The 287,333-nt window shown below is 44.8% G+C and overlaps 1 protein-coding gene and 1 pseudogene across 1 annotated transcript; both read left to right on the top strand.

The window, feature by feature from the left end:
• The first annotated feature begins 73,192 nt into the window (after positions 1-73,192).
• On the top strand, positions 73,193-276,137 carry HDAC4 (histone deacetylase 4). The gene is made up of 26 exons (XM_059820822.1): positions 73,193-73,301; positions 113,444-113,515; positions 152,980-153,224; positions 170,088-170,238; positions 175,249-175,369; positions 181,042-181,163; positions 194,346-194,486; positions 197,366-197,478; positions 202,283-202,399; positions 202,488-202,686; positions 205,900-206,129; positions 217,876-218,133; positions 219,853-220,039; positions 227,550-227,683; positions 235,517-235,637; positions 240,281-240,327; positions 249,463-249,570; positions 250,130-250,185; positions 251,183-251,270; positions 252,533-252,652; positions 254,871-254,968; positions 263,951-264,069; positions 265,762-265,895; positions 273,321-273,405; positions 275,213-275,354; positions 275,865-276,137. The coding sequence occupies exons 1-26, from the start codon at positions 73,193-73,195 to the stop codon at positions 275,902-275,904; spliced, it is 3,357 nt and encodes a 1,118-aa protein (XP_059676805.1). The 3' UTR covers positions 275,905-276,137.
• A 3,624-nt stretch (positions 276,138-279,761) lies between these two features.
• LOC104262507 (uncharacterized) lies at positions 279,762-282,008 on the top strand (annotated as a pseudogene).
• The last annotated feature ends 5,325 nt before the right edge of the window (positions 282,009-287,333 follow it).

Raw genomic sequence — 287,333 nt, 5'->3', positions numbered from 1 at the left:
GCTGCTTTTCTGTAACAGCGGGCTGTCCCACTCGCTCATTAAAACATATAGAAGATGGGACGTATCAGGAGTAGGGATCATTTTTTGCTTGAGGTTGCTGGTTTGAACCCTGTCCAGGCTGGTAGCGACAGAAAGCTGCAAACCTCCAGTGGTTATTCAGTAACCGACATGAAGTAAGTTGGTGGTCTCGTTCCAGTTGCTGGCGGTCAGGTGTGTGCATCACAGAAACCACCACTTCACTTGGCATCCTCGCTGAAAGCCGGAGCAGACAGACCAGCGATTGAGTCGACAGAGAAGGGCACTGAACAGCCCTACAATTTTAGGATTAAGTCTTCAAGGCTGCTGTTGAGAAGGGCTGGCAAGACAGTCGGAGGGAGCCTGCTTTGCCCTGTAAGGGGGTGCTGCTCCTACGAAAGGAAATCCAATACCAAAGTCTGTCGGCTTTGCATCTTGCATGAGCGCTGCATTCACTACTTGAAAAATTAATTTTGATGGGTAAGTTGCCTTGCAAAAACACGTATGGTAGAACAGCTGCAAGTACATATTCTGCCGAAGGTGTGCAGCTGTACCTTGCACACTGTACAGCTGAGTATTAAAAGCTAAGGATGCACACGCTTTTAAAGTGGTTTCCAGGTCTGACTGTATGATTTCTGTATGGGAAGAAACCTCAGGCTAGATTTTTGGACTGTGACTTCAGAGATGGTTTTGTAGACAGTCAGGCCCTTAGTGAACAGAGCTACCGGTAACTGAGGCACCCGAAACTGATGGATGCTCCTGGTAATTCAGCTTTGAAATACATAAGAGATCTTCAGAGAACTTCCTTCATGATGGCATAGGAGTCCACCTTCCAAAATCCTCAGTCTTGTGGCAAGATCCATATGGCCATGCACGGGAGAAACGGGTCTGCAGTGATACAGTCATGCCCGAAGTACATTTGTGTACCTGTGTAGGACACAGCTCCTTCCTCTGGTCAGATAATTGCAATTCCTTCAGTTTTGCGACCTTGAAAATTCTTCTTTTGCTTTTGTCATGTTAAGAATATCCATTTCCACTTTATTTTTGGCTGACTGAAGAGCACCGGCATCTAGGCTGAAACTCAGTGGTAAATCTGTGACAATCTCTATCAGGAAAAAGAGAATAATGATTATACCCAGGAGTTTTATCAGCTACAGCTGTTACACTGTTTGCTGGAGAAACTGTTCTTTGAAATATATGACCAAAATAAACAGCCTAGCATCTGTAGTGTTGTGGATAATTTAACAAGTAATCTCCCCTGAAACAGCTGTCTGGATTTACCGAAAGCCAGGTGACAAAAAGTATTCTCGTGCTTTGGTGCTGCAGATAAGCAGTTAGAGTTTGCAGGGTTCAGAAGAAAGTATGAAACTATGCAACATGCCTCTCCCACTCTTCAGCCAGTCCTCCACTACCATACTCTAATAACTCTTTCATGCCTACTTTCCTTATCCAAAATATGAGTTAGTTCACGAGTGTTGGGTTTGCAATCAGGCACGTTACTGCTTGTCCTTTGTTCACTTGACCAGATGAGCAGAAAAAAAAAGAAAAGCTCTAACACTTTCTGTCTTCTCCTTGCTTATATAGAAGCACAGCCCAGTTTTGGTCCACTACGCTTCCTACTGTATGATCACAGCATTTGGCATCTTAGTCTCTGTGTATGAGCCAGAACATGTCCTGCCCCTCATTCCAGTACAAGACAGAGGCTCTATCTATCATTCTCACACTTCTTAGCCAGCCCAGTAGCTTTCCTAGAGTATATCCATATTAGCCTGCTAATGTGTGATGTTCAAAAAGTTCCCACTAGTGTTCATAACTGAGTCTTTAATATCCAACAGGCCACCTGCTAACATGATAGGAAGCTCCTGATAAGGATGACTCAAGATCCGTGTGTCTCGTCTCTTCCGATGCCAGAGTATCGCAGCGTGAACAACCTAAACCAATTCTACTGGAATGATACAGACACGTCCCATTGCAACACCATCTCTAGAGGTACCTATTGCAAACTCTTCCTTTTCCCAAAAGGAAAATACATGGCACTTATTATGCGGTGTAGGTATTATTGATCTGTATCTCAATTACTTACATTCCATTTCTGGGTTGGTCTCCGTTGCCTTGCGGCTTTTTGAAACAACTCTTCAGTTTTAGTTGCCATTCTATCCCACCCAGTCCTTTCCTTCAATCTAGTCCATGACACCATGGAGTTTCTGCTATCTGCTCTTTTTCAGGATGTGAAGTCTGCCTTTTTTCTTCCGTTTTTGTGGAAGAAAGCTAGAGGGACCTCCTGTTCTTTTACAGGTCTAATCTTGCCTAGTGATCCTGGAAGAGAGAGGTAACCTCCTTTGTACCCATGTTTTATTGACATGTACACAGACATTTCTAGGGCTGCAGAGGTTTTGACTCTTCTGACCTCTCGTCATAAAACATTCTAAATATTATTTTTAACAGTACGTTTTAGCTTTCTATTAAACAACATATCTGCAAATGAGAGTGCTAGATTCAAAAGTCCCACCCAATTATTTAATAGTGACAAACAGGGTCTGAGTATAACTCTTCAGACTTTCAAGACATTCCTTTCATGATTTTGATACCGTTTTCCGCAAGCCCATGTCACTGTTGCTATTCTGGACACTTGTACTTCTGTTGGCACATCTAGATCTGCTGTGATGCTTTTTAAGAAGTCAGCGAAAGTGCTTGTAACTAACACAAGTTTTTAAGATACAACCGGTAAGGAACAAGCATTAGGAGAAAAATCTTAAAGAGGAGAGATAAGGATCTGAGCATTTTCCTTCTTTAGATGCCTCTGTGTATCTGCATAAAGAGCTGAACCAGTGCTGCAGGAATGATCCACAGATGACATGTTTCAGCACAAGACCTATACATCCACAGACAGCCTCCCGATGTGAGCTCCAGACTTTAACTTTCAGAAAATTTCTGGGTTATTCATGTGAACACATTCAGGTATATTCAGCAAGAATGGATCTTGCTCCTTGCTATAGTTTATTCTAATGTTCTACTCTGCTTTCTGAGTTGACACTTCTGTTCTGAATTCCTCAATGGTATGCTGTCACAGCAGGAGGGATGTTGTCCTGTGCCATCGTGACCACAGTCCTTTAGGGAGGTGGAAGCTGTTAGGCAGAAGAGGGAAGTGAACTTGGATCTACCGTTTCCTGGGTGTGTGAACCCTTAAAAATGCTGCAAGCTCTAGGCATCTCTAAAAAGAATAAAATGGCTCAGTTTTTGAATGAGAGAGTGAGTTGTGGGTCCCGAGTGAATGGCAGAACCTCCCTGCAGGCCTTAGCGACAAGATGTATTTAAGACTTGCTCCTGTGCTCAGCATTCCCCATAGACCAGCTACAGGCAGCTGCATCGAGAACATGCTGAATTCAGGCCACTCGCCATGTTGGCCATTACGGATCCCACCCTGCCACATGTTTTGCCTGTGAATCTATTTGCACGCTCTCCCATAGAGTCCTGGGTCTAAGAGCCCTGGGTTCCCTTCCTGGGGCTGTAATTGTTGGCTTGGCTTTTTATTCAAGCTTTGTCCCAAAGTAGATTGGATCTGTGAAAGGAAAGGCTCCAAGTACAAGCTCTGCCAGCTGCTAGTTGCCTGTAAAATCTGAAAGTGGCTTCTCCTTAAAGGCAGTCGCTGCTCCTGAAGCCCGGCGTTTTTATTTGCATGAGAAAGCTGTAACTGACTGTAAGATAGTCTATGATCTTATTTTAAAAGAAAAGGACAAAAATAAGTTTGTGTTCTTGCTCTGCCTCAATTTAGCGGCTAGCCGTTCTCTTTTGTGCTCCCCACATTTTTGGAGAGCTGGTTGACACTTATTTAGGTTGGCACAAACTAAATATAACCAAGTGTGTGTGAAAGAGCATGCACTGGGTCACAGCTCCGAGAGCAGCAGAAAGAAGCATTCTGCCTTTCTTTGCAGAGCGAGGGGGTTACAGGCAAAGTACAGCTATTCTGAGACATCTCAATGAAACACACACAACCTGAACAAAAAGTAAGTATTCCATTCAACTTGTGAATGCTTGTGAAATTCATTTTTTTTTGCCAGCTTTTACAGTCCACAGCCTTCTCATTCAATCTTGAATAATAGCTTTGAATTGAGCTGTAAAAGCTTCCGAAGTTTGAAGTCTTTTGACAAGTTAATTTAGCTGTATGGTAAAAAGTTTTTCCCCCAGATAGAATAAAGCCATCATATCATGAATGTAGTAGTCATCCAAGGGAAAGAAAACACCATTAGGATTAGAAATGATGGGCTTTCTGGAGATAGTTTGTGGTTTAGCGTAATCTACTATCAATATTTCAGTAGAAAGATATTCTACTCGTCATTCAGCTGGAAGTCAATATCTTCACTTAAAACCAACACCCAGGGGCCAAACTGCATATATTTTTTATTGAAAAAGTAACTTGTTGCTTTTTCGTCAGTTTTTTTTCTTACGTTTATTTAGATTTTAATTGTTTTTCCCCCTGTATCACGCAGGATGCCTTTTTCTTTTATTTATTTTTTTTTTCTGGTTGAAAGAGACAGACTAGAAAAATGAATCAATATTTCCTCTAAGGTTCCCACTGTAGAGACACACACTTTTCTCCCAGCAGCTGCCATGCATGAAAACATTAATTTTCCTCTTTTTTTTTTAAATATTAAGAATCAGAAAACAATCACTGGTAAACTAAGTGTATCCAACAAATATTATAGCCCTAACTTCACAAAGATTCCATATTAATTTTTAGACTTATTTCTTCTTTATGTCTAAATTTAAGCCTCAGTGTGCCACTAAAATTGACTGAACCGAAAAGACAGTTGAGGGGGAAAAGGGCTTTCTTTCGTACTCTTAACTCTTCAGTTTAATCAAGAGGGATGATGATGCTCTAAGAACTTTGGGCCAGTGTTTTGTAATGGCTGTAGAACGTTTCTTCTCTATATAATAGAGTTGAGAGCATAGCTGTTATTGCTAAATAAATATGACATTTATAAAATCCAGCAAAAAGTCTTCAAAATAAGTTTTAGCAAGGCAACTTATTTAAAAAGTGTATTGAACATATGACTAAATGACTGGCCATGACAGTGCCATGCATCTTCATTAGCAGTCTTCCAGTAAGTTTTCTACTTTTTCAGCTTATGTCTTCCTTACACTGACTTTTCAAACAGCAGCAACATGACTTTTCCTTACTGCAGGACAAAGAAGAAAGCAGTTGCCCCTGCTATCCAGGCTGCACAGGCGGCTATTCCAGGTGTAATTCAGCTACCTGACATCTCTGCGGCAAACAGGCGGGTGTGAGTTTCCAGCTGTGTTGCACCGAGTCTCCACCAAGCCCCAGCATGGGAAGTGTGGCTGTCTAATCTACTGTCACTAATTCTTGCGTTTGGTGACATTGCGTTGCAGCGCTGTCTATTCTGTACTTGACAGTACTGAAATAAAGAGTTTAATTTGAGAGACAGTACATATGATGGAAGTTTTTTTAAAAAAGCTTAAATATGAAGAGGAGAGCAAATTCTACATTGTGACCTTTACTTTGAACTTCACTCTATTTTTTTTTCCCCCTAAGTGGGGGACAAGGACTTGAGTTTGTCCAAGACAACAGCAATAACTTGTTTCTTAGAGACTGGCTCTTAATGCTTCAGAATTTAAGCTTTTCAGTCCTTGAGTGATGAAGACTTGATGAAGTGTTGGGTCTGCAGACAAGCTGGAAAAATAGCTTCTGCAGCCAAATGCAGGCTTCTTCAGCCTCAACAGGCACTCCCTTAAGTGGAGGAGAACCACCTTGTTCTCCTTTACAGCTCACATTAAGCCAGACAGGACTGCTCTGCACAGAAGGCAGATTTCGCAGCATAGCAAAAAAGAGAAGTCTCTCTCTGCAAGAGTATTGTACAAAGGTACAAGGAGGAGTCCCAGCCGAAGCAAAATTCACCAGGAAAAAAACAAAACAAAAAAAGGTATGTCAGAGGAGAACGCAGGAGTGGGGCGATGTAAATTTAACATTCTCTGGTCTTTTACAGCTCTGTCTTCAGTCTGGTTGGTTTGCTGGGGCTTTTTTTGATGGCAGAAAGGAGTAAATAAGTATGCTGTAAGAAGGATGCAGAACAGATGGGAGTGGGAGATTAAGCAAAGAAGGGTGGCTGGCGGGAGAGAAATATCAAAGGAGAGCAAGGATGGCAACTAACTGATGGGGAGGAAGAAGATAAAGCAATCACCAGGTAGAAACTTGTGTCTAGGCTTGACCCTCTCTAACAAAGCAAGTGGCACTGGCACTTGGAGTAGGTTTGCAGTGGCTGGGCTCTGGAAGAAGCTCCTGCTGGCTTTCTACCAAATTTGATACTCTATTTCCTGGCGATGGAGGTGGTGGGAGAGGCAGCCTTACAGTGGAAAGCTGAGGCATCCTATTTTACTTTCACCAGATCCATGTGACTAGAGAGGGAAATTAGCTGGAGTGTTGTGATGGCTGTTTCCTGCTTAAGAACATAAGAAATGGAACCATTCCTGACAAACAAGAAGTAGAGTTCAGCTAACAATGAGGTGGAGGTGGGCGGGAAGTTCTGTAATTGCATTTTATTTAAGTCTTTATGAATTAGCTCTGCCAATTTTATTTTATTTTTATTTTTTATTTCAAATGGCTTCTGAGTAAACTTTTCAGACTACGCCATATACAGTTGGATTTAACATATAGGAAGAATACTTTTTCTTGTTAATCTCTGAGCTCTAATTTACATGAACAATGACAAGGTTTAATTTTCTGTCATTATGCACAGGTTAGCCTAGACTGGATATTAATAGATACACATATTCACACCCACAACCACTAGTACTGCATCAATCAAATTTTGAAGATAAAACTTATACTCCATGGCAACTTTTAAGGCACAATTTTCTTCTCGTTTCCTCTTTTTAAACTACTTCAGCAATGCAGAAAGCATTGGAGGCAACTGATGCGGCCAGGCAGTAGCCTCTGCGGTTCGTAGCAAGAGGATGGGTCTGCAGTACAGCATCCAACCCTTAGTGTTGAGGGCATGGGGACAGGGGATGCGAGTGGGGGACCTCTGGGCTCTGTTACATTTAGAAGCTGCAATGACCACTTAGGCAAAACGTTGGTTGTAACCCACGCTGGTGACCAAACCATCTCCCAGCTGTACCAGAAATGGGGAGGGAGCCGCAAGAGAGGGCAGCCAGCCACCTGGCTGCCCACAGGCGGGTCCTACGCTGACCACCCATCATCAGATCCATTGAGGAACTCGTAGTCTTTGCAAATATTACCTTGTCAGCTACACAGTCGGCAGTAGCAAACTTCTAGTCCTAAAGTGCTTACACCCATACGTCTCTGGACACTTAAAAATGATTTAGAAACTTGTGTATACACACATACATACATGTGAGCACACAAACCGGCCCTGAATAAAGATGATAGAACAACCATATGAGGAAACCTAAAACCTCACCAACCAAAGAACAACAAACAAACAAGCCCACAAGCCAATATAAGCTAAAAATGAAACAAAAAGGGCTTCAGCTTTATGCGGAAGCGGTGCTCTTCATGCCAGCGGTGCTCTTAGGTGCATATTACAGGGCAAATGTTCCAAAACTTCAGGCCTCCTCCAAGGCAGGCCATGCTGCCTGTATGCTCAAGCTTAGAATAATCAAAATGTAATGTCTGTTGTAAGCTGACAGTAATAAATTAATCTCTTAAAAATAAAGTAAGACTGGAAAGCTTAAGTTAATGGGATGCTATCGCTGATGGAACTGTCAGAGTAACTCTGACCTCGGCCAAGACTCAAGCACGTTGTTCACAGCATGGCAAAAACCAGCAACTGTAGGGGTCAGATCGATGTGGCAAGGATTTTTAGATGGGCGGCCCTTTCAAACGGAAATGTAGCTGCTAAACATAGCAAAAAGAAAAAAAAAAAAGAAAAGGAGCAGTGTTTACATACTATCATGTATATGTAAATTTTGAGGGAGGGACAAAGTTGTTAGCAATTTCCGTCAGGTCCCAGAATTTATGCAAATCCAGATGGCTGAACTACAGGAGTTCATTTTTCTTTAAGGAAAATCTGGAAGTTTAAAAACAATTTAGCCAGAGCCAATTAATCAAAACCACCAGAAGTGTGCTGGGATGGCTGCCTACGAATAGGAATGTTATGTTTCATATTGTCTTAGTCAAGTTAAGAAACTCCTTGAAAGCTAAGTGGGAAGTCCCCATGTATTTAATGGGCTATGAGTATGGCACAGTGACTGTACTCTAGGACCGGGACTGCTACAAGAGGTGTGAAAGCAGACCTCTGTGCCCACAGAGCTGGTACCATTAACTCCTTTAACTCTGTGCAAGCCAAGGGCTCCTCTAGGTGAAGTACAAGAACCCTCTGCAAGCTGTACTTGTATTGGAGAGGAGAGGTTTGATCGCCATGCAGGTGGGCTTCACCTCAGACAGAATGGAACTGCACCGAAAAGGGGTCATCTTCTTTCTAGGACCACCATGGTGGCTTACCTTCAAAAAAAGGTTAACTGCCATCACAAAAAAGGGAGTAATAATATTTGATGTCGTGGCATTTGAGACTTAGACTTCCCTTGGCCATCAGCGGTCTCTTCAGTGAAGCCAGAGATGGTTATCTAAGGCATCTCAGGCAGGATGCTCCCATCAGAGCATGCCTCACAGGTATCCCCCCGCTAAGCTTTCTCGCACTAGCTAATTCAGACACTGAAATATTTTGCTTCCCATGATACGGAACGTTTGCAGTGTGACTCTTTAGTTTCAGGCATTGCGCTAGTCAAAGGTAAAACAACAAAACGCAAGTGAAATGAGAGTTGTGTCAGCCATGGACTTGGCCAATCAAGAAACTGCAGCTAGAAAGACTTGACAGTTCAATAGGGTAATTCTTTAGAAAATAGAGAAATCAATTAAATGTTGAATGGTTGCTAGGAAAACACAGGTAGAGGTAAGTATGCTGAACAATTCCTTCTTTATTTTTTTTGTTACTTCTGGTAATTCAGGCAAAGATTTGCAAAGATTTTGAACTATGCTTTCCACTTGTCATTTTTTGTATCTTGATTCAGCTGTTTGCTATTAAAAGCAGTGTACTCAGCAGCCATTTTTTTATAGACAATACTTGAGGGATAAAAACAAGAACACTTCAGGGGTGGGAACCTGGATGCAGAAAACTGACAAAAACAGTTTCATATCCTATTAAAATACTGTATCTACCATGGCTTGCGTTTTCTATGGTATTTCTAGTTAATCCATCTCCATTAGTATCCTGAGAATCAAAAAATCCATCGTTTCAGAGATGTCCAGTTACCTAAGGAAAGAAGAGAAAAGAATGCACAACTTTTCTTGTTACAAATGAGAGAAGTAACTTCAAAGGTATGCATCACCTACAGTTGTTTCTCTACCAGTTCTGTCCTCCACCTCACATTTCCCATAGCCAAATTAATCTAGATTTGAGTTCTTCCTTCCGTCATGTTTCCACCTCTCAGTGGATACAGATGAAACCGAGGAGGAAGCAGTAGGCAGCAGTGGGTCAAGGAGAGACGGGGGACAAGAGGAGTTCGCCGCGCTCGCGTGACTTTCTCAAAACACCTGCCCAGCGCTGCGCGGAGGTCTCGTCACTTCGTGCCGGCCCTTGGACACACGGAGTTTGTTCTCCCCGCGGCACGGGGGCGAGGATAAAGTCACCAGATGGGAGGGGATGGTGCTAAGCAGAGGCCCCATCCCAGCCCCGGCTCTTTGCACCGGTAACGCACACTCCCGTTTTGGCGCGATGAGGATGCTGCGCCCAAGCCGGCAACTGAGGGGACCCAGCCTGCCTGGGCCTCCGAGGCCGAGGGGGCACGGCCTGCCCGGGGGCAGCCGGCCTCGGAGACCCAAACCCCGCTCCGGGCTCCCATCCCGCCTCCGAGGCCGCCTGCCCCGGCGCGGGGTGGGCTTCTCCGCCGCTCCCCGAGGGGCTGCGGGCCCAGCGCCGACATGGCGGACACCGGCCTGAGCCCCCCGGGCCGCGCCGTCGCCTAGGCGATGGGCCGCGCGCCACGAGGCGGGGCCAGGGGGGGCCGGGGCGTGGCCTGATTGGTTCCCTTCCCCCCCCGTCGGGATGGGGATAGGAGGGGGAGAAAAGAGGGAGCCGCGGCTATAAATAAACCGCGCTTCCTGATTGGCCGGGGGGAAAAATGGTCGCACCACGTGACTCTCCATCTAAAAATTCCAAGATGGCGGATCCCGTCACGGGCTGAGTCCGTTGGTGGCGCGCGCGCCGCGGTCTCCGCGCCGGGGCCATCGCCGCACCGCTTCCGCGCCTTGCCCGCCGCCAGCCAGGTCAGTACGCGGCGCCCCGCCGCCTCCCCTCGCCGGGCCGCGCCGCTCCGCTCCCGCCGCTGCGCCCGGCCGGCCGCGGCGCGGCCCCTTTAAGGCCGCGCGCTTTTCTCCCCTCCGGCTTTTAATTGCGGCGGGGCCTCTCCCGGCCGCCGGCTTCTTAAAGGGATCGGCGGCGCGCGGCTCTTTTTCCGCTGAGCTCCGACCGTGAAGCGCGGAGGGTTCCGGAGGGGGAGGTGATGGGCAGCCCCCGGCGCCAATCGGATTTGCCCGTGCGGCAGTGGCGGGTGGATTTGAGCCGCTCGGCGGCTCATGCCGCGCGCTGATTGGGCGGCGTGCTCGGCGGGGCGGGGCCGCCGCGCGCCATCACTCGGCATGGGCGTAGCGGAGCGGTGGGCGGGCCGGGGGGGCGTGACGGGCAGCGCTCCCGCCCATTCAGCCCGCCGGGCCTCCCCGCCGCTCGCGTTTTTGTGAATGAGGCGGGTGGGGTCGGCGCTGCCGCAAGCCCCGCCCCGCGCCTCGCTGGCCCCGCCCCGCCCCTCCCCTCCCGGGCGGCCGCGGCTCCTCCCGCCCCCCCCCCGCCCCCCCCCCCCGGCGAGCAGCGCCGCCGCCTCGGTGCTGCGCGGGGCTCGGCGGGGAGCGATGCGGGCAGCGGTGAGTGCCGCGGGCGGCGGCCGGGCCGAGGGCGCGGGCTGTGGCGAGGGCGTGGGCCCGGGGACGGTGGGGCGCGGGCGCCGGCCGGTGCGGCGGGGCGGGCGCGGCGGCCCTGCGGCGGGGGCGACGCCCGCGGCGGGGCCCTGCGGCGCCGAGCGGGCCGCGGCCCGGAGTCGGTTCTTTCCCCGTCCCCCCTTCCCTCCCCGCCCCGGGAATAACGCGGGACTTGGGGAAAGTTTCTGTCGGGGCCGGCTCCGCCCGCGGCCCCGCCGGAGCGCGCCTCACGCCGGGCCCGGGGCTGCCCGACGGGGCAGCGGCTGCCGGGCTGGGCCAAGGAGGTCGCTCCGGCCCCCGGGGCGCCAACCCCCCCAAAAAAATAATTAAAAAAGGCTTTTATTGTAACTAGGAGGAGAAAACAGGGGGTATTCTCCTCAGCATCACCGCGCTTTTGGGAAGTCCTGAGGTAACGCTGGGCTGCGAGGGAAAATGACAGCTCCGAGCCGAGGCAGGGCTCCGTCCTCAGCCGCTGGCTGCGGCTTCTCCCCCCAAAAGATGCGTTTTGGGGAGCTGGTGGGGAATAAAGTGCCTGTGTCGCTCCGAAATGTAAAGCGCAACGATAAATCAACCGCAAAAACAAGATTATCCTGCGTTCGGAGGAGCGCGAAGGGAGGTGTTGCTGAGCGGTTGTGTGTGGGTTTTGCTGCAGGAATTTATCAGGAAAGATGCTGTGCAATCCCTCGGCTCCTTAAATGTTATCTTTTGAGTGTTTGTGGCGTGGCAAACACTGCATGACATCTTAAGCAAGCAAATGTATTTACATAACAATTATTTGACTTTATAGCTCTGTGCGGTGTACCATTTAAAGGGAAGTAAACCTGCCCTTTATACAAAACACTTGCGTAATTGTTTTGTGCACGCATTTCATGATAGTGGAAGGGTTGGTTTTTTTTTTTTTGGTGGTTGTTTGCTTGTCAATAGCCTGCTTTGGAAGATTTGCATAAATTAAGCTTGTCACCGCAAACGCTTGTTTTCTGGCCATAAGAGCGGATTTCATGTTACAGGCTTGCCTGATATTCCAGTCTGGATTACAGGTCTAAAAATGTTCATAAGAAGTGGGATCTGTGCTGGAAATGTGCGGGTGGATTCGGGATGTGAAAATCGCTTGTAAATCTGGGATGGGGCGTGCAGCTCGGGATGGTGGAGCGGGGTATAGGCGCTCTCCGGTGTTCTCCGTTTCTTCTCAACAGGGATATCCAGGCAGCTTTATACTGTGCTTGTTTCCAGCAGCTGTATTCTGTTGTCTTCATAATGCTAATTTGAGACTGAAGAGATGGAGCAAGTATTATTTTGGCCCTCCGTGCTACAGTGAATTTCACCGTTGAGTGAATAATCTCCTTGCCAATGCATTTTGATTTACTGGTATTATGTACTGTCAATAAATGGGACTCGTGCTGTATTCGCTGCCGTCAAAGTGCTTTCAGTTGTTGCCAAAAGCTACCTGGAGTTAATTATCTGAATTGGACTTTTTTTAACGTCAACATTTTTTAAAAGCTAAGGAGCTCTGAAGTTTATATAATAATCTGGTTCTTGGCAAGGTTTCTTCTTTTTTTTTTTTTTGTAATGCGGTCTGTCGCGGCACTGAGTTTTAATCGTTTCTGATGTTTCCATCACCGCTGTATGGAGTTTTCAGCCTAAAAGCTGCCGTTGTCGCTCCGCAGCCTCTCTGAAAGAGTTAAGAGGGCATTGAATTAAGAAAGCTCAGCTGCTTGTATACAAATATACAGCAATTACAAGGCAACAAAGTTATTGCAGAATCCTACTGTAACCATGGCAACATGTTCACTCAATTACATTTGGAAATGTAAAATGCCACCCAGTTAGAAAGAGTAAGTTTTAGCGACTGCAGATTTTCTGTATAAAGCGAAATGTGTAAGACATGGCTTTCCAGGATTATATACTTTTCTTCATATTTGGATGGCGTGTTTTAGCATGTGCATCGGACAGATTTCCGTTGCCGATATTAAGCTGTGCCCTTGGCTGTCTGAACTTAAGGAAAAAAAAATCCAAAAATCTTTAAATCTTTAAAATTTAACTTTGCCATCCTATAATTTCTTTAGGTTTTGGTTCAGGACTTGGCTTTAGAGAGTGGACAAATTAGAAAATGCATGAAATGCATTTTGAAAATTACCTCAGAATACCAGAGGAATTTGTCATTTACTTAATGGGATGGAGGCATGAAAGAACAGCATACGTATGGCATGAAAGCTTTTACTCCTCTGGGAGGAAATGTTTGTCGAGCAGTCTGTGTCCGTGTAGTGCCATCTCCAGCAGACTGTCCTAAAGTAGAAGAGGACTGGCAGGTGTGAGCTACCGAACTTGTGGTCAGCGCCAAGAAAAAGCAGTGAATAAGTTCTGGAGAAGCCCAGGGACCATCTGTCAGCCCCAGGTTAGGAGATAGCAGGTTCAGGACACCAAGGTGCGATGCAGGTGAACTCCTTAGTGGAAGTTAGTTTCATTTATTGCTTGCCTGTTGATGGTGAGTTACTAGCAAAAAGAAGAAACCAGAAAAAGTAGTTTCTTGTGTATGTTAATCTTTGTCTTGGTCAAGATGCAACTTTTTCTGCTTTGCTGTGCTCATGTTTCACAGGCAGCGTCCCATTAATGCAGAGAAAGGAAAAACAATAATGCACTTAAAATGAGGGTTTTTTTAACTAGGAGTGGTGTTTTTAGACACCTGCAGATTAATGAACTTCTGAAGAAGTTACCTAGTAACAAGAGCGGGTAGGAGATATTTAGGTGGGTGCAGATTGCAGTGGGTTGTCTGCATTGTGCCCAGATCTTCAAGGGCTTGAACTCCAGGCTGCCTCCTGAACCCTTGGAGTATCTGGATTGGAAAAGGTTTGCAGGTCCTATGGACCTGTGTTAGATTACGGGTGGTTTTGGAAGAAAGCTCTGTCCAACCTGCCAGGTCTTTCTGCTCTCACCGTGAGCAGATAGCTTGCCTGCCTTGAGGCTTCCACGCTCCTCAAAAGCAGGAGCTTGAGCAAGTGGGACTTTCTGCTCCCATGGTGAGCGCTCATTTGTCTCTTTGCTTTCTACCGTGGGCAGAGGTGGAAGCACAGGAGCTGCCTGTTTATAGACTACTGAAAAGGTGGAGTTCATCTCAGTCTTCAACCCTAAATCACATGTTGAACTGCAAGGGCAGGGAGTAGGACTTGTTAAAAATAAAGATTAAAATTGAGCAGGAGTCCATGGTTTTAGATTAATTGCCCTCTTAATCTCTCTTTGATGGCTTTGTGATTTCTGGGGAATAGAGTTTTTAAAGCCATGTTGGGCTGTACCTGTGATTCAGAAACTTGGTGCAATGCCTGAAACTTGCCCTCTAGGATCACTTGTAGGTTTCAGATCTGAGGAAGCTATGGACTTTCTATACGTGAACGTGCCCAAACACATTTAAAACAAAGTGTTGAGACAAAAGCTTGCCACCAAACACATAGTATGTGATAGGGTCAAATATTCTAGGCCAAATTTCTTTCATCTTTCAGAGCTGACAATACGCAAGAGCTTTTACAATGGATTTCTCACAAATGTGGTTATCAAATAACTTGTGCTAAAAGGAGTTAATTTGTTGAGCGTCTCTTAAAACTTGTTGCGCAGCCTTACCTTAAGGAGGGCAAACTGGCAATTTAACGTGGGGCGTTTGTGTTCTTGATCAGCTGAATATTGGGCATGCTCCACTGAAAGACTACTGTCTTCATTTTTGGCACTTTTGATTGCCTGAAGCATTCCTCTAATGCTCATATGCCATGCCGTACCTTTGTAAGGTCGCAGTAACTAGTTGTCCTCTTATTTTCTCAAGGGTAGCGTGCGGCTGTCTGGGTTAAGTGGCCTAAGTGTGTGATGTGATACTCTCTTCAGGGTTTGAAAGCCTGAATGCCTGCTGCCCAGCTGTGCCAGCTTAATCTTGGGGTTAAAACATTTCTTTGGTGTCCTCTTCCAGTTAAAGAACTGATTGTGTTAGACTCCTTGGCATTGTGTGTATTTGTATTTGCGGGAAATAAATACGCCTTGGCATTCTGTGTGTGTGTATATATATATATATGTATAATATAAGATCCCACACCCTTGGGACCATATTTTACTTGTCTTGCATCTATGGTTGAGTACACACTGTAATATTACCAGAATAGGTTATTTGCTGAATAGTATCTGTTGCTAGCCTGTTTCAAATGGCAAAGCTTGTCACAAACCACAAAGAAATATTAATTGAACATGTTATTTCATTAATGTCATTACCGCTGTCCAAATATTTGCCAAGCGTTCTTAACTATTCTTGCTGGCTTCTTTGCTGGTGTCATCTTCTGCGTCATTGCTCTTCCAGTTTACCTTTAGCTTGTTTCCAGTTATCCCATTGCTTTTCTGTAATCTTTTTCAATCCTGCTACCTAGTCTACAAGGCCAGCCATAGGGTTTAAATTTTATCAGACTCCTGCTGGAATCCTTTGAGTTTGTGCTTTTGCAGAAGTATGTGTTACTGGACAGAGAAGCTGACAGGATGTGTCTTGTCACTGAATTCAAAATTGCTTTTCAGTTTTGAGTCCACTTCCCTAATAGGTAGCTTCTGTTCTCCACTTACCTTTGCTTCCAGGTTCCCCAGGTCCAAGCATACCAATGCTCCAAAGCAATGAAAGGAACCTGGTTCTCCCTAGCTCGCCTGCTCATCTCAGAGGTCTGGGTAGGGGTGGGAACCATGAAAATATGTGGTTTTACCTCAAATTGTTTAAGTTGAGAAACAGCAGAAACACTAAAGCTGTCTGCTTTAATAATTAGAAATGTGGCAATATCGTTACCTAGTAAAAGAGAAATAATCTTCGAAAAAATTAAAGTAAAAGCTGTATGTGGTGGGGAAGGAAATGCCTTTTAGCATTCTGATTCAATTTAGATTGTCTCTTACATATATTATCTCAATATTTGAGTCCTTGGATGAGGGAACTCCTCAGACCGCTCTACTAATTAATGCCACTTGCGTTTTGATTGTGTTGTGCAGAAGACTGAAGTGGGCCAGGTTTACTTTACCCTGCAGTGGACCATGTTGATAAGGCAATACATAACGGATGATTCATGAAGTGATGCTTGTCACTGCCAGGACTGCTTGAATAGCAAGCAGATTTTGGGCAGTGCTGCTTCACTGGGAAGACTTGGGCAGTTTAAACTGAGAGGAGGAGAAGAGACAAGTACGCACTGTATTTCTGGCTATCTTAAAGGAGCTGCCTCACAAAATTTAGAAGAAGTAGTGGGGGGGGAGGGGGGGGAATGGGTAAAATAAGGGGGGTAGAGAAGCAGGAGAGCACACAGGGGTTGCATAATGATGTTGAAAAAGGGAACAATTAGGAAAAGACTGTAAAATCTCTTGGAAAGCTTCTGTGGTTTTCCCTTTGCAAGGAATTACAGCTTGGCCTTCCTCTATACAAATTCAGTCTTTTTTTCATGGCATTCATTACTAGACACATCTTGATCAACTTCTTTTTTTTTCCCCTTCATGTTTTCCTATTGGATATTTCCTCAGAAAAGTTTGATTAAAATCTGCTTCAAAGTGCCATCTACTAGTGCAGAGGAATGTGTGTTGACTTGCGGTCATGGGCACGGTTAGCCATCTACCCTCATCAAATGGTTGAACCTTTGTTCCTCATACAAAAAGCATTTAAAGCCCAAGAAGTTGCGATTTGAAAATTGCATCTTAGGCTAATAAGAAACCTCTTTCTAGTTTGGTCAGGATTAGGTTTTGTTATTTTTTTTTTTAACCCTGAGAGTCCTCAGAGACAGCCATTTAGTTTGGGGAGGACCAAAAAGGAGCCAGAGAGGTGTTGGGAGGAGCTGGAGGCTGAAGGCGATGTGTGCAGCTGATGTGGCTTATCCAAGGTCTGAGGAAGGAAGAGCTCCTTTCTTTGGGGCACCATTACAGTAGTTTGGACAAATCCACGGGATATGACAAGGTGTTGCTGTGGCAGTGTGAGGTGCCCACGAGTTGATGATGTCTAGGAAGACATTGGGCAAGTTTTTCAACGCTCCGTGTTGCAGATGCGACTTGCTGAAATGGCAAATTGAAGACCCTGCCTTGGGTACAATCTGGCTGTCGCGTCTGGGTTTGTTGCTGTGTTCACTCTCTTGTTTTCTTTCAAATTTGACCTTCTGTAGACCTTTCCTGGATATGTGCATCTGTACATTTTATAGCAAGCCAGTAAGCTGTTGGATTAAGAATTGTAAGGGTTTTGTTTTTTGTAATCATAGGATAAAATTGTGTATAGGAGATTAACATCTCGGATTGGGTGCTAGCAGCATAGCGATGTATTGTTTTAAATGGTCTTTTTAAGCGTGTCACTATTTCATTCTGGTGAATGCTGACATCCAATTGAACTTAGCTCCATTTATCTTGTAGGAGTAGTGAAGAATTTTGGTATTTCACATGTAGGAAATAACTCATTTTATTAATTTTCCTGAAGAACTGGTGCTTTAATGAGGTGTCTGTCAGTAAGACTTAATTACTGTTAAAATCTGTGAACATTAGTATACTGTGACTCGTTCTATGTAAAACCAAATTTCATTTGTCAAGCGCACACGATAGCATTAGTTTGCTGATATAATTTGCGCTAACTTAAGTTTGAGAAATAGCAGTTATTCGTAAGCGGCCTGTCACGAGCACTGGTGTGAAGTTTTTGCAGGGTGTTGTACTTGCCTGAACTGGTGCTGCTTTGTCCTCGCTGTGATTGCGCGGGAGGGCACTGGTAGGAAGGTGCACATCACAGCTGCGGCCGCACTGATGTCTTGGAGTGTTTGGTGTTGAATAAGCAGTTATTCAAATTTGCTCTTCAGGATTAAAAGTCAACAAGCACATCACTCTGTTCCCCTTGCCACCAGTGGTTTCCCAGTTGTCTTCCCCTCTGAGTTTTCGTTTTACTTTAGTAAAAACCTGTACCTATTACAAAGTTATCTCTGGTCAGTTAACATACTTTGTTGCATTTTCCTACTGTACTAATAGGAAAAGCTTATGTTATATTTGCTCGGTAGGAAAATGTTCAAGTTAATTCTGGTGTTGTGTTGACAAAACTTTCTGTCCTGTGTGCATCACTCCAAGAAAAGGATCCAAAATGTAAGCCTGAAACAATGAATTCGTTCTGTTGTATACTGTCCCCAACAAGTATTCAGAAAGGGAGTGTTGTTCAAAGTTACAGTTTTCCTCATGGGAGCTATAGTTATCTAGTTTTTGTTAGCGTTTGTTCCTAATTGTGTTAAAATCCCGAACACAGGTAGTTCTTGTGGTGAGCAAAAGACCTGGCCTGCCGCCTTGCTGTGGGTTCATATAAAATGTAGAGCTGTGAGAGCTGCTGTTCTGCTCAAATAATGTGCACGAAAGTGAAGTGTTAAATCAAGTGAAGAAAAGTTGCATAACTAACCCTTTTAAAATGCTGAGGATTCTGAAAATTGGAATAGTTTGTGAGTTTTAACCTTGAGAGCTTGGTAGCTCGGGGAAGTGCGCAACTGTGGCGGCGAGAAGGGGAATGCCTCTGCTCTGGAAACGCAGTGCTAGTGGGGCGGGTATTTGTCAATATTGGCTGATTTGGAAGAGGTGGGATGAGATGGAAGATGGGCTAATGGCCTTGGCTTTGAATGCAGTGGCTCAAATTACAAACAAGTAAGAATGTAAAGGTGATCTAATTCCCAAGGACCAGAGGAAAGGGAAGACCTCTTGTGCAGACAGTCAGGCAAGAGGGGTCCTGGAAGGAGAATTTGTGTGTAAAACTGAGCTTTCCTGCAGGCTGGATTATATTTTAGAGCACTGCATAGATGGAACTAGTTTCTTCTCCAGCCAGCATAGATTTAAAAAAAAAAAAAAAATACAAAACCAAAAAGTTACTGTACCCAGTGCTTTGGCTGAGTCTGGAGGGGACTTCTCCAAGTCATGATATGAACAAGGCAGCAGGACTCTGAAACGGAGGTTGGCCTCTTGCAGCACAGTGGGATGTACAGCCCTTTCTTGCTCCATGTGCAAAGCAGAAAGCCTGGTCTGTTGCTGTTGTTTTGTGCTGTTGAAGCTTTTCTTGCTTGAAATGCCGCAAAAACTACGAAGCAGTGCAAGGGAACTTGTGACAGGGAACGGAAATCTGAGTTCTTTTGTTATAATGTATCAAACTTAGCACAATGCAGAAGAGCTAGATACTTCTGGATCAGTAGACAAAAAGGCTTATGTAAGTATTGATGTGATTTCAGGGCAAAGTGTAGCTCTGTTATTGGCTGCAGTATACCTTGAAGAAGATGGCCTTGCAAGTTGAAATCTTGTTCGTGAGCACATACTGTGAATTGTTGAAAATAGGAAAGACTTTTATGATGCAATTTTATGATCAATCTATGCTGGTTTTGGTTGGATTTACACAGATTACACGGTCTTGTTCGCCTTTGTGGCTGTACGTGGGTATCTTTTGCTGATGTTTCCTGTACCAGGTTATGCTTTGTAAATAGAAATAGGTGGTGGTGGTGCCTGATGAATCTGATTCTTGTGTCTGGTCTGTGGCTCTGCAAGTGTGAAGATAGCTGGTGTTATGGTTAGGGTGGGGGATCAAATCCTTCTCAGTGCAGAAAGCTTGCACACATGTGAAAAAACAAAACACGATCCATTCTTTTGACGGAGAGGGTGAATGGTGTGAATCCCTTTTGGGCAAAACTGGGCTGATCTTTGTGAACTGGCTGGTAACCTGGGGGTGGTGGTGTTGGGGCAGTTGGGAGAGCGCTGCAGTGAGTGCCCAGGGGTTGACAGTGGTCCTGGATGGCAGACATATAGCTAATACCAATTTTCTATGACCATCAGACTAGAGTGTCCTTACGTCAGTTATTGACAGTATTAGAAATCTCAGCTGAATTCAGTTTGGCACTGAAAGTGTGCTGCTTCTGGTCTTTGCTATAAAAATGCTGGTCTAAAAATAAACTGATGTACAGGGATGCTGAAGGCAGGGGAGCAAATGAAGAACTTATGCACAGAACATATGACAGAGTGCTTGACTGATTGCAGAGATGGTATCACAGAGTAATGCTGACCATGGTGTGAGTGAGGTCAAGGCAGGAAAGTTTTTTGCACAAGGTAATAATTCCACTGTAAGAAGAGAAGGAAGTAAGAAAACTGAGACTCTGAGATAGACATCGAACTCTTTTCCATAAACCTACCAGCGGCTGGACTGCTGCACTTCAAAGGGTATGTGCCATAAAAGCCCAAATAGCAGTTGGGTGAGGAATATTACACTCCAGGTGTGAAATCCTGTAGTGTAACAGCTAAACCAGGCTATCCTTGTGCAGGTCCTGTTAGAAATTGGAGTTAGGACTGCATAGACAGTACAAAAAAAAAAAATGCATTCATGTTTAATTAGGTATTTACCTCTTTTAAAATAGCAGAAAACCTAAGCAACTTGAGACGCAGCCATCTAATGCTAGAGATGAGGGCATCTTTGCATGGGGCTTATCACCACTCCTCGTGAGAAGGATATCCAGTTATTGTATACTTTCAATTCCTAGATCTTCTCAAGTGCCATTATGAATGACATTCCCCACATTCTTTCCTTTGCTGGAAGGAGCTGATCAAGCCAGGAGGTTAGGAGGCACACTGGAAGCTGAGAGAGGGTTTAACGAACCAGAGCCTGAGCTTTCTCTTCCCCCTTCCAAGGGTATTCCCAGTGTGGTACCCCGTCAATCTGAGGAGTTTGATATGGACGTCTGATCCTCCTTGCTGCCTTTTTGCCCCGGTAAGAAAAATCTTCAGTGTCTACATTCACTAGAGCAACTTTTAAGAGGAGCAAGTTAGGCTATATTTAAATAAAAGAAAAAAAAAAAAAAGCAGCATATTCTTGGCAATAATTTAGACTTTTGCTGTAAACTGTCTACATTCCCTGGGGGATGAGGTCTCCTTTTGTGAAAATCTGTTCCAGATCCAGTATGTTTGACAATTTCTCTGTATGACTACCTTCAGTTTTTCATTTTGGTGGTGTAAATGAGCAGACTAATGTGTGTGCTTCTAAGTACTCAGATTGGCGTTGTGTGTTTTTTTTTTTTTTTTCCTTCAGAAATCAAAATAACCTCTTAAGTATGCTGGGGACTGATGAGGCTTGCATTCCTAGTATTGCAACACAAGGTGTTCTCTGTTCTAGACTGTAAATATTTATCTCTTGTCAAAGCAGAGCAGTTACTATTGGGAACTGATCTGGCATGCAAAAAGGTTTTCCTTAAGGAATTTGTTTCCTTTTATTTACAGTGTTATCGTATATTTAAATTTCAGGGCCTCAGCGTATAGCTCTGAGGCTCGTTCTTAACACTGGCAATGAAAATCTAAATTATCTCAGCCTCTGAATACAGATAACTGAATTCTGAGCATATGCTGTAGCCAACCAACAAGTGTGGGTGTGAAATTCAAGCAAACATAGGAAAAGGTACTAATGTTTTCCTGCAGCTGCAGGAGGACTACTAAAAGAGAAAGACTGCAAGCCGTGTCACCGGGTGCTTTCTGGACAGTAGGGAATTAGCTTCCAGTGCTGTGCTGGGGGTGGCTGTGATGGAAAGAGCAGGTATTGGGCAGAAGTGTTTCATGGTCTGGCATTTTGCAGTCGCTTGTCTCTTCCCCTCCGCTTTGTGTGGCTCTTCTCTCCCCGTGCAGGCCCTCACAAACACTTTCTGTGTCTCCTTTTAGCCTCTCTGTCAGCAAACGTGCTTTGTCATAACCTTTCTTCAGGAGCTTCAGTGCTGTGAGTTTTGCTGAGCGATCTCTTGTTAAATTGCTCTCTGTTATGTGTACCACAGGTATGGAGAGATCTAGAGATGGTTTTCTGCACATGGTAGTACCTGAATCCTCACTGCTGGCTACAGGTCCTGCTTTTGGAGAGTTGTAGGTTGCTTTAATTTCTCTGCAGTGGCTTACATTTCTGGGTAAATTGCTTCTGTTGTATTGTGCCGTATGTGGGAGGCTTATTCATCCTGGAAAGGTCTGATTTTTTTTCTTTTTTACATCTTCCTAGCTTTTGTACATACTTATTCTTTGATACTGGCAATTGCTGAAGTTCTCTGTGCTCATTAGGTAGCTGACTTCCCCATGTACTTCGTCTCAGAAGAGAAGCCAAGGGCTGTTAAGCGGGTGTCCTAGTTGGAGTACTTTTTCTCCTCTTTTAGGAAACAGGCTCATTGAATGAAAGAAGTTACTGAAGCTGAGTTCTGTCCCTGCCATAGCAGGGAAGAGCTGCTTTTGCTCCTGCTTATAGATGTCCAAATGCGTATCTCGGGCTTTATCCAAAACTGGCCTTTGAGCTTGTGTCTCTGATTCAGAGGTGGTAGGCAAATAAAACGAGGTGGAAATAAAAAGAAATGCTTTCTTTGGCTCTGGTGTTTTTGTATGTAGATATTTATTTCACATATATATATTTCATATCTATAAAAATAGATCATTTATATATTTCCTATTTTCATATATATATTTCTGCTTGTCTTTCAATACTTCAAGGACAACAGATGGATGTCCAAGTATTGTGTTTTTGAAACAGCTCTCCTGAGTTTATCATCTGCTATCAAGTCACGTAAACTCCAGTTCTTGCTCTGTAATATCTGTCTTCAGGGATGGATGGTCAATACAGCCTTTATTTTCTCCTCTCTGAAATCTTGTGTGAAATTTGCTGTTTGTGGCTTCAGGGCAACAAGCTCTTTCCTGGTTTGTGGAAGGGTTTGTAACTGGTAATTAATGCAGCTTTGTCAGGGTGGTTTATGGCTTTATGTAGAGTCGTTTTTATAGTACTTCCAAATTAGAGTACTAAATGGTAAATGTCCAAAGTGATTCATAATACTGTGATATTCAAAGTGTAGATTTTTTTTTAATGGAAACCTTTGCTCAGCATTTACTTGAATGAGAAGTAAAGCTGTCTTGGTGAAAGGGAACTGTTCTGTATAGTTCTGTGCTGGACTTGCTTCTCTTGCTTTGATGTTTTAGCAGAATTGAAGTTGTTTTTGAATGTTACTGGCTTCTTGCACTCTTGGTAGAAATGGCTGCCTGTTTGCATATTTACTGGCTTCTGTGCGTCTAGATATGTCAGCAGCCTCTGCTCCTTTTCACTTGATCTTATCTCCCCATTCCATTTCAGGAAAAAATTCTTACAATCTCCTTCCCCCCGCCCCAGCCTCGGAGTGTGCTTTGCATGCAGAGTGTTTTGAGGTAACAGGGAGCCACGTTTGCTTTGCTGTGGCTGCGTACTCTTGCTTGAATTTAAAACTGGTGCTGAAATGTAAATTTTCAGAGACTACTTAAACCCAAAGGAGTTATTTGTCTTTTGTAGTGCACTGTAGCTAGCTTTGCATTTTCACTGGCTTCTTCCAGAAAGGGACCGCACGTTGGCTAGCGGTGGTTGCTAGTGTTGGCTATCGGGCCGTTTTTTTTCCTCTGGCATAATGTAACTTATTAATCATTATGTTCATGGTAACGCAAGAAGCATCCAGGTTAACATTTAAAAACAACAAAACCAAAGGCTTTGAAAGTATTTTGTATTCCTTCCTGTTCATTTATTTTAGAGTATTCCAAGTAGCAGGTGATAAAGCGAAAGGAGATTCTGCATGGCAGAGCTTTGGTGGCTAATGGCAGCTCATCTGGAAAGCTGAGCAATTCCTCCTGGTGTGGTAGCGGAAGCTGTTAGCGTGAAGGTTTCAGGCAGATGTTTAGGAGTATGCAAAGGTGCACAATCCCCAAACCCAGAAGAGTGAATAAAAGACCCTGAAGTTTGGGCTATGGTGTTTTAAAAATGGAGAGAGAAGGCTGAAGAGGGACAAAACCAGGTTTAAATTACTTTGCTTGATTCCTACCCTGAAAGAGGAATGCCTTACAGGGAAGAATATTGTGTCTATGCCATTTAGTGCGTAAAGCCATAAACGGCAGTATAAATTTTAATCTAGGTCATAGAAAGTTAGCAGAATGTTAAATCCTTGCATATCTAAGCTAGGGCTCTAAGGCTTCCTTGAGGATACTGAGTTGAAGTCTGTCATTTCAACTGGCAACTGACAGTGTTTTAAAACCTACCTTAAAAAAACCCCCATGGCAGATACTATATCAGTCCTTGAAATATGTCCCAGTTTTTGTGGCTTTGCAATCCAGTTTTCTTATTTCAAGGAACAATTCCAATTTGTCTTGCTGTGTTCATGTTGTGCAAACAGACAAAATGGGCTGTATAAAATGTGGTGTAAATCATAAAGTAAATGGAGCTCTTCCTTCGCTCTGAGTTAAATAACAGCCCTGGTGTTGGAAGCAACACCTGGTAAGTAAACTCTCAAAAGTTTGCTGGCCTCTGTCTCTCTAAGGGTAACCTGCAAGTACTTCTTGAAAGGGTTTTGTCCTTTTTTTGCTTTGATGGTGTTATAAAACAAATAAATAAAAAACAAGCCCAAACCCCCTCAAGTATGAGCAATGTCGGTTGTTCCTTGATTTTCTTGCTTGTCAGCTGCAAGCTTGAAATATTTGACCAAAGATTCTAGTTTTTATTAAAGGGTGATGTTGGTCATTAAAAATTTAACCCTACTTAGAGGAGTACAACACAGGGATTTACATTTTTCTAGTGACTGAGTTAATTTTCTGTTCTGGCCGTGCTTATGGCTCGAGCGTGTGACTTGTGGTTTAAAAATGGAGCAAGTGGAAAACCTGGAACCCCTGCGAATATAACGGCATACGTTTACTTAGCTTCCCATGGGGATTGCTGCCCGTTCGGTTGCCAGCAGACTTGTGCTTGAAGCCTCAGCAGCTTTGGCAGATCAGAAATAGTGTGGCCAGCAAGAGTAGGGAAGGGATCGTGCCCCTGTACTCAGAGCTGGTGAGGCCGCACCTCGAATCCTGTGTTCAGTTTTAGGCCCCTCACTCCAAGAAGGACATTGAGGTGCTGGAGCGTGTCCAGAGAAGGGCGATGAAGCTGGTGAGGGGTCTGGAGCACAAGTCTGATGAGGAGCAGCTGAGGGAGCTGGGGTTGTTCAGTCTGGAGAAGAGGAGGCTGAGGGGAGACCTCATCGATCTCTACAACTACCTGAGAGGGGGTTGCAGAGAGGTGGGTGCTGGTCTCTTCTCCCAAGTGATGAGTGACAGGACAAGAGGAAATGGCCTCAAGTTGCACCAGGGGAGGTTCAGGCTGGATATTAGGAAAAACTTCTTTACTGAGAGAGTGGTGAAACACTGGAATAAGCTGCCCAGGGAGGTGGTGGAGTCACCATCCCTGGAGGTGTTCAAGGAACGTGTGGACAAGGCATTGTGGGACATGGTTTAGTGGGCATGGTGGGGTTAGTTGATGGTTGGACTTGATGATCTTACAAGTCTTTTCCAACCTTATTGATTCTGTGATTCTGTAATAAGATCAGGCAGGGACTGAGCAGCATGCCTAGGGCTGCCCTGCGTCCCTTAAGATGGTCCCACATCCTTCGGGCATGACTTGCCACCGGCAGGATGGTCCCTGGGGAGCTGGTGGTGCTGCCCGCTGTGCGTTCCCTGCCTGATCAACCTCAGCCTGAAAGCAGCATGTTTTAGCAAAGGTGTTTCTCTGGATTTTTCCAAAAGGGAAAAAAAAAATCACTGCTAACTAACATGTCACATATCATTTAAAGAAAAAAATTCTAGCTACCGTTTAAAATTTTTTACATAGCAAAAATAACTGTTGACTTAACTGATGGAGTACTGAAAGCTATCTGAATTTCAGTGTTTGACTGCCAGCTCTGTCATGCTTTTACAGGTGTATGTCAGCATCGCTTTTCATATGCTGATGATGAGAGGAGAAAAGGTTTTCCCAACAAATAAAAAAAAAAGCTATATTGCAATTCAAAGGCAAAGTTATATTTTTTTCTTTTCAGCGCAGTATCCTTTATGCTCATATGTAGAATTTGGGTTTAGGTGATGCCCTGGTTAAGATCCTTTGAGTAGGAAGATACACAAATACATCCTGCGCTACAGTTATAAACTGTAACACGTTTTTATCAGCTGTAGGAAAAGAGGCACATTAAAAGAAGAAATGGAAGAGTGATGCCACAAGTTCATTAGACTGGGGTCTGGATTACTGTGTTGCTGTGGGAAGTGCAGTGTTTTGGTAACAGTATTAGCATTCAGTGCAAACCAGAAGTAATAAAACCTACAAAGATGTAAACTTTGGATCCCATGATGCTAGCTCTTGTGGGTGAGAGTGCGCTGTTGTCCGCTGAGCTGGGCCATAGCCAGAGCTGAGGGTGCTTACATGGGGTCTGTGCACTTTCCTGCAGCGTATGTTGGCAAGCACAGCCCTGTTTCTGTGGGGCAGACTCGTGGGAGATGGAGTTCAGGAGCGAAAGGGGAGGTGTGTATGAGTGGTGGTAGCTGGCAGTCGGTTCCTGCCAGTGGCGTAATAAGGCTGCATTAATAGGTGTATTTTGCAGGGGGTTGTGTGTCATCTAGATTTAGAAAATGGCATCGATGCTGTCCTGAAACAAAACAGCTTTTTGAAGGTTGACAATGAGTGTTTAAGCTGCTTAACTAGGGCATGAAAAAATGTAATAAAGAACCGAGCTAAGCGGTTCTTCCCAGAGAGTGTGGCTGGAAGGGGCTCGGTGAGCAGGCACGGGTGTGTGGAGGGATCCTTCGGTCTGGAAGGGAGGTGGGCTCGTGTGCTGGGAGATGGAGGTGGTGTGGAGCAGGGCTGAGATCTTCAGGGGGTGAGTCCGGGGGAAGTTTGCATCATGCTGTATGAATCTTAACTGATGTTGGTCCGTGCTGTTAGCATGAGAACACTTGTTGGGTTTTCTGTTTGTTTTTTTTTTTCTTTTTTTTCCTGTGCCAAAACCTTTGGGTATCCATGTTGCAGATTAAAATGCGCAAACAGCTGTAATTCTCTTTCTGTGTCACTGTTTTGCAGTGAACAGCAGAGGGCTAAATGTCCACTTGAAAATGATGCAACTTGTTTGTGGAGACCTTGAGGCATGTTTCTTTCCAAGAGCATGACAAAGGTCGTAACTTAAAAAGCACGGTGATAGTAGGTGGGAATGGCAGCACAGTTAACTTCGTGCAGTGAGCACTGCGTATTTGAGAACATGCATAATTAAGTTTCTGGTTAAACTTAACGCTGGTTAAAACCAGCATTGCAATGTAGTCACTTCCAAAAGACACTCAGGGAAATGTTTTACTAAACAAAAGAATTGCACGAGTTACGTGACAGGGTTGCTTTAGTGTTCAGACTAAATTATTCTCTCTTGGAAATCAGATAGCATTCAATTAAAAAAAAAAAAAAGAACTAGACTAACCTTAAACAATGTTTGTTCTTTAAAAAAAAGTCAATATTCTTTTTCCAAGTTAATGAAGTCATTAACAGTGATTGATGACACATGTACTCAGCTATTTTATGCTGGTAGACCAGATGGGTTAGGCACAGCTAGTGACCAGTAATTTTGATTCTTTGTTGGAAGGAACAAGAAGTTCAGATGTGGGCTGTAACAGCTAAAGTACATGAATAGAAAAGGTACATGTTTTTCACGCTGCCTTTCCCTACCTATATATGAGGATTTGAAAAACAGCCCCAGGTAAAGAAACGTGGGTTGTTCATTTTTAGCAGTTGAGAAAGGTGAGCTAGAGTGAAAATGTGGTTGGCAAGCTGAAGGTTTTCAGTTGTTTCCCAAAACTGATTACAGGAAGCTGTTGGTATCCTTTTTTTGGCCATATAAAGCTGTTTTGAAAAAGAAAGGAAGATCGTGTGTGTGTGTGTGTGTGTGTGCACAAGCAGGTGAAGAAAATAAGACTTGGTTTGAAAGTTGTGTTATTGAGCAAGCCTACAGAAAAACGGTGGCTGGGTCGGTGAGCTTTCTATCATGATCCGATTTTTGCCCCTTGGTGTCTGCCATGCTAGCAGCATGGTGGGAGAGGATTTGGCGAATATCTTCGGTACAGCACACTGAAGACAGGTGTCAGGAAAATAGAGAGGTCTCAGCGCTGCTGAAATGCTTTATTGGGACTTCAGTATAGTGATGCAGTGGTAAGTTTTTTAAAATGTTCGGATATGTTACAAGTTGCTGAAACTTTAATTTGCCCAAATTAGGATGGGATCTTAATATGTTGTTAAAGTGTTGTGTTTAGATCATGGGCATCAATAGGAGGCTTCAGCTGTTCTGGATGGGTATGCCTCAGTCAGTGAGATGAGCTTCGTGTCCGCTGGTCAAACAAACTCTTCCTGGCACTGAAAACGTTGCTAGGGGGATTTTGATTAAAAAGAATATACCATTTTTTTATCACTTCTCAGTCAAGTATTTAAAAGGAGTTTTGATTTCTGTGCTTCTGAATTATTGTAGCTAGGGTGATCTACAAGAAAGGAATGAAGAAATGAGATGGATGTTGTCCATAAACTCACAGTATTCCTTTACCTTCTGTCAAGCGCTACTTTCAGCTGTCTGATTTGAACTCTTTCAAATGCAGAAATGCTAGGATGGAGGAAAAACATGGGATGGGGGAAGAGGAGGGCTTCAGAAAAAGCCAAGACAGTACATTTTTGTAGGTAACTCTGCCCAATTTGTACCAACTCCTCCAAGGCTTCAGTAGCAGCTGGAACAGGCTCCCGAGGCAGACTTTTATCCTTTCTCCCTCCCACGCGGATCCATCTGTGAGACTGCTTGTTCTTGCTGCTCTTGCTGAGAAACTGGATCGAGCTCAGAAGCATCCTGCTCTTTCAGACCCTCTGCCAGAGTCTTGCTAGTCAAGGAGGGCTCTGTAATCCTGCAAATCTACATATTCCCAGGTTTTACGCACAGTCAGTTGCGTTTCTGAATCTGCAGTTCTTCTATGAGCTGTGTTCCTGCTTGACTCTAAAAAAATTTTTCCAAGCTGTTGACCGCTTTAAATTGGAGCTCCCACAGAGTGAACATGAGGTGGTATTTCCAGATTTGCTTGGGCTCCTAAAGGTGATCTTTTGTTCAGAGTCTTGGATTACGCATCAGAGGATTTAGGTCCACTTGTCATGCGCTTGATTGCTCCCAAAGCCTTGTTTTTTGTGTATTTGAGATACCTGCAATGCTGCTTCGACAGCAATACTTGTTGAGCTCTAAAGCCAGAGGAGATGCCAGCAGATCCCCTCTTCAGCTCCCCGGTAGTATTGCTACTGGTGTGAAATCTGTGGAAGCAGAAATAATGTTAATACTCTTGTGTACTCCTAGCATTGAAGGAGAAGAGCCACAAAAATTTTAGGTGTCCACCAGAAAATCTAAGGCTTTTCTTTCTGGGACACGAAGGAGGCACCTTCAGCTTTCAAAACAGCTGTAACTGTTGATCAAGGTGGTGATTTGCAAAAGCGTCTATAGATGGTACCGTGAGGGGGTTTGTGCAGAATACGCAAAAAGCGTATTCTTCCAAGGAGCCCTTGGTTTAAAGCTCAGTGAGGAAAACTTGAAGGCTTCTACTAGGGGCAAGCTCTAACAGTGGCGGGTATGTGTTAATTTAAGATTGAAATGGGTGAAGAGGTCTTCGCTTCTACAGAAGTATCAGTGTCCTCTGTGTTTTCAGTTTGGGCTAGCATCTCAGCATTTGGATTTACACGACTGAAGTGCAAGAGCTGCCACCAGAGATCAGTTTGAGCAGCTGACTTGACTTTGAAGTGCAACTGAAAACAGCCTGGGAAAGGCAGCCTTACTTAGGGAATCTGCGTGCCGTGGGCATTAGTAGTGGAGTGTTTCTTGACAATAAGCAGCAAAGGGGTATGAAACTGTAGAAAGCAATTTTTCTTGATTATTTTTTTATTGAGAACTTCTGTTACACATAATGAGAGTAATTATTTCTATATAGGCTTCCTACCCTTGAATAGCTGTGGATTAGTTCTGTGTTAACAAAGTAGCTCACAATTAGTTAATAGTGTCTTGCCTTTTGTGGTTGTTAATTTTGTTTACTTTTAATGTCTGGTGACTTCAGTGCATGTATAGCACTGCTTATTTTGCAAAGGCTTGCTTAACAAGCCACTGCCTGAAAAAATAGCAGGATTGCTCCAAAAGCAACTACCAGGGACTGTCTAGCGATGTATTATAGCCTTCCCTGAAGGAAGTGCGTAAATACCGAGCAGGTATCGGTTATTCTTGAACTTTTAATGTACATATACTGTAATTTGTCACTTAAGACAAATGTGATTAGAGATCGAATCTCTTTCTGAACATTATACCATACAAAACCTGTCACAAAGTTAAAATGTTTAGTGTGAGCATATAAGCAATAAGTCTTTACAGCGTGTATTTGAAAGTGGAAGTTTAAGGGAGAGGCGGAACCACAATATTTGCTCTACTCTAGGCTGTCATGTGAGAATAGCACTTGTAATGGCTGGCATTGAAATGTCAGCATTTGCTAAACAAATGTACTATGGTTTAATTCCTTGAAGTACTGGGTAATGCTCCTGAATTTCTTAGATGGTTAGTACATTTAAATCGTTGTGTTGAGCTTTTGATCTTAAAGGTAGGTACCTCTGGTTTTGCTACTGCAGAATGAGAGTGTGGAAACAACGCATTTAGCAAAGATGGGATGCTCTAGTAGTAAGGGCTAGACTGGTCAGTCTGGATCTGCGCTAATTGGCACATGTACGTACCTAGTATACTATCGGTCAGAAGCTATTTGTGACAGCAGTATTAGGTTGGGTTTTCTGTTTAATTAGTAGTTATACAATTCTAACTGTAATGAAGGCTTCAGGTGCTCAAACTGATTTTTGCTCTCCGTTCTTCTTCCATGTGGATACCCGAGTGCTGTTTTCACTCAAGTATTTTGTTTAGCTTAATGAATACGGGTATACTCACCACTTGTGTGGACACTAATTATGAGTTTGGTATGTGATTTTAGTGCAATACAGAAAGTCATAAGGGGTATTTTGCCAAGTGGGACTGTCACATCAGTGTAGGGCAAAGCAGAGTTGGCTTGGTGACTGTGTTGGTTGGTGTGTAGGTGGGCTTTTGTCTTTAAAGGTACTTGATTGCCACATTCTCCAGCAGCATCCAAGAAGATGTGCCTTGGGAGGCGTTGCACGACAGGACGTGCATGTAGCGACACTTCTCTGAAACACTCTCCAGTGACTTGTCTCATGGGTTTCCTGGCCTTGTGCAGAAGCACTTGGTGCTTGTCCTCTTTTCTAAGAAGTTTGTCCATTTGCTTTTGGAATTCAGGAAAACTTTTGCTTTCTCCAGCACCCCAAGTCAGAGTTTCTTAGTGCAGCTACGAAGGAGCATGTAATGCTCTCTGCTTCAGCTTGCCACCCAAAGTATCTTTTTGGATACGTTCCCTCCCTTCTGTGTCCACTCAACTTCTCTGCTGGAAAAAGAATGGGTAAACTTCTTGCTCTGAAATAAATGGAAAACAGAGTGATTGATGACTTCTCTGTCTTAATCATGATTCTGCATCACTGTAATATCCTTAAGTCATCTCTGTTCTGGGCTGAAGACTTGTAATCCGCTTCACTTGTATGAGGAATTTGTACCACACCTCTGTTCATTTTTTTTCTTGCCCTTCTTTTGAAACTCTTATACTGTGTACTTGGAAATGGAGGAGGAGTGTCCAGATTTGCACAAAATATTCATGATTTTGGAGGAATTGGGCTACTACAGCAGCAAATTTGGTGTTCTATTTTTATTTTCTATTACGGTCATGGTATTCTAGTTGCTTTTCTGTCCACAGCTGAGCATTAAGCTGATGGTGTATTTTACAGTGCAGCTTGCTACTCCTGCAATATGTTTTTAGAGACAGAAGCGTTGTCTTCAGAGACTTAAAATTCTTTGACAGGAGGTCTGATGTTGTTTGAGGCTTGCAAATATGTTTTCTGGGAGAGCTCTGTTTTGGGTATCGTTGAAACTGCAGAAAAACCAGCACTTCTGGAAGTGGGCAATGCCTGTGAAACATGTCTCTTGGGACAGATTCAGTAAAGCTGTATTCTGCTTGAGAAGTAAAGAGTTGAAGTGGTGTTGTCGAAGGGTTGCGTGGGTCCTCAGGACTACTGCCACTGCTTTTGCCATCTTGCAAAGTGGTGGCTCTGGAGACACTGTCCCCAGAGAGATGAATCAGCCTGGGAGACTGTTTCATACTGCCTCTGCTCTAAATAAAGATTCAATAAATCATTTTGTGGTCACAGTAATTATTATTGTTTTCAAACAGCTATATGCCTCTTCCTTCTCCCCTCCTGCTTTCATATGTAGATCCTATATTGGCAGTATTTTATAAACAACCCCTGAAAAGCAAAGGCAGCTTTTTTTTTTCCCCTCTGGGTAAAGTTCGGGATCTGTTGTGAAAGTAGAGATTTAATCAATAAGCTCCAACAGAGGCACTGCCTCTCGTTAGGTCTGTGAGTCTGTGCAAAGCACGTGCATGCTGCAGCGTTGGATCGTTTGCAGGCTGCCTGTTAAGAGTAGGAATCCAACCAAGCAGGCATCAAGATGATGTTGTCATGTGCGATTAAACTTAACACTGTTTGCCTGTTAATGCAGCAGGGAATCTAACACCTTGGTAGATTTTTTTTTTGGGGGGGGGGTGGGGGTGGGTGGGAAATCTTGTTATCGGTTTTTCACCTGCAGTGTCAGGCAGAAGAATTGGTGATAATGCTTTTTTGGAAGACTGGTGTTTCCGTGGCTTTTGGAGACCAAAACTCCCTGGTGCTGGAGCGCTGCTAAAGAAGGGCCAGGATGCGGGCGGTGTTCTCCTAGCATCCCTTCTGCTGTTGTCTTCACAGGGCTGGCTTCCTTGTCCTGCTAAAAGGCAGTGTCTTCTGCAAAGCTTTTAACATTCAGGGGTCTGAAAGGCAGAGCAGCTTTCTCCGGACCTAGAAATAAACTTCAAAGCACACCAATGGCTATAATAGGTGTATGACTTATACCATGTTTTGATGCATTGAGTCAGCAGGCAGTTAGGTTTGTTTAACTGCGGTTTTCAAGTGATCTTGTCAGCTGGCTGTAGTGTTGCCATCTGGGGGTGTTGATGGCATGCCTCTGAGAGGGCCTGCAGATGAAGCGAGGTCATCGATAGCTGGGTATCCTGAAGCAACCGGACTGACTTGGCTTAAAACAATCTTGAAACTTCACCCTTAGGCCAAGATTTTTATCTTGGCTGAAGTACTGTAGCAATTTAAGCTCTGAAAAATAGAGCTTTGTAAATACAGCTCTCTCATAACTTTAATTACTGGTTACTGCACATCTGTACGTGTGACTAGTAGAGAGGCACATCTGGAGTGGGCTGAGAGGAGGAAGGTGAACATTCACACACAGAATCATTAAGGTTGGAAAAGACCTGTAAGATCGTCAAGTCCAACCATCAACCCAACTCCACCATGCCCACTAAACCATGTCCCGCAGTGCCATGTACATACGTTCCTTGAACACCTCCAGTGATAGTGACTCCACCACCTCCCTGGGCAGCCTGTTCCAATGCTTCACCACTCTCTCAGTAAAGACATTTTTCCTAATATCCAGCCTGAACCTCCCCTGGCACAACTTGAGGCCATTTCCTCTCGTTCTATTGCTAGTTACATGGGAGAAGAGACCATATGGTGGAACTGTAAAATTCCTGTTACTTACTATTAAAAAAAAAAAAGAAAAGAAAAAGCTTTCAGTAGCTGCAAAATGTATGGAAACAGTCTTGGAAAACTGTTGGATTACTTGCATTTCCTAGTTCACATGCAATTCTGCCTCTTCATGGTTGGTTAGATGCGCAGTGGGGGGAAAAAGTGGTCTTGGAAAGTGTGTGGAAGGAATAATGTAGAAGTGAGTTGTGGAGCTGTGTCATGTGTGTATGTGGCTTTGTGGGGGCAAGCCTGGTCATGCAATTGCAGGAGAAGAAGGTGAGGGACCACTGCTCAGGGGTGGAAATGCAGTTTGTTTTAGAGAGCTGTTAAATAGTTTTGTGTTAAGAGCCATATGCTTTCTCCCGATACGCATTATTGCTGTGTACAGGTGGTTTGTTGGCACGTGTGATGACCCAGCCTGTTGATGAATTTGCCACTGTTTTCTTTGCAGCTCCTGGAAGAAGCAGTTGAAGCCTCATTAAAGTATTTTAAGCAGACTTATCCCTTCCTTGACACAAATGACAAAAGGTCTGCCTGCTGTACTGTTGAGGACCAAGCATGTTGTGTGATGTACTCGCTGGCAGGAGATGAGTAAGAGAAGAGCTAAAATGATTAATAGTGTCTTTAATCTAGGGAAGGTGTATAGTAAGGGATGGTGGTTTGTTGAGGCACCAGAACAACTGAGAAACAAGGGGCTTTTGCTGAGGCTGCAGCTCCTCAGTCTGTCTCTTACTGTATGGTGACTGCAGATATGGAGGCTCGTTATCAGCTGGTGACAAGGAGGTGACACCACACTCAGGCCCTGGCTACCTTCTGAACCAGGGATGTGATGAGGATACAGCTGCAAATGCACCAGCCTGCGTGATTTTAGAGAGCGTGTGCTTTTGGGCATGCCCTGGTAGAAGTAGGCTGAAATAAATAGCCATTAATTTGCTCTTTTGTTCTCCTATTCCAGAGTTTTTAAAAAATCTAGCAGGGGCTAGGCTCTGAACAATTCTCCTGTGAGGCAGAAAGCTTGATCATACCAGTCCTGTTTGCTGCACCTGATGAAATAAGAGTGTGCATTTTAAACACCTGCTTGCTTTAGCCTACAATTCTGGTCGGTCTTTCTGCCCTGTAGTCTGAAATGTACAGTTCTGTCCACTGTCTTGTGTGCGGATGCTCTTCGGCTGCTCTTTGCTCTGTGCCTAGGGAAGGACACCATGTGAAGTGCCAAAGCTGGCATGGTCAGTATGCCAGTGCTTGTTGTCTGCCAAGAAAATTCACCTAGCCGGCAGGCAATCCTGGGGCTCGCTCGGAGACAGCAGGCAGGCTAAGCAAAACGCTCCTGTGGCAGCAGTCATCCATCTCTTTTTCTACACGCTGGAGCCCAGTGAGTCTGACCTGAGCATGCGTGCAGCGAAGCCTGCTGTGCCTGTGATCCTGCTCCCCCCGAAAAAGGAAGGTGAGCGACCTGTCTGGCCAAAATAGTTGGTTATGAAGTTACTCATGAGAGGATCATGCTGCTATAAACAAACACGTGCTCATCCCCATCACGTACGGCGTGTGTCTGGGTTAGTAGTGGGCAGGCTGCCTCAGCAGCTCATCCCGCCCATGACCGAGTCCTTTCCCGTGCCTGAAAAGCCTGCGAGGAGCGTGTCTCTGGACGATGCGTGGGGTGGACTTGCTGTTCTTACGGCCAACATGTGCAGGCCAGAGGTGATCACCCTTGTGCTGAAAGGCAGTGGAGTACAAGTAAAACAAGCTCTGTTATTTTCTTCTCGGTTTTTTTTTTTTTTTTTTTTTTAAATGAGAGAATTTGCTTGGAAAACCCTATAGACCTCCAAATACTCTAGGCATAGGGGTAGACAGCATTTTGCTTCTCCTAATTTGAGAAGTGTTTTTGTGAGATAGTGGCAAAATGACAAATTTACATAAGAATTGTTGCAGATAGGGACCTGACAACAACTCTTGACTGCTTTGGAAATGTCTCATTGGACTGCATTGAGATCAGTGCAAGTGGTAACTGAAAATTAGAGTTTGGTGGTGAGATAAGTTGGAAAATAACTGCTGTCTGTATCCTGGAAAGGTCTGTTTTGCTTATACTTTACTCAGTCTTCTAGAAGAAATGCAGGAAATGGTTTTTTTAAGGAAAAAAGCGTAAGTGAACTAAATCTGTATCTTGTCCATCTGATCATGGTTATTTTGTAATCTCTGCTCTGACCAGGCACTAGTATTACTAAAATATGTAGAAGCTTGATATTTTGGGGGTCTCTGCCTGACTGAATTTAGATAGACCTTTTGGGGGAAGAAGTGGGAATAGGTAAACTGGCGGTGCTGTTAAATGGATTTGCTGCTGCTGTTTCAGTCCAGTTTCTTTGGGAAATGCATACACGTCTTCTCACTGTTCATGCTCCGTATTGCATTCTTGCATTGTGAAAATGAGTAGACAGAAATCTGTTAATTCCATTCCGAATCCTTCTTGTCTACAGCTGAGGTTGCTTATGTTATAACATTATCTGCTGTTTTTATTGGAAATAAATGATGATAATATTTTGCTAATGCCTGGTCTAAGCTGACCCGAATCTCTTCAACAGGATGTGCAAATTAACGAAACTGGAAGATCTTGAATATTTGGGATGGCAGAGACCTGCAGGGATTAGAAATGACACTTAAGCAATTTTCTCTTGAATTTGACACATAACATGGAAGAGCGTTCCAGTTCTCTAAAAATGCAAGATGGGCAGAGGAACTTGGAGAGTAGTAAGGCTGAGACACTTGGGGTAGAGAGAAACAGCCAATTAAGGAGGTTTTTTTTAATGAAATACAGCAAGGAAGGCCTCTTTGTTCAACAGCATCTGCTTGGGCGTTATTCTGCAAACCGGGGAAGTTCCATTATAAAGCAGGGCCCATCATAAGTGAGGGGGGGTGGTATTTAAGTCTTAGACCTGTTTATGCTGCCTTACTGGCAAGGGCCACGAATATCTGAGCATGATAAGACCTCTTCCAAGAATAGATGGGACTGCTTGAAATGTAATGGCACAGATAAATTGTGGAAAGATGCTCATTGTGCAAGCGGCAGTAGTAGTTACTATCACAATCATTCCCCGCCCAAGGAATATTGCTGTCTCTTTGCTGGAGGTCACCACACCCTCAGATCTGCTGGTGGAGCAGTTTGGGGTGAATGCTCCCTGCTCTGCTTTGAGCAGAGTCAGCTGGATTAATTGCAATGGGTTAACTAGCTGGCTTCTGCCAGCCGGCTGACTGCATGTCTGAAGTGGGTTGGGGAGTGCTAGCTATAAACTGTTCTTGCTAGCCGAGCCGCGAGGGCAGAAAAGCCTTGTCGGGGCAGTGAGGAACTCTTCTGGGTACCAGCTGTCTCTTAACATGTTGTCCTTGGTATCCAAGAGGAGCCTGAATGCTGATGACTTTTTCGGTGCAAAGAAGGGAAATAACCTGTGGTTTTGAAATACTTTGCATAAAGGACATAATTTTGTTTAATCTGTTTCAGTAGCTTTAGCTGGCGGTGTGTGGCAGTGGCAGGTCTCTCTATATATGTGAAAACAAAGCAATCTACCTGAGATACCCTGCCTGTAAAACACGGCTATTTAAAAATGCTGGATGCCACTTGGTATAGTGCCAAAAAACCCCCGAACCCCCAAAACAGAACTTCAGGACACCTTGCAGCAGGTTCTTTTGGTGTAAGTATTGCTGGTTGCATCAGAGACACCACCTGTAATGGCCTCCGAGTTGGGGCTTTCTATAAGCTACGGTACCTACTGCTTTTGTATTTTTATTTGGGGGGGGCAGGGGTACACTAGGTTCCTAACTCAGTGGGGTTTTTTTCCCTCTCTTCTTCCTCCCTCTAATATACAGCTTAAAAATATTTGGGAACGGTGGATTTCTTCCCCTGGGGCAGTATGGTGTTGCTTCTTAATAATCTGCTGGAGGCTTGGGTAGAGTGGGAGTGGAATTGATTGTGTGGGTCTTTTTTCCTTCCTGCTCCAAGACCACTTCTTGGCACCGAGGAATTTTTCTTTAGACTTCTTTGGGGAACAGATGCGTGAAGTACAGTTACCACTCATACATATGGCTTTTAAAATATGGAAGCTGTTGGACTGAAGTGGCTTCATATGGTGCTGTTAGAGGATCAGAATTAACATGCAAGTTTGGGTTTTTAAGACTTGAACATGTAGTTGAAAAGTTGTTTTTTTAAATTGTTTTTTTATGATGTTAAATATTAGTTTGCATTTTTATGGTTTATTAATTAAAATTATATCTATAACTCTGAAAATTACTCTCTCTGCAATCTTAACACCTAAAATAGTATCCTAGTTTAATCTTTTCTTCTGGGGATAAATATGCTGTATAATGTGTAATTTAAATGGTTGTAAATCTTAATTCTCTAATGTGGATGTCTTTTTCTTTAATTGCAGGTTCCCATTTTGAAAGCCATTAGAAGATATTCTGCCACCCTGTTGGATTACTTCTTATACAACTCAGCATGTCACTGTGCCCTGGATTTTATAAGGTGGCCATGATTTAATCCCCACTTCCAATTTCTATGTATTGGTGAAGCATTGGAGCTCTTTAGAGCTGCTGTTACTTGCGTGGAAACTGATCCGTCTCGAATCCCTTCTCCAAAGGACTAGACGTTACTAGCAATGAGCTCCCAAAGCCATCCAGGTAAGGGCAAAACCACTTTAAATCCAGTAACAACAACAAAACGCCATGTGTCTGTTGCATGAACAGACCTTTTACTGTGTTGAAATGATAAATCCAGTCCCTCTCCCTGTACCACTACTTTGTTTAAAACTGAGACTTTGAGTGAAGATGGCAAATTGTGTTCCTGATACCAGAGTTACAAGGAAATCTTGCCATTTTAGGTTTCTAATCGTTGCATTGCATATTGCTGAAAGTTGTAGGTATTTTCTGAGATGTTAACCAGATGTTTAGTTTGTTAAATCTATGCTGATAAACCTTAAGAGTATGTAGTGTACCTCTAAGGAATGGTCATGGTTCTGCTGATGTGTCTTTATTGATATTTAAGAAAACGCTTTGACTTTTAAAGTACTTTTTAGTAGGAAAGAGTAGTTTTGCTGGAACAAGCATCAGTTGATCCATCTCAATGTTCTCTGGGGGATTATCCCTAACGTGTCTTGTAATTTAAGACCTATGATTCATCACTACAAAATTGCGCATTTCTGTCTGTCAAGAGGATCTGTAGATAACTCAGTTACCTGCTTTCTAGCTTAAAGTTGTCTCATACGTTTGTATTTACTGAGTTTCGGGTAACTTTGTGTTAGGCAGAGCTTTGTCAGCTTGTGCTTTGGAAGAGGAATTTTAATTGTGCTCTGATACGCCTGCTTTGACTATTTCAGTTTATGGCAGAGAAAATGACTGCTGGGAAGCAAGTAATCCAACAACGACAAGGCACATGAAAGTACTTGTTTGACTATGCCTTTGAGAGGTTACTTCTGTGACTTCAGTTTAATCGGTTTTGGGTTAACAGTTAAATAAGACTGAAGTGTTAAAAGCCAACAAACAGCTCATAAGATTTAAGGAACTGTATATTTGTGGGGGAAGAATTTTGCATTTGTTTCAGAGTCACTTCTAGCAGCCCATTTGTGTTTCTGAGGCTGGGAGCAAGAAACGCTGCAGTAAGTAGGGATGCTGGAGTTTGCAGGCAGCAACGTTGAAAATCTGACCCTTGCGTAGTAACTGAAATGAGTTTATAAGTCTCTATCAATATTATCAAAAAGAAAAAATCTGGCTTCTACTTCCATAATGTAGCAGTCTCTTAGATTTTGAGACTTGCTTCTGGTACTGTGTAGAGTTGAGAAACTAAGTATATTCGTATAAGTAGAGTGCATATAGGTATTCACCTGTGACACATTTCTTGCAATGTGATGTTTTTTAAGAGATCTGTTCTACAAATAAGTGGATAGTTGTTATTTGAACACTTTTCTGTCTCAAATATGAGTGAGACTGAGGAGCTAACGGCCACCTGCTTTTTTTTCATTTGGTGGGACAGGTTAAATATATACCTATATTAAAAAACCAACAAACAAACCTAACCTGATATTGTTTTACTTCTTAAGGAAGATATTTGGGGAAGGGAGATGACCTTCTTAGTTGGGCTATTCTGTTGATGCAGGAGTATTGGAAGCCCGCTGCTGATTTGTCTTGCTTTCCTTGAATTCATCTGCTAACCCTTTTTTTCTTTTTGTCTTGCCTCTTCTTACCGGTTCTGCTACTTTAGCTCAAGTTCTGGGCTGATGGTGTAGCAGGGCATCAAGTAAGAAGGGCTAATGAAAGAAAAGAAGCAGCTCCTCGTGTAAGAAGTGTTTCTGTAATGCTAAAAATCACTTTGAGCCTACCTTTTCTAACAACCGTGTCTAGAGCGGCTCTTGCTGAGAAGGCTGGTCTAATCAAAATCCAGGGAAGTGGCTGCTCAGCCGGATGGCTCTGGCCGTACGTGTGTTTTCCTGCGCTGCTGTTCCTAAACCTTCTTGGTCCCTGTCACGTAAGACCTTAGAGTGAGGTATGGGATGGCTCAGTAGGAATTGAAGTTGTGACTGCTGTGTGAGTGTTTGGTAGAAGATAAGACTACTAATAGGGGGAAGTTTTGTTTACTGTGGTAGTTAGCCCTTTCAAATGTAAAGAAACTATTGCACTTTTATTATATAGAAATACAACTTTAAACTTCCTGTTGACAGTAACCCTTGAATGAAGGACATGTGATAGAAACTCAAGACCCGTCATCAGCTGGTTCACTGGAGATCATTTAAAGGGTGAAAAACTTTCATAAAACTGAAAAAGCAGAGGAAATGATCTTGTGGTGCTATTTCTTACAGAATGGTGTTCCGTGGGTTGGCTTTGTATGAAAATATTTTCAAATAGTGTCAACTTCCACAAAGTCTTACTTCTCATCAAATGCTGTTGAGAAATTCTCCCTGTGCCCTTCCTAGGCGTTGGGTTCTTATTTTGGTTGTATTTCCAAGCGTTAGGTTGAAATTCTACAGTGTATCGTGGTGGCTCTTTACCTCCCCGGCTTACACTGTGGTATTCTTATTGCTTGTTTCTCTTTTAGAGTCAGTTTTATAATAATTGGTAGAAATATTTTCCAAACCTTGCCAAAGATGACATCTGGACTTCTCATGTCAGTTATGATAGCTGTTTTGATTATACAGCTACAGGTAATTATTACTAATGATGTGCATTGTTTAAGGGAAGGCTCTGGCTTAACTCAAGAGCCTATTAAACCTTGCTTCAGTGGATACAAGCTTTCTTCTCTAATCTTCTCCAAACCTATCACTAATGGGATGTTTTAGGAACAGTGCCATAAAATTGTTGCAGCGTAGATGAATGAAAGTGGTTTGTTTTTTTCTTTTTTTTTCTTTTTTTTTTTCCCCCTTCCACTCTGCAAAGCTCTCTTCTCTTGTCAGAAATGTTGGGTAATGAAGGCTTCTCACTGAACAAGGTGAAAAAATATGACGATGACTAAGTTGCCTACGAAAAGTATGACTTCCCACCCCAGTCTTTACCCCATCGCTGCCACTTCTTTTGTTATATTTCGGAGTAAGCTTTCTCAGAGAATAAGAAATAACTTTTGGAGACGTAAAAATACCCAGGTGGGAGAAGTTAATCCTCAAGAACTTCTGATGGGTAAATCATTCCGTCTTGAGCCCTAGACATAGAGTAAAGACCTTGACATTTGTTTTCTGGGCCAAAGGCTCTCTCCACAGTCTTCTACTTGAGCTTTGGGTTAAGACCAGCAACTCTTGTGAACTTGCCACAAAAACGCACGTGGGTGTGCTGTGTGGGTGAGGAGCAGGAGAAGCAGGTGGGCTGCTGGTGTCCCTCTTGCCACAAGCACCGTGTCCCCGTCATCGTGTGGTGCCTGCTCTCTGTTTCTTTTCCCAGGTTGGACTTGATGATCTTACAGGTCTTTTCCAACCGTAGTGATTCTGTGATTCTGTGATTCTGGAGGAATGACCAGCTCCCTGCGGGTGTCGGTAGGTTTTGTGGATTCTGAATGGGAATCGCTCTGGGTAGAACTGCTGGGCAGGATGAAAAGGGGATGAAAGGGTCTGAAATTGGAGGTGGGGTGGCAGGAGGACAGGCTTTCGGCTGCAGTGATGGGAGCAGGAGGCTGCATGGACCTAATCAAGACAAAGCTCAGAGGCATCGCATGCCCTTTGGCTTTTGGCAGCGGAGTCACCACTTCTTCCAGTGCTGGAACAAAGCTGAAAAAAATGCTGAAATTGTGCTATAAAAGATCAAGTTGCTGCAAAGTATAATTAAGAAAATTAGGCTAATTAAGATAACATTTAGGATTATGAGAAAGCTTGGGGGGGGGGCAGGGGAAAGCGTGTGTAGTTTCACTTCTTATCCTGTTACGTTGCCCACAATTTAAACTTACCTTACGTAACTTGTGGTGCTGATGCCACTCATCTTACCCAGGCTGACTGAGTTGTGAGTACGTGTGGGGGTTTTTGGTTTTTTGTTTGTTTGTTTTGGGGGTTTTTTTTGTTTGTTTTTGTTTTTTTTTTCTCTCTTACTGACCTTAAATGATTTCTTGCGGTCAACTTCTACCTCCCCCCTTAATTTCCAGTGGCTTGAGTTTCACTATCATTTGGTTCTTTAATCAGTAGATTGTTCTCCTGATACTAGTTATACATAAAGATTAGTTTAAAAAAACCAAATTCTTAATCACTCAACTGATTTGTATTTGTTTGAAGTTCACTTTCCTTTGTAAAAGCTGAAAATCTCCATGTTCAATGAAGCATTTTGTTTATGAAATGTTATCTTACAGGAATTAGCCAGTCTGAATGCAAATGCTATATTCTTTCTTCAGAGCTACTCTTGTGGAGATGCAAATTTTATTTACATTTTGAAATGCTGAATGTTTGATAATTAGGAATATTGACGTTTAAGAATGAGCTGCCTATGTGATAAGGAAAAATCTGCAGCAGGATCATTAAGACGGAGAGAAGATACCAGAGAAAGCAGAAAGCTTCATGATCACATAGCACTGGGAAAATGAGTTAGCGAGTCATGTGTTGTGATTTGCTAGACTGATAAGTACTTTTGTACGGCGTTTTATCTGCCGAGTGCAAGAAGCCACTCTCCTTTCATACTCCGTGGCTCAATGAGGCATGGAAAGCCATTTCATGCAGTATACATAAGAGCTTTCCCTGTTAGTCTCTCAAACATTTTGCACCACCCAATAAATATTTTATGTGTTCTCTTTTTAAAGATTAAGAAGTTTCTGTGGAGATGCATTTCAAACTGGCTTTAAATGACACTGACCTACTTTCTGGCAGTGATGAGTCTGTTTCTGTAAGTTATCTGGGGGCAAGAGCATGCTTTCAATAAACATAAGGACTAGAGGAGTAAATTCCAGTCCTCCTTTAGCAGGGCTGGGGCACAACTGATGCTTGCTGGCTGTCGTCTGGAAGAACATCTGGACATGGTGTATCCCTGCTTTCCCGTACCTGTCTGGTGCTCCAGTTTATTACGGCTGGATTATTCTAGACTGAGCATTCAGGCTCCTGTTTACAAGTAAAACACTACTAGTAGATAATGAGGTTCTACCTATACTCACTCTGTTGCTGTCTTTTTCTCTATGTGGAAGTACAAAGATTTCTCCAGACCTGTCCTCTTCCCACACTGCCGTGAGTGTGCTTCATGGGAAGCTGAAGTTTTGGGGAAAAGTTCAACTGTTTGGCAAACTCAGCAGAGGCAACAGGAGCCCCTTTGAAGGGGTGCTGCCGCCTGTCCTTTACAGCAGCAGAGTAAGCTTTGAGCATGTGGAGTAGGAACTCGGTAGTGAGAGCTACTGCTGTGCCTTGAAGCTGTTGCCCTGAGCAGTCTGGTCCCCCAGGTTTGAGGGGGACTTTGGGGTTGGTTGAGAAGTAAAGTCAGCAACAAGATCTGGCGGTAAGAAGCTTTGGTTAGAAGAGCTGAAAACCCTTGTGGATGGGAGCTGGGCAGGTCTCCGTTTACTTTTCTTTCTTCAGCTTATGACAGAACACCTACTCCACCTGCATTCTGATCTGTATATATGTGTAAGAGGAAATGAAGGACAGGCTCAGCTAAGAACAACGGTATCATTTTGCAGACCTTGAAAGTTTTAAGGCTGCTACCATGAAACCTGTGAAGTCTTCACTTTCTGGAGCATCAAATAGTTGAGACTTTCTGTACAAGGTTTTTATTGAACCCTCAAAAGAGAAGAATTGTTTTGTGCTTCAACTTGGGGTTCAAGTTGAAGTTCCTTCTAGGTCAGTGTCCCTGCTAAGTACATTCCTCTCATTTCTACTTTTTCTTTAAATGCAGTTCTTGCACTTTGGAATTCTTTAAAAGCCTGTTTCTAAAGTAAGTTTCTTTAGCCTGTGATGTATCCTGCAGTGCAAAGATGAGAAGCAGGTACTTATGATGAGAGGCAGAGAACTCTGAATTATTCTGAATGAGGTAGAGGGTAGGAAAAGGATATAAAAAAGGTTGTACTTTTGAAGTCAGATGATAATATTTGAGAGAATCCTTGGGACCTTGCGTCTCACTTGGTAAGGAGAGAAACCTTTTTCTATATGGTTACTATGTTTTTGTTACTCGCTTTTCGTCAAACCTCAGTTTGGCCTATATCTTATCTCATGTATACTTCCCCAAATTAAATTTGTTACTGGACTGTAACAAGGAGTATATTCTCAGGGTTTATTTTAAATTAGTCAGCTTGTCTTCTTCGCGCCAGGCTTTCACACTGATGAGGCTTGTTTGTGTGCCTTTGATGTGGTCAGATCAATTAGGACAGAGCTGATCTTGAAGGAATGTTTCAGTCACCCCACTGATTCTGAAAATGATTCAAGAGAAGGGGCAGAAAATCCACTTATTTTCAGATGGATGTCAGCCATACACAGCATTTTTCATCCTTTAAGTCTCGGAATTTGGCCGTCTGGCTCCCTGTGCTTTGACAGGTACTGCTTACCCTCACTGCAAAAGATAAAACGTTGCCTTATTTTTGAGAGGTCTTGGTTGAAAGCTGTTGGAGTTTTCTTTAAGAAGTTTTCATATTGTTGGGTCGGGGAGCAGAGTGGTGAAACAATTGCATTGACGTTGCTTCTTTTAGTGTAGTTTTTAGTGTATTTTTTTTCCATACCTTAACATCTGTAGAAAGTGACTTTACAGTCAGAAAATAGCTAGGAGTGACTGAACAAGGAGTACCAGATGCCTGACTGGAGAAGGAAAAATTGTGGACGTGTTAATTCTCCCATCCTTCAGTAAAAGCTTGACAAGTCCCTTTCCTCCCATAGGTTGCCATATACCATGAACTTCCCCGCACCTTTTGTTCTTTTCTATTTAAGTTGCTAAGCAAGAAAGGCCTTTGAAGTGCGCTGACATTTGCAAGGTTTGAGTTACCAAGTGGAGTGGTCAAAAGGCTGGGTAGACTGTGGAATACTTTTCTTGGCCAAAGTGTGATGGCAGAAATATATTATTACAAATAAACGAGAATGATCTTATTGATAGGTAACACCTATGAAATACAACACTGCATGGATTTTAGGGTAGCTTTGTATGGCTGTTTTCTGGTTTTCATGAATTTGCACTTAGGAACTTCAAAGATGCTCAGTGGGGTTAGATCTCAAATAATTGATCTCACTAATTAACTGGTAGTGTTGCACAATTACTGAGGTAGGATGAGCAGAGTTTAACCCTCTCTGCTGCCGTGCTTCAGAGTACAACTGCAGCGTCCACTTTGGTTTTTAGCCCTTGTGATGGTCTGGCCAAATGGAGAGTCTGTGGCCATTTGTGCACTGTGTTGCCGTCATCTTTTCTATTCCTATCCCTTCTCTTCCTTTTTTTTTTTCTTACCTTCTTGAATCATGGTGCTTGCTTTCCTTTCCCTTGTCCACTGGTGTTTGAGAGCTAGAGGCTGGCTGGGGCAGGGGCCATGGCTCCAGTGGCTTCCTTGCAAACAGAAAACAGGCAAGTGAATCTCCGTTAGCATCTTTGATGTGCTGACTAATGAGAAATGGGGCCTACAATTCATTCTTCCTTTAAGAAAACTAAAAGTAGTATATCAGCAGATCTTTTAAACATTTTGTTTCTATAACCAAAATCAAAATACTCTTGTTTCATCAGTTACTGGGAAAATCAGATGCTTTACCTGCAGTGCCCTTGTTTGCTTTGAAATACTCAACAGCTCTTGGTGTTCCCCTTGGGAACTACTGCCACGTTTTGGCTAAATGATGCTTGATAGATTGATGTGCTGAAATGTTGAAGCAGATTTTTAGCCTTTCAAAAGGATGAAGCGAATATTAAACTTTGCACCTATTGAAAGCTGAACTACATACAGAAAAGTACTCATGGGCTTTTTTGAGATCCTCCTGTCTCCCTGTGATCTCTTTAAAACTGAACTAGATCAAGATTACTTAACACCTTTCAAACAAAAGAAATGTGTACTGACTGTAACAATTTAGGGATTTGTGTTGAATTTCAAGCATGATTCAAGCTTAATTTTTTAATGCTTAAAAGACAGATAAGTAGGTTGTAAAAGCCCTTCAGGACTAGACCAGATCCAGCAATACCCTGGAAATCTGCTGTTGCAGCTTATGATCCTTGTAGCACAGCCATCCTCTGCCTTCACCTGGCTCCATGGGTTACCGGCTCGCTGACTTCCCACCCACACCGCTGTCATCCCAAGGGGAGAGTCCGTATATCAAGACCATAATTGGGAATGTTTGCTAGTTAATACACTTGTATTGAGAAGTTCTGCAGCTAAGTCTGTTTACAAAGTACTGCTAAGCTGCTTCTCTTTGGTTGTCATTTAACTTTCCTGTGGGGTGGTACAACGCGTCCTTCTGCTTGTGAAGGCCTTTCCCTGTCTGCCTGTCAGCCAGCGTCTCTGGAGAAACTCAGCTTGAAGGTACCACTAGTGGCACCAGTTCTTCTGAGTCTTATCAGAAGCCCAAGCATGCGTGTGGGGTTCAGCGGGGCATCGTTAATCCTCCTTTGAACCCCAGCAGCACAGGCTTTGCCAGGGAATCCACAGACTAGACTTAATCTTCCCAGCTTTTGTATCTGGTCTGCTCAACTTTGATGTAACAACATCAGATTTATTTTGAAGGCATGAGTTGTGAAGTCTGAGAGCAGTCTAGAAGGATGGCTGTGCAAGGTGAGCCCTGGGGAGACCAGTTCCAGGAGCCTGACCACATCTAGCTGTGGATGCCTGGTAAAGAGGGTAAGAACAGGTAAGATTGTGGCAACAGCCATTAATATACCCTCTCAACCTCTAGTCATGTGTGACTTGGATTTTTTGGGGGGCTGGGTGTGGTAAATTTTACTGCATCGGTCCTTTTGCTGTTTCTTTCATCTGCCCAGTTGCTTTTGGAAGCTGCTTAAGCTTTGGCATTTGCAGGGAATTGCACAGTGGGACCTTGCTGCATGAGGAGTGTTGCGTTGTCTCCCTCTGCTTCAGAGCTCATGTGGCTGAAATTGATGTTTTTGAGGGTCTGCTTCCTTCCACTGAGTGAGGAGCGGGGCAGTGGCATCTGAGCCCTTCACTGTAAGCACCGGAGCTGGGTGCTGGGATACTGATGGAGATAAGTTGTACAAAACTGTTCCATCAGTTCTGTTTTGCACTGTTTTGGTTGTACCAAGGGCTGAATCATCCCAGGACTGAAAAAAAAATAATCTTCCTATGTGCATTGATACTTGAACATGAACAAGCAGGATTTTGCAGTGCCACCTTCTCCTCCAGGAGAAACTCCTAGCGATGGGTGAGGTAGAGTTGCTTGCAGTGGAGGGGACTCCTGGAAACTCTCACTGTGCTACAGCTGTGCTCTGTGGTAGGGCTGGGATCAGGATGTTGGAGAAATGACAGATGCATTCAAAGAAATCATTTTTTAAAAAAATCAATCCTGACCCTTTCACTATTCAAGAATCTATGTACTCATTTTGTTTGTAGCTGTTACGTTGCCAAACCACATAAATAGCTTTACAGGGAAAATTGTAATAGGAGTGACGTCTAGTTTGTGAGCTTTGAACTGCTAGCCTTGGCTTCAGGTAACCATTTTGTCCTGAAAGGCGGCTGCTGTAGTCATGTAACCCCATCAGACTTTATATAATAGCAAGGAGCATGAGCCCTGGGGTGAGGGGGTGTGGGGTTTGCTGCCTCTTTTGGCAGTGTACTCATTGTATTGTGTGTTTTGACTTTATTTTAATAGATGTTGCTGTGCATGAACTACTGTGTAATGACTCTTTGCTGTCAGGTTTCACCTTCTGATCAATAGACAGAGATCAATGCAGTTATTTGTACGTGCGGTCACTTTAGATATCCAGCCAGTCAAGTTGGGTGCAGCTGGGAGATAGGTAATGCCCGCTTTGGTTGGTTTATTTGGTTGGTTTATTTGTTGAGAGATCAGAGGGCAGGTTTTTTTTACTACTTCTGTAAAGTTGGTTTCAGTATTTTTGATCAATTGACAATTTTTCAGGCAGAAAAACCTTAAAGTCTGGTGTTTTTAAGATAACCCATTGAGGAGGATTTTTTGCTATTCTGTTTCAGCATTCAAAACTTGCACTTTTAGTTAAACAGGCTTCCCCCTCTCCTTTAACTGTTGACCTTTATGCTGGCTATAAAAAGAAACATCTTAGTTTAAAACTTTTTTCACACTTGGTGTACGCCTGTTCTATAAAATGCTTGAGCTGTTCTTGTGGGAAGACATAAAAGCCTGAACTAAACCAAGCTGATACCCCTTCTCTCCTCTGGTCAAAAAATAACCCAGAAGAATAAAAAGAGCAGAGCCCATACACCAAACTCTGACAGTCCATCCAAGTATTGAATCTTTGACATCTGTCACTTTACAAAAATCTCTGAAACTTCCAAGTACTGGCTTTATTCTAAATAAGGTACCACTGGTCTCATACAACCTTTGCCAGGGGAAAGGCATGCCATCCTTACAGCTTAACGAACCGAGAAGAAGGGCTTTGGCATCTGTTCCCTGCCAGCAGCAAGTATCTGATTGGCATTAGATGATTTTTTTTTTCTTTTTTTTTTCTTTTTTTTTTTCTTTCCAGCAGGTGGAAGGCCTGTTCTGCAGGCTCGTAACTCTGACAGGTTTATTGTGATGGCTTCTTGGCAGGTAGGGGTGATGCTGTTCATTCAGTCTGCCTTAAAGATTCTTGGGTTTTTTCTTTCAAGTGTAGCTTCGTGCAGTAGCTTTTTCAAATAGGTCATAGGACTTTTGCCTCTGGTTTACTCCTTTGTATCCAGAATTGCAGCAGGTAGAGCTAATGACCAACTTGCAGGCTCAGTATACCTTAATTGTCACCTCCGCCTCCCCCAAATGTGTTGGAGACAGGGTGATCTCAACAAATGTAGCATCAGTTGATGTTGACAAAGGTTTGGGAATGCTCTGAATTAGTCTTCTCGTATGTCGTCTTTTTCACGAGGAAAGGTCTGCATAGTAGTTCTGTCTAGGCACTTGCTTCTTGTGACTTCCAAAGTCTTTCTAAAGGAGCTGCTGTGTAAAAGTTGTCCTTCTAATTCTTTTTTAATCGCCTTTTTTGTGCAAGACCTCAGCTTGTTGTTTTTAGCAGTTCACCAAAGTGCTTTCTAACTGGGTGCTTAAAGAGAATTCCTCCTCCTCCACTGATTAATTTCTGGCATGGAGCATGAAATAGCTCTTGCGTCAATAAATCGTCACAACCTTTGCTTGTCTCTGTCAGCGTAAATACAGTTGGACTCTAACATGCCCGAAAGTAGGCCAGAGGTTGCTAATTTTGCAGCTGCAAAGTGGTCAAGTCCAAGAGTGCTGCGGGATGTGCCTGCTTGGTGGGGTATCAGAGCTGTGCATTTCAGGTTACAAGTTGGGCCCCTTTTCTCCTCTGTTAGCTTTTTAGGTTCTGGAATTTTATTTTATATAAGAAGGTATTGTTTTGCAACTGTCTTAGAGGATAGTATTTTTAGGTGCATTTGTGTTATTTACTAGAACAAATGTGTGTGTTTTTATAGCTATGAGAGAGCCAAATGCCTTTCTCATCATACCTCAGTTGCTTGGGTTATGTTTGTGCTAGTGATGAAACGGAGATCACCAGCCTGCATGACCCTGGTATTCAAGGCTTTGCTGATTTTCTTCAGTGAACTCGAGGGCTTACCTCTTGCTGTCCTGGTATCTATCAGTTGTTTCACAGCTCAGCTGCTGCAATTCTCTGCTCCAAGGATGCCTGTGGGTTGTCACTTTGGAGATGCAGCTGAGCTGAGAAGAGTGTCTGCGATGGTTCCATGGCTGCACCTGCTTCGTGCTCGCCGTCTTTGGGGAGGCTGCTGAGTGAGTCCGAGACCTCGTTCCACTCCTTCACCTTTGGTCACTTGGGAAGGCTTGCTTTGGTTGCTCAGACTGCTTTTTTTCTGCTGGTAATTCTGCAAAGCAGAACTGGTGTTTGCTTTTGTCAGGGAGAATATGGATAGCATTGCACAAAAGATCGGGATGTTTTGAGGATAATTGCCCGGAGTAATTGGGCAATAGTTACTTGATCTTTAGATGTTCTAGCAATCGGATGAAAGAAACTTTCTACAAAGCCATTTGCTTGAACAACCATTGTGCAAACCGGGTGCTGAATGCTTCAAGAAATGGAAGGTAAGAAAGAAACCTGGTAAATGACTTAGCAGATTTTAAATATAGGGTGGAGCGTCGTTTTTGGGAAATGTAGTATCTGTATTTATTAGGTAGGAGGAAGAAAACTTGGATTTAATTGCAAAGATGACAGCACATTTCAAGTATGCCAGTCACTGCTATCTGTACGCCTGTCTCAGTTAAGAGATCCAGCTGCAAGCCTGGTCTTATTTAAAAAAGAAAAAAAAAGGTGCAACTAAACAATAAAGCAAATAATCACCTTCAAGTTGCTTTTCTATGGCACAAAGCAGTGCAAGGTGTTGTCGGGTTTTTTTTTCTTTGTCTGAATGAAGTAAAATCCTTCTCTGCAACAAGTTTACTGTTGATGGTGACCAGGATGTACTGAATGTAATCCATGTGTTGCTGTGCATCTTGGGACAAGCCATGGAAGCGGCAGAATAAGACAAGATGTGCCTCTTGGCTTGTGGGATGCTGTGGATGGCGGCAGCTTGGTGTCGGTGTATGGCAGTGGTTAACAGAGATGCCTCTTGGCTGGAGTAGCTCGCTAAAGTCATTGCAAAAAATGTCAGTAGTTTGACAGTGTTCCTCCCAACTATCAGTAAAGGGAAAGGAGCAAAGCGAAAATGTGAGGTGTTTGAAATGACTGAATACTATGAGATGTTGTCCTGTTGATTAAGGCATGCTAAAGAAACATGTGTAAGTGATAGACTTAAATTTAAGACTTTTTTCCCCCCATCACAGAGTAGTTGCAGTCTTGACACTTCAGGCTCGGTCTTCTTTCTGCGTTTTGATTCTTGCCGAGAAGCTTGAGGGAGCTGCTGAAGAGGCTGAAATGATGCACGTGCAGCTGCTTGTCAGTGCGAATCGGTGACTGGGATGAAACCGGCCGGTTCCCCAAGACTCCAGCGGTTTCTCCTTGGAGAATGCCCAGATGAAACAGCCTATTGGGTCTTTCTGGAAGCATCTTCCTCCTCCTGCTTGCATCGCTGTACCAATGCCCCCGCAGCTCCCCCACCTGTAAATTGAGTAGTTGAGCAGACTTGACGGACCAAATGGCAGAGAAATGTTAAGAAGATTTCTAAAGTTTAGTTGTGTTTTCTCTTTTTACTCTCTTAATCTGTATCTAAATACAAACAAAAGCTGCTTGTGGAGGGGCAGGGGAAAATTCCTAGACATCCCACTCCAGGATGAAAGCTTTTGAACATATTTTTGCCAATTTTGAGAAACGAGCTGTAGCTACTATCAAACAAACTGTTTGTTTCATAATAAACTTCTGCAAATATTCTTTCTCTCCTTTGAAAGACAAACAATCTGTTGATCCTAATGCCCATGTCAGCCTACTGCAGGCGGGAGGAAGCCTGAAAGGGCAGGCCTTCATGTGATTTGTATCTTTAAATACTTTCAGAGATATAATCCCTGTCTTATTTAATGAGAAAACTGTCCACTTAAAGTTGACTTTTGTTGCCAGAAAGGAAAGCATGGCTTGTTCTCAGCCCAAAGTAGGGATTTGACAAGCTCTGTATTTTCTAGTACAGGATCATTCGTCTTGTGCCAAGTGTTGGAGCTACAGCATCGATGTCTCTCTCTTCCCTTCCTCCTCCTCATCTCTTTAGTTGTAAACCAATATTCATAAAGAGATCTACATGTTTTGGTCAAGTTTAATGCATAGTATGTCCAGAGAATATCCCCCCCACCTCCACCTTTTTCGCATTAGAGCTTGAGGCTTGAGAATGAAAATATTTCTTTAAAAATATTTCACTGTGTAGTTCGTTTATTCCTACATTTGAGATGTGCCCGGTGGGGCCAGAGAAGCCACAAGACGTTGAACGTTGCAGGAAAAGGCAGTGGTGGTTATGTCACCAGGGCTTTTTGGCAGCTGCTTGACCATACCTGTCTCGGAGTGCAGACTGCGTGAGCTTTTCCTTCTTTTAATTTTGAAGTCAGCTGGCGGTGTTTATACTTTTTGTGCGAGAGTCTGTGCCCAGCCTGAATCGGAGGATCTTGGCAGAAAGCGGCTGCTCAGGAGTATATGATGCCATTAGACAGCAACAAGGCTGTTTTGAGCTGGCTCGGGGATGTAGGATTATGTGTATTCATGTGTGCGTATATAGATGTGTGTGTATACCCGTGTGTGTGTATATATGTCTATCCTAACTCTGCCTTTGTTAGCAAAGCTTGAGTTTGTGAAGGATTTTTTTTGTTGACTATGGGGTCATCTTTTGGTTCAGATAGCAACTCTGCAGTGGGTACAGATCAGCTCCTGTTTGCTAGCCTGCGCGATACTGCTGCGTTGGCACTTGTCTGTCTGTCTGGGCTCCTCCTGTCTGAACTGGCTGAAGTTTTCTCGCTTGGGCTGTGCTTTTCTGCAGCCTGGTGTTGGATCGGGGTGTTGTAGCCTGCTCGTGACACACACACTCATTTTCCCAGTTTCAGGTGTCTGACGTACCTTTATATAAATGGGGTATCAGCGTGGTGTGGTATAGACAATAAGTGATGTTGGGCCAAAGACAGACTTCCTAATTGCTGAGTAAGCTGGGTGTTAAATCAAGGTGTGCTTTGCTTTTCCTTTTCCCCGGGAACTGGTCGCTGAAGAGCTGGAGGTTAAATACCCACGTTAATCAGACTGGGACATGGCATGGTTATTTCCCTCCATGGAGGTGAGGGTTGGTTCTGGGAGCTTTCTGGGCTGCTGTTTGAGCAGGGATGGAGGGTGCCCAGCACTGGCCATTACACATTGGGTTGTCTCTTTGGCTTCCTTTGTGCCTGAAGCCGCAAGAGGTGACCTCTGAGAAGTTGCTGCCCTGTCTAATGGTTGCTGCAGTACCGACTTCACCCATGCTCATTCCTGGAGCACCCACCATGCTGGTAGTGCTCATCACAGCGCGCACAGAGTGTGGCAGGATGTATCTAGCAACGTTTTCGTAAATTTTTGGGTTTGGCCGGTTAGACACCATCTAAAGAAATGCTTGCCTTGGTAAGACTAAGACTGGATAAGCTGGTTAAAGCTGGAGGAACACAGTGCAACCTTTGCCTAGCCAACGAGTTAGTAATGCATTTGCTCTGGGTGTGTTGGTCTCAAAGTTAGGATAGGTGATGCTGCCCCTGAGTAGATGTGTTCATTCAAAGCCAGTCGTTATTTGCCTTGCTGTTGTCATGTTAAGGCTGCAATGCCTGTCAGACCCTCAATATTGAGCTGTAAGGAGGGCAGAACACAGCATCCCATGCGTTGATTGGGACTTTTAGCAGGGGCAAGGGGCCCCTGTAACCTAAAACTGTATCAGTTTCCTTCCTTCTGGAAGGAATTTTAAAATAGCTTCATATGGGCTCTAAAATTCCTTCTTTCCTGCTTATTTTGGTTTGTATTTTACTGTTGAAGCTGCATTCTCCATGAGAGGCTGGCTGGGGAATAGTCGTTCAGGAACTGCCAGTCGTGAGAGCTGGATTTCTTTAGCTGCGGGAGCCCAACTCTGCCAGCCCGCGGTGCCACGGGATGAGCCCTCCCTCCTGGGGAAGGTGAGCCGGGAGCAGGGCTGGTGTAAAGGAGTGTGGTTGCGGTGTTCCGTTTTGCTTTTTGAGCTCCTGAAGCCTACAGAGCTCTGCAGAAGGAGCTTGTTTTTATATTGAAATAATTATGCTTGTAGTTTGTTTAGACACATACGTATTTGTGGCTTTAGCAAGCAAAAATGAGAGACATAGTTGTGTTGAAAGATTACTTTTGTTGTGCTACAAACTCGGTTTTTTTGCTCTTGCAAGAAGCAAATGGGGGACTATTTCTTTTGAACTGTAGTGGCTCCCCCCCCCCCCCCCCATCTTAAACTGGAATTATTTTGCACTAAGAAGTAGTAAGTAGTGTTTAGAAACTGTTGTCAGTGAGACTGTAACTGGCTCTTATTTTGAAAGAGGCAGAATGCTGGGTATTCACTCTCAATATTTTTTTTTTTACTGTTTTCTCGCAAGACTGCATTTTCATCATATCTGCGAGCTTGACTGTTTTTGTCACATTTGCAAGTTGTTAATAACATCCTGGTTTGCTAATATATTCTTTGTATTGGCAAATTTTAAGTGTTTTATCGGCTTAGATCCCCTTTATTTACCACTCTGCCACTTCCAAGTTAGTAATTTTGCTGACTAAGGTGTGCAGAGGATACCTTTGTGCAGAGGGAAGATGCGGGGAGGAAAACTCAGACCGGGGTGTTTCTCCTCCCTTCTCCTCCCAAATTGAAACCAGCAGAGCCTGCTGGACACTTTCACTGATTGCCCGCTGATTCCTTTAATTAGAAAATTTCTGACTTGGAGCTTCCACGTAACCTGATTCATGCGTTAGATGCAGTCAGAGGTATTTGAGCTGGGGAGCTGTTAAACATGACTAAAGCAGGCAGCCCTGCAAACGCTGGGCTGCATGCATCGTCGCTGGTCTCCAAATTTTAGTTTCAGCTCAAGCCCTTTTTTAGATGTCGAGAAAATAAATTCGACTGTGTGGGTTTTTTTTTTCTTCCTGGTCTTGGACTTGTGAAATGCTGCTGTGGACCTCTTTCCAGGATAACAAACACTGAAACATCTAATTATGGATCAGTCTCTCATTCCAAGCATCACATGCTCGTAGGGCTTTCTGATACGTTGCGCAGATTCTTCAAACCACTGACCTTTGCAGAGTGCCCTTGGCTGTGCCAGCAGAGAAGCATGCTGGCAGCTTAAAGATGTTTTGTCTGGCATTTGAGCAGAAGTGAAAACTTATTGCTGGTGGAAACAGATGAGAGGGCAGAAAATGCAATGTGTGCTGAGGGTTCGGACGTCTGGCATTGTCTGATGGTGAACGGCCGTGGCAGTTTGTTCTTCTGTGTTGAAAGGTGACGTTCATGTTGAAAGCTTGGGGGGTTAAGCGCAAATTGGATAGTCATTGCGACAGCTGTGTTGTCAGCCGTGGTTTGCTGGCCACGTACAGCTCTTTTATTAATTGAACTGCGCTATAAATAAGCGGTTGTACACAGCCTTACACACACAACTCTTTGCAAGGCTGCCACACCGTAGCAGAGCAGCCAGATGTCACAACTCGCTCCCGATTGCTTTCAGCAGGTAAAGCTATGGGAGGAAAACACCTACAGCTCTGGAAGACACAATAGCTGAGTGGAGGGAGCTGGGGGTGATGCGTGTGAAGGATATGTGATTTGTGATACTGGAGGCTTAAAGGCAAAAATAGCATCATTTATAATAGTAAAAGTGAAGGCTTCTGCACTACGCCTTTGCATTCTGCCAGTCTGTAATGAATGGAGGAGTAGTTTGCTTACAGATGACAGGCAGGAATGAATAAGCACTTAAAATTCTGGTGCTGAAGAAATAGCTTTTTCATCTTGGCCTCCGAGAAAGTCAGGGCCATGTAGCCCCTTTCCTCACACTGTTGCATCGCTAAACAAAAACATCAGGAAGCATAAAATTAAGACTCTCTCTGCATCCTTCGTCCTCCCTGTGGAGTTCACTGTTCTGCTCTTGGCGTGCTCGAGAACTTGTTATGTCTAGGGCTGTGTGCTGATTTTTTGGAGAGGACCCCTTTGCTGACTCTTGTTTTTTTTTTTCTTCTCCCCATCAGCAGGAGGAGGTACTCAAAGAACAATCCACCTCTTTGAACTTCTTCACCAGCTATAAACATCTCATCAGCATGGGCTAGGAGATGATGCAGGCACGGTCTCTTACTGGGAGTGAGTTAAGGTAGTGCAAGCAGAAGTTCAGCTGGAGGATAACTGAAGTGAGTCAAATGAGGTGTTAGTTTATCCACGCCGAAACGTGAAGCTGTTTCTCCTTTTGGCGAGCAGGTAGTTGCCCTCTTGCCAATGCAATGGCTTCCCCCCGGGAGCGCATTGTGTGTTTCTGTCTTTAGCATGAACGTTTCACAGAAAGGAAAGCTGGATCCATTGTGGGTTTTGCAGTCAAAATAGTGGCTGGTATAAATGCAGCTTTCCTTGCTGACACAGGGTATTGGGAACTGGTTGTTAACTTTTTCCTAGTCCAATAACAGATTTTTAGCCTGATTACATATTTTGCCTTGCCTAACTACCAAAAAACCCAGGCTACCTTTGAATAATACACCCAACTGCTAGGATTTCTGAGATTTGTAAGAAAGCTCTTGCCGTTAAGTTGTTTTAGGCGTGTAACGCGACCCTCATGTGTTTTAACAGATGGATATCTAAAGATCTTTTGAAGGTGAAACGGAAGAATAAGTACATTAATTTTGGTGCTTCAAGAACAAGAGTGGAGGCGGGGTGGCTCGGCATAGGTATAGGTGACATGCTGGAGTGAGGAACTGCCGTTCTTTACCCTCCTCTGAACAGCACTGGGGCTGTTGGCTGGAGCAGCTCTGCCTCTGCTCCTTGCTGCTTGCTGTTTTCCTCTGGGCTCATGCATCTGTGCTTTGTTTTCATGGAACCTCCTTAGGACACCTTAAATATCTTAGTGCTTGATGTTTTCTAATGGGAGGTGGCATTTCTTCTTTTTTCTTTTTCGTTTCCTTTCCCTAAGCTGCTGTTTCAAGTACTTCTTTCTGGTCTTGCTAAGAACCTAGTCCAGTGCGGTAACATTCAGAGGGGAAAAAGCACCTCATGGTAAGAAGTTGAGTATGCCTAGTACTGTCTTTTGTTCTAAAATTAATAATATCAATTGCTTGCTTGGTACTTAATGATAAACTTGTTATGACATGGCCAAAGGTGATTCTCTTTCCCTGGCAAAATATCCTTTTTGCTTTTGTGTTTGCTAGAGTTGGCAGCAGATACTTGTAGTACTTGAGGGGTAGGCTTCTTGAAGAATATTGAAGAGTATTTGGAGTATTTTTCCACTTGTCTGCCCAAGAATAATACCTTCAACATTTTTGATATCATCTGCACACCACATAATGTAAATATGTGCGGGTTTATGCAAGAAGAATGTGGGGAGAAAAACCAATAACCAGCCTTTGGAAATCGGCAAGCCTTAAAGTGATATCCATCAATGCTTTTATGATTTTCATATTTGGCTCCAACTTAAGTGTCACTAACCTCCTGCTCGGAGAGGGCCCCTTCGCAGGGAGTCTTGGCAGGTGTTTCCCAAACAAAGCACGGGCATCTTGTACATGCTCTTGTTGGTTCGGTTCAGATGTCTGGGCTACGTATTGTCTCTTAGGGCCTGTAGATACCAAGCTGTTTTGGTAGAGACAGAGTACAGAAAATCTTTTTTTAGAAAGTTTTTGTCAGTTTTAATGATTAAAAATGAGATTTGTTCCATTTCTTCTAAACGCCATGTTAGATGCCTGCAAACCTGACAGTAGATAAGTGCGTGAAGGAGTCAGGTGCTGCATTTGCTTGAACCCCTTTGAGTAGGGTATATGAAAGGAGTTGCTTGCAATGTGATTCACTGAAATCTTTAGGTATCAAAGGGATATGGATCCTGCAATATTCCCTGTGAGTGGGCTTGTGCAGAGAAAAATGATAATTAGTTCTTATAAGTGGTTGTGCATGATGCACAGTTAAAGGCTGCATGATAGGAGTATATGTCTGTGCGTTAGGCCTCCTTTTCTCCATATAAGACCTATTGGTCCCCTTACGGGACAAAATTTACACCCTCAAATTGTAGTGATTGTTACTCTACCTCTTTTATTTTTCTCATGCAGAGTGAGTCCCATGTTTGCTTCTTTTAAAAACAACTTGGGGTGATGAGGTTGCTGTGGGCCAAAATGGGAAAATCCCTATTGGAACTGGTCTTTACTGCAGCTATAATCCAATTATGGAGAGTGTTGTACTTGAGCAGGCTGAAGGCATGTCTAGTCCAGTGTCCTAACTGACAGCGAGCAGGAGGAGATCACAGAATCACTAAGGTTGGAAAAGACCTGTAATATCATCAAGTCCAACTATCAGCTAACACCACCATGCCCATTAAACCATGTCCCACAATGCCACGTCCACATGTTCCTTAAATACCTCTAGTGATGGTGACTCCACCACTTCCCTGGGCAGCCTCTTCCAATGCTTCACCACTCTCTCAGTAAAGGCAATTTTCCTAATATCCAGCCTAAACCTCCCCTGGCACAACTTGAGGCGGTTTCCTCTTGTCCTGTCGCTAGTCACTTGGGAGAAGAGACCAACACCCACCTCACTGCAAACCCCTTTCAGGTAGTTGTAGAGAGCGATGAGGTCTCCCCTCAGCCTCCTCTTCTCCACACTGAACAACACCAGTTCCCTCAGCCGCTCCTCATCAGACTTGTGCTCCAGACCCCTCACCAGCTTCGTCGCCCTTCCCTGGACACGCTCCAGCACCTCAATGTCCTTCTTGTAGTGAGGGACCCAAAACGGAACACAGGATTCCAGGTGCGGCCTCACCAGCACTGAGTACAGGGGCACTTATCCCTTCCCTACTCCTGCTGGCCACACTGTTTCTGATACAGGCCAGGATGCCGTTGGCCTTCTTGGCCACCTGGGCACACTGCTGGCTCGTATTCAGCCGGCTCTCAATCAACATCCCAGGTCCTTTTCTGCAGGGCAGCTTTCCAGCCACTTGTCCCCAAGCCTGTAGCGTTGCATGGGGTTGTTGTGACCCAAGTGCAGGACCCGGCACTTGGCCTTGTTGAACCTCATACAATTGGCCTCAGCCCATCGATCCAGCCTGGCCAGATCCCTCTGCAGAGCCTTCCTACCCTCGAGCAGATCAACACTCCCGCCCAACTTGGTGTCGTCTGCAAACTTACTGAGGGAGCACTCAATCCCCTCATCCAGATCATCGATAACTATATTAAACAAGACCAGCCCCAAACCTGAGCCCTGGGGGACACCGCTTGTGACCGGCCGCCAACTGGATTTTGCTCCATTCACAACAACTCTCTGGGCTCGGCCGTCCAGCCAGTTTTTTACCCAGCAGAGAGTGCACCTGTCTAAGCCATGAGCCGCCAGCTTCTTCAGGAGAAAACTGTGGGAGACAGTGTTGAAGGCTTTACTAAAGTCCAGGTAGACAACATCCACAGCCTTTCCCTCATCCACTAGGCAGGTCACCTGGTCATAGAAGGAGATCAGGTTGGTCAAGCAGGACCTGCCTTTCATGAACCCGTGCTGGCTGGGCCTCATCCCTTGGTTGTCCTGCACGTGCCCTGTGAGCGCCCTCAAGATGAACCTCTCCATAATCTTCCCCGGCACCGAGGTCAGGCTGACAGGCCTGTAGTTCCCCGGATCCTCCTTCCGGCCCTTCTTGTAGATGGGCGTCACATTGGCAAGCAAGATATTTAGGACTGCTAAGAAACAAATCAGAGAACCCAAGATGACTATAGAGTAATATAATATATTCTATTAGATGAGTATATAATTCTTGCCATTATGGTGCCTGAGAACCTGGATGCTTTTGCTGGCCCAAATGCTCTACCTGCACCTTGTAGGACATGAACGTATGCAAAAGGTGCAGGTAAAGATGACCATGCTGACAACTTAAATGTGCAGTGGGAAGCCTGGGGGTAACTTGCAGTTTGGCATCACTTGCTATGTGTTCTAACCGTGGAAAATATTTTGTGCATGTGATTTTCTGTGAATATGGGATTTGTAAATGATTTAGAATTGTTTCAGATAAAACTTGAGCATCCTGTAGAGAGAAGCAGAGGACCGTCACAAGCTGTGTAATTTTGCAGCTCTTGTGGGTGTTCATTCCTGCATTCTGTTTTGGGGAGGGGGGGATTCATTTGAAGTGATAACTGTGGGGTCGGGGGATGAAAGTGCATTTTTGAGCACATGGTTTAGAAGCTTCAGAGATGTTATTGTACCTTTCCGTAACTCCACAACTGCATTATTACATCCTGCTTCTGAAATGCAGTATACTCAGATGCAACTGTTGCATTGCATCTTGCTGTGCTGAGGAAGGAAGAATGTGCAGGCACATTCTGGAAAGAAATCTGTAATCTGTTCGGATAAGGCATGCTGCGGGTTTTGCGTAGTGAAGACAAGATTGAAACCTCACCGGCATGTGAAGATCACCTGTATTCAGCTGAATCAGCTTTATAACAACTGCATTAACAACTGCATGACTTCCTGAATTGCTGCGGAGGAAGGATGTGCTGTTGACTCAGAAGAAAGTTTATAACGTGTGTCTAGGGACAAGGTCAGCAAAGAAACTGTCTGATTTTCTGATTTTGAAAGTTACACGTTTGCCATACGCTCTTAAGACTGTGAATCACCACAACGGCAGAAGTGACTTAAAAATACCATTGGGGGGGGGAATAATTTTACAGACCCAGATTAGAAGATGGACATGAGCGATGTGGAGTTGCATTTCATTAGATAACAGTACCGTCACAGGGCAGAATGGAATTTGTGTTTGCATCATTAAATTTGGCACTTGCTTACCTAACTGTTTCACCCGGGTCTAAACCTGTGTGTTCCCTGTGGCTTGTTCCTATAAACTTTGTCTGCACAGCTGCAAGTGCTGTTATGTGCAGATTCAATTTCTGAACTGGGTGGTGAAATGGAATATTTTCTATATGGATTTAAACACCACCCCCCCACTCCCCAAATCAGTCTCACTTTTTCCTTTGAAAACTGCTCGTTTGTCTTTGCCTTTGTCTGCCTCAAACATGCCTCTGTGTGTGGCATAGCTTAAATTTTTATGAACAAGAATGTAAACACCAAATCCACACAAGACTTGCAGAAGAACTCTGTAGCTCTAGTGCATCATCTGTTTGTTATGTAATCTGATATAATGGAAGCGAAATAGAAACCAGATGTCAAGGCGGAGCAATTACAATTTTTCATCTGTGAGTATTACAGTAAATGTACTTTGTATTCCTTTCCCCCTCCCTGAATATGGAGTTTTATTTGTTGGGGGGTTGGGAAAGTGCTGCAGGGGACTTCAGAGCTCTCAGCATGGTTCTTCCTTAAAGACTTCGTTATTCTCTACTTGTGTTCTTTCATGTAATTAAGGTCTGTTTGCTACTCCAGATCTGGGAGCTAGCGTATTTCCAATTTAAAATGAGCTGGACAAAACTGCTTAGTCCCGGGAGACCACCTCTGCATGTCCGGCTCTAGGGGTTATAGGGTCAAGCTGCAGACTTGCACTAAATTTAACATTCAAAGTGAAGCTGCTTTACTTACCATGCTTGATTAAATTTTGTAAGAAAATCGTATCAAAACAGGTTTGGTGCAGACTCTGCCGGGGATTCTTCAGCTGAAGAAATCTCTGGGAGGAGAGCAGATGGGAGCTGCGGTTAGCTCGTTTTCTCAAATTCACTGTGTGACTAGGAGGATAAAAGGGAAAATGGATAATCATTGATCCTTTCTGTTGGGGAAATGGATTCTTCCACTGCTAGTTTATCCCAGAGGTTTATTTCTCCTGTCTTCCATTAAATAAGGCAACCCCTTGGTTGAGAGAGAAATCGATAAACATCTATCTTCATCTTCATATGCATCTTCACAAGTCGAGGCATATATATGATCTCACCGAGTGGTAGCTGATTTTAATTTTCCTCTTTCCTTCTCTCTCGTTTTTTAACCTCCTTGTTTTTTCGTCGCTGAAGATTTATTTTTCCCCTTCTGTATTGCCCTGTCTGGTTAAGCTCAGAAGCCAGCAGTACCTTGGTGGTGGAGTTCGTGCTTGGAGGAGGCCACGGGGGCTGAAGACGCAATTTTTCCGTGAGAGCGGGAGGGTGCTGGGAGCTGCGTCAGGCATCCCAGATGCATCCTGCGGGCCGGGTTTGGCACCGCTGATTTACGGCTCCCCTCAGCCCGCTGTTTCACTGACGGCTGCGAGTACGTTATGGATGAAGCTTTCATGTTCCACTGAATAAAAATCTTTCTGTTCTGCATCGACAGCTTTTTACTGGGTGGCTGCTGCCTAGTGTACCTTAGATGCGAAACAGGCCTTTACTTTCTGTGACTCTGCGAGGAATAGTAAGTCAGAAATCTTTCTTGAAGCTGGTATCTTCATTTATCTGTTAAGTACAGATAACTTCAAGACACTCTTAAATCAGTTGTATGTTCTAGCCGAAGGAGGTGCTGGCAATGAATTAAAGATTCTTGCTCCTTTTAAACAGCAAGTTTCTTCCTTTAAAACCCAGCAAAGAATGAGGATAAGAGATCAATGTGAACACTTGCTGCTAGCCATTACAAATAGCATCCAATCCGTACCACCTCTCCTTTCAAGGTCAACCTGGAAAGAGGACTTGGGTTCATTATATGTGGTTACTGCTCAGCTCTGCTAACACCAGGTAATGACTTCGGCAAGTTCCGGTGACAAGGGATGTAAGCTCACATGTGAAGAAGTTGTTAATATTTGTGAACAAGCCACCCTTAGAAAACAAAATAGGGGATTCTGAGTATTTAGATTCAACCTTGAAATACTAATTTGCGGTGTGGATTGGATTGTAACTTTGTATGGCCTGCCTTTTCTCTCCTGTCCTTTGGCCAGTGGTCTCCTGCTTTTGTCTTCCAGTGAGGATGAAGCTTCATGATAGAATCCATTCCCCTAAATTGGAGATTTAGGTATTGAAGACACTTTCTTCCTCCCACATGAAGCATTTATAGAAAACTTTGCAACTGTGAGGAAGCAGCAAGGCCTCTTGCACCTGTGAAGTCCTTGAGATGGCAGTGAAGCCAGAGCTGAAGGCAGCCTCAGGCATTCCCGGTCTGAATCACTTCCTTTCTAAACGGAGACCGTGGAGCCCAGCCAAAGTCCCCAGGGTCACCATGGAGAACATCCCCTCAGGTTGGGTATCGTGGACGTTCAGCCAGCTCGCTTATAAAGGCACCTTTCTGAAGGTAATGATGTTCTCTCTACACTGGTGCTCTGCAAGGCCAGAAGATTGGGAAGCTCTGTGGCTTGGTCCATGTAAACACTTCTTGCGCCATGCTGACTCTCATGTTATTGAAACTGGACCCTGCGGTAATGGGGCTTAAAACCATGGAAATGCGTAACGGGAATGTTGGCCAGAGTGTGCTGGTAGGCAGAAATGACTTTTTTCAGTGTAAGTCAGCGGAGGATTAGTTTTAAGAAGGAAAACAAGTCAATCAAGTAGGTGTTGGGTTTGATTTCTCTGCTGTAGCACTGTCGTATTGGTTGTGACTGGCCTCTGTGACCTTAATTCTCAGCCAAGGGAACCTGATTGTGCGGTGTGTTTTCTGGGGACAAAAATACTGGCAATAGCGAGTCACATGTCGCCGGGAGCTCTTACTATAAAAACAGCAGCTCTGGTGAAAGCGACCTTCAGCATGGCTGCGAACATTCGCGGTGTTATTTTTAACCTGTCTGGGTAGATTTCCAATACAAATGCTAGTGCCAATCTGATGTGTACGCTTTCCCAAATCCTTATCTTTTGCTTTCTAGTGCAGTGACGCATCGGAGGAACAGCTAGTTTCGGGGTTGGGTATAGCTTTGCTTTTATGTTTGCAGTACCAGAGAAAAATAAATACTTCAGCTCTCTTTTACTGCTATATAGCATTTTTTAAAGGGATTTTTTTAACGATGAGTTTTAATGATACGCTTTTTGTTGGTTTTTTAAAGAAAAATACTTTAACTAGGGTTTAAAAATAGATGAAGGCTGTACTTTGATTAGGTTGCTCTGGCACTAACGTCAGCGTGTGACATTTATCTATGTACGGATTTGTCGCCCTGTTGACTAAGGCCGTATTTACACAAATGGGGATATTTCTGTCCACTGTGAGGGAAACGAGGAACATCTCTGCTCACGTTGTGTCCTTGCCCTTAGGATTCTTGAAGTCTGTCTTTCCTCTCCTACTGCTTGATTTTTTTATTGGGGTGGCAGCAGGGATTTTTTTATGCGTTAGAGGATAGAGTTTTAGGTACTTCTGTTGCCATGAAGGTCCAGGCAGTAGGATGCTGGCCTGGTGGAGAAGCACGCTGGTAGAGCAATGCTGAACTTGACTTGGACTTGGAGAGGTGTAACATAAGGTATGAGCCTATATGGGTCCTTACTGGATGGCTTAATTAATAGACACGTAATGGATATTCTACAAATAGGAATTACAGAAAATACGCCCTGCAAATGTGAAATAAAAATGAAAAGCAGTGAGCAGTTTCAGATCAGCATGGTTTTGTGTGTAACACCTGTATTTCTCTGCCACTTAGTATTTCACGTTTTTATTCAGAGTAGTTGCTGTAATTCACAATGATTTTTTTTTTAAAATTTTTTTAGCTTTAATTATTGCAAAGTTAAAAATCTCTTTTTATAGGGAGGCGGAACATAAAGCTGTTGATCTGTCAAATACCACTTGGATGTTCAGCTGCCAGAGCTTCTCAGAGCCTCTCTCCCCAAAGCAACACTTAGGGTTTCCCTGGCCCCAGATCCCACTGTTTGTAACAGTAGCAGAAATCACTGAATAGTTTTCTATGAGCACTGTTATCCAAAATCTGTTTCCTGGAGCATGGGAGTTCCCAAAAGTAACTTTTTGGGGACATACATGCAGTTGAAATAGAAGGGCAAAGAAGCAATACTTGTCTTTCAAGTTGTTCCATTAGTAGCAATGTGTACTGCCAGTATAACTGTTGTGTATCGGTATAGAACTTGGCTCTTGCTTTCTCGTGCTGCTACGTAAGGGAGCTATGCAAAGCAGGAAGGCACGATGCCGTTCCCCAACTGCTCGCGTTTGCGGCAGAAAGCGTGATCTGGAGTGGAAGGGCTCTGACTCACGAGTGGAGGTTACTGATGGTGAGACGAGAGGCGTTAGTGTTTCGGCTGCATGCCCCAGCTTTGCTGCGAGTGCAGCTGAGCACAGTCCGAGGAGGATTCAGAGCAGCTGCAGCTCAGCCTGACCTTCTACTGCAAATTAAAATTACTGCTGGTTTACGTTTTTTGGACTTTGGGCTGTGAACTGCTGTGGCATGGGGAAGCATTTTGCAGGGAAAAGATCCCTCTGTGGAATGAGGTGCTGCGCTTGGTTAGGGATGATAACGTTTTGGATGTCTTTGCCCTTGAGGTAAAGCCCCAATACTTTTTCCAGCGCTGCCATGATCATCTGGAACACAAAGTGCTGCTGCACTAGGTCGGTCGTCTTCACATGCAGCAGTTCAGATCAAATAAATGACAGATCCCAGCGTACCGCTGCAGCAGGGCAGGTTGCACTTAGGACTAAACTGACAATGCGGTCTTAACACAACCGTTGTTTGTATTTCCATTTCCTGTTTCTTTACCTTTCTTTGATTAGAAAGGCAGCTTGTTGGTACTGCAATCCCTTTTGAAATAGTTTTGACCAAAGGCTGGGGAAAGAATCAAAAGATGGGTAGACTCTTGAGCATGTCAACAGATGGACATAGGATAAACATTTGGATGTTTAAAATCTAAAGTTTTTTTAAAAGGTTTTAAGTCTAAATCTAAAAGTTTTTAAATTTAAAACCCTCTAGCATACTTGTCTTTCCTTCTGTGGAGCCTGTAAGAATCTCGCTGATGAGCTCAGTACACAGGGCTTTTAGCAGAGTGGGTTCTTGATTTTGTGTAGAGTTTTTGCTTTGTTTTTTTTTTTTTGTTTTGCAATATACAAACCTTTCTAAGAAAAACTGACTATTCCCTTCCCCCCTCCATGTCACTTCTGAAGTACTTGGGCAGATTTGAAATCTAAAACCTTTTGAAAGATTTAACCTTTTCTGTGGGAATTCTGATTTTGGTGTTTGAAACATGAGGAGCGCAACTCTGGTCCTGGTTTTGTTTTCAGTTACTGGCTTGGGTTTTTTGCATTTATTCATGTGCAAGCAGGAGCAGCTCATGGAGGAGAGGTGTTGAGGCAGTGAAAGTATTGCTTCTTAAAAATCAAACTGACTGGACTGAGAGCTCTTAAATGCTTTACCTGATCAACAAAACACTGAAGCTGCAACACATCATACTACAGGAGGCTGAGGGGAGACCTCATTGCTGTCTACAATTACCTGAGAGGAGTTGCAGAGAGGTGGGTGTTGGCCTCTTCTCCGAAGTGAAGAGTGACAGGGACAAGAGGAAACATCCTCAAGTTGTGCCAGGGGAGGTTTAGGCTGGATATTAGGAAAAATTTCTTTACTGAGAGAGTGGTGAAACACTGGAATAAGCTGCCCAGGGAGGTGGTGGAGTCACCATCACTGGAGGTGTTCAAGGAACGTGTGGACGTGGCACTGCGGGACATGGTTTAATGGGCATGGTGGTGTTAGTTGATGGTTGGACTTGATGATCTTACAGGTCTTTTCCAACCATAGTGATTCTGTGAACAAGTTGAAGAAAGTCCACCTCGGAGTTTGTATGTCTTTGAACCTCATACCAGTCTGGTACTTAGGTTGACTTTTTTGGAAAAGTTTAAACTACTTCTAGCTTGCACTAAAGCTTCTGGTATTCTTATATAAACCAGCTAATGCCAAAGAATTGAGTTGCTGGTATTAAAAAATTAAGTTCTGCTGTCATGCTTGGATTAGCTCATTACCACACCCCTGACACGTTTACCTGGAGAGCCATTAGATGTCTAACTGTGGCTTTATCTGTTTTGTGAGTTGCTGCTTCAGTGGTCTTGACAGCTTCCTAGTCCAGAGCTAGGGCAGTTCTCCAAAGGATGCAGCTTGGGCTGATGCAGTGGTACCAACTGAGGGATGAGGAGCTTGCAGCTATGGCCTGGGGGCTGTGCTGACCTACTGACATGGTGTCTTCATGTCCCAGGCTGGGTTTCTGTGCTCAGCCTTTGCCTGCGTGGAGGGAGCTCATGGCTGGCCCTGCTTGTTCCTTCGCTGTAAGCTCTGGTACCTCCTTACAGGCAGAAGTGCAGGGTCAGAGTGTAGTTGCATGTATGACTTCAGTGGTTACTGCAGGAGTGAGTCCTGTATCCTTTGGCAGGTGGAGGATAAAACTATGCCAGTTCCAGCAGACAATCCTTCTTAAACGGGAGTGCAGTAAATCTTCCTGTACAGGTCTTGATTTTAATGTCGTAGCTTTCGTACCTGCCCTGGGAAATCTGTAGGCGAGAGCTGTTGCAAACCAAGTGCAATATTGGAACCCACAGGGCTGTCTTCTTACTGAAATGAGTATTGAAAATAGAGGGGAAACATCAATACCTACCTTGTTTCCTGTCCACAAGAAAAGCTACAGGTAAAAAAAGCTCTTAGTGTGGAAACTTGGGATAGGGTGGTTAGTTGAAGCTCGAAAGAAATGGATCTTGGTCTCCAGGTTTTTGGTGCTGTGACTGTATTAGGCAGCAGCTCATGGGTTGGGCTGTCATGTAAGGCCCACCCTGAGAAGTGCAAAACTTGTGGTTTAGGCTCCAAAAAGTTCATAACGAATTCCATCCTTTGGTATAAGGATTTTGTTATAGGGAGGGTTTGCTTTTTGATCTTACAGCTGGGTGGGATGAAGGCACAACTCGAAGAATTTCCCACATTTCTGGAGGTCCCATGGGTTTGGTCTCAACATGTGCTGTCATTAGCTGTGGTGCATCTTCTCCCTGTGCTCCAGGCTTTAAATTCAGAAGCTGTCCTCATATCCATCCCATCCTAGCCCATAATCACGCACTTCATCAAGGGACTGTGCAGCCCCCACATCAGCTCTGTCTGTCAGGTCTGTATCTGCCCAACCTGTAAAACACCAACACCACTTTCCCAGTGTCTGGCTGGTATGATCCTGATCCCCAAGTCTAGGAAGAGCCCCTTGCTCTCCATCTGGAAAAGAGAGTCCCAGCACCACCTTGTGTTGCAGAGCTTTGCAGGGCTTGGCGTTGTCTGGCCATAGCAGGTGAGCTGGCTGGGGAGCAAGGGCGTTGGTGAAAGCAGAGAGAGAACCCCTCTGTCTTACCACAGCTTCCCCAAACCTCGCTCTTTCGAACTGGAAGTGTTAATTCAATAGTGTCTTAATATTTCCTGGGTTTTTTTGGCACCGCCTTTCTGTAGCGTGATGCCCTACAGAACTACAGGCAGAAGGGTTCAACACACCTCCTGCTGTTAGTCCATGCTGGTGAACTGTCAAAATGAGACTGTCGTCTAGAGTGAATTTTTCCCCTCCCAAACCGGCCAAGACATACCATGCATGTGTTTTGCACGCAAGAACATACAACCCCCAGTGAAAACAGGCAAGAAAGTGCAATTTGAGGGGATGCGTTTGATCCGATGTAGCCAGGTGGTTTCCTGTCCTTTTTATTTATCCTATCACCATATCAGTTTTTATCATATAAGATCTAAAATTTTACAAAATAAAAGGAGACTTAAACTTACATTAAAAAGTTATAACAGATTTGTTAAAAAAACAAGGAAATGCATAGAATGTTACTTCTTTAAAGTACTGTCGAATCAGCTCCTATAGTAATGAGGATGTATGTTTGCTATCTGCTTTTGCAAGTCTTGGCCTTCAAGGGAAAATTGTAACTGGACTAAGAGAAAAAGCCGAGGGGGGACTGCTTTGCGGATTGCTATTGAAGGGAGCTGTTAGCTCAAACTGCTGAGCCAAGTGAGGCAATTTTTTAAAGCCGCTGTCTCCAGTGGATGGTACTTAAGGACTGTCAGGTTCTGCCTACTCAGACTTTACGGAGAGCATTAATTTTTGCAGCAGTTGGTCTCCAGCTCTGGCTGTCGGTCTCTTGCCCTCTTCTGGACAGCCTCAGGAGAAAGCCCACGTCCACGGGCAGCAGCTAAAAGATCCCATGGATAGGAGAAGCTTTCCTGTATGCGTAATTGAAAGGTGATGACATTATTTGGACTTGTATATGTGTCCTTTGCTTACGTGTTTGTGAGCTGTGCTGTGGAAACACGGAGATATCAGTGGTGGTGAATCTCAGAGATGCTTGTTACGGGGATGCACTAGGCATCGTTGTGGTAATTTTTAATTTGTCATTGACACGGAGACGATAATAAAGGAAAACCACTAGAAACTGTCTTGATTAAAGGCTGATACAAATTAACTTGCAGACTTTGTTGATTTATCATATTATTACAGTGCTGCGGCAGCCTGTTTTCAAATGAAATGTGGGTTTAAATCCGTAAGCCTTTTCAGCCCTACAGGGGAGGGGGTAGCTGATGTCTGCTCGCTTCAGGAAGGCATGAAATTTGTTGCTGTCTTCTGAAGCTGTGAATTTAACTGTTTCACTCCTACGTGATGGGCGCTGAATCACAGATTTAGCAGATTAATCGCACTGGCTTTTGCATAGCCTTTACCTGGCCCTTATCCTTTGGCAGGAGGGAAAGGAATACTAACTAATGGCCTGTAAACAGAGCCTGCTGGTAGAGGAGTAAATTTTGGTGCTAGTTTCAGACAGTGGATAATGTGCTTGTGGAATATTTCCCCCAAATTTCATAGTGGATGAAACCTGCTGAGTAAAATACCATTAGCTCTGCTGCTAACCCTTATATGTTTGGGGATTTTTTTTCCAAATAGCAATTCTTTAACCTGCACTCACCTGCAGGCTCACTGCCGCTGCTGAAAATGAGGTTTCTTCTGTGAGCCGAAGCATGGCACGGAGTCAAGCTGTCAAGCAGATCATTTCACATCTCGCCCCGAGGCAGCTGCTGGTTTCTAAAGTTTTGTAATCTTCCCCTAAAAAGTCGAGGGAGCTCAGAAGAACTGCTGTCCTGTGGCATCCGTGCTGGGGAGGTGTTTGCTTTCATCCCCTCACCACCCTCCCCCCAAAATCCAGCTTTTCCAGTATCTTGTCTGGTAAGTATCTGGACGAAGACTGTAACATGAGTCAATAGTACACCATTTTGGGGACATTAGACAGATTAGCGTAGTGGGAAATTTTTATCTTGCTGAAGAAGGGATTGGGACTGCGTATTCTGGATGGCTATTAAGAATACAGGGCTTCCAGTACCACACACGTCTTTCACTTGAGGATCTTTTGTGCCTTGTGGTTAGTTCCTCAGCATGGCATGGGACGGGCTTGCACAAGGTGGGGCTGTAGTCTGTGCTTTGGATATCCCTGGCACCCCTGGAATATGATGATTTTTGGGCTGTGATGTGTGTCAAGAGAGTGTATTGGAGAGATGTCGTGAGGAGGGAGTAGCTAGGGATATTCTCCTGTGAAGTTTAGAAGATGAGGTAGTATGATCTTGGACCAGGCTTTTGTACTGTTTTGCATCTCATGTTTTTTTTCCTTAGAGATATAATGTATTGCCCGTGTGCACAATCCTTGCATTTATAAATTTCTTACTCTGAGCATTCATGGAGCGCAGATGTTCATAAAACAGACATTCATGTCTTGCAAACTCCGCTCGCCTGTGGTGAATGGGAAGCTTTCCCAGGTAAGCTAGAGCTCACTGTAGTCGGTTCCTGAATAAATGAACCTTTCATCATTTACGGGAGGAGGGGGGAAACACCACCTTGCTGTGATGGATGCAAAGAGCGCCTTCCGAACGTGAACACGGTGCAGGCGAAAGCAGCGCTGTCTTCTCTGCTGCGGAGCTCAGGGGCTTCAGTGGTTGGGAGCTCCCTGCCACCGCTCTTTGGGGCAGGTACCAGGAAAAGGATGTGGAATATAACAATTGCTTGGTATCTGTGCAAACTCTTTGGCAAACACAAGGGTCTGTCTGAATTGAAGCACTATCAGCGACTAATGGGGTTTTAATGATAAATGGGAATTAGAACATGCATAGATGCACATATATACAAATGCATATACGTATCTCCTGTGCAGAAACAAGCATCTTGTCTCTGTACCCTGTTTGCCCCGAGGGAGACGGCAGCCAGCAGTGACATATGCAGGGACAACCCTGGTTGAACAGAATAACTCCTTTACACACAGATATTTTGCATACAATCAGCTGGGGCTGACTTGAGCTTGCTCCTTTTAAAGTAAAAGGAAAAAAAAAAGCCTCCCGGGCACTTCTTGTTCAGATACTGGCTGTGAAGAGGCGAATGACTTCTCGCCTGCTGAGGCTGCAGCAAAACCTTTGTGGAGTCTGGGTTAGTTTGGAGGTCGAACGGTTTATGGTTCTTTGGGAAGGCGGCTTTCAGGCTCAGAGGGTGTAATAACGGATATTTAGGTATTTCTGTGCAAGTAGGCGTGCTGTTTTAGTGCTGGCTGGTCAGTTGAGATCCTCTAGGTTTTAAAACAAATGCTCAGATTAGAACCTTATGGACCCCAAAAGACATCATCAGGGGAGCGAATGTGTGTTCCTGACTAATGCAATGCCCTTAGTTTAGTTATTGTGTTTAAAATTGATGAAAAATAGCCTCCAGCTTTTATGGGGCATTTAAGTGATCACACAGTCCCTGTAAAATGGCATTCTTCGCTCGTCTATTCAAAGGCACTTTTGGTGTACCTCTGACACTACTGACGGTGGGTTTGGGCGTTAGACCTCTGACCTGTCATCTTCTCCGTGGGGCATGGCTTTGCAATTCAGGTGTGCTTTCCACATCGCATCTTGGAATAAGCTCCTGTTCGAAGGTGTTTACATTTGAACTAATTGCAAGAGAGCCTCCAAAATTATTTTCCTCTGCTAAACTAATGTAGTACACTGCTGCCTTGACTTGAAGAGGTGAGTTTTCTCTAGCAACACCCAGTATTAAACTTTGCATTTGGTTGTTTGCTACTGTTCTTGTATGAATCCCTTAAGCTCTGTGAAATAAACGTCTCGATCAGTGATGCTATCGCAGGGTAGAACCAGGACTTGATTTAACTCCTGTGGGATGGAATTCCAGTCTCAAGACACAGCAAAGAAAGGAGGTTCAGCTGTCTCTCTCTGCAACGTCATTCCTGAGCCGTGATGTCTGTGGGCTTCTCACTTCTTTCCTCTGAGGAGCTCTGCAAAGGCCCACGGACTTGTTGCCAGGGTCAGGCGTGATGTGCATGCTTATCACAAAATGAATACTTGCGGTTAAGGACAGCAAAACTAGTCCGCAAAGGTAGAGAAACGAGTTGCGAAAAGTGGAGCTGAACACTGGTGTGCAGGGGTTTGTGTTTCTTGCAGTTGGCTCTGCAATAGGTGTATTCTGCACTTCCCTTCTGCGGTCCTGAAAAGCAGGGTTGAGTTATTCGGGCTGAACCCGGAGGGAGCTTGCGAGGAGAGGGGGTATTCCAGAGTGCGTCATCCCGTGCGCTCAGCTTCAGTTGCAACAGAGTTATAGACCGTGTTGCTCAACAGGCAGGCAGCTCTTTAGGTAAGCATTGATTTTGCAATGCACAGCTAGCAAAATTAAACTGGGTAAATCACTGATGGGAAAACAAAGGTTTGGGGTTGGTTTTTCCCCTCTCTTCCAGTGGCTTCTACCTGTAGATGAAAGTGAGTTTCAGGGCCCCAAGCTCTGAATGTACGCTAACCAGGTTCCAGCCTTGGTTCTCTTCTCCAAGCTGTGATTAAATTTTAAAATTGAAAAATGATAAGGAATCTTTGTGCTGGGGACACTCCTCATACCATAGAGTTAAACTGCAGCTTTTGGGTCCTGCTCCAATGAATCTCTGAAAATCTGATTAACCTAAAAGAGATGAGGTGTGCCCTGGTTGATGCCAGATAAAACAAAGCACTTGCACGTGTGGCGAGCAACTCGATTGTTTCTTCTCTACCTGTTTATAGCAGCTTCCCAGCCTTCATTTGCTCAGATACCATCATTGGAGAGTGCTGTAGGGGAGCAGCAGCAGAGGCAGGCGCTCGGCTGGGGCAGCCCTGCAGGAGATGTGCCTCCAGCCCTGTGTCCTGCTCCTCGTGTGAGGATGGTGGTGGTGGGAAAAGCAGCTGCCAGCTCTGTGTCAAGCTTGGTGTGATAAATAGGTGCAAGAAGACATTTTTTTTTTCTCCTGCAACAGGTTGGGGAGGAAAGGGGAGTTGTCTGCGTTTCATTTTGTTTGGGGACTAGGGTTAATTGCAAAGGCAAATTTAGCTCTGCTCTGTGCATATGTATGTCGGCACTAAACGTGAGCTGTTGTAGCGACCTGTGTTTATTGCGTACCTTTGACCACCTCACCCATTGATCTCTGCCCGCTCACCAGCTATTTCTGGTGCTCCAAGCCTGGGCAGCAGCGGTCCCCAAAAGGCGGCTGTCTCACACGTGGTGGTTTGTCTTCTCACTGCCGGAGTGGATTTTCCACCGTCTTAAGGAGTGAAACGCTTTTCTTGACGTTCAAGGGTTGGTCCTGCAGAAAACTGTTTAAGGCAGGCTGGTTTGCAGCCCTGCAGAGCGATATGTTACAGTCCTACAGCACTGAAAAGAGAGAGGTGGTCAGCTTCAGATACACTGTGTTTGCTTCCAGAGCACAATATAGCTGTGTCTTCTATGCAGAGATGCAGAAAGGTAAGGATAAATTTACAGAAAATAATAACCTATTGAAGTAGAAGTAATGGCTTTAAAAGAAATCGGACTGTCTTTTCCGAAAACAGAATCTGGAAACCAAGTTTGCCATCAAAATATTCAAAAAGACTAGTGCAGATATGCTTAAACAAGGATTTATAGAGAGGGAAACTGAGAAAATTGGCTTTATGGTTTTTTTTAAACTGCAGAAGAATAGCGTGGAAAGAGATTACCGCTCTCTGTGTCTGCGTACAGCTGCACGCGAAGGCTTCGCAGCTGTATTTTCTGAACATCTTTCCAAAACTCACCTAGAGTTCCCAGTTAAAGACCTTGCAGCTGCTAACAGTTCTGCCATTTGATAGCAGCTGCTGTATTGACAAGTGCATTTTTATCCTGGGAGATGCCGGTGGAGTGGAAATGAGCAAGAAACAACTGTTTATATAATCCGCGCCATATAGATCAATTACCGCGAAAACAAGCCGTTCGCTTGTCTGCAGCAGCATGCACCTTGAACCACGCTAGCTATAAATAGCTGCAACGCCGAGCAGCAGCGTCTTCCGAGAAGTGCCAACTTGAGCGCCTTTGTGTTCTGGTGCAAGCAGGGATGTGGTAAACTGCTCTTTTATGTCAGAGTAGTTCCCACAGTGGTGAAAGCAGGTGCCGTGAGAGTCTCTCTACTCCTGTTCGTTGTTTCGGAGGTTTGAAAAGTGCCTCTTCCTTACCTGGAACTCTGCTATACTGAATTTCATGCATATGATTAACACTTCCCTCTTATTTCTTACCTTAATCGCCAAATTGATATTCAAGCAATATAAATGATTTATCAGCCAAAGCTCTTCTGGGACTGTTGTAGCAACTCCTATTCCTAGTACATCTAGAAAATTCTCTCCAGTTTTACGTTATATATTCAGAGTTGGTGATTCTTTAAGTCGTAATTAAAACTGCATGTGTCAGGTCCATGCTTGAGGTCAGCTCTGGAGATACGTTTCTGCATGGCGGTCGCAATACTTGCTTTATTTAAGTGGCTGACATGTTTTTAATCAGAATATTTGACAAGCATGAAAAAAATAAACAAACAGGTACTAAGAGTTTCAGCTACACAAAGTACAGAGGAGTCAAGGTATTGCAGCCTTGAGCCATGGCGTTTATGGTGAGCCCTGATTTTTTTTTTTTTTTAATTGCTTCATCCTATTTTCCCCTCATAGTCTAGTAACTCATTACACAGACAGTAAAGCTTTCTTTTTTTCCGGATCGTACCGTGAGCCATACTGGCACCGTAAGCTTTTTGAAAGCCAGATGAAGAGACTGATGACCATGTCAAGGACTCTGCCTTTGCTGACTTCCCGTAAATTGGGATGGTGGTGTGGCTTTTTTTTTACCATAATGGGGGTTTGGGAAGTTTCTACGTGAGCATTCCCATTGAAGTTGGATTGGGGAGTCCTGGGAGGGTTTTGCTGTGCTGCTGGATCACTTGCTTGGGTAACTTTCCTCCCCAACAGGACTCTGGTGATTTACCAAAACCAAGTTTGCTTTCCATAATCATTATTTCTTATTCCTTTCTCTATTCCTTTTCCTTTCTATTTCTAAAGCAGAGGCTCTCTAATGTCAGACAGAAGGGCTCAATCAAAATCTTTTCGGGGTTTTGCACTTTTTTTTCCTTCCAAATCTCTGAAACTTTTCAAACATGACTCCTAAAGCAAAACAAAAAAACAACCCATACTTCTGCTTCAGATTTGATAATTTGAAATTATCCATGTGCAACTCTTCCAGAGGTGTGAGTGCAGTTCCTTGTACAGGTGTGTTTCGTCTTGTTGCTGTTCTGAGAAATCTAACGTGGCAATAAATTCTCTAGTGCTGCCCTTGCTGCTTAACCAGCTCTTGCCACCTCTTAACGTTAATTACGGTGGTGGTGGGGAACACCCTAAAGAAGATCTGCACTCTGAATATACTTCTCATATTTATATAGCATATGTGTTTTAGTGACTCTAGATTTAAATGTGTCCGTTATTCACAAGTGGTAAAGCCGTAAGAGCCGTCCTGGTCGTGCCAAACAAGTGTCGATAAAACCTCCAACCACATTACTTGCTAGATGCTGTAATTTGCTGTCTTTTTTTTTTTTTTTTAAAACATTCAAGACCGTTAGAAAAAAGAGAGAGGTACTTGGGAGGGAGGAACATAGGTTGTTCCTGCACAGGATTTAAAAAGAAGATCTCTGCTAGAAATGAGACCCTTTCTAAATAAACAAGGCAGCTTTTTTTCCCCAAATGTAAACCGGTCTTGTTGCCATAACGTAGTTACTGGTAGTGAGTTGTTTGACTGGCTTAGGTTGTGAATGTTGCTTCTAGAGGTTTTTTTTTTTTATTGTGCAAAGCAGCTCTCCTGGTAAGAGTACCAGGATGCTAGTCTTGTCTGGAAGACTGTGTGAGGGAGCTGGGAAGCATGGCCCAAATAGGATTTTGCTTGGGAGGACTGTTTTTGAATTATATTCTTCAACAGTGTTAAACTCTTGTGATGTAAGCCTTTAAAAAAAGTCAGATTCAGGAGAAATCACCTCAGATTGCACCGTGTCTTTTCTCTGTTAAATAGGAGCCATTAAAAAAAAAAAAATGAAAAAAACAAGTAAAGGTTTTAAAAAGTGAAAGGGTTTTAGGCTACTCTGAACTAGTTTGCTGTTTGATACTCAATAATCCTTCCACAATTTTTAAAGGGGACAGCTGCAGCTAGCAAAGGTTTTGCCTGCCAGGCATCCCTTGAGCTTGTTTTGGTTTTTAAAATCTTTCTGCGAACAGCATTCCCTAAACCATGCTTTATGCCCATCTAGGGCAGTGGAAAAATCAGTGGGGCAGGAGGCTTTGTTGGGGGGCTGTTCAGTGGGGTCCCAGCCATAGTGCTTCGGAGGCGTCTGGGTGCTGCTTATGGGTTAGATGAGTCCTATAGGAAGTTCTTGAGCTGTACAGTGTTGGGGATCCCGAATTGCCTCTGGCTTCTCGGAGGGAGTCCGGGGTAGCTCAAGGTAGCACCCGAGCCTCTGAAAAGCCAGTAAAATGAGGTATCTGACGTAATAGCAAACAAAATGTGCAATAAGGATGATCTTGATTGGGAGGGAATGAGGGACAAAGTCATCGGGGTGATACTGCACAAACTGTTTCAGATTGGGGGTGGGCAGGACTTTGAAGTCTTGAAGCTTAAATCATGGTAGTAATGGTATCTGGGGTTTCCCCCACTCCCCATACATAAGCATAAATTGTATGGTGTTTAGCTGGCAAATATGGGGAAAGCAGTTTAAATCAAAATCAACTTCCCATCCTATAAAAATCTTGCATCTATTCAGACAATTCTTCTAACACTGGTGATTGGATTGTGTGAAATCCTAAAAATGTTGAGCAAAGTCGGAACCAGTATTGCCCAGTGGTATTCCTTTTGAGTGTGTTCTTGCTGGTTTTCTGAGTTATAAGTTGCGATTTTATTTGTGATATAACAATACATGCTGCCCTTTCTGACAACCGTTTTTCACAGCAGCTAATCTTGATGAAAAATCTGTGGTCATGGGTGTACCGAGTACAAAACTTCTGATGTAAAATACTAGGAAAAGCTGAAATGCAAAAAGGTGATGGAATTGCTTTGAAATATTTTTTTTCTGTCTCTTTTCACGGGGTGTCAATGAATGCTTAAGCATTCTTTGCAGCTGGGAAAAATGTTTTGTTTTTAATTTTAGCCCTGCTAATAAAGTCTTGTCATGTATGTCAATGAAGCAGAAAGAAAATTACTACAGAGCTAACTGTAGGTTGTCATTAAAGCTGATTTCCTGCACTAAGCCAAAAACAACGCAAGATTTCATTTCTGGACTTCCTAAATATGTTAGTCACGCTGATGGTTTCCTAAAATCCAAACCCTAAGAGCTATGGGGATGATATTTGAAAGTATTTATTTGTTCTTGTCTGTCACCTTGTCCTGATCTTCACATGTTGATCTTCTGCCTTCTCTATTTTTAAGATAATGTGCCTCAACTTCCAGCTGTTGACACTTGCAGACAGCTGCTTGTAGGGTCCTGCCTGAAAAATCCCTTCCTCTCTTCGTTTGGGCAATGAAATAAGAAACGATCTGTTGTTCGGAGAGCACAGCTGAAGCCACATCCTGCCAGATTCTTGGGCAGCAATGTAACGGGGGAAAAAATCCTGCCATAACTGCATGGGCACTTACTAGTTTGCTCATAGCAATTAAGAACTCAACCCTACTTAAAGAAAGACTTCCAACCAGATAATTTACTATAAGCAGAGAAAGGAGAGTTTCCTGTGAGCTAACTATAAAAAAATAGCAGTTCTTAGGTTTTTGAAGCTCAGATTAAATAATTTGTTCTAGTGCTGTCCCTTTGATAGCACCTCATTGTCTGCAGTCTTACTTGCATTTTTACCTACTCTCAAGTATGAGCTGCCAGAAGGTTTTTGAGCATCAGTTATTTTAGTGGCTTGTAATACCTGGAGCTCTAGAGTGCATTCAACTCTGCTGGCTCGTGTATTTGACATAGCGCTTAAAAACAATGTGAGATCAAATGTGTTTATACTGAAAAATATCAAATCAAATTAGCTTTTTAATTTCCTTCTCAGCAACTCGCTGCGGTGCTTCATCAACTAACTTCATGAGGGTTTCATGCGTTGAGTTGTGGCTTTTTTAATGATGACTAAACCAGAAACCGAGGAGGGGTGACAACTGCAGTGCTGCGGTATTAAACTTGCTATAATTCACTCTTTCATTATAATGTGTTTCTGAGAAATCTTCTTTCTCTGTTTTCTGCCCTCCTCTCTCTAACTGTTTTCATCCTGACAAGTTAGATCTGATATTCTTGTGTCAGTGAAATGACTTCTCCTTAGGCTGGTCCCAACTGTAGTAATGCAGAGGTGCTGAACTTGAGCACCTCCAACCTTTTAGACTTGTTCCTTTGGAGCCAGCTGGAAGAGTTGTGTTGTGCTGAAAACTCTTTTAGGTCTTATGGTTAAATTTAAAATATCTTCTTTGGGGTGGAGGAGCACCGTTTAAATACAGTAATGGGTAAGTGGCAAAGGCAGGACTGGGTCCAGGCTGTGGGGGGACTCTGGGCGGGCAGCTTTGTGCAGGAGCAGACAGGGTGACTTGGGCTGTGTCCATGCTGGGAAGGGGCTGTTGCTGCAAGGTGTGTACGTGTCTGACGGACTCACTTCCTACCGGCTCTAATCTAGTTGTGTGGACTGAATATCCACGAATGGAGAATGTCCATTAGATGTGCTCTTGGAGAACCTCTCCTGGGTTAATTTTTCTGCCAAGAAATCTAGTTTGTGTGCTGAAATGTGTCTGAGATAAACCATGTTCAGGTTTGTAAGTGGTGTGTCCCAGGAGATGCCCTTCTGAAGTGCACTGGCCCAAACTGAAACATTGATGTGTATGTACCCGGTGTCTAAGGTACTTGCTGTTTTCATTCTGTTTTCTCCTGGGATCCTGGATGAGAGCTGCCAGCTTGGTTTAGCATTTTTTTTTCCAGCTAACTTTAAGAAAATGGTGGGAGGAGGTGAGCCTTGTGGACTTGGGATGGTGGGCACTTCCATTGCTTAGCCTTTGCTTTACCCACTCCTGAATGAAGCTGGGGAGCCACTTTCCCTGGGTCGTTACAAGGCTGCTGGGTCCAGACTCCAGCTGGAAGGAGAGGTGAGGGGCTGGGAAATGCACGTGGTGATGGGGGAGGCTTCAAAACACCAGGAGCAGGAGGGCTGTGGGTGATGCATGGATCAGGAAGTCCCTTTTGGGAGCTCAGGTGCAGAACATAGGCTTGTTCCAGGAAAGCCAGCTCAGGATCCAGAGGCTTTGGGATGGATTACCATGCTAGCAGAGCTGGAGATCGGGGAGCATCGGTTTGGTGCAGGCCATTGGGCACATCTTGACACCTTTTTCCAGCCCGTCAGCGTGAAAGATGGTGCCTCATTTAGGCAGACTGCTGGAGAAGAGATAAGTGTTGGTCTAGGTACCTTGGGAACCTGAGTGTCATCAAGGTGCATCTTGGATTTAAGAGTTACTTCAGAAGTCATGCTTGTTTGAATCTTCTTACCTACAGTCGTGTTTGTCTTGAAATGGTTTATGAAAAGGTTGGTATGAAACATTACCTTCACTTTATTTTGTGTTGTTGGCGGGATCTTTGTATATTCTCTTTCGTTTCCTAATTGTTTGCAGGAACATAATGGTGTCATGAGTTAATTATGGTAGAAGTTTGTATGCTCTCTTTGTGTGTGGTGGGGAGAGCTACAGCACCACAGCACCAGCCTGCTGCTGGTGGCAGGGACCGTCCTGTGGCCCAGCAGCTCATTCCCCCGCTTCCCACCCTCTTCCAGCTAGGAGGAGAACTGAGGTCTTTGTGATCTATGCTGTTTCTCCCAAATTTGCAAATCCAGAGTCTAGTCAGAAGGTCTGACTTCCTTGAGTGCTTTTGTAAGCCTTGTGGGTGTGGTGGTAGGATACCCATCTCTCCTTTTGGGGCAGATGTGGGCTTGCTGAAGTAGGAAGCGTGCTTCAGACTCAACCATCTTCCTGTGAAAGCATGTCAGCTCCTTCAAGAGAAGGCTGCAGCTGTCTCACGGCATGGCTCTAGACTGCAGACTTTCCAATTGGACTGCTCTGAGGATGAAGACATGGAGTCAAGTCATGTCTGCTATTCATGGTGTCTCTTCTAGGTATGTTGGACCGAGATGCATGGAGAGTATAGAAAGATCCCAGCTTTATCTACATTTGTGAACACCCTATGCAGAGCCTGCATGAAGTGCAAGGAAAGTGGGACCGGTTCAGGGTCAGCAAGGAGAGCTGCAGCTTGGCGTCAGGTCAGATGCTGCTTTTAGCTCTTCCCTTAAGGCACCCTTATGAAATGGGGCAAAAATGTTTCTGTCCCCAGCCACAGACCTGTCTCGTCCTGCTCTTCACGCTCCTGTTAAGCTCATGGGAAAGGAAAAGAGGAGGGAAAATGTCTTTACCGTGGAGGGAGAGGGAGTAGACTTAGGTTGGGAATAGAACGGTCAAAATACGTGTCTGACAGTGCGGCAGCCCTGCTGTCAAACTGCAGGAAATCAGTGGGCTCTGGTTATGGGTTATCCCTTAACTCCACTGGGATTACGCCGTAACTCTATTTGACATACTAATCCTTCCTGCCAAGCTGTAGGGAAGTACAGCAAGATGCTAATTACACATTTATGCCTGAAGATTTATTACAACTCTGTTACCTAGGAAAATCCAAAATGTCTTTTGAGGGGGAGGAGGGGGAATAAAAAACCACCTTATCGTGAGTGGTCTGCGTCTGACTCTAAAGCCTTTCATGATAGTGCTGAGCATTTGAGTGCATCAGCAAGTTTGTCCACATGCTGTTTTTGTGCAAGTGTTACGGTCTGACAACTATGAATCACCCGCTCAGCTCTTGATTTGCGTCAATCAAACCACATTTAAGAGAGGCTTTGTTCGCAGTTTGGAACACAAGAGCAAGGCAAGTGTGCGAGTGACTGCTTCGAGCAGATCTTGAAACTGGGCTCAGTGGGCCAGGCTCAAACTCTGGGGAGAGAGCCTGTGTTTTAAGTGGGAGATGAGAAGTTGATGTGCTTTTCTTTCCAGTCCCCCAGACCTCTCCTGCTGGTACGCTGTTACTGAACTCTTTGAATCTATAGGTTTGCGCTTGTGTTCCAGTGACTGATATATGCAGGTTTCTTTGTGTAAGCACGGAGTTTATCCCTGAGGTTGCTGTGATGAGTGTTTTTATGTAAAGGGATACAGATTTGTCTTTACATTTAATTATTTGTTGGGGTTTTTTTTAATAAGAACTTAAACTAAATTCATTACAGAATCATCTTTCTGTATCTCCAAATGTGGGAGTCCTTTCTTGCAGAATTATCTATACTTTTAGACAGTAAGTCTGTACTTTCTGACCTAGAAACTGTGACTGCAGCAGGATTGCGAGCCAGGCAATGTCAATGCTGAAACAGAGCTCCCACCTCGAAGCGGATTGCAAGCCCAGAAATAAATCCCTTTGGCAAACTCAGCCTTGGGGTGGGACACGACTTTATGCTGCTGATAAGCAGAAAGTCTTCTGGAGAGGTGTTATAAAAAAAGCAACAACCCCAAAACCCACAACAGTCTTATCAGCCCTTCACTTAAAGTCACTGGTACCTAGCTAGAGATCTTTAAAAGAGTTACAGAGCTGTTCCTGGAAATACGCTGAGGCTTTATTTGGTCCCTTTTGAAGCCCTCTTGGTGAAGGTTTGCCTAGCAGTTGGCAAACTGCAAGGTGCGTGCTGTCTTGTTGCATGCAAGGTCCAGAGTAAACCTCCTTTAACTTGTAGGTGAGACTGACCATTTTTCCTCCTTTCATGTCTCCTCCCAGCCTTCAGGACCCATATCTGAGGTCTTTCCTAGCTCTGGTGTTCCTGTGCAAGCATGCTTTCCTTTCCCTCGTCCTAAACCCACCCTTGACCTAGTTCATTCTCAAACTACTTTTCCCTGCCTCTTCCTCTCTCCACGCTTCCAGCTCATTGAAGTCTCTTCTGCTTCTTCCCGTCCCCCTCTGGCACCAGTCCTTGTGCTCATCAAAACATTGATCTCATGGGCTGTAGGCTTGCCAGCATAATAAGGCCACTGCTCTTCCAAACACTTTTTTTTTCCCCCCTCTTACAAACACAGAAACAAATTTGTTTTTCTTCATTGGACTTGCTCTCACTGTTTTGCAGGCTGAAATTAGAGGATTAATTCTTGCTTTCCTGCTGACAGTCATGGAAACGAGCTAATTTCCAAGTGTCAGGATGCTGATCCTTATCTCATTCAGTTCCCAAAGAAGGTAATAAAATAACTATAAGTTGCTGTAGCAGATGCAGCACATAGGCATATGGCAGTCTATCAATTACTCGTGTTCTACCCAACTTTTAAAGTAAATCAATAAGTGTTGATAAAACACCAGAGAGCATGCAGGGTTTTTTTTCCTACCCGTATTTTCCTCTTCTGGACTCTCCGATCGTAAATTTTGGCTGGTTTTAACTGTCCGGTTTTTGGACAACCTTAGTGTTTCCCTGTGGAAATGAACAGTAACACGCCTGCTTGCCTCTTCCTCCAGACTTGGGGATGTCATTGCTAGCTGGTTTTAATCCTCGGAGGCAGACTAGCCAGGAGGCAGCTGTTTTATCAGTTCGTTACGTCATATATTTGCAGTATGGTAGTTCATAGCATCTATGAAATTACTTGGAGGTAGAGAGGAAACAATCTTCCTGAATGTTGCAAAGAACTCTCATATGCCCAGCCGTTATCACTTTTATCCTTATGCAGATCTCTTTTTTTTTTTTTTTTTTTTTGAGTTGTTACAAGAGTCATCCCCATGCTCTTCCATATCCTTGCGCTGGTCAACGGGATGGACTCTTCTTGTCCGCGTTAAGTGTGGTGGCAGAGGAGTGTTCCATGCATTTGCTAATGCTTATAGATTATATGACTGAGAAACCTGCTTTTCTTTATATACTATTAATAAAACAGAAGTAGCTTGGTTGAAGAGCCTGGTCACACTACTCTGCCTGTTGGTCCTTGTCGTCTAATGACGGCAGAGCTATGACGTGGACAGTGTTCGTCCTTGCCATGGTGCTCCTGCCCAGGTACTTGCTTCCTCTGCAGTGTTTCTGACTCAAACACCTTTCATATAGGAACGGTGAATGTAAAACAGATAAAATTAAAAGTAATTTTAAAAAATAATCTCTTGAAACTAGGGGAAATAGGTCCTTCCTCTTTTTGAAATCTTTTATTGATCCTTTCTCTTTGATTAAAGATGTGTCAGAGGAGGTGTTTGGGGGGTGCGTGTGGGAGCTGTGTCTTTCTTTCCTTGAGGTTTCGAAGTGACAACGTCCTGTTTTCATATGCTTAAGGAGGAGAACATTAAAGAAGGGACCTGTTCTATCATTGTGTTTTGTCACAGACAACCACAAGCAGACACAGCTTTTATATAAGGAAGAAAAAAATGTTTGCAAGTTGCAACGTTAGTTCCACCTTGGTGTTTAGGAGCGCTTTGGGGAGGTGCCCTTAGGCAATCTGGCTGCACTTGTAGATGTGTGGAGTGGGAGACGTGATGGAAAAGTCCACTGGAGTCAGGCGGTTCCCTACAGCAGAAATTCTCCTCTGGTTTGTGGGATATTTGTCAAATTGCAGTTGTTTAATGAAACACGTTTGGATTCCTCGTTGTCTTTTGGTTGGACATCAGAAGTGCCCTTGGCCTAAGACTAGCACCTTCTGACTCTCCTTGTCCTGCAGGTCTTTGCTGGCTGAGCTCTCGCTAGCTGACGAGTGGCTGCTTAGCCTCTGGTGCTTCACTGGTACTTGGCCACCTAACCCTGCTTTCACAGGCTAACAAAACCCCAAGGATATAGCCTAAAACCAAAGAGTAGTTGGTGGTATGCCTAGACTGACGCCGTTCTTAGAAGGGTATTTTCCTGCTAAGAAGTTACCGAAGTTGTAAGATCAACAATCGCCAGCTACAGTGACTGAATTATTGTTGAGCACCTTTTGAACTTTGATTTATGAACAACTGCATTTCGAAATTAGCCAATGGCTGCACTTAAGGCTAATGAGTGAGTAAAAGGGCACTGTGTTACAAAAGGCTTTGAAGAAACCAAGACTGTTCTTGGACTGAGAAAAGGGAGGACTTAACAAAACCAGAGAAGTACTGGGCTGGCTTTTTTTAAGCCTGCATGTGACCAGTTCAATGGTTTATCCTTAAATGTCTTATAACCATGCAAGCTTTGAAATGTTGAAGAATGCAGGTCTTAACCCAGCAGCTGCTTTGTGATGAAGTGTGTTTCTGATTTGGCAAGCGGTAGGTGCAGTTGCACAGTGTCGATCCCCTCCCGAGCACATTTTGGTATCTCCTTTACACCATGAACTCAGCGTTGTTTCGGTATCTCCTTTACACCACGAACTCAGCGTTACAAGAGGAGATGCGTGGCCGGTGGTGCCTGCTCAGCTGGAGGAGGTAGCTGGTTCCCTGTGCGCACGCAAAAGGGGGGCCTTGGTGACGTGGATGGGACTTCACTATGGTGGTGAGTTTGCCCAGGATTCGATTCTGCTCCGTTGTCACCGCAGGCTGCAGCAATAACACTTCTGCCTCCAAAAAAGATCAGAGATGGCTGCTAGAGCAGGCTCTTGAACAGCCCTGCTAGAGGTCTTTCCGGAGGAGAGCTGCTCGCCACAAGTGTGTCTGCCCAAGGAGAATCTAGGGCAGGGGAGGAGAGGAGGTATTTTGTAAAAGATCTTGCCCCATTTGTTCAAAGCACACAGTCAAAGCGGGACATGTGTTAGGTTTGCCTTGCTTTTGTGATAGTTTGTGGCCCGGTGGATGGGAGAGGCAGAAAGCTGTGCCGAGGAAGAAATTGCCCTCCCTGATGAGACCCAAATGCAAGGGGAAAGCTGTGATCAGTCAAACCATGGTTAACTTTGGCACCTTCTTTGTGCTTCATCTCCTTTCTGTATCCTAAGCAAGCTGAAAAAGTAGGCGGGGAAATACTTTTTCCATCCTAAACTAAAGGAAAGCTTTTGGTAGTAATTCAGTGGAAACTGAAGTTAAATCTTTCTATGAGCTTGACTTAAGTGGAAATTGTTAAATACTCCAGGATGCTGTCATTCTGTAACCTAAGACTGCAGTTTGAAGTTTTTCGGGATGTTTTTGCTGCTCTTCACCAGCTTTCCGAGTCCTTGAGTTGCTCGTCAACTTTTTGAAGATCTTCGCAATAAAAAATCTTCATGGTGTGGGGTGTTGTTTTTTTTTTTTTAACTCTTTATAAGTAATATTTCTGGGCTCAAAACTGTCAATATTAAGTTAACACAAAATCTGTAGGCCAGTGCCTCCTGTTTTGTGCTGTTTTACTGAGTGAAGTTCAGGTTTTTTATTAGATAACTACATATGTTTCAAAAATCTTTTTAGGCTTCGGCAGCATAGCAGCTGAAGTGCTTTCAGAGTGCGGTCTCAAGCCTGGCTCTTTGATCTCCCTGGGGATTATGCAGACAGAAATGGGTGGAAATTGTACGTATGTGTATGATGTGAACTTGTAGCCGGGATTTTGACTGTAGGTGAACGTGTTTTGATTTTTGAATAAAGCCTGTAGAGGGTTGGTCCTCTGGAAGTCTAAACTTACCCTTAATTGACTTACTATCAGTTAGTAGTACCTCAAAATATGGGTCTTATTTCATATTAGTGTGGTTTTTGTTTATTTAATCCACTTGCTGGTCTGGTTCACTGTATGTCTGCAGAACAGTTGCTATGCTTCAACCAAAAAGCTAGTGCAGAGGCAGGAATGAGATGCAGGAGCAAGACGGGGAAGGAAACAGAACCTGCTGAAGTGAGTGCTCGTGGCAGAGGAGATATTGGTGGTAAAGCCAGTCGGGCAATCCACAAGCTTTCTGCTCTGGGGCCCTGAGCTCCACGTGTGCCATACGTGTTGGTGTGGGGTACCCTTAAATGGAGGTGGCCGTCGTGTGGAGGAGAGGAGGTTATAGCTCAGGTTATCTTGGGGGCTGTGACCCTACGGTAGAAAGGGTTTGCAGTGGGGCTGCTCTCATTCTGCCGTGAAAGGAATTATTTTGTTTTTGATATTAGTTAATGACGGTAAAATCTTGCCCTGAATCTTGCGAGACACTCAAGTTTTCCCTCTTAGGCTTAAGTACTGTCAAACCTCAGAGTTAGCATCTTTTTGTCCACTCCCTACCCATATCCACATGCTTCTCCCCCTTTCCTTCTTATGGCAGTCATCATCTGATGAAACACTTGGTGACAGAAACGAAAGAAACTTATTCTCTTCCATACCACTCATTGCTCTGAAAGCTCAAGTGTTTAAAAGTCTGCCTGCTGTGTTTTCCTTATTCTGCTGTGTTGTTTTTCAAAGCAGGTCTTTCTCTCTGCGGCAAACATGAATGTGTGGCTGTGAATTTGTCAGTTGTATTGTATATATTCTGGTTTTTTTTGGGATTAGCCTTAAGTAGTTGTGTCTTGCGTTATGCACATGCACGTATATATTGCAGTAGCACCATATCATGCATAGGCATGTGTACGTATGTGCAGCAGCACAGTCTCACGTAGCAGGCGTGCATTATTCTGTGTGGAGGAGCTGCTGCTGGGTGCTGCCTGGCGGTACGTTTATAAAAGCTCGGCCAGGTACCAGATCAGTGCAATGCCTCCTTAAGAGGGAAGATTCCTAAACTGTGGGTAAACAAGAGCCCCATTGATCTGTGTGTTTCTAAACTGCACGTTCAAAGTCCTTTTTGATGGCTTTTATATATAGTATCTACTTTCGAGGACAGGTAATAATTTTACGGGGATAATAAAAACCACCATATTGAAAGGGATGGCTTGCGTTTCTAATGGTGTCCGCAGGAGTAAAAATAACTTTGCCTTACGTGGTTTTATTAATCATTTGATGTGTGTTTAGGGAACCCGGCGTGAGGTGCTGCCAGCATAGCAGGAGCAGATTGACTGCCCTTCCCCGAGGCGAGGGCTGGCCGAGCTCCCCACCTCTGAGAGCCACCAAAGCTGTGCATGAAGAACCCTCTCTTTCCACTTCTCCCCCAGCAGTCCGAAACCCAAACCAACTTGCAATATTCACCCTGTCTGCTGTGTATTTGTGCGTCGGTGCGCTCTGTAGAGGAAGAGGTGAGTCTGGATGGAGTTGTGTGCGAGGCTTGTGGGCTTCTGGAGGAGCCTTGTTCTGAAGGCCCCCCGCTCCTGTGCCCTCCTCCTGGTGTTTCTTTGCTTTGTTCTTCCCCGCTTCGCTCAGGCAAAATGCAGGGCTGCTAGCTTCCAGCGCTCTTGAGCATGGAGGTGCCCGCCTGGTCACAGCTGCCATTGACGGTTACGGAAAAGGAAACGGCAAGTTTCTTCTGTCTTTCGTTGATCCCAAGGATTTCAAGTGCAGCAGTTGAGCTCTCTACCTCACTAAAGCTGCGCATGGCTCCAGGTTTCAGGTCTTCTCCCGTGGCTGCAGGGTGCAGCTGCAGACAGAGAATCTGAATTTATGGCACTGAGGTAGGAGTTAGCTCCTATCCATGAATGGTTGTGATTTGTTTCAGTGAAAATGAAGTGAAGCAAGAAGAGACCAGGCTGGCAAGCCCTTTCTGAAGACAGCAAGCGCCTGGAGAACGCACCATGTCATCTGCTAGTGATGCTCGCTCATGGTCCAAACTGTGTTTTATTGGCTGCTCTTTTGGTTTTGCTTCTGCCTGTGACTGGGATGCAGAAGCTATTCCTTCCCCACTCGCTGGCAATTGGGGATGTATGCACTTTCCAATACATATGTCTACATACAGAAGTCCTGACCTGATGTCTGACAGCACGTGTGTCTCGGGGCTTGTTATGGTCTTCAGGTCAAAGTATTTGCGTTGTTGTTTACCCCTTTGGGTGAAATCTGAGTTTGTGTGATTTAAACTTTCTCTGCTCTGCTGTTCCTTGTGTTTCCATCAGGTAGCACTTAAATTAAACAAAACAAAAACAAAAAACCCACCCCAAAAGCCCTGCTCTTCTAAAGCTTACTCAAAGCATCTGGGTGAATCATTCAAATGGCTGGAACTATTCAGTCACCTATATAATTTTTAAATATCAATTGAGTCACAGAACTGTGTACTTGCTATTGAGTGACTTTGTTTTTCGAAGTATTTAGTGAAAAGTGCACACGCATGTGGTGTTCCTAATACTCTCTAAATGGTTTTGTCCTGAGTCTCTTGGGGCTGGTTGTTTTCCCGAGGCATTATGAAAAAACCCATGGAGTATGATTTAAAATTTACATTACAACACAGACTACAGTGCAGAAAACTCATGGCCCTGTAACTTTGGGAAATCACGGCAGCTTTATATGATCTCCAGGCCCGCATCTAAGAGTCAACAGCTTTGTTGCAGGCCATATACATTGCAACATGAGAGCTGTCCTCAACCAGAGGGAAGGTGAGCAAATATTTTTGGGGTGGTTTTTAACACTTCCAAATACTTCTACGGGTTTAAGTCTAGGGTGATGTAGACCAAGTGTTTGTGGTTGGTTTGTTGTTTTCTCTCTAGGCATACCAGAATGGGTTTTCCTTGCTTGCGGAGAGCATCTTTAGCCACTCTGCGAGGCTGAGCGCAGGTCACTGAGCCGTGCCGCCCTGCAGGGCTGAGGTGTCCCCTCCCCGGCAGTGACACATGGCCAGCCGCTGGGGGACAGTCTGCTTGGGGCCTTTTGGCTAGGGGTTCATGAGTAGTTACACACACCAGCTTCTTCCCTCACGTCTCTTTGGAGCTCCAGTTAGCCACAGATGATCGACTATGGGCTTTGTGGTGGTAACCACAATTTAAGAATGAGTGAAATAACTTTGCAGCCCATTGATAATTTGTTTTCTTCTTGGTGCACTACAGTTTTTAATTTCTTGGGGTGAAAAAAATCAGCCATCCTTTAAAAACTTAAAGGTACTTCTTCCGCTTCCTCGGCTGTGTTTTCAGGACAGGGCACTCAGGTTGTGAGAACTGTGGGTACAGCATATCTCAAGCTGCCAGAAAAACACCCAGACCCTGTCTTGGTGCTTGATTTTGGAAGGGCAGGGGACTGTAGTACCAAGTGGTCCCTGGGTCCTCACCCCGCCGGTGTGGCAAAGCTCTGCTGATGGCTCTCACTTCTTTAGCTACTTTGCGCAAAAGCTTATAGATATTGTAAACTCTGCCTTTCACAGGTAGAGCTTTCGAAGAAATGCTAAAAGCGAGCTGGCTGTTAGCCCCAAGCAGAACTATCAAGGTGGGTTTTTTTACCAGCTGTGTCCTATTTTCTACTTCTTTGCACCTTTCCTAGAGTCTTGTGCTGCCTTTCTCCCTTCTGACTGATTTCCCATGTCCTCTGCCCCATGAGCTGTCTCCATTGCAGTTAGCTATCAATTTCTTACCGCTCTCTTTACCTTTTTGCTGGATTTTTGTGGCTGACACTGATCAATAGGTTTTACTGATGGAAGACAAGATGGATAAACTGTGCGTGGTAGTAGTAGTTCAGGAAAAAAATGCTAAAAAGCAGAGGCAAGTGCTTCTGATTTGTAACTGTTGTACGTGCATATTTGTGTCTTTCCTGTCTGTTCAGTGTACAGCACTGGAAATATCAACAGGTGATTAAATATAAACTGTTTTAAATCTCACCGATTCGTTATACATTGCAGATGAATTTGTTTTGAGGGAGAATTATTTTGAGACTGAGCATTTTGTAGGAGCCTGATGATTTGCAGGGTGACAAGCTGCAACGTGAGGTGGCAGGTCTGGCGTAGGGAATCTATGTGGAGAAGATGCTTGGGGGGATGCTGCCATTCCTTGAACTTAGCCCAGGTCTTCCTCTTCATGGTCTTTATTTTCAATGATCAACATGTTAAAAAATGAAATACATAAAAAGGCTTAACTCATTCTTAGTATGATGGCTGACCAAGAGGGCTGTCTTTTCTCCTGAAAACTCCTTCATGCCATAACTTAGTATTAGTGCTGATGGTGTCTTCTGTTTTGTTTTCTTGGTAGCACTTTTGGATGTGGCTTGTAGCACTGAAGAGCATTTAGGACTGAGGAGGCCTGATTGTGGTGATACTTTGAATAGCCCAGCCTAAAGATATTGTGCGTCTAAGAAGGATCATTGTTATCCAAGAGCCTGGTTCTGCACTCCTGTGCAACTGTACATGTGTGGTCACATAGGGTGGGAGCGCTGGTAAATCCAGTGTTTTGGGGTCTGAGTGTCTATTACAAGTGGCCGATGCTTTAGGAAAAGCGTGCATGCCTCCTTCTTGGGGCTGGTGGTGGAGAGGAAGGTCTGCTCCAGGCTAGGGGTTCCCACAGCCTGGGAAGACACTGTAACTCAGGGTGGTACTGAGGCAGCTGGATGGAAGGTGTCTATATAAATTAAGTACCCCGTGAAAATAAATAAGGGCATCTGCAGCACAAAGGAAAAGGAGAAACGTGAGGTTGGATATGTGGTGGGACACTTTGGGAAGTAAGTGCCTGGCTTTTCTTCACTTGGAATTAGAATTGCTGGTCTGCTTTTTTGTTTTTCTGCTGCATTCTTCATTTGGAACATTGTTTGTGCTACCCTTGAACATTAACTGCCCAAGCAGTTCACTTAGTGTGGGCAGCCGTGGAAGTCTGTTTTCCATCTTTCGGAAGATTCCAGCTAGTTAGGTTCCTTTTGTTATTCAATTTTCTCTTGTTTACCAGGGTGTTAGGAAGCTGGAATACAAGCAGTGTGTGTTTTGCCCTAGGAAACATCAGTAGTCCAGTCACCATTCCAGAAATTCCTCTCGGTTCATTTTTCTCTGTAACAGAGCTCACAAAGACTCTGAACGCAGTAAATGTAAATCTGAAAAGGTCAAACCTCATGTATGCCGGAGACAGGAGTACAGGATGACAACGATGCAAGGGCACAGATGAATTTTAAACTGTGGATTGAGAACAGTATGTTCATCGAGAACTGTCAAAGTACATGTCTCGAGTACTGAGGAGGAATTAGAGGCAAAGCAGCAAGGATTTCTCTTGCATTACTCAGCGTCGTCTTAACGTATAGCAGAGAGGGATCAAAACACAAGATTCATGGCTAGGAAAGGGTAGGAGTTGCATAAACTGGGGTTGTTCTTTGCTTCCGCTTGCTTGGCCTGCAGGATCCCGCTGGCAGAGAAGTGCCCGGAGAAGCAGCAGATCGAGGGGTTTTCCCGTCGGCCAAAGTTGCGTCGAATGTGCCGTTTTGAGTATGGGTTGATGCAGAGCTTGCAGCTGAGGCACGTTTCTGTTCTGCGGGTCCGTTCACGTATGAGCATGCTGGTTTTGTGCTGAAAGCCTGTCCAAAGGCTTCAGTTTGGATGAAGTCCTTCTTGTACAGCACTTCAATACTGGTGGGATCGGCTTTGCCTTGATGCATTTCCAATTCAAGAAGTGAAAAACCGTACACAGTGTAGGGGGAATCTCATCTAGAATATCAAAATTGACAAATGTCAAGTGTTTTCAGCTGCTCCTTGGCACCTGATGTACAAAGGATGAACAATTCCTGGGCGTTGGGCGTATTGAAATATGGGCCAGAATTGATTTTTCAGGGAGGTCATTGATGTGCACTGTGGGTTTGACGGGGCTGTCACTGCAGCACTGCCTCCGGATGCCATTGTGCCAGCAAAAGGCAGCATGGCAACATATGAGGGATGAACAGGGCTGGTTTCTCCATCACTGGCTGGAGGAAAGGAAAACAAAAATAGCTGTCAGTGTAAAACACTGGAAAAATGCAACCAAAGCTGATGGAGGCATTTGTCATTTAGCAAAGTATGAAATCATGGGGTTTTTTGTCTTAAATAACATACAGGTAGGATAATATGTTCAGGATAATAACGCGCACTAGTTCTAGGAAATGAGAAACTGAGAATATGAACGTTTTGTTAGCGGTGAATGCCTCGGAGCGCGGGACACACCGGCAGACTCCTCTTCCTCTGCCGGCACCGGCACTGCTTGGCCGCTGCCAGCTTCGTCATCCTGAGACCCCACCTTGCTGTTAATGTCTTGAAGTGACTTGGCACAAGAAGCAAATCTTATACTTAAGGCATTTGAATCATTTCAGGGAATGACCTAAGCTAGAAATGAAAGGTGAAGGCTGCTGGGGAGTGCTGTGCACCACCACGTGCTGTGACTACCAGGAGCTGGCCGATGCCTCTCCAGACTGCAGCCCACGGAGTGGGTTGCGTGCGGCAGTTCCTGAGCTGGGCGGAGGGATGGGTGCGCTCCCCGAACGCGATGGGAGAGCAAACCCCTGTGGCCCTGTTCCCCTGCCTCAGCTTTGTTTCATACGCGGGCTGTTTGAGGGCGGTTCATCCTCTTTGGTGCCCACCTCGGGCTTTTCTTCTGCAGGCTGTGTGGTGCACTGAATTAATGTCCCTGTTACGGTGCAGGGAGAGGCAGCTCCTCTGGATCACCAGTGTCACCAGTAAGCAGGGAAGGCAGTTTTGTAGTGGGAAATCAGGAACGCACCATCTAAGGAAATTGCCAATTTACAGTCACTCTTTCCCACCCTAAAAGAGGGGAGGATAAAGCTTACAGAAAGGTATTCCCAGCTTGACCATCTCCAGATAAATTCAGGTCCTCTTTATACCATTTATTAATTTTTCTCAATATTTTTTTGGTATATCGTGTGTTTACTGAACGTGCTGTTACCTGCTGTTCATGTAAACTAATGGAATATATTTTTGTTTTAGGACAATAATTGTGTATGTGTGTGCATATATTCGATACATATACATGCATTTATATAAATGTGTTAATTGCTGTGATAACATTGTCTTCTATATAATAAGCCTTCTATTTTATGATCTTCAACACATGTAATACGGATTTGGAAAGGCGTTATGAAGGAAAAGGCATTACTTTAAATTTATTTAAAGAGAGTTCAAGGCCCGTAATGCATGAAACAAAAATATTCTTTAAAGATGTTAGCTCATAACTCCAGGCAGCATATGTCTCCTCTCCAGAGAGTCCTACTTATGAAAGCAGCATTTCTTGTGAGGCAGAGAATCGCTGACTTGAACGTCTGGGTTATTTTGTCCAATCTGCCCTAGTTCAGAGCCTTTTCATCTTTGTGGCTATTTAGCAGAGCCAAAAGCGTAACCCAGAGACTCGTATCTGTTGTTTTCTGCTGGAAAAAAAGTCTCACCAGCAGCATGGGAGAGGAGCAAGTGCTCAGACTTGGCACGGACACTTCTGATTGCAGTAGCGTGGGGTTTCTGGATGCTTTTTCTAGCAGCTCCCAATTAATAATTTGCTGATTTCAAGCTGCCATCTTCCTACACACTTCCCACCCGCCCCGAGAAGTCTTGAATCTGTTTTGTGGCTTTCCTAAGTGTGTGTGTGAAATATCTCTAGCGCCATTTTAATGTCCGTAGGGCTTCGGCGCAGCTTCCAAGCAGCTCAGAGCAGTGGGATGGCCCCTTCCACGCAGTGCCGTGTCCACGAGATCGGCAGCAAAGGCACCAGACTCCTGCAGCATGAGGAATAGGTTATTGCATGGCCACGTCTGCCTCGCTCTTTGAAAATTTGTTTCACGGTAGTATGAGAAGTTAATTTTGATTTCCCCGCTCCCCCATTTGCTAATAACTTTTTTCAGTGTCTTTCCCCTTCCATGGGAAAGAGGGACCCCCTTGGCCAGGAGAAGCTCTGATGGACTTCTGATGGCTTTCTGGGAGGTTCCACTAGGCTTTTGGTTGGCAGCCTTGGCTTTATGATGAGAAATGGGAGATAAATAACTTCAGATTAAAAAAAACCCAACAAACAACAAGAACTGAAATCCCTTTTTTTCCCCTTCTTTTTCTGATTACTGCTGAGTAAATGGTGCCTTAAGGAGTATCTTAAGCAGTAAAAACAAGTCTCTTAATTTACACTTTCCTATTTGCAGTCATCAAACAAAAATCAATATAACAAAACAGGACTGACTAAAAAAAAACCCTTGACTTTTCATTTTTTTCAGATATTTTTTGATTACTAAGTATGATGACACTTCTTGGCATCGCTGTTTTTACAAGTTGGCTTATTGCATTGCTTGCAACTCTCAGTCTTTGTTTTATTTAGCTGTGGTTTTTAATTTCCTGTTTGTGGCAGGGTACGTGTTTGTCCAACGCTCTATAGCTAGGATCGTGCGGCTTGCCTTTCCGCTCGCAGTTACCGGGTTATGGTGGCGTTTGCTTCACAGGCGGTTCAGTGTGCGAGTTGACAGCACGTGGCTGTATTCAGCATAACCTGCAGCAGCTGCTGTCCGAGTCATATGCGACGTAAAGCCTGATGTTTCCAGCGGTTGTAAATTTTGAACTTGGGAGTGAGCTTTTAAATCAAAAATGTATGCCTGCTGATGCCTTATCCTCGTTGGGTTAATTTGGTTTTGAAACTAATGTATTAATTTCATTTTTGGAATGGGCTTTTTTTTTTAAGACTGTGTGCTGGAGGGAAGAAGAGGGTTGAAAAGGCCCTTAGGGCAACCTAAAAAGTCTTCTGATGGTGCAGAGGGTGTTGGGCCACTGCAGCTGGTATCTTAGACTTTCCTGACCTGGGAATGGGGACTTCACTGTTGGTCCAAGACGTTTCTGGTTGCGTGATGTTTAGGTGGTTCACAGTATGTTGCTTGCAGTTCACCTGCATAGTTTCCCTGCTTATGAAGGTGAAACCTGGCAACTGTGTTGGAGCAAGCTGAGTAGTGCCCTTGGTTGGGAGGAGATCAGATGTTAAAGCCTACAGCAAACCTTCTACCCGCTGTAAGATTTGGAGACCTCTACAGAATATTTTTTTAAAACTTTTCTTTCTTTTGTAACACATGAAAAATATTTCATCATGCAGTCATCTGATTCTGCATTCAGAGAAATCCTCACGGATTTCAGACCTCACCTAGGTGCTAAAACTCATGAGATTTCTTATTATGCATTAACATTGTCTCTGGACAGACCTTGTGCACATCCGGGTTGCCGCGGCATTTATGCAAGTGCAGTCCGTGGGGTTGTTTGGAGCTTTTTAGTCCCCTGTGAGACTGCCTGTTGCAGGTAAAAGCTTCCGTGCTCAGAAGGAATGGGCAGGTAATCCTTGTTAACATACATTTTTATTGCTGTTGTCCTATTTGTCAAGGAAACTTCAGCACAGAGTAGAGCTGGTGCATTTTGCTGTTAACTTTAACGTGCCTTTTCGTTGTTTGAAGCCGCTTAACACCATCAATTAGGTGAGTCTAAGTATCTCGCAAGCTGTTCGGGGTGAAAGGAGCCTGTCCCGATGGGGTAAGGAGGAGACACTCATGCGTAATTTTATTGAAGCAGTGTGGCACAGCGGGTGGGCGTTTTGGCTGCGTGCAGCCACTGAGCAACATTAACCTTAACGTAAAAGAGGGGGAGGATGGCGGAGAGTATTTTTGCACCCCCTACTACTGAAAGCCTGATGTTATTTTGAACATAGGCAAAGTCCCGCATTTTGGGTTGGCCCCGTGGTAACATGGGCTTGCTTCTCCTTGTCTTGGAAACGGAAGTCACTCCTCAACAGGCCAGGGATTAGAAATTTCTGTTTCAAAATGTGCTATTCTCATGTTACTGTGTTTAATGCAATTTAAAACGCTTTTACTATAGCAAATCCATATTACTAATTTCATCTAATATTACTATATTAGATAGCCATGGAATAATGATCCATTGTGGTAAAGCGGTAAGAAAAAACCATTATGTATTACATGAGCATTTCAGTTTGTGTTAACCCCCTCACTGCAATAGAACAGGAAAAAAAGAAATTTTGAGTGCGAGGGAGAAGTTGTCGATTGTACCTTTCTCGTGGTGTTGGCAAGGTTTTCCTCTGCCAGAGCTTTCCGTTGCTTTCCATCGTCAGGGTGAATCAAAGCAGGTGCTGAGGTTGGGTGTTGGGAGCTGTCTTTGGGTGAGTCACGGTCTCTCCCCCCGAGGTGCAGGCTGAAGCTGGTTCCCAAGAGCAGTCTCAGTTTCATGCGAGTAATACTTTTACTTTCATCTACGACAGGGACTACTGAGAAAGTCTAATACTTTTACTTTCATCAACGACAGGGACTACTGAGAAAGTCTAAAGGGTTTCTCATAGACAAGAAAAGATATCCAGGGGAGTCTCAGGTTTATGAGAAAAGCAACAGTTTGGAGACTGAGGATGAAGATTTTGCACCGTTTGAAAGGCACACAATTTATCCAAATGCAAACTTGTGTCCCAGCGTCCTGGGTCTCACCGATGTGAGTGTACTGAAACACCTGATCTGAGCAGAATGGAAGAGGAACGTGAGAGTGGAAGGAATTATCGCAGCGGAAGAGCTTGAGGTTTGCAGTAAGGCAGAGCTGGAGGCATGCAGGATGAAGCCTATGTAACCTCGTGGATGAAAATCAGAGGTGCCTAGAGTAGAACGTAGAGGAACACGTGGCAGCACGCTGCTTGTGGCATCCTACAAAACATCTCTTTGTGCTTCTGAGGTCTTGTGCCTTTTCAGTTGGCTATTGATGTAGCTCTGCTTTCCTTCCCATCAAGACTTCTTTCTTCAAGTAATGCCTAGTGCCTTCTCTGATGTCCAGCTAGACAGCCAGCAGTTAAAATAGTGCATACTGTTATGAGAAGAAAATCTGGAAGCAAGCTGGAGAGCCTCATTCGAGGGAACCTGCCTTTGGGGTTGGTTATCAAGCTGGGGGAGCAACCTGGGCTTGCAGCATGAACCGTGTTCAGCAAAAAGGTCAGATACTCAGGAGCATTCCTGGTCTTCAGTGGTTGTGAGGGGGTACAAGCTGCACTTTTCCTGTTGGCAAGTAAGGTTTTCAGAGAGCGCCTGAGTGATGATACTTGTGTTTGTTACTTGCTGGAGGACCTTGGCCTGAGTTAATGGCACAAGGCTGGAAATGACTGCCAGATGCATGTGCTGGTGATTAATGCAATAAAAGGAAACATTAAATCCTTTCTTGGAACAGAAGGTCTGCGTGTTGAAATCTGCCTAAAACCAAAACAAGACCCTCCATAATCCTGGAAAGATCTGCCGCTGCTCTGATGTGAACTGGGGAGAGCCAGCTGGGAAGAGCTCCTTTATGAACTCCATTGATGGACCGCTACCAGAACTCAGTGAAGAGCAGTTCAAAAAGTACATGAATGCCTTTGGGAATTTCTGCCTGTTTGACAAGAAGCAAAAGGCCTGTTCTCACTGTCAGCATTATCATGACAGCCTTAAGAAGTCCTTTGCCATCCTCGTCTCGCACAAGTGCAGACAGATACACCCTTACCTGTCTAACTGGCTTTCGTGGTCTCCATCCACTGCTCTCTGTACAAATCATAGAATCGTAGAATGGTTTGGGTTGGAAGGGACCTTAAAGATCATCTAGTTCCAACCCCCCTGCCATGGGCAGGGACACCTTCTACTAGACCAGGTTGCTCAAACCCCCATCCAGCCTGGCCTTGAACACTTCCAGGGTTGGGGCATCCACAACTTCTCTGGGCAACCTGTTCCAGTGCCTCACCACCCTCATGGTGAAGAATTTCTTCCTTATACCTGATCTAAATTTACCCTCTTTCAGCTTAAAGCCATTACCCCTTGTCCTATCACTACATCCCCTTGTAAAAAGTCCCTCTCCAGCTTTCTTGTAGGCCCCTTCAGGTACTGGAAGGCTGCTAGAAGGTCTCCCCAGAGCCTTCTCTTCTCCAGGCTGAAGAACCCCAACTTTCTCAGCCTGTCCTTATAGGAGAGATGCTCCAGCCCTCTGATCATCTCTGTGGCCCTCCTCTGGACTTGCTCCAACAAGTCCATGTCCTTCTGGAGGGACCCCAGAGCTGGACGCAGTACTGCAGGCGGGGTCTCATGGGAGCGGGGTAGAGGTGGAGAATCACCTCCCTTGACCTGCTGGCCACGCTTCTTTGGATGCAGCCCAGGATACGGTTGGCTTTCTGGGCTGCGAGTGCGCACTGCCGGCTCATGTTGAGCTTCTCGTCATCTTCACGGCTCTAATACAAAGACAATAATTTCCACAGAAATACTTAGTTTGAGTGTTTTAAAGTAAAACAGTCTTTTGATGAATGGCTCCACGTTCTTATCTCTGGTTAAAAATAAGCTTTTGTCTTTGGCACTTCTGGGGGGTTTGTTTATTTTTTGAGAGTGAAGAGCCAGCTTTGAAGTTTGGAATATGGTCATGCTGGGCACAGCTGTTTTGAATTGCATGTGTTGTTTTAATTGCAGTTTATCCGTGTACTTCCAGGATCGTTTCAGAGTTTAACTGATGATTTTGATTAAAAAGTTGCCCTTTGCTGGGTGCTGTCTCTGTTGGCTGTTTTGTCCTGAGTGCCCTGAATTAGCGTGTTGGGAAAGGATTTTGACCTCTGGATGCCGGTAATTTTTGGGGTGCCGCATGGCAGCTTCACCCAGAGCAGCACTATGAATTTGGTACGTAAAACCCTGGAGATGGGCGCTAGTTCCTTTCACGTGGACTGTCCCTTCACATGCTGATGATATTGCGGCTCCTCCTCACTGGAGTATTTCTGGTAGCAACTACTTTGTATTGATGGTCTGTTATATGCCTGCACAGAAATAACTGTCCTAACTTTGTACACCAGTTTCTTAAAATTTTATGTGGACCTACTTGAAATATGAGCAAAGCAAGGAAACAAAATTTGTCTTTTTCCCTTTTTGAGAGAGAGGATGGCATTTTAAACATGTGATTGCTGTCTTCAATGGGCTTAGGGTGAATTGCAGTTTAGGCTCCTAATAAGCATGATCAGCTTGTCTCTGATCCTTTAACTGTTTGACCAAAAGGATTTTTCACTGGTGAGCAACAGATTTTACGCTATTACAGTAACAGGCTTGGATGCGGAGAAGATACCACACGCCAGGATGAGTTCCTTGGGAAGGTGGAGCTGCAGAAGCTGTGCAGGTACCCAAGGAAGACGCGTGCAGGTGGGTGAGTTGGCAGACTGGCCAGCCCTCCATCTGACTGCTGGCTCTTAGCTCAATGCAGCGGTACGAGCTGAATTAAGTCCCTGCCTCCTGTAGTTCAAACATATATCTTTAAATGTAAGTTCTTAGGCTGAAGTATTTGACCTGATGGACAAAACAGGTAACAGGCAGAAGGAATCAAGGCATTTGCTTTCAGACCCAGTCGAGCTAGCCCTGGCACTGGGTAGGTGGCGAGCAGGCTGATCTCACTCAGGATGGGTTAATTATAAATTCTGCCTGTCTGATGGATATATGTGAAAACGGAGGGTTCTGGGTTTAAACAAATGACACTGTCCTACATAATTCAAGCCCTGGGGGAGAGCGGAGCTGTGGTTACTGTGATACATGGGGTGTGCGAGGCACCAGCACCCATGGAGCTGTTGTTTCCGAGTGTGTTGTCCTGATGCACATGGAATAAGGTTGGTGTGACAGCAGGGAGGTGAGAGGAGCCCTCTCGGGGTCTCGCTCAAGCTTCTGGAGTTGTAGGTCTCCAACAAGCTGTGTGTAAAGCAGATGTGTCCAGTCCAGCTTCCCTGACCGTGCTGTTTGTTTTTTGCCTTTGATTGGAAGCGTTCTCAGATCTCAGAAGGATTTTTTTTTTTTCACTTGTGTGGAGTTTTCGCCCAGTATTTTAGCTCTTGTTTTGTAGAAGAAAGGCTTGACGGAGCACTCTGACAGGTGGAAACTCGAAGCCTTGCACTCTGACAGCCACCTGGGACCCAGCAGCTCCATCGAACCCAACTCCTGCTCTGTTTGCTGACGGTCCTGTTTCCGTGTCTCCGTATTTATTTTCCCCAATGAAAAATTCTCCCTTTTTTCCTCTGCTCTTTCCAATTCTGCCATCCACTCAAGAAGCTGCAGCTTGTAAGGCGAAAAGGCATCTGCTTAGTAGTGAAATTGTAGATGGTTCCCATTGCCAGCAGTGTCCAGGGAGGGGTCTGAGCATCAGTTTCCTTTGCCTCTTTTCTCCCTGCCCTCTGCTTCATCCAGGAATTTTCCCTGCGTTAGCCTGCTTTCTGAAAGCATTAGTGTAATGGGTTGGTGAGTAATTGTTATCACTTCCCTTTTCTGCTGCGGAAAGGATCAGAGTCTTTGGACACAGCCTGCCTTGGAAATGGTTTCATGGATGAGTCTTATTTAGCGTGTGTGCTAGCAAAACACAGGGCTGGGGTAAGGAAGGAAACTCGTGCCGTTTGGTTCATATAACATACAGTTTGTTCCCTCTTTAATGAGGCAAGCCTTTTTTCTGCTTGGTATCTCGTTAGCTTGAACATAGTGTCCTGTGAGCATGTGGGCAGGAGCTGGAATCTCGTTCGAAGCTGCAGAAAAGCCAGGCTATCTTTCAGCTGGTTTTCTTCCTGACAGTTTATTCAACTGCAGAGAAGGGAAAATTAAGCAGGTTATTCAACCTTCTCTCCTGCCTTTAAAATGTGCTTCATAGATCTCCTTCTGCTGGCAATTGCAGATAATTTCGAGGGTTTTTTCTTTTCTTTTCTCACTTCATTTTTATATCACCAATCAGTTTTTAAAACCTGCTAAAATATTAGTTTTGATTAAAGTGGCATTATATCTGTGAATCTGTAGCTATCAAACGTGAATTCATGTGCTCTGAATAGTCCGTGATTGTGAAATGGCCGGGTGCCAGCAGCACCTCTCCTGCTGAATGCCAAGGGAGTCCTGCGGAGTTTGCTTTTTTTAGTGTGCTGAAGTTCATGGGATCTGTCTCGGCAGATTAAGCACTTCGCATTGATAATACTGATCTCCCGTAGAAATATTTATCTGTGATTGCGGAATATTGGCTTTACCCCATTCTCGTACCTTGAAGGATGGAAAGTTTTACTCACTTTTGATAAAAGGCGACATTAAAACTTTGAAAAAAAACCCACCATGCAGTTAGCAGGGAACAGGAACGTTTTGCAGAATGGCCCTTGAAAGAGTCTGTTGGTTGAACATAATATTCCAGAGTTAAGTTTAATGCTTGGACTATGCTAATTTCTTGAGGACAGTCACCTTTTCAGATGGATGGCACCCTGCAGATGGTGGCAGATTGTACCCTCCTCCACTCCTGCCAGGAGCCTGTGCTCGCTGACAGAATAAAAGCAGTAAGGATGAAGCTATCCGTAAGAGTTGATGAATCTCTTGCCTTTAAAATTGAAGTGCTTCATGCCAGGGAAAATATCTATGAATATATTTATAGTAATAAACAGCGTAGTCTCGACTCCTTCGTTGCAGGCGAGGAAATTGCTGTTCCACCAAGTCTGTGAAAGTGGAATCTACTTATAGATGCTTTGAAATGGTAGTCTTTTTTTTTTTTGCTCTGGGATTTAAAAATATCTGAAGTCCAAATTTTAGAAATCTGTACATTAATTGACAAGAAGATGTTACATACAGACTATCTAAAGCTGGTAGATAATGGCTGGTATATTCAGGAACAGGTAGACTGGGACAATTTTCCTGCTGTCTGGTATTGATAGTCGTTGACTTTATATTGGATAGGGCTGGGATAACGCGGAAGTGCTGTGCAAAGGCACCAGGTTGGTTCTGCATGCAGCATCTCATCTGAGATGGATTTAACGTCACGACCTAGCGGGATCCTGCAGATCCCACCATGAGTCTCCCAGCACTCTGGGGAGACAGGGACGCAATGATGTGGTTGATTCTCCATGGGGTGGGAACCCTGTGCTATCCTGTTGGGGCTCGAGGTAGCGCTAGGCAGGAGAAGGTCTTGGATGCCCACCACCAAATACCTTCTGATGTTGGCCGCAGAAGAGAGACTGCAGGAAATGGTTGGGTAAGCTAAGCCTAAAATAGAGCCAGGTCTCTGATACACTACTGGCCTGGCATGGCACACTGAACCGTGACTGTGTGTATGAAATAAGATAGCAGTCTTTCCTGCCTGTAAGAAAACACCTACAACTTTACTAGGTAGGTGTTTGGGGTTGAGCGGGCGCAGGTGTATTTCTTGGTTTTCCACCTTGCCTGAGTAAGACTGAGTAATCTGTCAGACTACCAAGGTGCGACAAGCGATCAGGACATAGGATACTTGTTTTGAAACTGCTGCAAGTGCGTGCTCGAGCCTGTCCATAATTGGACTTTGTGGTTATTTTCTGTGTGCCAAATGAGCTGATTTTGAAACTTGTTACAGAAGAATGGAATGAAAAACAACTTTAAATATGGATATTTTTGGCTTAAAAGGAAAAATACACATCAGAAGTGTACCGTACCTGCTACTTCTTTCCTTTGTATTTTATTTTTTCATCACTTAATGCTGCCTCCATCCAGGGGATGGTGGAAAGGCTGGCTGTAGGGGGTTCTGACTTTCCTTGCCCACAGGGGCAAGTAAGCCTACTGAAATGGCTAGCTGTTCTTTTTTGCTGTAATTATGTCAGACCATTTTAAGTAAGCTTTATCTCTTTGATCTAATGGATAGCTTACCACAGACCTTAGATTACTCGCATTTATATGTAAAAGATTATTTTATTACCGTGGATTTCCAAAATGACATCTCTTTCAAATTTTGTGCAGATGAAGTCATCAGAGTCTGCTGAAGAGACTGAAGATTGTCATATTTAGTAGGAGTTACGTTATCCTCCCACTGCACAGAATTACGGAAAATAACGGCGTAGGAAGTAGAACACAATGCTTTTATGATTTGGCATTTGAAAAGTAGTGTATTGTCATTTGGATATTAATCTGTAAACACCCTGAGGACCACAGCGTTTCCTGTTTTAACGCACCTTAGGTATTTGGCTTCTAGGATAACTCCTAGTGATATATTAAAGTTTGCTTTTCTTATTAACTGTTGCCGAGTGCTACTTTTCCTTTGATGTTAACCAAAGTGGGACCTGTTGGATTTATCTTTACTAGGTTCTGGGTAGGAAAGCAGTACGAAGCTCTTGTAGTTGTTATGCCTGAGTATCTCCTGACTCTTGTGAAATATTCATGTGGATTATAATGCAAAAGAAAGCTTAAAACCCAATATAGTTCTTGCTTGCGAGGTGCTGAGAGCTTGTGGTCTGCTGCTGGCTTCAGTGGAATGTTCCACCTGACATCTGGACCTGTGAATGTCATAAAATCATAGAATTCTTTAGGTTGAAAAACAACCTTTAAGATCGAGTCCAACCATTAACCTAACCCTGCTAAGTCTACCACTAAACCATGTCCCTAAGCGCCTCATCCTCACATCTTCTAAATACCTCCAGGGATGGTGACTCTACCACCTCCCTGGGCAGCCTCTTCCAGTGCTTCACCGCTCTCTCAGGAAAGAAATTTTTCCTAATATCCAGCCTGAACCTCCCCTGGCGCAACTTGAGGCTGTTTCCTCTTGTCCTATCACTTGTCACTTGGGAGAAGAGACCAACACCCACCTCTCTGCAACCCCCTTTCAGGCAGTTGTAGAGAGCGATGAGGTCTCCCCTCAGCCTCCTCTTCTCCAGACTGAACAACCCCAGCTCCCTCAGCCGCTCCTCATCAGACTTGTGCTCCAGACCCCTCACCAGCTTCGTCGCCCTTCTCTGGACACTCTCCAGCACCTCAATGTCCTTCTTGGAGTGAGGGGCCCAAAACAGAACACAGGATTGGAGGTGCGGCCTCACCAGCGCCGAGTACAGGGGCACGATCACTTCCCTAGTTCCTGCTGCCCACACTATTTCTGATACAGGCCAGGATGCCGTTGGCCTTCTTGGCCACCTGGGCACACTGCTGGCTTGTATTCAGATGTCTCTAGAGTAATCAGTATTGTCAAGGGCATGAAGGAGATTTAAGATTCCAGATATGCCAGCCTCTTCTGTAACCGAGACGGACATCAGCCTGACCTACTTTCTACTGCATCAAAAGTAAGAAGTCAGAATTATGGCAAATTAAATATGTACAAGACCATGCTGATGGTGTTTATGCATAATGTCACTCACTGGCAATGTGAGGTGGCTAACTTGGATATTAGATGTAGTAGTAGTAATAACAATAATTATAAAAAAAACAAACAAACCCCATATAAACAGGATTGGATTAGCTTTCATCTAAATGGGTGTTTTCTTGTTCATACTTGCAGGCCAAAAACTAACGTATTTAGAGCCCAGCTCTAATATATATATTTTTTTTTTTTTGTCTCCTCTCCTTCTATCCCTCATTCTGCCTGTGGATATCTGCAGCATTTTATTTTTACCATCCACCTTTAAAGTATGAGTAAATAGTGCTTAAATACTACGTTTGTTTTTGTTGAATTCTATAGGCTGTTGTGATGCGCTGGATTTTTATAGCAGTCGCATTTGATTCCAATTGAAACCATAATTGGTATTTCGACTTGATAGCTGCTGTAAATCTCAAAGAAGGGAAGAGAAGGATGCTCTCATTTTGTTAGGCTGCTTCTCTTTCGGATGCATAGTGCATCTTCCAGCTCTCTGGGCTAATTAAAATGCCATTACAGTACATGTGGTGCTACAATACAGTCTAGGGAGACTTCCAAAAATAGATTCTTGAGTGCAGACAAATTAGAGAGGAAATATGCACTGAGCATTTTCTCATAGGTTTAAAGAGAAATAATCCATTTGCTGCCTTAATTGCTTTCTTGTAAATGTTGAAGACTTTTTTTTTCTCTGTAAATTTCGAATGAGTAGACAAATAAATAATACGTCCGCGATAATTACTATTCTCATTACTAATATTTTAACTTGTTGTTAAACGCCATAGCCATTAATATGCAAGTCAGGATGTTCTAGTGGACTGTTCTTTAACGGTCAGGGACGGAGACTTTTATTCCTCAGCGATCCTATTTTAGCTGCCTGGTATCCCACGGCTACAAGGTTAGCGCATGGTCTGGTTTTAGAAATGCAGCAATACAGTTGACCGGAACCACCCACTCACCCACCCCAACTCCTGCCAAGAAGTAACGCAGATAAATACTGTTTGCACGTTGTTCAGCAACACAACCTCCCAAGTCATGTATAAAATGCAAAACACTTTTTATAATGGGACTGCGGTACGTATATGCTGATAGCAGGAGAAAACTAGATGTTCTTGGGCCTGGAAGAGGTCCATGAAATTACCGTGAGCTTACACATGTAAGGGAGATGGCGCGTAACTCCCTGGGCAGTGCCGGTAAGAGTGAGGAGCTCTCACTTTTCACGGCAGGTACCTCCCCGTAAGCTGCTGACAGCAGCCTGACGGCGAGGGCTGAGGCTTGTGCTGGTTTGTAGACCACTAGGCAGCCTTAGTCGGAGGGAAGGAGCTGGGGGAAGGGGAAGACAAGAAGACCAACAGCTCGTGACTGTGATGGCAAGTACCATGCGGAGGATCCGCTCTGTGGAGTGTAGCAGATGATGCTGTGGGGTCATATACGGGGTGTGTGGGGTTGTTTTGAAGCTTGCTTTAGGACTGCGTTTTAGTCCAGTCCCTCAGATATGAGTCCCCATTAGTGAGTGGCTGGAGTGTGTTAGGCTGGGCGTTCTGGATTGAGTTTGAGGTGTATCCCCCCAAAAAATCCAGTCTGTGTGCTTGGACTGCTCCACCAAATATATGGGATGTGGGAAGTGGGGCAGCCAGGGACTTGCTCCAAGAGCCCGCTCCCAACGCAAAGTGGAAGCTGATCCTGCCAATGCTCCTCTTTGTACAGGCTTTGAAGGTAGCCCTGGTCAAGCGCGCACCAGCTCATCTCTTGAGCGAAGAGAGCTGTGAGGTTGGTTGTGTCTGCGCTTCATGGAAAAGCTCGAAGTATTGTTGTGTTTAAGTGTCTGTCAGTCGTACCGTGAAGCAGACGGGAAGGTGGTGTGGTTGGAGAGAAGGGGAATGGACCTCTCTTTCTTTTCTTTGTGAGACAAGTTCACAATGGTTTTTCTAGAAAGCAGTGAGGAGAGCAAGGTAATTGTTTGCTTGATGACAACTACAAATTCAGGAGTCATTGATCCAGAAACATCCCCTTTCTGGCCTTAGTGAAAGCTTAATTTTAAATGTGGATGCATGCTCTTGAAAGGATGTGGTTGGGATAGTCTCAGATGCCAACTGATGGCTATTTATTCTGGGCTTACTGTCAGCCGCCTTGTTTTGCCTGAGGCTTTTTATCGATTGGGCACTGAGAAATTACAGCTGCTTTCTATTTTGGCTTGGAAGGCATGGGGGCAAGTTTTTGAGCTGTATCTTCCTGGGTTAAAAATAGCCAAAATAATCTGGTAACTGCCTTGCGAGTGGTTTGCAAAGAAACGATTATCAAATTCATCATCGGTCCCTTGGACTATTGCAGATGTCTTATTGGAATGTCTTATAGGTCAACAGTTTTCCTCTGCGCTCTTTTTTCTTATCTAGGAACTGGAAATACGTAAACAAAAAGCTCCAGTGCCTGCTGTATTACTGAGAATGGTAGAGTCCATTGGAGGTTTTGCCATTTGTGTGCCAAGCCCACCCCAAAACCAGCTTGGAAAGGAACCCGAAGGTGTGAATGGCAGGTATGTCCTCGTGTGGAGGACATGGACTGGCAGCCCAAGGGCAAGGTCTTAGGTTTTAGGACTTGTCGCTTACAGGAGACATCATTCCCTGCCTTCTCAGAAATAACCGATTGCTGCTATGTAGTGAAGTGTTGTCCCGAAAGTATATGACTAAAGACGACCAGAAACATATTTGGTCGAGAGGTCTCAAACTCCCTGCGTTAGCAGATAATTGCTCATCTGGAAGAAGTCTCGGGGCCACTATGTCGTCTTCCTTCAACTGAGAAAAGGCTGATGTTGGAAAAACGACGGAGTTCTGCAGACCCTCTATCTCATTTTTTTAAAATCTTTTCTCGGAGGTTTCTCCTTGATTACCTACAATTCATCTTCTGGTGTTGAATCCGAAACCGAGGGCAGTGCTTTGGACGCAGAGGCTGTCATGTCCCTGAGTAATGACCTCCCCTGCATTGCATTTGTGCCTGCTGATGCATCCTGGAATGAACTTGTGTCTTCCGCATCGTTGCCAAATCGTGGTGGATGCTCAGTTTTGTGAAGTGCTTTGGCTTTTCTTTGTTGTATCCTTACTTTGCCAGGTATTTCTCATTTGTAATTGTACATTTGACTATTATTATTATTATCATCATCATTAAGGTGGTAGGGTTTTACTCATTTGTCATTGAACCTTGCATCCATCCATTTTCCAGCTTGTCGCTGAATTCTGCGTCTTATGCTCCAAAGGGGATCTCTGTGGTGTAAGGACACGCCTGAGTTTTAAATGCATCTTTACTTCTCTTACCAGTAAATTGTGAGCTACCGCAGTACGCTGGATATAATAGGTCCAGCAGCAGATGATGACTGAGTGGCCTTTTTAAACCAGTTTTATGGTGATTCACGCAGACCTGATCTTCTTTCTGACATGCCCCATGTATCCTCTCAGTGTGGACTGTTGGTTGTTTTGGGGTTTGGTTTTTTTTTGTTTGTTGTTTTAATAAAACTTGAGTAAAATCAAAACTTTTTTTGCCAGTTTGCCAGCCAGACATACTGACAAAGAAACAAATCATTTGCCTGCCTTCAACTTCACCTCAATCCATCCGTCTTGCTTTTCCTGTTACTGGATTTTTTTGTTCTGCCTCTTGAAATTGTCCTCTCTTTCAGGATATCAATTCCTAGTCAATAATGCTGATTTTTCTGCACCTCTTGCTCCTGCCTTTCTCTCCTGCCCTTTCTTAAAGTTTTATTTCTACGACTCCGTAGGACTCTTCCTCTACTCTGTGTGGCCTTTGAAGATAATTGTTGGTTGTTCATCACTTTACTCAAGGAGTTCAAGTAGGCCAGGGTGATTTGCATCAGGTCGAAAGATCGGAATACATGGGAAACTATTTAAATAACCTCTTCGTTCCCAGTTCTGCCCTGCATTTTTAAACTCAGCAGAGTTAATTATAGTAAGGCTGCTTACAGTTTTCTGTAAGAGCTCACTGAATGCTTCAATCTTCTGGTTTTGTTCATTATTTGTCTCTCTTTTTTTGAAGTAATAAAGCTATACTTCCCTGTCCTCATCTGTTTTGGTTTTGCCTTGGGTGGTGATGTTGCTGTTGTTGTTTTGTTGCTTCATCTTTTCCGAGAGTTTTTATCCGTGCATGTTTCTGTCTTATTCTGGAGTGTACTGTAGCCATCTTGTCTTTGTTTTGCTATTTTCGACATGCTTAAATCCTGCTAACCCAGCTACTTCCAAACCTGTCCTGGCTATATTTTTAAAGTAACTTAAACAACTCTTTGGAACAGCCTAAGATAAAAATAAACTGTTCACGTTCCCATCAATGAATAATGGCTTCATCTTATTAATTAATGAGTAGAAATACCCATCTGGAAATTAAGCTACACTAAACGTTCTCAACCTCGAGCCATAAATCAGACAGGCTGGTGTCTGCTGCCTTCCAGGCTCGATGGACGGTGCAGTTTGTCTTTCCCTTGCGAGCATCTTGGACTGGACAGTCTGCCGGCATCATTTCTTCACCGGCTGCCGTCAGCCCTGGGATTAATCTGGCCGGTCCAGCCTCCCTGGTACAGCTGGGACAACTCACTCCTGCTGCTTTCTGATATTTTTGGTGACATCATTAGATTGATTCATATCGAACCAATTCAAGAGGATGTTTTCTTGAGAGTTATTTTTAGTAGCTAGGGACAAACTTGGCTACTAGAGAGCTCAAAAATATTTCGTAGCTAAGCTGGTTTGTCTCAGTACTATTCGAAGCAGGGTTTGTGGCTTGTAAGAGTCAAATCGTGATTGCGTGGTTTCACCTCTTCGCACTTGCTTTGCCTGTCCACCATGGTAAGACAAGCTGCTTCCCATCCCTGTCCCCTTTTTGGGGACTGCAGAAGCACCCCTGTGATCCCTTCTGGGCAGTAACAGGGATAAAACTATAGAGCTGTGTGTGGCACAGATCATTTTAGCATCTTCCGAGTTGTTTTCTTAAGTTTGTAATTGCCAAAGCTTTCTCTGTAGATACATGCTGAAGCGTGGAGAGGATTGGAGCTGAGTACTTTGTAAAGGTAGGAGGTAAAACTTTTTGTTTCTAATGGAAACTGATTGTATTCATTTTGGCATTTGCAGACTCGGAGCACTCTTAGTGCTTTCTAAGCATTGGCATAAACCATCACGCTTTTCCCTTGTCGCACAAAGGTCAATTATACAGCAATTGATTTAGGAGAGAGTCTCCAGTAATGGTGGTAAGAACACCCAGTGCAGCAGTAGCAGAAAACAGGCTTTTTTTTGAGGCTTACATCCCCCCAGGTGTGACTGGTTTATCTTCGGTGTGATGGTGTGACAGGATCTGTGAAGCAATGTGGCTGAATATGCAAAATATAGGGATTTTTTTTTTCTTTTTTGAAGTCTTATAGAGTGTATAATCGTAACCTAGGACTCCAAACGCTCCATCTTTCAGTGGTCAGTTCTCATGGTTGGTTTTTTTAAACAGATAATTCTTTAAAAGTTTAATACCAATTTAGCTATTCTGTTTGAGAGAAGGAATCAATCAAAGCGAGTGCTTTTGTGGGCAGCAGTATCCTGGCGTATAGGGTGTATGGATTTTAGTACTTGGTCAAAATTTGGTGTAGCACAGTTGTGATTGTAAAGCCTTCCTTCCACTGCTCCTTTTGGTTGGTTTGGGGTTTTTTTGGTCAGTATTGTGTTGGTAAGTAGATATGACACTTCACTAAAGGCAATGGTATTTTAACTCCTAACAAACTGACCACCTAGTCTCTTGAAATTAAAGGGTTTCTTTGCTTCTTGTAGCGTCTTTAGCTTGTTGTAGGAAGCTGAGGAGACAACGGGAATGTTTAACTGCTTCAAGAGGTGAGGTATTGTATTCTGGGGTTTTTTGGTTTGTTTTGGGCCTCAAAAGCCAAGCTATGTCTGCCCACGCGACGCAGTTTTGAGTCTAAGACGCCTGTTTTTTTGTCACGTGAAGCTCGTGGATGGTATGAATTACTGCAGCTTGGAGTAATACGGGTACTGTGCAACCACTGCGACCCAGAGCAAAAGATTTTGCATTCTAAGTAGCTGACCCGATGTAGGACTGTGGTGATTTTGGTGAATCTCCTGCAGCATCCTGATGGCAAATGGTATCTGAAACCAGATAGACTCTGCATTTATGGAGGTGGCTGAAGTAGGAGTTTTTGGCTTTGACCTGTGGCTGTTGGGAAAGGACAACACTTGAGTTCCAGCTTGGAAAGGCTGGTTACAGAGCATAGGCTTCTCTTAAATATGTGCCGCTTCTGCAGCGAGGCACAGTAGCTGTATAAAATGAGCTTGAAATATCTCTGAGGTCCTGGCTTTTTCACTGCTGCTCGTGTTTTGTAGTAACAGAGAAGGTGTGTGCATGGGGAGCAATAGAGCAGAATGTGTGTTTGTTTGCAGCTACTTCCATTACAAAACCAAACCCTGAACTCCTCTAGATTCTAGAAAGCGAGTAAATGGAAATGTCTTCAACATTGCTTTTCTTCTCAGCATTTTATTAACTGTGGAGATGCCAGGGATGCTTGTTCCCACTGCAGGGCTCCTGCCTGCAGCCGCAGCACGGGGACACGCTGGTGCTGCATGGGTGCTGCATGCAACCCGCGGGCTCGTGCTTTCACCCCTCCCCATCGAGAGGTGGAGGTGCATTCGCAAAGGGAGTGAATGTGGGTGCCCCAGGCACATCCCGGGCATCCGATGGATGCACCGTGTGGTACCTGTCTGCGGAGGATACAGAGGGCTGGGAAAGAAGGTGATAGGTTACCAGGAGCAAGTAGGGTGAAACGATTATGGTCTGGACATACCAACCCAAAGGGTTTTACAAAAATATATGGTAATCAACTTGTGTGGATAGCATATTTGCTGTGTTGTGATTGCCAGTGTACGTGTTTAGCGTGCTCGGGGTGTGAGGTAGCTTACCCCTCAGGAGGAGGCAAGCCATGTGCCAGCCTGCGTGTTTACATCTTATTTTAACCTTTTTTTATCAATACTGCTAGCTTAGGAGTAGAGGTGCCTTATACAAATACCTCCTGATAAAGTACCTCCTCTTTTTCTTTTTCTTTTTTTTACAAATGGAGATTTTTTTTTTTGTTTAATCACTGCATACAGCAAATACAGAACCTCAGTCTTACATAATTTGGTTTCACTTCCAGTGTTTAAGGCATCAGTGCTTTAAAAAATGTTCTTAAACGTTCTTCTGTGATTTGTCTATTACTCATTTTGAAACAAAGATTGAAGAGTGTTAGTTTGTGGCTTTTTTTTTTTTAAATTAGTTGAAAAATATAGGTCCTTTATTTCTTAGAATTAAAACAAAAAGGCCTAAAAATCCTCACTAACCAACACTTTTGTTAGTGACCTCTGGTGCACTGGTGAGACCGAAAATTCACAGCAGTGGGGGAGGAAATCCATGGACAACAAAATAAAAAGCCTATATCAGTTTGGTCGGCTTTGAAGTGGGTTACCTGCTTCATGCAGGTGCCCGTCCGTGGTGTCTGGCCAGCCAGGTGAGCCTGCCAAAATAGCCGGTGCTGCGGACTCGCGCCAGGAATAGGTGGGCTCCCGTCAAGTCGATCTCTGCCCCAGCTTTGTACCGCTGGAGGTGTGGGTTTCATATGTCGCTTGTTCAAAACTGCTGGGTTTAGCATGAGAAAGGGCACCTTTGCTCCAACAGCCTCACTGCAAATAGGTGTTTTCCGTCAAAACTGATCTGGATTTGTCTCGCAGAACACCTGGGCTGCTGGTACAGGGCTCTGTTTTGTAGTTGGGTCCTCCTCTGAAGGCACATCTTCATCTGAAATAGCTCAGCGGAGAAGCCGAGAATACTCCAGGAAAACGGCGGGGGCTCCCAGGGCTGTTCTCACCTCTCCCTGCTGTGAGTTCCCTTTTCCCGGATGCTCTCTCCGGTTGAGCCGCAGCATGTACCGGAGCGGGTACACGTACCTTGCTGGCCGGCTGCTGGGGCGGCTGCTGCTGCGTTGCTAGGAGAGCCCAGCAGAGTGATAAATATATATATATATTTTATTTTTTTTTTAAGCCTCTGGCAGGCTGAAGAGATGAGTTTTAGGAGCTGCTCGTGGTCCCTGGGCGATGCGGGTGTGTTCAGTGCAGAAACATAGCGAAGGCTTCAGCAGCAAGTAGGCTTGCAATTTGCCAATGAATTAAAAAATTACTAATGAAGGCTGAGATAGCAAAAGCCTGTCTTATAGAAAAAACAAGACTGTAAAACCCGACATTTTAGTCACCAGGGAGGATCGTATTTTTTTGCTATCCATTTATGCTCTTTGATCTGCAGTGACCACTGGGTTGTGAATCTGGACAGGCTGATGGGTGAATGTTATTTAAAATAGTGATGTTTCGCTCCACTCCTTCAATCCAGTTGCCTCCTCATTTGTTGCCATTCGCTGCTGCTTGTGCAGGTGAAGCTCAACTGGCCGAGTGTCATCCCGCCAACGCTGCAGGTTGGCCGCTCCGGTACAGCAAGCCCAGCCACTCTCTTGGCTCTGGAAGTAACAAACCAAAAGCCAAAAAAATTATAATGTCAATAATCTATATTACTTGTTTGAGACGGAGAACTCAGCGTGGTTCTAGTTTAATTTATTGACATATTGCCTGAGGCTGCACTCATCCTTCGGTATGGTCACTGGCAGCAAACCCATGCAAGTGATGGAGAAGACCAAGACCCAAACATGCCTTCTCTCCAGAAACCTGCAATGGAGAAAGTAGGGAGAAGAAAACAAAGTGGGATTTTTATTTTTTTTTTATTATTTTGTATGGTTTTTTAACGTTCCACTGACATCTTAACATTTTTATAATGCTGTCCTTTTCTTTGACTGCGAGAGATGGGGTGGCTTCTTTGATGTCTCCAGACAGGGTTTGGCTTGATCGTATCTGTGCTGCAGCACAGAGTGCAGAACAAGCGAGACAGAACTGGCAAAGGTGGAGGTATTTACAGCGGAACAAATGGGTTTGAGATACGTTTTCTGTATTCAAGTATTTATAATCTGAGTACTGAAAACGTAATTTAGCATTTTTTGCTTCAACTTTTATGGGGGGGGGGCAGATGGGAGGGGAATGGGTGACTAGAAAATCTGGTCTGGCAGTCTACAGCAGTAGGTATTGTGTTCTTCTGTTTTAACTCTACCTGAATGCAAGATACAATCTTTGAAATATTTTAAAGAGAGAACTGCTTCAGCAAGATGGGTTTCTGCATATCATTTACAAAGTATGTTTTTAATGCCTTTCTGAAATCCAAACTTATGCAAAATGGGGCTTGTTATGCATGTCTATGCATTTTAATCTCCTGCAGTGATTTGTCAGTTTTCCTTAACATCTCCCTGGCATATTACAGCCATTCTTCAACTTCGCTTCACAGGGCTGCGTTTCTGTCTTAACTCACTCAGTTCTCCGAGCAAGGAATGAATTGCAATTTAGTTATTGTATGGTAAGGTTTATAAGCTGACGTGCCTATTTCCTTGGATTGGGATCAGTACCAGTTGTGGATTTAAAGACCGGGAAAACCTGACTGCAATTCGGGCTACAGTATCTTTTATTATATGCTTTCGCATAAGCAGTTGTTATGCAGCTGTCCTGTTAATGTTCTTGTTTCTATTGATTTGTGCTACTTGTCTGTTTCTGTTTTACATTGATAATTGGTTCGTATGTTTTTTTTTTTTTTTAATTTCTGCTTGGAATGTCTAAAATAGCTCAGCTAACCAAAGAGTTGATGTGATTTATTTTTTTTTCTCTTTCCAGATGGGCTTTCTGGCAGAGACCAGCCAGTAGAGCTGTTGAATCCACCTAGAGTGAACCACATGCCTAGCTCTGGTAAGAAGAAACTTTTATTAAATGTTGTTCCTATTCTGGGAATGCAGTAAAATATTCTGCAGCTCTATCTTGCAAGTGGGAGAGCAAAATGCAAATGCAAAATGCTGGAACAAAGTGTGTTAGAACTTGCACACATCTACTTTCCCAGGCTGGGCGAGTGGGATTTGGGAGTGGAGGGAGGACGGAGCACAGCAGCCTTGGCAGTCTTAAATAGCTCAGCCCTCACCCTTGGCAGGGGGCTAAGGAGAGCCGAAGCTGGTTGGAGCTGCTTGGCTTTCCTTAGAAAGGAGAGGACAGCAGAACAAAGCAGCACCTTACGAGTCTTTTCACAGCCTAAAAGGAGCACTGTGAAGCAAAGTAGGTTTTTTGAGTTGTGGCTCCCATGAAGGAGAAATCTCCTCGTGTTGAAGTGAGGAGCCAAACGCAGGCTGATCAAAGCATATCACGCTGGGCTCTGGGCTGTCTGCTTTTCTTCCCTCTTCTAATGATCCTGCTACGGTGTCCCTTGGGTCTTGTCCTTCTGGTACGAGGCAAGCACAGCAGCCACAGCGTTCATCCTGGAGACTGGCTGCTCCGCCACGGAGCTGGGAGAGATCTTATGGCTCACAGTTGCAGCACTTCAAGTGACGGAAACCAAAGTTTTGATCACAATACATGAAATGCTATGGAAATCAGTCTGCTGCTGTCTCTTGTGTTTCCCCCTTCTCTCTTCCAAAAGCGTTTTGTTTCCAGGTGCGAACAGATAGAGGTACTTATACTAGGGATGATTGGGTATATGAAGCATTTACCTACTTTCCAGGTAGGAGCTTGAGTTTTCCAAAAACCCAACTTTCCCTTCTGTCCTGCTTTCCAAAATGCCTTTAGGTCCTTTCATATTAAGGAAGAGATCTTGCAGAAGATCTAAGCGCTTCTGGTAATGCAAGTTGGAAAAATGTAAACGAAGCTTATTCAAAACAACTTCAGTAGATTAGGGGGGAAGAAAATGGGCTGTGACCTAACCTAGATTTTTGTGGACTTAAATGCATATCTGGGGAAGGAAACTTTTAAGGCGGTAGAGCTATCATGTTGGAAAAAAAGGAAGAGATCCTCATTTACCAGGTACGAGTGTTTGACTTCGTATTCTGAGAAATCTCTCTTCCCCCTGTGCGCTCCAAAACTTGTCTGTCAGGTAAGGGAGGTTATATTTTCCTAACCCTGAGAGAGATTCTCATTTTAAGACTACCGTGGCAACAAAGGTCAGCTTGAAGGTTTTACTCCCCATTTCGTATCCATGTGCTAGATTGAATTTTGTGGCTCTGCACAAGAGGAGTCACAGTCCTCTTTTCTGTCAGTAGATCAATGGCTGGTATTGTGAATGTAATGGGTTTTAGTCTTTTGCTCTTTCTTTTTTTTCTTCTTGGAATTGATTTTGTTGTTGCTTGTTACATGTAATGTTTCCTTTTGAGATATTTCAGGACAAAGGCTGATGCTGATTAACAACTTGGGTAACCTGATGGTAGAGGTTTGGGTGCTCCGACTATTTTTCCCCAGATAAAGGAGGCTTTTTTAAGGTGTTATGGACTCATACAGGATTTATGGAATTCTTACCTTTTGGACTCCATTTTGAGTATTTTTAATGGCTCAACTGTATGCCTACTGAAAAAATAAACAGCTAGCCATCACTGGGGAGCTGTGCTCATGCTAAGTGGGCATGATGCGAGATAGGCAGCAACGTCTCATTGTCGAATGACTTCTGCCAGTGTTTGAGCCGTGGGGATTCCTGTCTCGTGCTGGAAAACTCAGGCTGGTTGTGCATGTAGTAGGCAAAGGGTAGGACTGACTGGGGATGAAAATGTGACCTTATGCAAGAAGCAGCGTTGGCTCTGGACAGTGGTCACCCAGGTGCTTTTCACTCGAGACCCTACGCTTGCGCAGTTTCTGCTAAATTTTGGAGAAATCTTTTCAGCCCTGCAGTGCGTACACAGGCTCAAAATGTCTGTCTCGCATTTTGATGTGCAGAAGGGTAATTAAAACCTGGAAGCACAGTGTTTGGCAAACAGCAGAAAGATGTTTCGGCATGTTTGTAAATGCAAGCAAATATCATTGATCTTGGAAGTGGCTCATCAGCTGGCTTTCAAGTGTGGTGCCTGCCCGTACCTATGCATCCTGATGGGTTTTTAAAATTACTGTTAAAAGTTGCTGTCAGTTTGAGGGAGTTACCCACTTGGGCAAACCACTGTCGTGTCTGGTTTGTAGCGTTATTACCTTTAGGAGTTTGCTGCAGATCCTTCTGAGAGAAGAACGGAGAAGTAATACCAAGTATTGCTCTGGAAAAACAAGTTATGTGTGGGTTTGTGGGGTGTTGTTCCAAGTCTCAGGCATGGCTGAAATAATGGTGTTGAAAAACAGCTTAAGGAAAAAAATTGCTTAATCGTGTCCTGGGATATTCTATTTAAAACCCTATCCCGTCCTGGTTATGGTAAAGCAACTGATTTATAGCCCTCATGATGAATAAACTTGAGCGGACAATGAGCCTTTATCCCCAGAACTACATTTCTAGTTAAGATAAGATCATTGCGGTGTACTTGTAGGAAACCAAAATGTTGCCTCTTTGCCGCGAACCAAGTGATGGAGAAGTTTGGTCCTTGTTAGTTGTTCTTCTCTGATGTTAAGGGGTGAGAAAGGGATGTACAATACCCAGGTCCTAAACATGCTCTGTCCTGTGGAAGCGTCTCCAGTACAAAATCGAAACATTTAGAGCATTTTTATGAAACCGTTTTAGGAGTGGATTGTGTTGAGAGGAATGGAGTGCAGTCATCGGCAAGGTGTGTTTTTAGGAAAATGATTTCTCTCTCTGCTTTTTGCATAAATTAAGGATTAATTTGAGGAAGGGAAACACTTTCTCTTTTCAAAAATGTATCACCCATAATTAGTGCTTCTGAATTTTAGTTGCTTGTAAAAGTAAAACTAGACAAAACCCCCACAACCCACCTCTTGTACAGGAATGTAATAATCTGTTTGATAACGCTGCGCTCTCTTTTTCTGCCTTCCGAACATGCTGAATTCAGAGATCTTCAGAGCAAAAAGTACACGATTATTTTTAGTTAATGTTACATGGGAAATGTGATGATTAAGGGGCCAAGTTCAGCAGGAGAGAAAGCAGCTCAGATACGTGGGCACAGAGGTGGCCACTGCCTGGTTTTGATTGGTGGCAGCGGATCGTTTGCAGAAAGGTGAAGGAATTGTCCTGCAAGTTAGCATACTGGTTTTAAGTATTTGTTTTGTGTTTTACAGTATCTTTCTTCTTTTTAGCAGTGAACTTAGCTGCAGTCTGCATAAGGGGATTGATTCATATGTAAGGAGGGAGGGACAGAGCTCTCTTGTCCTCTTCCTATGCTTTCAAACTGAGCAATGCTATGCCTTTTCCGTAGCACGAAGCTGGGGGGCCAGTCTCTTTAAGACCTCAGTTGTGTAAATATCTAGCTATGTTGTAGATAATCCTCTTAAAAACATCACTTGTGTACTCTTGATACCATCCTTGACATTTATCAAATAGATCTTCACTAAGCATACTTTGTAGAATGAGTTTTTTCCTTCTGTATAAGGCTGTGTTTACAGTACTTCAGATAGCTGCCTCCCGTAAGGCTTTTCAGTTTTTCTTCTTGGTGTAAACTTTATAGCTGCTCATTTTGTTACAGTACAATCTTAAGCAATTTCTTTAGTATTAGAAATGCGAAAACAGCTTGATAGCTGTGATATCTAAGTAAAATTGCCCTCTACAATTACCTGAAAGGGGGTTGTGGTGAGGTGGGTGTTGGTCTCTTCTCCCAAGTGACTAGCGACAAGACAAGAAGAAATGGCCTCAAGTTGTGCCAGGGGAGGTTTAGGCTGGATATTAGGAAAAATTTCTTCACTGAGAGAGTGGTGAAGCATTGGAATAGGCTGCCCAGGGAGGTGGTGGAGTCACCCTCACTGGAGGTGTTCAAGGAACGTGTGGACGTGGCACTGCGGGACATGGTTTAGTGGGCATGGTGGGGTTGGGTTGATGGTTGGACTTGATGATCTTACAGGTCTTTTCCAACCTTAGTGATTCTGTGATTCTGTGACATTGCTAGAATTAAGTAAGATGGAAAGTAGTCCTTTTTAAACTTAAAGCTTTACTTTAAGTAATAAAAGTGCAATTGGGATGAACAGTCTCAACTGATCAGCCATGTTTCCCCAATATACTGGTCATGGCCTAATGTGAAGTTCTGGGGATATCTGTGTACAGTACAGTCACTGAATTAGGAAAGAAATTCCCCCTCCCCTAGTATTTCCATTGGCTTTTCAGGGATGTGTTCCCAAGTTGTGATAAAAACAATCGTGAAATCAGGTAACCTATTGCTGTCGTTGAGAGCAGCTGACAAATAGTTTGCGTTGGGACACATCCATTGCAGAACACAGATGTATGGAGAGGTTGAGGAAAAGACACTGGGCTTCTTGCCCATAAGGTGAAGACCTCTCTCTGGCCACTGTTGTGGATCAGATGGAAACCTGCTGCCTGCCTTCTTGAGGTTGTTCTCCATCTGTCATCTGCACGTTAGAGAGGTGATCAGTGGTGGTTTTCCGATGAGTTTTTGAGCATTGACAGTAGTTTCCTGCAAAAGGTTAGGAATTAGTGGGTTAAACAAAGCATGGAGGGTGGCTGCTGCTGAGCAGTGTCTGTAAGAGCAAGAGGGGCTTGACTGGGGATGTCCTAACGGGGCTGATGAGCAGACTGCATCTTCCAAATGAGGCTCCTCGAAACGGCTCTTCCACATGTGGCTGCGCTCCAGGTCTCCATCCAGACCACTGCCGCTGGCTGTACTGACCTCCTGCCGCTGCCTTTACCACGATGCTGCGGCTCAGCCCTCGGGATGGCTCTTCCAGCATGATATTGGGGCTCTTCTGGATCTGATACTGGCAAGAGCAAGGGCAGCATGGCAGGGGCAGCCAGACGATTATGCAGGAGACTTCAGCTCCCTGCTTTTTCTTCTCCCTGGATCTAATTATCCAGTCACACTTCCACATTAATTTGAAAAAATGTTGACGTATGTATGAATAAATGGTTTGCAAGAGCCTCTGGACTAATATTGTTACATGATTTTACAGGCTTTTGAAATTGGAGATTAATCCCCGTCTCTAAGAGGAAGGAGTGGTAGTCCAGTTGGTCTAACAGAGCCGAATACTGCGCCTTTGTTAATTTATTCCTTCAAAGGAAGGGGATGCCCTCTTACTGCACCGTGTTTTCAGATACTTGCCTGCTTTCTATAGCATCTGCTTCAAAAGCTCCTTCAGAAAGGTACCAAATCAGCGTGGCGCAGTGGGGCTTTGAAGCAGGTTCAGATTGCTGGCCGGTCAGCTCGGATTTGGGGCTCCCGACAGGCTCACGCCTCCGCAGACAGGAGCCCATTCGTCCTTGTTCACACTGGGATGTGTTAGTACGGGAACGGCGTATGATTTTATCGTGCCCCAGAAGTGCAGCTCACACGCAGAAAGGCTAGTCCTGTAATGTTAAAAATGTCCTGATCTATTCTCCATGGAGTTGGGGGGGGGGACACTCCACCCCAAATACCAAATTATCATAAAAGTGAGTTCTTGAGAAATCATTTTAATGTCAAAACCAGATTAAATCACTAAGTAGATTAAATAGTTGTTTCCTTATTGTCCTATTGTTAGTTTATTTAAAAGCTGCAGCTATTTTTGTCAGGCTTAGTGTATTAATTTTGCCACCGTTTAGATGCTCTGGCATAAGACAGTGGAGAAACTGCAGGTTAGTGTAGCTTAGAGCCTTGATAGTTAAAATCGAATTAACCTTGTATTTACTGCAACAGGTATTATTTCCAGCCCTAAGCTAGACGTACAAAATGTAGCCCATGCAATGACAATAAAAGAAGTGTTTTGCCAGCTAGAGGTACTACTAAAGCTCACCTTTGTAACCTGTTGCTCAGCAAGGAAAGCCTTCCATAACGCTTCAGCCAGCTCCCGGATTTCCACAGGTGATTTGCTGTATTGTTGTGCTTTTATAAAAAGCCCATTGCAGCATTCCCAGAATGCGGTCAGCAAATTTGGGGTTATTGACGCAGGACAGGGGAGAGGGTATCGCCACATCTAGAGACTCTGGGCAGCTCCCTGCAGAGTAGCAGGGAAATTCCAGCTTTAGGACCTCTTTGCTGGACTAATACAGCATCCAAACTTGTGTTTTGTTGGTCGTAGTCACAGGATAATTTAATGACACTCTAACTCTCCGTCAGCACGTGCTTGTTGCAGGGATGTATGCAGGACGGATGAGTTTTTTGGCCAGCCTGGTGAGGGACTGTCTCTTGCCTGAACTTCAGCATCCGCGTGCTGCAAGGAATTAAACAGCTTCTCTTGCTGAGTTGGGTTTACTGGAGCGGGGACTGCTTTGACGTCTACCCAGAATGTGGTCCGTGGATGTCCCGATCCTGTGGGGTGGGAAGAGCAGGAGCCCGCAGCTCCTAAACTCTGTTTTGTTGTGTTTTGTCTCAGAAAAAGTATTTAGCTGTCACCTCCTTTCTTACCCATAAGGAAACGGTTATTCAACAGAGGAGGTGGGATGAATTATTAACGACTTCTTCCTCTTTTAAAAGCTGAAAGCAGCACTTAAATCTTAAGCACTTGAATACAGAGCTGTTTTCTTAGATGAAAGGTAACTGGCAGGAAGGTTTGCTTTACTGCAAGACCCAGCTTGCTGTTTTCCTTTATTCTTCCCTCACCTTGTTTAGTTTATGAATTCACACTGATCAACTATAGATTTCACTGGATGTGCTCAGTCCTGACTGTTCACAAAGTGTTATTTTCAAAATAATTCTTCTTCTCAATTCCCTACCAAAGGAAAGGTTGTTCTGTGCTTTTGCTTTTATATAAAAGCAGGTGATGGAGGGAAGAGCCTTCGAACGCACAACAGTATTTGCATTAAACTTTCTGACTTTTTAGGGAAGGAGATGGCACGATAGGAGCAGACATTTAAAGGCTCCCTTGAATTGTTACTGAGTAATCTGTTCCCATTGCCTCTGGCTCTTCTAAAAATAACAGTACCGTGCGATGAATGAAAAGCGATAAACATTTCATGGAAAGTTGATCACGGATTGAGGCGTTTCTCGGTAAAAAAAACTCTGCGTGTCTCAGATGCGATCTTTCGGTGACTGGGCTGTGTCCTGTTTGCCACGTGTGTTTCCACTCTGGGTGTTTTGCCTGGATCTGCAACCCTAAAGAGGTAATCAAGGTGAAATCTTCATTGGTTTTTTTTTTAATATATTTTATTTTATTTTTAATTCCCTCACTTTTTCAAGATAACACTTGTCCTGTGGCTGGAGCGGTCCGACACACCCTGTACTCGACTCCTTTTTTCCATCAGTTTCTCCTGATGCCTGCTAGATGGATGTGAGAGTTAGCTGGAGGACTAGGGTGGAGGAGCTGCTGAGGACTGTTTCGTCAGCAGCGTGTTTGCTTTGGTCTGTGTTCCCATTTTATTGGTGTGCTCTGTACTACGGAGCTCCTCAGAGTCCTTTATGCCAAAATTAACTTGGGGTAGTTTATCGCTAAAGGGGAAATAGATGCCGTAGGTCCGTTCTCAGCAGCCACCTGCGTTCCCAGGATTTTAGGAATTCCTCTTCTGACTTGAGATGCATTTATCAAAATCCTAGAGGCTCTTCTCCAGCGTATATTGATTTTCAGGGCTATATTTGGCTGTGCTTTGTCTTTGGGCAGTGGAGGGAATATCAGGTGAATGGCTTGTGCAATGATGCCTAAAATATTGTGGCAGTCTCCAGATGCTGACCTGGAGAATTGCCGTTGGTTGATTAAATAGACCTTTTCTCTCCCTTTTTGTTGCATTTTTCCCCCTGCTCCTCTCCCCTGCCCCAAAAGAACCAGCTCCAAACCCAAAAATTATTTAGGCTGAGACATAAGTCACCAAGTATACAAAGAAGTGTAACCAAGCTACTTCAAGCCCTAGTAACACGGACGCACCGAGTGAACGCGAGAGTGCTGCCGATGTGTAATCGTTTAACTTTGTTTTGACTTCTTCAGAGCGTAGGCCTTGAAAGATGGGATGTTGCCTTCAACAAGTAGGGCCTTTTGAGAGCTGGGTTGCAATGCGAGCACTTGAGCTTTACCGGCATGGTTTCCTTCTGCGTGCTCGTGCTTTCCTAAATCATGGACCCTCCAGACTTCTCAAAGAGGACCATGCAGGGATGTCCTCCTCCATCCTTGCCTGATTCCTCTCACTGCCAAGCAAATGTGAAATCAGCATTTTCTGTGCCTTGGATGCAGTAGTAAGTTCATTCACAATAAAGCCGTCTTGTTTACGCTTATGGTCGGTGCTGACTTGGCATTTGCCCCTTGAATGGCTTGATTTGAGGTCTACCTTAAGCCGCTGTCTCCTTTAACTTGAAACAACTGCTTATGATTAAATATCTGCTCCTTTGGCTTGACTAATATCTTGTGATTTAAACCACTCAATCCTTACTACTTTTCCATCTGTTTTTCATTGAAGAAATTGTGTCATATCGGATGATTCATTCATATTTGATTAGAGATTTCATTATAAGCTGGTCTTAAGTTTTTATGATCTAATAAAAGGCTTTGGAATCATTGACTTGGAACTGTACTTGTAATATACAGAATAAATGTACTGCACATTTTACTGGTACTTTGCTAGGTGTTTTTTAAGCTATTATAGTTCTTGCTAGTGAATTTTGTAAAGTGAATTTGTTTAAAAGTTTTTAACGAAATTCAACAACTGACCTTTTCCATTGGAGAGAGGAACTCTTCACAAGCTATTGTAGCAGTTCTCTAGGCTGCACTGAAGACCAAACCATGGGTGAAATTTAGGTCAAAACTTGCCTTCCTTAACCCGTTTGTAGTCCTGCTCATAGACAGCCATGCTGTAATGATATTAATGAAGGTCTTGAAGGTCCTGAGTTGTCAGGGCATCATGCGCATTGCTTAAGTGACGTATAGAAGGCATTTATTTTCATTAAGGCGAGTGATCAGCACCTTCTATGCATATTGTTTCTTAGATGAAATAAATGAATATAATTTTTTTTCCAGTTTCTTCTAAAAATTGATTAAGCTGTTATAATAGGGTATTAAAAAAACCCCAGTATTGGTGGACTACCTTTAGGCTTTATTTTTTTGCTATTCCAAAACTGTCTTAAGCTCTTAAATATTTTTTTCCGTTGTATATAATACATATTTTTGTTTTTGTCTACTTATTTTTGTGCTCTAAATATTTTTGGAAATTGGTTTATTAGAAAAATATCAGACCAGGTTATTTTCTGCTGTACTTTTCTTAACGTTCGATGCCTGTATAATGTATTAGAAAAGGAATATATAATGCAAAACTAGTCAAAGCAAGCCTATCTACTTGATAATGTACCTGTGAAGGAAGCATATCCATGTTCTGATTGAATGATTTCCATTAAGTTTTGCTGGGTAGACTGAATTTCTCCAGTCGGGGAAAGAAAAATCTGTCATGAATGAAGTTAGCAGTTTTGGTTTGTTCATGCGTTTTGAGGGGAGGAAGGGGAGGGATAGACAGACTCAAAAAAGTTTTCGAGGTGGGTGTTTTTGAGCTCGTTTTGCACTTGAAAAATAATTGCATCTCATCGGTATCGTTCCTGATGAGCCAGATCCTGTCATAAATGTTGACAAAAGCTTTCATTGCAATCTTACACTGGAGGATTACTTTAAATTGGCTGTTTTGACTGTGTTAAGGTAACCAGAGAAGCACCTTGTTCAGTGGTAGTGCTTTCGTGTGACTGTTGGAGCCGGGTTGTGGTTTCATGGCAAGTGTGTCACCAGGATCCCGAGACGGTAGCTGTAGGAGGAGTCAACTGAACAGAGCAGGGAACTAACGACGGTGCAGCTATTTGGTCGGGAAGGTAAATGAATGTTGTAGAGAGAAACTGGATGAGCTGCATCTGACACAAGCTCCTTATCTGGGAGTAGGCAAATGACATACAGAAGTCTTTCCTTGCACATCTGGCTGGAGATCAGGCCTGGTCTCTAGACGTGCCAGCGGTCACAGGGATGGAGAGAGGTTTCCAGCTGATGCACACATGTTTAGGAGGTAGGATGGTATGGTTTTCAGCAGTAAAGTTGCATTTGGACATGTAGCCCCATAAGCTGGAGCGTGGGAGGGTTCTCTGCAGTTGTCTAGGGTTTTGTGTTGCTTTGTACTAAAAGGTGAATTCAGAATCACAGTCAAGCACATATTCCCATCCCCAGGAAAAATAAATGCACAGGTGATTGCAAATGCAAGCCTAACCCTTGCAAACCCCGCTTTGGGAACGGGTGGGTTTAGCGAGGCTCCCTTGCATAACGGCAACCTCCAGGCTTGGCCCATAATCTTCTCATCGCAACTGGGCTTGTTTGAACGGCACTCTTTGGCGTGTGCATTGGAAAAGGCATCCAGGTCTTTTTCTGAAGGAACATGACAGTTCCTCACCTGACTTAGAAGATACCTGTGATTCATCCCAGCGGCTCATTGCTCTGGAACGAGGAGGCTCTGCATCTGCTGCCAACTTACTATCTGACCTTTGGCTAATTGGTTGGCTTTTCTTCTCTGCTTTCCCCTAAAATCAGGTAATAACTGTATTTGCCCGTCCTCACAGTGGTGTGTTGTAGTGGTCACCTGCACAATACCTGCAGCAGATAATAGGAAATTGAAATGAATTTGGTAAAAATCACGTCCTGGTCATGTCCAGCCTGATCCCTTGACGACCCCAAGGTAGAGGAGGTGTTAGCAGATGTCAGTCTGCTTTCCATCCATGAAAACTCTGTATCCTGATTAGAAGTGTGAAGCTTTAATTTGTTGGTTATCTGAGAAAATAAGTTATTCCTTATTAAGCCTCATATTGGAATTGGGGTTTCTGTGCAGTAAATGTAAGGACATTTCCTTTGCTTTTTTTTTTTTTGCAGGCTTTTGCTTTAATATAATGCAGATTCTGGTAAACTTAGATATTGACTAATTTCTTGCACAGTTGTATTGGTATGCACCCACAGAATGAGTTCCTATTAAGCAAATAATGTATTTGAATGGAGGAAAAAAGAATTTACAGGAAATAATCTGGCTTCTAAAACACTGGAAATACCATAAAGCGGGAGAAAGACAAGAACTGGACCCCCCCCCCCAACATGGGCATGAAAGCCCCAACAGCATTTGGATGATGTGTAGAATACCCTCAATGCAAAATCAGCACCATGGGAGTTTGAAATGGGGAAAAGTTGAAATGGTGGAGGCGAAGGAGAAGTGGCAGTGGTTTCCTGTGTTTCAGTGTGGTTTTTTTGTTGGGTTTTTCTTTTTCCTTTTAATACAGGCTGTCCAAATTCTTTGTTCTTGTACTTTGTTTGGACTTGGAACATTTTGGCCGGACTTCTTCTGATAGTCACTATCCTTAATTGAAACAACCGTAACATTGCGGCCATTCACATGGAGGCTGTTGGGAGACCTGAGAAAAATATTGTGCTTATACCTTATTTTGGCAACTCAGTAAGAGGCTAAAGCTTTGCGTCTCACGACTGATTAATCATAACTAAATGCAGCTGGTGCCATCAGAACTTTGTTCTAGTGCCCTGGGTCAACCCCCGGTAGCTAGCATTTAGGTTTTGTTGAGTTTCCAGTAAGCTGCCCTATTTATAGCTCGTTGCAAGGCGAACGCAGTGTTGGGTTGAGATAAGGCTCGGGGACGGAGAAGCGTTACCTTGCCCACGTGCGGCGTCGGCAAGGCAGGATCCGGGCTTGCTCCCTCTTACTGAGAAATGCAGCGTAGCGGCTGCAAGTTGTGAAGCTTTCTGGGCACGTGGGAGCGATGCCTTTGGGGAAGGAGAGTTGGGTAGAGGGATCTGCACAGTGTGCACTGTCTCAACACTGAAGGGGACCTGGATGCTCCAAATGAGGGAACATCTGGATTGTGCGGGTGTTAAGTGACGCTTGACCAGACAAGACTCTGGTATGACTGAGCAGCTCCGGGTGAGCGTGTTTCAGCCTGTCCTGACCTGGGTGCCCGCACCCGTCAACAGACTTCTCTTGGCCATCACCGAGGGCTCGGCCCAGATTGGCAAAGGGCTGCTGACCCCAGATCATGACTTGTTCCAGCATAACCCCCACCCGGAGCCGCTCATGCTCCGTCTGTCCTGCTGCACCCTGTGCTGTTTCCCCATCGTGCGAGTCCACAGCCCTGATGGTCTCCTGCCGCAAGCATGGATGTGCGTGTTCGCGGTGGTCTCTGGGGCCCGCAGCAGCAACACTTGGTCACCTCCTCTTGTGCTGGCAATGTCTGTTTGGTCCCTGGAGCTTAGTCTTAGGCATCGGATATTAGAGGACCGGACGTCCCTCGTGCATGCTGCTCTTCGGTGCAGTTGAAGCTTTTCAAGGAAAGATATGAAAGCCAAGTGTCACAAGTCCTATCTGCTTGATCATCCTTTGCTCTCTGTGTTGATGATAAATATTTATGATACAGAGCTGCTTTTTTTTTTTTTATTTTGATGTGCAGTTGTGAAGAAAAATTGCTTAATCCTCATGGTCACGAATGATGTCTTTGTTGCCTTTTGACCTTGCTAAGCCACGACACCTGAAAGTGAAGGCACTGGATTTTATTCCATTTTGTGTGCTATTGTCATAGTTTTTAAAGCTCATAATTTTTAAAGTGATGCCTTTCTCATTGTCCTTTGGAATACAGAGAAGAGTGACTGAATTGTAATAGAAACCCTCAGAAATTTAGATGCAAAATTGTTAGCACAGGCATCGTTATGGCCCTTTTTTAATTCGCAAGCTGTCTTTTACTGGTAGGAAGGAGGATGAGGGCAGAGCAGGACCCTTTCAAATGTCATGCTGATGTTGTAGGGCTTGCAGGACGGGGGAGCGTGGAAGCAGGGTGCTGCTTTAGTCTTGTTCTGAGCAGAGATCTCCTTTGAGGAGGACACAGTATATTGTCATCACCTAACATGTCTTTGTCTCACCAGGTCTGGTATCACAGCAAGTAAGTTACTGCTTCTGCTAACCTCTGAGTGGCAGACAGAATTGAAGGCATTTGCCCGGAGAGTGTTGGGAGTCCAATGCCCGAGATACAGATCTGGCCAGCTGGCAGGCGGGGTTTTATTCTTCCATGTCTGAAATCGCTCTCTGATGAGCAGTAGGTATTTTCTGTTTGTTTTCTGTTAGTGCAAGGCAGTGATTTGAGGTCTCGGGATCAGCAATAGGTTTGTGAAGGTGTTTGTGACGCACTGAGAGGGAAAAGCGAGCAAAACTAATTCTTGCTTTTCCGACAGTAAGCCAGGGAGCTGGCGTGTTTTTCATTTAAATTGGAAGTTTCTTAAGATGGTATTAGACCTGCCCCATCTGTCTCAGCCCAGGTTAGATGACGAGGGATTTTGCTTAATCGAGCAGTAAAGTTCTGCTGATAAAACCCAGCTTGGAGAGTGACAGTAATTCCCTTCACATAATATGCTCTAGCACTCAAACATGTTACCCTCTCAAACGCGGCATGGCTCGGTCCTGGAGTCCAGGAATGTGTTGATTTGATACCTCTAAATAGTCAAAAAAGAGCGCGATTAAACAAGTGGCAGACATCTAAAAGCATCAGTGAAACATCCCCTTCTCAATGGGATTGTGTGTGCTTGTGCACCCGCGCTGAGACACAGCCCGGGCTGGAAGCGCTTCCTACCTCTGAATACACAAGAATAAAAAAGCTACTTCAGGAATCCTCCCCTCAATTACATGAACTTCATTAAAATGTTTATTTGAGCAGGCTTTATGACTGTATTTTTGAGTGAAAGGTATTACAGATGCTGAACAGGACTGGCCACGCTGCGTAGTGGCAGCCACGGGGCATTCCTGAGCGGGAGCGGAGGTGCGGAGCTGGCGAGGAATGCCCAGCCCTGTCCCCGAAGCTCCCACAGATCATGGTGTTCAGGTTTCCACTTGACTGGAAGTGTGTATGTGAGGGCATTTAACCTCACAAATCATGTTTTGGATTTTCAAGCTGGCTAAGATGTTCCAGAGAGAATGGCTCCTCTTCTGCCTTTCCTACCTTTGATAGTCTATAGGGTCTGAGAAGCAGCCAGTTTTTCCTGGTGGCAAACACGTTGTGCTGGCAAACTGGAAGTGGAGCATTAGCAAAAAAATACGCTCAAACCCACATTTATATAGGGGAAAAAAAAAAGATTTCTTTGACATTATGTGTAAATCCCTGTTACAGGGATTTATCATGTCTTGAAGCAGTGCTAAATAAAATTTAGATCCCTGTCCTCCGTCCTTGGCTGTGTTTTCAGGCTCAGGAGTTAAAAGCCCATAGGAACTGGGGGGAGATGCCATGAAGCAGCCAGAAGGAGAGGCCGGAGGGGAAGAGGACTGAGTAAGGGCTGGGTCAGACGTATCTTGCTCTAGATACAAACCGAGAGAAGCAGGAGAATCATCCTTCTTGTATGAAGCGGACAATACGTGGTAAAGATGACTTCTCACCTTGGCCCAAGCTACGGGAGTGGCAGAGCCCCAAAACTGGTTCCAGGTGATAGTACAGAAAAAAACCGGGCTGGGTTTGGTATGTCTAAACTTTAACGGAGCGTGAGTTAACATAACTGACCCTTCATGACAGGACCTTTACGTGCAGACCTTTGGAGCAGTCAGCCTTTTATAGGAAAGGAAGACATTGTACTTACTGCATCCATCTCGCACTTTAGACCCATAAGTGGGGGGGGAAAAGTCCTTTGGCTTGAAGCTGCTCTGTCGTGATAGGGTAACGAAGGTGAGCAATTTCCACCTGCAGCTGATCTGGAGAGTGGATCCTAAGGATCAGAGCTTAGAATGCTTTGTTTCCCTTTAGGTACTTAAATGTAATTACATTTAAACTAAGAATTACCCGCGCTCTCACTAGTAATGTATTTTCTCCCGCAGAGCGCTGTGGAAAGCAGCAGAGGACTTCACCACAGCTTGTGTACCTTAAAGCCTGGTGCCCATTCGGTCACTGTGGCTTGGTGGGGAGCTTCACTTTGTGGTGTACCTGTGTTGCCTTGGAAATTTTTAATTACACAGGGACGTGCTCGTTACGGGCTCAGTAACGGCGACTGCGTATTTAGGTTGAATGGGAAGTTTTCACTTTCGCTGCTTGAACCTTTTATTTTTTTGGTGTGGCATGGAGTGAGGACTGTGACTGCCGGTAGCGTTGCTAATGGCACTTTGGGTGGGGGGAAAAGGGTTGCTGCAAAAAGAGTTCGGTTCCCAAATGATTCCTTCCTTATATTTCTTTTAATGTGTTATCTGTACTCCAGGGCACTCTGTGGGAGAAAATCGGGTCTCTGCGACTGATGTTCATCTCCACAGCGTGGTGGTAACATGTACGCCGTGTTGGGGGGATATACATCCGTTACGATTGTTTTGGGCTAACAGAAAAGCCTGTTGGTAGTAGGATTGAAGGTCTTGCACTGCTGCCCCAAGTAAAGAGAAAGAGGATGATGAAATCTTACTAAATCTGCTGGGATTTGGGAAGAAGTTTCATTTTGGGCAAGGCTGGAGGCGACTTGGCTGTCAGTGGCCACCTCTCCTGACTCTCCTTCTCATGACCCGGCTGCTGCTGGTCAGCTCACCATCATCCTCTCTCTGGATGGCCACCGAGTTTGGGGGACAAGAGCCCATGGGAGGGAGTTACACCAGGTCCCCCTGAAATGGAAATGCAGTGGTCTAGCTTTAATCTTTGCTGTGAACACCCCTTAGGGGATGTTGCCGCTTGTAATGTATTTTGCATTTACCAATCTGAATCGTGTGAGAGCATCTTATGAAACGACTACTTGACAATGCTAGTATGCAACGTATTTTAATAGATGGGTGTTTCGGTGGCAATCAAAGCCATGCCGTCTTTCTCCCGGTTCCAAGTCGTTTGGTGGAGAACTTGGTTACTTAAGAAAGCAAAACAAATTTGCTGAAAGTTAATAGCCCCTTAACCAATACCTTTCCAAGGTTAACATGAGCTATCTGGGGGCAGGGTAAGTTTCAAACGTGCTACCAGTGCGTCATCGTTCGTTATGTTGGTGGTAGCGGTAGTAAAAACCTTATGTATCATTAACGCACCATAAATCATGTTAAACACACAGAAGGATATCTCAAATGTTTGGGGAAAAACCTAGGAGGTTCTTTGATGCACGAGAATAGCATGGTATGTGGCTGCTCTGATCCGCCACGATGTGCTCCTCGCAAGCCATTTCAGATGGGTAGAGCTCCAGGTGATCATCGCTGTTCAATGACCAAGTTATTGACCTTCGGAGATGATGCCCCTAAAATTTCTTGCGATGAGCAGAGCACTTGGAACGGTTAAACTTTACTTGGCTACTAGTCAAGCTCTATCTTACCTAATGGTGCTAAGAATAAATAAATAGATTAAAAAACCCCATCCCTTTTGGGACCTTGAGGACCTACCACGGTGACCCCACACGGGCTCGTGAGGCATCATCACAGCCTGGTACAGGCTGTAGCACAGGGGCTTTGGTGTGTGCTGTGGGTGGGCGAAGGGAATTTTCTCCTTATCTTTTTTTTTAAGAGAGGAGATGATGCAGTTACAATGAAAAATTAGTAGTTTAAAAAGAAAAAAAGGAGTAATAAAATAATCCTTAAAATTGCAGAGAATGAAATTCTCTAGAATTTCCTTTCTAGAATGACAGCATAGGAAAAGGTTTAACTTCTCTTTAGGCTACTGCTGTACATTCACCTTGATACATGATATGGCCATGTCCAGACACTGATAAGAGATGGAAATAACATAGCAGGAAAGATGTTGGCTATGTTGACACAAATATCAAGTATCCTGAATATGCAGCCAAGAAACTTCATCTAGTTTTATGTGAAGCCAAATATGTATGGTATCTGTAATGAGCTTTCTCTCACTCTGAGGCAGAGCGAGAGCCGCGGGGTCATTTCACCGCGTTCAGTGTAACAGGGAATTAGGGGAACTGCCACAACAATTGCTAGTTTGTCTTGATTTGGGAACACAAGGACTAATCCCCTCTGCTTTCAACTATTCACTCCTGAAGCTAGGTAGTGAGCACCCACCCTTCAGTACGAAAAAGAAAATAAGGCGATATTCACTGTCAAAATAAGAACAATACGCAGAAATACTAAAATGAAAGAAAACAGCCTGCAAATTACCCTTTTGCATAAGACAGATACATTCACAGTAATGACACAAAATGTATATACATATATATATATATATATATATAGCGTGTGAGGTTTTTTCCCAGACAAAAAGGTTTGTCTTTTGAGCAATAGTATTCAAGTTAGATCTTAGGAAAAGGCTTCTGCTGTCAGACCATGTATTGCAGATTGGTGGATGCTGTTCTGCCTTCCCAGAGCATCTTGGTGAATGTTGGCTTGGAGATCCACCACTTGGCTCAGCCTTTAATTACGGCATTGTGATTAGCACCTTCTATGATGCATAAAATTTGTCGAGGTTGGGCGCTTAATGGATTCCTGTTTCTGGCTTTCTTTTTTACTCCTTGTGCTGTATCCTTTTCTTGTACCACCTTTGCACTTCTTTTTATAGCAGCAGCGCTTAGGGCTGCTTGGCAGGGGGCACGCAGCGGTACGAGGGCGAATGCCTGACCCACTTCCCAGCGAGTGCTGCTCCCACGGATGGCAGCTCAGCAGCGAAGCTGTGAAATGTTCGCCTGGACTGATCAGCAGCTGGGAGATCTTGAGCTTCCTCGAGATCAGCCACCTCCTGCCTCTGCAGCCTTCCACAGACCTGATGCGCTTGCGGAGATGAGGGAGCAGCAAAGGGAGCCTGAACTGGGAGCCCAGTTTCCCTTTGCTGGCTCACGAGCCAGGGCTGGGCGCAAAGCTGACATTGCCACCAACTCCACGCCTTTTGTGCCTCGGGAGAAGAGCTGGCTCAGCTGTGTTGCTTGCTTTCCATTCAAACTGTTAATTGAAGCCTTCAAACTCCGTGTTCCAAGAGTTGTCTTGGAGCATCGTTCCTGCCTGGCTTTTACCAAGTGCTCACTCAAAGAGGGTCTCACTTGGCCTCTGCAGCTGTGACTGCTCTGCATGTGTCTGCTCCACCCAAGTGTGACATTTGGTCACTATTGCAAGAGCATCCTGGAGTTCAGTTCACCTTCCTGAAAAACTTTCTGCCCCAGTTTTCAAAATATTGTATATAAGACAAACCTCTTCCTTGAAGCCTCTTAAATTCTTTGCAGCCATCTGGGTACTGAATATCTGCCTGTGCAAGCGTTGTGTTGCCTCTATGTGTTGGACTTGATTTTGTTCTCCGTCATGCCCTTGGGTTGCTGACAACAGCCTTGAAAGCCGTTTCAGGTAGGCACAGGCAGACAAAGCTGATCCTCTGCCTTAATCCGAAGGGGGGATTTCAGGGGAACTTCATTAAAGACACCATTTCCCCCCCTTCCCCAAGCATTCACTTACAGATGCCAGTTGTACGTTTTCAGGGTCAAAACTGTGGTTTACTCATATTTAAGGAAAAAACCCATTTGTTGGATGAACTCTACTTTCTCTTTACAAGAATCCAGTTTCACCACAGACTGTTCTTTTGCACAGAGGGGGGAGCTTTGAAGTTTTGATGCTGTTTGCTGGGTTGGAAAAGGCTTGCTGCAGTGCCACGCCAAGAAACAAGCAGAAAATGCAATTACTTGGCAACTTGTCTCTATACATCATTGAACCCCACCGAATTCCTGATGCCTGTAAATACTCATACACTTCTGCCAAGCAATAGCTCTTTTGCGCTATTTCTGCCAGGCTTATCAACGTATACTTCTCCTTGCTGCCTTTTTTTGTTTGTTTCTTTTTTTGGAAGAATTTGGGCTTCAATGTAGAGATTTGGCTACGTGTAAATGTGCTAACGAAATTACTGACGCTGGTCAGGACAGGGTGCAGGAGCCACACACCGTAGTTCTGTTGCATAAGAGAAGAATCACTTCTGAGTGAGGTGCATGAGTTGACAGATGAGTAAGACTTACATGTGATGTAAAAATCACTAGAATATTAAGAAAAATCCTAGTCCTTTAAAGCAGCTTTTATCGGGTTTTTCACACCGTCCTAGAGCATGTCAGATATTAAGTTGGTGTGCAGTTTAAAATACGCTTTACTCTTTATCCCAGAAAGTAAGTTCTTGCATATGACAAAAATTCCATCTTCTAAGTAGCCATTATATAATGCACGGTATTATTTTACACCTTTGAATTATACTATTAACTGCTATTTTATGCTTAAATACTACTTTACATCCAAAAGACTAAGCTGTGCATCACTTAATGAATACAGCTGTCTGCGAGTATTGAGGACGTTTCTAAATGCAACATAGATGATGACGAAGGTTAAACCCTCCTTAAATGTCCCACGTAGTTAGTGGATTCAACACCATCTATAATACGGTTATAGTTGTGGGTTTCTGCCTCATTACCTGCCACTGTCGATCCTGGTGAGCAGAGGAGCTGTTACATCACGAGTGTCATCTTATCTGTCTTCCTCGGGTAACGAGCATCTGGAAGAGCTGTGGTCAGGAAGCTCTTTGCCTCCCACAAATGAGAGAAACTGGGTTATTGTTAAAGCAAATTGAAGCGGCCGGGGGCCGCGTTAAGGCTGTGCCCACGTGTGGCATTCCTGGTTTTCAGTACCTTCCCATTTTTCTTTAGCTGTAAACAGCTTTAGAATTCTGCAGTAAAGCAGTCTGGAGGAGCAAAGGATTTTTTAAATTGAACGGAACTTTTCTGTTCTTGAAGCTATTGCAAACCAGATCTTAACGCATATCTAATTTTAAGACGTTCCTTTTCACAAGCAGCAGATACTTAGTCTTACGCGCACCAGATGGGTTTGCTGCTGGCATCGCTTGTGAGGTTATGGTCAAAACAAGGACAAATCAGCTATAAAATTCCAAGACCTTAATGAGTAATTTTGTGTTTTCCTTACAAAGGATCAGCTAGTTGTTGTATTGTCTTATTTTTGTCGTTGTTAGTATGGCTGGAAAAGCTTCAAGCATCCGAGGTGGCTTCACAATGAGAAGAAAAATCTTGCAGTGAAGGGTCTCTCCCGCCACAGGATTAATTTTGTATGGTGCAATGGCATGTGACCACACGGGCTTTTTGCTTTCATCTGTATGTTCTGATTAAAAACTGACTTAAAGGAATAAACATGTGCAACTACCTATAGAAGACTCACTTATACTAATGTAAAGGTACCTTGAGTTATTGTCTTAAAGATTTGGGGGAAGCATGCTAATATAACTGGAGGCGAATGCAGGGAATCTTTTAAAGAAAGATGTAAGTATTTTTTATGAAAATAAGCGTTATATTTTTTTTAAAAAAAAAAAGTCGTTGTAGAGCTTTGCCAAACTATTACGTGGGCTTTGTCCAAATCTACCTCTGACTTTTCTGGAAGCAGAGGATGGTACACGTCACTGCTATTCTGCGTTGCTGCCTACGTCTGTATACAAAAACATTGGGTTTAGGCTGAGCAGCATTGGCGTCCTTTTTTATTTATAGCCCAGGACTAATATTTTCAGCACGTCATGGTGCTAAGCTTTTAAAAGCTGTCTTTATTGAAGTTTTGGGCACTACTAATGAAAAAATGATGCAGGATGATTCCTGTGAAAGGTTGAGGCTGTGCAAACCTTGGAAGTATTTTCTGGGAGAAAACATGACATTTGTGATTTCATTTTAATCCAGTGATAATCTACCTGCGTCCCCACTTGTGAGGCTCTCCAGGGATGGATACGGTAGCAGTCGCATGCAGGTTGCTACCTGCTGCAGGAGATGGCGGTGGTGGACAGGCATCTCCCCGGCATTCTCCTCGTTGAGCATCGACTGTCCCCAATGCTGGCCCTGAACTTCAGGCTGTCCCACACCAGCCTTTCCAGGGGAATTAGTAATCATACCCTGACCCAGTGCGGGGCTGAGGGGGAATGAGGACAGACACCAGTAAATACCTTTGTACAGCTCTGGTGCAAGCTTTCGGTGGTAGCGTTTTCCGTTAACAGTGAGTATTTACACTGGGATGATACAAAATCAAACTGCTGCTGGTTACGACATCTTCACGATTGTGCACGACACCAGGGATTTCAGAAACAACACTTTCCTGAAGCATAAATCAAGGCAGATGGTAAAACTGAGTGACCTATAAAATATAACAAGTTTGCTCACCAGAAATGTACAGTACAAACAAATGTACTGTCACCTAAAAACACCGAGATGGCATTTCTGACAAAGTGATGATTGTACAAGGAAGTCAAAGTTTGGGTAAGGCCTGGAATGAATTTTGTTACCTCTAAATACACACTGGTGATCAAACTGACTGTAAGGTATTTCAGCCTAATGTTTCTTCTCCCTTGTAACTTTGTTTGATCCGGGTTTATCTAGTTCTGTTTTACCGGTTAGTGATGTTACTACAGCAAACCTTCTAAAACCACCTCTGTCCATCAGAAGTCCTCAGTGTCTTGCAGAAAACAGCACTGGTTTGTACTGTTTGTAGTCTTTTTCCCCCAAAATAGGGCCCAACAACTGCCCTTCTAAATAAGGTGCTACTCTTATGATCTGCAAATAGTGGGCTTTTTAATAGTCCCTTCACGTACGCATCCTTACACGTTCGGATGTAAGTTAGTTTCGTAGTCTCCTCTTGCAGAATTGCATCCGTTGCTCCGGTCATCCCAGTAACCCAGCTCCTCCATGCCAGCAGGACTGTCCTTAACCCCCATCCTTTCGGCACCCTGCTCAAAGCCCTGGCCCAGTTATCCCAACGCCAACGGGGCACGTGTGGCAGGAGCTTCTCAAACCACCCAGCCGTGGAAGACACGAGGGAACGAGAGCTTCGGCAGCTTCATCCCCCCCATTTTTGAGCATCGCTTCTGAACCCCCAAGCGCCTCGTGTGCAAGCGGTGAAGTCTGTAGTAAATCCTCCAGGCTCTTGGCAGGGCTGGGGATCGGTAGAGAGGAGCTGGTGCTGTCTCATGGTACCCACCAAAGCAGGGCTCTGCAGTTAAAGCCCGCTACCTTGAGCGAAGCAAAGTCAGGCAAATTGGCCGTGAAGTGGAAACATGCAAATTAAAGCAGACTAAATCACGGGAGGATTAGGCTGTAGTGATTTAAGACAGCTTTATTTCAGTATGGAAACATTGACGCAGGATTTAACGTACTTTAGGTTCTGCTTGTTGTCTTCGTAGTTAAGATAGGTGGTCTGACACACAGGCAAACACAGAGATCAGTCTCCTTCTAGAAGTTTCTGTATATCAAAAAATTATAACAATGGCATTTTGGAAATGTTAAGTGCTGTTCTTTGGGTTGGCTCCTTCGACTGATGAGCTGGGAGAGCAGAAGGGCTTTCATAGGCTTCGCATCCTGTGGGGCACGAGAGCTTTGCGTGGCCTCGAGGTATGGGCTTCTGGCACGTCGCGAGACGCGTGGTCTGGGATTCGTCTGGCAGCTACGGAATATACACAAGCAGTCTCGTACAAAATGCCATTAGATCACCTCGCCTGGCTTTCCGCTGTATTTTAAGTTAAATGCCATCCAGAAACATTTAGGTCAGTACCTTGTGTTTTGCTAAAGGTTGTAGTCTGGCAAGACGGAGTTGTGAACTGAGCGGGGAAAGATCCACCACTTTTCTTGGTAGTTATTGCGGCCCTTAATCATCTTGGCAGTTAGCTTGGCCTCAGTTAAACTTGCTTCTCGCAGCTGAAGGACAGGCCTTTTATTGCAGCCGTGGAACCCACGAGCACCTGATATTTCCTCTTAGCTGGTGCTTACGCGTGGTAACCCAGTGGCTTTGCAGTTTTGGTGGCCTCATCCAGCTGACGTCCTTCACGGCGGTGTATTCCCTGCTGTCTTCCAGCCACTGTAGTCTTTTCTCCGTGGTTGTTCCAGTTCTTCAACACACATCTTAACTTACGGTTCCGGTAACTGGTTGTTTTTATCAGTGCTATTTAGAAGTAAAATTCCCTTTATGCCCTCTCTCTATTTTTAGGATTTATGATCAAGAATTGCTTTTTCGGAGGATGATGCTCTAAAGAGAGCTAAGCCGTTCATTTTCACACATGCTGTTGTTTTTATGAATATTTCAAATGGTCTGGCTTTCTCTGCAAGGATGACTTGTTTCTGTAATCTTTCGGGTATATGTTTTATTGGATAAATTTTGTGCTCTGTAAAAAAAAAAAAAAAGCACCTTCAGTTCAGAATTTCTTTAAATGACTTGGCACATTAAGGCAACCACACATTAAGGAGAAGTAATTTTATAAAATAGTTATAAAATTATGAAATTATTAAATTTTATAAAATACAAAAATTAAAAATATTTACTCTAAATGAGAGAAGACATTCCTGACTTAATGTTTCCCATAACTTAATGTGTTTTAGGAACAAAAGCTATGGCGTTGGTAGCTTTAAAACAGAATGGCCCTACAAAGGCAGTAGGTACAATGACCCCAGAGCTAAGCAAGGTCTCACGCAGCTTGCAGAGGTGCTGTTTGCCTCTTTAGCAGCAAGGGTTTTTTTGCAACTTTCTGTTGCACAAAAGAAAAATTACAAAAAGTGATTGTATGCAAATGGCTTTCTAACATTTCTTGAAAAACATTGGTTAAGAATGGGTTCATACACTTGAGGGGTGAAGCTGTAGAATACACAGTCCTTCGTTAAAGTGGCCTAAAAATAGAATACTACTCATGTAAAATGCAATTTGCTTGATGGAGAAGGGATTAATTGTGTATTAGTATCAAACAAGAATTTTGTCAAAAGAAGGGTTTGGTAGTGATTGTCTGTTTAACTTTGGATACCTTCTTTGAAACAATTTTTTGTATGGGAATGTTTGAAGTGAATGCAAGAACTGAATGTCCTATTTTTGTCATGTTTCAGTTACTGTAGAGTGCTATAAAAAGAGATGCGGGGTCTGAAGACAGACCTTCCGGAGCCACATCATCCCTACGGTCCTTTGTGCATTCCCTGATCTGAAGAGAGATGGTCTTCCATTAATTTTCCAGATGTGTTGCTGTTCACAATCTTTATTGGTAAAGATGCTAAGTTTGAGAACGCCCGCAGAAGGCTGCTGCCTTCTCCATTTCTTAAATCCAAAGGTGGGGATTTGGGTGCTGTCATGCCAACGTCGCACTCTGGCAAGGCACAACTCCAACCACTGATGATTTCACTTAAAGTAGTGGGAGAAGTCATCCAGAAAACGGCTGGCGGCCAGCAAAATTCCGGCTGCTGCTTTGGGATTTTCCCAGGTTGTGCTTAGTGCTGGTCGCGCCCCGGATTGAAGTTGCTGGGAAAGACTTGCCATATACACAAAGTCACTGCGTTGTGCTGGTTTTCCTCTACCAGTCTTGCTTATGTGCCCTTTGCCTCCTGCTTCAGGCTGGCTACCTTCTGCGCTCATACCCAGCTTTGCTCTTCTGCCACCCTGGTTTCTCTTTTTTCAAACGGTGGCAAACGGATGGGTGGGCTTTGTACTAATCCTTCTCCAAACCTTTAAAATAAAAGGGGATGTGAAGGGAGACATCACTGCAAGTTCTGCCTCATGGTCAGCCTCTTCCTCCTCCTCCTTGAAGCTTTTTGTCTTCAGCTGAGAAGTGTTTCGGGGCTGTTGCTGGCTCCAGCCCTGATTCGGTGTCTAGCACAAATGTAGTAGCCCAGTGTGGGGCTTCTGGATGCAACCCTAATGCAAAAATGAGTGTCCCACTGATATTCACTTGTAGCCTCAGTTCTTGATAACAATAAGGGTGTGTGCTATTTCAGGGAAGCGATAGGCAAATCATTTCCATCTCTACTTGTCTCTAGTTATCGCTAAATCAACTTTAACCTTCTTAAACTTGCTTTTAAAAGCTTTCTTCTTCAGCTTACCTCCTGTAGTTGTTCCTCAGTTGCTTGCCTGGATGTCCTTTTTATCTCTTTCTTCCAGTTTTCTGAATGCCTTTGGTCCATATTTCCCCTTCATAACCAAGTGGCCTCTTAAGCCTTGGTCAGCTGAATCACTGAACCCTCTTCAGGTTCATCTTTTTTAAGCACTCTGAAAAGTCAGCCGTTCTGATTTTATTTTAGGTAAGGATACATATAGGATCTCCATCCTTATATGTATTTTAAGTCTCTCACCTTTGGGCTTCTCACAGCATCCTGTTTCTTTTTGTGGAAGAATCAGGCTACAGTCAACCCCTAAGCAGAGAAGTTTGTTGCCTGATCGTAACTGGAACAGAGTTGTAGCCCACCACATAAGCAGGTAGGCATCATTTAATTTGCCACAATCCGGAAACCCTGTAGTTAGGTCCAGGTTTCGCAGTCTGAAGTAGATGCCCAGCAGAAATAAGCTGTCTGATTGCTGGTCTTCTGATGTGGAGCTGAAATGTGAATACAGCGTGGGGCCCACAAGCAATGCCTGCCCACAGCGGGAGGTCCCTATGCAAGAGTCGGTGCTCTGCACACTCCGGTCAAGATCAACGACGGCTTCCCAAACTCACTGATGTCTGCCCTGTGCTTTGATCAGCCTGACTTATGCTAGGTATCACTCTTAAAATTTCATAAATTAGAGTATTTAATTCACTGAGACTGTGCCACTCTTTATTCTCTTTGGTTTTACCACTTTTTAAGTTCTTTAGCTGCACGCCGTGATTTAGGTTTTATATTAGCTGGCACACGCACTCCCCCACGGCCCCGCGGTTAGGCTGGGTGCTGTGCAGGAGCTCGTGCCGAAATCCAGATCTCTGAGGAGCGGGGCATTTTATTCTCCAAATAGCAACAGGCAGTAAAGGAGATGCTTTATTATTAAAGGTTTGTTTTAAGGAAACAACTTACCTGGATGAACCTGGTGAGCAAACCTCCCAACCTTTCTTATGTTCCGCGGAAGAAAAACAACTCTTTGTGGAAGTGTTTTCATAGAATCCTGGAATCGTTTAGGTTGGAAAAGACCTTTAAGATCATCAAGTTTTGACAGAGTCCAAGTTTAGCTGAGATGATGTTTGTCATTAATTATATCAAAACCACGTTTCTTTTAGTAAAAACACAATTTTGCATGAACTACAATTAAATGGAGTTGGATGCTAAAGGACTGACTTGCATTTTTAAGCAACATAAACCAGAATTGCCTTATTCATGGGAGCACTTGCTCACCTCTTGCTTTGCTTGTAGTAGATGTAGTGTAGACGTAACGTAACCCAAAAGTTACACAGCTGTGAAGGATTTGCCTTCAGCTTGGATGCTGCTCAGTTAGGTAGTTTCCAATAGTGGGGTCAAAACGAAGGTGAGTCTTTAACCTCTGTACCCAACTGGTGCCAGTCTTTCTACTTTTCCAAGCACGCCACCACAGCTTTGGAGAGAGTGATGGATGCCACAGGGGAGGCGATGAAAGTACGATGAAGGAAATGAGAGCGGAAGTGGGAGCTTGTGTGGGTGTTTGCCCTCGTTCATCCACCCTTCGTTGGAAAAGGGTGTGCTGTTTCTCTGGCAGTGCACATCAGAGTGAGGGAACGCTGGCTATCCTCCTCTTCCATCTTCTCTACAGAGCCCTGGCACGGGAGTGTCGTGGTCGTTGCTCTTCAATTGGGGTAGGTCATCCAATGAAATAAGGATGTAGGGAGGGGACAAAGTGTTCTTTTTTTAGGCAAAATATTCTTGTGAGCCTTGGAAAGCATACATTTAATGTTTTCCTTGTTTTTACGCAGTAGTGTTTGGTAGCAGTGCTCCTTACTCCAGCTGAAGGACAGTCTTTGGGGAGGGGGGAAGTAGCCATCTTCTCCTCCACCTTTGGTTGATGTTGGGGAAAAGTGAGAGATGGCTGTTTTAAGTGCCTGGCTTACTATTTTTACGTAAGCAATGTTTTGCTCAATTCCAATGTCGTTCTCAATGTCAGGGAGTTTTTAATCGCAACTGGTTGCGTACGGACTTGCACTGGATGGGCAGGCAGTGCCGCAGTCCTCTGCTGCTCAACGGGTGGTTTGCGAAGCTGCTTAACGGACACAGCGGGCGACCAACCAACTAATATCCTTTAATAAAAAAAGTTAAAACTTTAATTCTAGAAGCTCGTAGCAACAAAATTAAGTTGTCCTTTGAAAAGAATAAGTTCATTCATAGAAATGTTTCTTGTTACACTGCTGCTTCCTTAAGAAGGCAAGTTTAAAGTGGGTTTAAAAAAAAATTATTCCATGTGAAAATATGTAAGACTGGTAGAATTAAACGTGGATCTTAAGTATTGCATTGTTGTGGATCTGGTATGTTAAAAATCATGTGTTAAAACTCATCCCGGTGTCACTCTGGCTCTCCACGTGTATAGGAAGCAGTGCCTGTCCAATACGGATAAAAGAAAATGATGTTCTGGTCTTCGCAGCCTGGGATATTTGCAGCAGAACGAGTGCTGAGTTTTTGTTCCGTATTTAAAAGGTCATGCTGATGTCAGTGGTTTGTGCAGAAATGCCAAGAAAAAGCTTGCTTTGAGTGAGAGTCATCACTGTGACGTTGGGAAACCTTATCGTGCACGGAGCATTGCTGGGATGGGGGGATGCAGGGAAAATCTGCCATCGTCCTTCAGGATTTCGGTGCTAGCAGCGGAAAGCCGGATTCTTCCTCTTAGCCCCCATCGATACTGATAGGCTTCCTTAACAAAAGGGTTTTGTAATTATTCTGTCTTTCATCAGCCTGCTGTGTTTAAATATGTTCACTTTGTCTGATGCAGCTTTAAAAAAAGAAAAAGGAAAAGTTTTCGGTTATTTTTTAATAGAAATCTTAACTCAGGCGTGTGTTTCAAAGTGTTGGCGTTAAGGAACCGAAAGGCAACACCTGCGCGTTTTGCAGAAATGAGAAAGTGCTTTAGTGTAATTTCTCTGTGCTGTCGTGGAATCGGAGTATTTTGAGGTTATCTGAATTTCTCTAGAAAACTGCTTGTGTTTAACATTCTCTTAAAATAGCGTTATTTTTTTTCCTATGCTTCTTAATAATTTTGAATGGGTAACAAGTAACAACCTGGGTCCTCACACAGCTGAGGCACCCGAGCCTATGGGTTCCTTGAAAGCAAAAGCCCTGAGAGAGGGGGCTACAGAAAGCTGCGGGCTACTTGCCCGTTTGAACACACGCTTCTCTTCTTGGACCAGGGTCTGGGTTTCTAATAAACTGCTGAAAACACTGCAGCCTTTCAGCAATCCACGGGATTTTTTGAGAGCTGCTGTACGCTTCCCTATTCCAGTTTGCTGTTTAGCTGCTGGGTTTGCCGCTTTTACTTTTTTTTCATGACGGAGGAGATTGCGTTGTACGTTTTGGGGCTTTTTGTACAGCCCTTGAGTCCCTTGAGGTGGCAGAAATGAGTTGACTAGCCTGTTATTGATAACCGTTCATTCATTTGCTGTTTGAAACGACCAGAATATGTCTTTTTAGTAAAATTATCCGTATACTGTGGGACAGGTAATTCGTAAGAATGTTGTTTCACCTTCTCTCTTGATCTTAGAGAGTTAACATACCCTGGCTCAATTTCTAAATAAATCAGTACATTAGATCTCGAGCTGTTAAAGCTCCCGTTCTCAGGGAGTGACCAGCTGCTGATCCCAGAGACTGCTGCGTTGCCTCGGCTCCGCGTGCAGTTTTCCTCGGTGGTGCCCGGACCTGCCTTCGGCAACATTTGTGCTGCTGCTTTTTCTCCTTTTAACGGTAACAATTCCCTTCCCTCGCCTCGCAAGCTGGCAGGACGCAGCAGGCGCGGGAGAGCAGGGGCTGGCTGCGGGTTCTCCCTGTGGTTTTGGCAGAGGACCAGCCTTCCTTCTCAGCAGCAGATAGGTGACTTTGATCTCCCACCTCCTCTCGATGTCTTTAGGAAGCTGACAGCATTTTCCTCGTAGCCATAACTGCTTTTATCTCACAACTCCTTTTCGAATGGCCTGGCTGCTTACCAGCTGGCACCAGCTCTACTTGCAAGTGAACCTTCGCTTCAGTTCTCATCACATCATCTTGCCCGCTCTGCCCCAGGATCCCCTCCGTCTACGTGAATGGCACCACTGTGCTGTGACAGGAGTTACAATAGGAAAACAATTCTTCCTTGATGCATCCGAGCGAGGAGGAGATGTGATGTCTGCTGTCCTTCTGGAAGTTCGCTCTTTAACTCTCGGCATTCCTGCTCCGTCGCTGGTTCGTCTGCCGGCTTTTATTCTCGCCGATGTAGAGGTCACCGCTTTGCCAGGCTCCAGAGAGCACCCCGTAAAGAGCCCAGGCGATTGCGTAACCCCACCTTTGCTGCGTATCCCTCAAACTCACCCCTGCCTATCTAGCTGGGTAGATTATTTTTTTTCCTCATGGGGAGTTCTTCATGTGTAATCTCAGGATGAGACTTGCAGGCTCCTGCTCCGTCTCCTCCATGTTTAATTCTCTTTTCTAAAGTATCACTTTCCCTTGAAGGAAGTTTATAGTGAGATTAGAGAGAAGCATATGAGAAATCTGTGTGGGTTTGTCTCTTCAGAAGTATATCAGATCTTCCTTCAACCTGCCTTTTTGTCCTGGGTATCTGGTAAGGTGAGGAGTTTCTTCTACCAACAGCGAGACAGATGGATCAAAGAGGTTCAATTGCTGGATAATGCGTGAAACAAGGAGGCAGGTGAAATTATATTCCCAGGAATGACTTTTAAGAAGGGATATATATATTTTTGTTCTGTTTTCTGGTGTTTATTATTTATTTGGATGCTTTTTCCTGTGGAAACTCAAGTGGGTTTTGGTTATCGACTCTCCAACACGCAAGGAAAGGCTTACCACAATTGTATGACGTCTAAAGAAATAGTCCAAGCAGACTCTTTTGATTCCATTATCTTTAATTTCAGTAAAAGCACTGGCATCATCCAAGACGCTCATTTGTTAAAGAAGTCGTTGATTAAAACAACAAGAAGACAGAGTAGGATAACGATTGAAAATGAGGCGGTGAAAGTTGAGTTTCTCCCTTTGGAGCTCCTCTGTCCTGCACAGGCTCAGCTGCTGGAGACATCTGTGCGGCCAAGGTTTTATTGCCAGCCTTCTCAGAGCCGCTGTGACATGAACTCCTCACATTCTTCTTAAGGACTTATTTATTGTATTCTGTGGGTTTGGCAGTGCCCTGTTTTATTTGTGAAGCGTTTGACTTTCCTGCTGCGGCAGGAGATAATGCTGAAGGTGCTCAGGAGATCGGGGTGCTGCTGCAGCCCCCGGTCAAGAGCGTTGAAGTCCTTTGCAGTACTTTAGACAGGACCATCAGAAATGCAGCTGGCTTCCAAGATCCAGGTAATTAGCCATGAAAGTTTATATTTTTCCAAACTCTGATGTACTGCTCTGAGGCTGTGAGCAGGAAAACACTGCAAAATGTTATTTTCTGTCTATTATTGATGGACTTTGGTGGTTTTTCTTTTTCTTCAAGCGAAGAGACATTTTTTTAACGTTTTAAATCTAAGATGGAGAAAGTAGGCTAAGTGGGCTGCTCTTCAAGATTTGGTTTTCTTATCGTCATGAATAATATTTGTATGTAGATCTCTCATAGGTTTCTAAGAAATGCTAATGAGATCTTTTCAGGGAAGGTATTAGGATCAAAAAAGCTGGTTACAGAAATCCAGACTCGCTGCGCCCTTATTATGTCTTCAGGTCTCGGTAGTAATCAGCAGAAAGTTTCTTTGCAATGAATGAGTGAGCGACATTTAAAGCTCCATCTGTTGCCTACGGTGCGGTGCCTCACGATGTGTTTCAATGGGTGAGGGATGATTAATTTTGGTTCCCATTCATGCCGCATGAAATATTCTCATAGCGGGGAATGACTCCAGCCCTTGCTGAACTGCAGCATGTGTGGTGCTTGTAGGAAACCTCAGCTGCTGTTTACTCCTAGCTTGCGCGCCGAGAAAGGATCCAGGCTGCGTTTGCATTCACCCACGCAGCTCCGTAGCAGGCTGTGCAAAAATACCGGCGACTGCGGAGTGCTGACCTGCCTGCTTTTGAGGGATGCCTTCGCCGCCAGTGCCGCTGCAGCTTGCTTTTCTTAACAGACCTGTTGTGATCGGAGGACTGGCCCGTCCCCGGAGGTGAGGACCGCCTTCTGATCCCAGGGTGAAATAGTGGCCTGACTTCTCCGTCCCGCTGTCCTTCAGACTAGCTGCACTGGGATTCTTAAGCTCGTTGTGTAATTCTTTTTTTTTGTTTTTTTTATGGTTGGACTTGATGATCTTACACGTCTTTTCCAACCTTAGTGATTCTGTGATTCTAGCCCAAAATAAACCCCCGGGGGATCCTGGTCCTTGTCTTTGGGAGGGGTGGAGGTAAGAATTAAGTAAAGCGGAGATAATGAAGTGCTTCTCCTTGCTGTCCTGCAGCACCCCACCTTCCCAGCTCTGCACGTAGTCCTTTAGCTTGCCCTGGTGCGGTACAAATTCACGGAGGAGCGTGGCGGGACTGTGCCTTCCTCCCACCCCGTATGATGCTTGTGATGTGCCGCAGAGGATGCTGATGTCCTGGGTGCTGCCCCACCGAGACCTCCTGCTCCCACCACCTGCATGGGGTCCCAAGTTTTGGGGCTCCCCTAGTACAGCCTGGTGAAATCTTTTCTAGAGAACAAGCTGAATATAGATGGTAATGTGGGGTTTTTTTCCCCTCACCTATCAATTTCTGCTTATATTTGGGGCATTTAGCGTGCTGCAGATTAAAACCAACTTGAGTTGATGGTTGGACTTGATCATCTTATAGGTCTTCTCCAACCTTAATGCTTCTGTGATTCTGTAAATCTCAAGCGCTCCGAGGGTGCTGCGCTGTGTCCGTGTCATTCCGCTTTACACACAAATACGCTTCTTTTATCCTGGCACTGCAGTCAGATACTGCAGTAGCTTGTTTCTATTAATAGCTCTGATCTCACCATCTCTTAGTGTTTCGGCGAGTTTTGACATTTTTGGAAGTGGAAGCCCCGCTGGAAAAGAGTGCCTCGGCTGCCCAGCCACCGCGCCGACCGGCAGAGGGGACGCCGCCGGCACTGCTGCCCGCTGCTGCCGGCACCGCGCGGGCAGAGCAGGCGATTCCCGGCAGGGGGGACTCAATTCACAATAATCTAGCGACACTCAAATAACACGAGTCTTCCTTCCAGAAAAAACCACCGCAAACACTCCCTCGGCTGCGCTTGAAGCGAGCGGTCTCTCCTTGCCTCCTTTCCAGGCTGATTTCAAGCAAAATGAAGGCGATGGGTTTTAGAAACGGCGTTTCACGGCTTTGAAGCCTGCCTGCGCCGGGCTTCTGACATGGCAAAGTTGTTTCTGCCGGCAACGATCTGGTACTTGAAGGCTTTGCAAAATATAGGAGATTTTTAAAAAATCATAAGCTGTTGCCAGACAGCAAGGGCGGCCCCCAGGAAAGAAAGTCAGTGGAATAAACGCACAATTATTTTGCTTCTGCCCAGGGATGAAAGCAGCTGAAAATAATACTTAGAGGAGGAGGACCGTGCACACGCTTGCTCGGCGTCCTGCGACTCGCGCCGTGCCGGGATTCAGAGTGGCGGGATGGAGTTGTCTCCGACGGCAGCAGCCGAGAGCTTGGGGATGCTGAGCACGGGCTCTTGGTTTTGTATTTTTTTTTTTTGTGTGTGTGCTGAAAGGCTGACGTGCCGCTATTGGCAGAATCTGTCCGGAGGGCAACGCTTGCACGCCAGTAATTAGAAAGCGAACTCATTAGTTAGAAAGAAAGCCCAAGTCCGGAGAGGATGGGAGATGGGGAGAGGGGGGGTGAAGCTGAGTCAATGGTTTCTGGAAAGCCCTGGCCGGGGAGGGTCAGCCGCAGCCATCCAGAGGAGCGTCCCCTCCCTGGTGTGCAGCGATTTGGAAAGGCACCAGGGACTGTAGAGTTACTGTAGGAGCTGAAATGCTCTTTTATCAGGGTTTTGTGCACTCTGCCTCCTAAGCTCGCTCCGACACGTGGTGGTATGTCCCTACTTTATATACTATTGGGGCTGGCGGGGGGTGTGGGGGGTGCTGCTTTTCTTCCTCCAGCCTTGACCAGACGCTCATCTCCAGCGTCTTGCTGCAAATTTGGGGATGTTGATGTGATTTCTCCCTTCAAGCCGAAGGGAATTGCTGAGTAAAGAGGAGCAGGGCGATTGGGAAGGAGCTGTGTGAATTCAGGGAGACTAGCTCAGTGCCGGAGGGAGGGAGGTCTTGGGGAAAATGTTTCATGCACTTCCCATTCAAAGGTGATGTTGTATTTAAAATGTGAGAGGCAGTTTTCTGCACTGCTTAAATAAAAAGAAAAAAAAAAGGGGAAAAAAAAAAGAGAGTCTTTCTGGCAACAGCTTTTGATTTTCAAAAAACCCTAGTTTTGAGAAATATTTTTGAAGTTTAGCTTAAGTAGAGTTTATGCTGAAATGAGACTTGAATTTGAATCTTGGTTTCAAGTATCTCGTGTCCGTATCGTCGTGAAATTTTGTTTTAACATACATTTTAGTGTGTTTCCAGGACTGAATCCTTCTGTATTTTAGTCCTTCGAGGGCTTGCGTGAAAATGCTGTATTGGAGAAGGGAAAGAAAGTACAGTTATTACTGTTAGTTTTATTTAAATATGTATGTACGTATTTAAGTAGTGTCACCTTCCCCGAATCCCATCCAAAACGCTCGGTACTTGTAGAGAAGTTCTTTTCCGTATTGGAGCATGGAAGAAACTCAGCATACAACTGATCTGATAACGTGTTTATCTGCAGCCTTTATGTGACATGATTTTAATGTCAAACATTTTTTGTAGAAAATGCATCCTCGCTTTCAGGTGTGAGATTATCAGTTTATTTACAGCGAGGGTGTTTAACAACTTCAATGCATTTCAGCTGACTTCCACTCAGCGGGGTTATGGGCAAGCTGCGAGACGTCAAATTTACAGTCTCAACCACGAGGCCGCTCTGTGCCGGCAATCGATGGGGACTAGAATGCTTTAGGTCTTAATTAACGTACAACGCGCAGGCAGTCTTTGATGCATAGCCATGTTTTATTTATTTTTGGGAGGGGAAAACCAGCAAAGTGTTTTTAACTTGGTATAAAAATAACAGAAACTTGAGCGTGGAAAAGAAAAAAATCCCTACATGCCTAGGTTAAAAAAAACCCCTAAAAAATAGAATTCCTCCTGTTTTCTCCTTCTGTTCCTACAGGGAAGGAAAAGGCAGAGAGAACATGAGATAGTTTATTATTCATAATCGCGATCTTGTCTTCTAATTCATGGGTTTGGCATTTCTCATTAAAACTTTGAATATAGTCTTTGTGCTTTTGCTAACGTCATGAATCTGATTGTATTAATATGTTCTCAAGGCAGAACCTATAAAAGCAATTTTCTAGTCTACCATAAAATATTCATAAGAATACAGGCTTTTTTGTTTTGATGATGTGTTCATTAAGCAGAGAAGGTTTTATTGTTTTCGGGAGGGCTCTGTAGGTCAGAAGCGCTCGCCGCTTCTGTGGGGAACTCATGGCATTTCAAATAGGGGGTTTTTTGAGACTGAAATAGTAAGAGTCGGGGATGACGCAGCCTCTGCCGGGACTCTGAATGGGAATTGTGGTCGCGATCTCTGCAGCTGGCGCCCCGTGCCCGCGCGTCGGGCGTTTCGGGGGGGATGAGACCCTTTGGATGGGAAATCTGAGGTTCATCAAGTTTTCTCGGGACCGTTATCCAGCACGGCGCAAGTTAAGGCTCTTATTAGGGAGCAAAGCAGGAGTCATTTATCACAAGTAGTAGGGATCACAAAGTAATAGTGTATTCCTTCTGGCCGAAATTGGACTTATTTTAACATGTTGAAAGCTTTTATTTTCTGCTTTTAGGAAACACAGTCTTTGGATCATAAAGGTGCGTGTAGGAAAATGCACATGGATTTCAAGGAAAATTATGTTTTGTCTAAATAGCGGTGACAAATTCAGTGAGCTGTAGTGAAGATAAACGGATTTACGTGGAGACCGGGTAAGCGGGAGCAAGCGACTGCTGCCTCTGTATTAGTAACACTGACCTTTAGTCCACGTGTATGAAAGATGGGAGAGGTTATTGCCAGGTGCTCAGAAATCTTTGGCTGGACATAAAAATAGTCAATGCATTTAAAAGGCTTGTGATTCACAGAGCCCGCTGCGCTGTTTGGTTTACTGACTCATTGGGTTTGATCCTCTAGGATTAACTGTTTCGAGCTTTCCTGGAGCCTTGGGGGCTATAAAGTTGCATTAAATCATACTCAGGATTATCTTTGGGGAGCTTTGGAGCTCTGGGGTATTTGTCTGTAAATTTGGGGAGGTGGGGAGTAATAGGAGAGCTCCAGGTAATGCTGTCCTCGTGTCCATATCCAGCGCTTGCCTGGACATCATTTCCACGGGGATCCAGTGCATTGCTGATGGTCGGTTGTGTCTACGTCCTTACATTGGGGTGATCACTATAGGTTTGGTTCGGTGGGGTAGGACCGAGCTGAGTTGTACAATTCTGTTTCAGCTTCTTTTAAAGGTGGATCTAATTTGTGCTGGAAAGCTGCTGCCCCTGGTGAAACGGTGCTGCAGCCTCTGGAGTTCCCCTTGATTTGCCACCCCATAAAATTGCTGCTATTCCAGGAATAATCACTGTGCGTCTTTTGTAACGTACAGTAATTACTTTAGTAATGCTCAGGATATAATATTCATATACAGATGCTTGAAATGGATTTTTGATAGCCATGGTGCATCATGTTCTTGAAGGTGGATTGCTTTTGGGGGCTTCTTTTCGGTTTTGACCAAGTAGCTGCAAATAGCTAGTTTGCATAAGGACTCTCTTTTCTATTCTCTCTCTCCCCAGTATCTGTAAAGATCCAACATAGTAATGGGATTTTTGCTGGCATGGAAACTTTACTCTCTCCTGCTTTTCCAGGACACGTCCCTTTTCCCACAGTCCTTGGGACACCTGATGATTTCACATTGCACCCCATACACCGTGCCGCTGGGGCAGGTACCGTATAGATCCAGGGCCGTTAACAGGGTTGCCTGAGCTTGAGCAGTGCCGGAGGAGTCCAAAATGTTCTTCTGCCACTCTGAAATCCTGGATCTAATTTAAAGCATCGCATCTAAGATGAGAAGTTTCTGAAGCGATAGTCCGTGAAACAAGATAGCCTCCGCAGGGCTGGTTTCGAGCTGTCAGCTCCCACTCGCGTGCTGGGAAAGCGGATGAAGGGGTTTTTCTGTGCGAGCGGCTGCAGCAGTTACCATAGGGATGCTCCGTGGGCAGGAATGGGAAGGGGCTGACCGCGGTACCGACCACGTAGGAAAGCATTGGCCGTTCCCAAGGAGGGCTTAGGAACATGTTGTTTAGGTGGGTTTGAATGGTTATGGATAGGAGAGAGCGTGGTGTTCTCCCTGAAATCCCTGGCTGTGGCTTGGCGACCCGCGGTGAGGAATCCCAGCTCTGGTCCTGCAGGGGAGAGAGGGGAGCGACGAAAAGGCCACAGGAAGGAAAACAATAGGGAAGTGGAGGGAAGAGTTTGTGGGTTGAAAAATAGCAACACTTCCAGTAATGTGACCTTTTGCAGAAAATGTTTCCATCCAAAAAAAAAAAAAAAACCCTACCCTCCTCCCCAGCACAAGCTGGGCTTAGGGAGGGGGGAAGCACGCTGCCCTTGCACGCGTACTGCGCTCCTGCAGCCTGCTTTGGGGGGGTCATACGTGATGGAGCAGGAGGCAGCCCCTGCACCCAGTGGGTGCCGGCAGGAGCTGCCCACAGGGTGTTGGGCAGGAGGGACGGCGTGGCAAGGTACCGAGTGTCTGCTGCGGCCGTGGGCTCGGTGGGCGGCTGGGCAGCATTGCTTTCCCAGCCTCGGAGGAGTGCCTGGGCACCCGGGGTTTCTGGAGGAAGGATCCACTGTGGGGTACACAAAAACACAGCCCCTCTTCTCCAGAAACTTTAAGGAGTTCAGCTCAGATAATTCTGTCTCTGTAGGCCACCCCTCCTTTTTTTTGCATCTTTATTTTCAAATAAAAGCAATGGGTTTTGGGTTTTTTTACTGTGCTTTCCATTTCCTACACTAAGCTATATTTCTCTACTGAACTACATTTCTCTGCTTTTGAAGAAGTGATGATGTTCTCCCTGAAATGGGTCTTGTGTAGACGGAGCAGAATTTCTACATTCATCTCTTGGTACGTGATTTTTTTATTATTTTTTTTTGCTGTTGTTGTTTTCCCCCTTCAGCTCCAGCAGCATTGGCCTGGCTGTGCTTTTTAAATCCCCACCACTCTGCTCAACATCCCCCTTTCCAAGGAGCTGCCGTCTAGGATGGAGTTGCCTTTCCCGTGGTCCCTGGCCCTGCATTGTGGCCTTGACCTTGGCGATGCATTTTGGTTCACATGGGGCCGCCTTACAAAACACCCCAGATTCTTCTGAATTACTCCACTATTTTTATTTTTTTTTTAGTTTTCTTTTTCTGTGCCTCTGCTTCATTTAGCTTCAGATTTTACCGGCATCAACCTCTTATGCATCAGTTACTGGCAAAAATCAATAAATAGATAGCGTTTGGGGAAAACCCTATTAAAACTCTTTCTCTGGGATTGATGATACTAATGTCCTGATAGAGTTTGTAACGTTATGTGTGGGCATTTGCTGTGGCTCTCTCCAGGGCATGGCACGGAAGGGTGATGGTGAAGTGGCTTGTGTGACCGGGGCTGCGTGCTGCGTTCCGCACAGGGTCCTCATTTATTTCTAATGATTTACAGTTGATTTCAGGTGACGTCTGAGGACACGCTGCTTGGAAGGACGGAGTCAACTTGTTCTGCGTTCCTGTCTCACATTCTTGAGGAGCTGGCTGAAATCGGACCTAGGGTTTAATGATCAGGCTTGAAGTGAAATACGGGTTTAATTTTGTATAAAATGAAAGCTCCTCTTCAAGTCCTGTTTCCAGGGCCGACATACAGGTGGTAAAAGCTGGCGGTCCATCTTAGTAAAACTTTTCCTTAAGCCTTTGGCAGTTCCTAAATGTTTTCTGTGCTTTTCCCTTTTCAAATGGTGTTTATTTCACCAGCTAGTTCGTTTGTAGGCAGGGAGAAATCAGCTTTTGCATAGTAAAACTGCCTTTACTTTTGCTTTGGAAGGATGTCTGTCCTTCTGGGCTGGCCTCGTGATGGCTTGTACCAATGGGTTTGTAGGAGGACGGCATCTCTACCCCCGGGAGATCTCATAGCCTTCCCCAGGGGCGGGCGGGAGCCCCGCAGACTGCTGGGCAAACCCCAGGTGACCCTTTCCTGTGGTGTCTGAGCGGGTGTATGACTGATCCAGCTTCAGTGATGCTGCTGATGATCCCTCCCAACCTTGCACAAACACATCTTAAATATTAAAGAAGGAAACACTAGATAAAATAAAAACCCCAACCAACCAAGGAAAAAAAAAAACCTCTTTATTTTCTGATTTTGTTAAAGCTCAATGTTTTTGAAGGGTTAGCCTCTTTTATTCTGCAGATGATGTTCGTTCGAAGATATTGGAAGAGTTATTGCATGATTGCCCGGTAGAGCAAGGCATTAAACGTGGCAAATGTATGGAGTACGTGTGAAACGCAGAACTATCATTCAGGTGGAATTTAGAAATTTTTAGTCATTCATGGGATGGCAGTAATGGTTCGGTGTTTTTTTGGGTTTTTTTAACAGAAACAAGCTGAGTTCAGTTATTGCAAAGGGGTTTTTTTTGTAGATGTCTGTTGCTGCCCTTTTTTACAAGCCCCTTGTCTTCAGGGAGATGCTTTTTGTGTAAGCAAAGAACTGATCTCTACTACGCAGATAATCGAGGTGATAGTTTTCCCTTTTTTCTTCTCTTAGCATACATCTCTTGGTACACATTGCTGCTTTGTACCTCGCTCTTGGTTGTGCTTCAGGTTTGTCCCACTTGGAATTTGAATGACAGAGGCAAGTCTTGGCCGCTGCTTCCTACCGCTGCCCGTGAGACACCTTTGGACCTCTCTGGTGGTTGCAGAGAGTGAGACTAGTCTGTCACCAAAGCACTTAACAATTTTTCTTAAATACTTCACTACCCGGTTGCTTTTGGCTAAGCTCCTTCCCAAAAGTGGTTATGAAGGATACAGCACATCGTGGGTTTCTTAAGTTTTTTTAAAGTGGGACCCTGGTGTTCCTGACCACAGGAGTCCCTCGGTTGATCTATCATAAGTCTAGATTGATCCTTTCTGTGAAGTCTTAAATTAATCTTTATCCTTTTCATTTCAAGCGATGCTAGAAGAGTGGAAAGGAGGTGTATGTTTTGAATACACAGATGTGGAATGGTATCAAGAAAGGTCACGCGCGATGCATTGAAGTCCTTTGCTTTTAGAAAATGCACGTATTTGTAGGAGGTGGTGGCTGGAGGAAAACTGCTTCAACTCTGAATTCCTGTAGTGCTTTCTTACCATTTAAAAACAGTGCAAGTTTAACAAGTGCTGTTCTTGATTCAGTCCCTGGCTCCTCAAGGTCTTTGCTGGACACAGTGTGAGAACTAGATGCCTGTGTGAATGGGGAATACACTCATCTCTTCTGTTGTGTTTTCATATTGTAGTTGATGTGACCACAGCACTGCCCTTGCAAGTTGCACCGACTTCAGTCCCGATGGATCTGCGCTTGGACCACCAGTTTTCCATGCCCGTGACGGAGCCGACGCTGCGGGAACAGCAGCTGCAGCAGGAGCTCCTGGCGCTGAAGCAGAAACAGCAGATCCAGAGACAGATCCTCATCGCCGAGTTCCAGCGGCAGCACGAGCAGCTCTCCCGGCAGCACGAGGCCCAGCTGCACGAGCACATCAAAGTAAGTGATGGGCAGCCCTGCGTTGGGTGGTGCGCAAAAGCATCCCCTCACCAGGAGGAGACGCACAAACTGGTTTATTCTGGGTGTGGAGATACTGTGCTGGACTTGGTAAGCCCTGTTTAGAGAACGATCTTTTGTAAGGGGATGGGAGCACCAAGGCTCAAGACGATAGTGTGGAGGAGAGGAAGCCTGGTAAGCCGGTGTCCTGTTAAACCTTATCCACCCGTCTGTGTATATGCAGAAATCCTGTGCCCCACTGCCAACAGGTGGCTTGCAAGACCTACATCTGGATTTGGAAAATTTGCATAGCCTAATTTCAGGAGAATTTAACCCAAGAGGAGGGCTTTTAGGTTACCTGTTACTAATATCACATATTTGGGAGTAGAATGGCATGTAAACTGCTCGCTGGACATACGCCGGCGGCACAAGATGCAGACCAAACCTTTGGACCGTTGTGTCTCTGCGGGAGTAGGAAACGCAAATGCAGCGGGTGCGGGTAGGTCTGCGCGCCGTGAGGGTTTCGGGCTTGCACGGTGCAAGTTAGGCACCGGCCGGGTGCTTTGCGCTGCTCCGTTGCACGTGACGGAGAGGAAACGTAACGCATGGGATAAGTAGGAAGTACAGTTTAGAAAGATGGCTGTTGCATAGTGAAAACATTAGACATTATATAAATATTTCACAGTGATAGACTATTGCTATGGTAACGTGAGCTTTCAGAATTGCTAATATGCTCTCTTTTCAAAGGGGGATTAGCGCTGCACATGGTAAATAGCGTTAATGTAATATTAAAAAGCAACCTCAATTCAACCTTATATAACTTTCATTTTAATACAAAATACATGTCAGGATTAAAAGTTAATGGTGTATTATTTACAGACTTCTCAAACACGGACGTGAGCCTGGGTTTGTAAGAACAGTTGCTGTTTGAAGACTGATGAACAGCAAATGCCTGTGTCCTTAGTGGGTCCTCTGATGTGCTCCCTGCAGGACAAAGATGTGGGGAGGCGCGTGTGTGTAAATACACTTAAATATACACTCATATGTATGCGTAAGAAGTGTATATATATTTGTATATGTATGTAGTTATGTATGTATAGACACGCTTCTATACGTACGCAGTCGTGCACGAATAGCACCAGAACAGTTACAGCATCTGCGGTTCACACAGTGTATTCAAGAGGAAAGGATGGGAAATATCTGTGACAAATATTTCCCTTATTTCCTTGTAATTGCATGTGCCTTTAGGTATTTGTCTATTAAAAATAAGAAAGGGTTGTTCAGATTTAATGGATGAGCTCTGTGCTCTGAGGATAGGAACATATTTGCTCTCGTTTATGTTAAAGCTATGACTGATTCTGGTAAAAGTCTGCGTTAGAAGGAAGTCGAGATCTAATTTTGAGAAGCCAGTTAGCACAGTATATCTAGACCATTAGGTAATGAAGTTCTTCCTCTAATGTGTAAGCTTGGCTAGATGAAGAACTTAAAATAGGAATGATATAATGCTGTATGAAAAAGGATGACCTGCAAGGTGATCTCCGACAGTGGTAAGTGTGTCATCGTGCCCAGAATTGTTTTAAAAATAAATCAGCACATTATTGAAATAAACCCCGTGATAGCTCACAAACAAAATAAACCCCAAACCATATACCAACGTGTAATTATGATGCACTTTCTTTGTGAAAACATACTTCTTGCGTTTGTGTCCGTAAGCCAGCCCACAGTTAGATGACTCTTAGATTAAACAGACTTCCAGAAACTGGCGACTGTGTTTAGTCCAGTGACTGTAGGTGCAGGGAAGTTGTTATTTTGTCCAGAGAACTAAAATTTATAACCTCATATTTGGACTTTGAACTTTGAGCTGTTCAGCTCCTTTATGGCTCATTAAAAAAGCAGGGGGGATATTAAAGCAAATAAAAAACTTTTATCCTGTTTTAAGTGAAGCACTAGGGTTTGAACTGTGAAGTTTGGTATGGAGATAGTCCTAAATGAAGATGCAGAGCTTTTTTTGGAGGAATTCGGGTGTTTTTCAAAAATCAGCTGCTCAGGGTGTGTAGTGCACGTCCCATATGCACACATGTACACCACGCTGCTCCAAACGTGCGAGGGAGTGCTTGCTCTTGCACGTACATTGCATTAAGGAAATGCTTCCTACTGCTTCTGTCCTCTGCTGGGCATGTCTCTGGCGTGGGGAGGAGCAGGAGTGGGGATGCAGTCTATCATCTCTTCTGTTTGCTTGAACACTGAATCTTTCGACGAAATATATGAAGGAAACAGCAAATGCTTCACATCCTCTTTGGGAGCTCAGAATAAGTTAGCTTCATTTGATGATTGGCTTATGGCATCACTGACAAGATTAAGAATTTCATTAGTCTTCTATCTCCAAAGCGAACTGTTCAATACGCAGAAATAGTTTAGACTGAGCGATGTAGTTGTGAGATTCTTCAGCTGAAAGTGTTTTGTAGCCTGAGTTTACGGTATTGTAATGAAGGTGTTGTGCGTCCGTCACTTTTACAAACATATATTCCCAAGTGTCTTCTTCAGGTGGAGATGAAGTCTCACTTTGGTTAAGAAAAGGCTTGGCAACCTAAACCTGCCCAGATTTCTGTGGGATTAAGACTCTACGTGATGACTGATGACTAGGGTGAGCTTGCAGCGCGCCTTACTGCTACACCAGATTTGGTTGTTGGACATCTTCAACGTATTCCCCGAGATTGGGTTTGGGGGTGGTTTTTTGATTCAGAAAGCAACGTTTCAGCAGCTATTGCAAGGTGATTGCGCATTTTGCAAACTTACTTCCTTTCGAAAAATTCAGGGCTCCTGCAGTTTTGTTAGAATTTTCGGCATCAGAACAAGCTCAAAATCTAATGAAACAAACCTAGAATTAAAAATGCAAACGTCAAAGCTCTAAACTTACTCTGATGTCAACCAAAATGGCAGTTCTTTGGCTTTCTCCCTGGCGCTGGTTTCATAGAATCATTTAGGTTGGAAAAGATCTGTAAGATCATCAAGTCCAATTGTAGACCTAACCCTGCTAAGTCTACCACTAAACCATGTCCCTAAGCGCCTCATCCACATGTCCGTTAAATACCTCCAGGGATGGTGACTCCACCACCTCCCTGGGCAGCCTGTTCCAATGCTTCACCACTCTCTCAGTAAAGACATTTTTCCTAATATCCAGCCTGAACCTCCCCTGGTGCAACTTGAGGCCATTTCCTCTTGTCCTGTCACTTGTCACTTGGGAGGAGAGACCAACACCCACCTCTCTGCAACCCCCTCTCAGGTAATTGTAGAGAGCGATGAGATCTCCCCTCAGCCTCCTCTTCTCCAGACTGAACAACCCCAGCTCCCTCAGCCGCTCCTCATCAGACTTGTGCTCCAGACCCCTCATCAGCTTCGTCGCCCTTCTCTGGACACGCTCCAGCACCTCAATGTCCTTCTTGGAGTGAGGGGCCCAAAACTGAACACAGGATTCGAGGTGCGGCCTCACCAGCGCCGAGTACAGGGGCACGATCCCTTCCCTACTCCTGCTGGCCACACCATTTCTGATACAGGCCAGGATGCCGTTGGCCTTCTTGGCCACCTGGGCACACTGCTGGCTCATCTTCAGCCGGCTGTCAACCAACACCCCCAGGTCCTTTTCTGCAGGGCAGCTTTCCAGTCACTTGTCCCCAAGCCTGTAGCGTTGCATGGGGTTGTTTTGACCCAAGTGCAGGACCCGGCACTTGGCCTTGTTGAACCTCATACAATTGGCCTCAGCCCATCGATCCAGCCTGTCCAGATCCCTCTGCAGAGCCTTTGGAGGTGACCAGGGCCTTCATTAATCATAGTATTAAATCCTGCAGCTGCTTTGTAAGCTATTTCTGCAAAGGGGGAAGAATTTCTGCATCATACTACGTTTTGTGTATCTAGCACTATCTAGAATCAGTTAATTTGGCTTTTTCATCACAGCCTAGTATCCACCATTTTAATCAACGAGTGCAAAGCATTTATTTGTTCATCTTTTTGTGTACTGGAGCAGGAATTTCTGTGCTTTACCCAGTCTTACACCTGTTTCTAAATCCTTTTGCTTACAATTCCTGGACTGTAAGCATATTTTGGATATAGCAGACCAGCATCTTGCATTGGATCCCTCCTTTGTCAAGACGTTCAGGTTCAAGTACCTTTGCACTCTTCCGCTTGTAGATGTTGAATAGTTTTGTCAACAGGAATTCAGTGACTAGGCATCTGCTGCTAAAAGTAAAAAAATAGTTTTGATGCATTTCTTAAGCAGCTCTTCTGTATTTTGGACACATACGTGCAGCCAGCATTGCTAAGTTACAGCAAACAGCGCTATGAAGATTTTAAAGAGCTTACTCATTTTAAATGTTAAACCCTTAGCTAGTCCAGAAGGAATCACGTTTTGTATTTGTTTTCTTTCTTTTATTACTGTGGTGTCGGTGTGAACAGAGGAACTGTTCTGACTCGATGTGAACTAGGAGGGGGGAACATCTCTCCCTCCCACCCCCCGAACAAAGCCCTAGTGTAAGAAACGTTTTAAGGTCTTCTTAAGTGAATGAAATTTGGCTTGAAAAATGCTGGCACGTCTTTCTTGTTTTTCTGTGCAAGTAGATAACTTTTTCCTATTGAAATCTGAAGTTTGGGCATTTTCCAGAACTTGGTTTTATTCCAGCAGCCCAGTTATAATCATCTGACCTAGTGCAAGAGGAGAAGACAACGGGATGGTCACAGTCCTTCTGCCCGCACGTGCGATCCTTCCCCTTGTCCCTCCCGAGGAGTCCTTGCTTTTATAGACATTGTATTTTGGAAGAAATGGCCTCCACATAAAGGTGGCAAATTCCAGAAGATCGTGCAATTCGGAGAGCCAGGCCACGAGTGAAATAATATTTGTGGAAGGGAAGTATAATGGATGCAGTTAGAGCTCAGCGCACGGAGGGAGTGGGATCATTGCACGTGGGGAGTAACGAGAAAACCCTGATATGTTTAGGGAAAATAAGCCGAGCCTTATGAAGACTTCACACCATATGGAAATAGAGAAAACTGTCTTTCACAACTACAGCGCAGCTTTGCAGATTGCTGAGGCTTGACATCCGAAAGCGGCGCGGGAGAGGAGCCTGGAACTGGTGAGCACCGGAGGCTGCTGTGGGCTGGCTGGAGGCAGCGGCTCTTCTCTCCTGTAGCCCTTTACCTTCAGCGAGATGGATTTTCCACTCAGGCATGCCTCGCCAGATGTGTAACAATATTTATAGCCTTCAAATCTGCCTTCCTAAACAAAACCAAGGATGGAATAAGGAGCCTGGCGCCCGGGCCGTTGCCGGTGAGATGGTGGAAAGCCTCTCCGCAGGTTCCAGTGTGAGCTTTGCTTGACCTTTGATTGCGAAGGAATCGGCAGTGAATTTTTTCCTTTTTGAGTCACTCATTCCCAGCCAAGATCAGCTGGAAGTTACCAAAAGCTTTTCCATTTGTCTTCTGGTCAAGGGCTGGAACAAGATGATTGAAGAGGGGCAAGATCCACGCTTTGGCAGGGCGAGAGGCACCTCGGGCGGCGTGAGCTCAGCAGAGACACGAAGGACGTGGTGGGTAATGCGGTTTAATCTCTTCCGTCCCTGCGTTGCCCGAGCTTGGAGCAGTGCTCTTCCCAGCTCTGGCTGTTTTATAGCTAAAGCCGGAAACTTATTCAGGATGCTGACGCACGTCAGCATTAGCACACGACAGCAAACACCAGAAGAGTCCTGATGGTGACGGGATAGCAACACAAGGCAAGCAGCTGAGCCTCACAGCTCCTCCTGGACCTGAAATCCTAACCTGGAGGCATGCAGAGATGTTAATTCTGTCATGAAATGCTATTCCTGGTTTTCCCGTCATCTGAGAAAAGCATATTTGTGTGCATCAGTAGCAGAGGAAGTGCTAGTCTGTACGTGCAGTGTATACAGGATGGTCGGAGAAGTCATGGGTTTGCATATAAGCAGCAACGGCGAAAGGAGCTTTGTAACGATGTGCGCTGAGGAGTGATTCTGAAATTGTTTTCTTTTTATTAACAGAGCGATTTCCTACGTTTAACAGTATGCTGTGCTGCTAATGGCTTTATGCCAATAAATAAAAATACGTGGAATGTTTTCAGACCTTGGCTTTTATATATATATAGCAACGTTCAGATGAAGCATAAGGAGATGGTTTTGTTAGTTTTTGCGGCTTTCAGATGATACGGTTTCTCATCAGTGTAGCTCCCAAACCCTGGTTGAGAGGTGGTAACACATCCAAGGTGTTAGCTCCTTGTTTGGAGACACGGGGTGAAGGTCTTTGGCCATTCATTATTTTTGCTTTGGAGAGTAAAAGTCTTTCATGGGATCTTCCAGACAGATTTTGCAATGCTGTAAAGAAAATGTAATTTCTTTCCAACAATACCTAGACTTAATATGCATCATGTTGATGCTAAAGTGAGAAACTGCTCTTTATTTGGAGCCGCCTGCTCTTGGAATGGCAGGTTTGCATGCAGGGTAGTTCACTGGGCACAAATCACATCGTCTTTCAGTGTAGCTGCTTTCAGCGTAGCCCTGATAGTGCCCGGAGCCTCTTTTTGGTGGCGTTTGCATCGATTCCTACTTAACAGGAAAAAATGTGCTTGTTTCAAATCTGCTGATGGGGTCAGTGTCATCTGCTTCTCCCCTGTAGCTGTGCTGGGTGGCACCTTCCCCATGCCCCGGGGACGGGGACGCTGAAGGTGGTTCCTGCAAAGCATCTCCTTCACCCTATGTCCTGCTCCTCACGTTGGACTCTGCAAGGACAAACTCCCGTTTTACACCCCCGTGCCCCGACTCCCATTGCTGAGTGGGTCTGCTCCACCCTTCCTGCCCGCAGCAGCCGGCGCGGAGGGACTCCCTCTGCTCAGTTTTGTGCCTGTCTTCTACAGAGCGCCCGTTCCTCACAGCCTGCATCGTTTTCGAGCAAAAAGTAAAAAGCCCGGAGATACCAGGTGTCTGCCTCTGTCTGTGTTATGACATGATAGGATTATTCATCTTAGAAAACTGCATCTGGGTACAGTCGGTGGTAGAAAAGCAGACCGAACATTTTGTGCCTTGTTACTACTTGAATGCATTGTACTGTGCTCTCTTGCTATTTCTAGACTGCTTCCTGTTCTTTTTTGGTGACCTTGCCTCATTTTTCTGGTACACGGAGCTGATTCCAAGACTTAGACCTGGATCCTGCAGAACTTAACTTCTGATGGAAGTAACCCCGGGGAAAGCTTTTGCAAGATCAGAGCGTTTGCTCTCTTTGAAGGCTAGGGGATGACTTTCCTCATGTTCAAAATGAAGATCTTTTCCAAGAACGGTGAGGACAAATCTCCACACCGAGAGGTGGGTAATGTCAACAAGTTCGTATCACCACAACTTGGACACCTGTAAGCCCCATCTCTAGGTTGAAGAAGAAGTCATGCAGCAGACTGGGTTAATTTGGGCATCTTCCTACCTAGCGTTGGTGGTTTCTGAACTGAAGCTGGATAGCTCAGCCAGGAAGGGTTGTCTGCACTGGTCCTCACAGACCTATTTTAAAACTGGTAAAAGAAGCATGTTTCCATTTGGCTGCTTCTGAGATGGGCCACGGTTAGCTGGGAGGAAGGCGCAGAATGAGAACTCCAGATTTTTCCAGGTTTGAGATGCATAAACCAGCATTTGAGATGCAAAAACCTCAGTCAAAAGTGAAGTCACAGACCTCACTGCACTCAGTGGACGCGGTGGCTTTCATCCTGTGAGTCCCTGTACCAGTGTCCGTGGAGTCTGCTGGTAACAGCCAGCCTTGTCCTCCTTGCGCCATTACTCAAGTCTCTTTGCATTGGGGTTCACAGCTTTCCAGCAGAACATGGAGACCTTCTGACCCATCAGCGGTGGGAGATGAAAAGCCTGTTGCCCCCTGAGCTCAGCCACTCCACATTCCTTTGGTGAAGCCAAAGTAGAGACGTTCACCCAGTGCATTTTCTTGTTACTTAATCTCCTGAAGTTGGACTTAAACTGGGGTGGCGCTTGGGTATTCTGAAGGCTGAATGTCTGACGTAAATCGCAGAAATGGCAGAGTTCGCTGGCTGACGAACAGATCCAGAATCTTTCTTTTGGTAGCGGATGCTCACTTTTTCTGTGGAGTCCAAACAGCTTTTGAAGTGGTCAAATTTCTGTTCTTTCTTCCTTTATAGCGTAAGTTTGTCTCTTAGTAAAATGTGTGTGGGGCACAGTGATTTATTGTTTTTTTTAAAGCTAGAAGCCTTATTGTCTCTATTCAATTTGGAATTTCAAAATAAACAGCAGGAAAAGAGATATTTTACAGTTCACACCTCTGAAGTTTCAACTCCAACTTTATCTTATTTTTGAACTAGATAAAATAGATTGGAAGTAGTCTAAGAGAACACATAGAGAATCGGGGCATGAGTAAAGAAATACCCAAGTGAATCCTGCTGTTATGGCAGGAATATTGACCTGTTAATATACGCCATCACCGATAAATTAACATTCATGAACTTTCGTTAAGTCCTGTTGCTGCATATGGTCTCGTAACAAACTTCAGCTGTTGTATGGGAGAATGAAGTTGCATTTAAAACGTAAATCATGTTGTGAACAGCTTCACTCGTATACAGACAATACGAACAATGTTGTTGGATTAATACCTGTGTTTGTTTCCTGTTTTACTGGTGGTGGTGTGTAAAAATGATAAATATTTGGTATTTACGTTGCTGGCCTGTTACTTTAAATACGATGCTTCTGCTGCGCTCACGCGAGCATCAGATGATGTTGAACATTCATTTTTAGCATGCAGCCTTCCTCCGGGCACCGCCAGTGCTGGGGCTGTCACTGCCTCGACGACGAGCAGCACTTTGCAGTCCGCTTCACCACCATGTCCACCCTCCGTCAAATGGAGCTGAACCCAAAATCACACGGGAAGGGCAGCTGATGCCGTGTCAGCAGCCAGCGGTGGTACACCGTCCTCGCTGCTTTTTTCCCCCCTTTTTTCCCTCGTTTGTTTGAGAAGCCGGGAAGGAGCACTCCGGTGAGGTCTCCCATCCCTGCCAGCTTTCTGGTTCAGTCACTCATCCTTCACACAAGTGATCTGGAATGGTGGATCAGTGGATACATCCACGCCTCTCCTTTTGCTTATTCATATTTCCTTCTTTGAAATGACCAAAACCCAGTGGTGGTTCCTCTACCAGCTCCCATTACAGGATCTCTTTGCCCTACATCTCCACTCCTGATACTGATTTTAGCATAACATTCCCATTCCAACTTCTCCGCTTCCTGCACCCCAAAACAGTTCACAGAGGGCATAACTGCTTCTCCGAGGACTGGGGGCTGATCACTTACAGCATGATAAAATCTCATTTAGCATTAAACACTGGGACACCTTCCTTTACAGGACAGTTTATATGGTTTTTTTGGTTTACAGAGATTCCTTACTGCCATCCGTGGTCGGATGGATGTTCCCTGCTCAAGGTGTACGGATTAGTCCTTCTCTTCAATAATAAGCCTGTAAAGCACAGCAGAGGCGAATGCCAAAGGAGTTTTCTCCGCCTTTAGAGGGAAAAATGGAAGAAGGAACTGAACATGCTGGATACTTCAAGTGGAGCTCACTGCTTTCTAGAAAGGCTCTCAAAGCCTCTGCTTCTGGAGAAAGTGTATAAAATCTAGACTGGAGTGTTAGGGAGCAAAAGGCACACACAAATGCATTCCCAGCACTATACCTTTGCAGATGTTCAGGGCTTGGAGGGATGAAGCTGCTGTGCCAGCTTTCAGCCTTTAGGAGAGGTGAGCAGTAATGGCATGGGAAGGAAATGGGGATACAATATTATATATCCATATATAAGCTGCCAAACTAATAACGTGGGATTTTTTCACCTAGAGCTGGCGATCAGGGGACATAACCATCATTGCCTTTCCTGGAGAGACATTTGAGCCTCATGAACTTGAACACCAGACATTCTCAGTAGGATATGTCTAACCAAGATCAGTCTCTTGCCCAGGAAGCTGTCGGCTGGGAAGGATCGTTTCCCTGCGTAGCAGAGAGATGCTGGCCGCGGGAGCTTCTGGCACGGAACTGCCTGCTGTCAGCCTGCCTGATAGCTGGAAGGGGGCACGCCGAATATACGTTCAACTGCTGATGTGTCCAAGAAAAGAGATGATAGACGTTTGTTCTTCTGAGCTATGCTTTCAGATTTTTGTGTCTTGGCTCCTGCTGAAAACCACAACTCTCCCCCCCTCTCCCCGTCTCCCAGTACAACTGATTAATTCTGACTAGCCTCCGGTGCTCCGGGAGATATCTGAAACACGCCGTGATGGAGCCAAGAGAGCGAATCCTGAAACTGGAGCCGCAGCCTGAGACTTCAGTAAACAGGATGGGGAGAACATGAAGCAGAGAGTCCGGCCAAAGGAATGGCCAGTGTTGAGTTTGCTCTGAAATAACCCTAAATAACAGTTCTCCCAGAAATCTGTTGACATCTGTGCTTTGCTTCCACCCATAGCTAATGATTTTTTGGGAGTGATTTGATGTGTACATGTTTTGGCGAGTTCTTTCTTGATCATCACCTACTATTTTCCTTTATTTTCACATAATCTGAGCTCCAGATCCTTGTAAATACCCGATTTAACCCATCAAAACTGTAGAATTTTGCCAAAGAGGGTGGCAGACGATTTGCCTTAAAAAAACTATTTGCACCAAAACCCCAGCCTCGCTGCCTGCTAGGCGGGAGGACAATTGCGTGAAGCTTCTGAAAGCATTTACTCTGTCGTGCCTTAACTCAGCCTTTAAGTGTACAAGTTCAGGGGGTGCTGAGATCTGCTTTGGGGTTTTTTTTTGGTCTTGTCTAGCATTAAGTTGTCGGGTTTGAAGCTAGTATTTAACTTGTACATCCTTACAACTTCTTTGAAGCTGTCGCCTCCATCAGAAGGCCAACCTCTTGTTCAGGGGTGGCAGGTGAAGTAGCTGTACGAAGTCTCTGAGCTTGCCTGGAAGAAGTCCTCAGACTGCAATCTTACGACAGACTGGCCCGTGCCAGCATGACCTTGGTCTGAGATGGAAACCACGTGTACATGTGAGGAGGAATGCTGACCTGGAGGTGGAGGATCAGGCTACCTTTTCATCTGTCTTTCTTCTTAACCTAGCCGCCTTGTGCTGGGAGGAAGTAGGCATTGCCTGCAAATCCGAAGAGCAGCAGAAGTGCTCTGGATGCCGTCCCACCACGCTGGAGCACCTTCAGTAGATGATCTCAGGCATAGATCGAGATGGAAGTTAGGAGCTGGACACAACACTAAGCTACTTTGGATCCCAGGAAATGTTTATTGGCAATATATACGCCAACTGTTGTTCACCCAGACTCGCATGTGTGATTATCTGCATGAGTAAGGCTGAGCTGTCTGGGTCCAGATAGTTTTACACTGCCTTCCACTAATTGCAGTAAGCTATTCAAAATATATATTATAAAAACCTAGGAGCCATAGTGTAAGCTTCAAAACCTCTCCTGCTTTGCAGATTTTAATCAGTTTTACCGCGGTGTGTGAAGTAAATGACAGAAGCACCTTTAAAATGATGGTTGTATGGGAAGGAAGAAGCAGAAGAGCGTGGGCAGAGAGCAGTGCCTGGCTTCTGGGGGAAGAATAAGGTAGTGTCTTAGTGCAAGGTACTGGGATGCGGGAAGGATCCGCATTCTTGCTACTCATCTAGCACATCGAGGAGTGGCTATGCTAGTCTTCATGCAACACGTCTCCGTGAAATACACTCTCGTTCTCTCTGCTCAGTGGGATCTTTGCTGTCAGCACCACGCGCTTCCCAGGAGGGCACAGGCTGGCTTCTGGGCTGAGGCTGCTGGGAGATCCCAGAGCGCTACCTTTCCACTTCTGTTGTAACGACTAGAGGAAACTGTTTTAGCTCCGCTTTGCTTAAAAAGAGCTTTCTTTCTGCAGTGGAAGTTGACAGTGCGCTTACTGATAAGGTGTCAGTCCCCGTTCTAGGTAGACATGCTGAAGAACTGAAGACAATTGAGGAATGTGATGGCAAAATCTACCGCACCGTTGAGTCCTCACGGCTAGCTGACACTTGATAAATACCTGGAAATGCTCTACATTCTCCTTATTACATTTATTAATATTAATATATGCTAAAGGAGCACCAGCAACACTAACTACAGGTACAGTTGAACATTTGTGCAGTTTTCATAAATAGTGGAAGCAGTGACATTAAACATATGCAGGAATCCCCATAGTTATAAATATTTACAAATATTTATTTTGGCAAGAGCACCTAATTCAGATGTTCCTAGCTGCACTCCCTAATACAGTGTGCGTGTCTGTCACACGGTATGCTCCTCAAATTGGTAGTTGAATTAGTCTGAATGCAAGGGATTTCCCTTGGCATATCACTTTGTATTTCACAAATATTTAAATTTCATTACAGTTGGGGGAAGAAACCACACTGCTCCTGTTACGCGCAATGAACACACGGGTGTTGCGGAGTTGGTGTTGATTCATTTGCCAGCAAGAGAGATCTAATGTATTATGTGGTACGTGAGCACGATCTTGCTCGGTAATTAATAATCCTTATCCAAGCCACCTAAGCGTCTCTTGGTATGCCGTGAATTGCAGTTCAAGATACGCTTATGAATTCCTAACTCAGGCACCTTCCAAAAGACCCGAGTGTGGGAGATGGCGTCCAACTGAAATGCAGCTCTGAAACATTTTGCCTTTAGACATCAGTAGGCTTTTTTTTCCCCACTGAGATAGTCAAGGGAAGGTTAAATGCCAGACCAAGCCCCCCATGTGTGGGTATTACCTTGGCAGAAGCAGCATGGCGTGGGACGGGGGTAAGACCTCGCTGCAGTTGACCACATGTGGGTCTGAATGCTCGCTACCTGTTAGAATTTGCCTCGATTGCTTTAACTGAAGCAGAAGCTCCTATTTTTTTATTTTGTGCACGGGACAGCTTTTTGTATGTTATCAGATTTCCTGCTACTCCTGTTAGTCGGTGGTGGGTTCTCTTGCTGCTTGCGGGTCTTTTTACACAAAGCATCAGCAGAAAACCCCATTTTTAAATAAGAAAATTAAATTGTAAATCCCCTGAAATATAAAATTGGGGCACAGCCTAGCATCAAGCAAGTTTTAAAGCTTATGGCTTTAAAGCAAAGAAGGGCCTTTTTGCACCTGAGCTGGGAAAGGCACTGCATCACCAGCGCCCCTGCCTTTTGCTGAGCCTGCACCATCGATTGTGTTGGTCTCTTCTCCCAAGTGACAAGTGATAGGACAAGAGGAAATGGCCTCAAGTTGCGCCAGGGGAGGTTCAGGCTGGATATTAGGAAAAATTTCTTTGCTGAGAGAGTGGTGAAGCACTGGAAGAGGCTGCCCAGGGAGGTGGTGGAGTCACCATCACTGGAGGCGTTCAAGGAACGTGTGGACGTGGCACTGCGGGACATGGTTTAATGGGCATGGTGGGGTTGGGTTGATGGTTGGACTTGATGATCTTACAGGTCTTTTCCAACCGTAGTGATTCTGTGTGTGATTCTGTGATTTCCAAATACTGTTGGTGTGGTTGGTTTTCAGCCCTAAGTGTGGAGAAATATTCATGCCGTAAGAAGACGTCGCAGTTCAGACAGAGCATCTGAATGGGTTTTCTTTAGTCATTTTCTGAGGCTGAAGCAGACACCAACAAAGTGATTTCTTTTCACTTTTCATGGATAGAATTGGAGAGGTTGCTTCATTTTTTTTTTCTTCAATTATTTTTATTTTTTCAACTTTGAAAAGATTTGAAAACTATATTAAGAATAGGCTTTGTGGAAACTGGGGTCAAAATCAGCGAAAACAATACATCTCTAATGAAACTTCTGTAAGCCATCCAGATACAAATTGGTCTTTTCATTTACATTTCACTACAGATGTCAATGAAAGCACAGTTCCTTCTAAAGCGTCCTAATGTATGTAAACCATTGCAGGAAGTATAGCATGCAAAGCCTAGGAGACTGCAGATGGAGAGAAAAGGCTCCTGATTTCAGAAAAATAACAAAACCTGTTTTAACATATTGTGCATTAAATATTGTTCATTTGCATACTTTCTATGGCTAGGTTATAAAAGCCCACCATGTGGTGGACTTGTTGGAAGTCTGAAAAGATACTCTTTCTCCAAATGGAGATGTGTTAGTGGAAGCTGCTGCTTAATTATAAAACAAAAATAACTGGTTTTCTCTAGGTTTTTTTTGTTTTTTCCTTTTGTAGGTTTTTAGAGGCTGGGTTTTTTGTTGTTTACATAAAATTCAATAGAATTAGGAAGGGAAACATAGGTGCAATCACCGCAAATTCTGCTAACTGGGGTTTGGTGTTTTACAACAGTCTGCCTGCTTGGAACCGGCAGCAGCAGGGACTCCTCCATCAAGAGTTTCCAGCAGATAGCCAGGCAGATTGTAAAGTACCTCTTACATTATTTTTTTGCATCTTTATATAGAATGGTATAATTTTACGTGTATCGTCTATAGTGTATCCGCGGCTGAAGCATTGGATAGTACAAACGTACAATACCACGAATTAAAATAAGAAATTGCTGTCAAAAGCATAAATAGAAAAATGTGCAAAAGGAGAAGGAAAAATCGGTGTCCGTGGGGTTGGAGTCTTGCGTGTGCACATGCTGTCAGGGTTTGGAGAAGGATGGAGTGAGACATGTTCTCAGAGGGAGCAGGTTCCCTGTCTTAATAGCCATGGCTTGGCCCGGTTCCTTTCCACGTAGAGGATTTTGTGAAGCTGGAGCAGTGGGTGGTATCCGAGCACAGGCACCCATTAAGTCCAGCCTCGGAGAAGTCTCATCTATCGCCAGAGCGGTAAGGGTTTTGAAGGTTAAGGTTGCCAGCTTAAAATCAATCTGCTAGTTTATAAGCTGCCAACGTAAAGAGTGTGGGGCAGGCGTAAGGCGATCGGGGCGGCGGGGAGCCGGCGTGCTCCTGCTTTCAGGGGCGTCTGCAGGAGTCATCGGAGCAGCCCAAGTAGTTGGCTTCAGCACGTATCTTGCCGGAGAGAGTGCAAATGAAATTGGGAGGTGGTAAATCTTAGTTTGAGCTTTTTTTTAAGAAAAAGCGATTTTCAGTGGAACTCAAGGGAGAAGCCCTGTGCCAGGGGAATTGCCTTTTGGAAGCCCCGTGGAGATCCATTCGCAAGCTGCAAGCTGCTGGGACTTGTCATTTGTCCTCTGCTTTTCCGCAGCCCAGCTTGCTCCTGGCCAGCTCTCAAGACATGGGGTGTTCTCTGAGCATTGACAGGTACCGCCCCAGGGGCCAATGGATCGAACCCCTGCCTCCGATCCCTGAGGGTCCCCTGGACCCACAAAGGGTGCTCGGGGCTGGGGAGGTCCCCCCCAGATTTCCCAGGAGGTTGGTGTGTCCACACATATCTTCCAGGTGCCGGGATTTGGAGATCCAAGGGGGAACTTGCACAGGGGACAGGAGCCTTTGGTGCTTCAAGTCTTGAACGTCCCATCTGATGAAAGCTTTGCAAATCTTGACCTTAATTAGGCAGCCTGTCTTTCGGTTCTTCCCGTCAATGTGTGCGAGTCGAAAGGGCTGGGGTAAATCCTTCCTTGAGAGACCTTATCACTCGCTACAATTACCTGAAAGGAGGTTGTGGTGAGGTGGGTGTTGTTCTCTTCTCCCAAGTGACTAGCGACAGGACAAGAGGAAATGGCCTCAAGTTGCTCCAGGGGAGGTTCAGATTGGATATTAGGAAAAATGTCTTTACTGAGAGAGTGGTGAAGCATTGGAACAGGCTGCCCAGGGAAGTGGTGGAGTCACCATCACTGGAGGCATTCAAACAATGTGTGGACGTGGCACTGTGGGACATGGTTTAGTGGGCATGGTGGGGTTGGGTTGATGGTTGGACTTGATGATCTTGCAGGTCTTTTCCAACCTTAATGATCCTGTGATTAATGGAATTTTTTTTTATAATGAATCAATTCTTTTATAATTAAGCTCAGAAGTGGGTGGTGATCATGCCCACAAGGCAGCTAGTGCTTTTGCATTTAGCTTGGGGTGTGAAGTTTGCACGACAGATGGGAAGTGACCAGCTTTTGATGAAGTTAAAAAGACATAGTTGTCCCGGTCCATGGGAACTCCTCTATATACAGAGAGAGAGAGAGAGAGGGAGGACTGTTGGAGAAACCAGAGTGCAAAGTCATATAATTAAAGGCTTATTCAAAAAGTCACATGCACAAGGGAACTGAACTGGTCTTGCAAAGCCCGTGTTGACGATGGCGTCTTTTGCTGTGAGTGCCTAACTTGGTGAGCTTAACAATATTCCTTCAGCACTGCCTTTGTACATGGTGAACGTGTGAGTATTCATAATTAAGGTGTCCTAATGGGGTTTTACTTAAAACAGACGATGGAGAGAAAAATGAAGGTCCAGCTGGAGTAGCACTTTACACTGGCTCAGCGCAGGCTCCGGGCACCAGGCTCCAGACGGGCAGCGGTGGCAGCAGAAGGCTGGTGGAGCCGAAGCGGGGACCCGGCCGCACCCTTTGACGGCAGCAAAGTGGTTGGGGAAGCACCTGTCTGGGCGGAAGCTTTTTGTCTCTTTCTCAAATTAGGTGCTTTCTGAACAGGATGCTTGTGCTTGTAAACAGACCGTGCCCTGAAGCCCAGAGCATATAGTGCCTATGGTTTAGCATAAGTCCTGTCCTGAACTGGAAATGGGGCTACACGAAGTGCCTGTGAGTCTTAGTGCAAGGAGCCTCTAGATGAGGAAAATGCCATTTTTCCTATTTCTATGAATTAATCAACGTTTCTGTCACCTGACAGCAGCTTAGGTTTAGCACTGGGAGGTCTGACTGTGTTAATTTGCTCTTTTTCCCCTCATCCCTTCTCCGCAGCAGCAGCAGGAGATGCTGGCAATGAAGCATCAGCAGGAGCTGTTGGAGCACCAGAGGAAGTTGGAGCAGCACCGGCAGGAGCAGGAGCTGGAGAAGCAGCACCGAGAGCAGAAACTTCAGCAGCTAAAAAACAAAGAGAAAGGAAAAGAGAGTAAGTAGCAAAAGCTCACTTGTTTCAGGGATGACAGGTAGAGCAGATGAATGGAAGCCATAAAGCAGCTTTATAAAGCTGGAGAAACCTTCATGATAGCCTCTCTACAGAGCTCGCCTGCACAGGGAGCTTATGTAAACTGTTAGGAGGTATTGAGGGTAAGAGAGAAATGTATTTCTATGCTTTATCTTCATTTTTGTCTTACTAAATGCCATTTTAGCGTTTTTCAAAGGGAAGCGTATCATCTCTTCACTTGATTTAACATTTTTTGAAGTATTTTTGGCAGCGTTCCTAATGGAGGCAGAATATTAAGCCCATAAAATACACCAGATGCACGCTGCATTTCTTTTTCTTTTACTTTTCTTAATTTCACTCTTTTAAGATGTAGCCGAGTTCTCAGTTCTTAGCTTTAAAGTGTTTTCATTCAGAAAGCACTTCTTTCATGAGGTTACAGATTGTGGTTGGCTTTCCCACGTGTCATTATGCACTTCAGGAGATTCAGTAAAATGATTATGGCCTCACAAATCCCCTTATCAAAGACACTTTGGTTGCTTGTTCGGTTTTCTTTTAGAAGTGAATGGGAGGACAAATACCTTGCCAAGTTGTACTATCAACTCGTTAGGTCTTCATTTCAAATGAAATAAAGAAGCCTGTGATGGAAGAAGCGGAGAGGGCTGAAGGGTACCATGAGATGGGATGCTGTCTGGGGACCAAGAACAAGATAAAGCTCCAAGAATTTTTCTAGTAGGAAAGGACTGGGGTCTAGAGACTAAAAAAAAATTAGCTGAAGGTTGAGTTCCCCACTCCCTGCATGTCCATCTTGCGACGACAGACTTTAAGCTGCAGCCAAAATGAGGGAACGCACAGACCTAACCCAGTATCTTCGCAAAGCCAGGTCATAGGAGGTCCAGCGTGTCTGTGTGTATTTGGTTTGGGTTTCGCTCATTTTAAATACTAGGAGAAAGACCAAAGGATCAGAATCTACTTAAAAGAAGCAGTTTAACATTCAGGAGTTAGGAACGGTGATGAGAATGCAGGTTGGCTACTCTGGTGCCCGGTTGGCTGCCACACGCAATGCTTTCCCTTGTCCTCCGGCTGCTTTGTGTTATTTTCCGAAGTAAAGGCAGTCGGTTCGAACTGGATGAAAACTATAAGCACTTCTACTTCACCCTGCTGTTCTCATCAACCGTGGATATTGTATCAATGTTTTGCTCGGCCTCTCTGCAAAATTGGTATCTGGCTATTCTCATTAAAGTAATTTGCAAATAAATAAAAATGCCTGAATCTCTGTAAAATGGCGAGAGCATCGAAGCACCTTTTGGATGAAACACATAGGTGTAGAGGAAAAAACAGAATTTGGGGATGTTAAGTTGAAGATCCTGTTCCCATGGCTACAGTTTTATTTTTAAATTACTTTTTTATTTAAGAAGTACTATGGTGTATAATCATTATAGCACCTCAGCTCTTAAGAATACTTAAGTTATTTTTCTCACATCAGAAAATTTTGCAAAGCACAGCACAGCTAAAATTGTCCTGATCTGAAATAGGAAGAGCGCGTAATGGATGTAGAGAATATTTTATTCTCCCTCCTTCCTCCATCACTGTAAGCCAAAATATATTGGTTTGTACCTTTTAGAAGGCAAATCGGTTTAGATTAACATAATGTCAGCTCCTTGTGTTCTCGTCTTGGGAGCTTTAACCTGTCCCTCATGAACTGATAGCCGCTATCATAAAGCTTTTGATCAAAAGCATGACTTCCACGGAAGAAAGGAAAATGTATATGAAAGTAAAGGTGGATTTTGCGCCGGATAAGGAGCGATAGTGGGTTGTCCCGTCTTTCCACTGTTAGGATTGAACCTAGAACCGGTCCTATGCATCGATGTTTCCAGAGGCTTCTGGGCATGGACCATTCAATCCCTTGCTGCTCAGGCAGCCTTGGACCGTGGCTTGTCTTAGACTTTCTTCTACAAGTTGGCCATCTGTGATCAGCCCGCACTCTCATTAAGGGCTTTCTCCCATTAATTTCTGTTTGTTCTGCTCCTCTACTCATGCGTTGTGCAACCTCCTCCTTCCTGCAGGAGCCTGGTCCTGCTTCTGCCCTCCCTTATCCTCTCCCCACTACCCCTGCCCTATCCTATATTTCGATACTGTTTGATCCTGGGGTAATATGTAACTTGGTTTTGTCTCTGCGGTAGTAACCAGGCTCAGTCTTCCGGGGCTTTAGAGCCATCCTGTCTGCAGTACTTTACTCATTGTGGCTCTCTCCTGTTTGCAGTCTTTATCAGTTGATCTGCTCTTTGCTCCCCGCTCCTTTTAGACACTCCGGCGCTCTGAAACGAATGGACCAGCTTGCGCGCTTCACAGCTTGGGTTTCCCCACCATGCGCAGCTGCTCCCCCAGGCAGGGCTGCTGCCTGAGCTCTTGCTCTCCAGTTCCTTCTCTCTCATCCTCCTTCTGTTCTGCCAGGCCTTTTGCTTCCATTGGGCTTGAGTGTCTTGCTTCAAGCCTGTGGACTTACTCCATACGTATGGGCTTTTGATGTCTGACTTCTGCTATTGTCCCCTTTGCTTACACCCCTGCCCGATGTATACTATTGCATATGTGACAGGTTGTCCCTTTCACAGAATCACAGAATCACTAAGGTTGGAAAAGACCTGTAAGATCATCAAGTCCAACCATCAACCCAACCCCACCATGCCCACTAAACCATGTCCCGCAGTGCCACGTCCACACTCTCCTTGAATACCTCCAGCGATGGTGACTCCACCACCTCCCTGGGCAGCTTATTCCAATGCTTCACCACTCTCTCAGTAAAGAAATTTTTCCTAATATCCAGCCTAAACCTCCCCTGGCACAACTTGAGGCCATTTCCTCTTGTCCTGTCACTCATCACTTGGGAGAAGAGACCAACACCCACCTCTCTGCAACCCCCTCTCAGGTAATTGTAGAGAGTGAGAAGGTCTCCCCTCAGCCTCCTCTTCTCCAGACTGAACAACCCCAGTTCCCTCAGCCGCCCCTCATCAGACTTGTGCTCCAGACCCCTCACCAGCTTCGTCGCCCTTCTCTGGACACGCTCCAGCACCTCAATGTCCTTCTTGGAGTGAGGGGCCCAAAACTGAACACAGGATTCGAGGTGTGGCCTCACCAGTGCCGAGTACAGAGGCACGATCCCTTCCCTACTCCTGCTGGCCACACTATTTCTGATACAGGCCAGGATGCCGTTGGCCTTCTTGGCCACCTGGGCACACTGCTGGCTCATACTCAGCCGGCTGTCAACCAGCACCCCCAGGTCCTTTTCTGCAGGGGAGCTTTCCAGCCACTCATCCCCAAGCCTGTACCGTTGCATGGGGTTGTCGTCCTCTTCAGCATCTCTACTGGATATTGCACGGTGCTTCTGCCTTTAACAATGTGACTGGGTCCAAAATAACCCAGTATAGTATATTAAAAGTGAGTTAGATTGGTTTTTTTTTTTCCTTTTGATCTTTCAACTCAAGGGTGGAGAGCTGAGTAATGGTCAGAACGTCTTGCATGACAGCTTTGTCCATGGCTCTGGCATTGCCCAGGGAAGGGGAAGCCTACATGTTTTTATCTTGTTAAGCATATATGGGGCCTTTCAGCTTCTAGTTAAGGAAGAAGACATACCAGGGGAGCTCTTGTAAACCTCAGGATCCAAAAATGTTTAGCTTCAATCTTCTAAATAATGTCGGATTTATCCAAAACTGACAGAACACAGCCATGTTTGATTATTTTAAAGATGTTAATAGATTAAAGATGACATTTTTTGGAGCGAGGAGGCCTTTAAGCATGAATTTGTCACCTGTTCTGGTCTAGCCCTGTGCCTTGCTACACTCATATGAATTTGTCTCGAGCTCCTCAGTTGAACTTCCCATTGGGGTGCATGCCAAACCTATGTTTTGTAGAACTAGTGAGAAATGCAGGACTCCAAAAAAGTGAATTTTCAAGCTTTTCAACGCTGCTTTGGTGGTTGAACGATATTGCATCTTCAGGCAGTGCTTTATAGAAATTTTGCAGTTTTCTTCTCTTGTGGAGGTACAAAAAATTGTTTCCCCTGTCTGTCAGATGTCATTGTTGAGTAGGATCCAGGAGACAAAAGGTCACCCTGTCGTATTTTAAGCTTTTATTCCCAGCAGAGCAGACAGTTTTCCTGGCCTTTTCATTTTCTTGTAGCCCAGATATTTTCCTTTGGAATTCTTGCTTTATGCCGTGGTATAGATGAACCATCATTTTCCACATGTTCTGCTTGCCAAACTTTCTATGCATTACTCCATCAGGAACTCTGCCTGCGAATCTGTTCTGTCAACCGAATGATAATTTTAATCCATCATCGCAGTAAAACAGGCTGGTCTCTATTGTGGAGGAAATAATGATTAGAAATTACACAGTTGACATTTTAACTCTACGCTACAAAATTACTGACTTTCTTCTTTAAATGTTAGATTTTCTATTTGAAGAAATAGATTGCACACTTGTAAATGAATTGGAATATTATGTAGGTCTTATTGTACACAGATACTTTTGAACAAAGAGGTCCCTATTTACAAGAGTTTTCAAGGCAAAATCTACATATGAGACATTCGTCTCATTCCCCTTCTGCTTGCAGATGTGACATTTAAAAACTTGTGTGTACACAAGACCCCTTTTCTTAAATACCTTTGATTAAAAGAAAGCTGGAATACCTAGTACAAGTCTTTATTCTAAGTGTACTTTTAAGCAAGTGTAAAAATCCTCTTCAGAAATCTTTTATAGTGCAATGATAAATCTCTGATTAAATCTCTGTTTTCAAACATAAGTTGTGATAATATGCAAAGCTAAAGGCAAAAAAAGAAAAAGAGAACAGCTCACTGGAGGTGCTTTGTTCTTTTCTCTTTGAAGGAAAAGTTCTTCTTTTGGACTGGAAATCAAAGTTTGAATTCTGAATCTTTTTAGAAATTTAAATTCTTTAAAGTACATGAATGGATTAAATAAGCTTTTTTATTTTTGACATTTCAGGTGCTGTGGCAAGCACAGAAGTAAAGATGAAATTACAGGAATTTGTCTTAAATAAGAAGAAGGCGTTGGCACACCGGAATCTCAACCACTGTATATCCAGTGATCCTCGCTTCTGGTATGGGTAAGTGGTACTGGGCTTATCTCTATGATTCAGCCAGTGCCACCTTTTTTCACAGTTGCTGGAGATGTGGGGAATAGACCTGATGTGTTCACTGGATGAACCAGAGCAATGGTAGAACCAGGGTTTGACTTGGCTGTACAACATTACCAAAATGCAATTTTTCAGAGGGTTTCAGTGAAAAATTTTCATATCTTCTGTGATGGTCATAGTATTTTTGTGAGTCGAGGTCTTTGCTCTCATCTTTAATCCATGATCGTTCAAACTCGCAAGTTCTACCATCAGGATCAATCTTTGTAAGTTCTCTAGTTTTTCACCCAGGATTTCATCCTGCCAGGTGTTACAAAACTTGAACTTTAGTAAAACGGGGAAATTATTTTTTATGTTTAGTGAATTGCATCTCAGGGTAGTTGAGCTAGCATTACATTTTTAAAGCCTTTAATGCTTACTGCTCATCTTAATCTCTCCAAGTTGGAAGTTTTGTTTACTTGGCTTTTCTCTGTAAACTGCTGGAAACATCAAGTGCGTCCTGTCTGCACTTCTAATCGCAGTTGCCCCGACATCTGCGTTTTCAGCTGAAAATTTTCAACTGTTGGTCTCCTGGAAGACCCAATGTCGTGTGGGCTGAGAAGGTAACAGCTGATGTTATAATGACATGGGAACAAAGAGTGACTTCTTCGATTAGTTCAAACAGCAATTATAAACAATTGCATTGTTAACAAGGGACAAGTTTCAGTTCCAGAAATTCACTTCTTCATTGCATAAAAGAAAATTAGAAAATGGGAGAGGATTTGAAAACTTCCACTACTATAACATTGTGAATATCTGCATTTCAGAACAACAAACAAAAATGTTTTGGCTGTTGTCTCTAGTGACTATAAAATTAATGAAATTTGGAATGACAAAAGTCAAGGAAATTTTGCCGTGGAATTTGTGTTCAAGCTGAGTGTCTGCCAGTATTTTAAGTTTTAAGAAATTAACGTGTATACAGGGATGATGGGGTCACAGCCAGAAGATGTTTCCAGATTCAAGAAACTAAGCTGAAATTAAATTGGATAGATATCCCAGCTATGAGCCAGTACAGAAATGCTGAAGTGTGGTTGGCAGAGAAGTTCAAACATTATTCTAGTACGGTGAGATTGAGCCGTTTTAATACATCTCTGAAAATCTAATCTGAAACTTGAAAATTGTATGGTTATGGCACTGGTTAAAGTAGCGAAATGTTGTTAGTTTATGCAAAGATAACATTTAAGGCTCACCAGGTCGCTAGCAAGGATAGTAGAAGAAATAGGAGAAACTGAACTGCAGTCAAGACGACACAAATACCTTTTTTGAGATAACTGATTTTCCACTGTTCTTAATTGAAACTCACCAAGAAATTTGGGGATTTTATTAAAGGTGATTGAAGACTCTCTGAGTCGCTATGTTCTCCATTTTTTTCCAGTTGGTTAAAGTGCCTGTCAATGCAAAAGTGGTATCAAGTCAATTAGAATTAAGGACAGTAAATGAGTGCTTTCTTCCAAAACCTTTGATCCTCTGGCCCTAGAGAAACCTGGCATGGAATTGCCATCACAGGAGAATTTAGAAAGGACAAAAATAAATTTGGGAGTGGTCTGAATTCCTTGTGTTTTGCACAGTTTTCAATTAACCGCTTTTTCACTGAGAATCCAGCATTCAGAGGTGAATCGAAGAGCCGTGGTCTGTCATACCGTACATGTTACAGGGCCAGGAGTGATGCGGGAGGTTATTTAGCCAAGTCGTGTTTAAGGTTTCAGTATGTTTCCTGCTTTGTTTTAAGCTGATGCTGAGAACTTTCTGAGCACCAATATATTGTTTAGGTTATTGTGGCATATGTTAATGAAAACATCCCTTTCCTGTGATGCTCCAGGGACTCCGACAGGTAGAGACAACGTACAAACTGTTGCGCAAGGGGCATCCATTTTCTTACGGATTTAATGGGCTTGCCATCCCCTCATCTCCCCTCCATCTGTTTCGTGGCGGGGAGAGGATCGGTATTTTGGTTTCTAACACAAGATGTGACGAGGGAAGAGCGAGCCTCGGAGGCCTCACAGATCTTTCTGAGGGTCTGTCTCAGCGACAAGTTGCAGGCAGGCATGAGCTCGTTCTGCTCAGCCTTTGAGGAGGGCAGATGGCAGCGGGGCCGCGTGACTGTAGTGTCTTATCTTGCGGTGGAGGATTTTTAAATGCACTCTTCAGTTGTTAAGGCAGAAGCTGAAGATTTTTAGTTTCCGTTCTATTTAAAAAGTATTTTTTTAAAGAAAGAGAAAACCTTTAAATTCATTACGTGTTTTTATTTATTTATATGGCATCTCATAGGTTACCAATGCAGTTGTAGAGATATTTATGTACGCACATACCTCTAATGTGATTCGATTGGGTGGTGTTTGGGTTTAACACACGCAAACGCGGCTTGCAGAAGATAGACTTGATTCTCCTACTGTGAGCAGGCAAGCCAATTAAGTGGTAACAGATGCTGAAATAGTCTTTTAACTGACACGCCTGCTTTTAAGCACTTCCTTTGGTCTTCATAAGGTTTGTGAATTCCTGTTTTTGAAAAAAATTGAAAGCATTACTTGGAAAAAACCCGATCTCCTAAGGGTATTGAACACCACAACGGTTCTGCGTCAATGGCTGTGACATGAAATATGTTCCACTGACATGTGAAATAGCTGTCATTCCCCCGGCCCTTTGGGCCAGGCTTCGGTTGTCCACCGAAATGTCCAGATGCTTTTGCCTTCGGTATCTTGTATCTGAACTTCATTCAACACTGTCGGTTGCTGGTGCAACAGAGTGTTTATAGTCGGTGAATATTTTCTAATTGATCACTGATGTTCGAGGGCATTACGGCACGACACGTGCGGATCAACCCTTGAGATGAAAAGGGAGCAGTTTTAGAGGTTTTGCAGAGTATAGTTGTAGTCCGAAGGATCTACTAAACAAAAGAAAGGGACTTGCTAACACTCAGTAATGTTTCCTGGTGGCTTTCACAGAGATCTCGCTCAGTCTTCAGCTCTGTGGTATTCAAGCCCCTTTGTAAAATCTGTTGAACATCTACAGCTCCAGTCTATACATAAATTGTTTAAAATAGCTTTGTGGACTATAATTTTCAGATTATGTTGATGATAGGCAACAACAGAAGAGGTTCTTTTGAGTTTCATTGTCAGACTGTTCCTCCCGTGGATTCTGAACCCGCTGGACAGCCCCACTCCCAGGAGGTTTTGCTCTTCAAGATACTTAACATAAGGAAGAGTGGCTTAGCAGGAACACAGACAGAACACCTCGGGCTTAGCAAACGGGGCTATTATTTCCCTAGGAAGTTGTCAGAAATGCGCTCGGGAAGTAGCCACTCAATGCGACAGCAGTCATGCAAGGGAGTTTAACTGAGTATTTGCATGGTAAGGAGGTAGAGAGATATAATTACACAGGAAATTATTCCAATGTACATAGGTGTCTGCAGTCTCTGTAGGCAAAACAGCCCAGCACAGATACATATGTTTGAATATATAGTCAGTTTACGTTGCATGAATGTTTGAAGCATCATGCGTGCTTTGCTGTGCGCATGGGTTTTTGAAGGACCTCGGGGCTCAAAGAACAGGGGATGTGTTATGCGAAGGTATGTGCTTTCAGGAATGCCTGCAAATTCGATGTAGGATACAGTTTCATCCCGTTCAAGACCTCTGAAATTCTTGAACGGGCACGCAGACCAGTGCATTTTGCTCGAAGCAGCGTAGGGTGTTGGATCCCAGTCCTCGAGCGATATAATGTATTCCTGTTTGCAGAGTTAAATATCTGTCATTCAGCAACTCCGAAGCACATCTAAACAGGCCCTTTGAGTTCCTGCACATTCCCTAACAAAGTGATGAAAATAACTTCAATGTACATGATTGTGCAGCTTAAGTCATGATTAAAAAAAAAAAAAAAAAAAGAGAAAGAAAAAGTCTATTGCTTGTATAGGCAAGAGCAAAAAATGCCATTGTGTGACATGGTGGGTTTGAGGGCTCTTGGCTTGCAGCGTCCCGGCTTCCTGTTTGTGAAACATCTCTCTGTGCTGCCTTCCCATGGTATGAGCAGATCCGGGCAGAGAAAGCGCCGTCTGTTTTCGGGAGGGATTCAAATATTTTTCAGTTTGGTTCTGTTTTGATTTCAGGTGATGATTAAACTGTGCGTGCATGTGGGCATTTATTGCTGCGAATGTGAAAGAGTACACGATGTGCGCGAATGCTAATGAAAAATACAACTGTGTAAGAGCCCGAAAAATTATTCTGCCTGTATGTACAGAGAAGTTGGGAATATAAAGGGGGGAGGATTAGGAAACCACAGTGAATCATGCGGCTTGGTAAGAGCTGTGGGTATAGAAAATTTTGATGTCGATGTTCAAATAAACTTTTCAGTGGTTTTTTGTAACAAAATCATGTAGAAAATTTGATGCATTTTCCTGACGTTTCATTAGCCCCTTAATTTTTGAAGGGTATAGCTTGTAGTGGACATGATGCGACGTGTCTCATCGAACAGCCGACTTCCGAATTGAGCTTTCAAAACGTACTGCTCAAGGAATTGGATGAATTGGTGTAATTTTCAACTGGGAATGGCTCATGTTGGCTCCTTAAAGGACCTTTGGTAGGAGAATCTTTTTAACCAAGGTCTCCAAGAATGCCTGGTTATTAGGCAATGTAAAATTTCAAATATTCACTTCTTTTCATGAAGTGCTCGCTTTCTGTTGTCCCATATTCTTTAGTATTTTGAAGAAGTAACACAGGGCTTAAATTCTGTTTGTTTAAATTAAGATTGTTTGATAACCATATGGTTGTCACCTGTATGGCTAAATCAGTCATTCGGTTGATGTAGCTGGGCTGCTAACACGCAGAGTCTGGAGACTTCCCGAAGTCTGTTCTGATCGGGGTTGGTAGAGCTCCTGAGAAACGGCGAAGCTGGGCGCAAGTCATTAAGTAGGAAAGATGCAGCCAACAAACTGGTAGGAGGCTTAGAAAACTCATTCATTATTTAATATCCTTAGCAAACAGACTGTAATTTACTTCCAGCAGCTTGCTCAAACAAAGCTATAAATTATCAGCTTCGAGAAGTTAATCTGGAAAGGTGTTGAGTACTTTGGCCCTATCTCTGCTAAGTGCTTGGGTCGGAGGCAGCGAAGCAAAAGGCAGAAGACCACCCATGCAGCATGGCTGCCGTTAGCCAGTTGAAACGCGTGGCACCTAATGTGCTTGTCCTTCAGCTTTGTTTCATCCTTAGACTTCATCTACTATGTCTGGCTTTTATTCAGTGAAGGGAAATTGTTCATTCCTGCTACGGTTGAGGGGAGTAACAACACCCATGCTTAGCTTCAAGAACATGACTTAGCAAAACCCAGCCTGAGTACACGCTTAAAATTATACTCATGGTTAAATACCTTCACGAGTTGAGCCATGCTCAGCAGGGTAATTCTTACGCTGAAAATTAAGCATATGTTTAGTTACCTCCCTGTATGTTAGACTTAGTGTCTTTTTTGTGTGAGTGCCTCGAAGGAGAAAGCTAGTTCCAAGACATTTTCCATTGCACTGTTCCCACTAAGATAACAGATGAAGTGAAGCTGCACTCGTTCCCTTTGTGTGTCACTGGTGTAAAGCTTCTCCCTTCTTTTTCTCTTTCCTTCTGTGCAGGAAGACACAGCACAGCTCTCTGGACCAGAGCTCCCCACCCCAAAGTGGCGTATCCGGCACCTACAATCACCCTGTACTGGGGATGTACGATTCCAAAGACGACTTCCCACTCAGAAAAACAGGTAACGCTCGCATTGATCTTCTGTGTCGCCTACTGTCTTTGCCGTGGCACTAGGTCCTCTTATTATTTTATTTGGTTTTTTTGTTTAAAAAATAGGTATGTTACCGAAAAGCTGTATTTTGTGCGGTGATTTATTTAACAAGCACCCGCTCCATCCTGCTCCCCTTTCATCTGTCACTGTGTGCGCAGTGTTAGAGGGAGGCTGGGGTTGCTTTGGGTGTGCAGACTTGCAAAGCTGCAGGCAGGAGACAGCAGAGTTGTGTGTCAAAGTTTGTGAGATGTTTTCACAAAGTCAAAGCTAATACAGAGATCTGGGTGTCTGAAGTCGAAGTATGTTTTGCTGAGTGAGAAAAGTACCAAGAAAAGTTCATTTCTTCTGGGATTTGCATTTTATATACAAGCTTATACTTAAAATAAATAAAAATGTTTCTGCCAGTCAAAGCGTCGGGACTTCCTGCAAGGGTTTTGGTTCACACCTAGACAGTTATTTCTCAGTTAGGTTTTTCCCTGCACGGTGGCTAAGCAGGTCAGTTATTTCTCAACTATATATTATGTAAACCAGGTTGTTTTGGTTGGCTGTGGTCCTCAGCTCCATATCGCATGCCTAAGCCAACACAGCCTCAGCTTCTAACCTGGCCAGCTCGTGATCCTCGGCCGCTTCCACGAGCTCATCCCGATTTGGGGAGCAATGCCGCTCTCACGGATGGTGCAGACAGTGCTGAGTGTTGGAAATCGCTTCAGAATGGGCAAAAAACTTTTCTGAAAAGATGGAGTTGGAGGTAAGAGGAAAGCAGAGGCGTGATTGAAGTTTGTACCTTCTGCAGGTGCTGCCTAGCTAGTTTTCAGGTATGCTTTGTGGATCTTCACAGGTGAAGGTATGAGCACCAGTACTCAAAAAGTGTGACATCCTTGTGATAAGGAATGGTGATGGTGCGTTAACCAAATCTCCCTGCAGGTTTGCTACTGTCTTTGCTCAAATCGGCTGCCCTAAGTCAGTTCCCAAGAGCTGGCAGCCCCTCCGTTTCCTTCTGGGAGGGATGTAGGTGTTCTCACGGCTCTTCTAATAGTTAGAAGTAGAGCAGTTCTTAGGTATAGTGAATGTTTTAACACAATCCTCATTACCTTTGTAAACCTGGGGTGTTTTTTTTCTTCTTTCACCGTCCCATGAGGAAAAAATACACCTCCACACACAGGCCTTGTGCCTTCTGCCTCCCAGTTCTGTGGATTTAAAGACCTTTTTGGAAACTTCTCATTCTGGACCATAGCACCTGGCTTGCTGGATGGATCTCTGGATGGATTCCCATCTGCTGTGCGGTAGACTGTCTTCCCCCTCACCGGGCATGGTGGGTTGGGTGGCAAGTGCCAAACATTTCAGCTGCACAATAAGTCAATCCAAAATTGACAAGCCCTTTCCAGGATATGGGTTTTTTCCTGAGCACACCCTGTACCTTTGGTGGTGGCAGTTTTAACTGCGCCCTTTCTGGAGGACTCCAAAAGCAGAGTTTAGTAAAGTGGATTTGCTGAAGGGTAGGGCATCTTCTAATCTCCGCTTCTAGATAATGAAAGACCAAACACCCCATTAGTAGGTGCAGTAGATGCTGCTGCATCGTCAGTGCCCGGCACAGCCAAAGCGACGCTGTCTGGGCTTCGGGACTTTGCCTTTCGTAGGGGAACTGAGCGCTGTTGGAGGACTGCCCTCAAAGGCAACTTCCTTCAGCTCTAAAGCCAGTGAAGCACAAAGATGTGCTTGTGGTACATGCCTGCCTGGGAGGAGAAACGCAAGCTCGGGCTGCTAGCAGCCATTGCTGCCATTTGCTTCTCCTCCACTGAAGGCTTTCAGGCTCCTCTGGGAAATTGCAGCATTTCCACGCCGGGAAGCATCCCTTGGCACCATACGTGTTGCTTCGGGCCTTCAGACAGAGCGATTCCAAGAGATTTTCGGCTCTTCCCTATACCTTGTGAAACCAGGTGATCCCTTTCTGGTGTGTTAGTGTCCCCACAGCATAAACGGACTTTGACATACTCCAAAACCTCCCTCGCTGATCACTTCAGGGGACCTTACTTGTTAGATTGAGTTTGAGGATCAGTCGCCCTTCTTGCTCCCGGGGAAGCAGGGATCCCAGGAAGGAATCCCAGGAAGGGGATTTCTGCAGGAGATGGAAAGCGTCTGCACATTGCGCCCCTTTGCTGCTTCCCAGACTGAGCTCTCGGTAAGACCCTGTCTGAATAAAAGCCCTGTCAGACAGGGTGAATTAAGGATGATAAATGTATCTAATCACATTATTAAAAATGGAAGCAACCGAAATCATTGTTCTTTTAAAACAGGAAGATGTTAAGCTGATTTTGTTTTTCCAGAACGCTGATGCTTGTTCTTTTTGGGCACCAGCATTAATCTTTTGGGGACTGGTCTGTGATACGTACGAGTTCACTTGCAAGGTTCAGGGGAGAATATTTTTTTTGTTGTTGTTTTCTTTTATTTTCCTTTCAACGCAACAGCACTTCAGTCTCTGGCACAGCGATATCCTGCAGAAATCCCATTGCCAAGAATGTTAAGTTGCTTGGAGAAGAAAGGCTCCTGAACAGTCTGGTGTAAACAAAAGGCAGGGAAGGCTGGAGCCCATCCTAAATAAAGTTCTTTATTACGGGTGAGCTTTTCAGATTTTTGGCACCAGGCAAAACTCTGGCTTTGTGTTTGTAATTTAAAACCGCCATATCATGTAGTCCAATTTTATTAAATTTGCTTAAATATTTGCAGTTCAAATAACAGAGTCCATCACAATGCGGTTCTGATTACCAGGGCTGGAATCCAACCAACATCATCGTTAGGGGTAGGGTGACTTAGGGGGCTGCGGGAAGGCAGTTTGAATGATCATTTCTTCTAGGGTGCGTTTTGAGAGTTGGCAGTGTGTCCCGCACGTTGAGAAACTGTTCAGGAAGAATAAATACGTCATTGAGCTGGGTTTTAAAAATACTACCTCTCTTTACTCTCTCTCATTTAAAGCATCATGATGTGGTTACAGGTTGTCCCCCTGTGCACACTTGGAGATAACTTGCTAGTCTAAAACTCGAGTGTGAATGTGATGGGAGAGACCCGGTGAACAGGCCACGCTCGCTTTGGTAGAAGTAGATGTGTGCATGAATAATGTCTTAAGAGTGCTTGAAAACGTTCAGCATGGGAAACAGGCAACGCTTGCAATGTGCTCCTAATGCATCCTGTCCCCTGAAATCCTACCCTGTCTGATTTGTTTTACTAAATTATGTTCCAGTTTCTTGGCCGTTTGGTTTCTGCATGAAATTGTTTTCCTGTCAGGCTGCTGGCTGGTGCAGTTACTAATTGCTTGAATCCTGTTTTTAGCCTGGCTGGGGGATGCATTTCACTTGGTTCCCTCTATCTAAACGCTTTGGGGCTCTTCCTTTTTTTAACTGAACAGTTTGGTTGGTGCTGCTCATGCTTTTGCTGTTAAATAAGTGGATTAACACAAGGATTTTTATTTCCCCTTTTGTGTAGTTTCCTATATTATATGTACATATCCTTTAGTGTACACATTTTGTCGACAGCTGTTGAGAGGGGAAAATCTAAGTGACCTTTTCTGCCCCCAGATCAAGGTTGGTGCCTTCCAAATTTAATGAAGCTTCATTATGTGCTGTACTGGGACCCTGTAAGAAAATCTCTGGAGAATAATTTCCGAGTGATTTTTCGAATCTGGGTTGGGGCAGTCTTTTGTAGCTTGTTTTGATAACCTAAAGAGTTGTTTGTCAACAGCTTTCTTGGAGCTGCTGAAGTTATTTTTAATGTAGCTCTTTGGTTTTGTGCTTCTAAGGAATACGATGTCCTCATTTTCTCCCCAGGAACAAGGTTGTTCACGGTGTTCCCTGCTTTGTGGAATTTGAGCAGTGGACGTATTAAAACATGCTCTTAATTTGAAAGCCAACACAACAACCTACACTGAGATTCGTGAAGGACTGATGAGAATTATTTAACTTTTTAACATGCTTTTCCTCTCGCTGACGTAGAATTTTTTGTTTAGTTTTTGGGTTTTTTGACATCCTGTGCGGGGCTGGACCATGTCCTGTCGGACACTAGCTTTCCCACTTACCCCTGCTTAGAAGTAGGGTAAGGATTCCTCGCGTTTATCGGGACTTGACAGTTAATCAGGATTCCTAATGAAAACCACAGCATTTCAGTTAGTTGTCGTCAAAATCAGGAGAAGTTTTGCCAAACTCGGTACCTGCTAGAGTTGCCTGGCCAACACGCATTCAGCTCGCTGGGATGCATGAACTGGAAACATCCCTGTATCTAAATTTAAACCTGACCCCTAAGTGAGGAAAACCAGCTAATTTCTTTTGAAGTACTCGTAAAAGATGTTCTCCAAAGTCGTAAGCGTAAAAATAGCTGTGTCTGCACAAGTCTTATGAGGAGCGGCTGAGGGAGCTGGGGTTGTTCAGTCTGGAGAAGAGGAGGCTGAGGGGAGACCTCATCACTCTCTACAGCCACCTGAAAGGGGGTTGTGGTGAGGTGGGTGTTGGTCTCTTCTCCCAAGTGACTAGCAACAGGACAAGAGGAAATGGCCTCAAGTTGCGCCAGGGGAGGTTCAGGCTGGATATTAGGAAAAATGTCTTTCCTGAGAGAGTGGTGAAACACTGGAATAAACTGCCCAGGGAGGTGGTGGAGTCACCATCCCTGGAGGTGTTCAAGGAACGTGTGGACGTGGCACTGCGGGACATGGTTTAGTGGGCATGGTGGGGTTAGTTGATGGTTGGACTTTTGATGATCTGACAGGTCTTTTCCAACCTTAGTGATTCTGTGACCTGTGCGGGATGTGCAACAGGCTCAGATATCATCGTGGTTTTGCTCCTGCTGTTGGATAAAGCAACCCTTTCCCGAGACAGCCACCCTCCTTCGACCCTCCTCGTGCCCACACGGGAGGGATCTTTCCCCTTTCTGCTGCTTGGTTCCCCTGCCCTGGGCTGGCGGCTGGTTTTTAAACCTTTCTCCTGACAGATCTGTCAGCTGAGGTGGGATTTTTGACAAAGCTGATGTTACCAAAAATAGGCTATTGTTTCATTTTGTCCTTTTTTGTTTGTGCTTCTCAACCTTCTGGCATTTGCCAAACCACTGTGGTTCATAGCGCACAAGACCTCCTGCATCCATCAAGAGCAACGGGCAGCTGGTTTTTGGTGTCTTTGGCTCTGTTCCTGGGGCTACTTGGCCCACGGCTGCTGCAGCCACGGTCTCTGTTTTTGAAGCATCACTGAGGCTCTGGGTCCTGCCTTTTCCTTTCCCTCCAGTATCACAGCTGGCTGACTGGGGAGGTGAAGATCAGAAGGACGTTGATGGGCACGAAGATTTTAAGGAGGCAAAGGATTCCTGCGGTCCCAAATATGTTTTCACTGCAGAGCTGTGGGATAGCATCTCAGGGTGTGAGTTTCCACTATTTCCAAAACTAGACTGAATTGAATGCCCAACTGGGAGCTTACAAAGACATCTTTGGCACGTATCTGTCTCTGAATTTCTTGCTTAGATAGGAAACGAGCGTGTGCGTGCATGTGATATGTACTTGGAGAGAAATGACAAGTAGAAAGTGTCACAGACCCCTCTTTTAGCTCCTGTTCTCTGTGGACCAGGGAAGAACAAGTATCCTATCCGAAAACCTCCCATCCCGGCAATGTCTCTTGCCTTCTGCACAAGTCATGGCAGAAGAAAGAGACCTGGTTATAGGTCAAGTACTGTGTCTTAGGGCTTGTGGTAAAGAAAAAAAAAGCTGTCCTCAACCTTCACAGCCCACACAGTTAAGAACTAGCAGGAAAGGTCTAGGGAGAACTTTTTAGCTTGGCATCATCAGACCATGGCTTATGCACCCCTTTGCTGCAGTGACCTCCCTCAAGGAGTAAAGGGATGCAACAAAAAGCAGACTTCTCCTTGTACTTGCCCGTATGTGGTGCAAACAGGCAGAGTCCGGCCCATCTGCCACTTGGAGGGCTGCCCTGGCCAGAGGTTTTCCTGAATTTCACCACCATTTGGGACCTACTGCAGAAGGAATCTGACAAATGCATCGCCCCTGCTGATGGTCCCAGCACCCACTTCAGCTTCCAGCCCACCAGCCTCCTAAAAGACATAGAAGAAAAGGTCGATGTTGTTCTTCCAGCTGAATCATGCATGAGCAGATTGGGAACGATGACTTCTTCTAAGCCCCAGCTTGCACTTCGATGGGGGATGGTGAGGCGCACCCAGGCTGCAGGGTCCCGATCTGCCCACCCAGAGCCGGCCACGGAACAGGCAGCGTGGTCCTTCCCTGCCTGCACGTCTCTGCCAGGCACCACAAATCAGAGCTTGCGCACGATGTGCGCTCGCTGGCTCACGACGGGCAGCCCATGGGCTGGCACTAACCATCTCCCGTTTGCTAATATTCTTCTTTTTCCGTGCAAAAGAGAGGAGCTTGAGGGAGGAAAGCATCCAGCATCCCGTGATGTTGTTGGTTTCCTCGCAGTATTGCGGAAGCACAGAGTTGTTTGAGTATTCTTTACAGCTAAGCAGGTGAAACTGTTCTGAACTTCTTGCATTTAAAGGAAAGAAAAGGGAAAATGAAAGGATTTGGTGATAATTAAAACGCTGCATTTGTCAAGAAAGGCATAATACCTCGCCAAGTTGGTTCTGATTATTGGAGTGTTTTAAGTGGTTTGTTTTATGACAAAGATTGTTTAGAGGAAAATAGAGTAGGCTGAAATCCCGGTGTAGTGTGGGAGTATAATTTAGAGAAAATCTTTGAGCTTTGTACGGCATGGAGTGTCACTCAAGTTCGAGAGCATCTTTGCTTTCCCACCCACCTTGTCCTTCCAGCTGACGTGGTCGGAGGTCTGGCCTTCCTGAGCGGTTCGCTGTGTCCCAGGGACCCACGCACTGCCTCGGGGTGTGCTCTGCTGCGAGGAGGCGCTGACCTGCGTGAGAAATCCCTATTGTTAGAAATTTTATTTCCTGCTCCAAGTGGAGGACATCAGTCTCTTTAATCCAAAAATAACTTACTAAAGACAAAAATTACTTTATTAATGTGATGCTACAGAATAGCTTCAGACCAGCCCATTGAAATTTCAGAGAGCAGAACAAACCAAAGTGCAGTCGGAGGACCAGCAAACGCTTGCTTTAGTCCCTCCACTTCTTCTGACAATCATGCCTAAATGCATGCTAGGGAATTCTTCACTCCTGTGTTTTATTTCGGCGCCAGTGGCTGTGAACTGCCTTCCATGGGCGCTCCTCTCCGGTGCTGAAGTTTGCCTAGACGCAGAAAGAGGGGGCACCCCCTTTCCTTGCTCAGGACTCTGATAAAGCAGGTGCACTTTTGGCATCAAACCACTTCTTGAGGTGTACTGTCGATGGTGCATCGAAGGAGAAACCTCTTCCAGTAGAAGACCAAACAAAGTCTTCTGCTTTAGTGTCACCTTTGGGGAGCAGGGGCTTCGGGAGGCCCAGGACCCAGCCCTCAATCATTCAGTGAAGCCATCCTTCTCCTTCTTGGTCCTTGACCACGAGTACTGCATGAATGGCAGCCGGAGTGGTAACTTGGAGTGATTTCTCTAAAATGAAACGCAAGAGCCGAGCTCTACGGAACCCGTGCATCACTCAAGCCGTGTCCTACAGGCTTCTTAATGTACTGTTTCCCCTCTCCTGTCCCTCAGAGGTTTGCAACCTTGTGTGACAGTGTGAGCTTGATTTATTGGGTTTATGCTGCTCTCTTACAGTTCCTTGGAAGAGCATCCGGGGCAGGAGGAGGCTGGAGGTAGGGCAGGTCGCTCCTTCCCATAGGAGCAGCCCAGCGTCAGGCAAGGCGAGGGGGAGATGCTTGTGGGACAGGGCAAGGAGGAGGGGAAAAAAGGGAAACTGCACAGAGCCCTGGCAGGGCAGGGCATGGACTCGGTCATCACGGCCGTGGCAGGAAGGTTTCTAGGTACAGAACAGATTGCAGCTCCAAAACAAATGCTTGGTTGGGCCATGAGACTCTGACAAAGAGCGGAGGGGACACCACCATGCTTGTTTTGTCCCACCTTGGACTTTTATGTATTAACAAGTTATATTTCAGTAAAATTCAGTGCAGTTCTTGAGTTTAAAATACCTGTAGGTTTTTTTGCGAGAAGCTCATTTTAATGGAAGGAGATTGTCCCCAAAAGTTGTGGCCACCGTGGGTCACTCGCCAGGTTCTCCCGGGTTTTGTAGCTGCTCCCTGCCCTCGCGTTCAGACAGCCGGTAGCTCCCTCTGCTACAGGCACTGCAGCTTTTTGGTTGCTGTACAGAAATTACATGTTCTTCTCTTACCTTCTGCAGAGCTCAGTGCTGCTTTAAACACTTTATTGAAGAAATTCACTTGGAGGACCTTCTTTCTATTCCTTATCCCCTTCCACATGTCTCTTATCTTTCCTCTCAGATAATACTTTGAACTGTGCAAAGCTGCTGCCTTATTTAGGCTTTGGAAATGGAAAGACAGAGAGGAGATGTGGTGTTTCCACGTGTTTGTTTTTCTAGTCCAGTTTTGGCTATGCGCAGCGGAATCCTTCGCGGTGCTCCGTTACGCTGTGATTTTGTAGTCAGGCAAGCAAATGATCGTGAAGCTTTAAAAAGAGTCAGCGTTGTGTGCTTGGTTTAATGGGTGTTAAAGCCTTCTTTCTACTGCTGAGATGCTGCGACTACTAAACTTCAGCATGAAAAGTGCCAAATATTGGCCTTTAATAAGCTTTCATTTTAAGGACACAGTACTTCCATAAAAAGCCCTTCCACAGAGCTCTTACATAGTGCTCATGCCAACACAGAGTTAGGAGAAAAGGAGAAAAATCCAGCAAATATCTTTATCTAGCGCTTTCTAATCACGTACCTATGTTCGTAGACGTATTCTTTCAGGTGATGCCATCCAACATGGTACCAAGATCATAAAAAATAGTATGTTTCTGCAGAAGAACAGGCTGTCTTGTTTTTATTCTTGTTTTTCTTTCTAGTTTGGGAATTTTCTGCTGCCACTTCTGCACTGTCTCCCACACGTACATTTGTGGGACCCTATTCTTCTTTTCCCCCTTGTATGCCGATGTCTACAAGTATTGAAAATCAAGAACATCGGTTCACTTGGGCTTCCGAGGGATAACGGTGAAATGATTTTCAACCTTTTTATTTGACCATAGGTGAACTTTGCCATGTCCAGCTTTACCAGGTCCTCCTGACTAGACAGGTCATGATCCACTATTTTTGGAGCCGAGAGACCACACCGTGCACATGGAGGAGCAGTAACGACGGTCTGGGATAGAGCCAGCCAGGGAGCAAAGAAGCCGCAAAGCGGGGAGCGTGTGCTCAGTTGCAGAACGTGCGGTCTCTCCTGCTTAAGCAAAAGATGATTTATCTTTATTAAAATCTTGGGTTGTGCAAAAGGCTAGTTTCAGACAGCTATCTCTCTCCCTCTTCTATGTTTACCCATGGGGTGACCTGGACGTTACAAGAGAGACAAGGTAATTGTGTTGGCCTTTGCCTGGCTGGGGAGGCTTAGTAGGAAGCTTAAAAATAACAATAAAAGAATAACAGCCCTTCTCAGTCCCCAGCTGCCGAAATTAAGATGTGCAAGGACCGGGATCAGGATTTTCATGGTGCATTGTTTGCTTTTTTTCATAGATGTGGCTGGGTAATGGGAACAGGGCAAACTCTGCCCAGGACTTTGTGTTTTTTGACTTACATAGACTTAATGTCAGATTAGTTCAGCAGCTTAGGGGATGCAATTCTAGGAAGAAAACAATGAGAATGACATAAATGTTGAAGAATTGGATTACATGGGTCCTGCTGCAATAAATGACGTATAAGAGGGGCAACTTGGGTTTGAGCCTGTGAAAACTAGGGAAGCTTTTGGCTTATGCTCTAGTTATTAATTTACTTGGAGGAAAACAAAATATTCTTTGTATAAATCCTTATTATAGGCCAAATTAAGTGTGTCACTGCTTAAGAAATCCCACTGGCTTTGTGGAAGCTGACTCAGACTTGGGCATGGGCTTCATTTGTTTGCTAAACAGGAATCAGACTGATTTTTTGATAACTTCACGGCGTTTGTTTAAAAGATTTCACCTTAAGATGTAGAAGACCAGTAAGTTTTGTAATTTAGTCTCCGGTTCTCCTAAGTTTATGCTCGTTAGCAGTGATGGGGAGCAAGGCTTTGTTTGGGCATGTTGCCTGGCAGGGTGAATATCGGGAGATTTTCAGTGGAATTGGTGTTCCTGAGAGCATTGAACTTGTGTTGACTCTCTGGTATTGATAGTTACGTGTTGCTTAAAATTCCTATTTTATACTTTTGAAGGACAGCTCTCTTCAGCTTAAAAATATTTTTTTATTATATAGCAGTTTAAAAACTATCTGAATAAGTTTAAATTATTGTTTTGAGTTTTGGAAATGCCTCTGTTGAAAGCTACATCTTTTATTATAAAATATGCCATATGTAAATTCTTTGAATTTGAGGCTGTTCTGCGCTGCCTGTGCTGAATTCTAATTCACCTACTTGGGGCTATATAGCACCCAATTAAAGGCCTGTAGGGATTATGCTCTCTGAGGTCTTGATGACATGTTAGATTTGGGATTATATCTGGGGGATAAACAAGAAAATCAGAGTGAACTAAACAAATGCGGTTCTTTAAATAGACCGGGGTTTCAAAACTCGATCCTCCAGCTGAGGAAGCGAAGGAGAAATAGGCGGAATAGTTTTGCCTGAAAATAGTTTTGTCTGACAAATTCTAGTACACTGCTTCTGCCGTAACTTATTCTTGAGGTGTTTTCTCTTTTAAGGCTCTAATTTTCTATGGCCATTCCCTTCCTGTTACATGGAAGGATGTTTTTATTGTGGCTGTCGTATGGGACATAGCTGGTCGTGTTGGGTAATCTGCGACCCCGGATCTTTGGTTTCCATGCCCATTTTTAAGGTGTTTCTAACCAATTCAGTCTCTGTATTTGAAAGCTGCACAATTTCTTGTCTGTTCCCAACAGAAAGCGTACCTCAGATGGACACCATGCAGGGTATAAATTGCATACAAATAAAATTTGCGCTGAAGTACAGTTTTTATTGTCATGTTTTTCTTTGTCAGAAGACAGATCCTTTCAACAGCTGTGGCATGGGCTTATATTTCATTTGCTGGTTGGCAGTGCAAATGTATCTAAAATGGATGTATCGGCATCTAGCTGTGACATGTTCCCATTTGTTCTTTAAAGCCTTGACTGGAGCATCTAGACAGTTACTAATAATCAATATTTGGAACAAATTAAAGCTGTGAATTAAAGAATGTAGGATGAGGTCACATACGCAAAGACTACTTTTAAAATAGTAAGTCAACTTCTGTTTTGAAGAGAACTTTATAAAGTAGCTAGTTAGAGTGTATGCTTGTATTTTAACTAGTCTACTCTTCTGATATTGCCCTCCAAGCAAATGACAGATTTGCATTCAGTCCCCTGCCATTTTATATGCAAATGCCCTATAAGATGATTCCCCCTTTGCTAATGCACTTCATGCAGCATTTTAAGCATCATCTTGAGTCTGACACTTTTTTCTTAGTGCTCCCTTTATCTCTTGCTGGCATTTTTCTGTCCAAAACATTCATGAAAAGCTCTTTATTTTTTTTTTTTCTCCTGAAAGTTTCATCAAAGAACTGTTTTGATGGCTTAACTTCAAGCATTTGATCTTGAATTCATCAGCCTTCTGATTTTTGAGCCCTGCAATTAACATTGTCGGGCTTGATCTTTTACGTGACCCAGTGGTCAAAGCCAACTGTAGGGAAATATATCTGTAGCCAGACTTAGTTAATTCAAATCAGTTTGTAAACCCTATTTTAAGTCTTCTAAAGAAATGTAGATTATTGGCCCTGGAGTGTAGGGAGCCGAGTGTATCGGTAGTTAATGGTGAGAGCACAGGATTTGCCGGTTCAAAGGGATTAAGCCGCAGAGTTGTTAAGAGGTTGAGGAAGGGAAAAGATTGGGCCAGTTCACAAATCTCATAACTGTCAGGAGCCCTCAAGCGCAGAAGCAGATATTTCATGTATACTCAAGAGATCAGAAAGTTTACAGAGAAAATCATCTTGCAGGAGGAATCTTGACTTAAGCCTTCATTACCTTTATAAAAACTTGATAAGCTGTGCCGTGCAAATGTGTTCAGTGTTGCCAGCTGTCATTAACCCAGAGGCATTAGGGGTTCCCAGGAGCTCTGCTTTGACTTTTGGAGAAATTAAATCTCAGGATTTGGGTACAGCAGAAGTTTTTAAGAGAGTCTCTCAAAGGTATAATGTACACAAAGCAAGACAGACTGTGGGCTCGGGAAATACATGTGCACCTACCCTTGGCAGCCCTGAATTTTCAAAGTATTTGATGTGGTTTTAGATATGGTTTAACTTTGTGGCTGTGATGATGTAAGCAAGTTGCTCCCCAAATAAACAAACCTTCTCCTCCCTGGCGTTGGCTTTGGCCTTGGCCACACTCTCATGCCCTTTTTCTTGAGTTGACACTGGCTCCAGTTGACACAGGCTCATCTGACTCCAAGGTGAGTTGCTTCAGGGAGGTGAACCAGCACAAAAACATTCACCTGCTTTGGTTGCAGGGTTTGATTTTCATATTTTCTTTCCCCCTCCCCTGGCGTACCTCCCTAAGCCAGCTCACCCTGGGGTCGGATGACGCCAAGGGTGTGGAGCTGCCCGTTTCAGCAACACATCGCAGATAGCGTCTCAGCCCCACAACGATGCTCCACGCTGACCAAACAGCAACAGCTCAGTTGTCTCACCAATTCCTGGATTGATTTTTTTAGATCCCGTGAGTTAGGTTTACCACTGGTTTGGAAGCCAGTTGGGCAGAGGTGGGAAACCAGGGGATGTGAATGGTGCTCTCTGCACTAGTCCAAATGAGTTCACAGCAGATTGTAAGTCTGTGTCTTCACTTGAGAGAAGACATTGCAGGATGGTTATTATTTTTTAATTAAAATGCTATTGACTTTCATTGCCAGTGAATTCAGTTATAACATAGGCTGGGACCTGTTCACTACATTAAGAAGCTTTTGTTCCAAATATATGCTATCAAATGACTGATTTTGTTCAGGCGTCTGCGAGTGCCGAACTGCAACCCAGCCTTTGCATTGAGTAAAAAACTACTGAAATAATACTAACCAAAGCACTGTTTGCTTTTCCTTTTTCTGTTCAGCATCTGAACCCAATCTGAAGTTACGATCCAGACTAAAGCAAAAAGTTGCTGAAAGACGAAGCAGCCCCCTCTTGCGCAGAAAAGATGGTCCGGTGGTTACTGCTCTTAAGAAGCGCCCGCTGGATGTCACAGGTACGTCGGGTAAGCAACAAATCTGCGCCGGCAGCCACATACTCAAGGAGATGTCCCTTTCCAAAATTAACTCCCGCATCCAGTTAATTGTGCAGCCTGGATCTCTCGTGTGCCTCTCAATGTTGGCGAAACCTGGATGACGTTGGCAGAGTTGAGCAGTGGGTGATGCTGGTGGGCGTCAGCAGTGTCGGTCCCTTGGGTACCCGTCTACTGAGACAGCGTTGCCAACCCAGTGAGGTTTTTTTGTGGTTTAAGACATGCGTAGACAGATGTAGATACGCCACCAGAGTGCTACTATTTTTTTTTTTCCCCCCAAGCATTTCCATGATCTTCAGTGACAGGTTGTTGAGAAATAAAATTTTTCAAAGGTGATCCTGTTAATATCCATGGAGAGGCCGTAATTCACGGCTGTCCTCCTCCAGCAGTAAATGCTTTACAACCCCTGTTTGTTTTAGGCTTTGGGCAGACTGCCGTAGTTCCTTGTTAAGTAATTACATCGAAGTTTTAAAACATGTAATGCATTTTTTTATATATATAGCTGATATTTCTGACTACTTATTTGACAGTTTCTTGTTGAAAAATAACATTCTTCTGGGAGTAAAGTTTGTAAGGAGGGATCAGAGTAAAGTAGATCCTATAGATTACCATAACGTTAATTCTTAGCACCATCTAGGGATGCCTCTGTGTAAGTACCACTACGTGACAGCTTTTCCAGACTTTTGTCTCACTTTAAGGCATGCTATCATCATTCAAACAAACTCAAAGTGAGCTCTCTTTAGAGAGCCAGGTGGTTTTGGGAGACCCTGGGGCAGCTATGCCTCCCCGTTTGCAGAGGGAATAGATGATTTCACCAGCTAAGCATAATTTATATCGCATCTGAAAATGGAATTTACTTCACTCCTCATATATTGCTATATGTCACATGGCTTTTAGGCTAAATCAAGCCCTAATGGCTGACCATTTGGTCCCAGTAATGCCTTCAGAAATGGCAATGGAAGCTCCAGCTTCTCACTGAGCAAGGTCCTGGTTCAAGAAGCCAGCCTGGAGCCTGGCTAGAAAAATATCTGAGTTGTAACAGTAAGAGGGGACTTTTGAATGGAAAATAACTTTTAAAGGAAGTCCCGTTTAATGGAATAGAAGTTACATTTAATCCTTGAAGAATTTATCTTCATGGAGTCACAGTGCTGGGTACTTTTCCTATGTCTAGATAGTACACACAAGATCTAATATGTTGTAGTTAATGACGTGGTCCCAAAAAAAGCACATATTTTCCATGCAATCAGAATATTTCTTCAAAACACCTAGACTCTCTGAAGTTGCTTTCCACGGAGAAGTTCAATTTTAGCTGCTCAGTTGGGTGTTTCTCAGTGCTAAATTTTCTTGATAGCGAGATGCTTCCCCAAATGCCCAGCCAACAAAAAGCAACAAAGCTTCTTTTTTTTAAAAAAAAAAAAATCTTTGTTACTTTGCTGGAGGTACTTGCAAGGGTCAAAACAGCAAAATAGGATGTACAGAATAATGCCAGAGAAGATACCATTTTTAAAAATCTTCCAAATGGTATCAGTTGGCTTTTATTTCTACTGGGGCATCCTAGAGCAATTATGAGACTGCTGCAGCCTGGGCCATTGCAGCCGCTGGGAGATTCTTCTGGCCTTGGGCAAATTCTGTGCTTGGGGAGGAGGAAGGTTCAGGAAAAATGTTTTAACATTATTTGTCTTCCAAAATAAAAGGAGAAGCCCTGGAGGCTGTGCCATACACCAGGTGAGACACCTTCTGAGGGAAGTTTTCTGGCTGTTGCAATTTCATGCGCTGTTTCTGTTTGTTGTTATTTCTGTATTATTAATGGGGAGGCTTTGATTTCAGGCTGGTCATCTCTGTGGTTCGGGTTAGTGAGTTCACAGGGACTGTGTTGATAAAATATACAACGCTGAGAGGATCTTCTGAGCGTTCAGGTGATAACAATTATTTTGGAGGATTAACTCTACCTTGGGTCTTTCCAATGAGAAAGTGTTTTACTCCCTGAGCGGAGAACACGTAGCAAAAAAAAAAATTAGGCAGTGATTTGAAACAGATTTACTGTATTGGACCCTGTTGAGTTTTGCCTGATTGTTGTAAAATGTGCTCAGCAATGACCATGGCCGGTTGTCCGTCCAGTCCCTTGTCACTCAGGCAGTTTTTAAATCTCTTAAAATGATTTAATTTGCTATCCTGACAAAATACCCTCCTTGTGTGTCAGTCCCTAGGCAGTTTTTGGGAGCTCAGTGCCATGGGAGCTGTTGTGCTATGTGACAGGCAGCCCAAGGCAGGTCACGTTCCACTGAGGACCCAGCACGGTGTGAGCACTCCCCAGGTGATGGGGACAGGGACATCGCACGTGCACGATCAACGTGCTGGCGGCGTGTTTCCAGTAAATCCAGATGCACCAGAAGCCTGCATGGGGAAATGTCAACGCTGAGACGGTTCCCTGGGTGTTCCAGCATGAAGTCTGACGCAATGCGTGGCGAGAGGGTGTCGTTAGGGTTATAGGTTAAAAAGAGGGTGAGTGAAGCACTTCTAGAAAAATGAAGCAGGACAATCTGACATCCTCCAGTTTGGCCTCTTCAAGCCTTCCATGTCTTTTATTAACTTCCAATCGTATTTAAAGTTATTAATATACTGTAAGAGAAATCCCCATGAGGAGAAGACATAAATATGGTAAGTAGGTACTTGAACAGACCATTTGAAAGTGTTTGTCAGTATTTTAAGAGCCCTGGGAAGATTTCGGGGGGAAAATGGAGAGGAGGAGCGTTGCTTTCCTCCAAAACAAAACTCGAGGGGTTGTTATCTGTCTAAATACCATCGCGGAGATTGTTTGTAATGCTAAAAGTTGGGTTTGGATATGTTTTTAGACTCTGCATGCAACAGTGCTCCTGGATCTGGTCCCAGCTCTCCAAACAACAGCTCCAATAACATAAGCGCCGAGAACGGAATTGCAGGATCAGTCACGAGTATTCAAGCAGAGGTACAGAGCCCTTCCTCAGTCTGACTTCTTTTTTTTTTAACACTTTGGGTTTCTAATCAGTTTTTGCAGAGTTTTAGGAACTTAGGCGTACAAACCACTGTGCACCCCACTAAAAAAAAAAAAGTATCGCAGATCGTGACTTGGAGCGGACTTTGGGAATTACCTCTCAATCTGGGCTGACAGGATGCATTATCTGTTTATTAAATCTAGCTTGAGCCAGCTCACGAGCTGCTTGTGGTAACTTGTAGTGGTTTCGTTGTGAGGAGAGAGTAAAAATAAAGTGATTTAGCAAGGTGAAGCATGAAGAGCGTTTCCTGGTCAAAAGCAAGTATTTTAAAATTTGGGGAGTCTGTTCTCATATATTGTATATAGGGTGAATTTATTGCATGCAGTAGGTTAGTCTAAATGTGACCAAACCAAAACTGGATTAAAGGGAACGGATTTAACCTTTACCTCCCCACTTAGGGATTTGAAAGCTTGACACCTGATGCCGTGTACTACTTTATAATCCCATAAGCTTTCGCCATCACTTGAGGCATCTGCTACAGATGTCAAAGGCAGGGTGTTGGACTGGGTAAACTGGGGTTTGATCCAACACGGCAGCTCCTGTGGTCAGGGTTGCTGACGCCCACCTTCTTCTAAGGGCAGGTATTGGGGTATGGGCCATGTTAACGGGTTCCCACTATAAACCTTGCATATGGAAAACCAGTGTGGTTGTGTAATGTTACTGGTGGATTTCTTTTTATCCAGCTTACCATTAGCTCTTCTCCCCATGAATATAGTGTCTGTCTTAACATCAGGACTGTAAAAACAGGCTTGGGCTTGTTCTCCCCAAATTGTCATTTAGAATTGAAAAGGGCTTCTTACGGTATAAATGTAAGCCTTTATTGCTTTCTAGTTGTGTACAGATTTTCACTTTATTTTTATTTCTAATGTAGTGTAACAGCATTTAATATGGGGAATATGCCTTCTACTCCACCCTCTCCCCTGCCAAATTATCCGACACGCATCTACATCCACTCTGGTCTACTGTAGACCTCACAAGATTTAGACAATGATTGTAAAGATTAAGATGGCATGAAGTGGAGTCTTCACTTGACTCTGGCAGCCGAAGCTGCTCTAAAGAGACCTGGCTTTTGAGATGCACGCTGACCATGCAGTAGTTTGGAGCAGACCTGGGAAAAGGTATCTTACATACGGGGTTATTTATCGGGTTTGCAGAACTGAAGACCGGCTGAGCTGAGGGCACGTCTGAGGTATGTTTGTGTTAGCCCCAGGAAGACTTGCGCTTAGTTACCGGTTTTGCTGATCCGGGAGCTGTCAATCTTGTCTATACCTAGAAAACTGCAAATCCCCGGTTACTGCTGGTGGAAAAGCTAGAGGATTCAACAATTCCTTGTGATATAAACAGAGCAGGCAGCTTCCCGCGAGTCAGTGTTAGCTTGTGCGGATGAATGTGAAGCTGTAGTATTCTCCTTCAGCATTTTATTTTTCAAGTAAATAATTTGAGCTAATCATCTGTGACCAGCCCACCAATACCTAATGAAATGGACACAGGCTATAAGAAAAACTCTTTTCATCAACTGCTTGTCACGCAGCAATTTTGTAAGTTAGGCTGAGGCATGAGCAGCGCAGATGATCTGGAAAAAAAAAACCCTGTATTGCCAAAGCCTTTCCCTGAGAGTTGTCGTTGCCTCTTTTGCAACTGTACCGCAGTGGGTAATTCACAGCGATGCCACTGCGTGCGAGGAGAGAAGCGTGTTCATCTAGAATTTTAACAAGAGCAGCATTTGATGCACCATCTCCAAACAACCTATGCGAGAACAAGGGAGAAAAATCTAGTTTTCATTTCCCTGAAAATAACGTCTAGAGTCTTTTTCACCGTTTTATAATTTTTGGAAAATAGGAAAAATATAACATACAAATGATTGTGCAGTTCCAATTTTAAAACTGACCAGGACTGCGTTAAGTATAGTGGATCATTGCCATCACAGAACAGAATGAAACATAAATCACTGAGTGATGGCAAACAGAACATCGATAACCTGTTGCACAAACTGTTCTCCTCCCAGCATTTCAGGCGTCCTTGAATGGCTTAGCTAAATGTCCTAGTCCTTTGCGTTTGTTTTTTGGGGAAAAATAACTCTGCACTTTGTTCCAGCATTTCATGTTGTGTGATACTACCTGATCCATTTGCCTGTGTAGGTTCATTTGGGAAAAAATAACTGGGCAAGGTAGGGTTTTGCTTTCTCTAAAATCTTCTTCTGCAGTAGAAGTAGTATTACCTGGTAGCCCAAGTGTTGGAGATTTCTTTAATACTAGTTGACCAGGCTTTCTCATGTTCCCCCTTTTAAATATTTAGAAATATTTAAATATTTAGAAATATTTAAATGTGTCTGAAAAAATATTGTTGGCAACTTTAAGTGTTTCATGCTGACCTTCATGTTTTATTTTAAATGAGAAATACGTCTCTCTGCTTCTTAGTTTGCTAGGTCACCTCTTGAACCATTTCAGCTATGTTGGAAGATGGTATCTGAGTTCGTTACTGAAGTTTCAATGCTTGCCTTCAGTGTGGAAAGACTACAGCGCTCTGCCTCCTTTTAAAATAGACTATCTATTTTAAAACACTGGTTTTAAATCTAAAGGTTTTTCCAACACTGAAATTCTTGCGTCAACTGCAATGGTAATGACTCTGAAAAATACTTGACTACAGACAAAAATTGTACATGCTGAAATTGTTCTCTGCTGTGCAATTCAAAAAATGTTTGTGTACAGCCCGTAGATGGGATCTGTATATTTAAAGTGATGATAATGCTGCTAAATACCATATGCTGGTAGCGTCAAGCTGCTGTGTTTTTCTCTTCGCTGTTTTTAAAACAAATCCCCGGGAGATAGTTTGAGGCACAACTACGGAGTATTGATTGTTCAAAGAGAAAATAGATGTAGTTTTGTTTCGTTTATGATATCAGTAAACTATTTCATTACTCTGCTGACAATAACTGTGTTATTCTGGATGTGGCATGCTAATATTATGTAATCTAAATTAGAGCAAAATTGCCAGTAGTGCTTAAAATTACTCGGAAGAAGTGTGTGGGTATGCACGATGACATGCCCTTACCAGGTACCGCTCAACAGCGAAACGCTCCCTGCAGATTTCCTCCTTTGGGGCAGCAAATTGTGAGCCGAGATCTCAAAACCAGATTTACTCTTTTTACGAGAGAACTGATCAGTAATATATTTTCAATAAGCTTGAATGGCATTATTGAAAGCCCAAGAAGGCAAAAGGAAATAAGAAAAAATCCACTTTGCAGATGAAATTTTGCACAGGGTCGTATGAAAAGTAGGTGACTTTGCTGAACGTCAAGAATTTAGACAAAGTTGGACGCGGGGAGAACAACTGGCAAGTTAATGGCACGTGGAAGAGTCCATTTGAAAAGGCAGCCCAGTGTTTGATAACGGTGATGCACACGGTCGTGGGAAGGCGTTACTCCTCCTGCCCTTCATCTGCGGGTAGCACCAGCCTCGGGTGCGGAGCCGGGGTGTCCTGTTCAAGCTGGTAGCTCGTCCGGTTAAATTTTGATTAATCGAGGAGGCAGGATTGCTGCCGAAGATTGTTCTATAGAAAATGTTTGGGTTTCAGTATTAGTTCTTTTTTTTTTCCCCCCTAAAAGGTTGCTGCAGGGTTTTTTTTTAAGTTTCACCTTAGAGTTTTGTGGGAGAAAAATAGGTTTTTATTATCCAGAGCTGGCCCAGCCCCGCAGCCAAGGAAATAACGTGCAAAATCTCATTGACTTACAAGACCATGAATTTAGATCTAAAATGTTTAAAGCCATTCTTCAAATCTCTGTTACATCAATATAGATTGTTCCATAGTATGATATTAAGTTAATCATAATCCCTTTTTTCATAATAGCACCTGAGTTAAAGAGTAGAAATTCTATAGAAAGTCTTTTTGAAGTCTAAACTCTGTTTTATTTAAATTGTAAAATCACCTGCAGAGAATTCAGGGTGATCAGAACACTTGTTTCCTAACAGGAAAATCGGGCAGTTTAAAATAATGTAATTTTTATAATGGGTTTTCTAGCACGTATTTCAAATCAATCTTGGTTTGAAATTAAAGGTATTTTTACTTAAGCGTTCCTGCTTTAAATGGCCATAAGATAATTCAGTAAATCTTGCGTTTCACCCTGAAAATCAGGAAATAGCTACATAAATGCAACCTTAAGGCTTTTTGATGAAATTTTGAAGTCTGGTTTAAGCTAAAGCACACCAGTAAATAGCATAAATTGTCTGTGATTTGCTGAAGAGAACAACAGCCGTTGTAATGCCGTTTTTTTTTTTTTAACGTAATCTGTTTTAGCTTTCAAAGGGCAAATACTTGAGAAGGACAAATAAGCTGTTAAATCTTCTTTGCAAAAGCTTTTTGCGGTGGCACTGCATGAAGACTGAGCCGAAGCAGAGTACCGGTGAGAATGCAGGGGTGATCTTTAGTCTCCAAGAAAGGTCAAATAAACTGTAAAAGGTCTCTCTGTAGGGCAGCGAGGTTGGCGGCACTTGCAGAGCGAGATCATCCCTGTGTTGGGCATCCCGGTCTCGTCGTCCCTGCGTGACCAAGGCAGCGGCGTTCAGGGCATGCACCTAGTCTGTGCCTATTTAGGCTGGATCTGAAGCACAGCTTAGTTCCCCCGTTCAGTATTTCCAATGTCAGCAGTGAAGTGACACACTCTGTACGTTTCTGACGTGTCCTTGATCCGATCTGTGGAATGCTCTCTCACCAGGATAATGTTCTTGATTTTGTTTCCAGACCAGCCTGGCTCACAGACTTGTGAATCGTGAAGGCTCGGTAACACAGCTTCCGCTCTACACATCTCCTTCTTTGCCCAACATCACGCTAGGACTGCCTGCAACTGGCCCTTCCAGCGTAAGTGGAGGGGGGGATGCAGCCTTTGAAATGTTGCTTGCTCCGATTTATCCCTTAACGCGCTGTGCCATCCATTGTGCGTTTGCAGGGGGGATCAGCACAGCAGGATGCGGAGAGACTTACTATCCCAACCTTACAGCAGCGGATCTCTTTATTTCCTGGCACCCACCTCACTCCCTACTTGAGCACTACAACGTTGGAAAGAGATGGGGGAACTGCACATAACCCTCTTCTGCAACACATGGTCTTACTGGAACAGCCAGCTGCACAAACTCCCTTAGTCACAGGTGAGTGCTCCGTAGATAACGCGCAGAACTCTGTCCCAGCTGGGGAAAGAGAGCAAATGACATCTGTTGATTTCTTGTAAAGTCTGTTCTCTTGTACAAAAGACATACCGCATCATCTGTACGTTCTGTAGGTAACACATAGAATCTTTAGGATGTGTTCGTTGATACGTAGGATAGTGGTGGCATTTGCAAAATCAGAGATTGCCCACCTCATCCAGAGGTAGAGGGAAGCTGCCTTGTCATTTTGGCAAAATGAAAATAAATAGTATTTACTTCCCTACATAAAGCACAAGTTTGTAGCTCATAATTTAAAACTATATAGTTAGAGTTCTAACCACTTTAGATTAAAGTGGAGACAAAAACGTTGTGTCTTATGATTCCCCTTCCTGTTTGTCACGGGTGGTTTCTATTCTGCGTATGAAAGGCACTCATTTACAAAATCTCAGATTAAAATACTTGCTTTTCATCATTATTATAAATGGCAAAAACACGGCAAAATCAACTGCATTCAAACAGATTGTATTTGTTTGTATATGTTACATTTTCAGTATGCTAATGGCTTTGAATCACTCCCTGTGTCATATTTTCAGAATTAAGTACCTGTGGGAAGGCGTATTTCTATAAATAGGGTTGATTCAAAGCAATAATCCCCAGTAGGACGCATTTCTCTTTTACACTGTGTAATGTTGGGACAAAGGATGTTCTGCGTAAGTTATTGACGTGTTGATTTTTATTTCTTTCATTCCGTTTCTAATGGAAACTCTCGAGAGATGTCGATCACTGAAGCATTACAGCACGGCTCTGCTTTGGCTCATGTCTGGTTTTACATTCACGTCCTAGGAATATACGTGGGGTTGTGATAAGCTTATAAGCATGTACATATTGGGAAGCTGAAGCACGGAGGCATGGTGTTTAGCCAGCACTCCCAGAGCCGTGGGAGTGGTGTGTGCAGATTCCTTGAACCTTTACGTAATTTTCTGTTGCCTCCTTCTGCCACGGTTGCTGTGGCCTGATGAAGTTACCCAGAGTCGTGACGTGGCTCTTCACCAGTTGCGCTTTGCACCAGGTCTGTTGATGAAGAGCCGTTGGGGAAGATTTCCCCTCTTATCCTATCACCAAAACTTCTTCGTGCTGGCGTTTGCTTTAAAGCACACGTAGGAAGAAGTGCTCTTCTGTTTCCTATTTGCCCTCTCTCAAAGCTTCCCTCAGTTTACAGCGTACTGTGTTTGCTTCCAAGTGTATTCCTTCTAGTCCACCCGCTACGTGCGGTGTTTTCAGAGCGAGTACAACATGTTATAAACCAACCCTTAGGAGAAATACTCACTCTACAACAGAGCAACAAGAAGAAACACACGTTCCAGATGCAGCAACTGAAAGAGAGCAAGCCAACACATGGTCTCAAAAGCCCTAAGTGGACTGGCTGCCAAACTACAGTTAATATTTCGAACTTCCTTAGAAGCAAAGTGGAGTTTATTAGTATTCTGCTGATAGCCTTCAGCTCTGGAGATAGTCTCCTGACGGCTGCAGAGCGATCCGGCAAGGTAGTCGTCCAAGGTGTCCTATGCAAACTGTATATGATCCCTTCCTCTGCCGTCTGTGTTTTCATTTCCATCAGGAAATGTGCTGTAAAGGGAAATGGACCACATCTTTCCAAATTATTCATATATTCATACACACACAAACGTGTGTGTGTATACACACACATCCATAGAGACAGACATTTATAAAATAAGATACCGTTCTACATGATTCTTTTCAGAAAAGCAAAAGTGGGAGAAACTCGGTAAATCTTTCCCCAAGAAGAGAGGCTTTTAAATGAGTCAGTTTGTTCCACGTGGGGCAGTTCTGTGAATCAGAGGGAGAAGGTAACGTCCTGGGACAGAAACGTCAAGGTGTTTCTTATCCACTGTACTCAGCTGGCTGCAGACTTCTGGGCAGCTTCTCTCTCTTCTCAACCACCGAGTGAAGAAAGGGAAGGTACAACTTCTCTGACCCTTCAACTGGGCAGTATTTCTGAATGTTACTGACCACTTCTGCAGTCTTTAGTTTGTTTGGTACAATGAGGGAAAGCAAAAGAGTACTTTTTTCCCTAAAAGTACGTGCAGCCTTATCCACATTAGGGAGACAGCACTTCACACCAGCGATGCCTTTCTATCCCAAGGTGTAACGAGCAAAAGTAAAGGCTTACCCTCAGCTCCTCCACTCTTGGGTTGGGCTTTGTGTTGGGCATGTCTTCATGTCCCAGCTTTCTAAGAAGTATGTGAAGGTATGTTTTCAGAGAGCAGAGCAAGAACTGGCTTACCCCAAGAACAGCTTAAAAGATAAGACACTTCCTCAAGACATGCCCTTACCGGAGCTCAGATCGGTATTTCACATGGTAGTCATCAGAGACACCCAAATTGCCAAGGGCATGTGAGTAATGCAAGTTATCCCAAAATAACCTTGTTTTCATTAAGTTATTAGTATGTATACACGGGACAGTGATGGAAACAATTCTAGCTATTTGTTGTCTTGGCTTCTAACTTACCTTCTTTCTACAGAAATAATGAAGCCTGATGGCTCCCATATTCCTGAAATGCTTCAAGGGAGCGCCTTCTTCCAATGCAAACCTGGTCAGGGGTTTATCACGCGGAAGTTTTCATCCCTAGTCATTTCTGTGGGGTGGGGTATGGCACAGCCAAGGGCAGACGTGCTTCCCTGCGTGGTCTAGAGTGGGAAGCAGCTTCATCAGCCTCCATCATCCTTCAGCGTATCCAGTGAGCCCCTTGTAAGGTATAATTGCTGGATGCTGCGGGGTGGCAGCTTGGGTTGGTACTTTCCTAGAAAAGAACCCGGGATTGCTCCCCATACCAAGGCAAACTGTAAGACTTTAACTTCTCCGAACTACCACCATGATCTTAATTCATGTCACCCACCGAGCGATGGAAGGGTCCGTTAAGGTATTGCTGATTTTAAAAAAAGTAAGATTTCCCTGGGGTCTCTGAGTAGACAAGGAAACAAAGAATTCAAAAGAAAGCAAAGTATTACTCCATCCAATGGTAATTAATTGTTATCTGTTCTCCTTTAAGGATGCTTCAGCTGTAAATGGCGAGGTGGCTGGTTTTAACGTTCTATATTATTGTCACCATCAGTGTTACTCAACAGCCGTTTTCTCCCTTCCTTTCTTCTTCCTTTTTTTCTTCTCTGCTGTTTTTTCCTCCATATTATCTTCAGACTGGTATCTTTCAGGACTGCCCCTCCATGCACAGTCTCTGGTTGGTGGAGAACGGGTCTCCCCTTCAATACACAAACTCCGGCAGCATCGCCCGCTGGGGCGCACGCAGTCTGCTCCCCTTCCCCAGAACGCCCAGGCCCTCCAGCAGTTAGTGATCCAGCAGCAGCACCAGCAGTTCTTGGAGAAACACAAACAGCAATTCCAGCAACAGCAACTGCACATCAACAAGGTAGGCATGACGCTTTTAAAGTCTTTCTTCCTCATACAGCATCAATACCAACTTTAGGTGGCACTATTTCAGAGTTTCTCGTGCGGTAATGTATGTGGTCTCGACCTCCATAACCAACTGGCCTTCATCCTTGAACCTCTTTTTCGTGATTTGGAGAAATACATCAACAAGGATGTGGCCGTCCATCACCAAAGCGAGGATCGATACCTGTGTTGCAGACAGTGGAAAGGCGGTACAGGGCAAACTTGTGGCTTTCCAGTAGTACTATTTAAAGTTGTCACTGCTGCCGTTCATCCACATCAGGATCTTCTGTCAGTTTTGTAGCAGAAAACATAAAATGCTGTCAAGGAATATGGGGAAAATACCTACGGTGTATCTATTCAGTTTGAAAGGGAGAAGGAGCAGTAATACGGAGTTGAGAAAAAAATAACAAGTGAGGGATTTCAGACATGGCAACACCAGAAGATAATTGCATGTGAAGATATTCAGATTTACTCAAGTATTTTTCACTGGAATTACCTTTGGAAAGAGAAGGGCTGTTCCCATCTCCAGTCCAGATTCTCTTAACTATGGCCCTGGGTAAAGCATTCCAGTGTCCTATCCATTTCTTCTCCTGAAAATGAGGAGACTAGTGCTGTGCCTCTTGCAGAGGTTGTTTTGAAGATCAGTTAGATGTGATTCAAAAATTGCTTTCAAGAAAGCAAGAACTATGTTTATTATCTCGCTTTCTGTAAATCACTTTGGAGAACATCAGGTGAACGTTGCAGAGCACCATTCATCAGTGCACAGATTTTGCAATTGCTGTGTAGCCAAATTCATCTGTCTGGGCATCCCAATATTACAACGAAGCTGAAACAAAGCTGCTTTGAGATGATTGCATTGAGTATGCACTAAAAAAGACAAAAATGTATCCTGATGGTTTAGCCTGTAGGAAGGTAAAACTCACCTTTTTACGTGCGAGAGGTCTGATCGCGAGCGGTACGGATGGAGCTGTGACGTTTTACCCCGGCTGAGGTTTTCTCCCAGGACTTCAGAAGGCGCAGTCTGTTGCTAGACTTGCAATATAAAAAGGCTCTTGGGGAAGGGGGAAATCGATCATAATCAGTGTGATGTTTTTCTGATTTGTGCTGGTTTGAGGCTTTGTAAAGACTGTTCTTCTGCAGTCCAGATTCTCTTAACTACGGCCCTGTGTAAAGCATTCCAGTGTCCTATCCATTTCTTTTCCTGAAAATGCGGAGACTCGCGCTGTGCCTCCCGCAGAGGTTGTTTTGAAGATCAGTTAGACTGGAGTTCCAGCGGTGGCTTTTCTTTAAGAAACAAGCAAATCCAGTAGTAGGTTTCAGGCTCGGGAGGACAAGTTCGATGGCAGGCGGACCTTTCAGATTGCTGCAGTTTAATTTATGATGGAGATTTCTCCAAATATTTTCATTGTTCCAGTCCTATGAGAATATCAACCACCAAGAGCTGGACTAAAAAAAAAAAAAAACACCAACCAAAAAAACCCCCAAACCCAAGAAAAAAACCCCAAAATCAAAAAAACACCACTCAACCCCCCAAAACTTTGTTTATAGACTTGAGCTAAGGCAGGATGATTACACAAGTTACTGACGTCAATCATGTACTTCTGGAGAGCTGCCACCGCGCACCGCGTGTGCCAGCCCTGGACCTCGTTCGGCCCTGCACACCGGGCTGGTGGGGAGCTGCTGCTACCATAGAAATTTCCCTTACCCCCCTCCAAACGCGCTTCGTGACCGGGATCGTCGGACGCGGGGCTCTAGGTAGGGTTTCTTTGTTCAGAAATAAATGTCAGCTCGGCAGTTTGTTTGTTTGAGGTTTTTAAGGCTTTTCCGTTGCCAGCGCTTGTAAGCGTCCAAAGACTTCGCCGTGACGTACCCGCTGAACTCATTCAGACTTTCACTTGGACCTCCCAGGAGCTGGAGAGCGTGTGCGACCGGAGCCGAGCGAGTCCTCCCGCAGCACTCTGAATTTCAGCTTTGTTAGAGCTGTGATCTATCGCATCCATAGCAGAGGCAGGCGGAGGCGGGGAGTGTAATTAAACTGATTGCACAGGGGCGATTTCCCCGTGTTTGATTTATGGAAGTAATGAGTTAAAATGGTTTCGGTACTAACGCTGTATGCGTGTGGCAAATTTATCCCCTGGGATAGCATCCAAGTGCTGACATGGAAGAAGACTTTTCCCAGACGCGCAGATATTTTAAGACCCTCGTGTGTAGGAGAGTAAGGGCGCAACTAAAAATAATGTAATAGATTGCTGGCTTTTAATTATGAGCAGAACTGACAGCACTGTCTGTTAAGGTTGTGTTGGATTTCCTGTAAATAATACGAGGCTGTTTTCAATTGCTTGTGATTTTTCTGAACTTTTAAGATTTTGGCCTTAAACTTTCCCTGTTAGGTGTCTACATCAGATGACATTTTTGAGAAGATTGCAGCCAAAACAAGTCTTGCTGTTTCCAAGAAAGCGACTGAGGAAAAATAGGTTGTTTTGCTCCGGATTCAAAATAATAAAAATAATCAGCTAGGGGATTCGGCTGTGAAGCCTTGGTGCCCAAAGCTTTGGAGCAGTAACTTGGAATTGGACAAAGGTGGACGGGGCGGGTGGCTGGGTAGGGAAGGAGAGTGCAGAGGGATGGGTTGGGTGGGACGGGTCCGAAGGAGGGACAGGGCTCCTTGGGGTGACCGAAGGGGAGTGTGCTCCCCGGGGTGCGATCCCTTCCAGCGTAGGCTTTGAAGTTCTCAGTCTGCCACTGTGGGCAGCAAATTGGAGATCGCTTGAGCGTAGCAAAGCATGTGGTTCATCCCGTTGAGGAGCTGGCTCGATTCTGAACTTAGTACGGAGAAGGGTAAGAGCGAGGCTGCTCTCCGGTGGCGTGCTGCCTCGTTTGTTGCAGAAATTGGAGGACAAATAAGGAGTGGAAGAGGGAAAGAAAGGGACTTAGGGCTAAGGCAGCTTGACGCCGTGGCAGAGAATTTGCTTTCTCCTCTCTGCCTCAGAGCCGTGTCCCGCTGAGCGGATCCAGCCGGCGGGCAGCTTGCACCGGCACGCTCATCTTCTCCATGCCGTTTGCAGGACAGGGAAACGGAGCTGTTAGCTGCAGAGGTGTGCTTGCACACCTAAACCATGTAATCTTAAAATCAACCCTATCATATTGAAACTCCCATCCAGTGGGGTTTCATAATCTCTGCCCCAGCTGTGCGTTCGATGGCATGGAGCAGCTCCGCTCCCCTGCCTGCTGTCAAGTCATTGTGAACACAGACCCGCTAATATTTGCAGAGCGCTCGTGTGCTCTAGTGATCGTGCTGCAAAACCGTATGTAGAAATCAACAACTCTTTCTTCAGAACCAGGGGTTGAGACATTAAATGAGATTCTGGATAAGATACTGCATCACTTCTGGCTAATTGAGCTCTGTGCAACCCCTGATCAGAATGAGACACGTGTCCTAAAAGAGTAAATACGAACCAGTCCTGAAAATAAAAGCTATACATTAATGTAGGTGCACGGGAGCGCTGATCTGAAATTACACAGGCAGCGTGCGCTCGTGTTTCCCACCTTTTTGCGTGTTTAACATTCAAACGTCAGAAACGGTTTTTCTCCACGTTCAGAGGAGCTTTGCTGGGCAAAGGGGCTTGTTTTGCCGTACGGTAAATACATGCAGCAATCCTGACATCGTTTGATCTTCAGCAATTACAATTTCTGGGCAGACTTCAGTCTCGTTTAAGATGCAAATTTTAGTCTTTTATATATGAGAGAGAGGAGCCGTGATATGCTCATGGTTCTCTGTGGTGTTTGGAGGTCGGCATTTGGGGGGGTGTTTTTGTTGTGACAGCGAACCAGGTAAAGCAGGACACTGTTCTCTGAGCAGACTCGAGGTATTTTGAGTTAAAAGTGTTAGCTTTTCAGTGTGATAGGTCTTTAAGCATTAATTCCCTTTCTAAGGAGAAATACCCAAGTGAGATTTCTGTAAATCCTGTGCCAGAAAACTCAACTTTTTACCTTTCTGTAGTGAAGATGAGTATTTTGGCTTTAGTCCCCTGGATGTATAATTTATGAAGCCTTGCTAGAACAGATAATCTCCCTTTTAGCCCTGAATTGTACTGTTAAGCAGATTAACACTGAGCTGCTGTGGTCAAATTATGGTTCTTCTCAGTAAACCCCATTTTTAGCGCGCTCTGCAAAGTGAGGTGTTCCTCCTGCTGTGGCAGATATACGGCAACGTATATACGCCAGACTACAGTGCCTCGACTTGTCTGGTGCAGCAGCGTTGGGTGGATACATTTTTATTAACACCTAGGATTTAACCTTGCTATTTCCTGATTTTTTTTCTTTTTTGGAACGCGTTAACTGTTTAGCCTCAAGTGACTCCTAGAGTAGCTTTTCATATGTAATGTTTAATTTGTAATCTTAGAAAAAAAATACGGTGTATTAGGTTGCATTGAACAACATTCAGGTGGGGCTATTACCCTTTGAAGAGTTTAAGGGAAGCCTGTTTTTGAAGTACCCAGACATAACTTTGGATATAATGAGTATTGAAAAGATCTCCAGAAAACCTCCTTCAGCGTTCCTGCTAAGTGTCTCAGTCGGTTGAATATGAAACGCGGTTCTGCAGGGTGCAAGACGCTTGGCTGTGCTTCTGCATCGTCACACCTATTACTGCCTAAATGCTGTCAAGTGGTTTTGCCAGGAGCCCTTGCTCTGCGGGGTGTCTGCTGCTGCAGATCTGGCGATACGTAGATGTGTACCTGATATAACCAAGCCCATAACTCCAATTATTTGGGGGAGAGGGAAGAAAAGAGCTTCTGCTGGTGCCAAGGTGTTTGCTTCTCGCTCCACCCCCTTTTCCCCTCCGGGCAGTCCCTCTTCTTTGATTCATTACAGTTGGGTCATTCCCTCTCGTCTAGGCACAGAGGCCAGCAGTCTCCTGGTCCTTCCAGAAGATAGGCTGCCTCAGACAGTTACTTTTTTTCCTGCTCTCTCATCACTTCAGGAAAAAAAAAAAACCAAAAACAAGAGTTTTCTTTGCTGCAGAATGCTCTGCCAGCTCCCTACGTGGCCTGTGCCCAACTCAGCCTCTCCCCATCATCCCTTATCATCTCTTGTTTCTCTTTAGTCTATGAAAGTTAAAAACTAGGATCTCGCCGCTCTACAAGGGGGACCTCGTGGGAAGAGCCATATCAATAGCCAGAAGAGCAGGGCGTGTGTTATCATTTCCGAGTAATTAATTCAAGCCCCCAGCAATATGTTTTTTTTCTCCGAGCACTTGCCCACATGTCCACTCCCCCGCAGATGCACTATAGCCTCTCTGCTAGTGCTTTTCTTTCTCTTCATAGAATCACACAGAATCACAGAATCATTAAGGTTGGAAAAGACCTGTAAGATCATCAAATCCAACCATCAACTAACACCACCACACCCACTAAACCATGTCCCGCAGTGCCATGTCCACACGTTCCTTGAACACCTCCAGTGAGGGTGACTCCACCACTTCCCTGGGCAGCTTATTCCAGTGTTTCACCACTTTCTCAGTAAAGACATTTTTCCTAATATCCAGCCTGAACCTCCCCTGCGCAACTTGAGGCCATTTCCTCTTGTCCTATCACTTGTCACTTGGGAGAAGAGACCAACACCCACCTCCAACACCCTTGAGCATCCCAGCCAGCGTACCCACTCCACACTGCCTGCCTCCCACCTCTCAACTCCTAGCCACATCCTTGACTTGAGACCAACACTTTTTGGCTGTCTGTCTTAGGATACTTTTGAACTGAGCTTTTGTGATCTCTTTTTTCCTCTGTTTTTTCTCATTTTCACCAAAGCTGTGTCTCCAGCTATCCAGAGTTGTTCTCTTTCTTCCCTGAGTTTGTCCTTGATCTCCAGAAGGAGGAAAGGGAGGTTTCTGCTCACTTCTGCTCAGCATGGCACAGTCAGGGCTGAGCCAGTCTGTTGTCCTCCCTTGCTTCCTGACTTCTCTCTTCCTCTGGTCAGTGGGAGATGCTGTGCCAGCCCACCGTGCCTGTGTCCCCCGCAACGCTCTTCAAGGGTGAACAGGGCTCTGCACGGTGGACATTACCAGCACAGGGCAGGCTGAGGCTGGCTGGGTCCTGGCTGGTACCTTCTACTCCACCCTGTTCCCAAAACAGGGAGGTCACTCCACCCCGCTGGGCATGCTCTGCACTTCCCAGGATGTAAACTGGATAGTTATCAACAGTAGTGCTGTCTCGACCACCTTCCAGCATATCCCCCCTCTGCACAAAGTTTTGACCAGCTGTACGTATCTGGCAAAGTGGAACGGGGTTTTGGTGTGCTGTCAAGTATGATCTCTTTGAGCTTCTTCTACCTGGAAGTAACCCTGGATGAGTTGTATGGTAATGTGATGATTTATCCTAAACTTTGGAGGTGTATGTGGTTGTTTTCAGCCTCCAACCTGTATCCTTTGATGCACAACAGTCTGTCCGGCAATGCCAAAGTCTCTGAAGGGCATGACTGAGGTATTCCCTCCAGCAGAGATGCCCTTTTCCACAAGACTGTTATTAATCTCATATCTAAAAGCAGTCCCCTCAGTGATTCAAACTTGTGCTCTACTTTCAGTAACCATTCCCGGGGTGAGCGACACTGGAGAAATGCCACATTCCTGTGCTGGACTCCTAAACTGGAAAAGATCTTGAGAATAGATCTATCTCAAATTTTACTTAAAGTCATGCCCAACTTTCATCTCTGTCAGTCTTTGATCACTGAGGTGATCTGTCACATTCAGTGCTGAAGGAGCTTTGTCCTTTTAATTGTGCAGGACCAGAAATTTCTTCTCTAACTGCTTGTCATCTTAGGAGAAAAATTCAGAGGTGCACAGCTTCATCAGAGGTGGTCTGTCCAGATAGGAAGCTTTGCTATGCAGTCCTAGGGTAGTTCTTCAGCTCTGCTTCTGCTTCCCAAGGAGGTCTTCAGCCACCTTTTAGAACCAGACAGGTTCCTGTGACTTTTATTGCCTAAAGAAAAATGTGCCTTAGTTGTATCCTTCTAGGAGCTTCTCAAGCATTTTTCTGTTGGCGAATTTCATGAGTCTGTGATGAGTAGACAGATGTTTCTAGCCTGATTAGTAGTATCATCAAAGTCTTCAGTGTCCTAAGAACTCACCACTACAGAGAAGGTATCATGAAGAAGTAGCTATGTTTTATCTAGTAGACAAATCAGATGCCAGCTGACCCGAAATTTTACTAGCAAAGAAATGCAGCTTTTTTTTTCCTTATGAAGCATTCCTCAGAAAAATGATGAATTCTTTGGTTTTCCTTGTATTGTGACCTGACGTGGCTATGATTTTTTTTTTCTCTCTATTCTTTGTATTTCAGAGATGTAGATAAGAAATCTTGCCAGCTGCGTTGAGCCTTAAAAATGCTTGTGACTAGAGATGTATAGTTTCTTCCGTACCGAAATGGTTAGCTGTCCGAGGCTAGAGAGGCAGTGCCTTTAACAATGTTTTACAGTGGCAGTATGTGATAGCCAGAGGCGACTGTGTTTGAAAATAGAGGAGTAACCTCATTGCAAAGGAAGCTAGAGAGCTAATTAAGGGAAGGAGAAGTTATTTATGGTGCGTTGTGTAATTGTTTACTATTTCAGTTATATTGGTAAGCATTTTCAATGCTATCGTAACTTTATAGTCATTCCCTTGCACTTTTATTACCTTAAATTTTCTTAAATTACATCAACACGTGTTCGTAAAATTGCAAAAATGGAAGATTTTTAGGGGGTTTTAATGGGCCGGGGATGCACATGCTCATGTATTATATGGAATATGTTCATAACAAAGTGCTTTCTTTGCAAAATTGTCCTTTAAGAAGAATAGGGTTGCAGCAGCTAGAACAAATGACATACCAGGAGATTCACTTTGTGTTAGGAGATCAAACTGAATGTTTGAAATGTCCTTGTCATTGACCACTTGATCTTTCAACCTTCACTGTGTTTTTCATTTACGTCTTACATTTTTATGGAGTTGGAATAATTTAAAACTTCTAGGGAATTACACTGCTTCTCATTTCCATTAGATTTGACAATGACATTTTAAGTTATTTTCCCAGCAATTACCTTGCGTAGTTCGTAAGTTCAAAAGGTATGAAGTTCAAAGCTTGAGATTTTTCGATCCAAGCAGAAAAAAAAGTAGCAGAAGATGGTTTATGATGATTTAATTATCTTTAAAACAGATTATATTCATCAAGCCTAAGAGAGCTTAAAGAAAATTGATGGACGAACTAGCTTGAGCTTAATATGATTTAGTTATCCAATGTGTATTACAAGTAATGAAACTGGGGAGGTGAGGGTGGGAGGCACCTCACAAAAATCCTTGAGAAGTTTTGATCACTGAATCTTTTAGGTTGGCAGGAACCTCATGAGATCATTGAGTCTAATGTCCCTGCTCAAGCAGGGTCACCTAGAGCAGGTTGCCCAAGACCATACACAATTCGGTTTTGATTATCTCCAGGGATGGCGACTCCACAACCTCCATGGGCAACCTGTTCAAGCGTTTGACCGCTCTCACAGTAAAAAATACATTCTCTTGTGTTCAAAAGGAATTTCATGTGTTTTAATTTGTGCCCATTGCCTCTTGTCCCGTCACCTGTGAGTGCAACCCATCAGGCCTCATGGACTTCAGTATGTGCAGGTTTTTTTAAGTGCTCCCTAAACTTGGTGATCCTCCACCAAGGGTGAGTCTTCCTTGCTGCAGACTTTCCCTCTTGTTTCAGGGGCCTGGGATTCCCGAAGGACAGTCTTACTAGTAAAGAAGGCATTAAGTGCCATGGCCTTTCCTCTGTCATTTGTCACCAGGTCCCTTCCCCCATTCAGCAGTGGGCCCATGATCTCCCTAGTCTTCCTCTTTTCTTTCTTGATGCCCTTCATGTCCCTTGCCAGATTGGCTTTGGCTTTCTTAACACCATAAATACAAGATCAGATAACAACTTTCTACTCCTGTTGGGTCGCCTGTCCTGCTTCCAACTCTTGTACGCAGCCTATTTATAGCCTGAGTTCAGTTAGGAGCTCCTTGCTCATCCATGCAGGTCTTCTGCAGCCTGTGCTTGATTTCTTACTTGTTGGGATGGATCTTTCTTGAGCTTGTAGAATCCTCGAGTATCAGCCAGGTGTCCTGGACCCCTCTAAGCTCCAGGGCTGTATCCCATGGGACTCTTCCAAGCAGATCCCTGAATAGGCCAAAGTCTGCTCTCCTGAAACCCAGGGCTGTGGTCCAGCTTTTTGCCCTGTTCCCTCCTCTTTGGATCTTCAACTCCACCATCTCATGGTCACTGCAGCCAATGCTGCCTCTGTGGTTTCCACATTCTTGAATAGTCCTTCCTTGTTTGTAAGTGTCAGCTCCAGGAGAGCGCCTTCCTTGTTGGCGTCTTGATCACCTGTGTCAGGAATTTGTCATCAGTGCACTCAAATCTCCTGGATTGCTTGAGCCCTGCTGTCTTGTACTTCCAGCAGATAGCGTGGTGGTTAAAGTCCCCCTTGAAGACCAGGATCTGTGAAAGTGAGGCTTCTTCTGGGTCTTTGAAGAAGGCCTCATCTAATTCTACCTGATCAGGAGGTCTCCAGCAGTCTGCCCACTACAAGAGTGCTCATCTTAGTCTGTCCACTTATCTTGACATGTAAGCTCTTGACTGACTCTACATCTGTACCAATGCATAGAGCTCCATGCGTTCCTGCTCCTCCCTCACACAAAGGGCACGTTCCCCTCCTCACCTTCCCAGCCTGTCCTTCCTAAAAAGCCTGTATCCCTCCATCACGGCACTCCAGTCACGTGAGTTATCCCACCACATCTCCATGATCCCAGGGAGGTCATGGCCCTGTAACTGCAAAAAGACTTCTAATCCTCCTGCTGGGTCCCCATGCTGCATGCACGAGTGCAGAGGCGTTTCAGAGAGGCACCCAGCCGTGCTGATTCCCCAGGACAGGCTTGAGACCTTCCCCATCAGGCTGTTCTGCAGGCACCTGCTCCTGTAGATGCCGGCGCTCAAAGGGGTGCCACTTCAGCTCTTTTTTTATTGATTGCCGTGTCCTTTCAGCTCACACCACCCTAGGCCCTTGGCCCGCCTACCCTGTCCCCACCTTCCTTAGCTGCTTGTTGAGGAACCACTCCCACCTCTATGGTTTCTGGTTTAAAGCTCTGACTACCAGCTTGGCCAGGCCAGCCTGTTGGCAAAGGTACTTTTTCCCTGTTTAGTCATGTGGATCCCATCTCTTCCAACAAACTCTTGACACTCAAAGACAGTCCCATGGTTGCAGAAACCGAAACCCTCTTGCCAACAGCAGCCAGTTGTTGATCTGTACAAAAATATCGTCTCTTGTCACTAAGAGGGATGGGGCTGCAACCCCCTGTCTGTACTGGGGGGCTGTGTGAACCCCAGAAGGTCTTGCCTTAAGCTTCTAGGCAGGATAATGCCCTTCTGCCTGTCCTGCTCCTGTCCGAAATGCAGTAATTCGCAAAGTGCTGGAAAGCCATGGCCCTGCGTCCCGGTCCTTGCAACGCTCCGTTTTTAAAAGCTTTGAGCCCATCGTTTGAGATCTGCTGCTGTAGTTATGAGCAACTTCTTGCTGTCCCTGCTGTGATACTTGCAGGCAATTAATCCTTTATATTGCCTTTGTCTGCCTAAATCTGCTTTGTGTAGGTTTGCTTAAGTTACATGGCAGAGCCTCTCTTCCTACATTTAGGGAAAAAGGCTTAGTTTCAGGTTTGAGCCACTGTTCTTCAAAGAGCAAGTTACTTACAAGTAGTCACTCGTTCTGCATGTGTTCAATAACTGTGTTTTGATTTAGCTTTATTAGATTTAAAATCAATATTGCTTTTCATACCAATGACCTAATCCTTATTAAAGCTCTGCCCTGACAACTTTCAAAGTTCAGCAGTTTCTTTTTAAGCCTACGAAACGGGTACAGCCTGAGCTCGGTGAAAGAAAGGAAATTGATTTATTTACCTGTGCTGGATTTAAAAACGGTTCGTGTATTATTTTTTTTGTTCCAAATAAAAATCATAAGCAGTCTGAGAAGGAGAACTGTGAATTTTATCTTGCCAATGAACTTTCAAAAAGTCTGAGCCTGTGTGAATTGTAGTGAGAATTACATTGTTCCCTTTGTTTTAGCAGCCACTTTCAGAGAAGTTCACTACCTCTAGTTAGGAAGGTCTGGTTAGAATGATGCTGCTCTTGCGGTTTTGCTTCTGTACAGATGCTGTAAGTTGAGCCTCCTCAGTTCCGTCTTAACCTAACTTCACAAGAGTGCAAGTTTCGGAGGCATCTTTATGACAGCCTCTCACTTTACAGATAAACTTCAGGGGGTAATTCAAGAAGCAGCTGGGCAAACAAGCTAACAGAAAACCTCTAGGAGGGGTTTTTTTTTTCAGAGTTTAATTGCCAAATGTGTTAATGGTTGTTATGCTTCTTCTCTGTGGGTTTGTGAGTGAAGTAGCATCCGTACGTGTGTAGGCGCAAGAGGCTCTTATTTCTTCAGGGGGAAGATCAAGTGGAAAATGAAGGGGCCGTCATTACGTGGGACACAGGACTTCATAGCGCTTAATGCCAAGGTTGGCCTGACCTTTCCCTTGAGTGGTTGTTTTGGACCTAGTTTATAAGATAAAAGCTATAATTCACGATTGCTTTTTTCATGAAGCTGGTTCTTTGAGGAGAACAGAGTGAACTTTACCTGCGATGAATTCCATTTTATTTATCGGTTAACCTCTGGGATGTTTTCAGATTATCTCAAAACCCAACGAACCAGCTCGCCAGCATGAAAGCCACCCTGAGGAGACAGAAGAAGAGTTACGGGAACACCAAGCCCTTTTGGAGGAGCCATACAGCGACAGAGTCGCAAGCCAAAAGGAGGCCCCAGGACTGGCCAACATGGTGCAAGTGAAGCAAGAACCCATCGAGAGCGATGAGGAGGAAGCAGAGCCGCAGCAGGAGCTGGAGTCTGGGCAGAGGCAGGCTGAGCAGGAGCTGCTCTTCCGTCAGGTGAGCTCACGAAATACCAAGTTTGGGACTTGGTTCTTTGTAGAAGATTGTTTGGTTCTTGGTAGTCACCTTATACTACTCTAAGGGGGAGAAGCTCTTGAGAATTTGCTATGTAAAGAAACCTGCAGGTAAAATCAGTGCCATCCTTCCTTGGAGTCACCATGTCAACTCAGAAGTCCCAGGGAGGAGTATCTGCATCACCTGCGCAAAACGCTGTCAGTCTGTTTGCGGCCGCTGAACCGCTTTCTGTTTGTTTCTTTGGGAAGACAAAGTGCGTCTTAACATTTTTGAGGACTAAATACTAGCAGAGGGTTTTGTGTTTTAAAACAAATTGACTGCCCCAGAGAAGGGCTGGATAAGGGAACGAAGGATGAGGTTCCTCCTTCAGAAGGAGGGGGTTCCTTCTTCAGAACTGGAGATCCCAGTGATTGCAGCTGTGCTCGCTTTTGAAGGGTAAACACCAGAGGCTTGTGGATTGCAAGTAATAAATCCAGTAGCAACGTAGCGTAGCATAATCTCCCCAATTACATGGCCATCTCCCAAAAGCTGCCTGTTGTGGTAGCAGTAATGAAGGTGAGAAGGTTGCAATTCTCTTAAGGCATCAGTGCTCTGCTCATCTTTGCAGCCCTTAGCGCTCAGCATCTGACTGTACCTACAGCCGTGCGTAACCCCGGCACGGGATCTGCAGCCAAGAGCAGATTGCTGTAGCCATGCCAGGTTGTAGCGCTCTGGGTAAATCCACAGCCCTTGGCTAGAGAAAGCGGACTTGTGCCAGGTTTGCAGTTGCAATGTCTGTGGATCAGGTGCAAATTGGTTGCTCCCTGTAGTTATTTGCATCTCGCTGCCGTCTTCCTAGCGCTACGGAGCTGACTCGCCTGTCCCGCACGAATGTTGCTGACTGTTGCTCAGAGACTATAATTTTCGGTTCCGTATTGAGCAGCGTTACCTTCCTAACAGCGCTGCCTTGAAGGATCAATGCCATTGCCAACCATGCTTCTATAAAGTGTTATTTGATTTATACAGTCACAACTGAGCCTCGTTGCCTTAGTAAATAAATAAAGAAATGAAATGTAGCATGCTGCTAATGACGGACCACGGTGATACCCTTCCTCTGAAAGTGCAGCCCCCCCCACCCTAGTCCTGAATGCACGGTCACATCTGAGGAGTCTTAAAAATATTATGTCCTTTGCAATTATTTTGCCTCAAAGAGGAGAGGGAATAAATAGGGGAAATGGGAAGGTTGTTAGGCTGCGGTTGGAGTGTGGCAAGCTGGAACAGCCATCCCTTCTGACCAAGAGCCTGTCCAGCTGATGATGTGGCCGCGCAGAGAACCAGCTCGGTTGAAAATTCCCTCTCCTGCCTGGGGTCCGGTTGAGCTGGACTCGTTCCCTGGGCTGGTGCATCACACTGTTAAATGCACCAGTGCAGCAGGGTGGGGGCACAGGGCATGGAGGATGTGGCCAGTCCCTGGCGGAGGATGGAGCTGCTTCTGCTCGTGACCCTGCCAGCGTGCAGCAGTTTCAGGGCTGTGGTTTGAATGTGCTGTGCTTGCCTGACTTGACTCTAGAAACGGGCACATCTTCATTTGCTGCACATGTGTGCGTCCGCTTATTTTTCAGGGAAAGGACTCCAAGCCCGTGAACCTTAAAAATCCTTAAAAACCCTTTTACAAAGGCACCGCGCAGACTTTCAGCGGCTACCTGCTTCTTTTCCCCACAGCAAGCCCTTCTGTTGGAGCAGCAACGTATTCACCAGCTGAGAAACTACCAGGCGTCGCTGGAGGCAGCTGGCATGCCCGTTTCTTTCGGAGGGCATCGGCCTCTGTCCCGTGCACAGTCCTCGCCTGCCTCGGCCACCTTCCCGATGTCCGTACAGGAGCCACCCACTAAGCCAAGGTTCACAACAGGTAACGTTTTGGGGCACTGGAGGCTGACGCGGTGGGGCTGTGGTTACCGTTTTGCCCTATATTGTGCTTTTCTGCCCTGGCCCTGCAAAGCCGTCTGTCTGGGGTCTGCGTCTCAGCTGTGTTTGGGGACTCCGTGCCATCCTGTCTTCGTCAAGGATAAGATTCAGTCGTCTTACACCCTGTTGTCCTGTTTGTCCCTTCCCCAGAGGGACAGACGCCCTACAGTCCAGACACAAAATAACCTGCGAAAATCAATAGAAGCATAGCACAGTACTTTAATTAAGTATCTCCAGAAAAAAAGGACAAGTCACATGCTGTGACAAAGCTGATTTAGATGCAAGGCGGAGAGAGGCAATGTTATTGAAAAAGGACAGCATGCCAAATGCAGTATCTGTTGGCTGTGTTTTCCACACCTTCTCCAGTCCCTGCGCAATCCCGTGCCGTAAGTTATCCACCCCGGGCTCTGCGCCAGCCTACCCCTCCTTCTGAAACACAATCTCTGCCCGTGAGTCTGTGCCCGTAGGTTACAAAAAATGAGGTGAGTTGATTATTTCAAGTTGTCTTGAACAGACAAACAGACTGAAGAGTGGTTTCTTACCTGGTGGCCCTTCATCTCGAAGGATAATTATGAGTGCAAATCTGCATTTGTCTAGTAAAAACCAGAAGTGCAAAAAAGGTATTAACCTTCTCGCAAAGATTAAAGGCAAAACATAGTTGTTCTTCCTGAATCCTGACAACCAACTTATTTCCACCAAAATCCTTTCTGTCTATTCAGTAGCCTTAGTAACAGATGAAAGTTAATTTATGTGCAACTTTTCAAGCCCTGTGTTGGGTGATTAGGCGGACTTATTTTGAAGTCCGCCTTCTTCCCCAAATGTCAAGCTCTATTTTGTGAATGAACATTTTGCAATGCGATGTGTGCCCTGGGAAAAGGAAGGGAAAAAAAAATCCAGAACGCCCAAATAAGAGCAACTCATGATTTTGTTTCTCTTTCACTTATCCATTTATTCTTATTTAACCCACACTTCTTGCATCATTAAAATCAGCACTGTGAATCGGGTTTATTTTCAGACACTGATGGTATAGTAATAGTGGTATGTGAAATATGACTTTGTTCTTCAGCAGCTAGCTGCAGGGTGGGAAGCGTGTGCAGTCAGCTCCGTAAAAGCCCAAGCAGTATCCATTTTTGCAAATCAGCCCTTTAAGTCTCTATTTGTTGTTAATATTGAAATCCTGAATTTCAGCAAAACTGCAGTTCTGATGCAAGCAGTTATAGCAAGATTATTCGAGATTTTGGCTTTTGCCAAGGATACAAAGAAGGGTAGTCCCCTGGCTCACGGTCAAACCAGATGAAACTTGAGCGTCTAAGACACTTAGACCCAAACCTTGGTGCTTTAAAAACAAGGAAGCCTGGCCCTACTTTAAGAGATTATTCATTCCTTCTCTTTCTTCCCTTCTCCTCCTCCGGTATTTAAGTTGCCTTGTCAATCATACGCAAGACTTTGAACATACATCCTCTGGTAGGAAATGTTATTGTAAGTTTTACTCAGCTATGCACTTCTAAATTTCATTTAAAATTATAGGTAACAGCAAGAATGCAGATTTTTGAGACCTGTGCTGCTTTGAAAAGACACTGTTACAATGTTATGATTTATTTTCCTTGGAGGCAGGGTTTAAAAACAAAAAGGTGGCTTAAAATAAGAGGTGGAATATCACATTGCTTTTATATAGCACCGGACAATCCAGTGCAGTGGTATGAAGAATGCTTGGTGTATTTCACCTGCTAACTATCCTTTTCACGGCATTTATCCATGTTAAGACTCCAAGGGTTTGATTTTTCCATTGCCTTCTATCTCGTGCAGTTCTCTACATTTATGCTAGGTGAATGGAGGAGGAAAAATACAGAATCACAGAATCATTAAGGTTGGAAAAGACCTGTAAGATCATCAAGTCCAACCATCAATCCAACAACCATCATGCCCACTAAACCGTGTCCCGCAGTGCCACGTCCACACGTTTTTTGAATACAGTAAAATGCTGTCAAGGGAGGAGGTGTTGGGCGTTCACTGGCACTAACAAAGGTGCAAAGCATAAAAGGTGAGACCTTTATACTAGTCCTATAACTAGGCCTTCACCTCGCATAAAAGGTGAAAGACTCATTTAATTAATCAACACTATCTGCTTAACAGTGGCAGGAAAAAAAGAGCCTACTACTATGGGCATGCAAGCACAGAGAGGAAAGGCAGGCATTTCAGCTGTTGAGCATGTGTGTGCGAGTTAGATTGCTAATATTTTCTTTAAGTTGTCCGCGGTGTGTCGGAGATTGTGTTTTTGGAGGTGGATACTAAAGCTTAATCACTAGGATTGAACTATTCTTTGAAAGGCAGGAAATTAGTGTCTTGGGTATTTTTCAAAGCAAGCAGTGCTGAAGTGCATCAGGCTTCTTTTTCGCTGGGAAAATCCATCTGTTTGACTGCTTGGGAGACTGATCCTAACATGATTATGCGCTTTGGATTTCAGAGAAATTAAGATTTGAATTGTTGTGATCATTTTGTGAGAGGGCTGGAAAAAACAAACCTCATTCAACGGCCCTAACGATGCCAACCATGATCGCTCTAGACACGAATGTGGCTCTTAAGAGATCAGCTATTCTCCAACAGACAAAGGAATTGTGCATCGCTTTCATGTTCGAGATACCATATAGAAAGCGCTAACACTTTCTCTGGACAGAGTTAGGACCAGACAGCTGGAAATTCTGGGGTTTATGTATAATTTAGTTTCCTGTCTCTATCAGTGACTAGTACCTGAGACTTCAAAGGTATAGGGAAAGAACAACATAATACACCTCTCAACATGATGTGCATTACTCCACATGAAAGTGAAAACAGTGCCCTTCCTGAATTCTTCAAGCAATCAGTTTTATGTCCCGAAGCATGACATTTAATTTTCCTTCCTGCTAGCATATAAAAGAAAGCTAGTCCTTGAACTTGCCCTCGCTAGCACAAGTAGCCCCCTTGACTTTAATGAATACTTCTGCATGCACTGCGCTACACACTTGAATAAGACTTCTCAGGTTAGGCCATTAATTTGCATAGCTCCAATTATCCAGTCTCTGATCTCCTGTAAAAATGGTTCCACAAATTATTCTGATGTTCTGCATTAAAGTATTTTTCATTTCTGATGAAGGCATTTATTCTCTCCTGTGCAGAGCAATGTAATTATCTGAACCTCAAATCATATGTTTGTTCTGCCAAGAAAAGCGAGTTGGTTATGCTTTAGTGCTGACCTTTAAAAATGATTGTTCTCATGTCTTAAAGAGTATTGCTTCCAGCACCACTTAATTTAACTTGTAATGGCCAATGTAGTTTCGTATTTTAAGCTTAAATTGCCAAGCTTTCCTTTGTGTGTGTGTGTCTTCATCTGAGTGTCCCCACCACAGGAAGGAACTTGGAACAGTTCCCTTCTTTCCAGTGGTTTAGTTTTTAGAAAAAGAGAAATGTTGAGTGACGTGTGATTACAGTACGGAAGAACTTCATTGAGATGCTGTTGTTATTGAATCATTGAGAAAGGAGAAACTTTGTAGATGAACCAAATTCTATAAACCCCACTGTGGTCTCCGTTAACGAGTAGAGACGAGTAGGTGTCCTACCACTCCCTTCCTGAAAACCTTTTCTTTAACCCCTTTGTCTGCCTACGTTGGATAGGCTCAGTTACCAAAACCTATTTTAGATGTACGCCAGTATTTTAAACACGTGTAGCTTCCCAGCGCTTGCGGATGCAGATGAGGAGGTGCTGCTTTGTGTGGCTGGGGATCTCGCCCACAGCTACCTGTGTTTGGTCTCATTGGTGCAGCTCTCTTAGATGATAAATATCACTGCCTACTTCTGAGCTGACACCAAACTTCCTCCAAAAAACCTGGGAGCTACCTGGCAGATCTGCTGCACTGTAGGAAGACAAGGGAGGAACGGAAGAATGTAAGGTCAATGCAAAAAGCTGGTTTTTCATTTGCATTTCTCTTTGGTTTGAGCTGCGTTGGCTTCTGCCCTGCCAGGCTCTAGGGTTACCCAGGTACAAAACAGAGAACAAGACGGAGACTTTTAATCTGGCTAGGCGTTGCTTTACTTGTGTACCTAGGCTTACATCATGATAGTTTTTCAGGAGTTACTCTTTAAAGCTTAAAAACTTGGGGAAAACACCCTTCAAAAAGAAACTTACAACACAGAGTCACATGTGGACTATTTCAATGGTTTTAGACCATTCCCAACTTTGCAGTGCAATCAGTATAATTCGCTGTCGGGTTGTGCCCAGCTCCCAAATAGCAAAAAGATTTGTTAGAGCGACAGCATTAAGCATCGTCTGGGAATCCAGGAGGCCAGCAAGAAAAGGCTGATTAAAACCCACTGCTTGAAAATGCTTTATTTCTTTTCCACAAACTTACAAAGGTATGGTATGAACTAACCTCAGATTTATCTCCAGGTTGGAGTGTCCTTTGCAAATGAGGTGCAGGCTTCTTGCTGAAAGCTCTCCTAGATTGTGTTTTACTTTTCCCATTTCCATTAGCGAATTCTCTGATGCACTCTCCTGCCTGTGCTCCGTGCAGTGTGGTTTCCCGTTGCCCTGCTCTTTGGCCATCGCCTGAATGCCTCAATTGCACCATCTTTTAGTCTTTGGTCTGTAAGGTCAGTGCCCTCAGAGGGTGCAGTCCTGGCCCCGCTGGCGCCAACGGCAGAGTGCCCATAGACCGAAGAGAGCCAGGGTTGCACCCAGACGGGTCAGCAGCTATCATCTGATGAATGACTTGCTGCTGGTACTTTTTTTTGTTTAAATTCAAGGCTAGTTGTTGACTGTGAATATATATGTTGAATAGATGGGCATGCAGCTTTTGGCTTTAAATCTATAAAGCCTGGTTGTAGTCCCTGTAGATACATCTGGTAATCAGAGAAGGCACAGAATCACAGAATCACTAAGGTTGGAAAAGACCTGTAAGATCATCAAGTCCAACCATCAACTAACACCACCGCACCCACTAAACCATGTCCTGCAGTGCCACGTCCACACGTTCCTTGAACACCTCCAGCGATGGTGACTCCACCACCGCCCTGGGCAGCTTATTCCAGTGTTTCACCACTCTCTCAGTGAAGAAATTTTTCCTAATATCCAGCCTAAATCTCCCCTGGCGCAACTTGAGGCCATTTCCTCTTGTCCTGTCACTTGTCACTTGGGAGAAGAGACCAACACCCACCTCTCTGCAACCCCCTTTCAGGTAATTGTAGAGAGCGATGAGGTCTTCCCCTCAGCCTCCTCTTCTCCAGACTGAACAACCCCAGTTCCCTCAGCCGCTCCTCATCAGACTTGTGCTCCAGACACCTCACCAGCTTCGTTGCCCTTCTCTGGACACTCTCCAGCACCTCAATGTCCTTCTTGGAGTGAGGGGCCCAAAATTGAACACAGCATTCGAGGTGCGGCCTCACCAGCGCCGAGTACAGGGGCACAATCCCCTCCCTGCTCCTGCTGGCCACACCATTTCTGATACAGGCCAGGATGCCGTTGGCCTTCTTGGCCACCTGGGCACACTGCTCGCTTGTATTCAGAAGAGAGCCACTTTCCTTTCTTTAACATGAATGATTTAGCCAAACCTAGTGCAGTCTCAAATGGTCTAGGAGGACATCTACATGGGTAACAACTCCTTTGTCAAAATGCGTGACGCTCCCTGAAGATGAGTTTCCTTCAAAAATAAATTAACCTGAGGCGAGGTTACTGCAGACCTCGTGCTAGTTTAAATGAACTCAGACTGGGGAGTTCTCATGGACCGCCAGCCTTACCATGGGGCTACAGCTTCTTCTCAGGTGACATTTGCAGCACTTGCCTTTGCCTAGCGGCTCCGAATGAAGTCTGATGCTGTGAATTAAACATGGGAGACCTCTGCAGAGCTTTGCAGCACGATGTTATTTAACTGAACTTTGGCTAACCCAAAGGCAGTCAATTAACCAGTGCTCTGTTCTCTTCCTAGAACTGAATGTGGTTTGGGTTTTGTTGGTTTTTCTCCTTTGCGCTCACCTACAGCAAAGCGAGGAACTGCCAGATGCCTCCCCTAAGGCTGAATACCTGAAAGCATCGGTGCCAGGGTTTGCCTCAAAGGGGAAAGCCAAATTTTTCCGTGGCAGAACATGCCTACACTCAGTCAGAAGGTGTGATTGCAGCTCAAGCCAAGCTTGGGTACATGCAGCAGCACGGCGCTCAGCTCCAGGCTACGTGTCCGGGTATGTTCTCAGAGTCTGGTTTCTTACAAGCCCCTTTGAACTCCACGCAGTTGCAAATTGTGCTGTTTATCGGTGCTTGAACTGGCTACATGAAAGCTCCTTGAGCTGTGTTCACGTCGCCCGCCGCAGCATAGGTGCGCTCGTCTGGGATTTCGGAGGAGCGATCTCGGTTGGAGCGCAGACCCTTTAGCTTGGGATCTGGGAATAGCTCCTGCCTTCGCTGCTCATTCAAAGGCTTTGGATTCTCATCAAGACTTTTGATTTGCAACTTTATACTGTGCTTTCAGACAGAGATTTCTTGCAAGAAACCTTACTCCTTAGGAAAAAAAAAAGAAAAAACAAAAAAAACCCCAGTCCCTTTTGTTCTGTTTTCTGGAGCTTCTGGCTGAAGGGAACAGCAGATTTAAACATTTGAGTATGTCTCTCTTGCTTAAGTGAAAAAAAGGTCTTTTGTCCCCAGGACTGTGTAGCTGTGGAGGACCTGCTATTTTCCTCCAGTGGAACATTGGCTATGAAATCATAACTCCCCTTCCAAAAACATACCCGGGCAACTCTGGAGCATGAATCAAAGTCTCCTACGCTGTTGTCATGCCATAAATACTTGGTAATGCGAGGGGGTTTAGCTGCCTGACTCCCACATTCAAATGAAACAACACTGCTAAATACCTACATATCGTGCTGAATAATTATGCCCAAGTGTGTGCTAATAGCCTTAATTAGCATGTTGTCAAATAATGTTGATGCAAAGACTTCAGCACAAACTATTTTATGAAACATAGTGCCTGCTAACGACTTATTCCTTCTGGTTTTTAATGCCAAGCCCTAGAGTTGTTTTTAGAGTGATTTTAAAGGTACCCAGCGGAAAAACTGCGAGTCAGTCCCCTCCTAGATCACGTTCCTACGCCGGCACCTCTGTACTCGCACTGATGCTTTCAGTTGTCACCTCCTTCTGTCACTCTCACAACTTCAGCCTGCTGAGATGTTGATGACTAATTTCTTTCCCATAGCCATTGAGGATTTCCAGAGGAAGGGATCGTTGCAGTTTTGGTGCTGTCTCAAAGCAGCGTCTTGGATTTTCATTTCTTAGAGCTCTGTGGCTCCTGGTAAAACACACATTGCCTTTGTCTAGAAGTGTTCAGTTGAATATAAAGTGCTATAGTAAAAAAAAAAAAAGAGGGTTTTTTCCATATATCTGGCAAAATTATTTTATTTTTTTTTAACTGAGAGCTATTTTGTAACCTCTGCTGCAGGCCTTGTATATGACACCTTGATGCTCAAACACCAGTGTACCTGTGGAAACACAAACAGCCACCCAGAGCACGCAGGGAGGATCCAGAGCATCTGGTCCCGGCTCCAGGAGACGGGTCTCCGCGGCAAGTGTGAGGTAATAAAAATACCAGCGAAGGGGGAGATGAGGTGGTGGGCCTGGGAGAAAGGGAGGATGTGGATTTGTCTGGCTGATTCGCCTGCTGGATTATGAGCATTTTTGGGGGCTGATTTCTGGTCTGGCCGATAGTGTATGTACCGAACCTGTAGCTCGGGCTGTTGATTGCTACCTGGACGTGCAAACTTTATACTGCATACTGGCTTGAGATTTTTATAGCTCCAGCTGTTGGCAATGTTTTGCCATATGTGGCCTAAATTTAATCCATTCCTAGATGACTGCTTATGCTTGCGTGCGTGCGTCTGTCAGGAGTCCTTTTCTAGCGATCTGATTTCCTTGCATTGCGAGGACTTAGAAATTTCATGAACCATTGGAGAATGCTCTTGCCCAATGTTGCAATGAAGCTGCTTCTGTTATTTTCGGTCCTGTTCCCTGTAAACTGGAAGTCCCTACCAAGTGTTGGATTTTGATTTTGAAGCAGCCAAAGATAAGAGCAAGATACGAAGTAACCGTGTTATTTGTTATCACTTCAATCATAGCAACAAAAGCTGTGGAGCAACAAGTTTGTATTTCTGTGGTTTAATAACTTTTTTAATACTCTTTGATAAGTAATGGCCAACCTATAGCGAAGATACTGTAAGAAGAATGAGGGTAGGAGGACGTAACTAAGCAGTATTCCGTCACAAGAGGTTAAATTAATTGCATTGGACATACATGATTTAAGAGCAAGGCAAACTAAGATAAAAGCTTAGATACTGAAATAAAGAGACTGATGATTAATAATGGTCATTAATAATTATTATTCATAACTATTAGCAGTGATGATAAATTAATGGTAGCGTGTGTTCGTCGGTTCTTTGAGCATCTAAGGGGGGCTGAATCACACAGTATATTTGAGTTATGTCGGCACCTGGCTCGGCATATTTTCTGAGCCATCAGAAGAGACATCCACGTGGTGGCAGCATTGCCATGGGCTGAAGTTCCCCCTCCTACCCTCATTTATCCCTGAAGAGAGCAAGGAGGGACTTCAAACCTGTTTCTGTCTACGGACAGCCATTTAATTTATTGTTGGGATTATTATTCGGGACCCAAAAAAAAAAAAAAAAGTACCCCATTGCTGTCTAGCTTCCCTGTTTAGAAGCAGGAATTAAATCGTGCAGTGCTAATTGCCTTGCCTCCTAGATTCGTGTTACAGATGTTCTCTAATGTGTGACGTTCTTGATGGTATGATCCCGGGTATATTTTCCTTCATTTGGTATTTTCGTTGCTCTCAGGATTGGAGTTGTTCTTGATGGTCATCTGCTTTCCACCTGTGTTTCCCTTCTGACCATTGGTGACATTCAGCTTCATCTTGACTCTTCCTTTTTCAGAAAATGATAAATACGTGATGTTAGTTTCCTGCCTCAGTTCTAGTGTTTTCTTCTCTGATGGCTTTCGTCAAGGTCTGACCTGCCATTTTAAGATAACCAGCTGGTCTAATTGTACTTGCTTCTCTCTCTAGTTAGCTTTCCTTTATCCCCACCATCTCCTACTCCTGCCCAGACCTGCGTTAAAGTTTCCTTCTTTACCTAAACTTTTCTCATGGGCTTGATGGGCACAACCTTTCGCTGTTTCTCCATCTCCTTCCTACCTCCACACTTCAATCTTCCATTCTTGATAGGGTTTTTTCTGGAGCCACTCGTTCACTTTCCACTGTCCTTGACCGATGTAATTCTTTTCCGCGTTGCAAAGCCATTTGGTCACTTTCCTGCCCTTCCGAGTCTTTCTGAAGCACCTCAGTTGGAACCTGGCTCTCAGTGAGCAGAGGTAGGAATGAGGCAGAGAAGTAGAATTGTAAGGAGCACACAGGTGTTTTCTGGAGCGTGGAAGGACCATATAGGGTTTTCCTTCAGTGAAGATTACAGAATCACAGGATCATTAAGGTTGGAAAAGACCTGCAAGATCATCAAGTCCAACCATCAACCCAACCCCACCATGCCCACTAAACCATGTCCCGCAGTGCCACGTCCACACGTTCCTTGAACACCTCCAGGGATGGTGTCTCCACCACCTCCCTGGGCAGCCTCTTCCAATGCTTCACCACTCTCTCAGGAAAGACATTTTTCCTAATATCCAGCCTGAACCTCCCCTGGCGCAACTTGGGGCCATTTCCTCTTGTCATATCGCTAGTCACTTGGGAGAAGAGACCAACACCCACATCACCACAACCCCCTTTCAGGTAATTGTAGAGAGTAATTGTAATTACCTCCACATCAGGTGCACTTGCATGGCAAGGGGACAGATTTTTAGACACGAGGGATCACTGCTGCTAGGTTGGAGTGTGGGCATGAGCTGTTGGCATTGCCTGGGACGGTAGACTTGGCTCCTTACCGCGAGGACAGGAATGCTGTAGACTTAACGTGTAGAAAGCTTCCTTCTGTGGGACGTATTCCCTTATATGATCGATTTAAAAGGAATTTTGAAGTCTGGCCTAATAATTGTGATTACTTTTAGTAATTATATTACGTTTTCAAATCCCTGTTGCCTATGCCAAAGCTCCATGTAGGACAGCATGAGCTGTGCCCTCCATCCCCACCCACAGTAGTACGCACATGATACACAAGCTTTAACGGAGCTCTTTATATGAGGTTGGTGACACTTACTACCAATGCAGCCTGCCTATGTATCTACAATTTTTTTTATGGATTATAACTGCTCCATCTGCATAACAGCCCTACAGGCACTCGGAAAGAGGTGAATGTTTTCAGAATCAGTCGTAGGTCTGCAGCGAGTCAGCAGCTACGCCAGGATTATAACACTCAGAAATTTGCCAGGCTGTATGCTTAATTTTTTGCTGAGCTCCTGTTCTATTCTTTTTTTTTATTTTTTTTTTTTAGCTGATCTTGCTGACGGACACATCTGTGCACGTTCATTTTTATCTTCACTGTTGCAGGTCTGTTGTCCTGTGCCTCAGACCTTATGAGCCAGTTAAGTAAGCCCAAGGACCTGATGTGAAAATTGTTTATGATTAGGTAGTTTAATCCATTTCTTACAACTCGCATTTGTAAAAGGACAGTTTGAACTTTGACATTTCCTTATCCTTACGTTTCCCCTTCCTTCCTTAACAGCCCTTTGCTGTGGTCGGGGTGTGGGTATAGTTTGATTCTGCTGGTTGCAAGTAGTTGCTTGACACGGATTAAAAATGCAGCGCCCTGCGTAGTAAATAATCCCGTACACGCTGTGTGGGATCAGACGAGACTCCGCTGGATCCCTGTCCTCTTCCAGAAGGAGTTTTAACAGCGCTCGTTCCCCCCACAACTACATGCTGAAAATAAATCCCAACTCTGCTTTCTCATGCAAGCTCAAACAATTCTCGGTGTCTGTCTCCTGGAAATGTTCTTTTGGTGTTTCTGTTGCACACATGCCCCAAGCCAGAAAAGGGCTCGCAGATAAATATTTTTATCATGCATGCAAACAAATGCTTGCTTTGAAATTTCAGAAATGAACTAAGTGAAAACCTGTTTTCATCAGGCAGCTGAGAGGCTCCTAGACAACCTGCCAAGTGCTGAGTTCCTACCATTTCTCTCGGAGGCAATAGAAATGATCCAGAAGGGGCATGAATATTTTTAGAATAGAAAAACCCACATCGCTTCCCCTCCACCTCTCATTTTTCAGCAGTGAAACAGATACGTATATGCTAAAGTTGTCCAAAAACCGATTTACGTCCAGCTGAGAGGAAAACGCACGCCAGATTTGCAGTGCGATAGGCAAGAGTCTGGCAGAGTCGCACAAGTTTAAAGATGACCCTTTGGAGTGAACGCAGTTGTCCAAACTTAACGACAGCTGAGGTTTAGAGTATTGCTTATTTAATTAAGTTAGCTTTCTAAAATCTGGCAATTACTCTGGTGTACGTTAAGAATTTAAAAGCAACAATTATACTAATTGAGGCAATCTCAATAAAAGACTCTGCCCCCCAAACTCAAACCCGCAATCCCAGTATAGAGTAATCTTCCCAGCCTTCATCAAGAGCGTGAGGAAATGGATAGGTTTTGCCGTGTGGTTCGGAGGTAATCAAATCCCCGGGCTGCTCCACCAGGACAGGGAAGAATGAGTTCCTCAACCAGGGTCCGTCTCCAAGCACGTCTTGGCAGCAATCCTACGTTGTTTAAAGCACGAGAACTGTTAGCTGAAGGTTAATTGCCGCTGCTGAGGACTGACATGAAAAACCAGACCCAGGGCTGGGCTGTCTGTAAGAGCCAGAGCCGTGTCCGCAGCATTCCCGGCACGGCATTGGGCCAGTGTCCGGTTGGAGGGTGGGATGGGTCCGGGCGTTGAAGCCTCCGGAGAGCCACTCCGTGCCCGAGGTTTCCCATCGCAAAGCACTGAGAGCGTGTGGGAGGTGGTGGCAGTGGTGCCTGGGAAGTCGGTCTCTGGAGAGAAGCTTCGTAGCTGTTTTCATGGCTTTTTGTGGCTTTTTTGGGGCTGCAGGTGGGACAAGATCTGGCTCACGGTCGCTCAAGAGTCATACCTTCTCCTGTTGAAACATCATGGGGTGAAAGGGTGAATAAAATGCAAACTAAGAGACTAGTGGGGTTTTTCTTTTGTTCAAAATGAAAAGGAAAAGCTTGCTCCAAGGAAATGGATGAAGAGTGCAGAAGGACGTGTATAAAGCAGTGTGGGAGAGGAGAGGTGACGTGGTGCTGCAAAGGTCAGGTTTTGTGCAGAAAGAAGCACAAAGAAAACAGGGTAAAGAGCCAACTAGTTCATCAGGGTTAAGAAGCCAGCTCCTGAGCTGAAAAGCCGGGATTTAGCAGCCAGGAAGGAGGTTAGACAAGAGAGGGAGTAATATGGAGTGAGCAAGCTCAACAGGCAACATGAAGCCTCAAAGGTAAGAGTATCATGACTTAAGAGCTCTCAGAAAGTGAAGAACCGCTCCAATTAGGAGCGTGGACAGCAGGCTGAGCCGTAGGCTGAGACACAAGTCGTGTTGGGTCTGGAAACAGGAGTGAGGCATATGTTTTGTTCTCCAACTTGATTTTGGGGCGATTTAATTCATTTTCTTGGTGTCTTTGTGTTAGAGCGAAGGACAAAGCTTGTGGCGTGTGAGCTGGGAGAGGAGAAAGGTGCGAAAGCATCTCAAGCGTAATCCTTTCTCACCAGGCTGTGCTATGATGTTTGTGATATATATTTGTTTCAGTAAGTAGTAGCTTTTTCCTGGAATGTGTTTTACTTGCAACACAGAAGGAAGTTCTCTATCTAATCTTAGTTTCTATTCAGTTATGGATGTCACGTGGAAGGGAGGGTGGCGTTGATACCCTCCTAAAGAGCACGGAGCTTGGATGTCTTGGTAAAGCCACCTACTTTAAACGGGTGCAGTCCTTCCCCATCCCGGGGACCCGAAGCCATTCACATCCACGGAGGAGCTGGCATGTTATTGCGACGGGCTGCCGTTCTCCTGGTGTCTTCACGTAACGTCAAGGAATACAAAATGCTCTTTTTGTACGTCCCCTAAATGTAGCAGCTGAAAATGGGTCAGTACGTCTTGTTCAAAGGAAAAGAGTTGGCATATGGGTTAGAGAGAAGCAGTAAAAGCCTGTAAGGGGGGACTGAGGCAGGCTTACCATGAACAAAAAGGGAAGACAGGATAAAAGTTCAAGGGGGATTTGCCAGATATTTCCATCCCTTCTGGGTCTAGCATTTTTGTGATTATTGCCTCTTTAATGGGATGCTGTATTTTTGCCTCATCGTTAACCTCGGGAAATGCTAGGTGGTGGAGCAGAGCACGGAGAAAATGAAAGAGGAACTGGCGAGCAGAAATGCCAAAATTAGGAGAGGCAGCGTGCACGAGCGCTCCTGCCGTGCTTTGATTTCTGCTGCCTTACGCTTCCAACGGTTTTACAAAGTGATTTCCTGTGAGCTTTGCAACACGTGATGGAGGCTTATGCTGAAGGTTTGAGACAAAAAAATCCCTCCGGTTTGTTCTGCGGACCGTGCTTCAGAGACGGGGGCCCTGGAGTCCCCGTGCCCCCAGCACGCTGCGCCCGGGATGCTCTGGCTGGGGCGGGCTGCGGGCCGAGATGGCGGTGCGGTGCGAAAGCAGGCGCTGCTTGGCTGGAAGTGCCGATGCCTTTGAAGCATCTTGTCTCTAGCACTCTCCCGCAAAGTACGCGGCACACGGCAGTGCTTTCTGAGCGGCAGCAGCTCTCCGGAGCGAGTGGCACAGTTTGACCTTCTCTTCAGAGCAAGTTTTCCATTTGAAAGTCTGTTCTTTTTAGGAGTGTGATTTCTTTTTTCCTCCCCTTTTTTTCCTTTAAAGTATCTTTTTTTTGGTTTTTTTTTTTTGGTTCTCATTAGAAACTCTGCTTCTCTAGGAACGTGGAAGTCTTAAAAATCCACTGGCTTCGATGAAGCCAGGGTGAAGGCTGGGCAAGAGGCTCATGCCGTCCTGCGTGGGCCATGCCGCGGGATGCTCGCTGCTGGGGCTCGCGTCTTGGGTGACCCTGGGACCTCTACAAGAGGCTTTCAGAACTTGCCGATATTTTGCTGTTAACTATTTTAGTATTGCTATTGCAGAGAGGAATAATCCTGTCGTTCCTTCTGTAGGAAACAACCCCCCGAAATGACAACTCCTTTTAAAGTGTTCTAGTCCAAATCATGACAATCGTGAAGTAATTCTAAGCTATATAAAATACTTCTTTTTTTTTTTTGATTGGTTTTTATTTTTTTGAGGGGACGGGAGCGCACGCATGTTTCTGAAGCAAAGCAACCCTTACTACTAAATAACTCCTTCCCCTCTCATGGCCACCTCTCAACTCACCTCCACCCTCAGCACTTTCTCGACTCACTCCATATTTCCCCTGCCAACATTTCGGAGGCAGTCGCGAGCTCCCAGTCAAAAAGGTGAGGTGTTTTTTCCGCTGCCGGGAGTTGGTTGCCTTCTCTCGTATACCTGATATCCCCCGGCCCCTGTGCAAGAGGCCACGGCATGGTCCTTGTGCACCCGAGATTTAGCATCTCCAAATAGCGCTTTGCTCTTACAAACATGTTTTTCATCGCAAAAGATGTTACTGCGACGGGCTGCTGTTCTCCTGGTGTCTTCACGTAACGTCAAGGAATACAAAATGCCACAAAAAATAAGCCCCAAAGGTATGCTGGACCCCTATGACAAAAAGGGGGAAAAGATTCCCCAATTTGTAAAATGTGAAGTTGGGTCCTGCTGACATCAGTAAAAGCTTTGCCGTGGTCTTCAGCGAAGCCAGGGTTTGACTTCGGTGTGCATCTGCCTTTCTGGGTTTCAGCTGGCAACAAAAGCAGGCGTGAGCGTATTTGCGACAGTACTTCCAGCTCAACCTCCATCATCGTATAAGAAAACAATTTGCGATCTTGCGGGATTTCCAAGATGAGTTTTAAGAGCGGAAAGTTTGTAACTGACCCTTAATTGCTCGAAGGTTCAGTTTGGAAAGCAGTGTGTTTGGGAGAAATTTTTAGGTTAGCTTAATAATCGTGGTGGGGATGTCGGAGGGTGGTTTGGAGGGACACATTTTCACCGCAGAATCACTTTCTAACTGAAATCCTGAATATTCAGTAGTCGAGCAATACTTGTGTAATTTAGCAAATGCTCTGTGGTAAGTATTTTTCAAGCAAACATAAATAAATCTGAAGATTACTTTATATGTCAAGCTAGTATTTTGAATAAGGGATTAAACCAAAATCTGTCTTACAATGATTTTTTCCAAGAACCCATTTTAGTTTTTTGCTCACTGTCTATGATTTGCTAAGGAAAAAGAAATGTTCTTTAATGAGAGCGAAGCAGTTAATCAGTGATTTCATCACCCCTTTTCTTTCCTCTTTCAGTGCATTCGTGGAAGAAAAGCAACTCTAGAAGAGCTGCAGACAGTTCACTCGGAAGCCCATACACTGCTGTACGGCACAAACCCTCTGAACAGACAGAAACTGGACAGCAAGAAACTTCTAGGTATTGTCCCCTTCCTGACCTCCAGCACTCCCGCTACTGTCCTCAGCCCTGACTCTGGCAAGCACTTAGCGGTAGCAGTATGAAAGGTGGGACGTGGGGCCTCCCTCCATCGTCAGCTCTAGGCGGTTCCCAAGGGGATTATTCCCACCTCCGTTCAATGTCTGCTTGAGAGAGGTACAAGATACATTTCCCTTTCTTCAGGTAGATCCCTAAACCCTAGATAGCTAAAACTTCATTTCTTTGATGTCTTCAAAGCCTATAAGGACCCTCTCTGAGGAGGAAGGATGATTCAGAGTCTGATTTATCCTTGGACACTCTTCTCTGCGTGTTAGAAAGTTACGCATTGCCGGGTAGGAACTGGCACCCTGCTAAGGACCTGGATCTGCAGCACCAACCAGCTGCATAGACACCAACAAATAGCTGGATCATCCGCAAGAAAGATGCAGGGGCCTTTTAGATGGTCTTAACATTTGTTTAATTTGGAGTAAGATTGTTTATCCCTTCCACCGGAGACTGGATCTTCCTGAAACAGGGCTGCATCTGCCTTCAAATGTAGACATTTGCCCTGCAAAAAATCTAAGGGGTGGTGGTTCAGATAACCAACCTCCCCCCAGCAACCAAACCGCATTGATTTTAGCACCTTACCTCTGTGGAGACATCATCATCTCCCTTTACTATCTCCCTTTACTTCGCGCCTTTTCGCAGCAGTGGGTGATAGGCTGGAGGGGCAGTTTGGGAAGTTCTCACGTGGAGATCAGTAAAAAGACAGTTCTGGAACCTAGAAGTTGAGAAAGTTTATTTTGGGACTAGCTTGACTTTGGGTGATATAAAAAGAGGATTAACTTGAGGGGCTGCATGATATAGTAGTCACAGCAAAAGAGCTGGAAAGATTTTGCGGCGTATTCAGTATGCAGGTTAGATCCCCAAAGAGGAAAGCTATTAGCCAGTTGTTTAAACATGCAATTAGCACTGTATTTATAGCTAACTTACCACCTCTTTAAAACCCAGAGAAACGAAAAGTAGACACCTCTGGCTGAATGATAGCGCAATTACTATGTAAAGTTTAAAGAATTTATGATGTCATATCCTTGGTAATGTAAAACTCTCACCTTGCGTAAGGCATATCCACCAGTCCAAAGAAACGGCGTGTAAATCTTCCCCAGTAGATCTGAGAAGGCTCCTCGTTTGCAGTTGCACCACCTTCACGCTGACTGATTTCCCTCCAAATTCTTGACTCCGTAGTGCTGAAGGTGTGTGAGGACGTGTGACCTGACTGAGTGCTGCTGTGGGATCTAGGCAGTCCTCCAGCATCTGACCCGTCGGCTTCACCAGCCTGGAGCAGGCAGGGTTAGCACCCTGCCTCTGGCACTTGTCAGCATCTGCGTGGCGGACCTAGGCGAGTCACCCTAACCCCTCTCCTTTAGGAGATGCCCCTTGCTAGATATGTTTTTAGGGCGGATTGCGATAACACTGCGTGTTGCCTGCTCATTCAAATGTCAGATGCTCTTGAGATACTTTTTCGTTCCCTCTTTGACTCTTGGCACAATCTGTATCAATAGTTCCACAGACACGTTTGGAGATACAAATGGTTTATTTGATTAGTACTGGATTCGGGGATACCCAGGTTTTGCTGAACCATTCCTGATCGTTTGTGTAGAGAACCTGATGGAGCAGAAACTCCTGCTCTTGCCCGTGAGTACTTCTGTTGTTTTGCTGTGTCTCCCCCCATATCTTTTCTGTAGAGATTAAGTTTATTCCTCTCGTCAAGAGAAACAATTCTAACGTCTGAGGGTATTTCAGTACAAACCGTTACCTATTCGGGTGTAATTTGCAAAGACAACCAAGCTGTCAAGGAGCAATATTCACCACAAATCAGATCTAAGATTAACCTGTTTGAGGATGTTAGCCTGGCGCTTGGTTGGGGCTGCACCTGGGGCTCTAGCCATCCCCCAAAACGCTGCCAAGCAGCTGGTTTTAACCTTCTGAGGCTGCAGCCATAAGCAGGTCAGGTCCCCAGGATCTCCAGTGGGAAGGGCTTTCCAGTAACTCTTAGCTGAGCTTAGACCTTGTTTCCTAAACCCACCTGGCGCCTTTTTAGCCTTGAGCTGCTAGCAGTGGGACACTCTGCCAGCTCTCATGACCGTCTTTGCCCAGGCAGCAGTGGACTGCCTCTTCCCAGTGCCCAGCTGTCCTCCCATTGCACGTGGAGCTGTGCGTGGCACCGACTCTCGCGCCAAGCACCAAGCTCGGAGGAAGAGCAAACAGCTTCACCATTCGGCGTGGCTGCCGGTCATCCCACCGGACAGAAGAAAATAAGTTGATGGCTTGACAGCCAGGGGTCCAGAGGGACGACGCGGCGAGCCAAAGTGACAAGAGGAGTGAGCCTGGCTGGGGATGTCTGCGTAGCACCCAGGGAGAAGTTGTCCTTTGGGAGCAGGGCAGGAGGGGCGATGCTGGCCCTAAAAGCAGTTTCTTAACTTGATGGCTTCCACAGTGCTGGGCCTGAGCGAGGGTAACAGCCACTGATGCGTTGGGAAAACCTCCCTGAAAAACCTCAGAGTGCGCATTTGTGTATAGATGTGAACAAGCCTGTAAGCAGCCCCTTCTTCAGCCATCCTCTCCTGTTGAGAGTTTAAAAAGCTTTTAAATTTACAAAATAACTTTGTGGGTTTTTTTTTTTAAATATGTTAGAGGGTAAATGTATGGCAGGTTTGAAGTCTGAGACCACAGCTTCGTGTGAGGCTCACGTATGCAAATGTCAGTTTGTTAGACCTGGGTGTCTTGACATGTGTACGACTCTGGTGGCTGATTCCGCATAAACTCTTCGCCTTTGATATGTCTATGAGGAAGAAAAAAAGCATGAGAAACCTCAGCCTAAAAGGAAGAGCGTGTAAAGCTGGGGAATGAAAACACGGGATGTTTCTTTTTAAGCTTCTGCAAATGCTAAGGGGGATGTCCCTTCGTCTGGCAGTTCTTTAGGAGAAAGCGGGAAGGGGCTAAATAGTTCAGGTTTTTTAGAATTGTAAGCGGGCGTCCTTGCGGCTCTGCTGGTTACTTTTACTTCTGCAGTTGTCCTGTAGCTCGTTACTTCTGAGCCTTACTCCTTTCTCAAAGAGTGCCCTTCTTTACGTGTGTAGGAGAAGAGACTTGCAACGGAAGCCCACCACCGACGTTGAATTTACTTTCCCCAGAGGACCCAGAGCATCATAAAGATCTGCTTTGCTGTGTTTATCAGGCGGGTTTGAAGGTGGTGGCCTTCAAGGCAGGTTGCCCAACTCTACCCCTGGAAGTGTTGCTAAAGCTCTTGAAAGTCTGAGGATGAAAAATACGAATCCATCTCTCGTTTGACAGTGTAAAGCTTTGGAACCTGTTGAACAAGTTTAAACTTAGGCAAATGAGGCTGCTTTTAATTTGTGGAGAGCAATCATAAATTGTTGTCAAGAAGATAAATATCGAAATAATGGGTGGATTAGCAGTGAAAGATGTGACAGGAGGTCCGAGGCAGGATGATCTAAGAACTTCCATGTGGATCTGATCAAAGAGCGAATCTGGCTGTGCACTCAGATTAATAATACAGATGCATTAACTCCGCTTTCAGTCACAGGGGTAACGTATGTGTCTGTGATGCGTTTGACACCAGCGTGGTCCTCAGTAACGCCTGTCAGCCGTCGTGGCTAATTCACGCTCTACAAAGTTGGTAGTTAGCATTTAAGGGAATTTATTCTTTCAGTATAGACATGACCAGAATCAGAACCTGGATTGATTGAGGGGAAAAAAACCCCTCAACCCAGTTTATTTCACCATTAGCTTTCATTAACTTTAAATAAGTCTTAAGCAAATGAATCTCAGGCAATGTACTCCAGATCTTTCACAGTGTCTGCATGCACAGATTTCCTTCGCCCCGTTTGCCTGTGGTGCGCAGACACGTGTGCAAGTCATGCACATAGGGTGGTGATGGCTACGAGACAGCGTGTTCTTGTTTCAGTATATGGTTTATAAACCTGCAGAGTTTTGAATGGAGGATAATTTGCTCATGTGCAAGCCCAGAAAGTGATGTTACAATTCTTACAGATGCAAAATTAGCCCTACAGATGGTTTTCTCCATTTTTCTCAAACTCTTCATGTTGGGTTTGCTCTTTCAGTCAAAACACATGTTCTGTTTGCTCATCACCGGTTTATTTTTTGTCTTCCTCTTTTATGAAGCTCACATGCTTCAAAGTCGTCTAGTAACTGCGCAGATGACTGATAATTAGGGTGTTTTTGTGATTTCTTATCCTTCTTCAGTTGAAAGGGATTAAAATGTTCATCTGAGAAGACATGCTGAGCAGTTGTTGGTAACGTCTCCGTCATTTATAGTCAGCATGGCTGCTTGAAATGTAGGACAGCACACAAACCTTGCATAAAAGTAAGGGATTTGTAGAAAGTTTTTATACTGGAAAGGCTTTTGAACAACCCAAGTGTGTATATAGTGTATGTATGTATCGTAATGCAACAGGTTTGGCTGTGTGTTTCTGAAAATTGCGAGAAACCCCCCGTCTGTTACTGTGTTTGGAAAGATTACAGCATTGCCATAAAATTGGACCAAAATCTGGTGAACTTTGACTTTTTGACTTACAGGGTACGTCTTTCTTTTTTTCCTACAGGTTCTCTAACGTCGATGTTTGTCAGGCTTCCTTGCGGTGGTGTCGGGGTGAGTACTCTCTTTAATGTGTAAATAATGTCCTGTTTGTTCTCCCAGTCCCATTGGTAACAAAAATTGTTGCTTTGCATTCCATCAAGGGGGTAATTGCAACCAGATGTTACCCATAAACAGGGTCTGCCTGGGGTGCGGGGTTGCAGCGACAGCCTCACGTGCCTTTCTTCAAAAGCAGCGTGAAGATTTTTAAACTATTTTGGAGCGCCGAAGTGTGTGTGACATTCATAGGCATGTTTCGTCTCTGCCTTTTAGGAGGAGAAACCTCATTTCCCAGGCAGTGATGTTTAATGGCTTGGAGGTTACTATGTTTGAAAGCAACCCTTGAATCCAAAAATGCTTTCTCCGTAGAAAGCAAGATGTGCTTTTCATGCTGCTCGCGCTGTGTAGGTGTTTCATCTTCAGTATTTGTACTTCAGAGCTGCCTGCCTCCTAGTGCAGGTGGAAAACATATTAATAAATAGTGATATTGCAGGACACTATTTGAGAAGTTTCTGTAAATAGTAAGTTGCTGTAGTTGTGTCTGGGCTACATTACTGTCCTCGGATGAAATGTCTCACAGGTTACGCAGCACAAGGGAATCGCAGTCTTCTGTATTTGGCATCTTTCCTTTCTCAAACTCCGGGGTAACCACGCATGAATTCTGAAGGAGGTGACTAAAGTACCCCTCCATCCGTCACGGAAAAGCCGAACGTTAGTTTTCATCTGTCAAGGTTCCATATAATAAAAAGACTTTTTTTTCTTGTTGTTACTGTTTGTTCCCATAATGCTGAAAAAGCCCCAAATACCACTCAAATACCTCACGTTGAAGGTTTGCGTTGTTGTTTTCTTTTGAAGCCTGAAAACTTGAAAGTTTTCCTTTCAAGTCAGACTTTCTGCTCTAAAGTTTCTGTGGAGGGTGACAGTACAGAAAATCTCGGAGAACAGGAAGGGAAAAGAATGAGAAGAGACAATAAAAGGCATTGTGTTTGAAAATTCACAGTGGTAGTTCTTGTGCATAATTGTAGCTCGTGAGGTTGAATTTAGAGGTCTGGATTCTGTTATGGAAATGAAACAAAATTGTTTTCTTCCTGAGTCTTTGCAAAATCGCTGCTTTGAAAATTATCCGTCAAAAAAAAAAAAAAAGAATAATCGGCGTTTATTCATACCGCCACCGCTGAGCACTCGTAGAGATATTTTATTTTGTATTGTAAATATGCTGCAGTCTCCTAATTCATGGCAAATTTTTGGCTAGAGTTTAAAAGGTTTGGATTTACTCTGCCCTGCAGTCAGGCATGCCATTCAAAGCAAAAATTATCATTTGCAAATGAAGACTGAATGGTAACAAGTAGAGACAGTGCCTGAGCCTAGCGCGGTCCCAGAAGTCTTGCATTAAATCCTAAATCAAGGCAGGAAACGCCACAGTGCTGGTATTGTCGATACGCTCGTAATAAAGATAGCGTTCGCAGTTAACTTGCTGGTCGGTTGTCTCCACAGACCCTGAAATACTTCAATAAAATATTTGCTGACTTTCGTACGGTGTTCGAGCAATCCCAACAGATATTCAAACGTTTTCTAGGAGAAGCTTTTTAAAACCAGTAATTTACTAGTAATCAACTACGTGACGGATTTTGGGCAAAAATAGATTTCTGTTGGTTTGCTTGGTTTTCTGTCCCCAGTTACCTGGGGATACAGTGCCGACTACTTGCGTACTTCTGCTGCGTTCGTGGCTGATGCAGGAAAACACGGTCTTCGCTGCTTTTGGTATGCATTTCTAATTAGTATATACACCCCAGCCGTATATTTGTAGGGAAAATGAGGCCACGGTACAGATTGGCTGTAGCATATTAAGTGCTTTGCACTTGTCCATGCTCTGGATGGGTTTAAGTGTAGACCGTCTCCTTTGGGGTAGGAGAGACGTACGGTGATCTCACGAGGTCCTTCCAGCCCCGCTTTCTACTGTCTTTCGAAGTGTGAAATCTGTCAAGAAAGCTGGCGTAGGAGCGTGGTGTGTTTACTGAAGAAATAGAGGGAAAACTGTAGTCTTTGTTAGCGTGCCAGTTCTGTGAGACAAGTTGCTCTTGATTTGATTTGCCACGGGAAACTGTTGGAAGAAGCCTTATAGTGGGATCTTAGCTGGGGCCACAGAGCACGCCTTTCAATAGCAGATGAAAAACAAATTATTTTCTGCACCAAAGAGGGCGACGAGACAGTTTTGAGATGCATGTAATTTTTTTTTTTTTGAGGAAATCAGAAAAAAAAAAATAAAAAAATCAGAGCCTAGGGTCAAACATCCGTTATGAAGAATTTTAGCATGAGAGGAGGTGTAACGTAAATCTGAGAAATTTCGGCACGTGGATACTGCTGGGAGATTGACTGCTTGTTACGGTGTAATGAAATTATTTCAAATTGTTCCAGCAAGAGAATTTAAGGGGTGGTTTTCTGCTGTTGCTTGGCAGGCCATTTTCAGGCTGCAAGGTGGCCATAAAGCTTTTTTGAGTGGTGGAGTTTTATTTAGACTCTCCCTTGTTTGAGATTGCCAGGTTGGCAGAACAATACTCATCGCTGTGTAGTGATCGGTCTCTGGTTTATCTTCTTACAAGTTTGAGAAGGTTGTGGAGAGACCGCCCCAGTGCTGTAAGAAGTTTCTGTGGGCTCCAGTCACTTCGTACTGGTGAATATTTTCCTAATGGTGAAGGAACATCAGGTGCACGTGATGATCAGAGCACCTTTAGGACATCATCTTGACTACCAATGGTTTGTAGCCTGGGTTTGAAGGAGAAGGGATTTATTTCAGCAGAGGTTTCATTTTCTCTGACGTTGTCACTTAGTGATAAGTGCAGTCTAGGGGACGCTTCGTGGGTCTTTGCATTCAGGTCACCACGATGCTCAGTACCTTTCCAGCTGGCTGACTGCTTCGTAAGGAGGATTTTTCCCTGGAGAGCTTGATGCTGGTCTGCCAAATGCTTTCCAGGGGGCAAACACGATGCCATAGAGAAAGAAGTTTTTTAAAATTAATAGAATAAGGTGGGACCAGTCCTCTTATGGATTTATCACTGGTTAGAAGATAGGAAATAGCCATCAGAATTACAATCCTCGAGAAATCTGTGTATTCACTGAAATGTTGCAATGCAGGGGAGGGGTCATAAGCAAGAGCCCTTTGCTGATGGTATTAAATTTATTCAGAGTCTTCAAAGCGAAAGCTGCCTGCAAAGAAATATGGGTGGTGTCATGATAACGAGAAACTAAGTTATGTAATAGTAATGTAGCACATTAAATTCAGTGTTGGATGCAAAATAATGCCTGTGGGCCAGAGGGGGACTGGCCTGGAGCAGGTGAAAGCTGAATGATTGCTGCTCCTTGTAATTCAGGAGCTGAGGGTGTCAGATGAAATATGGGCTGGAAAGCTTGAAAGCAAGTCCTCCTTCTGCAAACAATTAAACAAGGCAATTCTCTTCCGTAGGGGATGTTATGTAGAATAAAAGACTAGATGGATCTGAAAGGCGATGTAGAACAATTTATGGGGGAGAAGCCCATGAAGAGCTGTTAAGCGCCAGGATGAAGGATGAAGTCTGGAGCTCGGGCAACCACGAGTTCCTCTTACCAGCAAGCGAGACGAAGGAAGTTAAAGAGGGTGAAGGAGCAGGAAAAATTTTGGAGCAACTACCTTCATCACATAACACCTTTCAACCTCTCTCTTTAAAAACTAAGTCGCAGTGTCTCAAAATCAATAAGAAAAAGGGTAATTTTGTTCCCCAGTGCTTGGAAACTCTTATTTCCCCCCGCCATTGGTTTGTTTTATGCGAGGAAGCCTTCACATCGCCATAGCTGACGCTAACAAACCTCCTTCCATCTGCAGATGGCTGGTCATAGTGGGAAAGGAAGAAAGCACAGGAGCACTTCTATCAACAGATGTGAGCTCTGATTTGAACAACAGTAATTTATTCCTGCTGATCTTCAGCAGCATCTGCAAGTGCAGTACGTGGTATTTTTACTTAGGACATTACCTTCACTTCCCTGCAGCACATGCTCTTTTCTTAATGTATGACTTACATGCTCCAGAGCATTACATAATCCAGGATAATTAGAAGAAGATTTTGGAGAAAGGAGTTTGAGCTTTGAAAATCTGCAAAATAGTTCCAGCATACTTACATCCAAATTCTTCAGAACACTCAAAGACTTGCTCTTACGATAGCTAGTAACTTTGTTTTCTTTCGTGTGTAGTATTTTCTTTTTCTGTGCACATTCTAAAAATATCTAAAGATCCAGGGCTTTAAAAAATGTTCTTAATGTTTTTGAGCTCTTCCAGAATATGTTATTCTATTTTTGGTTGTAAGGTCTTGATTAGAGCGTATAAAAATCTTTTTACCTGTGCAAGCAAAGTACATTATCGCAGAGCAGAGAGAACGAAAAGGACTTCTGTGGAATGTAAACGAGAAGAGACTAATTAGCAAGTCTTAGAAGAACAAAATGTGAGCACGATTATTGAATCAGTGCTTCAGAGCAGTAGGAGATGTGGTTGGGTGAAGACAACTTGCTGGCAGCGCAGACGGTGTGTGCTGCTGTCGCCTAAATGTGATGATGAGCAGCGAAGAGGGAAGAGCGGAACTCCTTCGTTCTCCTTTGCTTTGCAGAGGCTGGAGCTGCTGTGCAACTTGCCTCTACCTGTCTCTATGCTTAATTTCTTATCTGCATAGCTCTTCAGCTAAAGAAAAGATTAGAATAATGAAACCTTTTATAAGACCCTCCTCATTTCATTTTTCAATAGCTGCACGTTCGTATACAGTGTGAGTAGGAACCTTATCGTGTCTATTAATAACGACTTCAAGTTATAAGGAAGGAAAAACTCTTTCAGGTTTCACCCTGAAACATCTTAGACATTCCTTGTAGAAGAGAGCCTGTGTCAAACTGTTGACCCTTCCTCTTCTGCGCTCACTCATCATTTTCTAATAAGGGTACACACTGTGAAGGTTAAGAGCCTGCAGCAGGTCCCAGGGGCTGGAGTCCCTCTTCCCACCTCTAAAGGAGCCCTCTCCTACGGGCTCACCTAGAAGAAACGGCAACTTCTTTATTGGAATGAGGAAGGCATTAATATTATTCTCGAGAAGACGAGTGTGCTAACCAGGACAACCTCTCCTCATCCAACAGCGACAGATGTGGAAGACTCGGTATCTCTGATGCAGTTGTATCCTCCAGCTTGGGAGAAAAAAAGAGAAATACACGCTGTTGGATCAACAAAAGGCAAGAAATATGCTTCCTCTCTCCGTAAAGTCCTTCCAGATGGTAAGGCTTGATGTGCTGTCCCAGCAACAACTCCTGTGATGGCAGCTACATCAAAGAGCTCATAGGCAGGGAAAGCCAAATAGCGTCTCCCCTGTAATGAACTTCAGAATTCAGGAATGATGGAGGGGTCAACGGCAGCCCGTGCACCAAACAGCAGCAGTTTCAGTGCCGGAGAGCAGTCCAGCTCAGGGCCACATTAATAACATTTTCCACCATGGCAGAGTCTACGCCCCCCCTGCTGCAGAACACTGATGACTTCAGTGGGACTGTTCAAACACTTACAGTCGCACAGATGATGAAGTGCTGCCTTGGAGTAGGGCCCAGTGGTCTCCAGACATCCGTTCCGGGGAAAGGTGGCTGGGTGTTAAATCCTTATCTTGGAGATGTTTGCACGTGGGATGGGACAGCGGAGAGCTTGCAGGTGGCAGCGGACATCTCTGGATCCAGTCCTCCTCCTGCTGGGGAGCTGAGGGCTGGGGCATGGCAGGGTCCTTGAAATTGGCTTCTAAATCACAGGTGGAATGCTTTTTCCTAAGTACTTAATTTCTTTCTGCAGAAATAATAACTCTTTAAAACCACTCTGTCTTGCCCTCCTTGTGCTTCTTGAAATGCTGCCAACCCGAGCCTGGTTTCTGCAGGCATCAAAGGGCCTGAACGTGGTGATGCTTGGCTCAGGCGCTGGTGACTTCTGCGGGCTTTATGGGGAAGGGGGCACGAACAGACGTATGAGGAGATCTGAGGGTCTGTTGGTCCTTTAGGTAAAGCTGTGCTTAGGACATGTGAATTTTGGTTTTTTGTGTTGCCATTCTTCTGGTGCCTGATGGTGAGTGAAGATGGCCCTCTGCAATTCTGCATCCGTGGAGGGGCCTGGCACTTGCTGTGGCAGGGCAGAGAGGGAAGCTCTTAGCTACTGGTGTCCTGCAGCATTTTCTTTCAAGACCAAGAAAGATGGGCTAGATACGCTCTGAGATGGGCTAGATATGCTCCGAGATGGGCTAGATAGGCTTGGTCCAGACTGCACGGTGCAGCTGTATCTCACTTGAGCAAAGTGAGGCCAAGGGCACTGAGGTAGTCGGCTCTTAGCAAAAGGCAAGTAGATGCTCTCTGTTGTTTAAACCGTGAGTGTCTCCCACTCACAGATACTGGGGATCTGAGGATGAAGACTGCTGGAACCCCCGAGGGAATGTAGCAGTGTCATCCTGATTGCAAAGCAGCTTGACATAATGTTGGAAAAGACCTGTAAGATCATCAAGTCCAACCATCAACTAACCCCACCATGTCCACTAAACCATGTCCCGCAGTGCAACGGCCACACGTTCCTTGAACACCTCCAGGGATGGTGACTCCACCACCTCCATGGACAGCCTCTTCCAGTGTCTCACCACTCTCTCAGGAAAGACATTTTTCCTAATATCCAGCCTGAACCTCCCCTGGTGCAACTTGAGGCCATTTCCTCTTGTCCTGTCACTTGTCACTTGGGAGAAGAGACCAACACCCACCTCTCTGCAACCCCCTTTCAGGCAGTTGTAGAGAGCGATGAGGTCTCCCCTCAGCCTCCTCTTCTCCAGACTGAACAACCCCAGCTCCCTCAGCCGCTCCTCATCAGACTTGTGCTCCAGACCCCTCACCAGCTTCGTCGCCCTTCTCTGGACACGCTCCAGCACCTCAATGTCCTTCTTGGAGTGAGGGGTCCAAAACCGAACACAGGATTCGAGGTGCGGCCTGACCAGTGCTGAGTACAGGGGCACGATCCCTTCCCTGCTCCTGCTGGCCACACTGTTTCTGATACCGGCCAGGATGCCGTTGGCCTTCTTGGCCACCTGGGCACACTGCTGGCTTGTATTCAGCCAGCTCTCAATCAACACCCCCAGGTCCTTTTCTGTGGGGCAGGTTTCCAGCCACTTGTCCCCAAGCCTGTAGTGTTGCATGGGGTTGTTGTGACCCAAGTGCAGGACCCGGCACTTGGCCTTGTTGAACCTCATACAATTGGCCTCAGCCCATCGATCCAGCCTGTCCAGATCCCTCTGCCTAGCCTTCCTACCCTCGAGCAGATCAACACTCCCACCCAACATTTTTATGGCACCATTGATGAGGAGCCCAAAGACAGACCCTCGCAGAGCACTAACGCACTGGTCAGTAGGGAGAAGCAGCTTGGTGGTCTTCTCACCTTGCTAAGGGCTTTTGGAGGGACGTGATCAGATCAGTCCCATCGCCGACACATGTGCAGTACCGATCCACAACTTCTGGAGGTGTTGTCCATAACTCGGACCCCATTGTACTCCAGTTCCCGTGTTACTGCCCAAATTTATGGGGGTCCAGGGGAGCCCTCGTACCACAAATAGTCACTGTAGGGTTTTTCCACCGATGCAGTGGCTTTCCCCAGAGCGTGAGACAGTGCACGTATTGGCAGCATTACCGCACGGAGATGGCTTTTTGGTATTCTCCAAATCCTTTCTCGTTTGCTGTGACTTCAAAAGCATCGTCAGGGCAGATTCTGCCAGAAGCTGTCCCTGATAACAGGGACGATTCCCACTGGGTTTAGCACAGCCACGAAGGAGGTGGATCAATCTCCTATGGAGTGACTTGCATCTCCCCGCAGCTTAGTGAGCCGACTGGATGCCAGACGAAACAAATAATCTCTTTCTTTTTTTCTCCTTTGCCATTGTTTCTATAAATAAGCACAACACAGAGTAAAATGTGAAAAATAGATGGTGATCCTTCGCATGGAGAAACGTTACATTTATCCTGTGATGTTCCCGGGCAGCCGAGCTGTCCTGCCACGGGACGGTCCCAGCAGTCTGGCTTTTGCAAAGGCTGTGACTGGCAAGAAGCAAACAAGCTTGGCTTTCATCGCTGCCTGCAAGACAGCCGGGAGTGCAGCGGAGGAGATCCAGAGCTTTGGCCTGGAAACAGCCCCCCGGGAGCCGTCCTTCTCCCTCTGCTCTCTGCACAGTCGCCGGCTGAATTGCAGTAAAAAAAAAAAAAGAACAGACATTTTATCCCGTGTCTGCAAACCAATCTTGTCTTTATACAGTTGTTGGGACGAATGTGGTAAAAGCCAAGGCTTCTCGCTTTTTGTTTAAATTAGGACATGATCTCGTATAATAACGACCCGGGGATGTCTGCAGAATGCCTTGCCTTGCCTTTGGCCTGTTTGGACATTTTCAGGGGGAAAATATAGAGGGTGGTGGTCCTGTCAAATATTTAGCATTGAAGTAAATGTCTGGAGTCAGCAGCTAGATGTTGAAGGTCTGTTGTTAGCTTTGATGAGACAGGGTTGATCTTATGGTTCCCCAGGGAAGCTGCTGTCAGCATAACCTTACGCTGGCAGCCATGGGCAGGCGTCTTTTAAACGTACATTATTGAACATCCTTCTTTATTGTGGGGTTTTTATTGTATTTTATAGAATCATTGAATGATTTCGTAAACCTTTTCATTTCATCTGGGATCAGTCTCCTCCAGCAATTAAAGAGAAATACTGACACGGTGATGCTGGTAGGAAATATCAGTAGAAGACACCTGCCAATTCACAGTGCTTGAGATGCTGAACGGTTATGGCACTGCCCCTTTAGCACCGCAGAGCTGTTGCAAATGGTCATCTCTTGAGTGTCGTTTGGTTGGATGGACGCTCGGTAACGGTGATGGTACAGTCATCGGTGGGGTCCCAGCGGTCCCAGCCCTGATACTGCAAAGATCGGTTCTGCAATTTAATGTATTTAAAATTAACGCCTTTAAGTTTAATGCATAAATATGCATTTAATGCATTTAATACATATTAATAACTTCTTAATTAATAACTTAATAACGTGGATCTCTGTTGCCTGGCTGTCCTCGTTGCTTCTAAACATGGTTCCTGTGTGTCTCCGTTAGGTCGACAGTGACACGATTTGGAATGAAGTTCACTCGTCCGGTGCCGCTCGCCTGGCCGTGGGCTGTGTCATTGAGCTCGTTTTCAAAGTAGCCACAGGAGAACTGAAGGTTGGTATGAAAATAAGACTTGGCTCTGACAGAGGCTCTGTACAGGACTCGGCTCAGGGCTGTGTTATGCAGGAGGTCCAGTTAGCTTCACTTTAATGGCAGCATCTGGCTTTAGTCATAAAAATCTTTGAGGATATCAGTAAGCAAACAACAGACTCCTGGTGAACGTTCTTACGCACCGATTAAAAGGAAGAAAGAAACCAGAGCAGCAAGTGAAATCACTATTCCAGTGTTATCTGAGGGTCTTGCTGTTGCCTTCAGCTGGGCCAGCCCGTTTGCTGTTTCAGTGACCTCATGCAGAATAATTTCTTTCCCCTGAATGGAAGGAAATGCTGTACCAACCAGGTTCCACAAAATTCATGTGGACTTTTTTCCCCCCCTCTAAAACGAGAGAGAGCATCATCCACTGCTATGGTCTTGTCAGAAAACCATCGAGAACAACTGCATAGTTCCAAAGCAGAATTACCACTTCTGGCTGCAACCTCGACATCTGTCTTTGTGCGATAAACCTTCCTTTCTGTCTCACTTCTTCATTTTCTTTCTTTCTGTCTGTGTGTAGAATGGATTTGCCGTTGTTCGGCCTCCAGGTCACCATGCAGAAGAGAGCACACCCATGTAAGTATGCGTATGTGCTTTATCAACTTGCTTCAGTGTTTGTCCGTTGTGTGATCTGCAGCTGGAAATCAGGAAAGGTAGTTTGTTAGTTATTACTACAGAGTTTCTTGCTTATTGCTATGCAAGACAGTATTATATTCAGAGCTCCCAGTAATTCTCTGGAAGAGGGCAAAATCCTGCTCAGTGGTTTCAGGTGGGTATTTTTTAGCAAGAATCAGCATTACAGTCATGCCTTGAAAAAGCACCGATGCTTTTATTTGCTTTACTCTTGTAAATTGTTTTCAATTAAATGTCGATTGCTCGTCCCATGTGAGGAAAGCAAGAATATGCAACTAATAGTAGTAATAGCACACATAACTGTGTCCTGGGGTCACAAGACTGAATTAGGAGAGGGTCAGAGTGGGAAGGCTTCACAAAGCCAAAGCTGAGGTCAGGCGTCTTGCGTGTGTTTAATATAGCAGGGGTTTTGCCATCGGGCTGTTTTCAGATCAGGGTCCTGTGCACAAATCGTGTTGGCTTTGTGTAGCTGGCTTAAGGTGCGCTGAAGTTTCCTGTCTTGGGTGCTTCAGCACTCTTTGCTTGCTCGACCCAGCGTTTTGAGGCCTCTCGGAGCATGTCCGCTCCCTCCCAGCCAATGCACCGTAGTGCTCCGGCCCTGGGTCCTTTCCCATCCTTTCCCCCTCGCCGCGTCCTCTCCTCGTCCGCTCCTGTCCCCTTCCCTCGCACGCAGCGCCGGAGGTCCCGTGGGCAGCTGGCACCAAGCAGCATCTCATTGCGGCGGCTTTGGGCAAGTGTGAAACGTTCCCCATTTCCAGCGAGGTCACAGGACATCTGCTGCTGCCTGGCTCTCCTGCGTCTCTGATCGAGCACACGTGCATCTTCCAGGGAGGAAAGAAGAGTGAGAGCAGAAGAAATTTCTTCCTACTGCGTTATATCTAGATGATAGATGCATTGGGACCAAGGAAACCTGTAATTAACACTTCTCCTTTTCTTCCAGGGGTTTCTGCTATTTTAACTCCGTGGCAATCGCAGCCAAGCTGCTCCAGCAAAGGCTGAACGTTAGCAAAATCCTTATAGTGGACTGGGTGAGTAAACGCCGGTTCTTACCCTTCCGGAGAGCAGGTGGAAATTTTTCTGGGTTTTTTTTTTTTTCTTGCAAGGGCAACCCTGGCTTTGTAAGGCCGTGAAAAAAAATGTTGCCTGTGATCTGCAAGCCAAAATTTGTTTTTTAAAGTATTTTAATAGAAGAAATATTTCTTAAAGGGTCCACAGTTTTCAGAATAAACTTGTAATTAATAAGTAGTTGCTTTCTAAAACAAGCCCGTAACACAGTCTCAAGGGTGCGTAACTGCAAACCGCGCTGGGTTTTGGTTATTTTTTTTCTGAAGCTTTTTGACCTTAACTGTTATGATCCATCCCAGCTTTCTTTTCAAGATGTGAGGACCGGTTACTAAGAGGGACGGGCTGTCTGGCACGGCTTGACCGTTGGTCTGGATGGTCTCAGTGTCCTGCCTCTGGGCCAGCGCAGCCTCCGTGCAAGTGGGCAGGCAGTCAAAAGCGATCTCTAAATTGAAACAAGACCGTGAAATACTCCGCAGACAGCGCAGCGCAGTTGAGAAAGAGCTTGTTTGGGATTTTGCTGTGGCGATGTATAGGTTTAGAAATGTGCCTGATTGATTTTTCTAGTTTTAAAAATGTATTTATGTGGCTGTGAAGCGTTTGAGACGCTGGGTATCAGCCAAGAGTTTTGATTAGATTGCCACAAATCTCCCGTGGGCTAGACCCACAATTTAAAACGGATCTATCTGTCTTTCTGACCTGCTGGATGGACATCCTTTTCCTCACTTCCCGCTAACTGTTTTTCGTGTCAGAAAGGGGCATTTTGAATCCCCGTCCTGCTTTTCTGCACCAAGCAGCAGTGCAATAGGCGATCCGGGTAACGGGTTTGTGTCGATTAACCTTGTTGGGTCCAACACAACTTTGCTGGGCTCTTGTATCAGCGGTCACCCCACAGACCGATTAAAGATGTACATTTGGGGTAAATAATATAGTCTCTCCATCCCCCAAGATTGGGAACGAATCCAGTTCTCTCCATCCAAGTAAACTGATCCTGTCCTCAGTTTTGATATACGCTTGGGATTGTGTTTACCCCCGTTTATCCCGTGGGTTAAACAAGGAGTGTAACCTGAAGCCAGCTGCGCAAAGCTGCTTCAACTAGATCAGAGAAGCGCGGAAAACAAAGCACGACAGCAAAGAAAACCCCTCCGAATCCCAAGTTGATGGCTTTAATCTGCGTTTTTACTAAGGTACTAACCTCCCTCATATAATGCAATCTCTGTCCCCAAAGGATGTTCACCACGGGAACGGTACTCAGCAAGCTTTCTACAATGATCCTAACGTTCTTTATATTTCACTACATCGCTATGATGATGGGAACTTCTTTCCAGGCAGTGGTGCTCCCGACGAGGTAAGAGCATGGATCGGCATAGCATCCACTCGTGTCTGATAGGACCTGCTTAGGGTTGTGATTTAGGTGCCCCCCAAAATCTCGGGGAGCCTCTGCCAGGCGAGGCTTGGAGAGAAGCTCCTTCCACCGCTCCCACGCTCGTGCTTGTTAGTGCCTCTTTGGGAACGCGCCAGGCGGGTTTGTGCGTTCGGTGCCTTTTTGTCCCAGTTCTAACAGCTGTGGGCATTGTGTCCTGCCCCGCGAGCTGGCAGGAACGCGCGTGCCTTGGCTAACGAGCAGAAAATGAGTCAATGCAATTAGGCTCTCCAGCCCTTATGGGAGAACCTGTTCCAGAGGAGCCCTTTGCCAGCTGTCCCAGCACTCCGTGTACTTTTCAAGATTTCCCCTTTATAAGCATAAGTTGTTTCTTAGATGCAGGAGAACCGGGTTGTCCGTGGCTGTGCCACCGGCGCTTGCGTTTCCTGGCACAGCCTCGGAGCCCGTCCATCTCCCCTTCTCCTGGCCCTGTTGAGGCATCACTCGCCGCCACTGCTGCGTTGACCTTGCACGGCCCCGACGGCGGGATTTGAGCATCAGTCACTGGTGCTGCTGGACCAAATCCACCGGTTCCCGGTGGTGTCCTCAGAGCCTGCTGCAGAAGGGCCAGGCCAACGGAGGTGGAAGCCCTTTCTCCCTAAACCTTGGATGGATGCTCCTACATCCATTGCATCCTTCTTTTCCCCCTAGGTTGGCAGGAAATACTGTCTTTCCAGAGTGATTTAGCAAAGGGAAATTATGTGAAACACTTAGTTTTGTGTACTCCGAGGCACTCCGGATTACATCTGAAAACTCCTCAAGTTCTTCCCCTGTCAGTGTTACATTTTCCCGTTCAGCAAACATCGATGTTGCCATTTTGGTTTCTAAAGAAACTTCAACGTAACGTGATAGCGTTTCATTGCCCTGTTAGTGTGCTGCTGTCGTAGTGGGTGAACAGCAGCCCTTTGCGTCAGGCTTAACTTCTGCTTCAGGATACACAAAGGTCTCAGACCTACTTTTTTGCTGACCTTTTAATAATCTGGTAATCTGGCTTACAAAATATCTGGTGCTGTAAGGAAACACTAGGCTATACCATCTACTCTGTATTTAACCATTTAGAGTAATTTTTAGATGTGTCATTCCAAACTGAATAAAACAAACAATACAAAATACATTCAGTTAAAGCCACACATGGATAAATAACCCACCATGGATGGATGAACCCCCTGTGTTTTTCTGCCAGCAGTATTTGCACCGATACAAGGAAGAATGTGCAATAAAAGCCCTGCGGCTTTATCGAGCCTGAATTATCTGGCTGTGTATTGTATAACACATTAATTTTCCTTTTTTTTTTTTTAATTTTTTTTTTCATGTGCAGAGACCTAAAAAAACCCACAAAAACCCAAACGGTCTGTGTAAGGAGCTCAGAGCCCTGTGCGGAGCTACCGACAGCCGGTGGCAGCAGACACTGCCCGGCTCCCTTGCTGTCCCCAGGGACCCGCAGCCCACGCTCACGGCCCCAATGCTCCGGGAGCTACAAGGTCCCCTCTGGGACCGAACACAGGCTTTTGGGTTTTAATATGAATGGGGAAAATGTGGCCCTGCTTTTTGGCAAACGAGTTACTAGAAAGCCCTGGTTTATTTTTCAGTTTTCCCCTTTCTCAGGTATTTGCAGTCAGTGCAGATGGGGACGTTTGCAGTACATGCGAAGATGGGGTTGTAGTTATATTTACCACCCACGTGTCCCTCAAGCAGTGAAAATCTCTTCTCTGTGAATCACATTTTTCCCCAGCAGAGGGGGAGCTCGCTCTGATTAAAACTGTGGGTTTTTTCCCCCAGTTGCAACTGTAATGAAATACAAAATATGCTCCTGAATAAGCTGAAAACAAATTAAGGAAAGGGATTGCACATAACACACTCCCCTGCAAAAGAGGATCCACTTGCTGATGAGGTGTTTTTTGGGTGAGCAGCAGTCAAATACCTCTGGTCCACAGTTCCTGTAAAGATCAGAGCATGGAGGAGCTTTATTTTCACTCTTGTTTTGGGGACTGGGTTGCTTTAGAGGGAAAAATTAATCTCGCTACCACCAAGCTATTGAGTCAAAATCCATATTCAACTGGAAGAGTATTCAGACAGCAGAGATGTGTTGCCAGAGTTCACTGTTTCTGTATGTGTAATTAAGAGTACCATCTCCCTTTTTCAGGTTGGCACAGGAGCAGGAGTTGGTTTCAATGTTAACATGGCCTTTACTGGTGGCCTCGATCCACCGATGGGAGACACAGAATACTTAACTGCTTTCAGGTAATATTGAAGTTTTCCTCTTACAAGCATATTTTTCCCTAAACTGGGTTTCTTTTTCCTCATGCAGTCCTCCTTAATCTTGAGTTTCTCTCTTGCTAAGTTTAGAAATACAAGGGTTACATCTAGTTGCAGTTACTTTTTGAGTACCGTAATAAAACTAAAGCTGAATTAAGTAAATAGGCTATTACTGGCCGTAAGAAGTGTGCCTGTGACATAAGGGGATTGACGTACTCACTGCTCAGCACTGACTGATGGATGAATGTAAAATGTCTACTGATACCAATAAGCTCTTCTGGTTTTGGCTAAAAATCATTTTACCTCTGGAAGGGGAGGGGAATCCACAAAGACTTTTTAACAACTCATCATGAGTTGAAACTTGGGAGTGCAGCTGCCCCGAGGCTTGAAACATCATTACTGCGCTGCAGATGATGGTACCCGACTTCTGGGCGAGCTGGCCATGCAATCCCTCCCCTGAAGAGCTCTGCTCACGGCTCACACCGCAGCTCACTCCCAAGTGTACCTAGCAAAGGGACGTGGGCTTGTTTTGATAAGCTTTAGAATTTATTACTATTCACCCAAGATATCGAATGTGCCTGTTCCAGCCAAATGGAAATTGAAGCGACTGAACTGTTGGGTTTGTGTTTTCCTTACTGGGTTCTGGTTTCTCCTCAGAAGCAGCATGTTGTGTGTTCTGAATAAAAATACAACCATCTCTTAAATAAGTGTTACTCATCACTCACTGTCAGGGTGTGAATGAAGGTAAGCAAAGCTGTGGAGTTGAATTAATGTGTTGCTGGGATATCCTCCTTGAGCAGCAGTGATAGTAAACCCAGATACAAAGCACTGTGCTGGGTTGTACGAGCGTATTCAAGCGTGCTCCAAAAAACTGGCATCGTTTGAGTCTCCAGATGGAGCAGGGGGTGAAGCCACTTGTTGAATCACTTGTTCGTGTCCTGTTGGTCTTATCATCCTGCTCACAGAAGCATGTGATACCTGAGGATCACAGGGAGGTATCTGCAGGGAATCATTTGCACCAGGGGAGGTTCAGGCTGGATATTAGGAAAAATGTCTTTACTGAGAGAGTGGTGAAGCATTGGAAGAGGCTGCCCAGGGAGGTGGTGGAGTCACCATCCCTGGAGGTGTTCAAGGAATGTGTGGACGTGGCACTGTGGGACATGGTTTAGTGGGCATGGTGGGGTTGGGTGATGGTTGGGACTTGATGATCTCACAGGTCTTTTCCAACCTTAATTAATGATTCTGTGATTCTGTGATCCTTACTTTCCTCCTCATACCAGCATCATCGGAAGAGATGCGTGAAGCAAAACATACGTTAGCTCATCTACGGTGATGGGCACCCAGGTCGCGGTCTCTCTGAGCAGTGTCATACGGGAGCGCTGCAGGAGTATGGGTTGAACACTGTCTTGCTCCTCTGAGCAGCTAACGGGCAAAATACCTCAGGACGATTGTACGTCATTGGCATTTTGGGGACTTGCTGCAAGCCTGGAGTTGATACATTTGCTTCCCAGAGCTGCAGAGAACGGGAGAAGGAAGGTATTAAAATTACCTATGGAAGCAACAGAATAACAAGATGAAACGAAGGCTGATCTCTGGGTAGAGGAGAACTTGTAAGTAATGCAGTAGTGAAGAGAGGCCAGTGTGAGACCACGCTTTCCTTTCTGTTAGTCTTTCCAGGAGACCAAATATAATTCTCTGACCTGCCAGATATCTAGTCTTTCTTTTTCTTAGAGACTGTCCTGTTCCACCCCCTGCCTCCCCCGTGCTGTGGGTCCATCCTCTCCAGCTGGCATCTTTTTTAACAGTTACCGGTTGAAGTGGTTTTCTGTCCTCAAACCAGATCTAGTGCACTTCTGGCGACCACCCCGCATCAATTCAGGGAGACACACACTTGCCAAAACATGGGCTGCAAATTTCTGGCGACAGGCAGATGGAATATCGCCTTCATGGAATAGCATTAAATCTGGGAGCGTTATTTTCTGTTCTTCCCTGTGCACGTATTTGTATTCCGTTATACTGAGCAAAAAGAGCTTTTACTCTTCAGCCTGCCATTAAAAAGCCTTCAAAGAATGTATACAATTTAAAATAACATCTAGTCAAATAACTGTCATTTGTCTTGATGTTTTATTCCTGTTACAGGAAAGCAGCACTTTCCTCCAAAGTGGAAGTCTGTTTATCCCAACAGTCAGCAAGACTGATCTCTTCATTATAAAGAGAACCTGTAGCTCACGATGGAGTGACATACTTGCTATTAAATATTAATTGAGTTTCAAGGCTCCTGGAAAATTGCTCAGTCTGCACAGCAAGACCTTTGCCAGCCATTCCTTAATAGGCACTGGTGTCTTTTTGCCCGGAGACGGCAGCTATTTGGGGAACATACTTTGGAGCTGGTCGCAGCCGTTATTTTGTCGGGGTTTTGGGACGTTGTGACTCGTCCTCCTAGGTAGCACCTCCCGTAGTCTGCCCCATGTGCACACCTTCAGTCAATAAGTTAAATTGGAAGCTTTTTTTTAATCTTATGCCAAGTTTGGTCATGATAATACATTATCAAGTGACCTTTTTAAATCTTAACCAGCTTCTTTGAGAAACATTTTTTTTCCCCCTGAATCTTTCTATTGATTTTAATGTAAAATAATGCTTTGAAGTTTGCAATTTATAGTCCCCCGAGAGTTAGAAAGTGAAGGGAATGGGTCATATATCCTTTTTTTTTTTCGTCTTTTCTTGCGTTAGCCCCTTGAGACAATGCATGCCTTCAAGGCAGCACCTTGTTATTCCACCCCATCGAATGCCACGTTGCATTTGCCGGGGATCAAACCTAAGATGAAGAAAAGATAAGAAAATTGGCCATAATGAACTCCAGAAGCAGCAGGCATTTTCACCATGAACTTGGAAACTCACAGTGGAGAACTGAGCTTTAATTCAAACCAGTCCAAATGCCAAACTGTGAGGCTTTGAAGTCTGTAGAGGAATCAGTGGAAATCCTTTGAGCTAGGCAAAGATACTGATATACTTTTTCTACTTTTTTTTTCCTTTTTTTTTTTTTTTTTAAGCCTTAACTCTTCACGTGCTTGTCTGCTCTTAGGGAAGAAAGCCCTCTTTCTATGTAAAATGAGTGCAAGAAAAATCAGCAGCATGCTTTTCATTTTTTTTGTTCTATTTCAGGATGAGCCGGTGTATGGATTTGCTAAAAGCATGTGCTCTAATGAAATAATAACTGAGATAATTGTCCTCATAAATTAGTCTTCTCATGAGTGACTAAATAAATCCCAATGAAACCGATCATCCCTGCGCTGAAAACCTGTTTCAGTGTCATTTTACTCTTTCCAAAGAAAGGACGGTGGCTTGCATCGATGATTTGCCTATTGAGAATTTCTTCTACGAGCACTGGCTTCCCCCTGTTTGCGGTACAGCGTTGGGTTGGGCAGGAGAGCCTGACCTCTTAATATTTATTAATATCGCCGAGCCGTTTCAAAAGTGAGAACAAGAGTTAAAAATGCAAAGCGGAGAGCAGCCTTGCCGTGCACTTTGTCGCTTATTGTCTTCATAACCCAGGGCTGAAATCACCGGCTGTCCCGTCTCGAGGTTGGGGTGATATCATGAATGTTGTATTTCTTTTTGGGGGGGGAGAATGACAAGCAGGGTGGAGTCACCCCAGTCACTAATAAGATGTGCAGAAGGGATTTGGGGAGTTTGCTGCGAGCTTGGCGCTCCTCCGCCCCATCGTAGCGGCGGCTCTGCCTGCCCGAGACAGCATGACATTATAATTTAGCTGACCGTTCGCTGGGCGAAGGTCCCACGGCTGAACTCACCGCCAAAGTATGCGGGCAATACAGATTTCACAGATTAGGCAGAAATGTATTAAACTCTAATGCGAAAAATGCAGGGCATATCATTTTAAAAGTCCTTAACTCATCAAAATGTTATTGGTATTCATCGCTGTTATTCCGTAGTTATAGAAACAAATGGTTGTAAAATTTGGGGTGTGTTTTGTTGTGTTTTTTTTTTTTATCGGAGTCTGTTGTTCCCTAACTTGTTATACAAGCAGAAATCATGTTTGCTTCTATAAATCCTCGTGACGTTTTCAAAAGCAGAGCGTGGAAACCCAGCTAAGAGACCTGCAGAAAGAATGTGAAGACTGCGGCTGGTTCCTCATTACACGAGAACAGCAATTACTTAGTGAAATTAAAGTGTATTATCCAGAGAAGTTTTCCTCTGAATTTACTGTAAGAAAGTTTTCCTGATGATTCTAGCAGTTGTGTTGTCTCATACCATTTTTTTTTCCCTACCCTGAGGTCTCTTCCACAATTAGAATTCCATATACAGCTTGATTCCATGTTAGTTTTATTTAAAACACCTAAACCAGAAGCAAAAGCCAGGGCTGTATTTGAAAGGTCCCTCCTCCTGCCTTTCTCGGAAAGCATTAACTGAGTTCAGGAGCCAATTTGGGGGGGATTTTGTTTTTTCCTTCGATCTATAAACCATTTCAGGAGTGAGTAAGAGGGAGGGGGGGGAAGTTGATGATGTTTTGCCTGGAACGGTTGTTTCTGTATTTTAGGTTTCATGCTCTCCCGACGCTGATTTCGTCCCCAAACTCCTAATCCCTTTTGACATAGTAAATGACCGTGGAGATGGCTGCTTGGAGAAACAAAGACCGGAGTCTTCAGGAGGCCAATTAGCCTGAGGAGCAGCGGATAACGTTTTTATATATATATATATATATGGCCAACAGTGGGAAAAAGTCTCTGAAAAAAGTGCTCAGCCTTCTGAGTTTCACTGATTTGCTGCAATTGAGCGTTTAAAAAAAATCCTCAGTAGGATTTTTTTAATCTGCCTGTCATTTTTCAGACATTCAGTTGGTGAATTGGCTAGTTAACAGACTAAAACTTATTCAGTCTTCTGGAAAATAGATAGAAATTTTTTTTTTTTTTTCTCCTCCAACTGATTGCGGAACATGATCAGTGGTTTTTACTGTTTGCAGCCATCAGTATTGACTAATGCAGAGCTGTTCAGCTTTGCTGTAATCAGAGTCAAATGAAAGGGTTTACTTTATTTTAAGCAAGCAAAACAACCCTCTAAAATTTCAGAAATTTAAAGGTAACCCTTGTATTTTAAAAAATTCTACGTGGCTTGAATGACTATTCAGTGTTATGAACCCTTTCAGTCCTCGGTGAATAACTCTGTGGCCACCTTGGCCATTAGTGCAAAGACCCCGTTCCAGCCAAAACTGCTCACCTTCTCGATAGTAATTTCAATTTCTGGCTTTTTTTATAGTCTCATCACCAGGGCAAAGTCATAGGTCTGTTTGTTTGTTTGCAGTTTAATGGTTGCTTTCTTCTGGGGACTTAGCTTTACTGTGATGGGTCTGAGCGAAGGGGCTGTTTTCATCTGTGCACAAGAAAAATGAAAAACCAAAAGGCTGGGTTAGACGTGCCTGAAACGCTGCCCGCAGATGAAATCTCAGCAAGACATTGTTCGAAGGCAGTTCATTTGCTTGGGTCTTAAATTTTCGTGTAAGCATCTTTTTTTTCTGTTTTACAATTAAAAAGGGAAAAACGAGGGAGTGCTGAGAGGCAGGAGGGCATTGGTCCTCCTGGGTCAGGTTTTATGGCCAAAGATAGAGCTGCTTACGTATGTGGCAAGCGTCAAACAGAGCTGGGACTGCGGCTTCGGAGTCCTGGTGTAATAGTGGAATTAGGAAAAAGTCAGAAGAAAGAGCAGCCCGGGAGAGTTTGGGTAGGAGTCACGGGCAAAGGAAAGGTTTCAAGTCTGCATTTGAGAGGGCTCTTGAGTTTGGATGGGTTTGCGATGGTCAAGGTACTGACAGCATCATTAGCTTATTTATTCTGACACTCGGTCATCTTGCACTTCTCCTCTGGCTGCCCGAACACGCACGGCTCCCGGGCAGCCTCTGTCCGGGACGGGCATGCAGCACCCGTCCCACGGGTACAGGCTGGCTGTCCGTCCTCTTGGCTCCTCTTGGACAGGGGAGCCAGGGGACCTGCGACGCACAGTTTTTAAAACTCGGAGGGACCTGATGATTTACTGTGCATGCAGAGAATTGTTCAGAAACGAAGATACTTACAGGGGTAACCAGTTGCGGCTGTAGGGTCACCCCGTCCTGCACCGAAGAAAACTCTGGACATCCTCAAAACAGCTTCTTCTAACTGTTGTCAAATACCGATTGATTTACTTTTAACCAGCAACCGCTGCTTTTTCTCTCCTGACATTTATACAGATAGGGTTCACGGTTAACTCGGTGCTGCCTGTACGTTGGCTGTGCCGCTAGAGGGTACCTTCGAACCGCTGTCACCGCGCGGGGACCTTCAGCTGAGCATCACCAGTACCATCGCGCTGCTCACCGGCTGTCCCAGTTCCTCGGGTGCGTTCGTGCTTGGGCATCAGCCGGATGAGCTGTCCCACGGCTGACAAAACCTTACCAATTCGGGGTTGCGTGGGTTGCTCGGTGCTGACAGACCGTGCACGCGGCCCGGGGGTGCAGGTTTGGGCTTGCTCTGCGACCAGTTTATGGTGATCCCACACATCAGTTGAGGTACTAGCAGCTCCCATGGTATCATAACTTTAGGAGCGGGGGGGGCGGAATCTGATGATTTTAGCAGTTTTCCTTTCGTTAGAAATTAAAGAGCTCAGCAGTACTTCAAAGCTCAGGGGGGGGAAAAACAACACCCTCTGCCACATGCACTTGCGTCGAAACTGCTGCTTTAGTCCTTTGTGAAGGAGGTGGTTTCTACTTAAAACGTCTGTGGCTTTCACTAAACAGATTTTTGTCGACTGTAAAGTCATCAGCAGAAACTGTGCTATTTTGTCTTCCTTATATAATAATCTCCCTGAGGACAGAATGTATATGGCAATCATGTCGTTTGGGGAAAAGATTAAAATTCCTCTTTTGGATTTTGTAAGAATTAAAAGAAAATAAGATCCTTTTTGCATAGGTTGTCATGTCTGTGTGCAGAGACTGGCAGGCGGGAAGATTGCAGGAGGCTGCTAGGTTACTGTGGCAATTAGCTGCCAAAAAATTAAAGCTAGAAGGTTGGGTTTTTTTGGACTGCATGGTGCCCGAGTGCCTTGACCAGACCTGCGATGTGCCCGGTGTCCCTGCCTGCCTGGAGCCCGGTGCAGGGACTCTGCTCGGTGGTGGCAATGGAAACTACTTGATGGGTTTGACCAACACTGGAAGTATCTCGTTGCGTGGTAGATGTTAATACTCCATTAAAAAGAAACTCTGCGGAGGGCAAAATGGCATGAGCTCAGGTCGGTGTTGGGGCTAATACAAGTTGCTGACACTAGCAGACGTCTTGTGGCGGTTTAACATCATTGTAGCGAGAGACGTGAATTTTTATGGGTGTCTTGATAGCGCTTGGGCAACCTCAGCGCTGAATAGACCTTTCTGGGCTCTTTCTGTGTTTTAGAGTACTGAATAACCACTATACTCAATAAAAGTGAAGTTCTCATGTGTGCTAAGATATTTACAGGTTCATGCTTTGGTATATGAATAACTTCAATTCTTGTTTTAGAAAGTTATTCCTGCCAGTAGCGGTTCCTAGGACAGGGAAATGGGGAAATACTGTCGTCTTCAGTACTGGCAAGGGACAGCTTGGGTCAGGTTGCTCTAGGGATACGTCCAGGATTCAGTGGGTACATTTATAATGGAAAAAGAACATAATTTGGAAAATATTACTCTATATAAGAGTCTTGAGATGGAGATTTACAACCCTCTCTGCACCTCCTCGCTTTTCCACCATTTCCTGAGGTTATCAGTGCCCGATGGAAAAATTCAAAACGACTTTCAAGCCCATGCACGTGGGTACCCCGGAGCGAACTGAAGGCACGAGGTGGTGTTCATCCAAGAGGGTTTGCGACAAGCTTTCTTAATCAGAAAAGATTGTGGGTGTCTGCATTGTGTTTATTAAGAGGCTCTGTTGCTTTGACTTTTTTTCCTTGCTGTAATTTCAGTTCTGCTATGAACTACTTGTTCTCTGCTCAACTTTCCAGTTTTGCTTACGTGGCATCTTGACGTCGGAAATGGGGCGTTTGCAACCTCGTGTAGGTTTTGAACAGAAATTGAGTAGGTTGAAGAGAGAAACCAGAGGGAAAAGGCCTTTTGCTGAGAAACCACAGACACGGACCTCTTGTTTCATTTAAATACCAGCCTTAACAGACAATAGTTTATGGATCCTAAGCAATTCGGTCCATTTTTTTAGTGAACAAAATGTCAGAGGATGGGGAACCGGAGTTAGGAGAGGTGTATTTGGGTGGGATATTTGCACATCAAAGCTTTTTGCCCCATTCCCAGCCTTTCATCATGGTAAATGAGAGGTGCAAGAAGGAGAAAATAAATAGCTTTGCAGAGTCACCATCACTGGAGGTGTTCAAGGAATGTGTAGACATGGCACTGCAGGACATGGTTTAATGGGCATGGTGGGGTTGGGGTGACAGTTGGGCTTGATGATCTTACAGGTCTTTTCCAACCGTAGTGATTCTGTGTGTGTGATTCTGCAAAGGCTAAAGGAGCTACTTAGAAGGCGAACGTGGAGACAAGTGCCACAAACCGAGGCTGCCGTTGGACAGGTTTTCCAGGTGGATTTGCAGCCTGTGCCAGATGCCCTGTTATTTTCTCCTTATCCCCTCAGTGCCCTGTATGTAAAGCAAGATATGATCACAAATGGGAAACACAACGTACCGCAACTTATTTTGCTGGTCAAGACTCAAGGCTGTTGATGAAGGAATTAAAAAAACTAACACAAGATTGACTTTAAAACTGTGCTGCTTGGCGGTACAAGTGTTGGGCCAGCCAGGCTTTCACCTTGCAGGAAAACAGGAGATGGGCTTCGCTACCGTGGAATAATAGTACAAGGTTTTATAACGGGTTTGTTCAAGATGGTTTAAGTGTTCCTGCGTTTGTTCAAGAGCCAAAATAACGTGTCTGCCATTGTTAAATTTTTGTTGCAGAACGGTAGTAATGCCCATTGCCAATGAATTTGCCCCAGATGTTGTGCTGGTGTCATCTGGTTTCGATGCGGTGGAAGGACATCCCACACCTCTTGGAGGATATAATCTATCAGCAAAATGTAAGTTGGGGATTTACAAGAGCGAAGATCCAACGCTGGTGTAAATTGCTGCTGTCCTAGGGGCTAAAGTACAGGTTTTACCTTTTGGGGTCTATCTTCAGATCTTTCATTTTGTTGGCAAACTTTTCAGCCTTTTTCTTTGCATTTTCACGTGTTTTGTCACTGCACCATATATATTTTGGTCTGGCCGAAGCCTTCCTTTTCTTGAAGCATCGTGCATTTTGATTTCAAATGCAAATAAATTACGTGAGGAAGTTACCAATTCATTTGTAGTCGTACCTCTGTGGAAGACGGCTGCTGAATTAGTTATGCTTGTTTTAATGCAAAATTGTAGAAAGAGGCAATGCCAGATGTAAGCAGCGTACCTGGCTTTGAATGCTAGTAGAAGTTCATTTCTTCTTCCAGCATACCTAATTAAAAATTCAAGCTGACTATTTTTGTTCTCCACCTCTGAAGCAATTATACAGGCCCACTAGAACGTCCCTTTCACTTTGGATCCGTGATGTTTTGCATTGCCCAGGAGATGCACTGAATTTTCTCCCCCACTCCTCCCTTGGTTATGCTGGGTTTCTCTGGCACCGTTTCATTCAAGTCAATCAAGAAGACAGTTTTTCTTGCAAAAGGATTTTATTATTATTTTTTAAGAGTTTGCTTCAGCCAGGAAACTTACTCTCTACACTGAACTTCAGAACCTCGTAAGGTAGCTGAACCTATAAACTTTATATAAGAATAAAGTGAAATAGATTTACAAGAGACAAGTTATTTAAGATATCCAGAAACACTTTGTAATGAGGAGGTCTTGTTTACCTTTTTGTTGAATTTCCCATGCCCTGCTCTTCTCGCAAAACGGTTATGGGCTCAGCCGTGAATCTTTTTATCTGGCTGTTAATTTGCCAATTTGCAAAGGCGCTCGCGGGGGTCACTGCAAAACAAAAAGCAGGGAGCGTGGGTGGAGGGTTGAAATGCCCTGGATTTTCTTTTGTTTGGATTTTTTTTTTTTTTCTTTTTCGGAGGGGGAAGGTTGCTTTGAGGACACGTTTTTTAAATCCTCGCAGCTTGGTTCTGTTTTGTTTAAAGGGTAGAAATGTATTGTGTGTCATATGATCAAAGTCCCGGGTGCCCCAGGAATTTTTATAGCATATTATATACGGGAAGAAACGTCTGTTAAGAACTAGATGTCAAATATCTCTGGGGCACTGCGATGCTGCTATCGCAACTGAAAGCACCGGCAGCAATTTTACTGATTTCCCCTGCCCTGCCTCCCTCCCCTGTGACTGCTCTGACTTTGCGTCATCCGAAGCAGGGCAAAAAGCCACCTCCTTCCACCCTCTTTCTTTCCTTCCAAAGGAGATATTTGCTGCTGTATAGAATTCAGGGCGCTGAGGGCTGGTAGGGAGGTTGGCGGTGCCTCTCACCTGGGATAAACTCCAGCGAAGCGCTCCTGGGGAGATACGGATCCGTCCCGTGGCACACACGGCTGAGCCAGTCCAGCAGGGAACCGTGGCTGGAATTCTGCAGCGAGCGTATTAAAATCCAACCTGGCTTATATTATGCGTTGAGTCCTTTCAGATCCCTTGTGGTTTTTTAATATGATGTAATTCCTTTCCATAATTCTTTGATCCTTCGCCAGGAGCCTGATTCCAGCCGCAACCTTTGCCCTTCTCCTGCATTTCCTCTTTTCCCTCGTTACAGGCTTCGGGTACCTGACGAAGCAGCTGATGGGCCTGGCCGGGGGTCGCGTCGTCCTGGCCCTCGAAGGAGGCCACGACCTGACCGCCATTTGCGATGCCTCGGAAGCGTGTGTTTCTGCTTTGCTGGGAAACGAGGTACAGAGACAGGCAAAGCTGGGGGCCCTAACCTCTGCCCCCCTTGAATTTCGGCATCTCATCTTCCAAACAGTTAATCCGACAAATTTTTGTCATTTTTTTGGGTCCTGTTGACACATGTTCATTTGAAGAGTGCATGCTTTACTTGTTTGAAACCTACCTGTGTTTGGCAATCCGTATTATAAGGATTGTAAGAGCTAAGAATTGAAATTGGGTTTATTCTTTAACCGAGTAGTTTGCTTTGTGCTCTTTGGAAAATAACTGGTTTAATTTCTTTCTGAAGTCGTTGTCCAACCCTTCCCTTCTCTAGTCCTACAGCCTGCGCCTGCTGCCTTGGGCAGCGTGCTTGACATTGTTTTCAGTTGTATTTTTTCCTTGATGTTGTATTTTCTATCTATCTTCTGCACATTGCTGTGTTGGAAAAGCCTCAGCTGTGTCACAGAAGCTGGCTGGAAAGGCCAGGGTATGTGATTGCAAGAGCAAGACAGAGAAGTACCCCAAGGAAACCTAGTTTTTGGCTTCTGGGAAGGTCAGGGTACTTTTCTACAGAGTAAACTTGAGCTTTTCGGCCTTTTTCACCCCCACCACTTTTATCGTCAGTGGGATTAAGGAAGAAATGATTCGGATTCCCGGTGCCCGCCTTCCTTGATGCAGCCTGGCTATCAGCATCTGCTGTAGCTGGCACTAAATGAGCAGCTCACACCTACATTTCTTCCAATGGGGCTGATAATTAAAAAGTTTAGAGTGGTGGCGTTTGACGTGTCTTTGAGCTCGGGGAGTTCAGGTCATGTACTGTAGAAATACGGCAGCGAGGAAATACAGAAATCAGTTATTGGCAGCGAAATCCCAGACCGGGGCTCCTGTGCATCTGCTATGTCTGTACCTTTGCATACACTTCTATTCAAGAAGCATATTTCTCTATAATTTGTGGGCTTTTGAGTATGAGCAACTGGTTTGTTTGTGTCAAGCCTCCCTCCTTCTGGTTCATGCCTCTTTTTTGGTCGCCTTTTCTTCACGTGGAAGATGACCACATGATTGAGTCTTGGATGGGCACAGTAGACTGCAAAAGTGCCTTGCATCAATTTTCCACCTCGCTCAGAGAAGCAGGTGCTTGCTCAGCCTGCGGCCCCCGGCACGGTCCCCGCTGTGGGTGTCCTGGTATAACAGGGGCTCTGGAGCTGTTCAGAACAATCCTTCAGGATTGATAGCGTGAATTAAAACAACAGCGCAGTGTGATTCCTTAGGCTACATATAGCTAAAAATGTCAGTCTTGGGGGGGAAAGCAACCACACGGATTTGAAGTTGGGGGTGGCTGTGAAACCTCGGGCAGCATTAATGGCTCGGCTAGTGTGTTTGGATTTTTTTAGGCTGCCTCTTTAAATAAGAGATTGCCCTCAGTACCTTGTGGAAATGAGCAAATATTGAAAGGCTGGAGTAACAGGGCATGAGGAGGCTCCTGAGATGACCTCTGGTAGAGCAGACTTCTGAAGGCAGCGGTCTCTTCCACAAAGCAAGAAATCTGCCTGCCTGTCAGATGGTGAAGGAAGGAGAGTCCTCCTAAAGCTTTCACCTGCCACGGAGAGCACAACCAGCATCCCTCATCACCACCTTTTGCTGAAGAACCCCTTGGTGCAGGAGCTGAAGGAGAACGTGTGGTCAACATCTGAAGGTGCAGCACCACAGAGAGGAGAAGCCAAGCAGTATCTCAGCTCTGGGTCTGCCTCCAGTGGGACCGGACTTCTGGCGATGGTGGTGAGCTGCTGTGAGCAGACTCGCTCTGACTCCCCGCTGCAGTTCAGTGACCATCAGCCTTTCTCAGGTCGGGGTAGGTGGAGTAGGGAGCTTGGACCTGCACGGAGGTGCAGATCACCTATGTTTGCTGACTCTTCCAGCCTTTTGTAGAAGTGCTCTGTCGCAGTATCCACACTCCACCCAAACGAAGACAGTGCCTGGGGAAACCTCACTAACCAGTCCAAGAGCTAAAACAGCTGGGATTCATCAAAAGCATCTGCTTCAATCATCCAGCATCCCATCTCCAAGCGTCCGGAGAGCATCCGCTCCTTGTGCTTGGCCAGGCAGTTCTGATAAGGCTCTCAGTGTGGGTAACTGATCCAGCATGCCAGGCTGTGCTCAGCCCTCGGGACAGCCGAAAACTCGGGAGCGATGGATTTTTTTATCGCAGCACCCATCTTTCTTAATTTGACAGCTGATGGCACCGTTGTCACCACCGACAATTCCTCTAGCTCCATCCACCTTTGGGTGCAGTCGGCTCTAACAGCAGGGTGCACTTTGAAGGGGAGAGAGAGGATATGACGCATGATGGATGTCATTCTTCTTGCTTAATGTGCTCCTACGATGCAGGCGGGTGACCGCAATGTGGTGTGAGGATCTGCGTGCCATAAATAAGCCCTTGATCCGAGCCACGAACGTGTTTGGAAGTGCGAGGCTTTGGGGCGATTTTAGCACTCACGATAGTGTGGATGTTGTTAACTGCCTGAGTGGTTTCATTTAGCAGAGTGAATATCGGTCCTTAAAGGTAAAATAACATTTATTTTTTTTTAATCACTGAATCAGGACAGCTCTAAGGCACTTTAAAATACTTAGAGATGGACCTGTTCTCACTTTTCCTAGGTGGGCTATAAGTCTGCGCAGATATTATGATAATGTTCTCCGACTTACCCGCACATCAAAAAGCAGGAAACACTAGTTTTATCAAGGTCTCTTATAAAATCTTTTTAATGCAAGGAAGTTGGAGGGAACTGCCGTTGCTTTGTCCCGCGGCCCTTTGATGAAGTTTGATATACAGCGTGTTAGACGATTTTGCATGCGTGCACATGGACAGCCAGCTGCGGCCGGCGACGGGCTGCGGGGAGGGTTGCTGGCTCGAGAGCGGTGCCGGAGTTACACGGGGAGATGGTAGGAAATGAGGGGAACGGTGCCAGTCCTCAAAGCGTCTGCATTCACCGGCGGAGATCAAAACTCCCGCTTCAGAAAACGCGTTATGCAAAGGCAAGTGCCGGCTTGTTCCCAACTGTCCAGGAAATTAAAACAGAGCTTTAGCTTTGCGGCAGATTATTTTAATGTGAAATGAGTTAGTGCCGGGCGAGGTTGCTTGAAAATGTACGTACATTGTTTTAGTTACAAATTCCGTTGTGCAAAACTAACACGACTTCAGTTGAAAAATCCAAGGCAGGCATGACGCAGGGAAGATCTGATGATGATAATTTAGACCAGTAAGCCACCGTACCTCTCCCATTACTTCAAGCAGCCCCTGACAGCAGCATGCCAGTGGCACTGGAGGCCAGGGGAGCCAGCAACCCCGCAGAGCTCCTCATGCCATCGTGGGCATCGCCAGCCTTTATTCTCCAAACCAACTTCTGCCCCATGGCAAATGCTGTTTGTGAACTGTCTGTTCCCAGGGAACGATGCCGCTATTTAAGTGCTGGAGCATCAGTAGCGTTCCCTGCCTCAGGCTAGGACCCATGCCAGCACCATACCTGGAGCAGGGTGTGGAGCTCCTGTGCCACCATAGCTGCAGACGGCGGGGAGAGAGATGGGAGGCACGTGTTGGGATACGTGGTCCTGGAGCTCAGCAGCACTCGCAGTGCTGCCTGTCACCGCTACAAATGCTTTATCATTTTTCACGCAGAAGTAGTGGAGGTGTGGCCGGTGTCAGACTCCGGACATCCCGAATAAACAAGAAGGTGATAATAAGCAGTTGCTTTAAAACCTTTGGCTAATGCCCGGAGGTATTTCCTTCCTTTTCCAGGAGAGCGATGGGTGAGGCTGGTGTCTGTGAGTGTTATTTCAGGAGCAGGAGCGTGCAATGGAAACGATTCGTCTGCAAAATAGCACACGTGTGGCCGGGCTGCCTGATTTTGTATGGTTTATATCAATATCAACTGAGAGGCGTTAGGAAGCTCTTACTTAAAGATTTGTCCATGAATTGCTTTTGCCTTCACTTAATGTCACACAGAAGCCAGTTTGGGCCAGAATTATTTTTAGAGTGGAGAATTTATAAGAAGTGCAATCCGTAATTACTAAATCTGGAACAGAGCAATTTCTAGTCCGCATGAAGTACCTATCGAATGGCTGCCATGTGGTCGCAAGAGCAGATCTCTTGGCTGGAGCTTCTCTTGGCATTGAACAGAAGTTGCAGTTAAACCTTTCTGTAGAATTTTATTATTTTTTTTTTAACTATTAAACTGTGGCTGCTTCTTCTCATCCAGTATCCCTGGATGAGCCTTGACCAGCACTTTCAGACATAGTTAACAGATGTGGACATCTCTTGTTTTGGATACCCAACCTCGGAGGTCTGTCATGAACTCATGTTCTTTGTGGAGAACCTGGGGAGGGAAGAGAGAAAAAAAGATGGGCTTGGAGAGCATCAGATCCGCTGAAAGTTTTTTCTTGACTATTTAGTTGGTTGGGAGATGTCTTGAGCTCGCGTGAGTCTAATCCAAGCCATTGACCATGTATGTGAGACCAGTAGAGCTGCTCTGCCAGGGCATCCTTACCTACCAAGCAGACGCCCCTGCTGTGCCAGAGGAAACCAATATTCTCCCCACTATCATCTGTTGAAAGCGAATAACACCATCTCCTTCCCTTGCAAGACCTTTTTATAATTTTGCGTTATTTTTTATTATAATTATTTTTTTTTTTTTAAATAAATTGGAAGATTGTGCTGCGGCTCCGTCTCCTTTCCTGGAGAAGCGTGCCGGTGCCACAGAGGGAGGCAGCCCTAACTCCTGCCTGCTCTCGGAGCCGTGCCCGCGCAGTATTACGGTGCTGCTGCCGACGGATGGCAGGAGCCACACGAAGGTATCTTAGGGTCTTCGCTGGCTCTTCAGGAAAAAAAAAAACCCAACAAACTAATAATAACCGTGGGATGGTTTTGAGCCCAAGTTTCTTGCCCAGTGGGAATTGAATCAAGCACCATAGCTACAACAATAAAAGGTTTAATAACTTCATAAAGGGCAAAGGGGATGGTTTTACCTTTTCAGAGGTCAGTCATCTCAAGGTGAGGCAAATAACCCAATCAAAGAAGGTGTTCTCCTGTTCTTGGGTTTAATTTTTAAAGGAGAGCAAATAAAAATGAAAACAACCCTCCAGCAGTGCTGTTGGGGGCCTTCCTCTGGGAGAGGCCATGCATGCTCCCACTGCAGAACAGACTTTGCCGGGGATGCGACACCTTGAGGAGGGTGTTCGAGGCTCGTTGTCTTTTCTGATGTTTTCTGTCACCGAAAGAGCCGCGGCTTGCTGCTCTGCGGCACCCACCTCCCGAACGAGCAGGGTAAAAAACACCATGAAGAAGGATGTGGTTTTCAGGATGTTGATCTAATTTCTCCCTTTTCTCTACTGACCAAAGGCTGCTGGAGTAGGATGGATAGGAGCGAGGCTTTCATCACGTGAGAGGAAAATATCTGCTAGAAAACAGGAGGAAATGCCATCGAGCAAGGAGAAGGCATTTCTCTTGCTCTCCCCCTTTTCTCATTCTTACTGCGTTCCCCTGCCCTGGCTGCCGGAGTGCTTTTGTGCCTCTAAAATGAAATGGGAAAAGCGATGCCCTTCATTGCTGAAGGGAGGTCTGGAGTTATCGTCCATCGGTCACCGTAGGTGCATTTGTCCATGCCGATGCAAAGGTGAACTGGATCCCCTGGTAGCTTTGTAATGTCCTAACTGCAAACCAAAAGGGCAACTCTCTTCTGGGTGGTAGAAGAGCTTGCATCCGAAAACAAGCGATACGTGTGTGCGCTTAGTTTGGATGTTCATTTTCTATATAGCAAGTCTCGGGTCTGCAGCAGCTTTTTGCTCTTGAGTGCTGAGGAACAGTTTTATTTCTTTATTTAAAACAGCTGCGCTGATCAAAGCATGGTCTCAGTGGTCTGCGCTACCGCTGATAGCCAGCACCGCTCATTCGGCGGAGCTGTGTGCTCCCTGACTGATACAGCTGGGATCTCCGGGACCTCTTAACAGAGACATAGCTCCGGTGGCAAAACCACCTCCTTGCTAGGACAGCTTATTTCGCACCTGCGAGCTGGAGTAGTCTATCCTGGCGGCACCGTGGGTTTGCTGGTGGGAACTGCATCCAAACCAGCACTTGGCCATTACAGTCCTTCAAGGCGACTCCATCAGCATCGTACTGCCCGCATGGGTTTCACATACAGGCTTTTACAGGTAGATCCACACCGCAGAGCTTTGCTCCAGTGTAGCTGGAGATGGACTTAGAGGAATAACTGGAGAAGGACTTAGAAGAGCTTCTTTAGAGTGGCATTTCCTAATTCATCTCTCTCTAGCAAAATGAAGATACTCTTACTGTCCCATGTTAAGTAAATTGTTCTTAGGGCTTTGATATTTTATTGTTGTTAACAGTTGTTAACAAAGGCAGCGCGGCCGTTGGGAGGGTGGGATGTATGTTAGAGCAAACCAGAAATTATCTACGTGCCATTTGCATTCACAGCAGAAAAGCAGCCAAGCCCAGAAAGATACCTGCCCGTTATGTGCATTTACATGGAACGTTTTTTGGGGGGCCTTCTGTTTTCTGTTTCTGGGGAAAGGTTTTCTGTGTCACATTTCCACTTAAAATCTCAATACCACCAGCGTGTTCTTCTTGTCGCCTTTTTGTATAAAGAACAAAGGAGAGAAGCCAGCATCAAAAAGCCTAAATTCTAATACCCAGTTATGAGTTTTACTGGTAACTTCAAGGCAATTTTTTTTAAACACTAAGAAGATGCTGCTCTGCCCTGGCAAGACCAGCCCAGCAGCTGGTAAGAGGCATCAGTGGTGGCTGAAGTTACAGTTATGCTGGCTTTAAAGCAGTGCTTTGCCGTTTCCCTGTACCAAAATTAGCCTATTTACTCTTGGGGTACAGATTTTTTCAGTTAAGAGTTAATAAATACATTGCATTAGGTCTTTAGAAGAATTAAAAAGCCACCCCTTTTATTTCTTTAGAGGAAAACCAGAAGTGTGGCTGTTACTGTATTTTTAAGTCCCTTTTATTTGCACATTGTTTTGTTTTAACAGTGAAAACTTTGCAAAAAAGTAGATCCGAGCAATAGTTTCAAAAGATCCTTTGTAAAAGCAGCCAACATCACTTGCCTTATTTTTCTGGTCTGTGCAATAGTGCCTCTTCGTAGTCTACGTCGGCGGCTGCAGGCGGGCAGCCCCTGTGCTGCGCGGCTGCTGAGCCTGGTGGAGCCGCAGCGCTTTGTGTGTGGAGGAGCATCGGGCTGGAGGAGGCTGCGCTGAGTATTGCCAGGGCACTTAGAAAGTCTGTGTATTTGGAATATTTAATTAAAGATGGGTAATAGGAACCAGGGGGGTGGAGTGGAGGCTTGATATGGCAAAGCCGTCTTGCTAAATCGCGCTTGGTGCCTGGTCTCTAGCTTGGGATAATGTTTCTTCGGTGTTTCTCTCTCTCTCCAGCTTGACCCTCTTCCAGAAAAGGTTTTGCAGCAGAGAGCAAATGCTAATGCGGTGCATTCGATGGAGAAAGTAATCGAGATACACAGTGAGTAAAGCCCCGTTCACCCAGCTGGTTCCCTGCGGGGTTGCCCTGTGGGACACCGGTTTGACTTCTCCGTCATCCTGGTAACTCCATGTTCCCTCGTTTTGGTTTACGGGTGGTCACTGCACAGTGAACTGGATTTGTGCAACCACAAGCTGGTCTTGCTGTGCATGCGGTAGTGGATCGAGCAATGTATGGGGAATGGTCCATGCAGGGAAACGCAGGAATTAGTATTAAAACCTTTAAAATCTCTGTAAAGGACAGGCTGTCCTGCACTTAGAGTGTGCCCTTATCTCTTCCAAAGCAATTCAAGTATCTCCAGTTAACGTAAATCTTGTTGGGTGTTGTGGCATCCGTTAGTTAAGAATGGGTAGGGATGAAAGTTAAAGAGACTATTGCATGAAGTTGCTAATATTTATTTAGCTGGGGAGGTTAAAATCATCGTGGTTGAAGCTTTCCCAGGGACGTTCATCGGGGACGGAGTGAAAGAGCCTGAGTAACATGTGAATCCCACCGTTAGGTCCTGACATCTTCCTGCTTCAGACATTTGTGGTCTAAAACTGGAGTGGGCTAGTTTCCATTTGATAGGGTGAAAATGGAGTGTAAGACACCAAAGCGTTTTTAGGGGTTTTTTTCCCCTGAAAAATGCCCGGTGGCTTTAAAAATTTGAATTCCATTTCCAGAAGCTGCTCTGCAGAGTGAGTGCTCAGCACCGATGTGACACCTCAGCAGCACCTTGAGCCAGCCAGTGATTTTTTTAATTTTCTTTTCCTCCTTAAAATGAGCTCAGTAAATTAAAAGGGGCTTTGAGTAAGACCCTCAGATCTGCTGCCCAACACAGGAGAAGCAAAGATGTTTGAAAACAAGTCCCTCCTCCCCACCTGCAGGCCTCACTCTTCAGGTTCTTGCTGTCAGGTTTTTTGCTGTGACTTCTCGGGTACCAGCAAATTTGGTGTGTCCTGCCCAGGGGCCAAGAGGACATCTTTTGTTCTCTCCCTCTGAAGCCTTCTCTGTGCTCTTCCCACTGAAAAAGGCTGCCAAACTGCTGACGTAGAAAATAAATACAACTTAGACTTCTTTAGTCTTAGGTGATTTGCCCACAAAACGGAATGTGGCAGTTAGCAGCTGAATGCGGATGTCGAGTCCAAATCTGGACTGCATCCTTACCTCTCACATATTTTTCCTTGGGTCTCAAAGTTTCTAAGGGTTTTGAAGTGAAAAAGGAAATGTCATTACTTTTTGAGCCCCTAAGTGCCCCCTTTTGTCAAGGCAGAGGGATGGATTGGATCCTCACCTCCGGCACCCCTTGTCCTCTTAAAAATCCAGTTTCCGCCTCCCACCTTTCTTCTCTAGCCGAAGGAGAAGAGCGTCTTTCATTGGCGGACAGTGATTCAGCCCCGATTTGACATCCTAGGTGTCCTTAAGGGATGCGCAGGTGCACGTTTATTGCTCTCAATACATTTTGGATTTAAAACCTAGTTCCTCAAGACGCGGTGGCATTGCAGCTCCGTCTGTTAATACCATAGCATGGCATATAGCTCGCACGGTCTCTCTGGCCTCTCCTCACAAGCCGGGCGCTCCCTTGGCATGCGTTCCCAGGAACCTGCTTCCACCTGCAGCTTCCTCCACAGCCCTGGGACCTCGAGATGGTCCCTGAAGCGAGAGGGAGTGCGGATCAAGGTTGCGTGTTGCATAGGCATGATGAGTCTTCCCCTGGCAGGTCTCAGCTGGCTGTTGGGCCTGGCAAAGCGGGAGCGCGGTGCTGGACCTGTTACGGTGCAGGTGCCTTAACTGCCTCTTCTCTCCCCAGGCAAGTATTGGCATTCACTCCAGCGTTACGCCTCCACGGTGGGGTACTCCCTGGTTGAGGCACAGAAGTGTGAGAACGAGGAGGCAGAGACGGTAACAGCCATGGCATCTCTGTCAGTGGGCGTGAAGCCAGCTGAGAAGAGGTGAGTTGCTTTCCTTCCCATTTATCATCACATCTCAGAGTCTGCCAGGCAGGAGGAGCCGTGGTGGGCAGCCTTCTGGGTTAATCCTCTCCTTTGAACCTTTGCACACACGTTCCCTGCATCTCCTGCCCTCCGTGGGTTCTCTAATGACCTCCTGGGCTGCAGGAGAACAGCGGTGCCATGAACCCCATGTGTGACCTTAGTACGGTGCACACTGTGCCTAACCCCTCTGCTCCAACCGAAGCTGAACGTGGTTTTGGACCACGTGAGGGAATTGATTTTGCTGCAAAAAACATTAACATCGCACAAGTGAAAACAGGTTGTCTAAAAAACCTTCATGGTGGCAAGTTTTAGCTCCAGGTGAGCCAGCTGAGCACACTGCCTGGGTGGGAAGGTGATGGGAGCATAAGGCATGAGACTTAGCACCACAAATTGTCCAACTTTGTCGTGCTCAACCGTCTTTTCTCTCTTCCCCCACTTTCCATCCTGCCTGGCTGTGAAATCGCTCAGACCCGATGATGAACCCATGGAAGAGGAACCTCCCCTGTAGCATTCACCTTCGAGCTGGAGTTCTCCTGTCTGTTCGTCTTCGTCTTGAAGCTCTGCCAAGAAGCTTTCTCTTGTTACTCCTGTGTCCTGTCATGGTTTTTTCCAGAATACGGAAGGACAACCAGGTGTAAAACAAAGCAACCGAAAAAAATCTCTCCATATCTATATGCGTCTACAGTATATATTTGCCGAAAAAGAAAAATGCCGGTGAAGAGCAGTAAAGGACTGACATGCTGGGCACTCTTCCTCTGGTCCTCACTGGGAGCGGAAAGGGGAACGACGCCCGTGAAGTCTTTGGCAGAGTTGCCAAAAAAAAAAAAAAAAAAAAAAAAAATCAAAGATTCAACAACACATACGAAAATAAAACAAACAAACCTTAACGTAGAACTGGTGCTTACAATTTGATTACCCACAATTCAGCAATCTCCGCTTGAACCACTCAACCCATCTTGTAGTTTCATTTCTTGGATTTTTTAAATGGCTCTTGCCTGCCTGTGAGTCAACGACATTCTTGTCGAAACCAGAACAATGGGAAATGGTGTATTTTTAACGGGGAGGGACAGGGAAAGAGGGACTCGTTGTACATCTAAAGGAAAGGGAAAGAGAAGGGGGGAACGGTAGCCCAGATGGAGTCGGCTTTATTGTCTCCAAAGCCATCTGAAGATGAGTTTGTGCCTTTTTTTTTAATTGATGGATTTGGTGCAGCTGGATTTTCTGAAGTTTGAGGAACAATGCCTTAAGTAAAAAAACAAAACAAAACAAAAAAAAAAAAAAAACACAAAGAACACAGCAGTTCATGAATATTTTTCCTCTGGTTGGGAAAGCCAAGAACTGCCATCAGGAAGGAAGACTTCTTGGCTTGTGCTGGCATGATGGTGGGAAGCAGGCATCAGCTGAACAGAGCGTCTCCAAAAACTGTCTACAAGTTTGGATTTGTTTTGTTTTCTTTCATTGCTGTTTCAAAAAAAAACAAAAACAAAAAAAAACACAAAAAAAAAAGAAAAAAGTAATTAAGGTAGTTGCCAAGAAAGTGGCAAATACTGTTGGGTCTTTGAAATTCAACCATTTTTAAAAACAAATTTTCAAATGTTTTCTCTCTTCTACATTATCTAGTAATTGAACTTATCAATTTGGTTGTTGAAGCATGTATTAGACACAAACGCAGGTTTAAGACTGGAATGCTTTTTATTAAAAGCAACTAGCATGAGATATTGCTTAAATTGTTAGGTATAAATATATATATGTGTATAATGTATATTCCAAATGTATTCCAAGCTTAGAAACCGGATTCCTATGAATTATTGATAAAAATATTTATGATGCATTTATAGAAAAATATATGTAATAAATGCATACTATAACAGTAGCCATTGGAAGCTCCCTAGGGACAGATTTGTGAATTGGAACGTAAAAGGTGCTTTTGGAAAAGGATCCAGGTTGAAACTCGAGGACTTTCAGACGACAGGTTGGAAGGTTTTTCAGAAAGCCAACACGTTAGCCACTGGGCAACTACCCTAAACATTTGTATTTTAATTTAAGGTTTTTAGTTGTGATCCTTTTCTAACAAAAAAGAAAAAAATGAGTTTTTTATAGCAAAGACTATGAATTTGCTGTTAATTTTTATATCGATATTTCACAAAACCCTGAAGAAGCCTTGTTTGTGTGACTCTGACATTTATTTTCTATTTGGCAGGTTTCGTTTCCGAACGGCAATAGCGTCTAAACCTTTTTTCCTCCCACTTTTCTTGCTTGTACATTGTTTTCCTTTTTTTTTTATTTTTTTTTTATTTTATTTTTCCTTTTTCTCAAGTCTTTTGTACAGTGAGCAGCTTTCTGCAGGCATAAGGAACTGTGGCAGATTGTCAGAGTTTATTTTTCGGAAAGGGTGCGTTTTATCGAGGAGGAGGGAACGCGATGGGCTCTTTTGTATAATGATACCGCCGACTGTATATTTCCTCAGTTCTGTTATAGTAGCTATGTAAAGAAAATAAGGAGTTTTCTTACCTTCGACATAGTAGTATTCCAATGGGCGATGTCTTTGTCCTCCGCGCGGATCGTAGCGGGGATTACAGGCGGCTGCGCTAGCTGCCCGCCGTTGGGAAGGCTTGTCGGACACTCATGGGACAGCTGGCATTTTTCTCTCCGCCGGACAGACGGACACGCAGACATGCACGCACACCTCCCCACCTCCTCTTTCTCTCTCTCTCTCTTTCTCTCCTCTTCTTCCTCCCGTCGCTGGTAGGGTTGGAGAACTTTTCACGAAGGTATTTTTTCCCTCCCTCCCCGAGGAGGTCGTTGCCCTGCGCCAGCCTCGGCCGTCGCCTCCTGCGGACGGTGGGCCAGAGAAGCCGCGAAGCCCTGCCGCGAAGAGTTTGAGCAGCTTAGAGGAGACCGGATCGACACGCGTGCCTTCTTACAGCAGTGTAGGATAGCACATGCCCCTCGTCCGAACAACCAAGGGTAGCTTATTTTTTTTATTATTATTTTATTCTGTTACGATGACAACTGACGGGGTCGCTTCCAGTAACTTATTTTTTTCCAGTTCTTGAAGTGGCCATTTTCATTCCATTCAGGACTCGCTTGCGGGAGGAATTTGAAGCATAATCATACGTGTGAGCAAATGCAAGAGGCTTTTGTTTTATTCCTCGGTTTATAATGCAATTTAAAAACCAGACACTACTGTATTTGAGTTTTGCAAACCCAAGTACGTGTTAAAATTACAAATAGCTTCGGTCGCGTAGGACCGTCCTCAGCGTATTCTAAAAATAATCTTCCCATGTGAAAACACGACGTACCTGGAGATGTTGTGGTTTGGTTTTGGGTTTTTTTTCAACCGACCACTTTGCTGCTGTGATCTAAAATTAATCTGGCTGCCAAATCTGGTGACTGACTTTAGATTTTCCTTTCGCCGTGTACACGCTGTGGGCAGTAACCACGTTTACACGACCGTTTCTGTTGTCAGCTCTTCCCTGGCGGGTTTTTGTATTTCTCCTCTCAGTCGTGGCAAAGCTTTTTATTTCACTTCTGTGTTCCTGAGAGCTGCCGGCTGGCCGTGCTGAGCCGGTTTCTTTTTAAAAATCGGAGGAGCTTGTTAGGATGCCGCCTTCGTTTCTTTCCATCATTTTGCTCAGCTTTTTGCCAGGGACGGAAAGATTTTTCCCCGAGACGTCAGAGCTCGTCTCCTCCAACCTCCCGGCGATATGGATTCGTTTCGCAGCGGCGCCCGGTCCCCAGGCGAGGTGGGGATGCTCGTCGGGGCCGGTGCAGGCGCGGAGAGGGGGGAAAGAGCCCTCGTTTTGAGGCTCCCCGGGGTTTATTCACCTTTTGAGCCGTTAGCTTCTTCATTTCAGATGACTTTGCCGTAGGGCGGCTACGCCGGCAGGGCAGGAACCCGGGATGCTCCTGCATCCCAGCGCGTGCTGCCCAGGGCATCCTTCGTACCTGCTTGGAAAGAAAGGAGCATCTTAAACCCTCTTTACAGAGAAGCCAGGCCCAGTTTGCAGTACACAAATAATCATTGGGGTTTTTTGTTTTAGTTGTGGTTTGTTTTTTTTTTAACTTTCGATACAAAACATTCCTTTTTTTTATTAGTCGCAGTCATGTATTCATTCCATTCTTCCTTTTGTAAACTTTTTTGGGCCCACATCTTTTATGGGCATTGATATATATAAATATATATATAAATATATATGAATATATTTTTTTAAGTTTCCTACACCTTGAGGTTGCATGGTCTGTAAGGTTGGCATGTCTTTATATTGTATACAGATTTTGCACGCCAAACTTGGCAGCTTTGAAAATGAGAAAAAAAAAAATTGTGGTTTGGGGTTTTTTTGGGTTGGTTTTTTTTTTTGTTTGTTTGGTTTTGTTTTTTTCCTCTCGTGGCATTTGCGGAGACTAAAGGTTGGGACGTTGTTGTCACCCACGCGCGCGAGCGCACCCACACACGCACCCACACAGCTACACACAAAGGAGAGTGGGAACATTTTTTGCGTCTTACTGAACTTAATAAGAAAATGTGCTTTTTATTGTTAAAAAAAAAGACTAAATAAAAAGGACTACTTAAACATTTCTCATTTTAAGAAGAAAATAAAAAAAAAGACGTTTATCTAGCACTTGTGACTTACCAATAATAGAGTTTATTGTATTTATGTGGAAACAGTGTTTTTAGAGAAACTACGCAGAACACACAAAGAAAACTGCCTGTGTCGTCATTATTTTTTTTTCCTTTTAATTTGGGTTGGTGTTTTATTTTGATTTCTCGGCTGGGTGGGGAGGTTGGATGCAACCCTTTGTCAACACACGTAGTCATTAATTCTAAGGAGGTGAATGACAAGGACTTTAAAGAGTTAACTCTTCAGCACAGCTGCGTTAACTTTTTTAAAATTACTTTTACATGATGTATTATTGCTAGGTTTCACTTTAAACAGTCGTGTACTGTGCAACACTGTGGTTTAAAACGAGACTTTACATCAAAAGGAAAACATGTTTCTTCATTGTCATGAAGTTGAGCTCGTTCTCAGCTCATCTTCACTTTGTCTTTGATATTGATGAAAAAGTATCCTATTGAAAGAAAATAAATTAACACTTTTCTGTGCTCCATAGTGGAGGCGCTATTTTCCAATTTATGAGGATGACAAACTTATATATATAATATATATATAAAAGTGGGGGGGAGGGGTTGAAACATTATTCACCCGAGAGCTTATTACAGATATGTAGTATCAAAAAGTTGTAACTATATTATATTCTACTTTATACCTATACATGCTCAGTATGACGTCACCATTGGTAGCAGCTACCGGTTTACGCTGTAATTTAGACACAATTTCACTCTTATTGTATGGACCCTACTTTAAGTGATGGTAGCATTCTTTGTGCTAAATTTTCTGATGGTCCTTTCTTTTACTTGGTGGAGTTGGAATATTTTTCTCATTCTTGTTTTTGTTTGGGGTTTTTTGTTTTGGTTTTTTTATTCTCTTTTCTTTTCTCTCCCTTTTTTTTTTTTTTTACTGGCCAATGGTGTCTTTCTCTGACAGTACCGACTTCAATTTCAACTTTATTAGGAGTCCAGTATTTTGTACCACATTATGACAACTTGTTATTCTTGTGGTGTAAATAAAAAGAAAAAGTTAATTATAGTACCACCTTGGTTTCTGTTGCTGATCTTCTTTTCATCTGGTGCCTTCGGTGTGATGTCATATTTCACCCGCTGTAAGCAAAACGGTTACTTGGTGTCGTGGAAGGGAGTCTCGGTGCCAAAGCGGCTTTTTGGTCAGAAGATACCCGTGCGTATATCGGGATGTCCATGGTAGGAAAACTGTTAGAGCTTCTGCCCGCTTTCCCTGCTGCTCGAAGATGCGTGTTGACAAGTGCCTACATGCAGGGATTGTAGAATAAAATAAGATGATATCCCACTGAAATTGGCTTTCCAGCAAGAAGTTCCGTGAGAGCAGCTGAATTTCCCCCAAAAACCAGCACCAAGTGAAAACCAGGGAAAAATCAACGGAAGGTGAAACTGGCACTTTGTGTCTGGCTCTGTTCTGCCTCATGGAGTTGTTTGTTAGGGCTTTACTTTGCAGTAGCCCGAGTGCTTTGAAGACAGCTGGGTATGGACCTGCCTGCTCTCAAGCTGCTTCTGTACGGATCGAGGCATGAGTCCCAGAGATCCTTGTTGCCGTTTCGCATGGTGCCTGTGTCCGCAGGGCTGTGGCATGTCCCCCCTCCAGCAGAAGCCCTTCACCTCCAGGGTAAGTCCCGTTTCCGTTCCTGGTTGTCCAGTTCTGCTCTGCCCAACTGCAAAGGCTGGGTGGGAGGCTCTCCCACAAACCCACGGATCATGTCTATGCCCCATAGGAGCAGATCCTCCACACTTGCCCATGTTGTCCGTGGCTCAGGAGAGGTTCTTGGTGTGGCACTCAAGTTCAGTTGGGTTAAGCAGATCCACCCTTTTTCTTCCATGGTCTCATTCAGACGTGGTTTCCCTCTATTTAGCCTCTGTATGATTCCTGGAGCCCACTGAACGACCTAAAATCAAGCTTCTCCATCTATGTCAACTGGAAGCGTCCTCGGATTACAAGGCAACCAGCAATGCTTCAGTTCTGATATCCTTCCACTGTCTGCTTTCTGGATGGAGAGGATAAGTCCTTGGGGCTCCAGTCTAAGCTAAGGCTCATGTACCTCTGCAGAGTCGACTTACCTGTCGTATGGGAACTGCTGCAGAGCAACCCTGGCATGCAAGGGAATGAGCTTGATGCCATCTGACCTGGCGAGCAGCCTTCAGCTTAGTGTCCCAGCCTGTGAGGAGTTTATGAAGCAGGAGTCAGAGATAGTCTAGGGACCCGCTCCTGGCTTCAGTGTCTTGTTACGCCATTGGCAAACCTAAGCAATTAGCCAAGGAGAAAATAGCCTTTCCTTCTACAAGCCTGGATGCTCGCTTCTTGCTCATGTGGGAATGAGCCTGCCATGCTCGGGGATTGTCTCCATGGACGTTGGGTTAGCCCATCTGCTCGGCAGGGCAGTGCAAGGAGCTGGAGAGTCTGCTGGGCTGTATGGACTGAAGGTAGAAATAGCAGGTTGATGTTCACAATCTCCGCAGGGCACCTTGTGGAACGTGTAGGGGAGAGCACACAGGAAAAACTGATGATGTTGGGTGCATCGCTGCCACCCCACGTGCTAGCTGCCGTCCTTTGCATGCATGGGGAGCATCATCCGCCGAGGTGCTCTGAGAGGCTCAGACCCCGGGGCAGGATGGCCAGGGTGAAGGTGCAAACCTGCAATGGGTCCGTGGCACACAGGGATGAGGCTGACTGGATGCACGCGCTGCTCCTCTTGGGGAAAGTGGTGAAGTTGCTCACGGCCAAAACCCGCCTAAGCCATTGCATTTAAAGACAGCAAGAGGACCAGAGCAGTGATCCCATGTGATGTCCCGCTCACACGTGAGGGTAATGCGTGAGCCCGCATCCCTGCCCATGGCAGCATGGGTGGCACCACCCCGCGGGACAGCGAGCATCGCCTGTTGCTCCAGCTGTAGCCTGGGGAAGGTCTGAGCGGGCAGAGCCTGTATTTGTAGGCAGGGTGACGGTCCTGGGATGGGGCTCGCTTTGGGACCACAAGCGACACGGGGGTGGCAGCTGGCTGTAATGTGTGCCGGCACGACTGGGAGGGTGGCGGCAGCTCCTTCAAGAGGATGCATGGGGGCTTTTCTGGGCAGAAGGTTGGGAAGTGTCTTCCAGGAGCTGGGGGAGTTCATCCGCCGGTGTGACAACCCACTGCCGGGCGATCCAGCCCAGCTCTTACAGCCTTGAGGCAGAGGGCTTATTTCGGGGGGGAGTGGGGTTTTTTTCAAATACAATTCCAGTCTCTGTGCAGTGCATTTGTCAGAGGCTGCTAATCCTTTAAGAAGCCCCAGGTCTCGCTCTGCGAAGCCAAATGTGCACTTTGGGCTCTGATAAATATTCATTGCTGAGTGGTGGTTTTGAGACCCTGCAAATTAGGATGATGGAGGAAGGCTGTTTAAAAGTGTTGGGCTGGATGTTTTGGAGGGCAGCCGGTGACAGGGCTTCCTCTGGCGTCCCCAGGACCCCCAGTATCTGATTATCCGCGTCTCCAACAATACTTTTTTCTGCTCCAAATCCACCAGTTAAAACCTGCTGGTCCAGCCCCAGGCATGCAGCTTGCTGGGGAGCGGGACCTGGTCCGTGAGTGTTGACGTGTCAGGCCTGCAAATGCATCTGCGATCCAGAGCTGCCTTAATCTCGCCTGAAACGCTCTGGGCTCGCTGCTTGCCGCGAGCACGTGGACGTAAACCTGACGCAACTCAGCGGGGAGGGTTAAACTCAACAGCGTGGCACCCGCGCTGGGGTCTCGGCATGAAATAATATATTTCAATAACTTCTGCTTTAGCCATGGAAATCTTTATAGCCAGAAATCTGTTCATCCTAAAGAACATAACGTTATGCAGCAATGAACCTGCCCCATCCCCTTTGAGGTGGTTCCCTCCTAGCTCTTCCGATGGGTGCCCATGGCTGGGTGAGAGGGATGGATGCCCAGCCAGGCACTGGGGTGGGTGCTGCTCCACACCCTTCCCAAGGCTCTTCCAGGGTTAGATGGGGGTTTTTATTTATTTTTTAATTTTTTTAATGGAGAAGGAGGCTGTTTCTCACTCCGGGCAACAAGTTAAGGCTTTGTGCTTTAAATGAATGTGCCTGTAGCAATGGGAGCGCTGCAGGGGAAAGAACAGGGTCCGGTATTAAATATACAGCCTGAGCACACAGGGGGCAAGAGTTCAGCCCGTGCCAGCAAAACATCCTGCTTTTACGATGGGATTTGGATCTGTGCTGAGTGGAAACTTTCTCCTAAGGCTGGTGCACGGTTGATCTCTTACAGGCTGCTCGGAAGATCACTGAGGGAGTGGGGAACTCATTTGTTCCCCCTGCCTGGATCTCGCATGCAAAAATGTCAGTGTGATAGGCAAAGCTGCCCTGGAGAGTCATTTTGCTTTTCCCCAGGGGAGGCAGGAGCGGTTTTGCTGCTCGAGGGAGGGCAGATAGCTGTATGCACGTGGCTGCTGCTGCCCTCCCTGGGTTCCCCAGCTCCGGGCAGGGGTCCCAGCGGGTGAGCTGAGGGGGTCCCCTGGGGGCTGCGCAATGGGGCTGGCTCCAAAAGCCATTTTCTCTCTTTTCCAAGAATCCTGGATGCTCCTTTCCAGGTAAAGTTCAGCTTAGGGCTTTCTGCTGCAAAACCAACTGTCACTAAGCAAGGAAGAATTATTAGCAAAACACAGTAAGTGGGAATTGAAATGCACTTGCTATTAAGTAGTAACGGCTTTAGGGAAAACAGATTTGGTGATAATGCTGCTGGAAAAAATAACGTGTGTGCTAAAAGCCGGGTGCTCAGGGACTTTGGTGCCCTCACAGCAAGGGGACCAGACCAGGTGATCTGGGACGTTGCAAGGGGACTGGGAGCTGAGCTCGAGTTCCCAGCGGGAAGAGGCTGGGAGGTGTTTCACACTGATTCCTCTGGAGCAAAATGTTGTGGTACCTGATGAAAAGGTGCAATAACATGGTCGTGTTTGGGAATTTAAGAGCTTTCTGCCTGAGTATGGGAGCAAAGGCTACAGCCTGGTCAAGACAGCAGAAATCTGCTCCCGTGGGTGTGACTGACATGATTTCCTCAACATTAACGAAAAGCAACAATCTCGCATCCTTTGTTGGTATGATTGCAGTAACGCATAAGTGGGAGGGCATGAATTGCCATTTTTTAAGAGTCTTGTCCCCAGATAGGTGGTATTTTAGCAAAGAGATGCTCTTCAGGCCACACAGGTAAATAGTGGGAGGAAAACAGTGATAGACTTAAAAAAAAACCCAAGCAAACCCAAGCAGGACCAGCCCGCACGGGTGGCTGTTGCTTGAAGCTGATGCTTTTTTGTCCTGCCTGCAGACAGCAGTGACCTGTGCGAGATCTGTCAACAGCAAATCCAACTCCAAAGAAACGTCATGTATGAAAGGAATTTAAAACAAGAAAATAATCCAGATATTGGTTGCTCTTGGTCAGTCTGTTCTCAAACTGGCAGATTTACCTGAGATCCTAAAAGCTGAAACAAAGGGCTGTAGATGAGCTATAGGAACATGAGAGGAAGCATTGAAGGACAATACCCAGCGACCCCATGGTAACTATATCAGGACAAAGAGACTTTTAAATGCCGGTAAGTGTTTGCTTCCAGGTGGAACGAATGCAGGCAGTGGCGCAGAAAGTCAGTTCAGAGACTTGGGAAAGCCTGATGCTGGCCAGGTGAGTATGTGGTGTGGACACAGAGTGATGGGATGGAGCCATTTTGTGTGTGAATGAGACAGCAATTGCCCTCAAAGTCTGCCATGGGGTTTGGCTGTAAAAATGAACGTGTTTGAATGAAGATACCTGATGCTAAGAGAACAGAGATAAGTTCAAAGCGAAAAGAAATGCCTTGCAGACCACGCCTGCAAACAAGACTCAGTCAAGTTGTCCAGTGACAGGCAACAGATAGATATAGTCGATAATATTGGGCGTTTTCCAAGGGAACCCCAAAAGCTTGATGGCATCTGCTGCTAAAACTGTACACTGGGATGTACTGACGTCTGCAGCTCTGAATGAATCACAGAATCACCAAGGTTGGAAAAGACCTGTAAGATCATCAAGTCCAGCTATACGAATGAAGATGTGAACAATCTAATGCGAGTCCTAGATGTGCCTGGTGAGGGCAGGTTAGGGTCTCCAACCTGCAGGCCCTACAGCCAGTCCCCCATTCAGGGGCCAGTGGATGTTAAATCATGTTGTGGTGGGTTGACCTTGGCCAGCAGCTAAGCCCCTACCCAGCCTCTCTCTTGCTTCCCAGCAGTGGGGTAGGAGTGAAGTGCAAGGGTGAAATTGAGGAAACTTATGGGTTGAGATAAAGACAGTTCAATAAGTGAAAGGGCCGGGGGGGGTGGGTGTCAAGCTGCAAAGGCTTGGCTAAAAAGACCATTGCAAAGCAGAAGAAGGAAGGAAAAGCTGAGAAAAGCGATGGCGAGCCATCCCTGAACAGAAAGCTGCTCCTGCGGGAGCTGCTCAGGGAACAGCAATGGGGAGCAAGTCTCTGGAGGTGCATGAAGACCAGGGCTCCTCAGCAGGGCTGTGCAATGCTGTTCACAGGATAACCGGGGATATATTTTAGTAATTGTGAAAGTGTTAAAAACCCAACTCTATAGGTTGTGGGGAAGTCACAGTCTGCCTTTTTTACAACAGCATAACTTAACAAAAAAGCTCCTGCCAAGGATTGAGAATATATTCGTATTTCACAGCTGTGCCAATAGTGTCTCACAGGCTGCGCTAATGAAAGGCTTCAGCAGGGGCGAAGCAGATCTAGAAGAACTAATTACAGGCTCTGAGAAAAAGGGATCGTCTCTGTGTTTACTGAGGGGCTTATCAGGTTGGTCCATGGGATTTCTGTGTGATTATAAGGATGTGGAAATCTGGGAAGCCACCTGGGAGGTGATTGCACAGAGCCTGGATTTGTTTCTTGAACTCTGTGTCCATCCTCTTACGCTACCCAACCCTGAGAGCACCCAGAAAACCTGGGGCTAGTGCAGAAGCGACTGGTGCTTGGCCAGGAGACCCTCAAACCCTCCACAGCTGCAGACCTGGGCCCGAATTCTCCTCTGGGACCATCTTGAGGGCTGCACAGGAGCAACAGCAGCAGCAGTCCAGGAGGGGGGCTGCCATGTGGCAGGCAGGCATCATCCCCGCAGGTCACCTAACGCTGGGCAGCAGCACGCTGCCTTCTTGCGCTTCATTTCCTGAGCTCAGAAAGGGACCATTAACCTCTCTGGGAGAGCCATGGAGTTTTGTTCAGGCAGTGGGAATGGTCTGCTCTCCATCATGGCCACCTGCGAGGAAAGCCAGTCCCTGAGCATC

Source organism: Gavia stellata, chromosome 8, assembly GCF_030936135.1.
Source record: "Gavia stellata isolate bGavSte3 chromosome 8, bGavSte3.hap2, whole genome shotgun sequence".
Taxonomy (NCBI): domain Eukaryota; kingdom Metazoa; phylum Chordata; class Aves; order Gaviiformes; family Gaviidae; genus Gavia; species Gavia stellata.
This window is presented reverse-complemented; position numbering and strand designations above follow the sequence as displayed.

What these genes read in the sequence shown, in the direction of transcription:
- HDAC4 (XM_059820822.1), top strand. Translation starts at nt 73,193, where the DNA reads ATGTTACAGTCCTACAGCACTGAAAAGAGAGAGGTGGTCAGCTTCAGA. An exon ending in GCAGAAGAGAGCACACCCAT is followed by an intron (nt 250,186 to 251,182) that starts GTAAGTATGCGT and finishes CTTTTCTTCCAG; the next exon opens with GGGTTTCTGCTATTTTAACT. An exon ending in GTGAAGCCAGCTGAGAAGAG is followed by an intron (nt 275,355 to 275,864) that starts GTGAGTTGCTTT and finishes GAAATCGCTCAG; the next exon opens with ACCCGATGATGAACCCATGG.